The 235,658-nt window shown below is 34.6% G+C and overlaps 9 protein-coding genes, 1 long non-coding RNA gene and 2 other non-coding genes across 26 annotated transcripts; 7 read left to right on the top strand and 5 right to left on the bottom strand.

The window, feature by feature from the left end:
- The first annotated feature begins 2,175 nt into the window (after positions 1-2,175).
- On the top strand, positions 2,176-4,647 carry LOC106618110 (uncharacterized). The gene is made up of 3 exons (XM_014235688.3): positions 2,176-2,929; positions 3,000-3,160; positions 4,156-4,647. The coding sequence occupies exons 1-3, from the start codon at positions 2,361-2,363 to the stop codon at positions 4,305-4,307; spliced, it is 882 nt and encodes a 293-aa protein (XP_014091163.1). The 5' UTR covers positions 2,176-2,360; the 3' UTR covers positions 4,308-4,647.
- A 6,811-nt stretch (positions 4,648-11,458) lies between these two features.
- js (jiangshi) lies at positions 11,459-43,427 on the top strand. Of its 2 annotated transcripts, none has more exons than XM_036377377.2 (7): positions 11,459-11,541; positions 12,906-12,978; positions 27,577-27,827; positions 40,247-40,348; positions 40,417-40,567; positions 40,709-40,830; positions 40,933-43,427. In XM_036377377.2, exons 3-7 carry the CDS (start codon positions 27,744-27,746, stop codon positions 42,670-42,672), a joined length of 2,199 nt encoding a protein of 732 aa, XP_036233270.2. In that variant the 5' UTR covers positions 11,459-11,541; positions 12,906-12,978; positions 27,577-27,743; the 3' UTR covers positions 42,673-43,427. The 2 variants fall into 2 exon arrangements, with proteins under 2 accessions (XP_036233270.2, XP_036233271.2); XM_036377378.2 differs by having other exon boundaries at positions 11,465-11,863.
- Positions 27,431-27,503, top strand: TRNAK-UUU (transfer RNA lysine (anticodon UUU)). The gene has a single exon. It is a non-coding gene; the product is annotated as a tRNA-Lys (tRNA).
- A 5,484-nt stretch (positions 43,428-48,911) lies between the features above and the next one.
- Positions 48,912-137,663, bottom strand: Pif1A (PFTAIRE-interacting factor 1A). Of its 3 annotated transcripts, none has more exons than XM_070112136.1 (14): positions 136,645-137,663; positions 125,356-126,678; positions 125,038-125,284; positions 122,118-122,231; positions 120,290-120,580; positions 73,420-73,998; positions 73,207-73,308; positions 71,455-71,589; positions 71,233-71,388; positions 57,810-58,010; positions 57,543-57,743; positions 55,183-57,279; positions 54,998-55,102; positions 48,912-49,170 (listed from the first exon to the last, which is right to left on the bottom strand). In XM_070112136.1, the coding sequence occupies exons 2-14, from the start codon at positions 126,144-126,146 to the stop codon at positions 49,117-49,119; spliced, it is 5,073 nt and encodes a 1,690-aa protein (XP_069968237.1). In that variant the 5' UTR covers positions 126,147-126,678; positions 136,645-137,663; the 3' UTR covers positions 48,912-49,116. The 3 variants fall into 3 exon arrangements, with proteins under 3 accessions (XP_069968237.1, XP_036233256.2, XP_036233259.2); XM_036377363.2 differs by lacking the exon at positions 48,912-49,170 and adding an exon at positions 53,503-53,914 and having other exon boundaries at positions 54,038-55,102; XM_036377366.2 differs by lacking the exons at positions 48,912-49,170; positions 122,118-122,231 and adding an exon at positions 53,503-53,914 and having other exon boundaries at positions 54,038-55,102.
- On the bottom strand, positions 49,499-53,286 carry LOC106618113 (uncharacterized). 2 transcript variants are annotated; one of them, XM_070112139.1, is made up of 2 exons: positions 52,459-53,286; positions 49,499-52,406 (listed from the first exon to the last, which is right to left on the bottom strand). In XM_070112139.1, the coding sequence occupies exons 1-2, from the start codon at positions 53,180-53,182 to the stop codon at positions 49,669-49,671; spliced, it is 3,462 nt and encodes a 1,153-aa protein (XP_069968240.1). In that variant the 5' UTR covers positions 53,183-53,286; the 3' UTR covers positions 49,499-49,668. The 2 variants fall into 2 exon arrangements, with proteins under 2 accessions (XP_069968240.1, XP_014091167.3); XM_014235692.3 differs by having other exon boundaries at positions 49,499-52,409; positions 52,459-52,980.
- Positions 122,921-126,679, top strand: Ir85a (Ionotropic receptor 85a). Its single transcript, XM_036377379.2, has 2 exons — positions 122,921-123,193; positions 123,287-126,679. The coding sequence occupies exons 1-2, from the start codon at positions 122,940-122,942 to the stop codon at positions 124,887-124,889; spliced, it is 1,857 nt and encodes a 618-aa protein (XP_036233272.2). The 5' UTR covers positions 122,921-122,939; the 3' UTR covers positions 124,890-126,679.
- Positions 137,664-142,530: 4,867 nt separating the features above from the next.
- Positions 142,531-156,456, top strand: CCT7 (chaperonin containing TCP1 subunit 7). The gene is made up of 6 exons (XM_036377380.2): positions 142,531-142,690; positions 143,095-143,355; positions 143,411-144,230; positions 144,296-144,430; positions 152,196-152,384; positions 155,897-156,456. Exons 1-6 carry the CDS (start codon positions 142,688-142,690, stop codon positions 156,115-156,117), a joined length of 1,629 nt encoding a protein of 542 aa, XP_036233273.1. The 5' UTR covers positions 142,531-142,687; the 3' UTR covers positions 156,118-156,456.
- LOC118683797 (U4atac minor spliceosomal RNA) lies at positions 149,253-149,389 on the bottom strand. The gene has a single exon (XR_004979672.1). It is a non-coding gene; the product is annotated as a U4atac minor spliceosomal RNA (small nuclear RNA).
- A 3,487-nt stretch (positions 156,457-159,943) lies between the features above and the next one.
- LOC106618109 (uncharacterized) lies at positions 159,944-161,043 on the top strand. The gene is made up of 2 exons (XM_014235687.3): positions 159,944-160,105; positions 160,180-161,043. The coding sequence occupies exons 1-2, from the start codon at positions 160,043-160,045 to the stop codon at positions 160,831-160,833; spliced, it is 717 nt and encodes a 238-aa protein (XP_014091162.2). The 5' UTR covers positions 159,944-160,042; the 3' UTR covers positions 160,834-161,043.
- A 24,049-nt stretch (positions 161,044-185,092) lies between these two features.
- aqz (aaquetzalli) lies at positions 185,093-197,898 on the bottom strand. Of its 4 annotated transcripts, none has more exons than XR_004979547.2 (3): positions 197,738-197,898; positions 196,715-197,448; positions 185,093-194,383 (listed from the first exon to the last, which is right to left on the bottom strand). It is a non-coding gene; the product is annotated as an aaquetzalli (long non-coding RNA). The 4 variants fall into 4 exon arrangements; XR_011397163.1 differs by having other exon boundaries at positions 196,715-197,195; XR_004979549.2 differs by having other exon boundaries at positions 196,715-196,956.
- Positions 197,899-198,437: 539 nt separating this feature from the next.
- On the top strand, positions 198,438-199,686 carry LOC106622412 (uncharacterized). The gene is made up of 2 exons (XM_014241572.3): positions 198,438-198,858; positions 198,936-199,686. Exons 1-2 carry the CDS (start codon positions 198,690-198,692, stop codon positions 199,643-199,645), a joined length of 879 nt encoding a protein of 292 aa, XP_014097047.3. The 5' UTR covers positions 198,438-198,689; the 3' UTR covers positions 199,646-199,686.
- A 910-nt stretch (positions 199,687-200,596) lies between these two features.
- mura (murashka) lies at positions 200,597-235,389 on the bottom strand. Of its 8 annotated transcripts, none has more exons than XM_070112095.1 (12): positions 235,152-235,389; positions 233,694-234,014; positions 233,425-233,593; positions 226,951-227,018; positions 219,837-220,317; positions 209,132-211,661; positions 208,623-209,060; positions 207,431-208,558; positions 207,158-207,330; positions 206,906-207,090; positions 205,611-205,723; positions 200,597-205,471 (listed from the first exon to the last, which is right to left on the bottom strand). In XM_070112095.1, the coding sequence occupies exons 5-12, from the start codon at positions 220,133-220,135 to the stop codon at positions 205,271-205,273; spliced, it is 5,067 nt and encodes a 1,688-aa protein (XP_069968196.1). In that variant the 5' UTR covers positions 220,136-220,317; positions 226,951-227,018; positions 233,425-233,593; positions 233,694-234,014; positions 235,152-235,389; the 3' UTR covers positions 200,597-205,270. The 8 variants fall into 8 exon arrangements, with proteins under 8 accessions (XP_069968196.1, XP_069968203.1, XP_036233260.2 ...); XM_070112102.1 differs by having other exon boundaries at positions 233,966-234,014; XM_036377367.2 differs by lacking the exon at positions 233,694-234,014.
- Positions 235,390-235,658: the final 269 nt, after the last annotated feature.

Genomic DNA, 235,658 nt, shown 5'->3' with positions numbered 1-235,658 from the left:
AGATCCGGACATTTTTAAAGTTTTCTGTCCTAACTTCGAAGATCCAAATTGCTTCTCGTTAGCGCAACAGTTGTTCAAGGTCACTTTACAGCATACGGACCTCATCAATGCGACCAAAATTTTCATACTTTCCTATATTATACACTTTCTAACCACAAACTAACCAATAGACACTGCGCGATCGACTTGACACATAGAGTTGTTGCAATCGCTGGTTTCAGATATGTGACTGTCTGCGCGCTTATTGAATGTCAAGATTTAATGGAAACCCACACTTAAATGTTTGTGAAATGTAATTATAATTGTAATTCATTGATAATGCATTTAAAAGCTACATAAAAACAAGAGAAACAGTGGTAATAATATTGGGGTGTGATTGTTCATGTGAATAGCCAGCAAGTTTCAGGCAAAGCGGCTGTCTTCCGAAAATTGCACCATCACACTACAGTGACATAAGATATTATGCATTACGACTGTGCAGGTTCAGCACTTCGCATACCTAGTGTGACCGAAACGACGCCGCAACTTGCATGGCCGACGATTAACTCGCTTGGGAAATAAGCGAAGCTGTTGCTGCAATTGCCAATCGCTGATTATTTCGAGGTGAAACGAACGCATACAAAAACCAGCCTTAAATTCATTCCCGAAGTAATTTGACCGAATAGTTAGTAGTAACTCTTTGAAACTATCTAGCATGTGGGCATGGTCCATCAGTTTATTGCGTTTGACGTTTAGTTTTTGGTGGCTGCGCATCATTTACTCGTCATACGTTGCGAGTTCTTGTATATTTCTACAAAATCATATAAACCGCAAGTCATCCCGTTGATGAGCCGCGGTTTCAGTTGCACGCAAAATAATGTGGGGTAAAATATAATATGTTGTTGCTATTTGCCTAGCATTATTGTTATTAATTTGATTTCGGTGGTTTGTTCATATTCAGCAACTCATTTGGGTGCTCTACGGGCCAAAGTATCACCTTCGATTGACAAGACTGTGGTCTATAAGTATTTATAGTCTACGAGCACATACATACATGTGTATATTGGTAGTAAATTGAAAAACAGTTTAAATTTGAATTTGCAATGCACACTCGTATCGTTTGTTAAGTATTTGCTTACTACTTGAGTGTCTATTGTTGCGGTGTTAATGATTGGGGTGTAATGGCTTGAGATATTGATATTTAAATTTAAATGCGTTTTTTAATGTCATGGTCAAATGCAGATGTTTGAAAATATACACTTTTTAGCTTGGAACTTACAGTTAGAAGCAGTCACTCTGAGAGACAGCTATTGCTACTACGTACTTTGTAGATTTTCTTTCATAAATCACAATTGCATATGACTTCTCCAAAAATTTTTGGTTTCTGTCGAGAGTATAAATTGGCAGCCGATTATTACATTAAAATATTGAAACATGTAGCTCTTCGAAAAAATATTTTTATCTCATTTCTCTTAACACCGTAAATACAGCGTTTATTTTCAAACAAAAGTTTTCCTACCATGTCTTCTTTTAGTATGTCAATCCCAGTAACTGATTTCCTTCGAAAGCATCTGAACTAACGCTAAAGGCAAACAAAAGCGTCCATGACCTCAGCAATCATTTTATTTCATTGACTTTTAGAATGGTTGTTGACCTTAAAAAAGCTAAAGGTATAAAAAAGGGTCATTGACCACAGGAAAGGTTGTTGGCGGTAGTAAAGTTCATTGACCTCTAAAAGGGTGGCTGACCTCACTAAAGTTAAACAAAAGGATCAGTGACCTCTGCAAAGGTCCTTTACCTTAGGAATGATTGTTGACCTCGGCAATCATTTCATATCACAGACCTCTAGCAGAGTGGTTGTCCTCGCTACAGATAAGCAAAGCGTCATTTAGCTCTGCAAGGGTCGTTGACCTCTAGAAGGGTTGTTAACTCTACTAGTGTAAGACTGAGGAAAAATTCAATATCCAAAAGCTGCTACGTTAAATTCGCTTCGCTAATATTCGATAATTTCGTTATATTAACCATAGTTTGTGTATATTATATACCTATAATCTGAGCTGCGGTTTGTGCAAAAAAGTTTATTTTTTTTTTAAGCATTTTCATTTCACTCATAAGAAACAATACAATATAACTTAAAATATAGAAAAAAAAGTTTTCGATATTCGACGAAAATAACTTGAGAGAAGCAACATCGTTTTCTAAAATTGACACTTATGAAAAAAATAAAAATAAACAACTAATTTACATAGTGGCGTACCGATTTTTATTGGAAGTTAAAAAATTTAGTTTAAAAAAATTAGCATTTAATTCAGTAGAAAAAATTTAATATTTTTATATTCGTTTTTTAATCTGCACATTTGTGACGAGCAGACACGCAAAACATGGATCTCACCAGCAACTCGAAGCGAAATTCGCAGCAGTGTTGGTTGCCGCAGAGACGTTCGGCGAGCGTCGACGATGACGATAACGTGAGCAACAATTCAGTGAGCTCCTTCAATGTGCTGCTGACAGCCGCCTCCGATTCGGAGTCGCATTCTCCGGTCAGCGTGCGTGACATGATTAAACGCTATGACACAGTGGCCAAGTTGGGCACAAAAGGTGGTGGGCGCAGTCTGAAACAGCAGCAATATAGCTTGCCTGCAATGAAGTCCGCATATTTCGGTGTGAATAATTTCGGCACCCATACGCTTTCGCATCGTTATCCCTCGCGTCACTATGTGACACAGAAGAAGGAGGAGGATAAGGATATTAAATCTACGCAAATCAATCGTGGTAGCGACCACAGTAACAGCGCCAAAATGAAAAACAATTGCAAGCCAAACAATAATACTTTCACAACGAAGCAGAAAACGGATGCAATGGATGACTCTTGCTTCGTGCGAGAACGTCATGTCTCTTTGAGCGATGGTGAAAATATCTATGTTGCCGATCACACCAGGCGCACATCTAGGTTAGTGGCAGAGTTTTGTGTGTACTCGTATCTAAAAGTGTTATATTGTTATGAATATTTAATGAAAAAGGTCGCCGGCTCGCGATGTAGCAGATGCCACAGGCAGTTTAGAGGAGAATGTGCCAGATGGTAAAGATTGGCCGGCTGTAACTGAGAGCATCGAAAATGCGAATTTTCAGCCAATGGAGACTTCTTATCAGAGTAAAACGACTATTGCAAAGACTGCCGGGGGTGAGTAAATGCAAATTGCTTATACTTATGTATATGCGTGCCGACAGTTGGCGTGAGAGAAACCGTAATTGTATTGAAGAATATAATAAGAAAGCTACCCAATGAAAACCCTGTGAAATTGTCTTTCAGAGTATTTTTGAGGTTGATACTTATGTAGGTGTTCCACAAAATCTTATTTTGCAGGCTTTTCGATTTTAAGAAACCATATATTTCAAGGAGAAAAAATTATGTAAAGAGTGGGTCGTGGAGCTGATATGAAAAAAATTCATCTGCTGTTCGGGCCTTTTAGAAAAGTGGTAAAAATTTCATGTGGCACAAGGCTTCAATAGTTGACTTATTTATTATTTGGAATAATAATAATCACTATTTATATACTTGCTATATATACTTAATATACATATTACTTATACTTGCATAATATATAAAGAACTAAAAAATATTGCCAGTAACTAAACCTAGTTTAGGTTAGGTTAAAACGTAGATCTAAAAACCGATCCCATTTGGACAGCTGAGGACGGCGGTCTATTGGGATACCTAAATACTTCTAAGTGTTAATAGAAAAGGCGCTCAAAAATCTACAAAGCGCTTTGACCCTGCCACAAATTTGTTGAGACGACTGATATCAATTCCGGCTATTTCGCCGAATTGCCGAAGATTTGACTTCTGACTTGTTCCAACCTCAGTCTTGCAAAAGCTGGACAATGGAGGAAAAAGTGCCTGAATGTTTACACAAAAGCGTCCGACAAAAATATTCAACCTTACCGCATCAACGCCTATATGGCATTGTAAATAAGTAAAAAGTGCAAGATAAAGGAAGCCTGATCATGTTTCAAGTTGCATGTGAAAGAGCACCTGGGTACAGATAACCGTATAACGGTTTAAACAAATATGAAATTTTGTAGCATTTTCACTAAGCTATTTTTACTTCGAAAGGGGTTTAAAATAATGAAAATCATTATTCATCATTTTAATTTTTCCTAAACATTTCATTCCAGGTGTCCGCATTATTATCGACATTTTTTTCGATCAAGAGCAACAGCCAGTATCCGCCACCGATGTTGTGGGCAGTCGCGTTGAAACGGACATCCCGCAGAGTCGTATACTCAACGAATTCCAGCAGCAAGCCGCTGAACTAACACGCAACTAAATGCGACCAGTCATTGCGCGTGCGAAGTGCTTTCAAGAACCCTATGACAAAGTCGGTCAACCAAGCTACAAAAATTGTTTTATACAACTGGAAAACAAAACTGGTGGAAGCACTATGGATTAGCGGCCAATGGGATGAGTCCAAATCTTAGTTCTTTATTTTGAATTTTTTTAAATCAACAAACGTTTCGGCATTTTTAAATGCTTTGAATTTATTTCTTAAAACTTTATACTAATTCACTTGCCATAAGCAATTTCGCAATGAGAATGCATGTCACCAAAGAACATAAATTGTTTCAAATTGCTGTTAGAAAAATAAAAATTGCAAAACTTCTAACAAAGCCCCAAATATTCTCAATTATTTAGACCAGCTATTAAAGTATTTTAAGGAATGTTGCGCTAATTTTCAAAAGAAAAAAGGAAAAATTTTGAGTTACTAATAAATTGCAATGAATTTAGCACAATGATTATAAGCGGGAATTATGCATCAATAACGAACAGAGAACAAGCTTTGTCTTTAAAAATCATATTATATTGTACAGTTATGTTTGCGCAATACAGTTGCGCGCATGGCTACAAAGTTGTTAATGATATTGACCCTACACGCCCTCTTGTGACCAAGTCCCCTTTGCTGCCGGGGCATATGCCGCTTTGAACATTAAGTAGCTGCATTCGCCAACTGGACGCACAGAGCTGACACCGAACCTCAAACAAATATCATTGGAGTGCGCAAGAGTGACAAGCATGAAGTTTATAATAGAAAAAACATTGAATTTCTCTTTTGTCTTTCGCCTTTGGAGATTTTTTACTTTCACGTATGCATTTTAGCGCGATAGTTCGTGACATGGCGAACTAGTGTGGCAATCCTCTCATGTACTTTGCTTTATAGTGTCTTTGCGTTTTTTCCTTGCCAGTGGCGAAAATGTGCCTGGTCGTGTTGTTGATGCTATTTTGAATTTTTTTTTTCACAAATGGTTATCCAATATTTAATCTTAGTTACTTCTACGTGCATATAATCTGCATGTATTTACATATATAAAAGCAAAATCAGTTTTGCGGTTCCAAAACTCATGAACTGAACAAGGAGTTTTGGTGAGCTTCGAACGGCTGCCCAATCAAGTTGGAAGTGAATGAGCTGAAAGCTGTCTTTTATTTATTGTTTCTTTGAACAATCAGACGATTCTTCGGACGGCATTTAATAAATTTAGCTAGTGAGTGCAAAGCTTATTTGCAACAAAATCATGAGAGTTATCACTTTAGAAGCAATTTTGTGGAACTTCGACATGGATGTAGAATACTTAAAATAATTACAGTGTGTGAGACATCATGGCTTAAAACAGCTTCTGTTCATATTCAGCTGCTTCACCTCGAGCCTAACCATTCACCTACGCGATGATTTGTGCGGAGAACTTCGAATTTAGAGCTTATAAATCCTTTCTTTGCTAAACTTGTAACTGCCAAAGGCGCTTACGTTCGGAAGGCGCGCATGCACTCCAAATTGTAGAGACGTAATTCATTATGAGATCGTTGGCAAATTGATTCAAATTACACATTTAGCAGCGGGCATTTGAGTTGGTAATTTATGGTTGCAGCAAATGGATGAGAAGCACAGGCTGTGGAGTAATTTTGGCAATTTTTTAAGCAAATATTTGAAGATATGCCATATTCTTTATGTTTTCGTTTTCATTTCTGTTACAGTCTGTACGAAAACAATGAGTTTCATCACTGTGCGCTCTAACCGCCGCAAATAGGAAGAAGACAAACAAAAGTCAAAACATTTTTGTGTTTTGTAAGTGGAGATTCAAGCAAAATACCATTTAATGAGCTCCACACAAATTAACACAATTGCTTTTACTTATTTGCCTCTGCCATTTGACACGCCGAAATGAAATAAAAGCCAAGTGAGAACCGTAACGAAATGCAAACAAGCAAACTGCCCAACAGGAGACAAACAATAATACGAAAAAATCAACAAAAACAATATAACAATATTAGCAACATTGTTTGTATGCGTTGAAAAGATGCGCGATCCAGCACAATGCAACACCCACTGCGTCCCACATTGCCTTTGATTCGCCCATTTTTTGATGTGCCACAGTAAATTTGATTTCAGCTTTTTTCTTGTGTTACCCGTCGTTTTTTCGGTCTGCTTTAAATACTCACGAAACTAATTTAATGCATCACCGACATCGCGGCCAATATTGCTGGTTCATGTGCGCATGGTGTGTGTGTGCGTGTGGCGACAGCGTCGACAAAAACAGACGTATCAGCAGTAAACAGAGCTCAGTTGCCGTTGTCGGCAACGTATAGCAGCTGCTGCCCCGCAATGTGCAGTGCAACAGCCACTAGCAAAAAGGGCTCAATGGGCCACAAGCAATTGCAAGAAACTTCGGGCAGGCAGTGATGTGTTGTGATATACTAACTCGTTGCTTTTGCTGATACTGTGCGTTTGCGCAACCGCAGCGCCGATGTCAATGTATCAGCAAGAGTTGCGGCAACCACGACGGTGGCGGCAGCTATGCAAAACAAATAACTCCCGCAACATGGCTCGTCTGCGCCCTCACCCACAGCGGCTGCTGTCGACGACATGGAAGCATTTCGTATGTACCGACATTTCTTTGCAACTCCAGCTTAAATGCTCCTCTGCTCTACTAACAATTACTTTAGTTTGCCTCATTTCCTTTCGCTTTGGTCGGTCACAAATAGGTTTTCTGCCAATTTTGTTTTTCGGCTCGCAGTGTGTGTGCCGTGTGTGTATGATAATCACATTTAATGCATTTGGTAATCTAATTCCAATGGCTCGGCTGCTGTAAAGTAATAACGGTAGCAAATTTCGGCTGCATGAATATGCAATAAAATTGATTATTCCATTTTTTAAATTGTTTCCTACTTTTTTAACACACAAATTTGGAAATCTCTGGTTATTTGGGTTTGTGAAAACGTGTATTGATATGGCTTCATCGCCATTGCTGTTGTAAATTAGTTAGCTTATATCGATATTTTAAGAAATGGATTTTGATACGAGCTCATATATATATGTATATATAATTATACTTTGAACAAGCCATGGATTTTATAAAACCCAGAAGAAAACGTCAGAGTCTCTATAAAGTATATATATGTAGGTATTGTAGGTATAAATGATCTACGTGAGCAGCTGAGTCGATTTAACCATGTCCGACTATCTATATATGTATACATGAACTAGCCTAACTTTTCAATTTTGTATATGTTTTTTTCTCCACAAGAAGCTGCTCATTTTTTGGAACTGCTGATGGCCGACCACTATAACATACAGTTGCCATACAAACTGGCCCATCAAAAAGAAATTCTTCTATGGAAAACTTTGATATTTGAGAAAATATCTTCATAAATTTTGGCATATTTTATAATCTAAGGCAAGACTCAATTCCCATAGTGCCTTAGTGTTATATTCTGTACTCCTCAGTAAAATTTTAACAAACTAATTTTAATTAGATTCACAACAAAACATTAAATTGAAAACTCTGTATGCATTTCTAAATTTCGTTTCAGCGCAAACAATTTTGTGTTGTTTTGTCTCTTTGTCGCTATGTCTTTTTGTAGTTTAAAAGCAGTGCGCCGAGAGTCAAACATAAATCACGGCAATGCGTACATAAATATCATCCCATGAAACTGGATTGACAGTCGAAAATACTCTCGCTAAATTAAAATACTGTCATAATTCTTGCACATGTTGTTATAATCGATAGAATGCTCTTCGCCTGAACTTGTTATTAGCAGGTTTACCACCGCCGTTGACACGGCGTTAGCTGAGATACTACCGGACAGACATAAGTTTCACGTGTTGTTATCCTCTTTCTTCTAACACACACATAGTTTCTGTAGCTACTGGAAAGAGCTGGTTCTCACATTAAAGCCATTGAAATATGCGTCAATTCAAGTAAAATCATTTTTTGCTTGCATAAAAAAGAAAAATAAGAAACTTGGTATGAAACTCTGCCATGTGCAAAAGTTGTTTGCCGTTATTTGTATGAACTGTGTTTCTTTTTTTTATTTAAAGCAGATTCTTGATAGTTTAGCTGCTGGTTTTGCGACAACACGAAATCAAAGCGGCTTGCTCCCACAGTTGTAGGTTTTCGAAGATAATGCAGACGATATGCAGAATACAGGCATACATACGCACACATGTATATATACATATATATAAATTGTATTTTAAGTTGTCTATTCCATATATATATTTTCTTACAAATATTTTTAGTTGTTTTTGATTTACGATGAAGCTGCTCAAACCTGCGCTGCTCTCGGCTAATAAAGTGGTAAGTTTGTGAGTCAGCATTCTGATAATAATTACAGCAACACTGATCGCGATCACGGCAACAACAACCAAAATATTTACATAGCATAGTAGTGGTATTTTGATGTGCATTTTACAGATTAACAAAAATACATAATAAAATAAACGAAAGGCGGATTGGAATGAAACGGAAAAAACGTTAACTTCGGTTACACTGAAGCTAGAACACCCTTCACAAGTAAAAAAGTTTCCACACAAGAACCTGATTTTGTATGATTGACTTGTTATCAATTTCGGTCAATTCGGTTATTTTCGTGCGATTTGTATGGCAGCTATATGCTATAGTGATCCGATTTGAAAAATTTCTTCGGAGATTGTAGAGTTGTCTTCGAAACTATTCTATGTCAAATTTTGTGAAAATATCTCCTCAAATAAAAAAATTGTTCATACAAAGACTTGATTTCGATCTTTCAGTTTATATGCCAGCTAAATATAATATGTATATGCTATAGACCTCCGATTAAAAAAAATATGTTCGGAGATTTATAAATAAGTTTTCCATACAAGAACGTGATTTTCAGCATTCAGTTTGTATGGCAGCTAATGTGGTTCGATATAGGCGGTTCTTTAAAAAGAGCAACTTCTTGTGGAAAAAAGGACGTGTGCAAAATTTCAGATAGATATCTCAGAAGCTGAAAGACTAATTCGCTTTTATACAGACAATCGACTAAATCAACTCAGCCCAGCATTCTATTCATTTATATATCTATATATATATATTTTATAGGATTCTTGACAAGCTTAATATACCCTGTTTAGGGTATAAAAAATAGATATGATTAAGGCAAGTTAGTTTTGATTGAAAAATGTTTCGTACATCTACAGTTATCATTGAATGCATCCAAAACATTTGTGTATATACACTACGTCAAATGAACGCAGCCAAAAAAATCAACTAAAGATGATATGCACACTGTCAAAACCGTTTGCTGTCATTCAATTTAATATACAAATATACATGTAAATTAGTGAATGGCACTCCAATTAATCAACCCACTCGAAAAAATGTCAAATAAGCGCTTTTTACGCAACAAAAATCGGCGTTATAAGCGGCTACAATCGTCTTTAGTATGATAGACCAAGTGCACAATGGCCCTGAAATCGAAGTAACCGACTAACAAGGAGCTTTTTGTGGTGCGGCAAGTGACACAAAATCACTGCAAAATATAATTAACAACAAAATATGGCGATCCATTCATTTACGCATAGCCAATGTTGCCACCCGCGCCGCAAGTTCGTTGAATTTACTTTCGTTAATTGTTGCATGTGTGCGGTTTTGCGATTTTTGGATGCCAATTGACTCCAATCAAACAAAAGCAACAGCAGCTCTTGCGGTCACCAAAAATAACATAATAGAAAATTACTCATCAATCAGTTAATTGCACCAAAAAAAGTCTAATTTTAGCTGCTTTTCACCAAACATCGACCGCAAAAATAACATAATCAAGTAATGAAACACCTTTTGTTTGTAATTGTTGCCCTGTGGCAAGTAAAAAAAATAAAAAATAATGACTTTGGCTGATTTTTAATCTACGCAACACAACAAAATCACACGCATACACGATGGTATGTACATACCTCCAGCAGCTTGCTGTTCGTGATTTTCGCATTATTATGTTTTATTGCTTTTAATTTTTTTCGCACCACCCACATCAAACATAGTATACCATCAACATAAAATCGAGAGTATTTAATCGCCATCGAAGGTGAACAGCACACTTCGTTTTTGTTGTTGTTGTTATTTTTTTACAAATGACTCGCGTAAAAGACAGTTGTTGGGAAAGGTAATGTCACCAGTCAATTTAAGCCGCTGAAGCAGCAACAATTAGTTAGATGTAACATAAATAAACATCATTGTGGCAACAAGTTGCTGGCGAGTTGAATGTTTATAGGCGATGAGATAGGCATTTATTTGATAAATCTCGCATATCACTGCCCTAATGCATATTAGTGAGCATATACTTATACATAGCTACACTGATGGCTAAAAGATCGTTGCAACTTGCAATAGTAGTAAAGCAACAAATGGCAACTGTAGTTTTGCTCAAACTCCAACATTCTGGAAGTTGTAAAAAAGTTTGCACAAATTTTTTCTTTCTCTGCTTACACTGTATAAGTATTTGTTAAACTATTTTTATGTTCACATAATTCCATATCTCTGACAAGTGATTACCACTTAATGATTTAGTGTTAACCTACCAAACGAAAGACTTAAGCAACAAACTTCGCTTTACTATCGTGCTAGAACTGCTAGTAAATAAATTGAAGAACTCTTTAGCCGGCTTAAATCTCCACTAATAAAAGAACATTCGCAAACTCACAACTCTCGCGCCCACACACACACACTTCGCTCTCTAGCAAGAATTCAACACTTCACGGACTTTCTCAGCTCAACGCGCACACACGCATACTATCATTTGAGCAAGCGCTTGTTTTTCGCATTCAAGCAGTGGTAGAGATATGAAGAGCAGCAACATTACCTTTGTTGCTCGTTGTCTGCAACAATTGCAACCACTGCCACATGCTTGCTGAGGCTGTAATGTAGCTGGCTTGCGGTGTGCTACTTTAACGCTCTTTGACACTGCCGCTGCCGCCGCTACTGCGCGACTACAGTTCATCTCTGCTGTTCAGAGCGCCTTTTCACTTTGTTGCGTACATGCCAACTCATGCCAGCGGCATCTGCTTGAACATCTTGCTTTGCCTTCTGACCTACTGCTGGCGTACATGTATGTGTGTGCTGAGCGCTTGTGATGCGGCGGCGCCTTGTGGATTTTTATGCCCAAATGTGCATGAATGAAATTTCAGTTCTTGTCAAAAGCTCGAAACGAACGGTTGTGCGCTTCCAATAATTGCGGCTCGCGTTAACTCACAAATTAAATAAAATAACTTTTATGCCGTAATATAATCGGGCGAGAAATTTTTTCGTATAAACTAAGAACTATTAATTTTTCTTTATCGATTTAGGCTGTACCCAAAAGTGGTTTTGGTGCTAAGCATTCAATGCGCTTAAGGAAACTTGAACAAAGCATTATGTCAAACTTTGATTTAAATAAACTTTAGACAGAGAAATAGCTTCCTTTCGAGGAAATTTAGAACATCGTGTACATACCCTGAATAAAATACATTAACTCGCTTTCATCGCCCGATCGCCATGCCGTTCACACTGTTTCACGCAAACTGATGTGCCGCAGTTTTGTGCTGAGCATATGGGCGAAGAGGTGCGTGTGTGTTTGTGTTTGTGTAATGGAGGTGCCCCAAAATGGAAATGGTTAAAATGAAAAATCGCATTTTTGTGCAAATGCTAACACGTTTTCCTTGGCAATAATGTTCGCGGCGCCCACAACACAACGCAAAACGAAATTAAAACAGCATTATGACAACAACAATAACACACAGCAATAGTGCTTTAACAGATTTAGTCTGGCGGGCAAGTAAATTGGCAGACAAGAACGCTCCTCATTCGTTCGAGTGATCGCATCTTCAAAGCTTGGCGCTCAAGCTGCTGCCGGCGTCGTCGATTTGTTGTTATTTTTATTATTGTTGTTGTATTTTTAATGCACTTTTCGCGTTGCATTCGCAGTAAAGCAAACTTGCTCAGTAATCGGCCGACTAGCACTCGCTGGCTGTGGTCTTTTGCACTTTAAACGCTTCACGCGGCGCAACAACAAATGCGTCGAAGTAGCAAACAAGCTGTGAGGCCAGTCACAATATCATATTTGTCTCTGAGAATTTGTATTTTTTCGCTTTTCCAACAACTTCTGTTTACTCTTCATAAAACAAATTTGCAAAAGTTGAGGAGTTTTACTTTAGTAATAGAGTGAACGCCCCAAAATATTTCAGTAAGCTGGAAATGTTGACACGTTAATTTCCAAAGTAAGCACTACACTTGAGGAAAAATTGTAAATTTATGTGACTGCTGGTCCTTCTTGTTGCAATTTTTGTTGGTAACTTCTTTAATCTTAAACTTTTTTCTCTCAGCCCACTTGTGCCTATATTATTGCCATTGTGTCCAGCAACAATGCAGATTTATTTGTGTGTTTGAGTGAACCCAGTCACATGATTCTTTGCATTCCCATTTGCGAAATATCTATATACACCCTCAAAACTCACGAGTTTCCACAAACAATGGACTATTCAAAAACAAAGTTACAAAGTGTTCTTTCGCGCGCGCAAAATTCTCAAGTGTTGTTGTGAAAAAACCTTAATTGTTCAAAATTTAAATATATTGTATATATTTTTTTCCTATACACCTTACAATAGATATTGAATGGAGCTATCATGTACTAGGAGAATTATCTGAATATAAATAGAGGAATATTTCTAGAAGTTTGAGGTAAGTTCGAAATTAATTTTAACTAATTATATATTTTTACATTTTATTAATAATCCTTAATGAAGTTTTACTCAATTTTGATTTTAAAATTTTCAATAATTATGGTATAACCGTTTTTTTAATTTTCGAATCTGAAGCCAAAGAGCTGGAGAGTTCATATTGTTTTAAAGAAAAACACATGTTTTGCAAAACTTCAACTGCATTATTCACGATTGTTGCTACTGAAGATTAAAAGAAATAAGATTCAAAATATTAACAAAAATGTGTTGAGTCGATCCGTAAAAGATGTATTTAGCGCTCTGATGCCAACACGATTATTTTCAAGCGCCGTTTTTTTTAGGTTTTTCGATGATATAGTCAGAGCTGCATGGACAACTCGCATGAAGCAAGTTTGCGATGACTTCATGACCTACACTGAATGCTTTGTGCCACTCAAATACTTATGTTCGTGATAAAGTAGACTCCCTAAAACACTTATGCAAAATTTTCAACGACTTCAAAGCCGTGATTTCATAAGATACAGATATTTTCAAGCAAACTTGTTGTTTAATTTTTTTTTTCATGGTAAAAATTGTCATAAAAAATTGTCGGACGTAAACAAACAGCTGATAAACATGCACTAAATGAAATATGAAGATCAAACTTTTCACGAACATAAAAAATATTTACTAATCTAGAAAAAACATTGTATCGTTTCGGCTTGCTTCAGTTTAAGTGAACCAATCCGGTTCAAATCTGATCAGATTTGTTTGACGTGTAGGTCCATAAAATTCAATCTCCTAAAGTCCTAAAATAAATCTAGCGCGGATTAAGTCTATTTGGCTATCATTTCGTTTATAGTACTAAGTTATTCCTATAATTCTTGTAACATACAAAATTTATAACAACGAGTTTTTAATTACTTAAAAACAGGAAACTAAAATTATTAATGGTTTTATATCGACAGTTGCCAAAATAAGGTGTGATATTTCTGACAGTAAAGAGACCTTCCTTATGCTTGCGAAAGCTTGGTGGCAGAAAAACTGTCAAAAAATACAGCAATAGCTTCCTCATTTCTTAATATGAGTTATGATTAATTTCGATAACGATAAAGTTATAAATAAAGTAATAATAATAACAACTTGTGTAATGAAAAAAAATTAGACTACATTTGCTTATGGCAACTCGGCTATTTACTACTTTTCATATGAATTTACTCACCAATGTTCGTTCCCACAAGTACAATAATTGTTGAAGGCTACAGAAAACTTAAAAATTAAAAATACAATAAAACAAAGTTTCAGCATAAAAGTGATTATTACGTGAAGGTATTTGAATATAACGGTTTAAAAATATATTGTTTCCCACTTTCCAATAGTTGCCAACCACACAAAATATAAGAAATACTAAATTAACTTAATAATAATAAAAAATTCAGTGCAAGCTCTTCTCTTTATTAATGTAAACTTAATAACAAATACAAACATTTAAAGAAATACACTATATGTGCATATATAAAATTGATTGTATAATATTCGAACAACAAATTTGTCATTACACGCTAAATTACTTTGTTTGACATTTCCTTTATAGTCTTATTATAACATTTGCAATTCTTTTACAAACAGAAATTTGAGTCTGAGAAATTTGAGTTTAATACTTTCTCAGCACAGTAGCGATGTACATTTTTATGACCGACATTTATTTGGGGTCGTAACAATACTCTAAAAAATTATGCTTTTTGAAAGTGTTGAAGTTCGAAAACCATTTGTTTTTACGAGATTGCATAATTGTTTAATTAATCTGAATGATGTATGGCGAATAGTTTAATAAATATTTCTTGCAGAATATAAAAAAAAAAACTATTATAGAGAAAAACTCTGGGAATTAATATAAAGTATAATATTAACTTGGCAATACTTAGCAATTCATTAAACTTAAATATCTATTAATTTCCATCAACAAACTGACGAAAAACAATAAAGACCTCATTATTGAAGTATTTGCTCTGCTTTCCGAGAATTGCATAATTTTGATGCAATGCCACATACACGATGACCATTTACACCCACAATCAGCACTCGCTGTTTTTATTACATTTACAAATACATATATACAAGTATATTCATATGTGTACGCTGCTGTAAGCATAATTGATATTTAATCACTTCCGGGACGCATATGTAACCTGTTGAAAATTAATTACTAAATAATCATAGAAACATTCAAAGCAGATAATTTATGTAACTGTACTGAGACCACACAGACGTGTTGAATGAGGCATCGAGTAGCTTTTCACCTAAGCGGAGATCAATGCAAGTGGCGAGTTGGGCGTTAAGGCTCACCCTACTTCGTTCGTTACAATCGAAAGAGTTGAAAAAGTTATTGAATCATTAAAAATAAATATTTGTGTACAGTAATGAAAAAGGCGATGTAAATGTTGGTCAATTAAATTGTGTAAAATGAAAGCTCATGTGCAACGTTACGACATCATCCCTATTCCACAAGCTACGCTGTGCTTTTGCAAAAACGTCTTAATAATTTTCAATAGGGTTTTTGTTATTACAATAGAGTAATTCATCTTGCTTTAACTTGAGCTCCTTTTAGGTATGTGGGTTTCATAACTGCCGCTGGTGTTACTTTTCTATTGTTCTCAGCTTTTCAAAGCCCAGCGAACGAGTGTGAAAGGTCAGTAAACCAAAACAAGGTGCGGGAAAAATCGAAAAATATTCAAAAAAACAACCTAAACACGAACACGAGCAGAATAGCGCATACAACGAGGTACATATGTACTTATATGATTTATTTGAGTAAAAAAGCGAAAGTCATTAGTCTGCAAATAGTCGCAATAGTGGCTTCGTGCTGCTTCTTCAGTTTTATTTTTTATTTTTTTGTTTTTATGTTGCTTTTCATTAAAACATTAATTGAAGCTTAAGGGGGTCGTGCGAGATGGGTGTGTGAAGATATTTAAGATTTGTTTTAGTAATGTTGTTATGTGTATCATTACTCATGCAAATATTGTATTTTTTTTTAATCGCCGGAATGGAACTGTTAAACTAATAACCTAGTTTCCATAAAACCAAACATCACTGATGGTTGCGTTGAGATGGGTCAGACATAAGTAGAGGTTTATATAGCCTGTGGTCTAAAGCAGACGAATCTATTGCAATAAAAGTTTCATTGCTAAACTTGGATTCTATTGTCTGCTAATGCATAAAGTTGAATAATGGTTGTTCCAGGGATTTTGTTTGGTTCGGTTCAAACTTATCTGATCAAAGTCAAGATGAAAATATTTTTATACCCTGTTATGCTATTAGAAGCGGATGTGTGAAATCGGTTAATATTTTTCCTTAGTTATTGATTACTCGGTTGTTTTTCAACACTTTTGTCACTTGAAAATTAAAATACCATATTTTTTTTTTGATTTTCTACAGGCAAATGCAACTCCACAATGTTCGCTTATTCTTTAGTCGGACCCTTCTAAATGATTATACGTACAACATGAACAAATCGACAGCCGACGTTGCGCAGTTTTAACAGCCATCTCATTTTCCGGTATTTTATTAACCAATAAACAAAAATTCGATTCGAAGTATATTAAATTATAACGGCTCGCAAAAAAAAAATCAAGTTGAAAGGTTTTCTCAGATACATAATTCTTTGTGAACGAAACAAAAGCTAAACACATGTGCAAATACAATAATGTACAGAAGCCTTTATAACGAGCTTTGCTCGCTGCCTAGAAAAAGACTCTTCTTTAATCTGGTTGTATTGTAAATATTGCCAAACGTTTATTCATTGTGGATAATATTTGTTCAGTCTTTTTTACAAGCAACTTGATTTGTATATATGTATATTAGTGGAGAAAAGTTTACGCAAGCAAGGATGGGGATAAATGTGGTGTCATTGCATATTTTTTAGGTAGCACCGAAGGCGTGGCTTCCAACTTAGTCTAAAAATATGATATTGCTTTAATGAGTCCCCGCTGAGCATGGCGACACTCTCAACACGACAGCGGTCCTGATGTTATAGTTACCTCTGTCATAAGAATTGCGTTTTCTTATACTTACTATAACGGTGATTTGACGCTTATAACCAAAGTGAACATTTTGCAATATCAAAATGTTAATCAAAGCGGAATTATTGCAAGCATGCTCATATTTGTAACAATTTTTGTTTCATTTAAATGTAATACCAAAAAACTACACCGAAACATATTACATACATGACTGTGCACGAGCTTGAGAAAAAGAAGACTTCAGCAGAAAACTTGTCTGAAATATCATCGCATTAACATGCAAATGATCGAATAAACTCATGCAAAGTCTTACAGCACATGACAGTTATGAATGCGAAATTTACTAGTAATGGCCAGCGCACTGAAATCCCACTAAGGTAAGGTGCGGCCGAATTTCACAGAGCACCAAGACGGTGCCAGAACACAATTAGACGCGCAATGCTGAGAGTGTACATAACGGAACTGCTAGTAAATGCAGCATATGGTCACCTTAGAATTACAGAAATATAAGTTTGTTCTGCGTCTAAGTCAATAGGAATCTCTCTAATTAATAGCGCTCGCATTATTGTCGCTTGCTCCCCACTCTGCCACAATATACGAGTACAATCAATACTAGAAATTTAGCGGCATTTCACTAAGCAATTAATGAGCTTACCGCTTGCGGCGTATAGGAGGTGATGTAATCAGATTTTCAGCAAAAACCGCTGCTGCCACTGCACAAGTACAGTTAACTAGCAACGCTTGCGTTTACATATTCATTTGTCTGCAGTTTCGTTGCCGCCAGGCGAGTGAGTACAATAGTCAGCAACGCTTTGCCATTGTCGTCGTCGCCTGTTCGCCTTTAATTCAAAGTATACACTTTAATTTATTGACTCCTCTGATTGCGGCATACAATCCAAATCCAAATCCATTTCCCTTTCAGCCAATTATTTTGGGTAAGCAGATTGAGCGTGTCTGGCAAATACGCCAAGCAGCCAAATCGAGTGCTGACTGCATTTTCAGACCAATTGTTGCACGTTTAACAAAACTTGCATCCGCTAACATCTTCAGACCACAAAGGTCTAGCATTTGACCCCAAGTGCCAACAATCGCTTTAGCCGTAATCAAAGAAAAGCGAGTAAACCAATTGAAAACCGCAGCGTGCTTTGTGTAGTGTTAATATAAGTGTTTGCCTCTAAAAGGCCTGAACTGCTGTCATTTGTTGTTGGTGGCGATTTTCCGCGCCAATTTAGTGATTAAATGTAAAGTCATTGAAATGGGCTCTGTCGCGCTTTGATAGCTACATTTTGCTCATTTGCCCCACAAACACTTCATTCCTCAATGCAATTGTGTTCATTTTTATAGCCATTCTTCCAGTGGGGCATCAATATCCAATGCACTTTAACCACTTGCAGAGATTTCTGTCGATTGTTGCCTAAATGGATGACTTTTGCTGTCGATTGAACTGTAATTGAGTGGAATTAATAGCCTTTGTCGGACGTAAATACAAATGCAGTGGAAGATCGGTTAACCCTCGAGATGTTGGCGAAGCTACACCATTGAAGGATAGCTCCACTACCGTACCGTACCGTAACTAACATATGTCAACATATATGCTCAGTAGTTTTCCTTTATTAGAAAAATTTAGACTTAAGCCGAAATTCTGTGGCCAAAAAAATATTTCCTCAACATTTGTGTATGTTTTGCCACACTTTTCACTGCAGAAGCTGCTCCCAGCCTCAATGCCAATAATTTAGTTCTCATGTGTGACAATCCAATTAGGAATTTCAGCATATTTTGGTATTTGTAAATATATTTGTGAGCACTAATTTACGCTGTCAGATCGAGTGATAATTTAGCTGAAAACATCAGTGCTCAGATTTCAAATTTTGCAATTTTGTCTTATCGCTTTAATAATTTATTGGCCAAAGCAACCAGTTCTGGCGGACTTTAAGGCATTGAAATGAAATATAAAAACATTTTCAAATTTGGAAAATCTACAATCTTCATTTTGTATCTCATAACTTGCTATACACACACATACACAGCGATGTGCAAATGATCTTTTACACAATTCCCGCACCCCTGGCCCGCTATCAAATGCGTGCGTTTGGCATTTAAGATACTTCGAGTGTTAGTATGTACACATATATATATATGCTGATGTGGGTATGTGCTAAATATTATTCATAGCAAGTTGATGAATAACCGTGGTTTATTCGCGCATACGTACATATGTAATTCGTAAAGATGTAGCACGCCGTTATTGCCTTTAGTTGGTTGCACTAATGGGACTACTTCCGTTTCCGTTCGTGATGTACCATATTATAATACTTAGCTATAAGTATTACATTTACAAAAATTACCATTACTGAAGTTTAATAGTTCAAAGCATCTTTTGAGCAATTAAGGCAACTTAATAAGAAATGTATATATTATATTTTATGGAGATGTTTGTCTTGATGTTGATCAATTCGTTTATATAACAGCCATATGTTATAGTAATTCGATCGGAGAAGTTTCTTCGGTGATCGCAGCGCTGCTTTGAACAATAATTCAACGCAAATTCCGTGAAAATATCTTGTCAAATAAACAAGTTTTCCATACAAAGACTTGATTATGATAAATCCGTTTGTATGTTAGCTTTATCCCATAGTGATTCGATATCGGCGGTTCCATTACATGAGCCACTTCCTGGTAAAAAAGGGGCGTGTGCAAAATTTCAAATCGATATCTCAAAATTGATGATTTTATAAATTTATCAGATGATTGAATTCGAATTCAGCTATTAATCTTTTATGCCAATTAATCTGTGAGCAATAAAAAGTAGCTTTGTATATACTTATAAGTTTTAATTTAGAAAAAAAGACAACAATATTTTTATTGCATTTACGCAATCCGATTGACCAGTGCAAATCAGAATATTTACTCGAAATTATACACATACATACATATGTATGTGAAATGCACCGAAAGCGTCCATACTCTGTTACATCATAACTCGCAATATTTAAGAGGCTTTTAGAACATCAAAAGCAATTAAAGCCTAAACGAACATTTTTACGATGCATTGCCATCGTTGTCGAATCGCTTGATCAGCTCGTTGGCCTTGTCATCCTTTTGGACGTTAAATACGGCGCTGCTGTTCTTTGCACCCCGCTGTTGCGTTGGTGTAGCCGTTGTTTACGCCTTAATTTGATTTAAATACGCACAGCGCTTCGTGGCAGCGATTTGATGCGCTCGCCATTGCAAATGCGACGACAGATGCAGTCAGCGAGAAGTCGCGAAAGTTGCCGTTTACAGTCACTTTTGGGCAAGGCCACATGACCACTGACTACCGTTCGTTCGGTGGCCAACAACGACCAGCGTTTGTCGCCGCCCCCGGCGCTTGGCGCTGCCGACAGATGTTTGATGTGTGCGAGGGTCACAAGAGGTGACAGCGTCGGCTGATGCGCCACGCACTGGAACCCATTGCCACAAGCTGTCAGCGCTGTGTTAACTAACGCTGCAAGCGACTACTGTCTACTAGCAACAATAGCAACGCATGCCGCTGGAGAGATTGCCATCTCATGTGCTTTTGTGGCTTGTTGGTAGATAAAATTCCATTGCGTTGTTGTTCTGTTTCGTTTCTATTTCTGTTTGTGTTTGAAATGATTAATTATGCTCATATTTATTAAAAATTAAATAATATTTGCTCATAGCGCCCGAGCTAACTATGCAAATGAACTGCGAGCTCGTTACAAACAAATGTGAATAATTACAGACATATTCACATGTAAAACATATTAGTATGGCAGATGTCCAGAAATGAGCCCATTATTACTTGAAGAGCTCGCATTTGTTGGCCTAACTGATTATGGTTCACCGCAAATGGCCTTGTCAGATTTGCATATATTAAACAGTCGCTGGCAGCAGAGGTTAATGCTCGTGAGCCAAATTAATGCAACTGATAAAGATGTGGCGATAACATGGCAGACAATTTAGCAGAGTTGTAATTAAAAATCGCTGATTACATACTTACTTGATTTGCCAACATAATTTCCATGCCATTAAGTGGGCTGAATGTGTAAATATATTTAAGTGAAGCTAATTAAAAGCAGCACAGTTATTAAAAGTGTTGGAAAGTGTTTATTTGAGTTGATTTTTAGCTGATATTAGTCTAGTCCTCAAAATAATCCTAACTTTGACAACTTGCCTTATTCCAAATGCAGTATTTTTTGTTTTTTTTGTTGAATGGCATGCTGCTACAAAATGACAATCACAACTTTTTCGAGAGCCTCCACGGGCGACGGTAATTGTAGGAACTCTCAGTATCTGAAGCAGAATAAAAATTTTAAACTATTGTAGATAGGAATTGCTAGTAATTTACTTATTTTTCAACATTACATCGATTTTTCGCAAAATGATGGACTTTTAAAAAAGCTTAATTTTTTGATCGGAAAAATTAGCAGTAAATTTATAAAAAACAAGTTACAAAATATCGTGTGTAAATTACTAGATAATGTTACTAACAATATAAATTAAAATTTCAAGTGAGTAGGTGTAGTCTCCGAGTACCATCGTCGCCCTATTCAAAAGAACCAAGATGTAATTGGACTACAAATGAATGGAATTTAATTCTAAAACACGCTTTCCAAGTAAATTGCGAATGCTTTAAAATTACACATGTGTACATATGTATATAATATATGTGCATAAGTACAAATGTATATATAAGTAACATATTGCATTGCATAAACGCATAAGCCCGTTCAGTGTTCAAAGCTAGTGTAAGCTATCTTATTATATGTATGTATGTATGTATTGTACTTATTACAGTTATTCGCTAATGTGCAGAAGAGGTTAGTAATATAATAATATTCAATATTTATTATTTATTTACTTCGCGCAATTAAATTTCATTCACACGCCAAGCAATGGACGTTATTTGTTTACATTGTTATACACATATTCATAACATACATACGTATTAAACACACAGACATAATAGCAAGTATTTTTGTAGGTGTGTAGTATAATAAACGGAAACTCATCAACCGAGTAAAAGTTGGTCATGGCGCCGTTATATTATATAATATAATATATTTCAGTTTCAGATTGATGGCTTCAGCTGTGCCTGGTCGAGCATTATAGAGCAAATTACTTTTGATTTTTTGTTTGATAGTAATGTGCGCTTAGTGAGAAATTCAATGCATGAAAATAAATGCTTGCCAAAAATCACTGCCAATTAATTAGGGGATTAGTGTTTCATGGAAAATTGGGTGTCAAAACTATATTATTTAAAAATACTCTATACAGGGGCATTTCTTACACCATAAAAGGGTATATAAATATCCTTATCTTGTTATATGCCACAGTGAAACGATGTGAACAATATAATCGGAGATAGAGCGTTTGTTATTAATTTATATAAAATTTCATGAAAATATCGTGTCAAATAAAAAGGTTTTCCATAAAGTTACTTAATTTTGATCGATCGGTTTGTATGGCAGCTGTTACCTATAGTGGTCCGATATTAGCGATTTCGATAAATGAGCAGCTTTTTAAGGAGAAAAAGAGAAGTGCAAGATGTCCGATCGATATCTAAAAACTGAGAGATTAGCTTGCGTATATACAGACAGTCGGACAGATGAACATGGCTAAATCGACTCTGCTCGTCACGTTGTAAGAGGTCCGACGTTTTCTTTTGGATATTACATACTTCGGGGTAAACTTAGTATACCGTGTTCAGGGTATAAATGTGCACTCGTATTTCCATTCAGTATATATGTATTAGTATTTTTGTATTATTTTCGAGTTTAGAAGCAAAAAATAGAGTTATTAATAACATAACACAATTATTACAAAACATCCTAGTGAATCAGAAGCGCAATTTTACTGCAGATCTTCCCACAACTGCACACTTTTATTACTTGCATTTCTCCTTAGCAAATATAAATTTGTTGCGCGAAAACTCATGTGAAATCGGTTACCGCATAGTTTGCGGCTTTGTGCCAACATCTATGTTAAGCTATTAAAAATCGATTTAATTACTAACACACACTACGTGACGATGGTTTAAACGGTTTACAGCGCAAGCATTGGCTTTAATTTGTTTTAAAAAAAAAATATTGCAAATACTTAATTTCTCGTAATTGAATCGTCTTTTCACAATCTATGTTTATTTGAATATTATTCTTCACATAAATTACTCAGTACTGTGGCGAGTTTCGATTATTTCAACTTGACTTACTCTTAGCCATGGACAATTGCTATTTCACAAACTTGAATGCAATTTAATTTAGATAATTTCTCATAAAACACGACGTTGCAAGTGGAAACCGAACTAGAATCGGGCTTATGGCTCTAGCTTTGGCTGCTTCGCAGTGAAAATCATTAAAAAGTAATGGTCCAGATTAAAAATCTAGCTTAGGTTGCAAACCGGCTTTCTATTGTTTAAATAATTTTAATTTGAAAATTATATGCTAAAAACCACTTAAAATAATTTGGTGTGTATAGTTAATTTAAATTACTTTTTCGCTTTATTACTTGGATTACTTAAATTTTACGCACTTATTTGGAGTGAATTAAAACAATTCACTTTTCTTTTCTTCTACTGATTGGCAGCAAGTATGACTGCTAAACCTGTCATGATCATTTTCGAAGAAGCGTATAAGTATCTACATACGTATATTGCCTTCCCTTTGATTGTAATTTGCAAAAATTTCGCACTACCGACGCCAAAGTTTACCTATTTATTATGTCCATAAATACCAAACATAACTTGTGTTTTTCCTTCACTAGCGCAAGTCATAACTTCTAAGCTAACATTTATTTTTAAGCTATAAATTCATAAGTCAACAACAAATGTGATAAACAAAGACTTCGTTATGCAAAAGTGTCCATATCACTTTGTTAAATAATAATAATTATAAGCTCTCGTAGGGTGTATTATCCAAATAAACACGCGAATATTCCCATATTAAATATTTTGTGTATTATACAAAAACAAAAAATACAAATATCAAAGAAAACTAGTAATAAAATATAATTTTTTTTGTTTTTCTTGTTGCATACATCCGAAAGATGTATCTGCGTGTCAAAACTTTGCGAAAAAATTTGTTTTTAATTACAAATTTATGTATGTACATATGTATGTGAGTATTTGTGTTGCTTGATAAAATTTTCAAGCATATGTAAATATGTCATTCTCATGTGCGGTTGGTCTTGTCTTAAGCTGACATAAAATATAAAACAACATTTTCACATTTTCGGAAGTAATTAAATTTAGCTATTTTATCGCAGCATTTAAATTTGGTAAAAATCTCAAGAGTTCGCTGCAGTATTTCTTGATTCTTCTCGAGAAAACAAAAATTATTAATGACACAAGAATTGGAACACAAAAAATATTTTTACAACATTTGAAGACAAGTGAAGGAAATCGCGGCAGTTCAATTTAGAATTTGTGCACAAAAGCATCTCAGTCGACATTTAATCACCACTAATCGTACAGAAATATAAATTGACTTAAAAGCGTTCATTATAACTGAACTGTTTATTAAAAATTCCACCCGCCTCTAAAATTCCAGTTATTACAACAGTATCTTGATTATCGCCTATGTAATTTACAATCAAACAACATCTTCCATCATGGCCTCTTGACCAATCCGTTACGCCGACAGCTATAAAGCGTTACCGAAACTTCCTCACTGGTTTGTGCATCCATCATTTTACTCGTCTCTGTGAGGGGCTCGATGGCAGACAACCGCAGACGCTTCATTTTAATCGCGTCATCACAATCATAATTTTTTTTTTTTTGTTTGTTTAAGATTTTGCTGTTTTTGTTATTTTTGTTTAAATGAATTGAGCATCAATGCTTAGCTTACTAATTTTGATCAATAATTTGTCTGCTGTGCCGCGTTTGCGCATACGCACGAGTCACCGTAGCAAAGCGACGCGATTTTCGAATAAAGCTTACCAAATATGCACATTTTGTATGTCAACAGGTCCGCTGCTTAATGTCAGCATATTGGACGATTCGTAAATCATGGCTGCGTATGGTGAATTGCGCTGTTGGGCAGATAATTAGTGGCATGTGCTTACCGGTCAGAAATATCCATATATTCAGATGCCACTGAATTTGGTGGAGTCTCCAAAAATCTATCGGAGAGAAATACTCGAGTGTATTGTTGTACAATTTGAGTATTCAAACTACAAAATATGAAATAAATACGAAGCTTAATTTTGATGCATATTTCTTCAAAACCTTTCGATGACATGTTATGATCACCTTGTAGACAGTGGAGAACATTACGGAGTACTCATACAAAATCTGTCATCCGTTTATTCGCTTTGCTCAGTTTCCACTGCTTATTCTCATCTCATATTTTCTCAGAAAATTGCTATTTTTCTGGAAATTAGCTGGTACGGTTATATCAACAAAAATATTGAAGCTTAAATCATTCAATAATAGTTATACCCTGAATAAGATATAATAAGTTTAGCACGAAGTTTGTAACATCAAGAAGGAAGCGTCGGAGAGCTTAGAATTTAATTGAGGCTTGCACTGCGACCTAAGGTCTATTGTGCTCTACAATCAGAGACCCTATACAATATATATGTACATGTAGAACTAATCAGCGTGACGTGCCGATTGAGCAATGTCCGTCTATCTGTGTATACGCAAAATAATTCTTCAGTTTTTGAAAAATCACTGAAAGTTTTTACACGTTTTTTTCTTCCCAATAAGCTGTTCTTTAAACGAAAGCCCGATATCGTATCACTATAGCATACAGCTGTTGTACAAACTGCACGATCAAAACCAATAAGTCTTGAAGAAATTTAACATGAATTATTATCCATTATAGCATATACATAGGTGTCATACAAACTGACCTATCTAAATCAAGTTCTTGTTTGAAAACTTTTTTATATATTTGTAAGGTGTATTCTGCTTTAATGAAACCGTAGCCAACTTTTTTCTTTTCTTTAATTGTTTAATAACCGTTTCAAAAAGCTTTACAAGCTTAGATGGTATTTAGTTTCCTTCTAGAATGGCATTTAGTATCCGATTGTAGTGTTGAACTTAATAAATATTGTTGCTATAGTATTCATCAATCAGTTCCCTGATTTTTGACCGAAATAGCTTGTGCTTAACACGGTATGTATGCATGTGTAATGTAATATCTTTACTTTTCTTTTCTAAACTATACAACAAATAGTGAGTGCTTAAAAGTTTATCGAACGGTTGGAATCTTCCTTCAATCACAAAGGCAACAAATTACTGCATAATATTTACTTAAGAGTTTTTTAAATGTTAATTAAATATTTATTTTTTTTGCATTGCAAGCGGTTTGCTGCTCCAAATACAAGTTTTATTTTCTGTGTGGTTTTCTTTGTGGCTCTGTCGATTCTAAACTCCATAATTATTTAATCGCAGTGATTATGCACAATTAGTTCGTTATTAAAAAAGCACAATAAAGTTTATTGCAATAAAAAGTGAATAAGAAAATACCAGCTAACTTCCGCCGATTTTATTTTTTACAAAAGAAAATAAAAAAGACAAGAAATAAAATTTGGCACAAGTCTTTAGCAGGTTTAGAATCTCAGTGCTTGATTAATGAAATGTAGATTGAATTATCAAGTAATTAACTTCTAGCAAATGTATCAAATTATATATTAGCGAATACACAGAACATAAATAATTGAATTTAGATTAAATATGAGTAACTGACACACGAATTTGAACCAGTTTTAGCGTAAAATCACTGATTTAACGGCAACCAACTGAAGGCTTTCAACAAATAATTGATTCGATACTCGTATATTTCTGAAATCTTCCTGCAGTGAAATCAACTAGTTATGAACTACTTGTACTTCACAACTGTAATACAACATTTTATCAACCGACACTCTTTTCTCCATACAAGCATACTTATAATATAATATATCAAATATCAGCTGAATACTATTTTAATATAGACAAAAAGAATTTATGTAATACAGTTTACACTTCAATACTTTTAATATAACCTTTTTATTTCTCCATATCCCTCTTGTTTTCCATCAGAAAACACTACACTCGATATTCTCTTGGCATACAAACTTCCGTTTTTTGACTAATAGGGCTTCTGACAGTGTATACATACATCCATATGTATCTACACATTTGAATATACATCTATGTGAATTGTAAGGCTGTTATTGATTAGTTGTACCCAACCAGTTGTTGTTGTAGCTGCAGTTTTTATATATGCACATGTATGTACATAAAATCAATTCTCTATGTGAATTCGCGTAATCAAACAAACACTGTTTGCGCAGTGAGGGGTATTTGTTTGCTTGCTTGCGCTCTATGTTCTGTATGCTGTTCTGGCGTGCTAACGATGCTTAAAATAACAAACGAATGACGAAACGAAACGAAGGCAAGCGTTGTTATGACCTCAGACTGCTGTCGTTTTACAGTGAAGTAGCGCATTGAGCAAAATGAGTATATGTGCCCGGGTAGCTCAGTCGGTAGAGCATTGGACTTTTAATCCAAGGGTCCAGGGTTCAAGTCCCTGCTCGGGCGGTAATATTTTTTTTTTTTTAATTTATATTTTATCCAACTTGTAATGAATTCCTTATTTAATATTTTCTTGCAGTTGACCAAATTTATCAGCTGTTGCGACTTTTCGAACTACTATACTGAGCAACAACGAGCTGCTGCTGGTGCTGTCTAAATTCGACATTTACACCGCTAAATTGAGAACTTTTGTAAATCAACGCCTTTCTGGAATAAATTAGCCAGAAGGCAAGAAAAGCGCCGGAGATGTTCGTACACAATTGGCTAAAGTGGCCAGTTCTCATTTGGCTGCTTATCTGCTGCTATTTGTTGGCCTTCACTGATGGTCAGGTAAGTTGACGCCACTAATTTTGAGACCCGCTGCAATTTTATTTGCGTTTCTTAATCTAACGATCTAGCATTGAGTGTGAACTTTAATTTACTTTAATTGATTATTTTGATTTTATTTATGATTAATTAAAAATTTATTTAATTACTTGGATATTATCAGCATCACACATAGCCATACTATGTTCCAATAATCAAACAAGCCAATAAAATACTGAAATTAATTCTTCATTCTAAATGTTATCATTAGCAAATTTTTAATTTGCAAACTATCATTGGCAAAACGCTTAGATATTAAGCATAATTTTAAACAACAACTATTCGCCGCCATTTTAATTTATTTAATTAAGCGCTTTAAAAAAATTGGTTAAAAATTTTGACCCGACGAACTGTTTTCATACTTTTTAAATTTTTAAATATTTTGCTCAAATCAAAACCACATATATTTCCAATTTAATAAATTTAATTACCACATAACGTTATTTAAAATATTCATGTGTTAAACTTCCTGTTTTACGTAGAGTGCCTAAGTAAAAGTTATGCAAATAAAATATATAAGCGATTGAAGGAAACGTAAAAATCTTTTCCCCATCACGATTACATAATTAATGTAACTCATTTTTATAATCGAAAAATTGGCTTCCCAGTCGCTGCACAATTTCTGTGTAATTGACCGCAAGTATTTTTTATAACTAATTATAATTAGTTTTTGTAGGCAAAGGTTAGAACAAATTGAAAACGTGACTTGATGAGGGTTAACTCGGTCATACTTTTAAGCAGTAGAAATTTCCTCAAAAGATAAGGCTCATTTGTAAAGCTTACCGAAATATGCCAATGTCAACACAAGCTATGAAAAAAGATACGGAAGAAGTATCCTCTACCGGGTATATAATTACTAAAAAACTTTAAGAATTGAGCTCTAATTTTCTGTGGCAATATAGTAAATAGCATAATTTGTTGACTTAAGCTGCTTTAACACGTTGCCACTGATTTAGTTGAAGAGATAATACAGAAAATATTTGTATTAAAGTAATTTCAGCTTCTTTTCCAAAATCTGGCTGAGCGCGTGGCAGTGGGCTATCAGCTAACACCTCAATCAATCTCAAAGGCAAACCGCCCCCAAAGTAATCAATTGCTACTTATGCTGTTATTAGCAGCTGCCACAGTACTAACCATTAACTAGTTATTTAATTTAGCCGTTAGAATAGAACTTTAGCCACCATAGACATACTGTAAAGAACGCTTACAATTTGAGTATAACCTAATGACTACTGGTTCTACAGCAAGTGAAGATACACGACAATGATTGGGCTGTGTCGCAGGCAGTGGCAGGTATCTGTTAGAACGTTTACTGAAATAAAGATATTAGATATTCGCCGGAATGACTGCTGACAGTCAATGAAAATAAGAAATATATAATTTTCAATTCCGAGCTTCCAAAGTATTTTGCTGTGAGCCGGCCTGAATGCGCCTAGAACATTATTGCCGCATGTAAATGCCGACAATAAGACAAGTTAAAACGTAATTACAGTCAATTGCCAACAGTTGCTGAGAATGTTGTATAAGTATAATTTGTAGTTATCTACAATAGGAACCTTGATCGCATTGTCAAACTTGCGGGCGGTGGCGGAGACTTTGACAAAGAACTCTAAACTACGGTAACTGCTTAGAGGCTTAGAGGCTTTAGGTAAAGTGGCGAACAAGCCAAAACGTTTACGGAAACACATATTTTCTTAGGGAAAATAGCTGCGAATGGCATAAAAAATGCGTATTTCGTAAAACCTTTATTGTCTAAATTAAAGCAAAGCAAACAATTAAAGGCTTACATAGGGAAAGACAATAGCCTTAGACTTAAGCGCATATTAAAACCGACTTTACATTAAGAGCGTAATAAAAATGAGTTCTAAGCAAGCAGTGATTAAGTTAAAAATTATACACAAATTAAAAAATCATCGGTTCTAAATAGACGTGTAGGTGCTAAACCTCTCAGGGACATATTGTACTCGTACAGTGAATTATATAACATTTTAATTCAGTTTCATCTAATGCTCGTTAGAGTCTTCAACTCATATAATATAAATATATGTATGTATATGTGCGTAGCTTATGATTTGGCTGTCAGTTTTTGCTTTATTGACCGCGTACTTGTTACGGATGTTGTTGGTCGATAAGCATTACTGCGGCGTTGACACTGGACTCAAGGGACGGAAATGTTTGTTGTGAAATGTGAGAAGAAACTGCTTTAGAACAGGCTTAACAGGGCAACTTAACTCTGTTGCCAGCAGTAATGAGCAACGTGAGCAATTAATTCAAACGAAAATGAAAATCACTTTTTATGAGCTTATTCAAATTATATAAGTGGATTATGAATGTATAACATTTATCATTTTTCATCAATAAGGGGTTGTAGAATTATGTCGGAAATATTTATATCTTAATTAAAAAACATCTAAAAGACATGTGTTATAATAAATTAAGCGATTAATTTGGATAACAGAATGATTAATACTTACTACATATGTGAAAAGTGACTTAAAATAAATATACTATGTTGAAATGCTTAATTGAAGGGTCCGAATGAAGCCTGAATACTAATTTACATAAATTAATGGTCGAAAATACAATATTTCAAATATGGAGTCTTATTCTGTAAACAATTAATTAAACCATTCATATTTTTAGCACTGAAATATCAGACATTTCGAAAAGTGCATACAACAGTGTGAGATACATTTCGACTATTATACGACTTGATTTGTAAGACTTTCGAAAATTACTGTACTCATTTAAGGAGCGTCACATCAAATCATACAAATTTTAAAAATATACAGTAAAATTTTTGAAGAAAAAATTAAATATTTTTCGAGTTACAGATGATTTTCGAAGGCGCTAAACAAGGTCTACACTGAAACAGTGATTCCGGCCTTCTCCGTGGTTGAAACCTAAAAAAAACAAATGTTTAAATAGAAGATATTGTCAGTATAATGACCTACGATCGAAAAAAAATCAAAAATTCACAAAATGACGGTATTTAAAAAAGTTGAATTTTATAACACACAGAACACGCAGACAATTTTTAATAGTGATTCAAATCGGATCATTTGTATTTGAGTAATCACTCAGGCAAATTCGAAAAATGCTGTTTCGAGAAAAACGCATTTAAAGACAAACTGATAGAGCTGATTGAAATGAGCGGCTACACATTGTTACTCAAAAAATATTTCAAAAATGCTATGATATGATATTTTTACAGGTATATATTATTGAAAATATTTTTTTTTTCAAAATTTCACACTAGGGGTGCTTCTTGAATTGTAGAAAACGCATTTACTCGTCTTCTCTAAGTATATGTGTGATTTTTGGTAACACTTTTTAATTTAAATTTTCACCTGCAATTCATTTTACCGTTGCCTTAATTTTTGTACGTGTCAGTCACACTTGCCACACTTTTTAGTTTGCGGTTTCTCTTATTTTTTGTTTTTGTTTCTGTGTAATGCTATATTTTATTGGCCTTCAACTACTTATGACCTACAATAGTTTTACATGAACTCACATAAATGACATGCATTTGTTTTTGCCACTATGTAAATACAACCACACATACACGTATAGACAAGGTAGAGCTGAGTTGAAAAGCAAAATTGCTACAGCTGTACATGTTAAAGATTGAATAATATCGAGATGCTTATATATACGTTACAAATGTGTGTTGAGGATGTATGTATATGCAATAAGTTAATTGCTTCGAAGAGATTTGAACTACAATAATTTGTAAATTTTGCGGCCAAAGGGCATTTAACTTGACTCAACTTAACTTCGACTCCGAGCGCCAGTGCTACGCAGTGATGCACCTTATACGAGTACATCAGACATACGAGTACATACTTATATAGGTAGTTATATTGTTTCGAGTTGTGTATTTGAACTAAAGAGAAACTATAAAAGTTATTTCAACACTTTATAATAAATGATAACAACTTCGCACTACCTACATTTGATTGTGAGTATGTAGCATGTCGTTCTCATCAATATTAATTTGTATCTCACTAATTATTATCGTAAAGTCAATATGCTAATATGCAGAACGATGATATAGTAAATTCATATTTCCATAAAGCTATGAGACCATGAGTTGCTTGGAATTTTGACATCTGGACTTGTAAATAATGATAAATGACTTGTTGTCATTAAACACTTGCAAACTTCAAGAGTTTGTTTTTGTTGTTGCTGTCAAAGGTTATACAGTGACAATAGTTTTGAACAGTCTTTCAATGATCAGTAAAACTGATATGTCACTCAATTAACTTGTGTTGGTGCTACTTACCACTTATTACACTGGTCTGCACAAAAAAAAATACATTTTCTTCATTATATTTTGTGCTCTAAGGAAAGGAATTTAAAAATGAAAATAACATAAGCACAGATAATGGGAAAAGATTCAGCGTATCAAAACCTTCATATATAATATATGGCAAAATTTTTTAAGCTGCATTTTTTCGCAGACTAATGCTATCAGTGAAAAATGTTGAGCTCGTCGCTAGTTTGGAATTAAATTTGAATAAAGCTCTATTAATAAAGTCAAAAGAATGTTATATAACACTCCCGGCACATTTTGACTTGCAATTACATAAACTATTAACCTCATTTACGGTATTGGTGCTTTCGCACGCAGCAAAGCCACCGAATTGATGACTCTGCCGCCTTCGTACATATACATATGTATGTTTGTATGTATCGAGTGTATGGCTTCTATAGGCGTTATGTGTGGCACGTCCGCAGTTGCTCGCATTTGGTTGCTAAAGACCGGAAAATGAAATTTCGCAAGATAAATATTTTTACGCTTTGCTTGCTTTAATTTATTCCGTACGGCATGATGATGGACAGCACTGAGTCAATATAGTTCAAAACGAGGAACGAATCCATTCGTTGGTAAAAGAAAATCCACATAATTTCCAAAATATTTAGCCGAATCATGGCGATGTTATAAGAACTAAAATAAAAAATATAATTTGTAAGCTGAATAAAATGTAAGATGTTTTCATTTGCATATTTTTTGGGAATAAAGAGTCGTTGTTGTTATGAAACTCATGTTAAATATTAAAATTAGTGTGATGACGGTATTAGCATTTGTATTTTGAAAGATAATTATTTCATTAACTAGTATCTCCGATTTTCAATCGTTAATATAAAGAACTTGAATTTGGTTGTTTATGCAAAATATTTTTATAAATATATAGCACTTCTCTAGAATGTAAAATATTTTATTTCTTAAACAAACTGTGAATGAGTCAGCTTCTTGGGTTGTCTATAGGCGGAAAGTAAGTTTTCCTGTAAACGTTTAATTAGATGTCGCTTGTTTCAGTGATTGCAATCAATTTGTAAACGAATGCTTGAAAAACTTGTTGATATAGTAAAGACACATGAATATATTTGTAAGCATACCAAAAATTAAAGCTATGACACCTCTTGAAATTGCAAACAATACGGTTTTTCAGCTCTTCGAATACTGTCGCCGATCATCTGTCAATTCAGCGATTAAAATATTGTGAAGCCACTCGTAAATTCAATATTTTCACACTTTCAAACAAAATGCACTTGAATTGATGATTTATTAATATTAATAATGTTATTTTTTGAAAAAGTCCTATATCAATCCCAGATTAATTATTAATTAGCAACATTTGTATGCAATTAATCATGACTTGTTGCGTTTTGTTTACAAAGAAAATGATATAAGGAGTAAAAAGCCGTTGAACTTACTTTGAGATCAACAACAAAATGTATTTTTAGTGTGCTACTTAGGTACACCCCGTCGTCTTTACAAAATGGGTTCAATTTCAACCGTTATATAATATAATGTAAAGTTAAAAAAAAATTTGGTTTTGTTTTTAAAAGCGATTGGCTCGAAGTCGTATCTCCAAGAGTAGTAAAAACAAAAAAACTGTTGATTTCAGTTGCACCATTATAGTTTCGGAAATAAAAAATCTTACATGCAAGAACTTGATTTTGATCGGTCAGTTTGTACGCAACTATAAACTATAGTGGTCCAATACCGGGAGCTCCGACAAATGCGCAGCTTCTTGCAGAGAAAATGTGTGCAAAATTTCAGATCAATCAGTGACCACGAAAATTCGCTCTCAAGTGACTGCGATTTTTTCACTCCTTAAAAATTTATTCGTTGATTGTGCAGCTAATGAGCATACTCTTTATGTAAATGTTAACGGCACTCTTATATAGAGTTTTTATGTAAATATGTATTAAATGATTTTCTGTGTACTCAAAAAAAAAAAAAACTATAAAATCAAGTTGTTAAAACTGTTTTTTATGCATAATAAGATTCGTGGTATTTATGTAGATGTTGTGAAATGTCAAAAGGCAAGCTCTTCGTAACTCCCTTCACTTTCACAAAATATAACTCACACAATCAAAACTCTGCTGGCGCCCAGTTCTCGTAATTGAGGCAAAGTGCTTGGAAGATATAAAGTATAATAAAAGTCAAATGAGAATGTGTTCAAAAATATTTTGTTTATAGTAATTTTTCTTATTACAATTTTATTTACTTTTTGCTTTTAATTTTTCATTGCTGCGACAATTGGATGCCGTTTTGAAGGCTTAGCGCAGCAACTAGCGTTTTGATTCTTTAAATGTCAACGATTTTTTTTATTTTTAGGCGATTCTCATACACTGCTTACATTCGAGCGAAGTAATTGCGTGTGTGTGCAAATTAATTTTTTGCAAATTAGCATTCCTAACGCTTAGCAAATCACTCTTGGTCGCTTAAGATTTACAGCATTCCTTGCATTAAATCTGCATAAGAATGCCAATCCTGTGTCATCCGTGTCATTTTTCAATCAACAATTCATACTAATATTAATGTATTACCGCATTTTAAAAAATGGCCGTGGAATTAATAACCGTGAAATCATATTTTTAAAAACTAACTGGTTTCACACCAAAAACTTTTGCTCTTTACGCCTAACGCCGCATCCAAACTATCAAGTAGAATTAAGTTATTATAATATATGAAGCTTGCATGAGTAAAGTATCTTTTTTCTTCAATATTAATATTGCAATATTCGTTCCGAAACAGTTTTGTCAGACTGGTGAACAGTGACTCATCAGACAAATTGTATATTTAAAATGTATTTAATAAAAATAAAAATTTAACGAGAATAATTTATATAATAGCGGAAAGAATCTTCTAATATATATGTGTATACCTATTCATTTTAATTTAAAAGCTCAAAAATCGGTATATACATATATAACCTGAACAGGGTATTTTAAGTTTGCTACGAAATTTTTAACACACCAAAAAAGAAACGTGAAATACCCTATAAAGTATATATGTAACATATAAGAATGATCAGCTTAACGAACTCAGTCGATTTAGCCATGTTCGTCTGTCTTCTCGTCTGTATTTATGTATATGCGAAGTACTCCCTCAGATTTTGAGATATCGGTCTGAAATTTTACACACGCTCTTTTCGACCCAAGAAGCTGCTCATTTGTCGAAACCGCCGATATCTGGCTGCTGTAGGGTATAGCAGCCATACAAACTGATTGATCAAAACCAAGTTTTTGTCTGGAAAACCTTTTTTTTTAGTTACGATAATGTCGCGCAACAGGCTATATTCCTCATACTATGGGTTTAACTAAAGCCAATTCTAAAAATGCCATGGGACACGGCTAACGTTTTACTTCAAATAAATATGAGTAAAAGCCTATAAATTCGACACGATAACTCAATCCAGATGTCTATAATGAGAGATCGTCCTTATTCCTACAAATTTCATAGTTTGAACAGTGCGATAGTTCCAATTTGAATTCCATTGGAATTTATGGTATATGCCCCATAACAATTCATATATGTTCTTTCACAACTGTGTCAACACAAACGCGCTTCCAGTATTGTTAGTCGATAAACTCGTCGTGTTTTCTTTTGTATTCCATACATGTAAATCTGTAAATTTAAGTAATCATAAAGGTATGCTATTTTAAATGCTTATTCTCAACCCCCTTAAACAAAATGTGTGTTAGTAGGAACAGCCGTTAACAACCTTTCGGTGTCAAATGGCCGATTAACTAATCAAAAACAATAAGACTCGTACTTGACTCGTTAAGCTTTGGCTACAATGTGCACTTATTGAAAATGTCATTAAATCTACTGTGTAGCAAAAGGTTTTTGCATATTCGAAATTTTAATTATGCAATGGCCATTAAGAGATACTCGTAAAGCCAGCAGCCCAACAGGTGAGCAGTTCAGCTGCATAAAAGGGACAACACGATAAGTCGAAATAGGAAAATACTTATGTGCGGTATATCACTGCGAATGGAATGAAAATGCAATTGCATCGCTGCGCCAGAACACAAAAGATGTCAAAAATACTAAACGTGTCTATGCAGGTGCGTGTAAGTGTGGGGCAGAGAGGAATGCAAGGATCTTCAATGCATGGGACAGTGTTTTGCGCGGTTGTTTACATGTGGAACCGATGACCATTCATCAATTGTTTACATACATATTCACTATATGCATATAGTGTGTGCGTTTGTGTGTGTATGTGAGTGTATGTGAGTGCAAGTGGGTAACCTCTTCACATGCATAACTAATTGACAAATTAACACGACAAAGTCTACATGCTATAAGGCAAAAAAGCATTGCGCGTCACCGGTTATTTGCTTATGGATTTGTACACACACACACATATATCCAAAAAAATTATATATCGCTGCCTTGTACCAAGTCGTTGACATACTAACTCAACGATGCAGTAAAAATATTGTTATACTAACGATCAATTAGCATCCATTTATATAAATAAGCGCTGTAAAGTGACGCGCTTTAGTGGATTCCTGTTGGCCGCCTTATTTGGTTTCTGATTGTTGGATTTATAAATTTTCATGAAATACAGACACACGGTCACATTACATAATAAAAAAAACAGCATACAAAGTTTGGTGCAATAGTGCGCCATTTTCCATGTGTTACGGGGTTATATCACTTACAAGTCAGAAACGCGTTTTTTTTTTTTGTTTGAAGAGGCATTTTAAATAATTAATGAACAAGACAAATGAACATTTGCAGAACTCAATGTACTTTAGTAATCGGAGATTCATTTCGAAAAATTAAGATATGGATTACCTTGTTTCCGTACCCGATCTCCAGAAGGACCTGGCGAAAAAACAAAAAAAGGTGTCTGGCGTTGAGGAAAATTTTGCTTTAAATTATCTAAAATTCCAGTACTTAGAAAATATATTATTATTATAGCTGAATAAAGGTACTGATCGAAGGACTGGTAAAAACTCTGATTTTTAATAAAATGGCGGTTCCCAAAAAACGTCGTTTTTTTATACCCTGAACAGGGTATATTAATTTTGCCACGAAGTTTGTAACACCCAGAAGGAAACGTCGGAGACCATATAAAGTATATATATAAATGATCACCGTGACGAGCTGAGTTGATTTAGCCATGTCCGTCTGTCCGTCCGTCTGTCCGTCTGTCCGTCCGTCTGTATATACGCGAACTAGTCCCTCAGTTTTTGAGATATCGATCTGAAATTTTGCACCTGTACTTTTCTCACAAAGAAGCTGCTCATTTGTCGGAACCGCCGATATCGGATCACTATAGCATATAGCTGCCATACAAACTGAACAATCGGAATCAAGTGCTTGTATGGAAAACTCTTTCATTTGACGAGGTATCTTCACGAAATTTGGCACGGATTATTAGTTAAGGCAACAATGTAATCTCCGAAGAAATTATTCAGATCGGATGACTATAGCATATAGCTGCCATACAAACTGAACAATCGGAATGAAGTGCTTGTATGGAAAACTCTTTAATTTGACGAGGTATCTTCACGAAATTTGGCATGTATTATTATTTAAAGCATTAATCTAATCTCCGAAGAAATTGTATGGATCGGATGACTATAGCATATAGCTGCCATATTAAATGAACGATATGAGTAAAGTGCTTGCATGGAACATTTTTTTATTTGACGAGATATCTTCACGAAATTAGGCACGAGTTATTGCTTAAGGCAACAAATTATTCTCCACAGAAATTGGTCAGATCAGATCACTATATCGTATAGCTGACATACAAATTGAACGTTCGGAATCAAGTTCTTGTAAGGGGCCTTTGTTCTTGTGAAGGGTAATATAGCTTCGGCGCAACCCAAGTTAACGTTTTTTCTTGTTTTTAATTCAAAAATTACTGACCTAAAAGCAAATTATGTATACTTTAATGTGTGATATAGATGCATGACGGGCAACGGCTTCATTTAATGTATCAGGGTTTTCTGTGTTCTGATTTTAAAATAATGGGTATAGGAGTCAAACAAAATCGATTTTGTTGTTTTTCATGAAAAAAAAAATAGAGAATTTAATTTAAAGTTTTAAAGTTTCTAACCTAATCTGAACAGGTTTGTTACTTCAAACAAAACTATTTGATAATTTTATTTCAATAAAAACATTAATGGCTGGAAATCGGCAGGTATAAACATTTATGCATTATGGCTAATAGCGAACTTGCGAGTATCAAGCAAAAATAAATAACGCCAAAAGTGCTGATAACAACCAATGAACATCGGTACATATTTATGTATGGCATTTGCAATGCTTGTAGAAGTAATAACTAAGTTCAAGAACACATCTTAGCTGTGTGTTTTCTACTTTGTATCTAAGTATTAGTTTATATAGAAATATATTTGTATATATATGTTATTTGTATTTGTATTTATTATGTATGAGCGATAAACTTAATCATTTATCTACTTATGTACTCAAAATATAATAGACGAAAGAAGAATTTCCAGAGGCTTGGCCACACAACGCATTTAATTTAGTTGATTGCTTGCCTAACATTCTTCTTTTGAGGCAAATGCAAATATGAGATAGCACAAATGACGTCAGTAGAAAAATATTTTAATTATTTACTAATATTTTTCAAAATTGTGCAATAATTTCGCTGAAAGTAAAAAGTTATTGAAAAGCTTTCCGAGACCTACTCAAAGCCTGTTGCACTTTCATAAAAATCCGAATTAGTTCGGCGCTGAGCAATCTTTTATTACTTGCTAACTTATTCCGAACATGTAAAGGCATGGCAGTAATGGCGCATATATTTGCACGCGTCAATTTTTTGTGTCTTTGTACCAAGCCCTTTTGCTTTTCAAATAATAATTTATTATTAGAGGTATAATTTAGTTAGAAAAAAAAACGAATAGTGACCATATAGTCGTCAAAATACTAGCACTATTAATTACTTCGTAAACGGATATTCAAATAGAAATTACAATCTGATAAATGAAAAATCTTTTAAACGTGAACTTCTATAGAATTTTAACAAAAACGTGCTAAATGTGCAGAGTAGGTAAATATTAGTAATTACATGTAATAACGCCCTAATGGAGGACATCGTAACGTTAAATAAAATAAATTGACTCAGCAAATTTCGAAAAATCTCGCTTCAAAGCAACGTGACTTTTTGCAATGAACTTCAATGCCTATCATGCCTTTGTTGGTGTGGCAATACACCACAGCTTCATTTAGTTAGTTAGCTTTTGCAATTAATAACACACCATAATTGTATGTTAAGTAAGTTGTAAGCAGAAGAAATTTTTTTTTTGTGGATTGTGGAACAACTTGCGATTTGCAGTCTCTAAGCCTGGCCGCTATCGTTACTCCAACAGCAAATATTTCGTTATCTCATCTGCTGCGTTAGCGCGCAATCACCAGAAACCACTTTGCCACTCGATATCAGTATACTCATCTGCAACAAAAACAAAAAAGCCAATTAACTATACAAAAACCAAGCGGAAAAATAAAAAAAGCTGAAGTTTATTGCGGCTTGTCATGAATGTCGCTTTGACACGCTGTAACCTGCAACGAACAACTTTGTCAGCTACCCGTTCTATTGCGCCACATTTGCCTGCCACAGAGCATCAAATAGTTTCGCCGTCATTCTCTTCGCCAGGCAGATAGCAACTACTGACTGACACTTTTACCGCATGGCGTTTTTTGCATTTGTCAGAGTTTATCTTTTTATGTCCTCAGTAAGGCTGTTGAGAAAGAGTAGAGTATTGTTGTTGTGCCTGAAGTAGTTTTCGTTGGTCTGCGGCTTCATAATTTTGCATGTGATGTATGCCTCTTGTCTTGGCATTCTTCTAAGGCAAAATTGAACGAGTATATGTATATGAACTTACTAGTAAGGTGGGTGTCGAATTCCGTCAATTCGGAAATTAGTCAAAAACATTATGATTTTCATCGTTTTGTAATTCTAAATGAAAATATATAATACATTTATTTATCACTCCTTATGTGGTAAAAAATATCGGTATAAACCCGCAAATCCGTAATTTTAAGAAACGTTATTAGAAATGGGAAAATTATCTAAATTTGCTGACTTATTATTTTTCAGAGTGAAAATGCTATAGGTGCTCATCGCGTGTTTGATAAAACGTCATTTTCCTGTTCTGGACGCCCATCGGGTTACTACGCAGATGTTGAAACTGGATGTCAGGTATATATGCTCTTACAAAGATGACCTGCAATTGGCAATTTTAAACGTATTCAAATTTTCTTTGGCAGGTGTACCATATGTGCGACGGATTGGGACGCCAATTCAGCTATTCGTGTCCCAATACAACGCTTTTTCAGCAGCGCATGCTAATCTGCGATCACTGGTACATGGTGAATTGTTCCCGAGCAGAGAGCGACTATGCAGCTAACTTACTAATTGGTATGTATGACTTACTAAAAGCAAAACTAGATTAGTGGGTCTAGGACAACAACAACATCGGCTTGCTATTCACAAATTATCGCAATAAGCTTCAGTTGCAATTAATCAGAACTTATTAACATATTTTTGTCTTTAATGCAGGGCAACGGGATAAGCCGTTTGTGAATGATGAGGAAAATAGTTTGCGTACACCCCGCCCTGATCTCTTGGATCGACCTTATGCACCAGATTACTCTGGAGAATCATTTAGAGATCAGTACAAGGTTTGTAAAATTAACTCTAAATTCTTAGGGTTTTTTAAATTTTAAATTCAATATTTAGATAATTGTGGTAGACATCTCAACAACTTCCTATAAATTTTTTAGCAACTTCCGGCGATCCTGAATCAAATACAAGTTGGCGATACTCCAAAGATTCAGGACAAGTTTAGTGTTGTTACGCAGTTGACTCCGGGCCAGCAACACTGGAAAATACCATCACCGAGCCGAACTATACTGCCACCAGCCTACGAAGCACAGATGTCGGACGACAGCACTTCGCAAACAAATAGTGGAAACGTACGTTTTGTACCCAAAACGCAACCAACACCACCAGCCGTAGCAAAGCCGAAGTTCAATCAACCGAAATTCAATTCAGAGTCAGTGATTGCAACCGCATCAGCAAGTCGCGGACAGTCGACCAATCGCTTCAACAGCGCAGCGCTACACCAACGCGGCCAGTCAGGTGAGCACGAGGACTTAGGTACGAGCCACAGTACTCGTTACAATACATCTTCTGATTTCAACTCTGCTGAGCAACCGAACAGCAAAACGGCAAGTGCCCTTAATAAGAACCATGTTAAAAGTACGATTACTTCGACAACACCTACAATTACAACAAGTTCAGCCACTTCGATTACGTCTACCACAACAAAAACACCTACCAATACTGCAGTTACGACAAATTTGCCTTATAAAGTACCATCTAAAGTGTACGAGCCGCCATTCCTGTATCCAATTTATAATGAAAACGATACGATGAGCACACAGACATCACTACGCACTTCGCCTGCTACACCCTTCACAGCCTCGCCTACTTTCAACAAGCTTACACCCACAACTCCCATACCAGCGCCAAATCGGCCAACAACGCTAGCGGGCAAACCTTTCACCGTATCGAACGGCGGTGTTACCACAAAAGCGCCAAGTTTGGGAGGACGTAGCCAAAATAATTTAATTCAAACTAGTTTCAGTCAAATTTCGAAAGATATACGCACTCCTACACCAGCACAAGGTTTTAAACCGCCTACACCTCGTCCACCTATAAGCACAACGACAAGCATCCCAAAAAACTTGGAGAGCTCCCCTTTTGACTACAGTATTCCTACCACAAATCGCCTAAATTTGCCTACACCATTCAGAAATAGTTCAGACACAAACGGAGCCCAAAATATCAAAACGCCAGCCAAAGAACTTCTGCCCCCGCACCAAGAGTTTGTGCAACATGACATTGCTACCACACAGGGGCCGCCTATCTACTATGAGTGGAAAATGCCGTCAAATGGACTTGAACCACCCAAATTGGATCCGCCAATTGGTGTTGATGGACGCGAATATCCCGAAGCGACATTCGATTACAATGCCATCGGTGGTACAAACAATAACGCAAATGCTACTAACCGTAAGCAAATCACGAATATCATTAGCTTACCACCAACAAAAGCGCCGGGTGAAAATAATCCAATCGCACGTACTCCTATTTCGCGTTCCATCAAAGAGACGGGGCAGCCAAATAGCGTACACCGTGTTAATGCTGAAAAGCCGAAGGTGGCAACTACGTTGGTGGTAGCGACAGATCGCTCCGACACAATATCCATGCCTGTTTCGGATATCATACAGTTGCGCAAAGACTACTCGGTGCCCGAATATCTATTTCCATTAGAACCGATAGGCCGTACTGGCTATTTGTCCACGGATGCGTACAACTCATTTCGACTGAAGATACCTGAACATGACGACGAAGAGCCGGAAGACCACAGACATTGGTTCGGCGAGAATCCTAAATGTCCCGAGTGTCATCCATCTTTTGTAGTGCCTGGTACTTGCGAACCCTGTATACGGAGATAGATGGAGGATGAACCCCTGAGGTTTTAGAGCCGACGGGCATTAAGTATTCACACGAATTCAAAGTTTAGCACAATAATAAATGACAATTCTCTTTGTTAGTTTCAATGCCTTGCTCTTTATTGTAGTTTTACGAATACAGAGATGCATATGCATATATGTTATATAGAGCTCCTAATTTTTACTTAAATTAAGATAGGGAGCGAATCCAAGAGTGAGCCATTAGCTATACTGCAAACATACACGTACCTATATTTAAACATAAGTATATATATAAATATATATATGTATATATATATATATAACTGCTATATTTGTAAATGGCTGCTACTATATCATGAACAATAGCTGATACATAATTAATAAGTATATAAACTACTAACATATGTAGAAGTCGCATTGCTAGCGCTCGTGCCTGCATTTTTTCCTCTCCTCTTCATTGAAAGTACACATAAGCGATTATTTAAAATTGATTAGTATCAACTTATTTTTTCATTTAATCAACTAAGTAGTCGCAACTGATTTTCCCAGGAAGCATTCAAAAAAACTATGGCTTGCAATATGATACAAAAAATCCTCATAAATTTGCTCTTCTAATTCATTCTTATTTGTGCTTCACTTATAGGTTTTTAAGTAATCTAAAAAATAGTTTTATTAAAATAAATGTTAAGTTAAGTTTGTAATATATGTATGTATATCAAACCCTCATATATTCGTACGAAAGTTAATGAATAAAAATGAAATTCAAAATGGAAAAATCCGTTTATTTTTGTACAAGTTTCAAATTACAATTACATTACAATATATATTCAGAAACATCTTCTATTACTATTAAGGATGAAACCTCGCTGTTTGAACTGTTATTAAAGCATGCTATTCAAAGTTTTAGTGGTTATATTTTCTCTGACAGTCTTTTGGTTACCCTTGAATATATATATATGATTTAATAAAATAAATAAATTATTCGCTGAAACAAATTATTCTAAGAAAAGCAGGCACCATACAAAACTAATCTAAAAAGAAATTTTATCGTGGTGATGACCTTTTAAATATAATAATATCTTTGAAAATAACATACTACAATTTCAAATCAAATAGTTTTTGAGTTACCGGATTTTTCTCGAAACAGAAGTTGTTGAAGAAGTTTTTAGTAATCAAAAAGACAAAAGCTATGCAAAAGCTTCCAAATACGCAAAATACTATTCCAAAGGTTCAAAGTAGTCACCTTCCAGCTGTTGTATTGGTTTGGTGGTGAGTCTTCTGTAAAGCCGTAACACCTCTTCACTTCTGGAAAAAGAGGTTTAAACATGGGTAAAACTGTACCAGCCAGATGTTTATGAAGATGTGCTAAAACAGCTAAGCAATACTCTCTTTTCTTGGAGAGCATTGAATCTTTCAGCAAAATTCTGTTTAGGCACACAATCCAAAAACAACCCAGCAAGGGCTTAAAAGAAATATTCCTAGTTTCATTGTTGCAGATGATTGGCCGTCTGGAAGTCCAGAAGTGAATCCAATGGATTAAGTTTGTGGTCAGAGTTGGAAAACAAGAAATTTATCTCTTAAAATTTGAAGAGTGCAAAAAATTCTTGGTTCGAGCAGCGTAGTATACAGTTTTATTATAGTTTCATAAACTTGCAACAGAACTAATGGCAGCACTAAGTATAAAGACCCATCCTGACGACTTCAATTCTATCAAAGAAGATTGGCGAATAAATCTATATAATGAGAATGGACACGTAAACAAAACCATTTTGTTAAGTTGATAATCCAACCTCAACTACTAAACCGAAAACTAAAGATTTTGGAGCGAAGTATATTTCCAAACTGCTGAAAATCTGGCAATACAAAATTCGTATAATCCCAATTGAAACACAGTTACGTTTGTATATATGTAAGTATATCAAGGAAGATATAAATTTATTAAAATCTTTTTAATTAACTTTTTTTTTTTTTGGAAATTATTCCTTTTTAAAAAATCAAAACATTTTTAAAATTATATATTTGCTTTTCTCTTCACAAATATGGTAAACATTTTCATGTGTATGTATGTATTTTGTAACATGCAAAAACATACGCTAGGCAATTTTATTTTAAAAATATGGGTGTTTCTACATGTGTTGAATGTTTTTACAATTAACTACAATGTAATATTCTTTTTTTTTTTTGTTTTTTCTTTATAAATTCAATTCACTTACGTGCTTTACACTTATCAAGGCAATAAGATGCGTCTACAAAATATGTATATAAATTGCATCATTCAGGTATACACGTATTGAGTGGTTAACACCAAATATATTAGCGTAAAAGATAAATGTAAATGTTAAGGCAAAAACTCTTTTCGTGAACCACAAACAGCGACGCAACATATCGTTTTTGTTTAATTTAAGAAACAGATTAAGCTATAGTTTTTGCTTCAATGAGCATACGATGATGTATTTACAAATTCATGAAGATAGTGCTTAATTGAAGTCGAATGGAGAAAGTAGGAAAATGGCAACAAGCGACGAAAATGAGCACTTAAAAATTAAACTTGCATTACAATTCAAGTTTGATTTTAATGGACAGTAATAAATTCGTTAGAGTTTGAGTTTTTAACGTTCTCATTTCAATTCGGAAAATGTTGCAAGCGATTTGGTTGTGGAAATTATTACAATTTTCGTTGATTTTTATATAATGAAAAATACTACTAACTTATAAAATATAAATAAATGAAAAAAATCGGCTTTAGTTCGCATTAATAACTACTAACAAAACGTTTGTGATATTCAATTTGTGGTTTGCTTTGCTAATGTTTGTACAATACGAGAATTAAGCAAATAAATAAAAATAAAGTAAAACTAAATGTGAATGAACTCATTGCAGATTTGTGAGACTTTTCCTCTTTACATCATTAAAATTAATTTTAAGGCACTTTTTTTTACTTCGACTAACATTAAAATTTTATTTATCAAGACGTACACATTGTTACATACATTACACTTCTTTTGGCCACGCATCTGAGACGCCGTACGATTATACTTGATTATACTATATGCATAGGTTATGTATGCGCGTACGAGCCCAGATCGTGCCAAATAGCAACAACACAAGCTGAATATTGCTTTACATTTCGATTGATCGGAGGGCCAGCGAACGCATTGTGAAGGCCCTACTCTCACTTCGTTTGGCGCAAATTCGCTACAGAAACATATTAACTATACATTTTATTTTATATATATTTTTTTATAATGAAGCAGTAGCAAATTTGCACAAACCGACGTCTCCACAATTGTTGCAAATAGTAAATATTCACCTTTCTTTTTTGTATTTTTCGACACGTTTTAAAATTTTTTCATTAAATTTTTTAATATCTGGCATTCGAACTTCCTTAGTGCGTTGAGACGCCGTCTGCTTGGACCTCTCCTAATTACTAACGGCGATTTCCATTTATATATGGTATGTATATGAACTAAATAAATACATATCATACATATCTATTTGTTTGCACTCAATTGCGAATTTGTGATTTTTTAGTTTTAACTTTTAATTTTCACTGACTAGCATTTCACGTCATTCTATCGTTAAATTTTAACGGGTACCTTAAATTTTAAGCATCCCTCCTATTTTTCGCATTAGTATTGTTTTTGTGTTATTTGCTTTTTATATTTATTCCACGCACGTTATCCGTCTTTCCAAAACAATTGCGTCCATCATCTTTTCAACCTTTTTTAACACCTATTCGCAAGCATTATTCATTTTTTTGTAGGTTAGAGAATTTTTAGTTGCCAGAAAACATTAAACAAAGCCACGCCCACATATCCACCAAAAATCGTGGTTCAAAGGCTAGTGCGATTGATCGGTGTTCCCTCCCTCTTGTCACAAGGATCGTATAAATAAATACTGGGCACCCAGAGTGCCGAAGGTGGCACGATAGTTTTGTCTATTTTGTCGACATCGCCCTTACGCATCAACTCCTTGCACTTGTTCTCCATGTTGTCACCGCAACTACAGTCGGTTTGCTTCGGCTGTGCAACTAGCACTATCTTATGCGCCTTCGTGACATCGACATCGCAAATCACAGCCGCTTCGTGATTGCAGTGGAAATAACGATTCGTTAAATAACCGTCGACATAGATCTGTACACATAGAGAATGTATGAGTATGGATTATTCGTTGGGTCACACAAAATATTATTCTACCTCGTAGCCGCTAATACCGCAGCAATCGTGGATCACCCATTTGACGTATAGCGACGAAATGCCTAGGTCGGAGACTTCTGTGATTGTAACGGGAAAGCTTTGACGTGGACAGACCCTAGCTCTTGTTGGTGTTGTGCTCTAAAAAACAATATAAAGTATAACTCTTTGATGTAAACAAAATTTGAATCAACATAAAAACAGACGAATGAACATTCTTATGTATTGTATATATATGATAAAGTCATTAAGTAAACCTCTTGACTTGATCTGTTTGTAAGTAATTACCTGTTCAGCAATTTTCTTGCGCCGCGCTTGCTCCATTGCGTCCAGATCCATTATTATGGAATCGATAAAGAATCTCTGTCAAATAAAATATTCACAATAACATAGATACACAGTGGCCTTAAAAACAGATTTAATGGCGTATTTAGTTATATCGTACGTACCAACTCACTACAACTGCATTGGTCTTTCGCCTGATTCTGAGTCGCAATGGTTGAACAGTTTTGTTTATCACGCATCGCCTGGCAATGGCAGCAGCTGCATTCAGTACAATCACTCTTCGTTTTGTTCGTTTGGTTAGTACGCTGGCTGGCAGTGGCGGATGCAGCGTCTGAGACATGAGTTTGCGATTGGCTCGGTTCTGTGACTATCCCAGCATCATCGCCGTCGATACATTCGCATTCTTCGTCATCAGCCAGTTGTGAGTCTTGGCCAAACATGGTAGTCGGTTGATAAAAGCCATGAACCGGACAAAGGCATGGTTGCTTGCAGGTGCATTCTTCTGGGCAACCTTTGCCACATACAATCGGACTTATATCAAAAGTTGCGCCTGCACCATATCGATTATCTTCCTCACAAGCCTGACTAGAAGGTTCAGTGCGATTTTTGGGGTCTGCAGCGAGTGCAAGGGTCGCTATCTCTTCGATTAGCTCAAGATCTCCTATACAACTGCAGGGCATTCCTTTGGAGCCACAAAAGCTTTCGGTATTCTTTTCACCAACCTTTACCTTCTTCAAAGACTTTGTCGGCCCTTCAGATACTGCAGTGATTTGCATCTTTTGTGGCGGAGGGGTAGGCACGTTAGACAAAGGTACACATTGTGAGCAAGGTGCACAAGTTAGTAAGTTTGGTGTGATTATGAGATTACATGGCAACTGCAGTGGTATATTAACAGGCTGACCCACAGGTTGCGGCTCAGACATTTCAGAATGAGCAATCGATTGATTTGGACTGGTACCTTTACGGCTTGGTGTAAATGTTATTTTAAAACCGGAGTTGAAAGGACCGTTATCTGCCATCGACTCTTCTGAGCCAAGTGCGCCGATATTACGCATTTTTGTTGTTGCAACGCCACAACCGCAGCCAGTACCATTTTCGTCACCTTGATTGATTAACTGAACGACTTCGCGTAGCAATTGAAGTATAGCTACATTTCGTGGAGGATTCGCATTCGCTTTGGTCTTATTCTCTTGTATTGATGGAGAGCATTCGCAATCTGCAAAGCGATTCTTTGTTTTACTACCACTTTTACCTTTGCCTTTGGCCGCTGCCGATGGCATGCAATCATCCCGATCTGAAGAGGCCGAACTAAGAGAAAAGAACTCTTCCTCACTCAAATTATTTTTACCGCTATAATTTGACGACGCCATTCCACTTGGTAAACGTATTTCATAAGACGGCCTTGCCGGTGGGTGAGCCGAAGATATGGAAATTTCAAATGGACAGCGACAGCTCAGCTGACCACCTGATTCAGATGTTGATCGAATGCAATATGCTTTGCTGAAAAGACCGGCTGTTGTTACAGTAGAAGCTTGTGAATTTTGAGAATCTTGCTGACTGGACTTGCTAGCCGAAGCTTGCTCAACAGGCTGTTGATTTAAGCAGTTCACAAACTGTTGCAATTGCTGTTGTTGCTGCTGATATAACTGTATTTGCTGCTGCTGTTGTTGTTGTTGAACTGATGGTTTCTGCTGTTGGTGCAATTGTTGTATTTGTTGTTGCGGCATTGCATGTAGGGGATGTTGTGATGGCTGAGGAGGCTGCTGTGGTGGATATGGGAATTGATGATGTTGGTTTTGCTGTTGGAAAGAACGCTGACAGGAACATTGTACCGGAGTTAACGGCTGCTCAGCTGGTGTTGGCTGATTACTGATAGCGGATACAGGTGTTTCCATAATTACCCGATAATTAGACGGATAGTTGATGCAGGACATCGCTGCGTTCTGTGCATGGGGTTCTATACGTAATTGGATGGTTTGGGTGCCGCTTAAATGTGCGTTATCTCTGTGAGTATCAGTTTGGGAGCACTTCTCTGCAGTGCCTGAAAACAGAAGAGAAATACAAAAGACAAGTCGCCAAAAAACGCAAATTAGATAACAGAAAATATTTCGACAAAATCTACGAATTATTTCAATAATTTTAATTTCAAAATTTCGTCCGAGCTTGTCAAAGAAAAAAACAAATATAAGGTAGATGTAATAATCGAAAATGGTTTAGAGGGGTGTAAATAATTTCGGTTAAGTATTTCTACAAATTGGAAATTCAACAACTCTCCAATAAAGGTAAACCGTCTGAGGGGATACGAGATCAAACCTACTTCTGGTTTTGAAACCTGTTTCAAAAACTTGTGGAAATGAGTCTCTTTGCAATTTCAAATTCGAAAACTGAACAATTTATTTGACATTGCTTTTACAACGCAATATTACTCTTTTTAAATCGTGTAGTTACATACTTATATATTACAATTTGCTATTTTTTCTCTATTTTTAATTCAAGGCAAGTTTTTAATATTTCTGAGTAGTACTAAGGATACATGAAACTATTGGGTGCTCGTGCGTTTGTATTCTACAACATCTTCCAAATTGACGGGATCACCGCGTACTCGCTCTCTCAACTTGTCATCGGGACTCCACATCTCTTCACCAGTCATTTCCAAATACTTTGCTTCCGCTCTTTCGCGGCATGGACAACAATCAAAATATGATGTATTGCTGCACTTAGCTCGTGACGTGTAATCCGCAAATATAGAACCTTTCATACGACATTTACAAACCTTGATCTTTTCATGTTTTATTTGATCGATTTGGCTATCCGTGGCACGTTTTCGCCAAGGGCATAAGCAGCAACCACAATTATGTGGACAAAACACGTTACCCTCTTCGTCAATTAGTGGACTCGGATCATAACGACACGGCGAACAAATGTGAATGTCTTTGTGTTGAGGTAATGCCTTGTATATTCGATGTTTCACGACAGGCTCTATTTCTATTGGTGGTAATAATTCGCCAGCCTCCGAGCCAGGCATAACCATACACGTGCCGCAAGATCGTCCGCCTCTTGCTGGAGGTGCAAATAAACAAGTACCGCACGTTCGAATGTTCGAGAGTTTGGGTGCTGCTACTAAGCAAGATCCACATGATTTATTTCTACTTGACGGTGAAGAAGTTACAAATTTACACGTGCCACAAGAGCCTTCGGCTGAACTTGTTGTTGCTCCTTGACCACATATGTTACAGGGAGCTCCGACTGGTATTGGCGGGCTTTCTGGACCACGGATTTTTTTACAAATTCCACAAATATCTCTAGAATCGGGTTTTGTTGGTCCCTTCTTACAAATATTACAAGGTCCTTCTATTTCTTCGGGTTCCATCGCAGAGGGACCACTTCTCAGTTGCGAACATATCCCGCATGGTCCCTTTATTTCTTGCATTTGGGGAGATAAGTGATCATGTATTACAGTAGACTCGATTCCCCTTGAACAAATTCCGCATGGCCCTATTTCCTCAACTATAAATGGTGTAACTCCACGAGAACATATTCCGCATGGTCCCGTTTCGATATCCAAAGGAGCAGCTACACCCTTTGAGCAAATGCCACAAGGTTTAGCAGGTTCGTCCACTGCTTTTGAACAAACTCCACAAGGCCCTTCTATAACTCCCACTGGCCCCGCTGACCTTTTAGAGCAAATACCACAAGGAGCTTTTTCGGTTTTCATGGGTGCGTCTACTGATTTTGCACAAATTCCACAAGGTCCTTTTACAACCTCCATTGGAGTCGCTGATTTTTTAGAACAAATACCACATGGAGCTTTTTCTGTTTTCATGGGTGCGTCTACTGATTTTGAACAAACTCCACAAGGTCCTTTCACAACCTCCATTGGAGCCGCTGACCTTTTTGAACAAATTCCACAAGGTGCTTTCGAAGTTTTCACTTCCATTGGAGCCTCTGACTTCTTGGAGCAAATTCCACAAGGAGGTTTTTCCAATTCTGTACAAACTCCACATGGTGTTATAACCTCAATTGGAGCCGTTGACTTATTCGAACAAATTCCGCATGGAGGTTTCTCCATTTGTAAACAAACTCCACACGGCGCATTCATAACCTCCATTGGAACCGTTGACTTCTTTGAACAAATCCCACACGGAGGTTTTTCAGCTTTTACCGCTACGTCAACTGCTTTTGAACAAATTCCACACGGTGGATTAACATTTTCCTTTACAGTCGCTGACTTTTTCGGACAAATCTCACAAGGGTTTTCCTCCCGATTTGAACATACTCCTTTAGACTTAATATGTTCAGAAGGAGTTGTTAATGGACTCACTTTTTCAGGTTGACTCATTTCTATTGGTGGCTTAGGTTTTGAACACACTCCACATGGTCCTTTGGTTTTCAATAAAGGCTCTTCAAACGGTGGTGGTGCCGGAACCTCAGTCGAACACATTCCACAAGGTCCTTTTAAGGCACGTTTGACATCATATTGTTTTTTCTCAACGTTTATTTGATTATCTTGTTGCTGTGGTTTCAATGATGATGGACCTATTGGACATGCAGCAGCGTACGGATGTTGCATTTCCATTTGCTTCTGAAGGCCACCAAAGGGACATGTATTTGAAGATACTTTAGCATCCACTCTAACCGCAGACTTGGGGATCGCTGGAGGAACAAGTACCACCAACGATTCCCTAGTTCTATCACATCGTGAATGTTCATGAAATGTACCCGTTTTCTGTATGGGGGGGGAGAATTCTCGTGGCTGCGGCTGCGGCATGGCAAACTTTCCTTTAGAGCACATTCCACAAGGAGCTCTTATAGAAGCATCCATTTGTTTATTTGAATGTTCACCTCCACGTCCACACAGTACACATACGCCTTGACTTCTTGTTTCCGATACTTGAGGTGATTTACCTGCTCCCACAGATTGCACCGACGACGTTGTTATTGTTGTCAGAAATGGTCCTTTGGTAACAGGTGCTAAAGAAGGTGATAAAAATGCTTCAGTCGAAGGCACTTGCTGACGTCTCACCGAACAAGCTCCTCTACAAGTTCCTTTCGTTTTTACCGTCGCTGTTTCATCTGGCCCACCTAATGTCATTAGTGGTGGTGGCGGCGGAACTTGAATTTGTACCTTCGACGAAACACCCTTGGACGGAGGGGGTGCTGTAAAACCTTCAGCACCGGATAAAGGTAATTGCAGAAAACCCGGTGGAATACCAACCATTTGTTGCAATAAAGCTGTTTGAAAATTAAAAGCTGGTCCACTTCCTTCCATAGGTATACCTACTAGAAAATGATAATTAGTTAAAGTATGATCTTTTTTATGCCGCCTTACAGCTTATTTCCTGTCGTGGGGCTGTAATTATTGCTGTGCGTATTGGCTCCATCGACGAAAACATATTTGGTATTGGATCCCGGTCTAGCATAGCCGGCGGCTTCCTCAATTCGTTTGATTGTTGCGACACCGAGTATGGTATGTTGTGTTGGTGTTGTCCCTGTACGTGTAGTTTCAGTGGTATTGTAAATGTGATTGGATCAATGCGAATATTTTGCGGTGTGGACGATTTATTTGTAGCTACTTTTGCCGTCACCTCCAATTGTACTGTTTGTGTATGAGGTTTAATATTGCGCACATCACATCGACAACGCGAACCGCACTTCCTACGCTCTTTGCGACCGCCACTGTCGAATTCGACCAACAGCGTCTGAGCAGTAAGAATAACTTGTTTGAGTGCATCGCGAAACATTCGCGAATCTTTTACAGGAGGCGGTGGAACACTTAGGCCACACATTGAGGACACCACAGCGTTTGGCTGACTTATTTCAACATCGCTATAGCAATCATAGAAGGTGTCATACTCACTAGGAGTTTCCGTGAAGTTCGAATCAACAAATAATATCTGCGTTGAATTTCCAACGTTTGACGTAGCAGCTTTGGCCGGTTCAGCTCCTGGTCTACACAAAGTCATGGGAGATCGTTTAGCATCTTTATGCAATTGAGCACATTTCGTCCTATTGCCACACGTTGGCCGATTGCAAGACTTTCTATCTGTGTCCATTATGCGATGAATTGCCAAATATTTTTTAAAATTTTTGCGAATTTTTCTTTCTTGTTACAGCAAATTTTGACGAATAGAAGAAATTCGATTAACATTTCACGAAAGTTAAAAATAAATTCATTTGAATTTGTTTCTTTTTTGAAAATTGTACTCGAATAAGTTGATACACAAATGTCAGATATCTAAAAGAATTCGACTGACGTCAAACTCGATTACTCGATTGAAGAAATGAAACATTACGGTGACAGTTCAAACAAGTTCCATTCTATTTGTAAATCAGAAATATGTCACATCCTTGTAGATAAAGAAAAGAAGACGCATTGTTTCCTGATTTCCATTATTTAAGACATTCATTTATTACAAGTTTTCCCCACAACTTACTGTTTTTGGTCATAGGTATTTTGTTGAAATTTGTAGTATTAAAAAGACATATCTCTACTATGTACATACTCGTCATACACTTCCAAATACATTCGATATTTACAGATTTATATTTTTCAGAAATTTGTTCTTTCATTAAAGGTTCCACAATCAAATCCTCAGTGACCAATCTGCAATGACCTTTAGTATTCACATTGGATTCGTCAAGAGGAGTTCATACTCGTTGGTATTTTCCGAGTTGATTTCTCTTTTTACCGGATAGTAAACGGTGCAATAAAACTCCGACTCCATGCGCTTGGTATGGAAGTTCATAAGTTGTTCATTAATTTGATCTTCGATTTGTTGCATGATCTAAAGAATCGCAAATAATCGATCATTAATCAATGCCACTCAAGTAACTGTATGCCAGTGTATGTATGTTTTTAGTGTTTATACGATATATATTGTATATGAGTACGTAATGGGAATACGCACCAGCACCTTAGTCGGCTTGAAGAGCTCCTCAAGAACATGCAGGCATGACATTGCATTCACAAAGTGCTCATAATTCTCGGCAGATACTTGCTCGTTATTGTTGGTGTCGAAAACAGAATATGTTTGCAATATTTCCAGGCCGTCACGAAACTCTTTATCTGCCTCCCAACGTTTAAGTAGGTTCTTATTAAATTCGGTCACCTCTATAGTATCTTGTATGACCGATGTTTTCAGCAGATTGATGAACATACGAGTCTGTGAAGGCACACAATCGAGCATCCTTTCGGGATTCATATCATCATTCACCTGAACACTGCTCTCCCTACTCTCGATATAGATGCCTTCAGTCTCAGTTTCTTTATCGAACTTGTCGAAATTGGTTTCTGTGAAGGCGTCCATTTTGTGATGTGGTTCTGTGGTGTCTTCCCGCAGAGAATGGAAGCTATCGAAACGTTGAAGTACCTCCGATTGACTTATATCAATATCAATGACATCGTGGAATCGAGTGGGTCGACGCGCGTTGAAACACGAAACTATGCGACGAACTCGGGTTTGGAGAACGCGGCGCTTAATACGTCGCTTTCGGTTTCTTTGAGAAGTTGCTAAGGAAAGACGCTTAAAGGTTTCAGAAATCTTAGGGGTCTCACGTGCACCAGTAGAAAGCATGCGCAACTCGGATGGCACCTCGCTAATTTGCTTTAAACATGTGGGTTTTTGTTTGGGGGGCATGAAAATGGGCATGAGACATTCGTCAATAACGAATTGTGGCATCAAAGCCATTGCAATCGTCAAATCTTGCCCATGTGTAGTCTCTACATCATTTTCATTTGCTTCTGGCTCAATATCTATTTCGGGAATCTCAAGATTTTCTTCAGCGATTACATCGTCCGCCGCTAGCTCTGTCTCAGGGCTTTCGGACTTTTGGGGTTTCTCATTAGTATTTTCTATTGTAATGCTTACCTCATCTTCGGGCGTATCGCCATGCAGCAGACTATCTGCCAAACGTTTTACATCGCGTGCCACACTCGAAAACTGTTGGTGTGAAGGTAGACTTGTCTCACATTCCTATGTAAGTGGTTATATACAAATAAGTAAAAGTAAAGAATAAGTACATATGGGTATATAATTAGAAAAAAGAAAATTACCTTGAAATTGCGCAATGCATTCCCTAAACCCGTGCTAGCGGTTTTTAAATCCTTAACATCTTCACGTTTGAAACGTTTTGAAGGGCTACCGCTAAGCTCCTGTGCCAAACTATAGCCTTCTGAACGTTCCAGGCGTTTTTCTAGCTTCTGCACCATCTCCTCCTTGCTTTTGACCTCGTCTTGGAGTACTCGGGTTTTGTCCTCTAAGTCCTTCTCATTATGTTGCAATTTAATAATTTGCTGTTCTAGTGTTGCCACTTCCTCTTTTAGCTCACTGTTTGTCACTTCAATGTGTAGGAATTCTTTTTTTAATTCAAATAGTTGTCCTTGCAGTGATTCCATTTCAGCTAAATTTCTACACTCGGTCTCTGCCTGCAATTTTCGCATAAAGCTCAATTCATCATTCAAAGTCTTATTACGCTTCTTCTCTTGCTCGAGCTGATCAAGAGTAGGCTTTTGCTGTGCCTTTAACGCATCTAATTGCTCCTTCAGACGTTCGTATTCGCAACGCATAAACTCATTATCATCTAGCAAATCGCGATGCTCCTTCGAGACGCGTACAAGACAGTTCTTTAGTTCGCTCTCAGCGTCTTCCAATTGACAAATCTTTTCATTAGCCGCTCGTGCATCATCGCGCAGACAGTCCTGAAGTTTCTGTATTTTCGCCTTAAGGCAGCACTCCTTGGCACGGTACGCTTCTTCGCGATCCTTGTATTGGCGTTCCAGTTCCACCCAATGAGTGTCAGCCGATTCCATGGCTTCGTAGTGACGAGAATTTAAATCTTTAATCTGATTTCGCAAACACTTAACTTCCTCTTTCAGGTATTGGCACACACAATTAGGCACTTCAGGAGTTTCATTTCTATAGGTCTGATTTTCGCAGTTAAAGTTTGCTATTGGAGATGCGTGATCGAAGTGATTACCCGAAAACGCGGGGAGTACATCATTCACGCGATCGGTAACCATTGGCATTACATTACCCATTTTATTATCAATGTCCTCACACAATTCTATCTTGTATGTTTTTCTCGATATACCTGGTTGATATGGATTTTCGTTGGTATGATTGTTTGTCCAATGAGAGTACGCCACCGTGGTGTAGTAGGCTACAATTAAGGGTATCAAACTATGAAGTATCTCAAGATTTTCTTTGGCTTTCTGCTTATCTTCTTCAATATGACGAATCTGCGTCTCACTAACGCCTAAATCTTCGCGTAAAATCAAACACTCAGAACGACAGTCTTTATATTTGGCACTTAGTGCCTCCCTGGACATCTCCAGCTCAACGTTGCGCTGACTGAGTATTTCCAGTTCCACCTCCAGCCGTTGTAGACGTAAACGTGTATCGTTTTCAGCCTCTTCGAATTCGCACTTCTCCTCCTCAAGTGTTAAATTCTCACTTTCTAAAAATTCAACTCGGTCTCTAAGTTCCTTCAATTCCTTCTCTAATAAAATCTCACGTTGCAGACGATCAGCTAACCGCTTGTTCTGTAAATCGCCAGAACTCTCATATATAAGTACTTTGCTTTCCAAAAGCGCGAGACGATCTTTGTAATACTGCAATTGTTTTTGTTCGCTTAAATTTGGTGAGTATTGAGAGGTGTTCGGCGAACGGGCAGGCAAATTAAGGACTCCGCTTTTGCGCGTCAAATCAGTGCACTGGAGCTTTTGAAGTTCGTTGCAGAGATCCCGTGCAGCGTGGGTAACGCCACTCTCGTCCTCAAAATCGGTCTGCGTACAGACGTTATTCTCACTAACGTCGCTCAAGAAATCAGACTCCACGAATACCCCACTCTCACTAAGACTGTTGCTCTGCCAAGATTGGCGAGACTTGCGTGGTGAATCTGTTGGTGTATTGGTGGGCACCAGCTGATTGATACTACAATTATTATTGTTGTATGCGATCTGATGCTGCGGTGAACTATTGTAGGGCGAAACTGTGGCAACTATGCGTGCTGCATTGGGCGATGATGCGGCAGATGGAGCAGATTTTGTGGCCGATTTTGTATTTGAATTGTTGCTACTGCTGACTTCGTGCGTGGATCGAGCACTTGACGCTGAGGATGCTGAGCCGTAATCCGATATACGCGATTTTACCTTTAATTTTCAGATGTTTATTAAGGGAAAAAAGTAATAAAACTCGTTTTATTTATGTTATAAATACACGTAATTTAAATGTTGGAAAAATTGTATTTTTATTTTATTTTACTAAATAAGAAATGTTTGAAATATATTTATATGCGATGACTATTGATAAAATTTTCAAATGCATGTTCATACAATTCAAATAAATATACAAACATCACATTCTATAGCAACTGAGTAGACCCACAATCGATTATTCGCTTATTGATGCTTACCATTTCCAAACTGCTGGCTTCGTCGCTTGAGCACGATGTCGTATTTAACGAGTTTGGTTCGCTGCGCTGCGCCATCATGTCCAAATGCTGCACCAATTGAATCAGCTGTTGCAGGCAGTGCCTGTCGTCGCTATCTAACGCCGACTTCTTTAGCATTTGTGTGATGCGATGGCGTAGCTCTTCATTGGCGGGATCCGTTAACTGTAATACAAAACAAGATAAGATTTAAAACCTTAATTTTGTTGAATACATGTTTTAAATAATTACATTGACTTCATGTTCGTCACGCTGCTGACTATGTGAAGATGCGATGCCCGAGTTCATGTTTGCATCACCGTTGCCACATTTCCCGAAGATCATCTGCATTGGATCTTCCCGACTCGTCCAAATATCCTTTGCAGTGTTTGCTGTGACTGTTTGTGACCTGTCTGTTGTAGTAGGGCTGGTTGCATGGCTCTGCAGTGACCACTAAAAAGAAATATGTAAATATATTTTATTAATAAATCATACAAATATACAGACGACTGGATATATGAACAACACATGAATGTAAAATATCTGTGCTTTGGAGAGTTGTAAATATGAACAGCCAACAAGTGCAGTAAGAAGCAACACAATCAAAACTTTGAATACGGTCCTTAAAAAATAAATCAATAGTCGCACTGCCCTCCCTCCCACAACCTATGTATGTACAATGCTGGGTGTTAACTTTGTTGAACCCAAGAGGGAAAACGTTTAGTTCAGCAGAAATCACAAAAACAATAGTGGCTCAAAAATATTAAACGAACATTTAAGGCGCACCAAAGCTTGAATGTAACCTGTGAAATGAAGACTTGAGGTGTTTGTGCTTGCGTTTGTGCTTGAGAGCTTTTGGATACAGAGAAATGCAAGATTCAGTGGCAATCAGCTAGCAAATGCTGCACACAAAGTCATAGCTTCGCTTATTTGGCAATAAAATAATCGTTGCATTATTAAGCGCCATAATTTTTTTGCATCGCTTGCGTGTTACCACCAACACCGCCAACAAGTTGCCGCACAAAAACCAGCTGCGTGTCTGCACTTCACCATTCGCTGATCACTCTTCACCGTTTCACTGGTTTTGGTGTTGATTTGCACAATTAAAATGCACTCAGCTGCATCTACAACAAACACACGCTCATTTGTTCGGGTTTTAATTTTGTTTAGTCGTATTTTGTCTATTCATAAATGTTGCATTCGATTGAACTTCTGCGCAGTCGTACGCTTGGCGAGGTTTGTTAGTTGGTCGGTCGGTCGGTCGGTTGTCGGTGGATAGTTTAATTGATTTTCAACTCCAATGATTTTTAAGGTTTGCAAATATACTCACTTACGGTATATTTATTGTTGTTTTTCTCTGTATAAAATCTGAAAATTGCGGTTAATAGTTTTTCGCAAAAAAAAACCTGAGCTAAGCGAAATAGGGGCAGCGCGCTTCATAGAAATTTCACAATATTTGCAGCCCAAATGGTTGTGGATGAATTCCGAGATTACTGCCAATGGACATGTGCGCTGTAGAAAGTTTATGAATGTACTTTCGGAAGGAAACAACGATTTCATATCTGTTCATCAAGAATTATCGCCGTTAAAGAGATTAAAATTAAATTGCGATTTATAAAAGTAATGAATATTTGATGAATTGTAATTTTATATACATAAATATATATGTATGTGTTTTTCACCCGATTGTAGTAGAAAGCATGCCATTCTAACACTGTCATAGAAGGGTATGAAAACATTTTTATCTTGATTTTTACCGATCAGTTTAGCATAAAGCTGCCATATGCTATAGTGATCCGAGCTGAACATTATGTTCGAAGATTGAAGCGTGAGGAACTAGTTCGCGTATATATAATGACCTTACGGTACTAGGTAAGTTGATATCGGTGAAGATACGCGAAAATTCGAGATAGTTTTTGAACAAAGCACGTATTTGGCCAAAAAAAAAACACAGTAATGGTGCCGTAGCCACCGTATTATACAGATCTGGCCCCCTGTGACTTTTTTTTTCCCAAAACTGAAGAGACCCATGAAAGGATGACGCTACGCTACGATTGAGGGGAGTTAAAAACTGCCTCGAAGACCGAAGGAGAAGCTGAACAAGATCACAAAAAATTACTTTTTAAGTTCTTTGAGGATTGAATAAAACGCTGGCATAAGTGCATTATATCTATGGGTGATTACTTTGTATGGAACAAAATAGATAATCATGAATAAATAAACACTTTCCTAAGAAATACAAAACTCTCCATACTTTTTGAACAAACCTCGTATACCTCATAGGGTCTCCAACGTTTTCTGGATATTACAAACTTCATGGCATACTTAACATACCCTGTTTAGGGTATGACAATTGCATTTACGCATTACTTGCAAATACGACTAAAGCATGACAAGAGTGATAGTGCAATCGCTTCCCAATAACAGTTACATATATGCGCTAAGAAAATTTTCGCTCGCTCACGTGCTAAGAATGATGATTGAAAACAAGTGGCCTAAAATATTTTAATGTGTGCCCGTTGAGCATTCTTTTAGTAAAATGTGAAAAAGTATAACTGTTAGCCACCGTTCGCACAGTAGTCCATTCAAATCTTTCACAATACTCAACTAAGCTAAGTAGTAAGTATTTCACACACATTTACACAATTTCCAACTGGAAGTCATTGTTGATTTAGCATAATTAATGAGACTACCTAACTCATTAGGAACTTAATGCCACTTCACACTTCATTAATTGATAGATAGATATAAAATGAAAAAATAGAATGATAATTAAGTAATAAAATGCTGTCACATGGTGGTTTTGCGTTGCGTTGTCCATTTGGGACGCGGACCGTGTAAAATAGGTCAAGTAAATAGGTTGAGAACGTAGTACGTAAGAACGGTAAAACTCTTTGAATCAGTACCGTTTGAAAAATAAATAGTTTTGTAAATGTGACGCAATCCAATTATTGGAGAAAGTAATGATTTCACGTAGTAACTTAAAGATTAGTGACAATGCATTATAATTCTAGGACCAAATAACAACACCAACAATGTTTAAACAGATGTCGTGATGTCTGGTCTAATAGATGCGCGCCCTACCTTTACGTAATTGCCTCTAGACTCTAGAGTCAAGAGCAATTTCAAATCAGTGCTGTTAATCACCAATCAGTAACACAAAAGTAAAGGGCAAGCTCAGCTTAACCGTCTAGAAACTCAAATGCTTCTAAGTAACACTTGCGTATATAATATTCTCGATGAATGTTTTAATAATCGTGCAAATGTAAACGAGCTCTCAAGTGGCTATTGTAATTTTCCCTTTCAAATACTGTTGTGTGCGTAACTAATAAGATTTCAACGCATAAATAATAATAACGTCTCGTCAAGCCGTCTAGCAAGCACTTACTAATTTACCGAGTATTAAACAAATACGAGTAACTCGCTTTCTACATCAGCATTTAAAACAGCAAAAAATTTAATGTTAAAGGTAAATATTTATGTTCAAAAGAGTTTCGCTGGGAAATTTAGTAAATTTCTACAATTAAACCGACAAATGGTGATTAAAAGCAGAAGTGAATTTCATTCAGCGGCCATTAATGTGTTGAAGTAGCGACTAAACTTGTTCCTATGATTAACCTGTGAATCAAGTGCCGTTAAATCTTCCATGTTATAATGGAAAAAAGACAAGTATATATGGAAGACTATTTTTGAATGCGAATTAAACGAAGATTTATTGTATTTACCAATCAACTGAGACAAAATGTTTTCATCAAAGTGTTTAATTGCATGCGCCCAAATTCAAATCAGTATCCTTGTAGTAGTTAATAGTTCGAAAGCTTTATGATTTGTTGTTCACCATATAGATTTATACATGCTATATGTGACTCATTATTGTTTTTGGTTTTCAAGTTGGTGGTGCAGCTGTCATTCGCCTGATAATGAGTACCAGCGCTTAGAGCAAAAGGTGAAGACTGCCAAAGCAATCTGCAATAGACCACCCTTTCAATCGACTAATCATTCGGCCCACATTGATTATTAGACACTTGAAAAGTAGACAGAAACAAGTTGCAACGAGCTGCTGACTGTGGCATAGATAATTTATCAATTAACGCTTATATAATTCAATTGTAGAATATCAGTTTCATGGACAGCATCGCAAAGATGAAAGAAAACGATTAAGAAAAATGTGAATCAATTTTAAATACCGTAAAATATATGGTTCATAAATTACTAGTCAAATTAGCGTAGCTCTTAGAAGAAGTCCAAGACTTTATACTCATAATTAGGTGTGCTTACATATAACGATAGTGGCGCCGAGCGGCTACCAGCTGGCTTGCTACCGACAAGTCACAATTCAATCAGCCAAACAAAAGGCTTGCGGGAAGGCGAAACCATAAACACCTTGGCTGAGTAAATGAGCCATTTATATGTAAATCATATGTATACACTCATATACATATGTATGTATATATGTAATACAATCGAATCCCGCTAAGATAAACCAAGCGAAATAGACGGGCTTCAGTTGTAAAAAAATATTAGCAAAGAGTCAAGGTAAGTAAGAAATGCAGGAGAAAAAGTTAAGAATCAATAAGCTGCATCCATTACAAAAATATTACATTTCTATACAACTCTTGCAACATAATTCGGTAACAGTATGTTACTATATATGTTTGTATAATGTATAAACGGTTGAACTATGTTGAAGATTTTACAACACGAAGGCGTTGTTTGATATCCATGCTTCCTGTTAGCATAAAATTATTGGATAAGTATATTCATCGAATTTGCTACAGATTATAATCTTGAGATGTAACCAAAGATTCTCCAGGCAAAAGATCTTAAGGTAAATACGAGGGGAAATATATTTATTAGACTATAAGCCTCACATACCCTGTAAACGGTATATTATGTTTGCCACGATGTTTGCAACACCCAAGCGAAAAATATATACTCGTAAAGTATACTTATAAATGACTAGCGTGACGAGCTAAGTCGATTTAGCCATGTCCGTCTGTCTGTCGGTACGGTATATACGCGAACTAGTTCCTCAACTTTTGAGACATCAATCAGAAATTTTGCACACGTCCTTTTCTCCCCAAGAAGCTGCTCACTGCCGATATCGGATCACTATAGTAGTATATAGCTGCGATACAAACTCAACAATCCAAATCAACTTCTAGTATGGTTAACCTTTTATTTAACAAGATCTCTGAAGAAATGAACATCCTACTACTAAAGCATATAGCTGCATACAAACTAACAGATCAAAATCAACATAAATTTTTTTATACATTTTAATGCTATAAGAAATGCGCATATGACGGGTTATATGGCTTTGGTGCAGCTCTCTCCCCACCACACTAGGGTCCCTTCTACTACTACTTCACCCACTTAGATTAATCATCAGCTGATCAATTTCGTTTCGAATGTGTAGATAAGCACTTTTAGGCCTTGACACCTATCAAAACTTGTGGTAAATAAAAAACTTTCATGCGGAAGAGTGGCAGCTTGCTAACTAACCGTTGGGAAAAATAATAAACAAACAATATATCTCTTACCTATGCCTCATATATATGCTCTTCATGCATGCACCACTATTTATGGTTGTTATTTATTTGTAGAATTTCTATTTTTGTGTCATTCGCGCGAAAGTTGGCGATCGATATTGCTGTGTAGGTGTACATATATTTCCGTGAAATGGCTTAATGACCATAACTTAGTCAACTGGGTCTTATCCACATGTCATTGTTATGGTCACAATCACTTGGCGCCACACAAAAACACCCACACACACTCACACATAACACAAGAAATTACGCTTTGATTGACTTTTGTTATAACAAAAGCTGCCCAAAAAGAACCTGCTGTTAATGAGAGCACCTGTCAAATGCCAAATAACAGCAAAGGTAAAGCTTATACTTAATATAAAGCTTTGTTTATCAGCGAAGGGTTTTCCAAGGAAAATAAACTTGGGCGGACACAGAATTTTTTATTTACCATATATATCTAATTATGTCTACAGAATATCAACTAATTGCAGTAAAAATATTTTATTTTTGTTCGCAAAACATGGCTTCGGCAGAAAGACCTTTCCTAGGTTAGAACTGAATCTCTCTATGAAGGCAACGAAGCACTGATCACAGGCGACCTATGCAAGCTTGCGCTGTCAATATAAAAGTTGGCAGTTGCATCATCATCAGCAGTGTTAAACACTCAATATTACATATACATATGTATGTTTGTATTTAAGAAAGAATTGTCGACTTACTAAGCAAATAAAATCGTCGTCACAAAGCATCGCAATTCGTGTACGTGACCGTCTTCAATCACCAATTATATTCCAATGAGATGTTGAGATTGTTGCTGTTGTTTAAATATGGTGATAGCGTTGGTGATTGTATTATATATAGATACTTTTATTCTAATTCATATATGAATATTAATACTTGTCGCTGTGAGTTGAAATTAAGTTGCTACTACACTTTTAAAGTGCAAAAGCATCAAATGACTTTGTTGTTTTACCGCTTGTCTGTATCGATCTTCTTGTTGATTTTTTTTTTTGTACATACATATGGGTACTTGTTTTTGAAAATTTCGAGATTAATAAATTGATATTTAACCGCGAGAATGCTGCGATGAATCCGATGTAGCATTTACTGTGGCCGTTTTTAACGAAATATTAAACGCTATGCGATCTAACCAATTTATTATTGTATTTTTACGCTGTTGCTACTTTGTAATTTCAGCGGAGCACTGAAATTCATTTAGCTGACGTAATGCGCAGACGAAGCTGGTTGTGTTAGATATTGATTTTCAATGCGCTGCAGCTTCTCGCCCTTCCTTTCAATACAATTTTTTCATTAACGAAAAAAATTTGCTTGAAGGATAATAAGCAAACGGAGCAATGACGAGCGTTTAATTTTTATCTTTCACTATATTGTTTACGTTTTTCGCTTTAAACACATTCAGTTTTGCCTAAATATGCTGATTATCAGAGATACTAGGCTCTTAGTAATTTCTAAATTGTGCCAATGTTCTGCTAACAATTGCATTTGTTTATTCCCTTGTAAGTTTTGGGTTGATGTTTGCCAGCTGGTAACCGACAAGTTATTTTAGGATGTAGACGACTCAGTGACTTACTGCCACACAAGCAAGTTGCTTGACTGCTCACTTGAAATACATTTTGGCACGTATGTTTATATATTCGCGATTTCTTAGAGTTCATTTCACTTGCATTGAATCACTTTACGTTCGAGTATCTGTCGGCTGACAGCTTAAAATAACTCTTTTATTATATTTATATTTTTTTAAACTTTCCTAATCAATGACTCTTTTTTTCTAGCAAATTTAACACTTGTTAATTGTCTAAAAAATCAATATTGCTTTCCTTAAACTTCTTTAGCGAAAATTCGTCACTTTTTTGGCGCAAAAAAAGCATTAACAGCGCCATGAATGCTATGTGCTTATACATAGCTACATATGTATATGTACACGAATGATGAATATATGCGAAATTCAAAATTCATACGCGAAACTTGTAAGCATGCGCAGTTCTACACGTTTGGCGGTGAACTAAAACAACGCCACATGAGAATTTGGCAATTAGGTGCTGAGTGCAGTAGAGCGCGCCACTCGTTGTTATTTGTAGGCGCTTGTTTTTTCCATTTATTGTCACTCAAAGTAGTCGCAGATGTTATCACCGCAAAACTCGGCGCATTTGAGTGGCTTTGCGTTTGTTTTGAGTATTTTCCACAAGCGCGTCGAATGGAGCACGTTTTTCGCTATGACAAATGCAATAAACGCTAGCTAACTGGTTTAAGCGTGCTTTGCCACCTCCCCTCAATGTTCACTTCCACGGGAATTTCGCGCGCTTGCGTTGTTTACTTGGCCGCATTTGGTGATTTTTCTTATCTCTTTTTGCTTGAACGGCGTCGAAACTCGAGACCAGCGACAACAATACAAAGCATTGTACGCCAATTGAGAAGCAAGCAAGGAAGTAGCATATTGCTCTCCACGTCACCCAGTGCGCCTCGTTTTTGGCGCTATTCGGTCGACAACCCATTCATTCGCCTGGTTGTCGTTAAAATATCTTAGTGTAATGTTAATTTCGCTGTATGTATGTGTGTGTTACCATACACATTCGCCGTTCTAACCGCATCTATTCCCGCATTTCGTAGCGCTTTTGTTTGGCCACGACATGACAGCAAGCCTCTGTTGCCCCCTTTGCGGTAACAACACACTCCTAACACAGTTTTCGAAAGACGTACTTTTATGGTGCCGCGCCTCGTACAAATACAAGTTTAGGTACATGTTCTTCTATTTGTATTGTTATTCTTATTTGTGTCTTATGCATGCATACATTCTATATAAGTTGTATTGTCATTGTAGGTAAGTAGGAGCCATAAATATTTTCGCATTGTCAGATATCTTATGTGCTATAAGTACACCACAACCATACATATTAGAGTGTTCAATATTTCCAATTAGATTTTGCAGACGTCTCCTGATCAACGTAAACAAGCCCTTTATTTGCAATTTCGACGATGTCAAAATCAGGTTTCTTTTTCCATGTACAATATATAACATGCGATTTTTGATCTGTTGCAGTAAATTTTTTTATTTCCGAAGCAAGCAGACCTACAACTTTGAAAAAATAATATTCTCACACAAAATTTTCCGCGCTACAAAAAAGTTCTTAGTGGATTTTTCCATAAAAACATTTGTTCAAAAGTTAGACGCAGTTAAAGTTATGCATCAAATGTACCGAGCATTTACAAAAGTTCTTTATAAATTCTATGTTGCTCATACGTCATGGTACTAAACAGATATGGTAAATGCTCAACTACTGAACTTCAGTGAATTTTATGTATAACTTAAACTCTGTATAACCCTATATGTTCATTTGTACGTTTTTATGAAACAAATTATTAAGACCTCTTTTGTAGAGTGGAAATTTCGTATTTGAATCTTATTTTTTCGTTATATGCTTACTTACTTTATGCAAAATATAAAAAAAATCTCATGTTATATCCACACTTGGGAACTAACGGACAGCCTAATGCTCCATACAACACAACCATTAACATAAACATTAGGGTGGAGCGAAAAAAAAAATGTGTTTGCTTAGCCTGAGGGTAAAATCTGTAGATAATAAAAAAATAAATTTTTTTACAAAAAAAAAAAATGTTCAACATCTAGAGGGCCGCAATTAGTTTTGAAGTAAGTTTTCGAGTTAAAATTTTTATTTCGTCAAAAATTTTTGATAAGTGTTCTAGAAGCTGTGGAGAGTTCTCTTTCTAGCCACTTAAAAGTTATCAACTTAAAAAAAAATTGTTGTGGTAATTATTGGAGTTTTAAAAAAAGTCTTAAACGACAACATGCTTTCCCTAAGCGTTAAAATAAATTTTGAGTCAAAAACCGTCACATTCGGTAATTTTTATATAAATGTAAAGAGTTTAAACCAAATTAATTTTTTTTTTGTCCAAAAAAAAGTTTAACTCGAAATTTACTTAAAAACTAAGAGGGCCGCCTCTAGATGTTAAAAAAAAAAAATTCGCTCCACCCTAATACACATAAGTATATTTATGAACCAACGGTAACAATGACACATATCAACATATTTAGATTTGTATTCGTATTTCAACCATCGACACATTTTGTTTTTTTTGTTATTGTCAGAATTAGAAATGAAAAATGTCTAATGAGTTCTCACTGATGTTAGGTTTTTGGGTTTTTAATAACTAGAGTTTTTGCACACTATATTTGAAGGAACGACATATTAATGTATCTGAAAAAAAATGTATGGTTCTTTATATGATTATAAAGAAATTAGTTATATAAAGTTCTTAGTATTTCTATTGTAGTATTTCCTGCTGGCATTTACCCGCAGCAATGGCAACTCAAATAGTTCACAAGCGCATTTATGGTCATTGTTAGATTCGACACGACATTATTGCGTATTGTGGCAATACCTGGTTCTATGTGAGCTAACCGCAGGGCTAAGCTAGAGCAAGAAAATATTTACAATTTTTATTCGCAAATAATCAAAAAACCTCTCTCGAGGTTGCTTGTGCGGGCGACATGAAATTGTGTCTATTTATAAGTATTATATTATGCCATTTGAGATTACTCGCATTTAAAGACATGAAATATTTTGCTTCATTTACAATTTATTACGATATGCTATTGTTTGGACAGGCGCTTATGTCGCTTTGTATGTAACGCGGCATTGCTGCGAGTATTCGCACATGCGCACAATTCGCTTACGTGCGACCATTTAAAGCGCATCAATAAATCACTCAAATGGCAAGTGTGTGTGGGCTTGCTGCTGACTTAAGGCATTCAAGCCGCCAGCGAGTCTGTAGTTCAACTGTGCATATACTTGTACATATGTATGTTGTTGCTGTACGCAAAAACAAGTTGTGTGTGTCATCAAAGACGCGTTAGTGCCGCATCAGAAAAATCGGTATTTTTAGACAAAGCTAGTGCTTGTGGGCTGGCGAGCATCTAAAAATGGCAAATCTTTCGGTTCTTGCTATAATTTTTAAATGTTTGGCGCGAGTTTTAGTACTTAAATGTAGTGTAGCAACTCTGCATTGTTTAGAAGTTTGTCGCCAAACTCTTTGGTTTTTCATCTTACGAAATATTACATGAACAAAATCAAAAGGGATACGTGAATGCTTCTTTTGCAATGAAAATGCAAAACGAAATGCAAATCAGTTTTTAGGTATGCTTTGTACTTTTCTAAAGCGTAAGGTGTATCTGTGCTGGCTAGTTTTTTGTTTTTTTTTTTTTGCTTTGTGTATTAAATGCTTATCTTCAATGTATTTAATTAGAAATTCAGTACAGTTTGGCTTAAAGAGATACCATCTTTTGTGTATTGGCCAAACTAGTCACGTTTTGCAGAAGCGGCCAAGCTTTCATTGTTTAGGAGTGCCAAAGATGATACTTCTCCAATAGTATATCAATTATTGCATTATCTAGCTATATCTATGATTGCAAAGCGCAACAACTCACGGTTTATTTCAATGCAGTAGAGTGCAGCCGACATTTTATACACATTTACGTATTTATTTTTCTTAAGTGGTTATATCCACTTATGAATTTCAAAAAACTGATTTTTTTGCATCTATATATATCGAATGTACATTTATTTGAGAATATTCTCCAAATTTTGAAGTGGTTTCGGCAAATAGTTTCAGATACATCAGAGTATTTGCAAGAATTTTTCAACTCTGTGTAATCGGTACGCAAAACTTTAAACGCGTTTTGCTCGAAACAATGTTTTTAGATTCGGTGAGCATAATTCGAGCATTACCTATATTTTTCTATAGTAACAATAAATGTTTATGGTTTTTGCATTTGAGATAATTTTAGCAGAAATATCTTGCTCACCGCCAGACACCAATTTTTGCAGTTCTTTATGGAGATCGGCTACGAGAACAAGGTAATCGAAAATTTTTAAAATTGAATCGCCGATTATTAATGGGCAGGAAATTTTTTAAATTTGTATTATTTTGCATTTTTTATTTTTTAAATAAAATGCTTTTTCAAAAAAAATCACAAAAAAGTGCGTCCTCTCCGACTTATAAGTGGATATAACCCATTAAGTATATTCATTTTAGTGTGATGGGTTCATTTTTCCATTTTTGTACAACTTTTACAAATGAACTGAATCTTAAAATCCCACTTTTTTATTTCTGAGATTTTCGTTTATTTATTACTTTTATCATTAATGGCAGCAAAAATTCAATGACGCAAACAGCGCGATCACATAAATAAGAGGGTGTGCCATGCTACCTGACAGCCATCTGTAGCTAAACAAAAGCAAAATAATTCAAAGCAAAAGCCAACAACATCGCTCAGTACATGCAAAACAGTTATTTTGTTTTGTTTTGTTAATGAATGCTGGCAAAGCAAGCGTGTGCATTTTGAATAGTTTTGTGATTTATCACATGATGCCAACAATAACCACGACTGTTCGCCAATCAGTCAAACAAGTGACAAACGCAGTTAAATTTCGAATAGATTTGGCACTTCGTAAGTAATTCAGCACGCATGCGCACTTCAGCAAATTTTTTTGCGGGCACTCTCATTGGCGAATCGGGCGCTGTCAATTGCTGTGCGAAGCAGCTGTGTAGCGAATGACTCAATTCGTTATCGCACCGCCTGAGCGAACGTCACCAAGTTCATTCATCGCAATTCCGCCGACACTGCACACCGCCTTGTGACGGTCAGCAAGCAAATCTATATTGACTTAACACCGCGTTGCCGCCGACCCGAGTGTTGAAAGCGCACAACTTTTGGTGGCAATTCGGTGGTGAACAAATTGTCAGTGGCGCATAGCAGGCAGCAGCAAATATCGCAAATCTTTCAAGTAAATAAAAAAAAAAAAAACCAAAGAAAACCATATGCAACAAGCGCGTTCACACGATATTCGGTTCGATTCTGTCGTGTCATGAAAAACTATTCAATGGACCAATTGTGTGTACGTGAGAGAAATGTAAGAATGGCTACATAAATGTTGAGACGCAGAACAGAAAATAGAGGCAAAATAACAAATGCTTTATTAGTCATTTAAGCACGTGTAGTGTTTTAAGCAAATGTATTGAGCGCATGTGCAATGTGTCTTTCGAGTAGTTTCAAACTTGAAATCGTAGAAATCTTATGCTGACTAATCTAACTTTAGACTTGACAACTTAAATTTAATTATTATTGCTTTATTATTGTTGTACCTAGAGGAGACATTACAATTACAATAATTTTCTCTCAACCGTGTTAGTGGGCCTGTATTGAGCTTCGTAGCTGGGCGGAGTCGTTGGCGTTATATGACTCAAATACTGATTTTAAATATATTATTTAGAAATTTGATATTTTTAATATTTTGAGATTGTCTCTAGGGAATGCCAGTTACAGTAAATAGCAATAAAATTTAGTTTTTAAATATTTTAAATAAAATTTAAGAGCACACCAAGTGCCCTACTACTCGAAATACTTTAAAAAATAACATACTAAAATTTTAAATCAATATCTCAAATAGTTTTTGCGTTGCAATTTTCTAATTTGCAGGCGCTCAATTCAACCAGCTTCTCTCAACTACTCGGAGACAAATGATCCGATCACTATCAAATTATTTCTGAATGTTCTCTATATACGAGAACGTACAATAGATCGCCATACAATGACCAACCAGTTTTTTTTATTGGATCAAAAATTTTATTTTGCCAGGCCAAAAACAACTAAAGTTTTGGACAAAATTTGTTTTATCAGTTTTTAAATTTTTTTCGACCGTAAGCCATTGTACGGAGAGCATATTCCAGTAGAGAATTTATTTTAAGCTACATCCGAAAGAGAAGCACAGCAGCAGTACTTGAAGACGTGTAACTCGAAAAATAGTGATTTTTTGCTTCAAAACTTTTACTGTATACTCATAAAATATGCAAAAATATACATTAAAATTTTTAAATAAGCGCTTAAATTATTGTTTAACCAGAGAACTTAGAAGCAGAGAATGTTAATGAATATTTATTAACAGCAGAGAACGTAAATGAATTTACATTCTCTGTTAACAGTTAACTTTCCGCTGTTAAACATATTCACATAGTATTTTGTAGCCTACACTCAGGCGTTATTTAACGCTCAATATCACATCCGCTGTGATAAGTGTAGCATACTTTTAGGCCCTACTCACCTTGTCGTTGTTCTCTTCCAGTTCAAGTATACGGAATTCTAACAGTTCATTCTGTTCACGCAACTCGTCCGCCTCCGTGCTCAGCTGATGCTCCTGCTCCTCAAGTTGTTTTATACGCACCATAAGTTGTTGTAATGCCGCATTATTATTATTCATCTGCAAGTAAATGAAACACAAACGTTTTATGCGCGAAAATTAAGCAAAAGCAATTGCACAACTTACCTCCAAGCTGGACTTTTCGGCGTCGAGAATATGCTCCTTGGCCAAATTCAGTTCCGCATGCAAGTGTTCATTTTCCTTTTGCAGTATTTCATTATCCTTTTGTAGCTTCTGCAAGTCGGTGCTGTAAGTGCGGATCTGCAAAGCGATGAATTGAGCGTTATGTAAGTCAGTTAGCTAAGACATAAAAAGTGAGATTTCAGAAAGTTCAAGTGCAGCCTCCAAATGGAATTTTTACGACCGCTAAAAACTCTTTTATTTTCGATTGCGTATATTATGTTACCCACACATATTCATTCTCTATACCATATATTATTCATATTCAGCCCCACCTCAGCGTCGCATGTTTATTAAGCTAAGATCATAAACATCGCCGTTAACTTACGCTAATGCTGCACTCAATGCAAGGCTGTGTGTCTCTGGCTTATGGATTGCATTAAGCGCATTTCTCGACGTCTGCCGCCATTTCAACTCTTCAGACGCCAGCGCAATATACAAATGCGCAATAAAAAATGGAATACAAACACCAAACAGAACAACAACACTTCTAGCAAAGCAAAATCATAAAATCCTGAAATATTGCCCTACTGATTATGCTAAAACTGTCGGCGGTCATAAAAGGCGCAAAAGGATCGGTTCGTATTGTAAGTCTAGCACAATGTTAACATAGTGGGATGGGACAGTGTGACGATGTCATACTATATAGTTTATATAAATATTTGCATTAAAATTATTAAAATATCTTTGATGTCTTGATTTCAATTATAAACATGTTTTTTATATTTAATCATATATTGCAATGAAAAAACTTTAAAAAGTAGTTAGTCGAATCCCAGCATTTTCTTGGAGAGAAAAGGAAGTGTGCAAAATTTCATATTTATATCTCGAAAGCTGAGGTACCAGTTCGCATATGTACAGACAGACAGATGGACATGACTAAATCGACTCAGCTCGTCACGCTAATTATTTAAAAACTTAGTGGCAATTCCCTGTTCAGGTATAAAAAAGTGCAAAGAGTCGTTGCATAGTGAACTTCTTAACCCAATGCCTTCTTAATCGTAAGCATTATGGTAATGCAGGTGATATTGGCAGCAGTCTTACAACATTTATTGTTGTGTACAAGCGGTAGAGTCATTATATGCACTCAAATGCAGTCAGAGGCAATTGGAAACTCATCTTCATCAATAGATTCATGTCCATCGGTCAAAACGATGGGAAAGGGAAACCGCAGTATTTTTTTCTTATTAAATTAATTAAATATTAATTCGTGCTGCTTTTGTTGCTAAAGGGAGTTGCCAAAGCGCGCGGCTGAAATTGCCCTGCAAGGCCTAGAGACGTGCTGAGAGCTCCAAGCTGCGATAAAAACTACAGGCAGACAGACTAAGCGGAACTACGGAATAAAGTGTGTCAATGCAACGCGGTTGAAGTGCATTGTCATCGTGCTAAATTGAGCGCGGCAGCGGCACCGAAGATACTCAAATTGTTCAAGCAAAAACGCTAACAACAAATATGCACCTTTGCTTTTGTTTTTCCGCTATGTACACGGGTAATCATATGCGTCTATAGACATTTGTATATACTTGTATATCTATTTATATGCGCATGTTTATTTTTAAATACAAAAGACTCAAAGACCAAACTTGTTTTCGAAACGAAGTAAAAATACACGTTTTTCAACGGACTTTGCATTTGCTTTCTTGTCTTTGTTTTGGCAATTTATCGTTTAACTGTAGAACATATTGATTTCGCACTCACCATTTGCCAAATATCGGCTGTGTCCAGCCCCGCCGGTGGCGGCTGTGGGCTTATCGATGGCGGGGCAGATGAGAGCGCCGAGTCCGAGTCGGAATTGTTATCCTGCAAATGGAGTATGGTCAACGAAATAGCACAAATTAAGGTACTTAGCTCTAAAGTGTCCGCATCACTGATGCATTTGTGCATATGTGCGTGTGTTGCTTTGTACCTTACCTTCATTCTGTCGTCGTGTATTCTGGCGTTGTGGTGTCGCTCATCTGCGTTCGCTGTTTGTGTTGTTGATGAAGTGATGGTTGTTGTTGTACACATTTTGTCTGTAGATGCCGAATTTTGTGTAGTTGCCTTGTCTTCTACCTTGTCAATTGGGTGCTCATCTATCGCCGCTGCTTCAAGCGGCTGCAGCTGTTGCTCGCGCGCACTAAGCGCTTCGAATGGCATGCATCTTGTTGTTGTTGTTTTTAGTAAATTGTTACAATGCTCATTATGTGTTGTTGTTGTTGTGGCTCTAGTTGTTTTTGTTGTTGTTAGTGATGTGTTAGTGGATGACGTTATGTTGTTGTTGTTGTTGTTGTTGTGAATTTGTTCATCGTCGACATTTACATTTAAATTAAAACTAACATTTTGCAAAGGTTGCAATTTGAGATTGCTTTGTGTATGGGTGAGTATTTTGTTTGCATTTGTTGTTTCTAAGTTATCCTTTGTTGCGCCTGTCGTCGGCGGCGTCGAGTTAATATTACTTTGTATAAAAATGTTTGAATTGTTGATCAGCTCAATATCCTTGAGGTTTTTCACCTGCAAATGCAATGAAAAGAGAATATTGGGTTAGCAAGAATTCGCATATCGCTAGTATTATTATAAACAGCATAACTGTATGGTAATAGTTTTTAAATTAAAACTATAAAATCTGGTATAATTTGTTTATCAAAATAGCAAGGTTTTATTGCTTGCTTACAAGCATAATGACATAACTCAAAAACATAAAGTTTTGCTTGAATTTACAGGCGTAATTTTCGTTTTAAAATATCATAACGGAATGATTTATTGTAATTTTTTTTCTAAGTCCTAATTGGTGTGTATTAAGTTTGTCATGCAGTCGGTAACAACCAGCAGGTAACTTCGGAGACCCTATAGAATATATATTTAAAACACCAGCATGACGAGCTGAGTCGATTCTGCCTAAGTAGCTGCTGACATACTAATTCATAATTAAAGCACATAACTATCGCGTGACATCACATGCATAATACACACGTGCACATAAAACGATTTTGTTCAACGAAGTGACGCGCCTAGCAAAATCCGATTGTAATTAAAAATAACATTTTTGACAGTGCACAAAAAACAAAAAGTCAATAAATGAATACTTAATTATGAGATATTGCGAAATTCACATACACACACATGCGCGTGGTACTCTCCATTAAGGCAGCTTTGCAGAGTGCAAGCTACCATGGAAGTCGAGCCGATCAATCGACGAAAAATTGCCCAATGCAGCGTGATGCAGCAGCTATTTCCATTATAGCTAATGGCATACAGTGTGTACAATATCTCCAACATACTCGTTTGCATTGCATGCGCCAGCTGCGGCCGCAGCGGTAAAAAGTAGGAAACCAATGCGGCGAACGCCTACTCTGACGGCGTCTGCCACAATTCAATCAATCGCAGACCTCAACGCCTGGCTGCTGACTGCCACGGCTCGCCCGTCGACCGCCGACCGCCGACCGCCTGCCGCTGATTGTTAAGACGATGATTGAATTGTAAATGCAAACATTTGACTCGCATTTTCGCTATTGCCAGTAAAAACGATTTCCTTCAACAAACTCGCACATACACACACACACCGCTATGCACGTGCTTGTGTGTGCCTGTGTATGTCTTGCAGAGGGTTTATGATTGAAATTTGCCAGTTGCCACATATCCGCATTTGGCGCATGCGAACAGGCTTTTTCTTTCCTCAAACTATTTTCCGTTATTAGCTCAAACCTTACCTGCGTACAAACGCTATTATTAATATTGTTGTTGTTGTTGTTGCTAGTCGGTTGGACGGTTATGTTACAACGAACACCCACACAATTTTTCGGCCGAATTTGAAATAAACAGCTCTTGTATATTTTAAGTTCGCGCGCATGCGTGTGTGTTGTTGATGTCTTTTGTACGAGTACTTGGACTGTCAGCAAGCTATTGCCATTCTTATTCAACTGTCTGCATTAAGTGTGTTTGGGCTTTTGGCTGTGATTGACAGTAGACAGCGCCGAACGACGGACAATGGCATATTGCACATGAAGCATGCCACAACCGCACGTAAATTTGAGACAATAAATCTATTTGGGCAGTTTATCGCTTGTAAATTAATGCAACAACAACAATGCCGTCTATTTTTGCTGCAATCACATGCGAAAATATGCAAAATAGCCGCAAATTGTATTAATGCTGTTGTTGTTGTTGCAATGGTTTATTTTGTTACTGCATACATTAATACATATGTAAATATGTAACATATATAAGCTTGTAAATTGTTTGAAGCGATATACTTCAAATGGCAAATAAAGCTTTTTTTAATGTGCAATATGTAGTAATAAACAACAAGCAACAACAAAAATCAATATCAAGCGCTTTTATATTTGATAAAGATATTCATTTAAGTGACATAATTCTTTAGTAATAAATAAACTTATAATAAAAGAAGTTTTTAATTGTAAATATTTATTAATAAAATAAAAACGAAAAAACAAACACGGTTTCATAAGATCATCAACAAAAAAAACCAAAAACAAGCCTACTCAGCGCTTTCGTGACTAAAAATTGGCGCATTTAAGCTAAACATTTAATTTGCTTACATTAAACGACAAATATATATACTTATTAGGGTGGCGCGAAAAAAAAAATATTTTTTTTGCTTAGCCTGAGAGTAAAATTTGTAAATTATATAGAAACAAAATTTTTGGAAAAAAAAATTTTAACATCTAGAGGCAGTCCACTCACTTTTAAAGTAAATTTCGAGTTAAACAAATTTTTGGAAAAAAATTAAATTTAGTTTAAACTCTTTACATTTATATAAAAATTACCGAATGTGACGGTTTTAAAATTTAAATTTATTTTAACGCTTAAGGAAAACATGTTGTCGTTTAAGATTTTTTTTTAAAACTCCAATAATGACCAAAAAAAATTTTTTAAGGTTGATAACTTTTAATTGGCCAGAAAGAGGACTCTCACAGCTTCTAGAGCACTTATCATAAATTTTTTACGAAATACAACTTTTTACTCGAAATTTACTTTAAGAGTGAGTGGGCCTCCAGATTTAAAAAAAAAATTGTTTTTCCAAAAATTTTCTTTTTTTTTATAAACTACAAATTTTACCCTCAGGCTAAGCAAAAAAAAAAAAATTTCGCTCCACCCTAATACTTATGCACTTAACTTAGTGTTGTTCATTTGCGTGTAAGTGGCACTGCACAGTTATTGATGTGTGGAAAAGTGGTAAACAAAATTAATAAAACTGAAAAAATGTCAAGGTACTTTGCATAGCCATCATCAGCAAGCGAAGTATTGACACGCCACAAAAAAATCGCATAAAACATTTATATACCTACATGTGACTACTTGTAGTATGTATGAATGCATATACGCAGATGTACATTTGAGCATTTATGATCACAACAAGTTGGCAGTTTGTAATAATTTATCGCTGTTGATTTACTCACAGATCAACAAGCGCGTCAAACAGATGAACTTCAGTTGATCTGCGTTGTTAAACGGTGTTTGTTAAGCAAATGCCGAAAAATAATAATAAAAACTGCTAAATATTTACTTGTCGGTCATTTCATTCAACGGCAAATAAACAAGAAAGCAAACATATTTAAGCCATCATATATAGCTATCTACATATGAGTGTGTGTAATTTTTTATCGAATCACAGGCATTAGTAGAGCTCCTTATTCATGCGAGTGTTTTCATTCATGCGTTCAATTGACTTTTTCCCACAAACATGCTCATGCATGGCGCATTCGGAGCTTGTGCTAATTGCAAATGCGTTTTCCTCATTTCTGCGCCATTGTCTGCGCATGCTCATACTTTCAGTGAATTTATGCATTTGGCTCTTCCTTTTTTACATCGTAGCCTTAAAACTGCGCTTTCTATTCAACGACTATTCGATTTAACAGCTTTATCTGGAGTAATCTTATGTGTGAACTTGTCTTATTGCCGTCTGCATTGAAGCTACTTAAATAGATTAACCGCCCACGCTTGATCCCACATAATACTTATATGTAATGGCAAATATGGGCATTACCGCGTGCATGTGAGTGCAGTCAATAGTGAGTAATTTAATGCTGGAAATGCTGTCGTGACGCATGCGTGCAACAAAGTCACCTTTCTTTAATGAACACACTTACATATGCACACATATATACATACATCGTAAACATGCATGGGTAACGAATGATTTCTAACACATCTATATACAGATTATAGCTGTGCATTATTCAATATTTTGACACAATTTAACTACTCGAAAAGTAAGAAAAAATAATATAGCATACATACATACATATTCATAAAGTTCATTTCTCATATGAGAGTACAACATTTTGAACTTTAATTGCGCAAATTACTATATTTTATTTCTTTCACACATACAGATATGCATAGCTGTGGTATTTGTTGTTTTTCACCGTTTTATTACACTGCACATATTAAGGTCAAGTAACATTATCACTAAATTAGTAACAAACACAGTTCAACAGTCCACATGTCCATACTCAGTAGATTGGTCCAAAGAGTAGACGAAGTGTCAATGGGTGCATGTACTGCTATTAGCCCAAACTCGCACACATACATGCGCGTACATGTCACAATTGACAACTGTGTTAGCGAAGAAAAATGTAACAACCAAACAAAAAGGCAATAAAAACGTGGACAGTACAGCAATCAGCCGGCGAAAAATGCGACAACGCAGATACGCGCACACATAAAGACTCATGTTGACTTAGTTACACACAGATGTGTATTTACGAGTATGTTCACACAATGGCTTTTAATGCGCGTATTTAGCACAATCTATTTGAAGTGTCCAAATATTGTCATTTTATTTGCTGAAATTATTAAAAATTCTTTCATAAAAGCAAAAATGTGAATATTATAACAAATACTTTCATTTACGACTGACTTTCTCCAGCTATTGGCTCTTAAGCAGTGCCATTGTTACTTTTATTTTCCAAAAATTCGAAAAAATCTGCTGCGTCTTTTCGACGCACTTGTGCACTTATCAACGCGGAATTCTTCTTCAATTGTAGTTAATTTTTATTAAGCAAAAACTGCTTAAGTTTTGGCAAAACTTGATAGAAAATGCTTATAAAAACTATAAAAAGCATGCCTGATATTTTGCTTTGCTATATTTTGCAGCGCACTCATTAGCCACTGTTGATAAAGTGAAAACCTCACCTGCCAAAAATGGTCAACCTAACTAGCAGCAGCTGTAGGAGTCGCACTAATGATCTACACCCACAAGTAGACGCCATGAACCAGTGCCAATGCCAGCGCTAAATTATGCATTAGGCAATAAAAATTCATCATTCAACATAACTACTACTTTATCGTTTATATTTTATATTTTTTCATCGCATTGCTTGTTGGTAGTGCGCAGCCGCAAGCGCGTTGTTTGTACGGCCTTTTACGGCTACTCCCAATTGTGTTGGCGCTAGGTTGCTTTAGCTCAGTTAGAACACACAAGCAGACGAGTTACCGAACGATTATTAAATGACACTTTTTTTTAGCACACATTCATAAAGAAACATCACTGTTAATTAGAGTGTGGTATGTAAGCGAATTTCAAATTTGAAGAGCTCAATTAAAATGTATTGTTTGTATGCACCATTCTGCATATATTATGTACTTGTACGTATATCAATAGATCAGAAACAACGAAAATTTAGATTATAATGATTTCTGAAAACCACATTACATAAATGACTAGTCACATTAAAGTACACCATTTGCATATTTTTTACAGCACTGACCGCGTAGGAATGCATTATAGAAGTTTCTAACAAAAGTTTGTCGCTTAAGTCTTTTGTTTTTCTCCATTTACATCACTAACTTGTATGTTCCGAATAATTGTTTTTTATTGTTTTTAAAAAAATTAAACAACAACAAAGAAAGATTTAAAAGCACAAAATATAAAACAATAAAATAATAGGACCATTGAACGCAAGAAAATTGTGAATTTGTCTTTTAAATTCTTCACAAGCAAATTTTAATAAAAATTTATGTTTTTTGGCTTCACTGGTTCCAACAGTTAGTATATAATTTTTTTTTATATAACTACAATAGTATGTCTGTCGTAATTGCTATTTGAACTGGCAACCTTTCCTCCTTGTAACACTTTTATAAGCTCTAGTGACACCTAACCAATTTTACATTGAACTCGCAAAAGTAAATCAAGTCCACAACACGTGCGCACATGTTTAGTATACAAGAAACAAACAAGCTGTTGGCACGCTAATTATTTTGCATAGTTAGTACGCTAAATATAACGGCACATGCGCTGGGTAGCTTGGAAACCTTGAATTGCATTTGTTTCAGTACTTTGGTTTTACTGAATTTAGCCATAGTTTAAATTCTTAAACGAAATTCCGCAATAAATAGAAACTGCAACTTGTCAACAAATCGTACTAAGCAAAATTAAAGCAAACAACTACAGTTGACTTTGCAAGCGTCTGTGATGAAAGTGTCAACAAAAACAGTAGAAGCATGCAACAAAGCCAACAAAAGTCAGACAAACAATGCAAAAGCGAAGAAAGCAATTGGCAGCAATACATGGCTGCAATACTTGAAATGCTACTGGTGTTTCTTAAGCAAACAGCCAACATAACAGCAAATATGCTGACAATTCTTAACAGCCATCCACAAAAATCAAATAATTTCACTAGGTGGGCGCTTAACTGAACAAACGAAAGCTGACTACGATGAAGGCAGAAACATTATTGGGGTCGACGTTTTATCCACATCGGCATAAGTTTGAGTCTGTTTTACGGTATTTTATTTTATTACCTATCTGATTTATAACATATGCCTCATAAACTCAGGTCATTTCAACATTTTCCCAAGTGGAGATGTAATTCTCTTGAACCCGGAAGTTCTAAATGTCAAAACTGCAATCCCTATTGCCCCATACGCTCATGCTTGCCGTTAGGAGTCAGTGAACTGCTACGCATGCGCAAGAAAAATAGCCCAGCAGTCAAGCCAACAACAGCAGAAGCAGCAAAAGTCCGCTGGAGTTTTGCCAACGCGCTGCCCAAGATTGGCCCAAGTAAATCAAGTCATAACCGTAAATTTGTATCTGCAGTTCTGAGTATTTGCACCGCATCACATTTCTTTTCGCTTACACTTCCGCACACATGCAACACTTTTCAACGTACAAGCAATGTTATGTATCTACATATGGCAGTAAATACGCATGCGTAGAGGCATAGAAGCATAGAAGAGCGGGAAGTTAGCGATACGGTTACGCTTTGGCTGGCTGTCTGTTCAATATGTTGCACGGTGTGCAATTCTAAGTCATAATAAGCGAGTATAGTTACCTTTTATTGCTAGCTGGCAAACAAAGCAGACTCGGCAAAATCCAAAACGCTCAGTTTCGTTTTTTTTTATTCATGTTGCAAGTCATATCCATAAGTGTTTACTCCGCAAGCGTCTATGAGTGACTTCGCGATATCTGAGCGCACACTTTTAAAATATAATATAAAGCATGGTAAAATTCTAACAACTTTATTGTTTTTGTATTTAGAATTGTCTAACGCAATACATCTAACTACTATATGTATTTATAGGAGTGAGTGTGCAAGAGGTAAATATTTGCGGTCGAACCTGCCGGGTGCCAATATCAAAAACCACAAGTAGACGTACGACTGCAAAACTATTGTTGATGTTTATATGAGAGGTAAGAACGGCAGACTGACAGTCAAACGTATAGGATAATGCTGTAAAATACTCGAACATCGCTTAGACTGTGGTCTATGGTTAACATTGCAATTGCCTTTGCAGTGAAACACGAAGAGAGTGGATGGAAAACTTGCATAGCTAGAATAAGCCAATAAACCATTCGCTGGAAAGCATTTGATTCATGAGTGAAATTATATGATTTCGGCCAAAAATCAAGACACGGTCTTAAGGAGGGAAAAATTCACCTTTTTGGCCATTTTCTCACTTTTCAAGTAATTGCTTCGAATCAAGGTGAGGCGAGGGTTATTTTATTTTACAGATTGCTTGAACAATTGGCTTCTGTTGGAAATCGAATTATTTATGTCATCTTCTCTCTGCGTAGCCTTACATATTTGCAAAGTTTCATTATGGTAAATAATAACTAATTTCATAACTCACATTGAAACAACTGAATGTGGTTCGCTTCATATGAAATATATTTAGCCAAGCAGCATTTTTGCTCACTTGGCAGTGGTTTATTTGTTTGGAAGTGTTAGCATTACATACGCATAGCTTAATGGCAACAATAACAACGTCTCAGCCTTCTACAACAACATTCACTTCTTGATCCCAAACACATTCGCATAATGTTGCATATCGCACAGATGCGCTCTGTCGCCGCCTGTTCCATCTGTGGCAAAGTGTCGCTTTTCATCGGAAAGCCACTGAACTCGTTCGCTGTTGGCGCGATGGCGCTCCTAAGGGCGAATTGAATTTCAAGTGTAAAACCATGACTCGGCGTTAAGAGCCATTATAACTTAGTGTATTCTTCATATTACCGCGTATTAATTTAATTCTATTTTTTTATGTTTACATGAATCTATGTGTGTGTGTGTGCGTTGACATGCACAAAAGTGTAGTAAAAAAATTAAATTACATTTCTCACACTCGAATTACCAAGCCCAATCACCTTATAAAGCCTGCCCTGCAATTGCTTTGGCGCATTTCCTACGAATTAACAATTAGCCACGAAATATTCAAAGGCCCCGAGAGCCAGAAACACATAATTTGCGCTCATTGCAGTCTACACGTGCACTGCTGCACTACTTTAAAGTCGTAAAATGGTGCAAAGCGTCGTCACATTTGTTTTCTTTCTTGTTGCTGTTGCCTTTTTAATGCCGCCTGCTTCGTTTTGTTACTAGTTTAGTTTGGCCTGTGGTCACATAAAGTTTTCTTTTACAACTCGCGACGACAATCAGCCGAAACAGCAAATAGAGTGCAGCAACAACAGCAATGGCCGCGTAACTGTTGTAATGGCAGCAATAAAAGAGACCGCAACGAATGTCTAAACTGTGGCGTACGTGCCCTGCAGCTGCCACAAAGCAGCCGAAACAGTAATACACTTGAGCTGGATTCGGGCCGTTCGAGACGTGTTGTAGTTGATTTTGACCCTCGGCTGAACGCTGCTGCTCCATTGCATCGTAAAATGTTGCATCGCCTTCGGCGCAGCGCAGTAAAGTTCAATAACGAGTTCAAGTGCATTTCGGTGTTTTGCGGCGGGGTCTGCTCTTCGTTGTTATTCTCATTGTTTGGTGTGTTGTTTGGCTGGTTTGTTGACAATTGGTAACGGACAAGAAAGTCACTCCACGTTTTTGCGGCCTACACGAATCACCGTGTCGCTGCAGACATTAACTGCGCCAAATTCAAACTTAAGACGCTGGCGTAAACGACTTAGCATCTCGAAAAGGAGCAGTGATGCAAATATATGTGGGGACCCAAGTCAGTACTATTATACTTAGGTTCACTAGTTCTTCCCACAGAGAATATCAAAGTTAGCGGTTTAGATACAAAGAATAATCTATCCTTAGACCGAAACCCAGTTTTTTAGGGATGTATTTGCTCTTATTGGGATCAGGGTTTAGAATAAAGCCGTTAAACCGTAACTAGTTGAATACGTCAACTGCAATAAAAATAAACAAAAAACTGTCATTTCTATGGTTATATCAAAATAAAGTGGCGGTTTTCATAAAGAGCGTAAGCATGATTGTAGTTGTCTCATCTTCGTGATATTTTCCGATACTTGTTAAAATCAATCAGAGTCTCATAGCTTAGCGAATCAATCAGATTCGATTTAAAATGTATACACAGCCTGGTTTAATGCCCCTAAGTGAGCATACTTTCACTATGTTGAAAATTATATAACCCTATGGAATGCATCGGACACTTTTTATGTAGCTGCAATGAGGCAAATTACAAATTACGTATTTAATAAAAATTGAATTGAGCTAATTTCGGCGATGAATCTGGCGCATTACAGCCGGCAAGTGGCAAGTGGCAGCAGTAAAATGTCGGGGATGTATTATATCTTGTTTGGAGTATTTGATTATTTTCCTTTTTTATTTTAACGACAGTGACTGGCATGAAAATCACATAAATCAACCTTCCACCTTACGTGGATTACCGAACCGCAGTGCTCAGAGCGAGGTGTGCGCAGCGGCGGTAAAGCAAATGCAAAAATTTTGCAAAAACCAACAAATACATACTCTTGTACCATATACCATATATGTATAAGTATGTACACACGAATATGAAGCTGTAGTATAATTATACACGTAGCAATATAGTAGTATATATACAAACCGTCGGGTATTGCACATGCATCGATGTGTGTAGAAAGAGCGGAATAGCTGTGTAAAGAGTGTACGAGTGTTGTGAAGTAAGAAAAGTCGCTCGCTGTTACCCGGTAGTGGCGGTGGCAAGTAACAGTTTTACTTTTACTCTGAAAAGTGAAAATATTTACCAAATAGCCAGCAACAACAATGGTTAATGCAACAGTCATTACGGGCAAAGACTGCTGTTACCGAACGGTTGGTGAGCGGCACATAATCAATTTGAGATTTACAACTTTTTTTCCACCGTTATCTTATTGACCGGCTGTGTTCGACTTTTGGTCTGCCGTGCACAGTAATTGTTGCAGTTGCTCACCATTGGTATTACTGCACGTGCTCGGTGGGCCGCAGTGTGCCGCCTTTTCAATGCTCGCTCGATTTTCTTGTGTTATGTTATGTATAAGTATATAAGAAGTATGTAAATATATACATATGTATGTGCAAATGTATTCGGTAACCTGCTACTTTTCGTCAAAAGTTTCGATTAAATTTCGTTTAAATCAACAACAAGTGCTTTCAGGACCAATTTTGGTTTGAAGTTTTCTGAAAATTGATTCAAAACTTGATCAGAAGCCTTTACTTTAACAATCGATTGTTATGCCAAAAGGAATTACTGCAGTTTTGAAAGTATTATTTCTGTATAAGAGACCCTACACTTTAGCTACGATATATTAATGGCCGACGATATCTTAATGGCGATTTTTTGCTTATATTTTGGCTACTAGTTGCATTGGTATAGAATTTTGAGCATTATTTGTATGATTATCAAGACATAATATTTGACATCTTAATTTTAGAAAAGTTTACTAAACGATTACAATGAATACTAATCTTAGACGTATTTATTGTTTCGACTTCTTTATTATCTTGCTGTCTTTATTGCAAGCTGATTTTTTCCGTCAAAAGCCTTATTGATTTCAACGCTGCAGCCAATTTGCATTCATACGACTTGGAGACCACACTGTTTGCGGCGATTACTGCGGCAACATCTGAAACATTCAAAGCTGCAAGGCACATACATACATATGTACATGCTATCTATGCAAGCGTTTACACATATACATATGTATGTATTTGAATGTGTTTGATGTTAATAGTTGCACTTTCGAATAATGTTCGCGCCAAAAGCAATCAGCTCAAATGACGTGTTAGTATTTGCATTTTTACCACAATAATTACACAATGCAACAACAACAATACAAAACATACATACAAGCAGCTGCGGCAGCGGCAGCGGCCGCGATGAACACCAAAGAAGCTTGGCAAATGTCATTGCCGTCGCGTTGCTGTAATGGTGTTGATGCCGCGCAGCAACGAAAACGTTTGGTCCACACAGTGGCTTTGTTCGACAATTTAGTTGAAACATTAAAGTTATAAATAAACACAAACATGCATGCCAAACCGTTACTTAAGCTCGAAATATGTGCCCATTTGCATAAAAAACTGCTTTCAATATTCAAAATGCGTATTCACTTATGGCAGCAGCGCGGTAATTGTGAGAGATGCTTATAAATAACCACATTTTAACGCCTTTTCATGCTCGAAAATTACGCGGAGTTTTTCAGTTTCAATTCCCAGACAATTTGCATACTTTGTAATGATAGTTAGATTGTCCAAAATTAGCTGAGTTTAAATTGAACTTCGTTTATTGTGCTTACACCTCTCACTTCTTTTGCGGCAGTATATATATATATGTATATACTACACACACACACATATCACATACGTAGGCATGTACACATATAGGATCGGCCGACTTGTTCGCCTCTGTCTATGTACTAGCGCAGGTAAATGTTTATGCTTATTTTGCCATTATAGCAGGCATTTATATATTTTTCCTGCTCGCTTGCCACCATTTGCTTGATTTAGTTCAGCGCCCGCGATTTGCTTTAGCACCCCCTAAGTAAATATTTGCAAGTGTATTTTCAAATTTATTTACTTTCACCCAGCGGCGGCAGTTGCAATTTCGTCTGCTTAAAGTACGAGACACAAAAAAAAACTAACAAACTGGTTACATGAAAGCAAAAGTAGCTCCTGGGAGCTTGCGATCATTTATTATTAGTTTGCTGCAGTCGGTGCACTTTTCTACGTAGGATTTTGTAATGAAACTCAAGATTATTTGTAAAGCAAGGCATATATTGATTTTGCGTCAGCCTACTATGCAGTGACGTATTTAATATAATATATTGTTTGAGCACTTTGACAGGTACAAGTGTCATTCGTAAATTAAAGCAGCAAAACTATGGGTTTGCTCTGAACACGACTGTCAAAGCGGACTATACTAAAACGAAATTGACAAATTTTCGAATTTAGGCTTATTAGCTCGGATGTCGCTTTATTTTAGGGGGTTCAATGAAAGTTTTTCTCATTTCCATCCAATACAGGGCGTCACGACCTTTCCTAATGCAAAGTTACCTGGCGCTGTCATAAAGTCATAAACTACCGCTAGTTCATCACAATCATATTTTATGACTACAAAGCATGAAAGCTAAACTGAACTTTAGGCAATTTTGAGCACCACTTTGTAAACGCTGAAGGATTTAAAAATGATTTTCAGGAAATTATCACAACGTGAAAGGCATGAACTAAGCTAACTGTTAAAATAAAATTTCGAAACGTTTTTCATGTATAATACTCGAATATATTAAAAGTTGTGTTGTAGAGAAAATATGGAGCTACTTTAAGGTCTTTTACCCAATATCCCTGCCATAAGAAGAAAAACCACTACGGTCTCATTTACTACCATATAAGCGAATACTTAGCAATGGTAAAATGAATTAAATAAAAAAAAGGAAATCACTTGTAATCGCCCATTGCTGAACCGGGTTTTCGAAAAAGCATTGACCCTACAAATACATCGCTGCAAACCATATATTAGAAAAGTTGATTTGTGCTTATGAATGATCTTCCTTTGAGCCGTCAATCATTCGAGTTCCCAACTACTTCAGGTATACGCCCAACTTCCAGTAGCAGCGTGCGAAATTGGTGGGCTTTCAAACGCGTAAAAACATGGAGCACGAAGCGTTCACCGTTTACCACAGTGCGCAGTGTAAATATGGCAAAGCGTTTATGCTTTTTCTCTGGATGCTACATCTCTAATAGCCGTTAACGTTAATGTGCGCCCAGTATGATTAGATACCGAGCAAAACAATGAGAACTAGAGTGTGGAGAAAAGAAGAAATGGGCTAAGCAATAAAGTAACAAAACAAAAAATAAGTTCTGTTAAAAAATAGAAAAATTGTAGCAATGGCAATAGCCAATAAATACTAACACATTCTCACGTAGACTGCGTGAGAAAGTTGTTGCAGCGGCACAATAAAGCAATCCATTCCACTTAAAACGCTGGCAAGTCGAATTGCGGTAATGCACATGCATATGTATTTAGTTCAGCAACGGTTGAATGCCGCACGGTTGCAATTGCAGCACTTCTATAAACGGCTGTGCTTTTGCCGAAAAGCATCGGTGAAAATTGCTTACAAAATTTGTGTAAACGTTCAAATTCGGTGTAAACCCGTTGTAAACATGATAATTACAAAAGCAAACACTTTGCAGCGATAAACTTCACTTTTTACTTTTTTAAAACAGTTTTTTGCTTCAGCAAGCTAAATTTCGTTTGTCACACTTAAGTGGTGAGTGAATCCGCTAACTGATTTGCATAATTCCAGAGAAATGCAAACAGCATTCCCCAACAATAAAACCTTCTATCGCTTCGCTTCTTCTCTTCTACAGCAGAAAACATGGAACTTCGTCGTTTGTACATTAGAAATCTCCGATTGGCGGGACAACAGTCTTTGTTGTTTCGTCATCAATTAAACACTGATTATTTACTTGCGTCACACAATAATACCAAAATCAAGAAAGTGAAAGTGTGAAGCGCAAACCACACAGCAATTTAAAAAGCCCCGTCGGTATTGGGAATATGCGTGCAACATATCCAAAAAGGCACAACAACAACAAGAAATATTTCATAACATTGCACAGCACAAAAGGAAGTGACGCGTGGCGCACTGACGCATTTGTCGCATTCGATAAGCGATCGAGTGACGCGTGCACAAATTAGCTATATGTATTTGCAACTTCAACATTTGCCTCATAAGACAAAGCCATTTGTGAATTTTACGATTTTAGGACAGACAGACACGCATGCGCTCGAATTGGTGTTGCAGGAACAGAGTGCAGTCGCTGATTTATTGCCATTCGAAATTAGTTCAACGACCCGACGACGATGAACGCGTATGACTATTCAATCATTGCGTCAATCATTCATGCAGCGCGGCATGTGGCATGCATTGAAGCATACCTTTCCATTGCCGACTCTTTAGTTTTTAGCTGCTTGATTATTTGGCCAATGCGACATAACTGTTCGTTGCCATATTAACACGCGCTTCAACGGTTGCTCAGCACTCATGCAAGCAATGCAGCGACAATGTGTTACGTAAGAGCTGTGCGTCGCTGCGGCAACTGCAATCGTCAGAAAAATTGGAAAAACGATAACGATATATGCACCAAATATATATATGCTATTTTTAATTGAATTGGCATGACAAGACGGTTAAAACATTTATGCCATAAGTACAGACTTTTGTTAAAAAACAGCAAACGAAAACATCTTAAACTCGAAAAATATTACCACACCAATATTAAAGACCAAAGTTAATAAAATATGATTTAATGAAGTAAAAATTGCTTAGTTTGTTTCTCCACACTTTTGTCCAAAAAATGTGCGTACAGAGCACAAAAATCCAGTATTTCACTTATTCATATTGCAACCTTCTATAACGGTGTACGCCAAACTACCTTTCATTCAGAAAACTATCAACACATATTTGTAATATAATATAATAAACTCATTAAGCTGGACTTACAGTAACAAATATTGTGGTACATCGCATTATCAACTCACCTGCAATTAGAAAGCAAAAAATAAAAAATTAGTTTTTATTAGTTTTTATTTTTTTAAGTATATTTAGTATCTACTATATATATATTTATGTAAATATAAATATTTGTACGATGGAAACCAGAACGGTGAGGCAAATATATTTTCAAAGCTGAAAAAAAAACAAACCCACTCTCAAAAATTCCACTAAATAATTTGTTTTTATAAACGTAAATACTGCAAGTGTGGCCGCAAACAAAAAACTATTCAGCTGGGTCGCATACATTGCACGTGCGTTATTTTGGTCTAACCACTTACGCGCCATTGTCACTTTTTCATTCATAAATTATTTCGGTAAACCACAAAAGATATTTCCAAAAAAAAACTCTTTTCATTTTAAGCAGATTTCGACTTTCCTTTATTCATCTACCAGATACTCTATCATTGTCAATGACCAAAATCGGTGCAACGCACAACGCAAGGAAGTCAATAGAGGCAGCTGGCTTGGCTGCAAGAAGTTTCACCGCTTAAGTAGCCACTTCATTGTCGCGCTGTCGACCTATTGCCGGTGGCAACAATAACCATTTACGTCCAACATTGAAGAATCAATGAAAGCTTAACAGAATTTTCTCCAGCTGTTATAGTAAAATACAAACAACAAGTAATACAGCAACAGCAACAGCCACAATAACGGCAAACTCAAACTAGCATTTAGTAGTCAATTCCGTTGCGAAACACATCGTGCATGCCGCCACTTTTCAACAATTCACAGTTAAACAGCTACTTCCCTGAAGCCCATAAATGAATGACACTCGGACTTCTTCAAGCTCAAGCATGAGATTTTTCGTTCAAGCGCTGCTGCTAACCATAAACCGTAAATGGCAATGCATTCGCTTTTCCTTTAGTTAGAAACAATTTCAATTTTCTCGACGAAAATTCTTGTTTTGCCTTAAATAGAAATTTGTGTCTCCATCACGCCGCCCGTCACCCCACATCAATCCAAATGCAGACATTCAGGAAATCATTCAGTCAATCGTGTGGTGGACCGTTTGCCTGAAATGCTGCCCAGCAAGGTGCACCTTGGTGCTGACTTCCAAGTAACTGCTGACACTAGCACGGTATAGATGTAGATATGTATATGTATGTAAACTCATTTAAAAGGCTATACGAGATTAACAGATTCACTGTACTGCTCAATAGCTTATCTCAGAAGCGATCATCGAAGAAATGGAAAAACACTGTGGGAACGAATCAGAACTTTTACGAGAACAAAGATTTTTTATGAAAAAGAACCTATTTAGGAAACATTGCAAAACCTGCAGCATATGCAAACATCTGCTCTATGTTGTTTATGTCGGGTATATCCAATATTCGACATGTGTCTATGCATCACTGCATACAATGAAATCTTCGGACCAAGCCCATAAGAAGCCGGCTTTATACAGCAATTTAAAAAACACGAAGTCATAAAAAATATATATTATATATGTAGTATACCTATATACATATATCTGCCAATTAAAATATGTCGCATTTTGCAAATTGGCATTCCATCCGGCGCTTGGGAGTGTCTGTGTTCTGCACAAATTTCTCGCTTGGCTGCATTTGTTTTACTGTTCCGCCAAAGCAGATGAGGCAAATTGGCAACGACAACCATTTGCTTCCACCTTAAATAGTCAGTCGCACCAAAAAGGAAATTGCTGTATTTGTTGATTTGTTTTGTTGACTTTGAAGGCATCTACATAGTGTTTCTATGCAGACACGTTGTTCGTGTGATTACTAAGTAGTACATAATTTGTAAGCCAGTTGTTTTTACTTCTTGCTTGCTTGATTTTGGGCTGGGCGACACAGACGATCAGCTTAGATCCGCTGTTTGCGTTTGCAGCCACCAAAATGGTGCCAACACAAAATCTGCAAACCAACTACAAATTTATGCATTGATTATGTGGGTTACTGGCATCCGATATGGTGCACTCCGCGTGAACGCTAAGAAGTGAGAGTGCACGCACACAATCCAAACATTGAAAAAGCTAACGAAAGGGACTTTGTTTTATAATTTTTTATAAACGTTTCCATTAAGTGCAAGTGGAAGTGCTACGCTGTGCCAACAGCGCCTACTCCCGAGGACCACACCTGTTTTTGAACTGAGTGCAGTCTCCACTTAATTGTCTCCAGGAATGCTCTGGCAGACTATCAGTTTACACCAATCTTGTTCATATCTTAAGTTAGATTCGGTATGAATTTATTCAATATTTTCCATAAGAGTTTTATTTTTAGACAACGGAGCTGGATTTCAAATATAGGTTTGTATGTATATATCAGTAGCAGAAATAAAACGTTTTAACGCATGCTTAAACTTGAGACGTCTTACAATTATAATGTCTTAAAAAACTGTTGTTTTCATAAATGCATTTAAATTATATTTATTGTAAATATTGCACGTTTCACATGGTAGAGGTGTGCCACGTGCGGCAGTAGTTAATTAAAAATGCACGCAATGAAAACCACATTTGTTTTCTGCCAGAATATATTTGGACTGACGTCTAACATGCACTGGCAAGGAAGTGGGGAGTTTACTCAACTGCGACAAAGTGCCGGAGAATTCGCATTGACAGCCAAGCGAGTAGGGTAACACGACCACCAGTACTGTAATTTACCGTTTCAATGGCAGACGGTCTCACATACACACGAAATATAAAAATTTAATTATTTAAAAGTGAAAATGTGGCAAGGGTATTTTTGTATTTCGCCAGCAATTTGTTCTGCATTTATACAAACATTTTTTAAAGTTGCACAGTTCGGTACAGAAAGATGGAATGACTTTGTTTGTAGACGACATCATCGCACATATACATACACATTGATGCACTTTAAATTTGAAACGTCGCAACCGCAACTGACACGCCCTCAGCGGAAATTGGCAGGCGCCCCAGCTTCTGCGACAGCAACCGCAGATCAGAGATATCAACAAAAAATAAACGCATGTTTAATAATAACTCGACGACAGTTCGCAGTGCTGCAGCGGTAAAATATAACGGAGAAGGCAGCTGCTGCCTCTATTAACTATTTATATAACGAATATAACACTTTGCACTTGGCTTATTTACATGCCAGCACATGCGGCAGCATAGAGTGTGGCACAAAAGTGCAAACCTACTTATGGCTCCTTTAATCGCTCTATGTTTCGACTGCAAAACTCGCTCCACTTTTTCCCTCACGTCGCCACCTTACAAACAAAATTTGCTCATATTATATTATCCACACCGGATGTTAATGCAATATTTTGTTATAACATATTTACACATACATATATACACATCATGAGGACGCGTAATGAAAGCTTCATAGGAGCCGCGCGTCGCACTTTAGCCGCTCGCTGGTACATATCGCTTACAATGCAATCGCAACGAAACAACAACAATGCATCAACGGTGGCAGACAGTTGCCATATGACACCTCGCCAAGTGTGTGTCTTATGCCGCACTTGTGCGAAATCTAACACACATGCGCTACTATGTTTTGGTCTGAATACGTGAGTATATGCATATGTATATGTCCCTCATGTACGCAGACTTTGTATGCTATGAAGAGCAATGAGGTAGCAATACAAATTTAATTAACTATTTTATAAGCCATAATCTGAGCCAATCGTTGTAATGAGCAGGCCAAGAGCGCACAGCGTCCGAACGATTAAATTTCATGCATCTACTGGCGTACAGCATTTACATAAACATTTACATTGCGGGCATGCCACTTTGTACGTATGTGTAAATGTGGGTATATAGGTGGATAGGCGCTTAAAATAGTTTTATGTATCCCATAAGTTGAATAATATTTAAAAAGTTTATGCAAGCCAATGTACGACTGTCACCTACACGCTACGCTTCCTACACTTCCCTGTGCTGACACAATTTCCGCCTTTTGTGGATATGCGCTTTTCGGCAGTGAAGAAAAAACGCATACTTTCATAGAAAAAATATTAAAAATTCAAAGTAAAAATTTGAAAACAATCTTCCCTCAATATCCACATATTTGATTTATCAGTTTAACTTAGCAAACCAAACCACTAACATATCAGAATACAATAAATCGATGGTTCAGGTCGTTTTCAGCTCTGGTGGGTAACTGTCACTTGCCAGGCACGTACGCTTTTTAAGTGGAGAATCGGCCATACAAACAAAGGCATAAATCTTGAAAAAACGATCGTTATGCAATCAGCAAACCAAATGAATTTATGCAAAAGCTAACTGTAACTGGTGGCTAAAAAAAATAAATTCGCGTTCAATAGGCAAAGAAAACAAAATGAAATGTAGTGCAAAGAATTCAAAATTTAAGTAACAAAGTACACGCAACACTCTTATCAAGAGCATGCATCAAGAATTGGAAACGGGAAAGTCCAATAGCTCTCCCCCTGGACACTTAATGCCACCTCACACTTATTCTTACATAAACTTCAAGCTTGAGGCTATCCAACTAAATAAACACTAGGTATTGCTTATATAAACGAATATATGTGTATGCATATGTACATGCGATATATGTAAAGGTAATTAATAGTCAGTGCTTTGCGCATGCGCAACACGTTTGTAAGCCGGTAGATCAATTTGAGTTGATAATTTGGCGCTGTTAGGCATAAAAATGTAGAAGAAAGCAAATACACTACCTTAGATTCTTACCTACATAATTTCAGCCAAAGTAATCGGTATAAATTTGCTATGTATGTATAAATGAGTATTACCTCTGCAAATGTCCTCTTTGTATGTATCGTTTTATTTCTTGTATAATCTCTTTGCAACTTAAAATTCAAAGCACACGTTCTCGGAGTTATTACAACAATAACACATTAACTACTTTTTATTAACAGCCACCTTACAGCCTGCTAATAGTGCATACTTAGTTCTTTCTTAATATGAACGAACATTCACAAACATGCCCCGCAGGAAAAATTTAAAAACATATCACAAGCTACATTATTTTATTTCAAGCAACATAGCGGTATTGTATGTAGAATTATCTGTATATATACTTAATTAGCGCCTAAGTAAATCATTTTTTTAAACAGAAGCGAATATTCGCACACCTGCGTACAGCGCAAGAAGTTTCTACTGGGTATGTATGTCATAAACACATTTTTAAGTACATATATGAAATTCCAGTTCAATTTTATCTTTTCAATTTTATTTTTGTGACAGACAGTGTTACGTGAAAATATTGTGATAGCGGCGCGTTGCGTACTCGTAACTTCAAATTACGCAGAAAGAGTAATGGCAAATAATTCACGTATTTAACTTTATTCTGCACATTTTTGTTCGGAATTTTATGATTACTTATGTATTTAGTATGGTCACATAATAACCAATCGAGAGATCAGTGAACGGAAGGACGACAACCTCTACGATAGCAATTGCCGAAGCTACTTTCCGCTCAGAAAACGAATGAAATGAAAGTGTTGTTCTTAAACTAAGTCTTAAATGGCAATTTACAATAAATATTTTAATGACTAAAAGAGTCACGTTTTACAAAAATAACGGAAACCGTAGCGATAAATGAAAGTTCATTCGAGCAGAGTCTCAAAGGTTAAGAGGACTGTTTTATGTGTATGTCCAGTACTATCAAAGCAAATGGGCAATTGAAGCGTAAACTTAATTAAAATAACTGTATGTATCTATCTACTCCTTATACACATTTTAATGTCAGTTTTGTGCAGTTGTCCGGAAGTGCACAACTTATCTCCAATAAAATGTCATTTATTTCTATTCACTCGAGGGTTCGATCGAACCTTAGTTGTTTTCTCAGATCGTTATTAAGAAACTATTTGTGAGAACGGTGCTATAAATTTAAGTTGTTTTTTAATTATGTTAGACCATGCACTTCATGAGGCATTTCTGTGAGTCTATCAAACAGTTAAGGTGGAGATATAACTGTAAATTTTTAAATTTAAATTTAAGTTTTTTTTTCACATTTGCTTAAATTTCCGAGCACAATGTGTGCTGCCGTGAGCAACATAAAAGATTCGATTTCACAAAATGTACCGCAAACCCACACAGCAACATCCGCTTTGTATTATACCAGAAACTGCAGGTTTCATCTGAAGCTCTGCACTTGCTGCGGTTGCAATTTCTCGTTCATTACTTGTTCCAGTTGAAATCGGAGCTGTACACAACAGCTTCTGCGTGACAACCCTTTCGGGCTAAATCGACACTTTATTGGCTGCTGGTTTGTGCAATGCACAGCGACACTTGTTACCGAGAATTTTCAGCAATAAAACAAGCAAATATTGTACAATAAGAGCAAGAAGAGAAACAAACGCTTTATATTCGGCTCCGTAATAGCTTCTATATGTACATGGAATATTCTTTTAACGAATTATAAAAGTATATACACATTTGATATATGTCTGCTTAAATAAGCATATGAATATTTATAAATATTATATATAAAAATATATGCGAAATGATGAGTGATTTGTTGCTCGACGCTGAAGCACACTCTGAGCTGTAAGCTGCACTAGCTTGACCACTTGGAAACCATGAGATGCCACAGTGCTGTTAGTGAATTATCTTTAGCATATTTGCCGCCATTAAAAACTATATTATTAACAACAAAATTTTTTTTTTTAATTCTGGTTTTCTTGCAATATGTATTAAATGAAAGGAATTAAAATGCAAGAAAACACAATAAATAAATTTAACTAAGCAAAATTTCAAATGTTATATGTGCATTAATAGTTTTCTGATTTTTAGCTCTAAACAATTGAATTGATATATTTATTATAATATATATATTTTTTTTTGTAAGATGTATTTCTTTATGGCATCCATACGCTATTAATTTATTATTGCCTAGCAACGAACACCAATGCATAATCAGAAAGCTATATACCGTACTTATCAACTAAACAAACCACATATGTACATATATGCCATGCACATTTACCAGCGCATACCTTAAAAGCCAGCGACTCTAATTATTCCCGCTTGCCAGAGTAATTATATATTTCCACACACAAGCGCAAGTAGTTATTAATATTAATTGGGATGGGTCTCTAAAATTCCATTTTCCATACACTAGCGCGGCAATTACCACAAAGTTGATGTATAAAAAGCACCTGCACCAATTTTTAATTTAAATAAATATTTTCCTCCGCGGGTTCAGCTTCTTACACACACACACACACGTACGCTCATATACATCATTTTTGCTGGACCAAAACCAGGTAATTGGCATTATTGTAAAAGCGAAAAGCGAAAGTAATCGCCACATTTGCCAGCAGCAGCAGCAACAACAGCAGCCGCAAGTGCCGAAAAATCAAATAACGCTAAGCGCGTTCTGGCTTTGCATTTATCTTAATTTTGCCTTAGTATATCTGTAAGTATAATATATACATGTTGCTTTATTCATTCATTTAACAACTTTTTCTCACTTTTTATTAGCGGCATCGTTAAGTCGACGCTTGTTGCCTGCCGCTGCTACAAACCGAAAGATACAAGAACTTTCTCCTGCTCACCTTTCTTGCTGCTCACCTGACTGTGGCAGATTTTGTGGGTTTTCTTTTTGGCAACAGGTTTTTGCTTTTAGTGCACTTGCAACAAGTAGTACCGCAAACAACATTTACCCAGCCACAGGGTGCTTTAATGCGTAAAATTCGAACTACCTCTCAATTGCGAACACTATTTGCTAAAATATACTTTAATAATTGGGTGCTTAACTAAATCATGTCATTAAGGGCTATACAAGTATATAGAAAATCAGCGTGCAGCATTGATTCATAAGAAATCACCACGTGTATAGATATAAATTATTTAAGTTCGCCAACTGGAAATTTGTAATTACCACTAACACTCAGTTTTACTATTTTTTCCCACCGGCAACTACCTTTCGCTTTTTTCTTGGTTGATATTGACTGAAAATGAAATTATGGCGAGATTAATGCCATTTATTTTCTTCGATATCGCCCAATAACGAACGTATTTTCACTTCAAACCATAATCAACTTTTATGAACGACATTTTGGTGGGAAAAGTGTGTAAGTGCAACTCTCTACCAAGTTAAGCTAACTCAACTTAAAAAATGCAAATAATTATTTGTGGAAGAAGCCTTACATATTATATAATAATTTATTAAGATAGTTTGCCAAAAGTTACAAATTCTTTCAAATATTTTATTTATCTGTCACATGCAATACCAATGAGTACACAGCTGTCTGGCCACATTTGTGCCTAAGCTTATTAACGCTCATTAGCAGGCAGGCATGGGTAGGCACTAAAGACCCACTTTTTTCGGACCTGTTGCCGTGGCAAACTTATACAGCTACACAGCTGCAGTTGCAGCAACAGTTGCTGACAATGTCGTCACGCAACTCATTGCGGCCAGCAGCCGATTTATCACAAGAAACCAGGAAAAAATTATCCAAAGGCAATTAACGGCGTTTATTGCGTAAAACAGCCAACGCAACAGCAGTGCGCGCAGCAGCGGCAAGATACACGCATACATATGTACATGTACCGGCCAGCGTACACAGCTGCTGAAGATGAAAAAAGCTTAAATTTGTAAATAGACTTGGAATTAGTGAATGAATGAAAATGTGTTTATTGCACAAGACCTACCATTTTCCTCCTCAAATCAACAATCGTCGCCATCAGTCAAACAGGCGGCGTTTTCAGCAGTTCATAATAGAAATGAGGGTGAAGAAAACCTGTCAATGAGCGCTCATTTAAACGGTGCTACACGTCAAACAGACATATGTTTCAGGTTTTATATGTGTGTGTGTGTGTGTTCACGATTGGATGCCTTTAAGTGCAGCTTCTGATCTACTAACATCGTTAAAAGTGACAAGTGTGCAACAAAGTGCTGCCAAGCTGCTGCACGGCAACGCGGCCGATCGACACTGATTGCCAGCAGCATGTTACAGGTGCAATTAAAAGTTGAAAAGCTTAGTGGAACAATTGAAAACAATGAATAAAATTATTTATTTGCCATTCATTTTATGTATTTGTATGCAGGTGTGTGTATTATTGGACTTTCTTTTTTTTTACGGAATCAAGCGACGCAGTGGCACACACAGCAAGTCATGTTCTTCCTGTTCACGCGTTTAGTTGCTTATTTCAACGTATCATTTTCCACATTGTCCATTCTCAAACTAATACGCATGCGTGTGTATGTGTGTTGGCATATAAATATTTATAAATTGCAATTGCAACATGCCGCAGATGCAATTATCGCGATCCAATCAGTCAAACCAATCAATATATTCATATGTATGTATGTATGTATGAGCACATGTAATCAAAGTCACCTATCCATTACGCTCCAATTATTGTATGTAACTGTATGTATGTCTATGTGCATTGGTGCTTTTGTGGCGATAAACGTTGTCATTTGTCACTTTGGCTATTTTCTCGGTTGACCAGCTGGTTATGAATAATTTTGCAAATTATTTGCAATAAACTCCACATTTTATTCAGTCCAAGTTAATTTAGCAAAATAGCTCAAAAATTAAGAACAGTATGTAATGATAGAAGGGGAGAGGCAGTTAATGTAATGCACAAAGTGTTGTTGTATCTTTATTGTACTTAGTCCAAAAATGTGGGGAATATTCCTTTTATTGGCATTATTTACCACATAGATTCAGCCAAACGTAGCAAACCACATAGGATGTCACTTGAGCTTACTTTTATCGCTGGGAACATACATTAAGATCTGAAAGTTTCCGGAAATTGTGTGTGTTTTTGATTTTTGGTATACGCGGTTTGGTTCATCATGAATGCATTCCAAAGGGACAGACGGTCAATAAAGAGTATTATTTGAGCGTTTGGAGGCGTTTGCGCGAAAACATCCGTCGTAAACGGCCGAAATTGTGGGCCAACAATTCATGGATTTTTCAGTTGTGTTGAGATTTGTGTGGATTTTTTAGAATTGTGAACGATTTTAAAATCATCATATTCACCGGATTTAGCCCCATGTGAATTTTTTTTTTGTTACTAAAATTTAAGTTGCCACTCCGTGGAACCCGTTTCGACTCAATTGAGGCCGTAAAAGAAATTCGCAGAGGCAACTGAAGGCGATACCGGATCCGGACCTACAAGGCATGTTTCGATGATTGAAAAAAAGAGGTGACATATGTGTAGCGCTTCAGAAGAACCTAATTTAAAAGCCGACAAAATAAATAGTGATGAAGATTAAAAAATTTTTCGTTTTATTTACAGAAACTTTCTGGTCACAATGTATGTTACTTATGAGTCCTCGAACTATGCTAGCACTATGTTCAAATGGCAACGCTTATATACCATTAACGGCAACTTTTAGCTCTTAGAAGCTCAAAAAAATATTAAAACCAATACGTGAGCAGCATTACGTTCTTTGTTGTTTGTCCTGTTGCTAAGGAGATGACAGCGCGCCAATCCAGACAACAGACATGCATAACAATATATTGGATCATTCTGCGTGCAACAAACTCCACCATAGAGTTGAAAAGAAAACGAAACAACAAAAGTTCACAAGTATTAGTGTCCATGTTTCTCTATTTTAATATTGTTCACTTCATCACCTTAACCGAGACGTAATGTTGTATAACACTTGCAGACATTACTGCCTAAGCCTCACTAAATGCAACGATGCGCCAATAAATGTTATCAATTATGTTGACAATTGCATTGGTATAGCCACCGAGTTTTGCGAGTTTTGTGCATAATTTATGTTTCGTATTTTAATCAGCAGTGCCTTGGGACAATTCACTTTGCTTGTTTTCCTGCAGTGAAAGTTATGAAGTTTTTGCTTTCAGCTTTGAAATTATGATGAAATGAATTGCGACAGCTTAAGAGGGTCTAAGAGCTTCTTCTGTGTGTTGCCTGTATTTTTATTCACATTTGCTAAGTCAAGTGTAAAATTGCAACATCATAAATGCTTTTAACTGTACAGGCAACAGCGTAGTATTAAAAAAATTTGCATGTCAACCAACTTTCAGGTATACAAATTTGAAAAAAAAAGTCGAGATAGTATAGTTGTAGAAATATAAATTGTTCAATAAATAAGTAATTATGCCGCGAGACCAGCTTGAAGTCTTAAAGCCGCACTTAATTTTGAGCCAATTCACTACAAATGCTTAATAAATGTATACAAGCCGAGAGGCAAAAATTCAATAAGTTTTCATAAGCTTGCGCGGATATCGGCCAAGATACTCATACTTGACGCATTGACGCATTGACAAGTTGGCAACAATTAAGAGCAATCGCTGTCCCAACGCAAACTTTGGCATAAATTAATAATATTTTTTTTTGCTTTTTTCCAACAATTTCGCCTTGCGGCAAAATGCGAAATTTACAATTAAGCCACAAAGTAAACACAAACCCACAAACGTGTACACGAATACATAACATGGCACATACAGAAAGCCACTCGACGGCAATTCACAGCAATTATTGGCCAAAGGGCAGACACCGCGCCGCATTGACCACATGCTGTCTTGCATAATGCCTACGCACACAAACACTGAGCGGCACCTGAGCGCACAGTTCCAGCGGGCGTGATACGAGCTTGCTCGTGGAAAAGGGGTTGCACGCACATTTACGACTAATCATCCACCACTTTGTTGAAACCGCGCCCAATTTAGTTGTGAAGCAGCGAAATACAAATGCACACAAAAACGATAACTTATTAACAAATGACCAAGTAAGTCATATGCATAAATGAAATGTGAAATTATTACATGTGTATTACCAACTGCATATGGATAAGTATGCATAGGTATGTTTGTAGATGGTCGCATTTGATATTTGAAAATAAAAATGTACGGTCACGCACTATGAGTTGCGCAGCAAAACACGCGCATATCCAACAGACATTTCAATAGACTTCGCTGCCGCGCCGCCATTGTAGGAATGCGCTTTTGTTGGGAAGAAGCATAACACAAACAACCAGTCATCGTCATAGGCGAACTGATGCGAATCAAAGGCAAAGTGCATGCATGTTAATTTCTCGAATCGAAAATCGAACCCGTTGAAAAGACGCACCCGAAAAAATTATGATTGTAAAATAAGGTAAATAATTGGAATTGACCGAAATCTATGTTTGCAAGCAATTAGTCATAGCGAAACAATAAGAAGGCCAGCAGGGAATTTGTAAGCAATTTTTTAAATGCACAAATCTCTGCGGTTCCGCTGCTTGCGTGACTGGTCATTAAACGCGTTTCCACTGAAAAGACTAAAGTGCGCAAATATTCAAATTACCCAGTGCCGACATAGAAAAGCGTCCAAAACGCAACTGTCTCTCCAACGCGCTGAAATATGAATGCGAAATCACTACTTAGCGAAGCGAATTCTAAAAGTTGTCGGCAGCGAAGTCGCACACAAAGGTGTAAGCAGAACTTGTCGGCCTCGTCATCGTAGCCGTGTCGACGCGTCGCGAATTTTATATTTTGCGAACGGCACCAAAATTGATAGTAATAAAATTAAAGTATAACCGTGATATGGCTAGATCACACACATAATTAAGTAGATATGTCTGCGGGTAGCTGTGCGGATCATTTGAAAGGCAGAAAAGTATTGATATTACGTAATTGAAACACTGTTATAAAGCAATAAAAAACGTTAACTTCAGTTGCACCGAAGCTATAAGACTCTACACAAATACAAATTTTTCCCATACAAGGACTTGGTTTTGATCGGCCCGTAGGCATGGCAACAATATGCTATAGTAGTGCGATATCGGCGGTGCCGATAAATGAGTTGCTTCCTGGAAGAAAAGCATGTGTGAAAAATGTCTGATCAATATCGCAAAAACTGAGTGGCTCGTTTATATATATAATATATATATTTTGTCGTGTGTTCGACATTTTCTTCTGGTTGTTACAAGCTTTTTGGTAAATTTAATGTACCCTGTTCAGGGTATACAAAATAAAAACCATCGATATACTATACAAGATAGTAGTCAGTAGTACACTCAGTAGCCGCAATTTTATATTCACAATAAATCGATCAGCTGCCGCATACGTAAAATATGCTAGCCATACATAAAATACTGTCCGAGACAATGCAGTTCAATGGAGTTGGAGCACCAACATAATTTCACATTTCAACATTTGGTAGAGCGGGGGGGAAGAGAGAAAGAGACAGAGAGAGTTTTGCTTCAAATATATCTCATAATATTTTCACTTTCAATTACCAGCAAAAACATTTGCAGCGAAAGTATTGCATTAATTCTAGCCTTTGACTTAGCTAACCTTTTTTGATGCTTTTTCCAACTACAATGATGGATTTACTTTTTCCATTTCGTTTTTATTGCCGTCTCTTCTAACTAACTTTTGAACCGTTGCATCAGTCACCACTGCAATTAAGTATAATTACAAGCTTATGACAACGTCTACAAATCGAAGCGGCAAACAATCGCTCGCATTTGCAGCTTGCAACCAAGCGTTGCAACTTTTACTTTTCGTTCATTTTGTGTTGCCAACGCGCGAAGTAGCCGCGCGGAGAAATGCAACCAAACGCTAAGTTAATGATGATCGTGAAAAGAGAAATATTGTAAAAAAAACAACAAAAACAAAAACTGCAGCACTTGCATTTCAAGTTGTGCCGAAAATAATCAATGCTGATGCAATTGCAACGTACAATGTCAATAAATCTGTGCAAAATTGTAACTCGTGCTGCAGCGGCAATAAAGCAAAGCGCGCGGCCGCTCGCATGGCACAGCAACCAACGCAGTGCAGTCATCGCTCGCACGCTTCACTGTTGAACTTCTGCCTCGGCGATCAATTTGTTGTTGTTGTGCATATTCATCTATTGGTGTGAATGTAGTTTAAATGGCGGCTTAGACACAGCGGCCGATAGGACTTCGACCGAAACGCCTGTAAACTTATTGCGTTGCAGGTCGGCAACGCTGAGCGCTGATTGTCGAGCAACCTGACAGTTGATTGGGCAGAGCAAAATCTGCACTTATGCAAAATAGAAATTGCATAATAATCGCTTTTTACAACATATGTCCGTGCACATTATGGATATGTATTGCTGCCTTAATATTTTGAAAATAGTGGAAACAACTACAACATTTTCAATTTAACCTATTCATTTCAACTTTTTTTCCCCTGAATTCACAAATATCTATTGGATGAATATTAGGCGAGGGCTCCTCCCCTAGGAAGGTCACAAATTCTTTGAAACCGCACAGAAAGCTAATTCAATTATATATACATTTTTCCAGTTGACATTTAAAAATTGTTTCCTTATTCCGATAGGCCGGATCTTTAAACATACTTAATAATCGATATCTCAAATAATCTTTAAGTCACAGACGTCTAAAATGTAACCGCTCAGTTAACCCAGCTCTATTTATCTTTAAACACGTTTTTCTCGAAACAGAATTTTGCTTGAGTGATAACTCATAGACAAATGATGCAATATCAAATTTTTCTGCAATGTCTGCATATATATATAATATTTGTAGTGCTTGTTTTTAATGTTTCTTGTTTGATAGTGAAGATTGTATAGTACGTGATCTAATCAAAAAACAACCAGAATCTTGATTCTTCAACTTCAAAAAAAATGCCGACTATTTAATAATTTTTGGTTTTATCATTCATAGGCCATTTTACAGACAATATCTTTTAGTAAGAATTCTATCTTAAGGTCTCATCTACGAAGAACGCGAAAAACAGTGCAGCAGTGAAGAACTTTTTAAACGCCATCGCAGAGCGCGTGTAACTCGAAAAATGTTTAATATTATAAATCCTGCTGTATTTTCTTAAAACATGTTTAAATATCATCGCGAAACAATTTTTATAATAGCATTTTTTTCTAATTCCCAAAAATTGGCTTTTTAGGCTTAGGCTTGCCTTAAACACCATTTATACACTTTGTTATTATCCGAATATGCACGTGTATATATTATATTATATATCCTTATAGCTTTATTTATTTAAAAAAAAACTGAATTTCACACTAGCGCGCACTTTTTACGATATAATCTATGTACATTTCCCATGCATTTCCACGATATTATGAAAGACATTTCTTCACAGCCAATTTGAAAGGAAATTACGCAGATTATGGCAAGAAAAGACGTAAAAGTCAGGTGAAGTTGAAACTGAAAGGAAACAATCACTTTCGCGTAGGCATAAAATAAAAATAAATGCCATATTTTAAATTTACATAAATATGCTGATGCAGATAAAGTGAAAACCGGATAAACGTGCACTCCTGGGCGCTCGGTAACCAATAAATATCAAACTTTATAATTAATAATTTACTTTAATATTTAATAATAATATAGATTAACAAATGGCTTGCAAAAGCAAAGTTAGCTCGCTTAGCTGCTCTGCTGGCTACCATTTACAATACCCATAGTTTTCATTGAATCTCGGTATTCAAAACATTTATTGCCGATTTATTGAATGAAGTAGCGGACGATATATCGAGTTGCTACTGCATATACGCGCACTTTAGTGCATATGATGAATACATACTAGAAGATTGAGATATTTGCATGTATTTATTTGTACGCATTTTGTTTGCCAAGAGCCAGACAATTACCGATTTTAAGTTCGCCATTAAATTCAAAATCTTATTTGCATAAAATTGCAATCTTTCAAACACTTATAAGCACGTACAATAGCCTTCACGTAAACTTAAATACGTACTAGCATATATGTATGCATGTATGTGTGCATGTGTGTAAACACTCGTAGGTACAAACGGTTTTGGTTGTCTTTTCTACTTAGTGAGTGAGAAAGAGTGGCGGATATGAGAGTGAATGAGCCACACACAAAAAAAAACTACATATTTATTGACAACATAAAATTCCCTGCTAAGAAATGAATTAAGTTTTAGCTGACAGTACTTCTGTCACCAATAAAACACATTCGTCTGCGTCTAAGGTGATTAACTGTAGTAGTCACTTTGCAGGTAGACGCCTAATATATATTTGTATTCGTATGTGTGCATGAGTAGGTGCAGTTGTTTTTGTTGGTGCTACAAAGCTTCACTAAACTAAAAATTTGACAAGTGACATAATCGCCGCCGCCTGAATGACCCAACAAAAACAGCTAACTTATCACATCAGACTCTGAAATAGGCTATCTATTTTACATTTATTAAGTCACAGTTTTCACAGCAAACATGCAAGAACAACAACAAACAGCTGCGCAACAATGCAATAGCCTAGTAACAACAACGAGAAAATCAAGATCGCGTTAGTGACACAACAACTTATTTACCATATGGATACCCGTGTCACAACTATACAGCACACCACACAAAGCAGCAGTGCAACGGTAACAGTTCGGACTCCCACGGCATCGGTTGTCAACGCCTTGACTGCACTACTCAGCATAAGGCGAGCGCTAGCGTTGATATTGTTACAGTTATTGTTGTTTTTATTGGCTTCGAGTCGCCTAAATTTAAGCGTAATGCATTTGTGCCGCTAATGACAGGCAACTAATTTGAATAAATTGTATGTGCGCGACACGACTTAGTAGCACACAAACACACGCGCATGCGCACACTGCGCCGATATATGCATTGGCTTTTATTGATGGCTGAGTACTATTGCGGTTTATATGCGCCTTGTACGATTGCATGGAGAAGTCATAGCCGCATTACAAGTAACAGATTTGCATTTCACGCATATGCGTGCCGCGCATTACGAAACGGCAAACCAACAAGTGGTGGCCACTCGTATAACCACTTTGCAAATGCAACAACATGCACACACGTACACACACACTTCGATTAACCGGCATATCGGCTAACTGTTTCACACGCTGTTCACTCGATTTAGATCAACGACAAAATGACAAACAAAACAGCGGTCGAACCGTGCCAATCCAGCGCTGCGCTGACCAGAAAAAATCGCGTATTGAACCTCTAATCGCCCGGCCTCTGCAACTTATCACATAAATTTGTATTGACATGCGTGGAGACCCTGCAACAACAAACAGCACAAAGTACTGCGACAGCAATGCTGTAAGCCGCCGGCAAGTTCGTTAAGGCGACACTGCTGACACTCACCCCCTGAGCTAGGACGCGAATCCAACTGTGCGCCAATTCATAGTTAGAAGGCAAATACCAAAACAGCCGATATATATTTATCTTCACACATTCATACATATCTGAACAGGCGAATAGTCGAGCATATGAGTACACTCACAAACATGCATAAATATGAAAAATTTGACAGCTTACTATTTGACATTTAAACAAACGTCAAAAAAGTTGTCACACCAAATAAATCAGAAGACAACACACCCTCAAAAATTTTTACATCAATCTTAAATTATTTTAGCGCTAATTTTAATCAATTACCACTAGCCTCTTTCCTCAGCAATACAACTAAGAAAGCATATTAAAACTATTCACTAATGACAACTTACATATGACAACAGTATATCCGTAGTTCTCTGCGCGGCTTTCCCTCTTTGGCTGTTGTCAGCAGCAGTGGTAACCCAAAGCCAGCTTGGAAAGTTTAGACAACAAAAAGGTGCTAAGTAAGTTTTTATGCATGCATTTGTTATTGCATTGGAGAATTCATATTGGTTTCATTTGTTGGTGCTATTCACTTTTATTATATAGTGCGAAGTCAAAATGAGAGACAACGTGTGTATAAAACAAAGAGTACAAGTTATGTTTTAAGCAATTCACCATTTTTAACTTGATTCCACTCAACTTCAACAGCTAAGTGCAGCTTTTTGTGTGTCAAGCTTATGAGTTTCGTCACTTGCGACAACGGACAGGGGTCAGCGCGGCACTTTTGCAGGTCAAGTGCAATCATTTTTGTGAAAAAGCTGTACACATGACTTTTACTATGCGCTGTGGATTAGTCAAAAGCTGTTAAGTTTACATCTGTTTAAAGAGCAATGAACCTTCATGACTTGCGACTTTTGTTCTCCAGCTGATAAAACTATATAAAATTTATTATAAAATGTTTTTGCTCACGAGCTTACTTAGTATATCTAAATATGAGCCAATATGAATTTTTCTGGCGGAAAATATTTAATTATAATTTAAAAGCTTGCCTGGTATAAGCGTGAAGGGGAAAAGGGAAAAATTGCGTTTCAGAAATATACGCACAAGCAACAACAAAGTTAGTTAGTGCAAAATATAAAACGAATACTGAAAAAATAATTTAAAATACATTAGATTGTGAAATTTCAATTGCAAAACTTTTTAGTAAAGATAGCTACTTTTAGCTTAAATTCAAGCAGCACCAGTTACATGCTGAATTTTGATAAAAATTTTAGGCTGGGCATTGCTATTTGAATTAATAGCAATTTTATCTTGATTTCGTATTAAATTCTGTAATTATCAAGGGTTAAGTAAATTCACATAATATGTAATAATATAACTAGTATAATAATACACTATGTTCTAATGTGGCTAAATAATAAAAAATCGTAAATGTGTAGCAACCCATGGAATTTAAAATGGCGCACATTCTTGAAAAATATTTTTGAATATATATATACATATACTCGTATCTACACATCCTTTACTTTACATTTGCTTTAATCATCGACCAAAAGTGAATAGCGCCAGTGTCAAAGCCCCGACCGGCACATATTTGGGAAACCTCCGCAAACCGAAAACAATTGAAAACTTGGAATCCCATTATGCATAAAAGGAAGTAACGTTTTTAAAACTAATTAAAATTCGGAACACTTTTTAATGCCTTCAATTTAAGTATGAGAAAACATTTCCACACATATCTACACATTAAAAATTACAACAGTCAATCAGCTTACCTTAGGCAATGCGAAACGTTGAAATTGTGAAATATATAAAAACAGAGTGCGAAATTAATTGAAATATCACAAGCAATAAATAAAAACGTTTATAAGCTTGAGTGCCAAAGCTAAGCGGCGTAAATTGTTGTGAGTACATCATCGAGCTATAAGCGCGTCAATACTAACAACATCGAAATTCTAAAGCAACTTTAGGTTGGCGCAAGCAAAAATTGCAGCAGAGAAAGCAAAAGTGAAATTTCTTAGGGAAACGCATATCAAAGTTGAGAAAAATAATTGTTCATACTCCTTTCATGAAAACGCATAGATTCAATCACATTTGAAGAGCCCTGTCAACCGACATACAACTTATATACTTACATATGTACAATTCATATTTTCACTTTTTTTGTGCGCGTGAAGTCTGTGGCATTTCCACAAATAGTCCCAGGCGATTGTCTTTTAATCCCCTCGAAATCGAAAGCGTTTACAAAGTCAACATTCATAACTGCATTCATACCACACCTGCCTACATAAGTTTTGTTGCATATGTGTATGTTTGTTTGTTTGCGCCTAACATTCACACATCTGCGCCGCTAGCAAATGGTACACACATCCATCAAAAGGTATGAGTGCAGTGATGGAATGGCTTAAGCGATGGCAAAAATCAAAATCCAGTTGACAGCAAAGTTGAACTTGCAACAGTTGTAACGAGTGTGCAACAGTTGCATTCAATTCAATTAAACGAGCGTTTACGCTTGGCTCACACAACTCAAGCCGCACTTGCCACAAGCGTTCATAGCGGCGGCTTTGCTGATGTTATAATTATTTATTAGTATTTCTCATTGTCTATTGTTGTTGTACCCTAAATGCATGACAATAATTTCGACTTTTTACAAGATTTTTTTTTTACAGTTATGTTTTGTTAAAATTTGTGAATAATGAAAGCGAAATGTTGTGTGCTCACAACCAGTCAGCTATGAAAATGCACAGCCTCGGCAGCGAAGATGCCAACGATCACCGCGTCACACTTAATTGCATACAAACATACTTAAATATAATATATACACACATACGTATGTGTGTAGGTAAGAATGCATGTGCTGGTGTCTTAAGTGTGTGCGTGCGCATAAGTTTTTCGTTTGTGACATATGAAGAGGAAAGCAACAAAAGCACTAAATAAATCTATTACGAAGAATGCATTACAGTCGCCACGGCAGCACAATGAAAAATGAAAGTCGTTCGGGATTTAGCACTGCTCATGCGCACCAACAACTCTCATGGCGCACATAATTGAGCATGCATATGTATGAATGTAAGCATATATGTATGTATGTATACATATATTCATCCAAAATACAATGAAAGTGCACTTGGGTCTGTGGCTGGAGAGTACTTGTGCCATATGAATAGCTGCGCACTTATTTCGACACCGTCAAGTACCAACTTGAAAGAAAGTTTGAGATGCCTGCCTCAAAGTACTAAGAAAAACAATATGAAATTTGACAACTTTATGGAATATTAGGGAAATACGCACACACATACATACCATATATGATAATTTTTACAAACATACTCTCTTTTCGGACACAACTCAATCTTACTTATTAGGTTCTTCAATAGAAATGATCAGATATTAACAGAAAAATGTCGCTTAATCGGATAATATTAAACAAAGGCGGCACTACTTAAACAAATTTCACTTCGATATCTTGCAAATGAGCACTGTCATCGGTTGAGCGAACCAATCCGACCCTGAAATATGCATAACTATAGTAAGGAACCTTTTTTTACCAGCATTTGGAGTATGTGCGAGAGTTTTTTATTTGCTCACAAATACAAACGTTTTAAAAGTGTTTCTTACGCCTCCATATGCGTTTTAAACAATAAACAGCAGCCTAACAACAACAATAGGCAAGCAATTTTTTGTGCGAAAACTTTTTTTTTGTATTTTTGTGCGATTAATTGGCTGAAAAGTTGAAATAGACACTAAACTCGCATGGCAACTGCAGAAAAATTAGTGCTGTATAAGAAATTGTCTAATATTTGCAATGCTCTAAGCCCCGTAGAGATTTTATTATATTATATCATCGGTATCTAAATATATATATATATATATATATATATAGGCACGTGTGTGGCCTGCTTCATTGGAAAGCGTACCTAGTATGTATAAGTAGTAGGTATTAAAAATATCATCGTATACAAATCTCTTCCACACAGTTAGTGTTATAATTTAATAATTGATTGCTTAAAGTTATTCAATAGAGTGAATAAGCAATTGTTTATTTCGACTTTGTGACTTTTTAGGTTAGGTTACAGTTAGCTATTTGAGCACAAATGTGCTTAGGAAACTAATTTATTGGTGAATCAAAATATTTTCACATACATATGTATACTATAATTTAGTAAAGGGAACCAACACAATAAAAGCGAATATGAATTCAGTGTTGCGCATGCGTGTTGACCGTTGTGCACATTGACGTATGAATACTATTGAATTTGTTTGTTTTTTGTTTACTTAAACACATAAACACTTTACAGCTACATCTTATTAGCTCATTGTGGGTTAAGCTGCATTTGGGCCAATTCACAAGCTGGTACAAAGTTGGTTGGAGCACGAATCAGCAAAACAAGCAAAAGTTGTGGACAAATAATTGATTTTACAGACTTTATTACACAAATAGGTTGTTTTTAGAGGAGTAGACGTCTTAGAGGGGCTGCTGTCAAACCAGCTGGCAGTAAAAAAATGTATTTGGCATTTTTGTTTGTCAAGTCAGTTGTCAATTTTGATAACATAACTACGATTGGCCAGCTCAACATTCGGACGTTGTTTCGGAAATAAAGCCGACTACACAGAAAAAAGGTGTACAAATTTTGAATGGCAGAATCATCTTCATAAGAATGTAGCCATAGTACACTAAATAGCTTAGAATTTTTGCACTAGGAAAAATATTAGTAATTTTATAATTTTTCAGTATTTTTTACATAAAAAAAACTTTTGTTGCTCTTAAAGAAAGTGAGAGCATTAAATGACGAATATTATAGAATGATATTTCTAATATAAATGAATGTAAATATATTTATTTGGCGATTTTCTATATAATACACATATTCTTATCCATAATTTCCACAATTTTTCTTATAATCAAAAATGAAATTGTCGATTTCTCGCTCGATCAGCATTTATTAACTCAATTGGTCACAGAAAAGTGGGTCAACACTATTTGTTGACAATAAATGCTACCGTCAAGCGCACACACAGAACGACGAAACAATATATACATAACTGCTATTTTTAAATACTACATACAGATGTATGTATGTATGTATATGCATTATTACAAATGTTATTATTATGCTTGAAATATTGGATATCTAAATTGGGCGCTTGCTCTTACTCGGCTTGTTGCATCAAACTAATTACTTTTGACGTAAGTTTGCTCCAACTATAAATGCGTACGTACATACACACGATATTACAGGTGTGTCTTGTAGCACAAACTTTTCTAATATTTGTTAGTTAAACATGCCAGACACACAAAGTTGTCTGGTCTCCTAAATCACCCTTTGAACAGTACCCCTTTTTTATACTTCCGCAATACGTTATTACAGAGTATAATAGTTTTGTACACCTAATTGTTGTTTGTATTACTTTAAACTAATAAAGATAGATGTAGAGATGTATAAATGAGCTGGTACACGTATTTCTTAGCACACAAGGAAAGTTGGTATTGTAGGTGAGCGTAATCGGACCATTGCCTTGCCGCCCAAATGATGTTAAGCGAAAACCTATAAAGTGCTATAACTAAACCGCAAATTAAGATAAAAAAACTGTAATTTAGCGCAAAGGAAAAAGTGATATTAATTGGCTGATAATATAATATTTAAAAGTAGGCATGACCCCGTGTTTTAATAGTTTTAATTTACATAGGTTTGAAATATGCGCCTGAGTTCGACCACGGAAAGTTATGAGAGTATAAAATGTTTGGTTACACCCGAACTTAGCGCTTCCTTACTTATGACAGTAGTTTTGCTGATTTGCATAAACTTCGAATTATACATAGGTACATACATGTGTGTTTGTATGTATATAATTTTTGTACTCTTTCATGCAGACACATTTTTACCCAAAATTATTTCTTTTACTATTCGTAGGTGTCTTCACGCCAAACTTTTTGAATATACACTTGCGCTTAGCCTTTTGACAATATGAGTATTTACATACATACATACATACATACACCTATGTACAGGTGTTTATTTTTGCGTCTTTTATTATTTATTTTTGTTTTATCGATGCGATTTTGGCTAGTTAATTTGTTGTTTTCAATGGCCACACTGCTGAGCAATGAAGAAAATGAAAGTTTTATGCCTTTAAGGTGTTGGCCACATTTCACTATAAAAACTTTTTTTTTTGCCGAGACTATTTGTTAACGTAATGCCATAAAAATAGCAGCAATTGACGATGTTCATTTAAACTTGTGAATATGCAAATATTTATGCAAAAGCTTAAGCGAAGCCCACACAAATAGGCAGAACGAAGTTGTGCTTTATCATAGTTATGATGAATGCCACAGTGGCATATACTTGTAGAGCTCCGATGGCATACTGAACAAAAAACTGACAAGCTCATAGATGAAACTTAATACAAAGAGTGTAGATATTCGATTAATTTCTTATATTTACGGTTATACTTATTTTCATTAATTTTAAATTTAGCTCTTAAAGGGGAATCAGAAAGGAACGTTCAGGAAGGAAGAAATTTTATAGTTCTTTTGAAAGCGATTAGTATTTATACCTATTTCTTACACCCAAAACGGCGCCATGGGAAAGCAAAGTGAATAATCGCACTTCCACTCACCTTGATATCCGACCGGTGGTCATCTAAATCCAGTTGTAAGTACAGCATTTCTATGGGGAGCAAAAAGACACCGGCGCCGCGCAAGTGAAATCGATGTGACTACGATATGCTCCAGATCCAGCGGAACAAAATATGGTCGCTCATAACAAAGGCAAAAAAGGCGAAGACAACCCGACTTGATACTCATCTAATAAATTTAACCGAGCAGTAGACGCTTTTTGTGGTCAACGTTGCTGGTGTCTGTAGTCGTTGCACCTGCACTGCGCTGCACATTTACATTTGTTGTTGTTGTTGTGCTTCAAGTGGGTTAACTTCGTCGCTGTGTTAAGTTATTGATGACAAGAGTGTTGAAGATGATGACTTTGTTGACAACAATTTACATGCAAATTTTTTTTTTGCGCTTTTTTAGGATTAATGCAAAGTGAAGACTACTAGTGCGCTGCAGATGCGCCCAATATGTTTGGAGTTGTTGCTGTTAGTGTTAATGGCAGTGAGACTATTGGTGACAGCGTTCATACTATTATAGCGCTTATGATATTTTTTGTAATTTTTTGTTGTTGTTTTTTTTTTTTGTTTTGTGCAGTTAGCTGTAAGTGCTGTTATAAATTTAGTGTTAAGTGCAAAGAGAGATTGCAAGTGCGATTCGTAGAAGACACAGCCACATGCAAAGTTGCGCGTATATTTATAAGTGCGTATGTATGCATGTTTGAATGCAGTGGCACACTGGCAGCGTTCTTTTAGGAACGTAGCGTCATTTTGCGAAAAACAAATAACTTGCAAGCATTCAATATTTCAGTCGTGACATCGTCTTGGCTTTCTATGGCTGCGTGGCAGAAGCGCAAATATATCCCTAATAATAATCATGCACTGGCGTCTGCCGCATATCTACATACATACCTACAACACACCTAATTATATCACTTGCCCCTTACTCTTCAAATATCATTAACAACTTAAATGCTTTTCTCTGACCTCATTGGATGCGTATTTTTCATCTGTTGCGTTTTGCTTGCAAACTCTTTAAATTTTTTTTAATCATAAATTTTTTACAAGCTTTTTTTGAAACTTAAGTGCATGTTTGATATTGTGGTGCTGCTTTTTACTTACTTAGTCGCTGCGATTATTGGTTTAGTTGAGGTTGCTATTTTATTTCTGTGCAAAAATACAGATTTCGCACTTTAGTATATTTACTTTACACCGTTTTTTGATTTATTACATTTTTCAGTACGCCAGCAAACTAACGCTACAGTGGAGAAATTTTGATGTTTTTGTTTAGTAATTATTTCATCGCATAATATTTTAGTTTTCAAGATCAATTACATACAAACATGTATACAAATGCCTCACTTATATGTTTTCAAGAATATGTGTGTATATATGTGTCGTATCATAATTTGTATTAAGGATTATAGGTATTAATATTTAAAAATATGCAACGTTAAAAAGCGAAAAAGTATCCGAAACGAACACCACTATTACGCATCTATAATAACGCGAGTAGAGCTGCAGTTCGACAACAGAATACCAAATTGTACTTTACGAGAGCACATTGTCTACCAACCGCAGACATTTGTGTAACATATATTATCGAATACTATCTATCACTATTATAGTAGCTAAAACTGTCAAAATCAGAAAACTGTTCAAGAGCATTTTTCTACACTATTTTGCGAATTTTAGCGTTTAAATACATTGAATATCTTTAAAAAAAAATATGTGTATGTGCTATATTTTTTATTTATTCACGAACGTTTCTTACTGATCAGTTTAATAAAAATTGGTCATCAAAACGAGACCAAAAGCTAAAATACCCTACACAGGTGCATTTTTTTTTGTCATAAAAAGGTATAAAAAGATCTTTAGCTTGGTTTTGATTAGTCAGTTTGTATGTTCTATCTGAAAAATTTCTGCGGAGATTCTAACGTGGGCTTGAACAATAATCCATGCCGAATTTTGAATGGAAAATAATGCAAAATTTCTGACCGATAGCTCAAAAACTGAAGGACTAGTTCGCGTATAAATCAAACCCAACCAGTTCAACTAGTTTCCCACACATTCGTAATATGAAGTATCTAACTATTTCGAGCCTTATTTTTATATAAGCATACAAGTATTTATTTAGAATCAACGCTAAATTGTCTATATATTCTAAATTTATAATTGCCATTTTGCAGCAAACATAGCTGTAGATAATACGCGATTACTCATAGCTACTTCGTTTCTACGGCCACTCAGTGCTTTCAACTGCCTTACAAGCCATGTCATAAACTGCGTGTAATGATAGTATTTATGGAAAACAAATCATCTAAGGTGAAAACGCAAATTGTGCTAAACAAAAAACAAAAACAAACAATGACTGACTGAAAGCAAAAGCGTCAGTCATCACGCATCTGTCTTGAAGCGTGTATTTCATTTATTTTGGCCAATTGTTTTGCATAGCAATCACCGCAAACATAATATTATATTATTTGAATTGCATACTCATAAGGTAAAATTTAAATTTTGAGATCATTTTTCATTTTTGAAGTGCACAAATCAAAAATACAATAGTTTCTTTGTTCTTTTTGTTGTGCGTTTGCCGGCAGTCACTTCACGCACCGCTGCCGCTCCTACACATCCTATTTGCATGTCACAGAATGTTTTATTGACAATATTTGTGTATGATGGGTTGGGAATTCGTTTACGATTTTAAGTAGTGCAAAATACGCAATACACAATCAGTGTAGTGATGAAGGTGGGTTTCCAATTGAAAACTCAATTACGTAATCGTAAATTATATTAAGCAGAACATACATAAATGCAAATTATCAACCCTAACCTTAATTTAGATATTTGCATATTTAGAACTCCGCATGCACCTTATATGCACAAACCTATATTCATATAAAAATCTAGCGTACATCAATTGAAAATGAGTATGATGACGTCACCAATCATATTCATAAGCGACCAGGTATGGATGGTGTCGAATAAATCGAGGCCCTTAAGTGTTGCAGAGCAACCGTGGATTACACGCAGCACAGAATGGCACACTCGTATATGTGAATGTATATAACACGAATGCGAATCCGATAGCATCGGTTAGGAGTGCGATTTAATAGCAAAGATTCACAGCTCAACGTGAATCATCCATCAACTAGCTCTCAGACGAATTTTGAGTGTGAAGATGATGAATGTGTGCTCATTTAGCACTGTATTTGTAAATATCCATCTATTTGTGCATTGAGAAGGTAATGCGGAGTGCTGAATGTACATATATACATACAAAACTTGCACATCTGCTCGTGTTAAGGCATCCAAAAATGGGTGTCCATGCAAAGTATGTATATTGGAAAAGCCTTTTAGTAGCATGTTCTCACACTTAATTATAGCTGTGAGAAATTCCAGATTCATACTGTGTGCATATACACCTGTGATACACCGGTAGAGTGACTAATTTTCTCGTATTCGCTAAATGCTAATTAATATTGGTGATTGCGTGGAAAATAGACATGACACATTTGACGCTTCGAATTTACAGATGTTGAGACCGAAAAATAATGACCCCTCAGACTATTTGTTTGTATTTGTCTTCTTCTGAAATATTAAGACAATTTGTTCAGCATGAGCTTAATCATAATTTCATTTGTAGTAATCCAAATCCTTCAGGATATTCGTATGAGCTTGTATCCATGAAAACTCAACCCAAAACCATTATCGCTATAAAAAATAATATGCTAGCAGATCCTGCGCAGACTGAGCGTAATGAGAGAAACGTAAGAGAGGAAATGCATGTCTTGAATTTCAATGCAATTCACACAATTGAAAGAACACACACAAACAAATCAGAATGTAAGTGCCAAGCACATTGACTCTGCAAAGGGTCAGGTGCCAGAAACACAGGAAAACATAAATCCAACACAAGAGGCTCCATTTATAAACAAAAAGGAATGACAAGGTGCAGCCGTGAGAAAGGAAGCGATAAAAAGAGAGCAAATCATTCCAGCCGATCTTAGGAGCTCTACAATTTAAATTTAATTTAGCTTCGTGTTTGATACGTTCATTTTTGAAAAAAATAATATATACACTCTTGTGTTTTGTATTTTTTTCTTTAAATAAACATCGCTGTTAAATCAAAATAGGGAAAACGAATGTTGTCTTCATTAACCACTTTCTTCTTGTGAAGCCTGACAAACGGTGTTTGACCGATTTTAACGAACTAGCCGCGAGTTGTGCTCTGGGATGTGGCGGCCCAACGAATTGGCTTTGTGGGTGTCAAATTACAGGTGCAAAGCAGAACAACAATTGCATATATTAGCAGCATTGAACAGAAAAGCACACATGCATATGCACGCACACCTAACTATACACACATATTCGAGATCGTAGTCGACAGTAACGAGGTAAATGAAGTCATTTATGTTAAAGAAATGGGTTGCATTGTTTTCTTCCTTTTTCGTTTTACATTTTTTTCTTGTTTTTGCATTATTCAATTACCGAATGACTTCTTTTATTTTCACTTATATTTTTCTGCACTGTCGTTGTTTGCAAACTTCATTAGTTCCGCCGTTTTGCAGGCTTCATTGACAACCTGCGCAAGTGAGGTTTACATAAGGCGAGCATATTAAATTACAAAAGCACACACGCACAGACTTTTCAATTATATAAATATATATATATGTACATACATATATGAAGGTAAAAGCACTTTTTATTATAACTTTACTGAAGCGTTTTTAATAAATGATCAATTTCTGCAACTTGTCAGCAATTCTTTTTTATATAATTATAATTCACAATACTTCTTTAGTTAGTATTATATCATTTCACTTTAAATAAAATACTTGTTAATAACACTTAAGTGCTTAGCAATCACTTCTAACTTCGTATGGATTTTCACACAGTAAAATTGTTTAATTATGCCGCTTAAATACAGTTAATATGATTAGGGCACACGTATCCGTTCAAGCATGCGCACCTGAACATCTCTCGAACACAACTGACGCGCCGCATCAACGCAACCTGAGCTGGAGCCGCGAATGAGAGCGCTGTCAATGGCTGGTGCAGCCTATAGAACATACAGGTAACTGCGGCGAGTGGACGGTGGCTCAAACATGTTTCTCTCTTTTCTTTCACCATTTCCTCTGTTCAAGTCTTCCGCAGTCTACAGCTACCTGCCGCACTAACTGTTGCCCATATTGAGTTTACACTTGCTTTGTAAGTCTCCCAGCCTTCGGCAGGTCTTACAAAGTTAATAAGCGAGGAAAAGTCGTCAAAGTGCAATATGCAATATGGGAAACCGGCTTTTTTATCAGTTCGAGCATAATACATGTTCGATGACACAAGTTTGATGCGTTCTCTGCTGTCACTAATAGGTATAACGATTTAATTGGAATTTGGTTTTTGGAAAACCTGCAAGCTTGCCATTTACGCCATGGTCTGCTCTACATTTAAAAGAGATTCAGTGATTATTTACTTCATTCTTCAATTAATTGACTGAACTTATCGCTGTCAGCAACGCGATCACCTGTGTTTGTTGTTTCTTTGGGCTTCCGCTTAATTGTACGTATCACCGTTTAGATCGTTTGTCATTTGTCGTGTGTTCATTCAGTAAATAGGTATCAATACAAATCTCGTAATAGTTTTTGAACTTTTCGGCTTGTTAGCGCATACGCAGGCAGACACATGGTTAATTCCTCTAACTTCTCTATTATTCAACAATATTTTATGTTGTTCTGAAAATTATCTGCTTTGTCATCTTTTGTTAGGTCAGTGTTCCCCAGTTGTGTTCCTGTTTCTGATTTCGGACAATGTATAAACAAAAAAATGTACAACAATGTGCATGTGTGTGATTATTATTGTTCTTAAATATTTGCGTGACAATAAACATTTGCTGAGATGTTTCTATTGGTACTTTATTGTCGGACGGAATTTATTTCCAAGATACATATTACAATCAGCAATACATACCGATTATCATTTTTATACCCTGAAGTAAGATGACTACGAAGTTTGTAACACCTAAAAGGAAACGTCGAAGACTACATACAATATAAATAATCAGCGCGACGAGCTGAGTCGATTTATTTATGCCCGTCTGTATATACCCAAACTACAAGTAGTGTAATTTTTGAGATATCGATATGAAATTTTGTACGTGTTCTGTTCTTCCCAAAAAGCTGCTCATTTGTAGGAACCCTTGAAATCGGACCACAGCTGCCATACAAAGTGTTCGATCAAACTCAAGTTCTTGTATGGAAATCGTTTACATTTGTAAAGATATCTTCACAAAATTTTGGACAGTTTATGAAAACTTTTTATATTTGTGAAGGGTCTTATATGTAGCTTTGATGTAACTGAAGTTAATGTTATTTCTTTTTTTTCACATACACACACTTAACAATACTACTTACAATTTTCGATTTTCATAATGTGAAAATTACTAAAGATCAAAGAAAAAACACGAAATGGTAAAATTTTTGTTTGAAAAGGAGGAAATCAATTTTTGTACACGCGCTTTGAACTTTATGGTTGTAAATTGTCATAGTTCTTGCGCGTATTTATCGCTCGTGCTCTAATAAATTATAAGTTGTGGACTCTAGATGGTCCTCCATTTAAGTATTTAATGATTTAGAATATTTAGTAGTTTTATAATAACAATCAGATTCGAAACATGACCTGCTTAGTGACTTACAATTTATGTAACATGTATATGTATAAATAAAGAGTCATCTAAACAGTTATTTTATATTTGTTAAAACTTGACGCATTTGTCATTTCCGTTCCCGCTAGTAAAGCACTGTAAACAAATACATACATATATATATATATATATATATCTATATATGTGTGTGTGTGGAAGTGTGCAGCTATAAACCAAATTCGAATATTCTTATATATTCCAGTCCACAAACATAACTAATGGAACTCTTGACAGTAATGTGCAACCGACCTATACACAAGACATTCGAATTAAGAACTCAATGGCGAGCCCTATGACGATTTTCTGATGGTCTCACGTAAATACAAATCGTCGTAGGTCAGAATAGTTGCAGCTGCTGGAGCAAACCATCACTTCGTGTCTATAGTCTGTGCCGATAAACTAGCTAGTAGTATTGCAAAAAGTGGAACAAATTTGGGCCGATAAAATTGGCTTCATAAGGTAGGATTGCGGGGGTCATATAAACGAAATCACGAAAGTCTAAACTCCATAAAATTTCCAACTAATAACGTTAAGTATTGATAAATTTACTATACACCTAAATAACACGCAATATTTATTTATAAATATTCTTAAAGCTCATCCACTTTAATATCCAATATAGAAACGACTAGTAGCATCTTTTATCATCCCGATTCCAACTAACCACCTGACACGTCGTAGATACTGCTATCTAATTAGATTCGAGTTCTTTGTTGCCACATAAAACAGCAGTAAAGCTAACAGTACAAAGGAAAAAGTGCAAAAAGACGATTGTCACCAAAGAAGCTGAGTGAAGTCGCCGCCATATTACCAAATAAGGCATAAGGCCTAATGTAAAGTTCGTGACCAAGCCAGGCGTGAAATGTTAATAACATCTTTGTCAATAGCTACGACGTCTATAATGGAGCATGCGTAACGGAATATTGGCAGCAGAAACTTATCGCACAAACGCGAATAATTATGTTAATTAAAGCGATTATGATTCGATTTGCTTTGGTTTCACCAGTTGACACATAAAAATTCTAAATAGGTATATCTGGTAAAAACACACATTTCATTTAAAAAAGTTCATTCAGTTTGATTTGCATGTCATTAATTAATCTCACCTTTTCTTTACTTTGTTTACTGAACAATATAACTTTCACCGTTTCACATACGCATTCATATGAGAGATTCACATATATATATATTTTGAAATCATAATTTAATAAATTTTAATTAATCAGTGAACCAGGGTGAATCGTAAAACGCTTGTTGAGAAGTCGAAGTTATAACACCGAGTATAATATATGAGTTATAGCATACTTTTAAAAAAGTGAGAGACTCGTTACGCATTGAAATATAATTAGAAAATGTATTTTGTACTCACCTCATTTGGATGTTGAGCCTCTCCTCCAGCTATATCCTTGCTGTCCTCCGATTTTTTCGACAAAACGGAAGCGGAAGCATTGATTTCGTTTAAACTATTTTTTGTTGATTTATTTTTTGTTTTATTATTGTTGTTATTTTTCTTTGGTTTCGTCGTTTTATTCGTCGTTTGCGAATTGGTCGTTGCATTTCTGCTTTTCACTTCAGTCTGGCTCTGCGGCCGTGTCTGAAGCGTTTGAATTTCTTTTTTAAGTTGCCCAATACTACGTTCTTTGGTTTTTATTTCCTCCAGCTGTAAAGTTTAAAAAAGCAAAGAAAAAAAGTTTTAAAAATCTTACAAACAAATCGCACTTTCAAGCAAATTGAATGAATAAAACATTTTTGGTATAGAATTTTCTATTTTCTTCACCAAACTATCAAGGGACTCGATTCCGCAGCAAATGACAATTGCAACAACTTACGACCAAACAAGTTGTGGGAAATTTCTTGACATCAGAGTTGTTATATTTCTCCTCTTTTATTACTTATTAAACTGCTGTAGCATCATATGCGTACAATCGGGCACACTAAGTAGGGCCAAACATTCAACGCATAAAAAAAGGCAGTAAGACACTCATCCGAGGCATGTCTCACACGTCTCTTCGTTACGAAGGTGAAAAGTTTTAGCGCGTGTTTCTTGTTATTTAAATTTCGCTTGCGGCTAACACTTGTCCCAGACGTTGCCATAAATCAAATCGGCCATCTGAATGTATGCGTACACTGCACACACAAGCTTACAGAGGGTGGATCTGGAATTCCTTGAGATTGAAAGTCAGTACGGATTTGTTGGCAAGTATTAAAAGTCAGACAATAATAGCGATCAGTTGAGCTCACTTTTATGGTTGGATACACACATCATTTTTCTTTCTCAAACAAAAACTCAATTAATTTTAGTATAATATAAATTTCAAAAATCGTATGCCTTTAGTAAAACTGATTCAATGTTCTGGAACTACTCTCATTTCCGGCAGCAAATTGCACCAACTCGCTGTTGAACACTTCAATTAATAATTAACGCCTGCAGCAATTCCAATGGATTTCTACCAAAAAAATCGAAAACTATTTACACCAACAAGCAGAAGACTAAGGAAATGATGTCAAAATGACGTGGATGCATTTGTTTGTTGTAAGCAAAATTATTTGCTTCATGCATTTTTTTGCTTCTCTCACAATTTTCTTCACCACCCATCACTTACTCATTAATTGTATGACTCAGTGGTGGTTAGAGAAGTACACGCCTTTGATCCATTAATATCGATTAATAAATTCGTGAATGAAATTGTGGCTTGCTTTTTATACCTATGTCAAAGATGATCCAAGAATGGAAAATTGAAATTCGATTATTGCTCTTTTATTGATTTTAAATATTTTCGGTGATGATTTAAAATTCCGGTAATTCCAGTGAAGTAGTTTGTCCAGTCAGATTGAGATACTCTAGAATGAGCTTTGAAAGCACATGAAGTACGTAACCGAACGGAAAAATATTGACAATGAAGCGCGCGCTCTATGTTAAGGAAGGAAAAGATTCAAAACTGAAAAGTTTTTCTAAAGTTTTCCGTACTAACGCTCCAAAATGTTGAAAACGGCAGAAAGCGACGATAACACTATAAGTGCCTTTTAAAAAATTATTTCGATTTACTTCTTTCAGTTTGAGTTTGATTAAGCGGAATGAAACATTGCAATTATACGACCAGTAATGAGTATTAGAATATGTGCTTAAATTTACGAGTACACATACAAATATGCGGGTCAAATTGAATTCCACACGCATGCCTTCTCATACGACTTACCAGACGTGAAATTTCAGTTTTGGCAGATTTTGTTAATTGAGTCAATCGGATTTCGTAGGTGTCTTTCAATGTGCGCATATCAGCTGCTTTACGTCTATCAGCGTCACCATTGATCTGTAATTAACAGCGATGTTCAAAGTATCAAAATTTTCTTTGTGACATATCAAATATGGGTATGGAAGCGCAAACAAGACAACACCGAGCGGTGAGAAACAAATATTAGTTGGCACAGAAGCACTAGATGCACAGACTAGACACACAAACGGAATGGATTAATAAACGGAGCAGCGCTTAATTATAATTCATGCAGGTTAGATGGCGCGCATAAATTGCAGAGTAAAAATAAAATGTCTAACATTTTTATAATTATTATGAGCACACAGAAACACACATTTGTTATTGTTGTTGTAGTTGTTATAATTCGAATTGCCGGAACTACTTTATCCCACCCCCTAATAAATGTTGAGTAATACACCGTTGCATGCCACAATATTTGCCATTCCGGCCCATTTACAAATATTTGTTCTATACGCCTGTCATTGTTGCAACACTGGCACTAAAATAAATAATAGCACCGTCAACTGTCAGATGCACAATAAATGGATTACATTAATGAAATTAATCATGGCATTAGCTTTCGTCAATTCCAATAAGCCAAATGCATCGGACGCTCGCATACATTTTTATGCTTTTGTATTTGTAAAAAATATTCCATTAATGCACCCTGCTATTGGCCAACTGTCTTCCATTTATCTATAAAAAGAATTGACCACCAACTGAGTGCCAACAGTTGTTTCGCAGATTTCCGCTCGTCCAGGCGCGATGCCACTCTTGCTTTTGTACTGTATCTTCGGTATCTCTGTCGTCCCGCGGCTTGGAGCGACGGCGTGGTTGGGAAGTTTTCAAGCAGTAAATGGCACGACCAATACTACGCTGATTGAAGGTGCTGGCCAGATTTTATGTAGTTTTCACACGAAAGTGGTCTATGTATATTTCGAAAATGGTACCTCTTCCGGTTATTCGGGTGATATATTACGTTATTTAAGTGATTGCGGTACTTCATACATTACATTAAGGTGTGCACTAAGATAGATACGTGCAATTTTGCGCTGTGTTGCCAAATCTAATTATTTATTTCTTTTTGTTTTTTTGGAATTTGTTTTGATTAGGAATCGTATTAAAACCGCACCGTTGGAGCTCATCAAAAACGATGGTATACTACTGTATCTGGTAATGATCTTTCACGATGCTTCCCAACGGGTCGATCTTGGCATTCTACGCAAAAAATCCTCAGCTAAGCACCTCTCCCATGTCATCATGCTCATTATAAATTCAAATACAGTGACAGAGAGTTGGTTGCGTCACACCTTCACGATCTTTTGGCAAATTTGGTTTCTCAACATTGTGATCATGTTCAAACGAGACAATGTGTTGCAAATCTATAGATACAATCCTTTCGCAGATGAATTCCTAATACATATTCAGCTGGACAACCAGAGATTTCCAAAGAAAGATGATCTCTTTCCAACGAATTTGCCGAATATGGGAGGCAGGCCGTTACGCGTGTGCATGTATCACGATGAGGTGCGTGCCATTTTCGAAGATGAAAACGATGGTCAGAAACTAATTGGAAGTGATGCTTTGATGTCACAATTCATTGCGGAACGCTTGAACGCCACGCGTATCATACACCGAGTTAGTATGTTCGGTAACTTTACGCTTAAAGCAGATATTTGCTTTAAAGAAATCGCACAGGAATTAGATGATGCAGCATTTAATATACGTTTTCTGGCAGCGCCAACTTTTTCCGAACAAGCCGAATATACGATCGTTCACAGTCGTGATAGTCTATGCGCTTTGGTGCCGAAGGCGAAAATAGCGACGACATTTTGGAATTTATTTCGCTCGTTCACTATTACCGTTTGGCTGACGATTTTACTGTCGATTCCACTCGCCTATATCTTTTGTAACTTAGTACATCTGCGCCTGAACAAATCGGAATTCGATCTACTTCAACTGTACGCCATTACATTAACAATGCCCTTGACACGTATACCCACACGCACGCCGCTGCGCATTTTCCTCTTCTTCTGGCTGTTCTACGGTATGTTAATTTGCAATGCATTTAAAGGCAATCTCACAAGCAGCCTTGTTTTTCGCACATATCTTGAGGACGTGAATACCTTGAAGGATTTGGCTGAGTCACCGTATTATTTGTTAACCTATATCAGACATACCAAACATTTAGATCGTTTTCTGAATGTCAGTGATCCATACGAAGCCATTATCAAACGTAAAATAGTTGTTGTGCCCGATGAAGAACTTTTGACTGGAATAAAAAAGAATAACCGCTCGTACGCATATGTTCAGAAGTATCACTTTGCTGCATTCTACGCTAATGCTCGCGTTCACTCTTTACGCGGAAGACCCTTATTCCATGTGATGTCCGCTTGCTTGGTACCTTTTCACGCCGTCTACATCGTGCCTTATGGATCACCTTATTTGGGTTTCATCAATAGGCTAATACGCAGCTCTCACGAGTTTGGCTACAGTACCCATTGGGAAAGCCTCATGAATGCGGCCTTCATAGAATCAGGAAAGAAAAGTATCCGCAATGTGATGAATGATGACGACCCAGTTGTACTTAAATTGGGCCATTTTCAGGCAGCTTTCGGTATATTATTTGTTGGCCTCACAATAGCATCCTTTGCATTTGTGTGGGAAATATTAGGACAACCAGACTTTAAACACATTCTTAGAAGTTTATATTAAATGATTGCTTGTCGCTTGGAAGCACAAATATACAAACATTGCGAAGCATTCATTTAAATTCGCAAAAGCAATCACCGAAGACAAAAACAAAAATAACATATCATGCAGTTCAATAGAGAAATCATGCAATCTTGGTATTTTAACTCACCATTTTTTTCTCTTCTAAGAGTCTATTCGCTTCTTTCAGCGCGATAACTTCATTTGTCAGTCTTTGTACTTCATAGTTGGTCGCATTGCCAACTATGGAAGCATTTGGCGAGATTTCATTGGCTGCATCTGTCGCCTTCTTGGCGCCGATCAGCGGCAAAGTGGTGTTCTTTTTCAAATTTTCGAGAGCATTTTGTAGTCTCTTAACTTCATTTCTCCATTTTCTTGTCTCTGATTCATTTTGTGCACTGCAATTAACAAAATATCAAGATATAAGTTAGCAACGAAAAAAATTCACTATCAATATGTATGTACTTACCGCAACACACGTACAGCGCCGCGCTCCGTTGTTAAGCTCGACTTCAGTTCGTTGATCTCCAGCCTCAGCTGTTCGGTTAGCGCATTCAGCTTTTGTATCGTCTGTACATTTTCCTGCATTTTCCGTTTGAGACGCGGTGGTGGCACTGAGATGCACGCGGCTCCTGTAGCTGTGCTCGAGCTCGTCGGCTGCGCCGTCGCGCCATTGCTTGCATTCATCTGTTTATGTGGCGCACTGTTTGTGTTTGTGGGTGACGCGGACGTTTTTGCACCACCCCAACGTTCGGCGCGTTGTGCCACACCAGCACTTACATAACTGCGTGTAGCTGATTGTGGCACTGGCGTCGGCATGGCGGTGATGTACAACTTGCCACGACAATTCAACTGAATACCTTCTATGCGAGTGCGCTTTTCTTGATTTACCGAGTCGCTAACGGACGTCAATGAAGCAGATAACTTCTTCTTACGCTTCAGCTTATTCTTCACTTCCTGCCACTCGCCGGAGCTGCCATCATCGCAATCTTGTGTATAGCTTATGAGCTCTGGTGCGTCCGCACCCCCCATTTTGGAGCTCAGTTCTTTGTATTTTTCTTGTCTTTGCTTGACCAACTTGTAGCTTTCGCTCAGTGTGTTGGCCAATTTCGTAAGGATTTGCACATTTTTAGGATGTGCGCTACTGCAAGCGCCATCGCCGGGCAACTGGCGCGTCGCTTGCGCATTTGTAGCTTTCTTTCTGTCGTTCTTTTCAACTAACACGCTGCTAGAGGTCGTTTTGCTATATTTATCTGCCATATTTAATTCATACAAGAATGCGAATTCGTGATATGTATGAATTTCGTAATTACTTTTGTATACAATTATATCTATTATATTCTAAGATTGTGGTAAGTCCGACCATTCGAAAGGTTCTCTTGATTCTTCTTTTAATATTACTTAAATTACTGCTGCTTCTACTCATGCGATCAAATTTCAAGTAATTTGGACATGCGGTGCATACATAGACAATCTTTTGTATATATGTTTTGCTCTTCAAAAAGTGAGTGCGAGTGTAAGCGCTTCTTACTCCGAATCGAGTTAGATATTTCAATAATAAGTATTTAAATATTAATCAAATGCTTTACAGATTTCTGGTTGCTTAGAGTTAATGTCTGTTTTTTTCCTCTTTAATATAAAAAAGAATTTGCAGCTCAATAACTCGCTCCGTTTCCTTTTTGACTATCTTTGTATAAACGCTGTTCTCTTTGGGCTCAGTTCTACGATATAGTTCAAATATCCGTTCAAATATCTCAATGGCACTTCTTAGGATTCCTTAAACTCGTTTTATCTGCAATAAAGGAAGAATGCTTAATACAAGTGAATATGTATTTGTTGTTTAAATTAATAAAGTTAACTATTTGTATGTTTACATCATTATTGAGAATGCCTATTTGTATATTAATATCCATATTCGCGGATTTCACGGATAACTAAACTGCATTTAAACATGTTTGCCTGAAACTCATTTTTAGTTCGCCTAAAAATATGCAACAATATCAAGCAAACATTATTCGGCTTTACAATCAGTTTAAATTTTTGTACCTATACATGCACATATGCATGTGAATGGGGCTTGTTTTGTTTAGAGCACATTCTTTGCTAAGTGAAAATAGAAATTTTTCAAAAATAAAGTTTAAATTAATATATTAATTTAGTTTGAAAAAGTAAAGGAAAATTTCTTTACTTTTACACTTACCATTTTGAACAATAAGTACATAGCTAGTGACCAATGCGGTATTTATCTGCACTACTATATTTTTCAGGATTTTTAACATAAGTTTTCCTAGTTTAAAATAAACATAGCATTTTTATTATATTTTATTTTTAATATCACAAAATATGATTTCAAAGATGATATACATACGATTTCAATATTTTACAGAGACCAAGCATGTTTAAATAATATTTACATTTTTGTACCTTACTTAATATTTCTGTAAGAAAAAATATTACGACATGCATAACTTGCCAACGCTTAGGGCAGCCAAGCAAAAAGTAAACTCCTGCCCTTGTAGGTATTCATTTTAACCCTTGTGCCGACTTCAACAATTGTTTAACGATTCCCTTCGCCGTTATGTATGTGCTAACGGGGTTTGTCCATTTCACACTTCACTTGTTTAACATCCACTAACCGCGAATATTATGACATTTAACCGCCCATACACACTTTAGTCCATATAGTTTTCTACTCTGAGCGTGTTTAGATGGCGCCTCGCTTGCATATCAACAAGTCACCGTCTGCGTTTGTGACAATGCGGCAAAGGGCAAATTTTCGTTATTGATTTTCGCTTTAGTAATCTACATACATGCATACATAGTATTTGAGTATAAGAATATATAAATAGAAATATATTAACACTGCTAAAACAATGTTGTTGTAAATTTGATTACCCACGGGGTTCAAAAATATGGAACTGTTATTAAATGACTGCTCCGAGGCGGTGACAGACCGTTTGGCGTCTATGAATGACTTCATTAATCAATTATTTATGACAGTCATATGACCACATTAACGAAAGAGATGGCAGGACGGTATGCAATTACGAGTAAATTTAAAGGGTCCTATAGTACTTAATAGGGCAGTAGGTAGCAGCTAATATGGGAATAAATCTATATTGCTTAGATACGAAAACGTCACAAAATTGCGAATAGAGTTAGCGTTTGCTATTGGGGGTGCACCATTAAGTGGAGTCATTAGCCTTAATTGCGGAGTTTGGAAAATGTAATTAGAAAAAGTAAACAGTCAATACAAGACGAAAGGAATTATTTCAAAAGTCAGTATGTTCGTAAAAGATTTTGAAAGATTTCCAAAATAACGTAACGGTTCATCGAACTTTTTCATGCAAATCGGCACTATACATCGCTTGTCTAATTGTTTTAGCCAAATCTATTAAGAACAATGTTATAAAGCTATAAAGTATACGTAAACAGTGCATAAAGAATACGCAAAACACATAATAATTTTCAGCCCATTCAGTTAACATGAGGCCCCGAGAAACAAGCTTTCATGAATCTGCACTTTTGTGGCTGTAAGTAGTAGTATATAACAGTATATCTCATGTATTTGTGTTTTATTAACAAAGCCACTATACGCTCTTTCGCACGCAATGAACCAGTACCACGAAAGAAAGCCCTCGGTATTGATTTTTGTCGCGTTTTCGTGTTTCCACACAATTTACTTTATAGCATTCTAAACAGAAAGCCACACTGCCACCATCAAGCAGAAATAACTGCAATGCCGTTGGTTGGCCGCGAATCTCAATAAATATATGTATGTTATTCATATGCATTTCTTTTCAGTAACTTTTAAGCTTCATCAAGTGCACTTTTTAAAAAAAAATTGGATAAGTTGCCACTCAAATGGAATTATTATTATTCACTAAACACAAATAGCACTATTAAGCGGAAAATTTTGTCCAGCCTATAAAAGAGTAGCGCGTAGCTGTGCATTGACGCAAATACTGCAATTCAATCTTAACGAAGGCGGGAGCTTCGTAGAGCGAATGTTCGCTTCAGGTAATTAAATGAGTGCATGTGCGTTTTAGCAGAGTTAAATGACCAAGTATTTCACATTCATTTTTGTTTTTTTTTTTGCGTCATTATTTATTTTTTTTCTTCAATTAACTTGGACAATGCTCTATACATTTTTCATAAAAAAACGTCAGTGAAAACAGTAAAATAATGTAAAAAAATTAGACATTTTTTTCATATATGGTACCTTAGAAATTTGGCTTCGTTGCGCTCCTGCTCGTACTCCTTTCCGCACAAATCGTTTAAGCATGCTGCTTCGTACGTACATACATACAGTGATGTGCATTAAAATAGAACCATATACCAGCTGTACAATTGATTTAACTCTAACAAGCGGCAAACCACAATGGAAGAAGTAAAATAGTTTGAGGATGTTTTTCAAAACACATTTTGCAATACACCAAAACGTTAAGTAAAAACATATCAACAAACGCTGGGTTTCAATTGATAGTATCAGGGGTCAAACCTTAATCGAATTGAAAATTGATAGCAAGAAGTGAACGTTGTTCTTACAGGCAAAAGTCTAAGAAATAAAGTTTATCGGCGGCAGGCTATTCAAAGCTGCGTGGGAAAAATAGGTAACCTTACGATTCTAAGCATATAAAATAAAAAAGATTGCACTAAATATAACCAAACATATATTATATTAATCTAATTTCTTTAAATTACTTCACAAAATCGTTAAAGTCTATAGCACAGAGCGCGAGTTGAATTTAAAACTTCAATTCTCAGCCATACCATTCACAGAACATTTAGGATAGGAAATTAATTTTGTACTATTAAATATTAAATGAGTTAAACGTTTCTATTATTAGGCTTTACTTTATTGCACATCACTGTATGTATGTATATATGTATATATATATATATATACTAAGGACTTATGAAACATTCTGTAAGATCATCATCAAGTACCAAGGCCAAATTAAAATGATTTCAGCTGTCGGATTTTCGCTAAAGGCAACAACAAAACTTCTGAGAGGAACAGCAAATACGCAGATAATATTTATATACATTATATACATATATGCATAAATTTAGTATATGTAAAAACTTTTGGCAATATTTGTTTGAGCTTTCTTAATTGAGAGTGCAAATGGCGAATCACCCGTCGTGAACTCGATGTGAAACACACAAAGTAGACGATTGAGACACTTGTATGTGTGTTTGCGCATTTTCCAGATACTTGCTAATGTACATAACATATGTATGGATTTGAATTTCCAAGTAAAGTAAACAAATGCGGTACTTGCACTTTTATGTAAATATTTACTTACGAAAATAAATAAAATAAAATATAAACACATACATACACAACATGCATACATCTGTAGGCAGCTACGCAGCAGCAAAAATGGAATGGCATCGAGAGAGCATGTGTACAAGCAGCGAAATAATTTCGACCTTTCAATTAAATTAAATTAATAATATTACAAGTGTGAGCAAGAATTTTATATGTATTATCGTATACATCTGTATATATGTACTTGTATAAATATACATAAGTACATATGTAGGGGAGTAAATTAGGAAATTAGCCAAAGTGAAATCTTTTGCATTTAATTCCCACAACTTTATGTTCAAGCGCACAAATGCACATTTATCTTTGCATGTAAGTAGTTAACTAAGCACAGGTGTGCGCCTCTGCACAATTACTTATGCATTTATCTTTTTCACTTTTTGTAGTCCACTCTGGTGCGCACCTTTTTTCGGAATTGCGCTGGCTGACCTCACCCAATTCTTTCGTTTTCGTCCTTGACATGCACGCCGCTCCCGGTTCTCCCAAAGAATATAACAATTTTCGCATGAACTTAAATAATCGCATGCTATATTCTTTTGAGAATATGTGCAAAAAACACATTAACCGGCATTTACTGCTCATAAATCGTACGCGGCTACAAGAACGACTGGGCAGTGGCGCAAAAGTTTAAAGTTAAATTCAACACAATTTGAGTTTTAGAAATGACATAAATATATACATATATACATACTATGGTATAGTATTCTAAAAAGATTTTCGTCGCATAAAAGGGCTATACATATACACATACATATGTACTTATATATTTGTATATGGGTGCATACTTACATTAGTGCATTTGCACAGGAATGAAACATTGTGGTTTGATTGCTCGCAATTGCCAGCAAGTAAAGTGCATACATATGTACATATGTACATCGACGTATTTGTACATCATACTTAAAATCTTAAGTGTTAACGTGTAGCAGTTTGCATCTGCTGCAACAGTCATAAAGAGCATTTATGACTGCATGTGTTTACAAATAAGACTTCGAAAAATATTCACATATATTATATTTAAAAAATTGTTTATGTGCTCGCCAACGCTCTTATATGCCATTGTCATCATCTGGGCAGAGCACATTCAACAGTAAGTCATCGACAGTCCATCTAAATAAATCATCTAATTGAGTATTCAGCGAACTAAGTTTCTGCAGTCGGTAAAATAATATAATATAAACCAGATCAGTTGGATGATCTGCAGATGTTTTAGTCGCGATTATACAAATATAATAATGGAATATTGATTAAATTCAATTGTTTCCGACGCGATTTTTACTCATCCATTATTATATTATTTATACTTATATATTTACTGAAAATTGATTAGCTTATCGCCTTATACATTGGCATTTATTTAACACTCGAACTTTGCTATCAGTATTTTACTAAACGAAAACAAATCAAATACATATTACGTGTGTATATAAAGAACTTCAATAAATTTTTTGCCAATTCTCATCACTCTAAAGACACTCATTGAACATCTAGAGAAATTTAAGAAAACATACAATATTTAACGAAACTTAGGACGAACTTCTACGGAAGTAGAAACTCAATGGTTTTGATCGCGGTCTTTCATTTAGAATGTTATTATTTGAAAACAGTGTAGGTTTATAAAAAAAAAAATATTGTTTAGCTTAAAGTAAACCTTAGATTTCCAAAAACATTATTCAATTGGTAGAATAGTAAAAAAATAAGTTTGCCCGTCCAATCCAATACAGTCTTTGTCACTTTGTCACAGCTTCAGCAAGAACGACTATGGTACACTGAGATTATCACACTCATACTTGTTCTTTTATAAAGCATTTCCCAAAATTTTTCCGTCTTCATTTTATTTGTATACTAGTTATGTAAAATATGTATATATACATATAACAATTTAGGGAGTCGAATATAAAGACATACATATGTACTCGACAACCTGCCTAAAAGGTTTTATAAAAATTAACCGCTAAATAAATCAGCTAATGCGTATATTAATAGGAAAACTAACAACTGTTGTTGTATTTGAGAAATAGCCTTCCCTTTGTCGAAGTGCCATATTTTAGAGCAACCAAATCAACATTTCGTCTGTTTTAAGGGCGATTCTTGCACTTGATAAATCTATTTAAATATATATATATATGTAATGAATTTATATTTTTCAGCCAGATTTTCTATTACGTCAACCTAATACTCCGCTTCCACGACCAAAGTTTCGTAACAAGAAATTTCCATTAATTATAAAAAATTTTAGGTATTGCCTCCTGTGTATATTGTTTTGCATTCAGAACTTCATTAATCCGGAAAGGATTATGTCCATTTCCAATAGCGTAATGCAGGGTTCTATATCTTTTAACGCCAGTATTTGAAGTTTTCAAGGTTTTCAAAAGACTTAACATTTCAAAACTTATAGTAAATATAAACGAAAGATATATGTAAACATAAAACACTTTTATTCAGAGACGAAGGCAATTCAAACTGCGTGAAAAAATAAATAAACAAAATGTAAATTCACTTACATAACGAGGGATTTATAGTTGTATATGAATACATTGCGTGAAAGAATTGTGTATCTAAGACACTGATTTCGAAATCTTTTACTGGAAACTCATTAATTTACGTTTTTCATCAGCCTAAATAGACTTATGTCGAATCGTTTTCAAAGGGCGAAAATTTTGGATTTCGAAAAAAATTCGACAAGCCATAAACAATTGGTATTTAATTGGTTTGGTTGAGAACATTGATGAGTTTTACGTGAGAAATGCAAACATATTTTCGATTATTTACAGTAGCTATTATTGCTGTTGACAGCTACTACATGTAACAGAAAGTAAAACTATAAGCACATGCTTCTAAAATCTTTGGAGGGAAGTAAAACAAGCATTAGTACATTTTCATGTATTTCAAAAATAAAATTTTCAACCAGAGACTCGCGCTTGACGCTTACGTTTGGACAGAACGCCTTCCTCGAGGAGTTCGAGTGTGCGTGTGTATATGTATGGTATGTACGCAGAACTTGCTGCTTGACACTGACAGTCATAACTCAAGTATTTAACGGCTCGCAACACCAAATTCAACACGTAAATACCATATTTGTTTTAAAAATAGACAATGCGATGTGTAGAAGGGAAAGCAAATGGCTTCAAAGAACCGAATCTCGGAAATTGTTAGAAAACCACTGACAAACACTTAAGCATCGTTGACCCAAATTTTCGCGCCTCCATAAAATATATATAGCGCTATGGTAGTGACTTCAGCTACAAACATAAGTACATACTTATGTATGTAGATAATTCTGTATGTGTTTGCAGTAGCATTATAGAAATGTTCGGCTGAATTAAAAAATGTATGTATAAATGAGCGAATATATATTCTAATAATCTTTGAATGCTATATTATTCTTATATTTTGTCATTTTTTGTCTTCAGATGTTGCCAGCTGCTCACAGCCAAATAAATTCACTTTCGAAGTGACGCGGTGACAAGATCTTCAAGAGGCTGTGTAGAGTCAGCGGCGTCTCCAATGAATCATGAAATTATTCGCCTCCACACATCTATTTATTATGTAAATATGTGTTCATAAAGATTGTACTATTATGCACGTGTTGAAAATTGCGCCTTGTAAAAGTTGTAGTTAGAAAATTCGAGCCTGTTAAAATAAATTTAAATTGTTATGTATTCGGAGTAATGTGCAAATGTATAAAGACATTATACATATGTATGTATCTATGTACGTGTATTGGATACAGCAAGATTTTTGGAGCACTACTATCTTTAAAATCGCTAATGGAAATTTTAGTTTTATCGATATGTGCGTATATGCCTCGATACGGTTCGTTCGAGTTCAAAAATGCATTAGGCGAAAGTTAGTTAAATGACTTTACAGTTAAAGAATAAAAAATTAAAGAAAAGCTATTATTTCAAATGTAATATTTTCTAATATTTATTTTTTTCAGTCAGGTTTCTGATCAGCTACCACGTAGCTTCAATTCCCTCGCCACGACGGTCACATCTACAAAATTCTTCATAAAACTGTAAAATAAATACATACTGAACTCAGCTGGTCTGGAATGTGTGGGTGTTGCATAGTGTCACCGCCAACAACAACCAAATTGTCGATATGTATGTGAAGCAAAACAAGTCAACTTAAGCAGCAAACAGTGGCAGGGTATGTGAAGTGAATGTGCTCTACTCCAAAAAAACAAATATGTTCATAAAGGTGTAAAGCTTATGGTACATCGCTCTGAGATATCAATGCTACAATCACTGTGCTATATTACTAAAACATGTTATTATATTTTAGGTATATGAAATATGTTTTTTGCAGTTACCTACTCATTTTCGAAGTCACAATTGTTTTGTGTCGTCACACTTGTTTCTTTTGCCCAAATAAGGCGTTCGGTCTTTCGTTAACAAAGCATTTTGCATATTCAATTAATTTTTCCTACGCTTCTCCACATCATTCAGTATGTTTGATAATCTGGGGAACCTCAAATACTTACTAAGCGTATGTATGTATGCACTACAGACACAGAGGCTTTCGCGCCTGAAAGTATCAATATTTTGGAAACTAGTGCTGAGCCTGGCAAAAAACAAAGATACATACATACTTGTATGTATGTACATACATACTCCGAATGGCAAACATAAAAATTTGAGTAAATGAAAATTAAAACTAATTGACCTCATTCGAAGCGCCGGCAATGCGATGTCAAGTGAACTCGCAAATTCACTTAATTAGTTCGGTTCACACCATCAGCAAAATGATTAAATATAACTACAAATATCTATTGTATGTACATATATATAATTGAAAACATGTTGATATGCATATACATATGTGTGTACATATATACAATAATTAATATAATTTATTTTGTTAGAAAAATGTTGAAAGTCGGCACTTTGTCTAATCGTTTCGCCAAAAGAATTATTACACCGTGTGCCTCCTCCAAGTGCCAGCAGCCATTATCGCTGCAATCGCGGCGCTGCATGCACTGTGTTTGTCTTTTGTCATTTCACACGTTACCCTCATCGATGACTGCTTGTAATCTTGCTACAATGTATGCTGTATTTTTTGTTACAAAACACTTGGCGAGGAACCGAAGCCCAAAGTGTTAGAAAATACTTTGAACTAATAAACAAATGAGAGTTTGAAAGTTCTAGCGGTACATTGACTCCCTTCCTTGGAAATTTGTTGACACAGATTATCATATTTTATAAATATCTTATGTACATACACATATGATTTGTTTAGATTTTACTGGCAAGTTCTGCAGTTCTTTTTTCTAACCAATAATTAATTGATAGAAACCTCTTAACAAAAGAGCTCTGGATGACTTGTTTGAATGGCTTTTATCGAGGAAACTCAGATTTAGAACAAACAGTCAATTAAAATAACAATTGTAACCACTAAGACCCTAAAGAAATTCTCCTAGAAGTTCTTGTCTTAGTGTAAATAAATTTACTTGGAAAGGCTGATGAGACAATTGTCTTTGAAATATTTTATAATAGTAAAATATTTAAGTATGAGTTGAAAAGCCTTTCGAATAAACAAGAATGCCGTCGTAAATAGTTTAATGTTAGGATGGGTTCAGAATAGTTGAACAAAGTGAGATCTTTGATTTTTCGTTTCTTTGCTATTAAAGTAGCTGTGATGCTAAAAAGGATTTACTTTTCATAATTACCGTTCATATTTTTAAAATCCGGCAAATATACATTTGCTAATATATTTAGAAGGAAAGTCGACATTAGTTATTTACGAAAAAACATCTTAGTATGTAAGTAAGTGAATGAATAATGTGTTCTATATTCGAAAGAGATAATGCCGGTCAGTGATTACAGTCATCGACCGTTTTGAAAGCGAAGAGCTGACCATAATTTTGCAATTCACAGTTACTTGCGCAGACAGGCACATATTTATTTACATACATGCCTCTTTAGAGTAGAATAATTGAGGAAGAGCACGAAACACTTTCAGTCAAATGTGCGATGGCGTGGGCGTATGAGTAATTTCCATTTTATTAAGATCATAAGCTCTCTTAAACGATCATAACCTTCGGCGATCGTCGTCCGCCATAACCAGGAGGGTTAGTGATTTTCGAAGTATAATATGTGCAATTTGCTTTAGTTCGTGTGCGTACGCGCTAAGAGCGTACAACTATATACAACATCCATGAGGTTGTATTTAAAATGTCCCGTTATGCCCCAAATGATTGGTCCAATTGTATGTTGAGCGACATTTTCGCCAATTTTATGAATAATAAATGCAAAATAGTATTTGTGACACTATCTACAAAGAGCTGAATGCGTGATGGGTATGGAAGGGAGATTAATTCAATTGAATGCACTGGAAAAAATTAGAAGCCGCGACATTACCATTTATATTGAAGTGGACGATCTACTTGTACATATACATACATATAACTAGCATACCTACCAAAACTTTTTGAATCCTTAGGCAAGTTACCGGTTTCACTCCAGCTCTGCGTTGTTCGAGCTGTTACAATCCACTCACTCTATATGGTTAAGGCACGGTATCAAGCTTCACTTTTAGTTCTTGACCTCTTCACTATTTTTAATCACTTCAAGTTTATGAGGTTTCTTTGTGAAATATCTCCTTTTTTGCCGAATTCATTTGTATGGCTTATGTCGCTAAGTTCGTAATATTTTATTTTGGAAGCAATTGTGCGGTATTTTTTACAGTGTACGAAGAATGATACGCGCACAGGCAATTTCTTTTAGTTTTTTTGATTCGTGTTAATAACGGAAGTGACGTCACTATATAAATTTACTCAATTAGTCGCAATGTTCTGAATACATACTAACAGGATTCGCATTTCAAAGTCATATGTGCATATATATATATATATATATATACGTATGTATGTATGTATGTGTGATTTTCACTAATTAACTAAAGTATTATTTTTTCAATATATATATTTTTTATTGTGTGTCCTTTGTATTGCAGTTATTCGACTATTACACTCGATAACTGTTTATTAATTTTTTTCTTCGAGCACCCTTTATGCCGATATATATATAAATATATATAAATATATTTTAGGACAGTATTCACACTTTTCTCTGCAAAGGTGTTCGTAAAAATTTAGTGATTTGCTCATATATTGACATTTACTACAAAAACCGTTAGGCATAAAAGTTTTGTTTCGATTTAAGGCAATGACTTAATGTTACTGTGGTCGTTTAGTTTATTGAACTTCTCTTCAATACGTTGCAGTTTATTATTAATTAATGAACTTCTGACTATTTTAGATTCGTCGTCTGTTTTTACAAAGGAGATTACCGTAGCCTAGTCGTTTATATTAGTCGATTTTTCTTTAATTAAAATTAAGCTAATGGCATTTGCGGAAATGCTAACGATTTTTTCGTAGAATTTTCCTTGGCCAATGTGAGATCTTTCGTTTCGGTCGGACACCGATTGACTAACGCAGCCGGTCGAGCTTTGCACGCTTGCTGCTTAGTGTCCGCAACTTTTCAGCGTCATCGAAAACGCTTTTGCTTTTTACCTTGTCCTCGCAGCGTTGCCCCGCGGCTCTACAGTCGACAGTCAATGATGGTTGTTGCTATCGGTTTGCTTTGCCAATTGCTAGCTGCAGACAACGAGCGAGACGCATATGAAACGATAAGCGAACCATTGAACGCAAAGCTCAAATAGTTGAAGTTCTCAATATGCTTGGTGGATGGTAGTAAGATATACATATGTGTATGTAAGTATACTCGTATACAAACTTGCTGAACATAGACGCTCACTAAACAAAAGCAAAGCTTTCCGGCGTATCGCCGAAATTCTTACACTTTCCTAGACGAATGTTTAGTCACGAGCCCACTGATCCCTCCAATGCGGTATGTTAACCATGTACTAAAATATATATATGTGTGTTTATGTATGTATCTGTGTGTGTAACACAAAGCAGCACTAGAATTTTCATAGCAAACCGATTTTTTTGTTGGTATTTTCCCTGCATTTCCATATTGACCGCGGCCAGCGAAGTGGTCGTTCGTGCACGGGGAAATTTATTTCGTTTTTTGTTTGTTCACTTTCTTCCCTTCGTGTTCCTTCCATTTTTGTTTTGTTTATTCTAATTCTTTCAGGTGTGTTAACGTACAGTTAAAATTTTTATGGCTCCTGGTAGAACTATTTATGGTTGTCTATTCATGAGTTTCTGTTATTTTGGGAACTGCTCGCGCAACGTTCCCGACGAACGACGAAAACGAAATTTACATCGAATGTTTTTCAACGATTTTGTCTACTTCTAAATTCTCCATGGCTCTAAGGAAGTTACCCATACAAAAACCAACGTGTTGAAATAACTTCATGTAGTATCATTCACACGTGGTGAGATTGTAAGGAGATTTGGTGACTAAAGATAAAAAACTTAAAATAATATAGCCGAAAGAAGATCCATATACATAAATACAAGTATGTCACAATTAAAATTTGATTTTTAACTATACAGTTGTAAAGACATTTTCAAGGAAATGATAGAGATAAGTTCTCTGAAATTTCTCTCTTACTATAGAGCATAAGAAATAATTGTAAAACTTTGACGCTTCATTTTTACCAAATGTATATACAACAGAACCTATAACTTGAACGCTACCTTATGTAGGTAAACATGATTATGAACACAATTCACCGATATTCATTTAAATATTTTAAATCAAGCTACCAGTTCTAGCCAATTGTGACCACCAAAATGTGTCCATATTTTACCACTTTCTTCAATTTTGAGGAATACCACAACATACATGCATAGGTGGTGGAAAGTATTACATCACCGATTATAAAGTCAATTCCGGGCATACATTACACCATCTCACCAATATGCGCTCCAGAAAATTACAAAATCGCTCCTGATATTTCCTGAAGAACACTTACATGATGGGGCCTATACTCTACATATATTAACACCTTCATCGACTCCCAATAGCTGAAAGGCGTCCTCTCGAAACGAAAGTGACCTACTGCAGTTGGCAAAACTCCTAATTATCCCCGATTGACTCCGACATACTGTACTTATGTCGTGCGCGGGTGTAAAGGGACCCTGCGCAACGCTAATACATTCTTTGCAAGCCCTACTGAACTACCAACCTTCCCCTATGGTCGAAACAGCTTCTGGACCTCCGTAGGATGTTTTCGCTGACAATTTTTTTTCACGCAAACAGGGTTTAAATACACCGTTTCAATAGCAACAGAGTTCGACAGGGTCTTTAATTATATACATATATATGAATATAAGCATCAGTTGTGCCAACTAGCAAAATTACGCTTGCACCTAAAATTTATTGGCGTCTAACACTTTGCGCACATAAAACGCAACCACAATTCTGGGCAGACAAACAATTTACGCTCAAAAACTTGAAAATCGTCTAAAAATGTAAAGCTACGGCACCAGCGCTATAGTGTTGTTGGAAATTGTGAAAACACGGAACTGGGTTAAATGCCGGTGCAAAAACAAAATTCAAATTGAAATGCTAAAAACATACACGAACGGGAACACCCATGGCGGACGGACTCTATGAAAATATGCAATAGAGATAATGTGCGTTTGAATGCATGCTTGTGCATATTTGTGCCAAAATGTGGACTAACTGGCGATGTCTGGCAAGTGTCTTCCCACTCAAGACTTTACTCTAGTGTGGTTTAGATATTCAGAAATTCCGCATTATTCCGGCAACATTTTTCGAGTTTCATGAATTATTTGCAGAAAAGTGTATTCGATTGCAAAACTTCTTTCAGCTTAAATCTAATTCTCGACTTAAGCTAACATTAGCATACTTACACAATTTGCTTTTTCGTTACTACTTTTGGTTCAGAACTCGTGCTTTACTTGTTCACTTGTTGCTGGTTTGCAGTCTTTTTTTCTCTCTCACTCTATTTTATATGCACTCATGTTTTAATGTACATATGCTTCGAAAATTTTTAATATTTGTACCGTTATATAAGCTTCTTGCACATGAATGGAATACGTCTATTTCGAACATAAAATACACTGCTTTTTACACACACGACACCGCTTCATTCACGCAAAACTTAATTCCCCAAACGCATTAATGTTCCCGACCTTATCGCTAAAGCACATTCGAGGTACTGAGACAAATTGTTCAAAAACTTAACCAATTCAAAACCTCATTTGGCACTTATCACTAATCCCTTTGGGTGTATTGGAGTGTGTGCTGAATCCAATTTTAGTACAAATTCATTCAGTTATACTCACAGTCTGCCTGATTTGATGCAAATATATCTTTAAAACTATTTTAAGGATGATTTGCTTATCTCAAGTCCTTTATTTTCTTTTCGATTGCATCTAAATTTCCAATTCAATATTACGGAATTAGATTTAGAATTTCAGTTATCTGAAATGTTATAATTTTTTTTTTATTGCAAATTTTTTCTTATTTTCCCTCCGTGTACTTTTCGCGTTTCTCGTTTCGATTCTCCTCATTCCCAATAACAACTGACTCGTTCAAGTTGTGTGGGCAAACTAAAATCAAACTGAAGATGCCCATGTCCACTGTGTCAACTCCTCGTCCTCCTCTCTTCAATTCAACACCAAGAATGTTATTCTGCGTCCCCAAACTGCGCCCCACAAAAAAATGCAACACAACAAAATGAAAATATACGTGCGCACATACACAGATGCGCATACGTACGTAATTTTTTATAAAAATTCGTTGAAGCTGTCAAAGGTGCGTGTGAATGTGTGATCCTTGGATATGCGTTTGCTCTTCCGTCTCTTTTATTTGTTCGTAGAAATTGTTGCAGCTAAAAATAGTGTTACGCATACGACACGTTGAACGCATTCGGACGCAAGCAGCGTACTGTGGGTCTTGCTGTGAACCATAAACACATACGCACTGGTGGGCAAAGCATACAGCAGCCCATTAAGGCCTTTGCTTCTGGCTATTGTGCTCATCGACAAATGCAGTTCCACGTGGAAGAAAAACAAATGCAAATACTTAATTTGTATTTAAATATCCTTAACGTAAGCAATCTTCCTTATCCATGTAAAAATTTGCATTAAACAACATAAGACAACATCAAAGAGGAAGGAGACTAACTCTAAAATATTTTGCGGAGATTCCTAATATGCATACCCACTTAATTATGCGTTCTTCTCCCGATATCAGTAACTTGGCCGGGAGTATGTGCGATCTGTAGGTAGTTTATTAATACATTACACCAAAGACTTTTAAGTATTTGTTAACTTTTATTAAAATAAAGAAGAAACATTTTGGTTGTAAGGTTAATTTCAATAACATAACCCCGTTAATGTAAAAAGTTTATAGAGTGGACTTCACCGGCGAACCTGCCTCGAACTGTACTATCGGCCGGATTGGTCAAGGCCTAAGGTTCATATATAATATTTTAGACCAACTCGATGCCGAGATGTAGAAAAAGACCCCATTTGGCGAGCAAACAGTACTCTTTCCCCATAGCAAGATATCAGCTCACATCTTCGCCGTCACCATGACCAACATGATCAAACTGAGCTGCGGACTGCTGCCTCATCCACCGTATGACTTCTTTTCGTTTCCAAACGTGAAAAAGTTATTCACTAAGTAGAAATTTCAGTTGTTATTGTAGCGAGGACATAAACCCTGTTTGGGCGAAAATGCAAAATAAATTTCCTTCGAAGTCACTTAGCGGTATGTTTAGCAAACGAGCTTTTTTGACGAGGCCGGACCGTTCCCACGACAGTCGGGTCTACGTAACTGGAACGGACCAGGATATATTCCGGCCAAGGACTGTCCACTCGGCAGAACTCTGCCGCTACAACAACAACAACGAGGCCGGACCATAACGAAAATTGTAGGCTAAGGCTTACCCTCGGATATTGTTTTCACATAGAACAATAATGCCTGGCGCTGTAATAGAATTCCAACAATCAATTTGCGGTGGTTATTAAAAAATATAATAAAGATTTGTACCGATAGAAAAAATAAGATTTAGTTAATATTGATTATGGGATCGGGGTATTTGCATTAACCAACGACTTTATTTTATCCGGTCAGCACATATTCATACACATCACATAATTTTCGCCTTGCTTGGACTGCATTTTTGATTTGATAGTAAAACAGTATATAATGCCGAAAATGCTATTCCTTCTTCCATCTTCGCTAGGGCACCAAACAAAAATTATTCCAAAAATAAGTTATTCAAATTTATAACGGTAAATAAAAAGATAAACTGTTGTCATCAAACATTAAGATTTTTTAATTTGTATATAAATGCAACTGTGTATATTTTAAAAACAAACCGTTGGTAGCTCTGTTTCTTAACAAGCAGATGCAGCTGTCCCTTTTCCTCAACACACACTTTTTCAGCTGTCAAAAATTTTGTTACTCATCGCAATCGTTGAAGTTATATTCGCCGCGTGAGAAAACCGCTGTTGCTAATTTAATAAATATTTTTTTAACCATTCACTGTATTAACATCCAATTAATTAAATATGGTAAGCAAATGAATAAATTATTATCATGTGAAAATTTGCATATATAGGTAATGAGCGTAGTTGTCGATACATCATGAGACCAATCTAAAGAAGGCAATGTTGAATACACCAGGGCTTCAAACACATAACGCTATTGTTTGAAATATATTTAATAACGTTTTGATGAATATTGAAGAATATTTTATCATATTTTAAGTGCTTGCATTACTTACAGTAATTAAAACAAGTAAATTCGCTCCTACTTAACATAACCTTCAAAGAATTTTCTCGCATGCACTACTTAGAGACAGCTGTGTGTGCTCTTGTATTGGTGTAGTGCGGCGTGCTCGATGACAACACCCTGAATTTGATTCATGCGGCTAGAATTTATTAATCATATTATATATTTTTTAATTGACTTACAGCAACCGCAGATCGTGCTTTTAAAGGAAGGTACTGACACTTCTCAGGGCAAGCCTCAACTCATATCCAACATCAATGCTTGTCAGTCCATCGTGGACGCTGTGCGCACCACATTAGGCCCACGCGGCATGGATAAGCTTATTGTTGATGCTTCGGGTAAGGCTACAATTTCAAACGATGGTGCCACAATAATGAAGCTTTTGGACATTGTGCATCCCGCCGCTAAAACGCTTGTCGACATAGCTAAATCCCAAGATGCTGAGGTAAGGATATTAATATTTTTAAATTATTTCCCGATAACAAAATTTGTGCTTATAGGTTGGTGACGGCACCACATCAGTTGTACTTTTGGCAGGAGAAATTTTAAAGCAAATTAAACCCTTCGTTGAGGAAGGTGTGCATGCTCGTATCATTATTAAAGCTATTCGCAAAGCGCTCCAGTTATGTATGACCAAGATCAATGAAATGGCTGTACATGTTGAGGCTCAATCAAAAGAACAGCAACGTGCATTACTGGAAAAGTGTGCTGCCACAGCAATGTCTTCAAAACTAATTCACCAGCAGAAGGATTTCTTCTCAAAAATGGTGGTAGATACCGTACTCTCTTTGGATGAGTTATTACCATTGAATATGATTGGTATCAAAAAGGTATCGGGTGGATCATTAGAAGAATCAGAACTAGTAACTGGCGTGGCTTTCAAAAAGACATTCTCTTACGCTGGTTTCGAAATGGCACCAAAATCATATAAAAATTGCAAAATCGCTCTATTAAACATAGAATTGGAACTAAAAGCCGAGCGCGATAATGCCGAAGTGCGAGTGGACAATGTTAAAGAGTACCAGAAAATTGTTGATGCCGAGTGGCAAATTTTATACAAAAAACTTGACAAAATTCACGCATCTGGTGCAAATGTTGTACTGTCCAAACTACCAATTGGTGATGTTGCAACACAGTATTTCGCAGACCGTGACATGTTCTGCGCAGGTCGTGTACCTGAAGAGGATTTGAAGCGTACAATGAAGGCTTGCGGAGGCGCTGTAATGACCACTGCCAATGACATAAATCCTTCTGTATTAGGTCTTTGTGAATATTTCGAAGAACGCCAAATTGGTGGAGAACGATTCAACTTCTTCCAAGGTAAGATCCACTTTTTTTATACATATCACTTATATTATCATAAATTTTTTGTTTTCTATTTAAAGGTTGTCCTAATGCCAGAACATGCACATTGATTTTGCGGGGAGGCGCCGAACAATTCCTTGAAGAAACCGAACGTTCACTGCATGACGCTATTATGATTGTGCGACGTACAATTAAGCATGACTCGGTAGTTGCTGGTAAGTTATATTAATATCCATAAAGCTTATATAGTAATTTAGTTTCTAATTACAAAATGCATAAGAAAAGAAGATGTCATATTTCCCAGAATACTTAAAACTTGTAAATTTTATTTTATATATTTGGCTTTATAAATGTTAATGTTTTGAATGCTTCAGAAAATATCTTGAGATTATTATATTGTTCAGAAAAACATAACCACAACAGCCAATTCAACAATTTGTTGTAAAATACAATAGTTTTGGGCTTGGAGAAAACTTTGTCCTGGATGATCGTCCAAGATAACGCTATAACCTCAAAACAAATTTTTCACATCGAACCACTATAGCAAATAGCTGACATACAGTGCGACCGATCAAAATCAAGTTCTTGTATGGAAGACTTCTTTTTTTTGACTAGATATCTTCAGAAAATTTGGCATCAATTATTGTCCAAGGCAACGGCCATATAAATGTATTTTTTCGTTATTAACTAATCTTAATTGGGCATGAATATGGTTGTTATCAAACAACGTGGCTGGAAAGAATTTCTAGAACATTCACATAATTTATAAAGGTTTCATTGTCAAAATCTTCGCTATCTACAAATTTTGGTTTAAAATAACGTTTTTGAAGTCAACCAATATTTGATCATTGATCAATCTTGAAAATTGTGCACACATACGCACAGCATAGTTTTTGTTATATTTTTGTCTTTCACTTCACTATTAATTTTCTTACGATCTGTGTTAACTGCTCTCATTCAGGTTGTCAGTAATGTCGCTGGTATCATTTATTTTTAACTTCTAAATTTGAATTTCTCCCCCCCTAATAGAGCAGAAAGCAAGCTTGTCAGTGTGAGATAGCGTTTAATTTCCACAAAACAGCATTGTAGTACACGCCCCGCCCATTCACCTTTTCTTCGAAATCGAAGGCTTTGACTGATACACTGCCGTCTGCTTTAACAGCTGCATCCGCCGGCAACTATCGTGTATTTACGCCATTATTATTATTATTGTACTCTTGTGCTCGCAGCGGTTTGTGAGCATGTGTATTGGCGATGCTCCTTGCTGCAATGCTGAACTGTTGCCCGTGCTGTGGACAATGCTTAATATGTACAAAGTTGATTTTTTTAATCGATTTTGAATTTTTAGTGGCTGAAACTTAATTGAAATAAATAAATATAACAAAAAGTATGTTTTTATTTTACGAGTATATATTTATATTCCTTTATTTTATAAATATTATATATTGATGGTAGCAATGATTGGCAAGCTATTAGTCTCCTTGACGCACGTCTAATTTTTCAATGCACCATAGCGAGCTTATCTCCCCGCATACCCCCTCCCCCCCTCTTCAGTACCCACTCTTTTGTTCAACTTCCCATCCTATGACGCATAAAAAACCGGTCCGGCTAGTTAAAATTTTTTTTTTTTGCTTACATTTATTTGCAGTATCCCCAAGTCAGATGGTGGTTTTGCAATAAATTAACAAAATTGAGATATTTGTAATCGCATTAACTCGCTTTCATTTCAAAAGTAAATGAAGAACTTGTCAATTTAGTCATCTCGGTAAGTTGGTTTTTGTTGTAGTTCTCGCAATCGCTGCTCCTCCCTTCTGCAAAGTAGTCATTGTCTAGTGTTTTCATTCTCCGTTAGTTTCAACAATAGTTTGTATTGCTATAGCCGACCATAAATTTCAATTCAATTATTGATTTACAATTATGTTTTTAAAGGCAAGATTTAAGAAAAGTCGCAAGGCTTGATCTCTGCAAAGTTATAGTAAATTTTGTTTGAAATATTAATTACATTTGAAAGACTTGTAAATGTAATAGGCAATTAAACTTAAAAAACAAAAAATTAATACAATTTAATTACTTCAACATTCTCATTCATATATTTCATTTGAAAAATATACTATTTTTGTACCCTTAACAGAGTATATTAAATTTGTCATAAAGCTTGTAATACCCAGCACAAAACGTCCTAAAGAATATTTACATATGTATATAAATGATCAAAGTGAACGATTAAAATCAGGTCTTTGCATTGAAAACTTTTTTTTTTGACCAGATATCTTCACGAAATTTGACATGGAGAATTGTCTAAAGCAATGGTACATTCTCCGAACATATTGTTCAGATAGGACCACTGTAGCTGCCATACAAACTGCTTTTTTTATGAAGAGTATTATAGCTTTGATGCAACCGAATTAATGTTTTTTATGTTTGAATATAACTGTGCGCCGTTTGAACGAAGACGAACTGCTTTGAAACGAATGTGAGGGTCTAAAGCGTTATTTATTTCAATTGATGTAGCAAATCGTCTTGATTTGGACATGTGGACGAAAGGACTGCCTTCAAATCATACCGCAATTAATGTAGTCAACATTCCTCAATTTTGGAGTGATGTTGTGGTTGTAACAAGGTAATCCATAATTTTGCTGCCCAGTTGACAGTCTTTGGCCAGATAAAAATCGTTGTTGATTCCGATTACAACACCCAACTATTTTCGAAATGTCTGGTTCGTGTATTCTCTTATTTTTCCTTTGCAATCTATATATTATATTTGTGTTTTTGCAAAAAGCACGTGATCAGTACAAAGTACCATATTAAAGATTTTTGATAAAAAATACCCTACAAACACTTAAAGGGCTAACCAATCCATTATGGAATATGATGAAAATTAATAATTGCTTTAGATTTTTAATAATATATTAACTAGATAACTGCCTGCCACAAGAATAACATTAAATCTTAGGCATAAAAGCATGTCAAACTTCCAACCTTTAAGCAACCCTTTTATGATTTCTAAATTTTTATTTTGTATGTCATTAGTAACAATCGCATTACAAGAAGTATTACTGACTTAACTACTGAATTATGTATGTATTCAATCTGTTGTTTTTGTTGTCTAATGCAACGTGACTTGAACATAGTCATTTGCATAAATGCTTATGCAAGAACATTTGAATGACGCCAGACTTTTTCAACTTTTACGGTTTTGACATCCCTGTTCATGTTCAGCCATTGTAAGTTGTCAATCTTTTTTCCATAAATATTTATTTATTTTGTAAATAGGCGTGTATGTACCACGGTTATCGTGTTATTCTGTGTGTTAATAAAATGCGCGACGGTGAAATAAATTTATAGAGCGAAAAGAACGATCTCTTTCAGCAGCATTAAGGGGTTATATACAATTAGAAGGCCGAAAAGAAGTGAATTTTCCAGAGGTTTTTCCGAGAAAACTTTTAAATTTATTGATCCAAAAATTTATACACATATTAAGGTATCTTTTAATTATATTTAAAGACTTAGTACTATTAAAAATAATTAGACGGAAAAGAGCTATGCCTGATCTCCGGGAGCTCCACTCAAAAAAGTGTGTTTTGGGTGACCACTATATCTCTGAACTGGACCAACTGAAATTAAAAAACCAAACAGATTTGTTTAAGTAATGTTAAATCTAGTAATTAATCGAAGGAAATAGCAAAATAAAATTTTTTAAAAAATGGCGGTTTCTCAAAAAAATCGATTTTTCACCACAATTTCGGCCTTGAATTGTTTATAAATACAAAAATATTTATCGGAGAGAAAAAATCTTTAATTAATTACTAAAAAATATATTTAAGAAGCTTGCGTTAAAATTTGAGACTAATCGGCTTAGCCGTTTTCGAGTAATGTTGGTCACCGACTTTGAAAACACCATTCTGAGAAAAAGTCGCTGTCGCTCCGGCCTTGTACTTCCAGGCAATCTGAAACGCCTTTTCAAATTTGCGTGTAACGTCGAAAATATTCACCGGAACGATATGAAATTTTCTGTGTGTATTCTTAAATATAAGTACATTAGGAAAAATAAATAAAAAATAAAATCGATTTTTTGAAAATTCTAACTGTATGTAACACCTTAGGGTGGTAGATCTTACTCTTATCGCATATCATAAATGCGAACTCGCAATCTTTCAAAGTTCGAAATTGTTTGACATATTTGCTTTTGTTTTGTTTATTACGGTTTCTAATCCCACCATACAGCCACTGTTGTGCAATGCAAATTGGTTTCAATTGAAGTCACGTTGCACGTTGCAAATTCACAATCAACGAATACTTACATATGTGTGTATATTCCTGTATTTACATATATGTATGTACACATGTGAGCGAAATAATACTTGTTCGCCTTCGGAAGTTTTCCAAAGCATAAAATGTAAATTTGCAGTAGAAGAAGAGTCACATTTGTAAAAAAGGCTTCACTTATACCACTCTAAAATATCTTTGTAAACATACCGGAATAAGCCTAGTCGAAAAATATTTCCCTGGGTGCATGATTCTGCTAAATCCCTAGAAGATTTCAGCAATTCTTCGCCCTTTAATGCAATAGGATTTCTTCCATAAAGAGTCCCATTTTATTGATTTTTTTTCACTACATTTTTTTTACTACATTACTTAATAACATGCATGTACAATATTTTTAGATACGCTCCTAGTATTTTGCTCAACTTTCTTGCATGTATTTTTTTTTTTTATTATTTTTTATTTACACGGTTTCAGTAAATAAATGCATATTATTCCCATTCAAAAGTGAGCTACACTAAAGAAAATAAGAACGAAATATGAAATTCAAATGAAATGCACAATAGATGAAGGATTGAAAGAAATACAATTGAAGCTAAACATTTTTAAATTGACCTAGCGAAAGCAGTACTACCTCAATTTCTATGTGTGTGTGTGTTTGCTCTTATCACCTAAACATGCTCGCATATTCACACACACATGCGCGTACACAATTTATTGGTAAACAAAGCAATTAATTTATTTATTTATTAAACCCCCTGTAAAGTAAGAGGGCTTTCCAAAAATTCCGAACAAGCGAAGCCACACAGCGTGTAGAATTCGCCGAACGGGGAATATTTTTGTATGGTTGTCAGCATAAATACCCTCACTAGACGCTCATTGGATATTATGCTCCCCATGACAAGGAAGACAGATGATACAAACAACTCGAAACTTATACATGCGATTCTACAAATCAATTGAGAATTACAGTTAACGGCAATCGACTGCAGTGAAAAACGATTGCAATTTTTTTTTCGAAAAAACTGGTTGTCTTAATTGCGACCTTTATAAAAGAATTTAATTCAACTAATGGCATTGGTGGTGGAATTTGTATTACCGACCATAAGCGTAATAATCTGAAACCATGTTGAGCATACATATGTATATAAAATACGTAAAAATAAAAATAAAATTGTAATATACGAAACACCGATAATAAAAGTTATAGATTTGGAAGGACTATCCGTCTGTTCGCGCAATGTATAACTCGAATAAATTTGATGTAACTCAAACTAAATCGCCTAGTATTTATATTACCTTGGTTTATTAAATAAGATCAGACGAATCAAACAGATCAGCTGATAAGGACCATGAATGCCCTGCTGATCGCTTAGTATAAAGGTTTGTATCTTAACTGCTAACTATTACTAGCTAGCAAAGTGTCTGCTGGAAAAGCGTTTCCTTAACCAAAAAAAAACTTGCAGAAGAGAGCACAACTAGCAGAGGAAAGCACAAGTAGCAGAAAATATCGGCTACCGTATGAAGAAACAGGTGTTAAAGCACAAGCGATATTTGACTAATTTGTTTTCATTTTGTTCATTTTCATTGTTTTGAATTGTGAAAATAAAAATTCTATTGATTGTTGTCCAAATTTTGATATGAAGTGATTATAAAAAAACATAATTTTGAAAATATCTTGCTAGTTTCTGCTGGTTTTCCCTTTCTTTACTTTTTTATTATTTCGTATGAATCCAAAAAAAGCTAAAAAATAAAAGTTAACCCCTTCTAATTGGTGTGAGTTATATTATTTCTTTATAAATCAAATGATATGCTGCAATTACTGAAATTAAAAAAAAAAACACAAAATATTCGTCTGCATACTTCCATATCGCTATTTGTCGCCGAAGAAAACATTATATTCTGTCTTGTTTCAGAGGAACTTTCTGAGGTTTACTTGAACAATTTGCGGCTGTCTCAGCTTGTTAGGTTCCAAATGCGCTCACTTAACAATTTTTTTTGTGGGTTTTCTTATAACGAGTGCAGCTTCCATAACCATAAATTGTATGTTGATTACATTTTTTTCCTAACTAACTATAAATCGTAATTATAATGCATCATACTTTAAGCCGATTAGTATTTGAAGTCGTGCTTATCAAATGTTACAACTAATTCAATTTTTTACGAGTATACTTATGCAACGTGCAATCTTTCTCTCTCCACACTCTTCCATTTTCTACAAGTGTTCAGCGAATCGTCATTTAATATCCTTTGATCATGTGGATGTGTGACGTTTAGAAAAGGCTGCGCACAGGTAAGCATAAGAACAAACACAGCGCAGCAACGTGACTTGACTGAATGTCAAAGAATTTTATTCAACTGAACTTCTTAATATTCATAAGAAACCACAATTGTTTCCCGTCTACCGATTGTAGAGTTGTATTGTGTTATGAAGACGTTTGTCAAATGCAAAGCTGTATTTGCCATCTTGTAGTGACTTTGACGTAGCTAAACGTGAACGATACAATAATCGCATTACCAGAAGCTCGAAAAATTTTATTTTATTTATTTTTTCCAATGCAAATAATTTCGTAAGCGTTATCTTAGATATAACGTTAATTGTCTGTTAGTTTTGCCCTTAAACTCAAGAACTAAGTTTTTTCGTACACAAACTAGTTAACCTGGAACCGCATTCGCAGAGCGCCCACTGCTAGTAGTGGTCTTGGTATGCACTGTATAGTTGCCGCAAGTTGCGCAAAATGTAGTTGCAGTGCCCATGGCTAGTTCAATGACCCCCACTGTGTACCTGTAAGTATTAGTGACAATTTGTAAGTATGTATGTATACGTTGCAGCAGTGCAGTGTGACATGCATTGCAAGTTGTTGACTTGTCGCTTGGTCGTTAAGTTTGTTTTTGGTCTCATTGTGGACGAAGTGATTATGCAGCTTGTTTCTAAATTTTGCGAAGTACGAGAGAAAATGGTGAGCACGAATTAAGCAAACTCATTTCTCGATAACAAATAATGCCTTGTTTAAAAAGGCACGCTATTATCAAATATTAATAATTCGACTCTTAATGATCTAAGCTTTCTTATATGTACGTATAATACAAGCAGTTTACCTACTTGAAGTGGTTATTTATGTGCATATGTACAATACAACAACAAAACCAGCTTTGCGTTGACATACACAGAACTGCAGTAAAATCGACGCAACAGTATAACTGGAGATTATTTTTAAACAACTAGAGCAAGTACATATGGTGCATATGTATGTACGTAATATGTAGGAGTTTAATTGCACTACAGAGCATAAAGAATTTATATTATTTAGTACACTTTGTTTTGCTGTTGCAATTGTGTTTTGCTAAGTGCAATGGCCCAGCGTCTTTGAAACGATCGATTTCAATAACACCAAGCTTTGTGTTGCACGTACAAACGTACATACACAGCTCTAACAGACAGCCAGGCAATGTGTAGTCTTAAAAATAAAGTTGATTACAACCACAAACAACTGTTGAATGCAACACCTTGAAACCGTACGGTTGTGCACATGTATGAAATTATATAAATGTATTATTTGTTATTAAAACATATATTTTTTATCATCGAAATAAGTTGAACTTAAATAAATCCAATACCCAAATATAGAATTAACATATAAAATCAAGATGTTTATACCAATTATTTTTGAAATTTTAAATTTTCTAATTTGTATATATTTGTTTTCTTATTTTTAGGTGGTGGCGCCATCGAAATGGAGCTTTCTAAAATCCTACGAGAATATTCACGAACCATCGCCGGAAAGGAGCAACTGCTGATCGCCGCCATTGCCAAAGCTCTGGAGATTATTCCACGTCAGCTGTGCGACAATGCTGGTTTTGACGCCACCAACATTCTGAACAAGCTTCGACAAAAACATGCCCAAGGTACGTTTTTACTAGTATAAAGCGGGTGTGCTAAAGAACCCCTGCTAATTGCGCAACTTCCTCTTAAAATGTTTGTAGCCAATAATATTTAACAAAACAAGCGTTAACTTCGGTTGCACCGAAGCTGTAATACCCTTCACAAATACAAAGGTTCCTTACAAGAACTTGATTGCGATCGTTCAATTTGTATGGCAGCTATATGATATAGTAACCTGATCTAAACAAGTTCTTCGGAGAATACATTGTTGCCTTAAACAATAACTCGTGCATAATTTCGTAAAGATATCTCGTCAAATGAAAGAGTTTTTCATACAAGCACTTGATTTCGACAGTTTGTATGGCAGCTATGTATATGCTATAGTGGTCCGATATCAGCCGTTTCGAGGAAAGGACAGGTGCAAAATTTCAAATCGATAGCTTAAGAACTGAGAGACTAGTTCGTATATAAATAGACGGACATGGCTAAATCAACTCAGCTCATCATGCTGATCATTTATATATATATATATATATATATCTTATTTTCAGGGTATAATTAATATGCATTCAGATTTCTGTCATACCTGTTTATGTACGAGTATATGTATACGTATCTGATTCACTTTTCTGCTCAACCTGTCCCAACCTGTGTTAGCACTTCCAGCTAGTCTCCTTGTCATTTGTAGTCGTATAATTGTGTACACAAATAATACTAAACAAACCATAGGAAATCAAGAGATAAACAAACTAAATATTTAGTAAAAACACAACTGTTGCTCGCTTTTGCCTTTTTTTTTATAACAAAAACGTCACGTAGTCATCGAAACGAACTGAAACGGCTGATTACACAGCCTCGGGCCAAATACGAATGAACGTATGCAAATATGTACATATGCATGATTGCACGAATATATCGGCTATAAAAAGAAGTACATACAATAACTTTATACTTTTGTACGAGTGCATAAATTTGTTTATATCATTTCGTGGCTCGCGTTTGTTGTCTTATTTTGAATTTTTGAATATTTCAAATTTTTCTATGTGCATACGTATAATTTTGTTCAAAGATTTTAAACTAAAATTGCTGAGGTACGAATTTGAAGGAGCAAAAAATAAATCGAAAATGAAATTAATAATCATATTATCCGTTAAAATGCAAAATGTTATCTTTATAAATAATTAAATAATTTCCAATTACATACTTACAAACATACCAACATACATAAACAGGTAAAACTATGCTATGGGGAATATATTTTTTTAGTAGTTTGAATTTCCCACGAGGGATCTCGAATCCATCAGCATTATTTAATTTGGGTTAATTTAAATTGACTTAAGGAGGGAAACCAGTTTAGGAGGCCGAAATTCGAGTGTTTTTTGTGATTTTTTTTAACTGAGAAAGAATACTTAGAATTCCTTTAAACTTGCCGGGTAGTTTTCTCCTATTTTGAACTACGCTCTTAAATTTTTCGATGCCATTTCCGCCGGAAGTGGTGGAGTTAGAGGGTGGTGTCCATTGACGATCGCCATCAGAGTTGACTACTGGCGGGACACCTGGAGATCACAGTTTTGATCTGATATCATAATTTTTTTTACTTTCGGTAGTAACATATTTTCTAAGAATATGAACCAAACTCTGGGCAAAAGAATTGAAAATTAAATGTTTTAGAGGTGTTTGAACAAAATGTTATGTTTTTTATTTCATTTTTTTCACCTTTCTTACATAAAAAAATATATTTAACTTAATAATGTCATTCCAGAGTTTGGTTCATGTTTTTCAAAGTTGAACAAAGGATATTCACACGAATTTTTAGATCGATTCGTCAATAACTTTTCGTGCTAGGATTCCCGCAAGTTGAAAACAAGTCGTTTCGAGCAAAACGCATTTGAAAACAAGTAAGGAAGGGCTAAGTTCGGATGTAACCGAACATTTTATACTCTCGCAAAGTCAAATAGTATACTCGTTTGAGATTTCTTTGTGGATTGGCTGATATTTTCGGTAGAAGGTCAACTATAGGCACTGGGGTCCACATATTTAGTACTTAGGGGCTTAAACAGTTTTGGTTCGATTTAGACAATTTTTGGCCACAAGGTGGCATACTTTAATCGCATTATTCACGCAAAGTTTTATCCCGATACAGTCATTGTTGCCTGATTTGCATAGTGGAAAGTGAAATAATCAGATGGAATTTAAAATGGTGTTATATGGAAAGTAGGCGTGGTTGTAGTCCGATTTCGCCCATTTTTGCACTGTGACATAGAAACATGAAAAGAACGTTATGCACCGAATTTGGTTGAAATCGGTTAAGCAGATCTCAAGATATGGGTTTTCACCTAAAAGTGGGCTGTGCCACGCCCACTGTCTAATTTTGAACGCGGTTCCTATAAAGTCATCTCATACCATCCCAGAGATAAAATTTAATGACTCTGGCGTGTTTAGTGCTTGATTTATCGCGCTTTTAGTAGTTTTTAACAGTACCGTTATATGGGGAGTGGGCGGAGTTGCCACCCGATTTCAACTATTTTCACACCGTCAATAGAAGTGCTAAAAATATTTGCTTCCAGTGAATTTTGTTATTATAGCATTAGCGGTTTAGGAGATATGCACATTAAACCTATTAGAGGCGGGACCACGCCCACTTTTTTAAAAAAAATTTTAACTGCAGATGCCCCTCCCTAATGTGATCCTGTGTACCAAATAACAGTCTTGTATCTTATTGCGGAGCTTAGTTATGGCAAGTTATTTGTTTTTGATTAATGGCGTTTTGTGGGCGTGGCAGTGGTCCGATTACGCCCATCTGCAATACCAACCGTCTCACGGTACCATGAAACATGTCTACCAAGTTTCATAAAGATATCTCAATTTTTACTCAAGTTAGAGCTTGCACGGACGGACGGACAGACGGACGGACAGACAGTCACCCGGATTTCAACTCGTCTCTTCATCCTGATCATTTATATATATATAACCCTATATCTAACTCGATTAGTTTTAGGTGATACAAACAACCGTTAGGTGAACAAAACTATTATACTCTGTAGCAACAGGTTGCGAGAGTATAAAAAAGGCGCTTCGGCACTGAATCGACCAGTGTTTATCCTAGTGCTCATATAATCGGAACTAATTTCAATTTCGTTTTGAAACCTAAGCAACCTATTCTTGAATAGTTGTACTTACAATTTATGCTATAAAAAAAAGTCGATTTTTTTAAATCATCAAAACTGGTTTCCTCCCTTAAGGTAAATGAAAATACTTTCAGAGCTATGTGTAGGCACATGTGTAGATACGCATTGTCACAAACACTGATCCAATACAATTTAATGCAAGGAATTCTAAATAAGTACCCTTTTAAGACGGCAGCGTAGGTCTCTTTGAAAATCATACTGTTATTATCATTTAACTATAACATTAAATTTATAGCTTTTTTCATCTGTAATTAAATTAAGTAATTATTTTAGAATATCAAGCACACTGCACAAACAGTCCTTCTAATCGATGAATATGCATTTTATTTCTCTATATCATTTAATAGGTGGTCAGTGGTTTGGCGTCGATATCACCAAGGAGCATATTGCCGACAACTTCGACCAGTGCGTTTGGGAGCCGTCGATTATCAAGATCAACGCTTTAACCGCCGCTGCCGAGGCTGCCTGCATGATACTCTCCGTCGATGAAACCATTAAGAGCCCCAAAGCTGGCAATGAGATGCCGATGGCTGGCGGCATGGGTCGCGGCATGGGAAGGCCCATGTAAGCGCAATGTACTCGCATTTAAATAATTTTGTAACTTCTTCATAAAATCACATCCAAAGTCATTAGCGTCAGGAGAAAAGCTGAATTCACATGCTAACTGTTTCTGCAGTAAAAACTTAAGTTTCTTTATTAAATTATGGAAATAAAATGCTAGCTACTAATTTCCAATAAACTGTAGTATTGTAATTGTTGCTCTAAAATTTTAAATTTACCTGCAATTCATTAACTCTTTGCATACCAATTTTTTTTTTAAGCATTTGAAGCTTTTACCTAACAATTTATAATATGAAATGGCCTTTATTAAATAAAAAATAAAACTCATTAATAAAACTGACAAAAAGAGGGTTTTTATCACAACATTATTATAATAAGAAATATGTACATATGTAAGTAAAGGTATAAGTATATCTAAGTGATTTTTTGCGACGCAATTACCAAAATAGCCGCCATCAGCATGACTCCTGCCCACTTTGTGCTGTTTTTATTGTTGGCAATCACAAAAAAAATCCGAATACTACATTACCCGGGAAATGAGCGCCAATTCCGGAATAGCGTTTTGTATACACATATTTAAGTGAGCGCGCGGCTTCGCAAGTGTCAACATTACCGTCTCCACATATTCTCTCATTATCGTCAATAACTGGAGGTACTAAGAAAATATAGGCGACATGCCTCTCAGCACAGTTATGCAGTAAACAGAAACGCTGGGAATTTCCTGCGTATATTCCAGTTTGTTCCCCCTATTTCCTACAACGCAATTTCCATAGCGCATGTCCGTTTTTCGGTATGTATACATACCTGAAATTGCATATATTGTATATTCGAGCCATGGTTTGAGACAAACTGGAAGATAAAAAGGTGTGTTGTTATTTTACATTTCTACATACATGAGTATGTATTTACTACGATTTTGAAGGATTTATAACCCAAACAGCCACCTGCCAGATATTACCGATAAACGAATTTTTCCTACTTTTTTGTGATTCAATATATAAATGTACAAATATTTACTTACCTAAACGTTTATGTAACTACCTGTGATGTCAGTTAATGCAAGAAAGCTTCTCACTATTTTATTTTCACCTGCATACCATCTAATCAAATTTGAACCTCTCTCATGCAAGTCGCCCCTCCACCTCTGTTAATAATGATAACATCGAAAAAGTTAAAGAAACAATCCTTGAAAATCGTCGTGTTGGCATCAGAGAGTTAGCAAAGGATCTTAACAATTCTTATGGATCGACTCAACACAATTTGGTTAATGTTTTGAGTATGAAGCTTGTCAATGCAAGACTCGTACCAAAAGACTTGAAACTTTTGCAAAAGCAACGTCGAGTGGAGGTCGCAACAAATATGCTTGACAACGTAGCTGAGGACCGACCCGAAACTTATGACAAGTGTATGGAAAATTAAATTAAACGATGGCATGCTGGTATTGGTCCAGAAGCCTAGTTTGACGGCGATAATAAAAACTTGTATTAAAATTCCTAAAAATGTATTTTATTTTCTGTTATTCGGATAATTTTTGATCATATGATATATAGTAAAAGTTTTAGTGATTTGTGTAAAATCCGATCAATCGGGTTATGATAATGTCTTGTCTAATAATTTTACTTTTGCAACTATGAAAGCCGCAAACATTACATAAGTAGGTATGTACATCAAGGATCATCATCATATATACATTCATATGTATGTATATATATGTGTATTATATATTTCGTAAAAAATTTGCATTGCATATCTATATATCCATATGCATGAATGAAATATGACATGCATTCTATCAATGATAGGCTCGTAAGAGAAACTATCACAACAACGCTCTATAATATCTACTTGTAGGATATGTGTCGTATAAACGTAGATATATCGATATACATAGGTACCTATGTATGTGTTCTTAAATAAGTACCGCCTGGAATGAGTAGTAAGTCATCCCTTGAAAAATATACTCATGAACATATATTATACATAGGTACATACATATGTACATATGTACAAATGGCATGTCATGCAACACATTGATGACATACACATACTTCCATATAAAAACATACATATGTATGTATATACATATCTCTTGCATCTACAATCGAGCATACATATATACCTATAAACCTGTGTTAGCAAATACATATATTGCTAATTTAGTATATTATATTATAGATCAGGACGTTTGCTACACGGTTAGCTTTTTCAAGGACGTAACCTTGGGATACATATGTACATACATATATTTATATCAAAAGTATTCCCTTACAAACAATTGTTTCAATACATGCCCTTCTGTTTGTTTACATAGGTGTGTACAGTAATGAAGAGAGTGGGGAGAGCGGGAACAATTACACGGCGCGGTACCCTGCAACAATTTTTCGCAGTTTTTTTTCTCCAACAATTCACTACAAGCGTCCCCGGGCACCGGTTTTCACTCTACAACCCTATGTGTACATTTGTATTTCTACGAGGTATTGTTTACCTAACTAATTTTAAAACAAACGGAATCGGCTTAACATGATAAATTCAAAGTTACATAAGGTAATTCTCTTTAATAGAACTTTCCCCCGATTGTTATACCCCTTATATAAAACAAACAAAAACAAAGTGATAAAATTCCTCACTCTCTTAGACTGCGTTTAGATGAGTACGACAAAAAGGCACTCATCGGCAAATTCTCTTTTGATATCGTTCATTGCGTTTACACAAGCGACGCGAATCCGACAACTTGCGTCGGATAATTTTCTTTCATATCGCAGTCTCAAATTCTTGTATTCTTCATAGACGCGGAACACAAGAATATTTTTGTTCAGCTATTTTGTGCCATTCGAGCAGGAGCTCCTTCGTCTTTCCTCTTCGTTCCCTCGCCCACAAAAACCGCTCTGGGCGACAAATAGAGTTCTCGTGTAAACACAGTCTTACTCTCCAGTACCAACTACCATCTTCATACATATTTACTTATGCATTTATTTACAAAAATCGTAGGTATGAATACATATGTATGTATGGACCATATAAAGCCTTCATTTGTTGATGCGGCGTCAGTGCAATGACCAGACAGTCAATTAACGAATGACTCTGTAGTGGAAAGAGGGTTGCGCAAGGCCTAGGGAGGTTTATGTATATACAACAAGATGGACAACTAGCATTTGGGGTGCTTTTTTAGAAGCTAGTTTTGATATACATATATACATACATACTGCATGGGTACAGATTGTAACCACGAGGTTTCTCGAGAGCACATCTCGTTATATATGTACATAGTTATATGTACATATGTAGTATGTATGTAAATACCCTGTAGCCAAAAGTTGTAAACTACTTGAGAATAAGGCCGGCCCAAGCAATTTACTGCTATTACTATTGTACCCTAAATAATAACATAAATAAAGAAACTAATAAATAAAATATGTGAAGAGAATTAGCTAAAATAGCACCCTAAAATTTTTGCGCCCCAGCCAATTGCCTAATTTGCCTATATGGACGGGCCGGCCTTGCTTGACAACTTATACGAACTACAAACGCAGCTTGTATTTTGCCTGACAGCATTGCCACTTTATCATATACTATAAGTACTCGTACATTTAGTATACACAATACTACTTGTATAATATAATATGTAATACTATGTACATAATGTATGCATTTACAAATCTAAAGATGCAGCAAGAAGACCATACATATGTACAATATATATATTTATATATACGAGTATATGCGTATATGTTGAATCTAATCTCGATTGAACCCCGCTTAACCTTTTGTGAATTGTGAATACTATGTGGGAGATAACGGGACTGTTACTACATACTCGTAGTTAATTAAGTAAGAATTTGCTGACAAACAGAAACTGAGGCCACTGGGTCTCAGAAATCCGTTTGAAGATTCTGTAGTAGTTTACATTCGAATCAATTTAATATAAGATCAGAATGCAGCCACGGATACAGTTGCTATTGTTGGTAGTTTTCGCTCTAATCACACGGAAAACGAAGGTATATTCCTATATATGTATACCTGTACTTGTCATAATCATTACCAATTTAAATTTGCATAAGTATGTATGTAGCTCGCGAACGCCAACGTGCTCTTTCGCTTTGCGCTGGATTTTCATGTCAAATCGGGTGATTCCAACGAAACCGACGCTGCTATTGACAAAACATTGACTTTTGAAAACAATCATGTGACCATTAAAAATAATCTCCATCCAGAAGAGTCGATCGGGCGGGAATTAACTTCGCGACCCGATGAAATGGCACAATTCAGCACCACCGCTGGTCCACTGCGAACGATGTCCGACTTCTGGATGCAAGAACAAAATGATACAGACGCGACCGAAATCGTAGATGCCTTAACTGGACTCTACCAGGAAATATCACCAGTTGTAGGACGAAGTGACTTCATATCTTCGAAGGTGAAGCTAATTACTCGTTACCTGAATATTTTGGATGCATCAGCAGCTGCGGCAAACGATTCGCACCAAACCAAATCGCACTACAATGTCGATCAGTTGCGAAAGTTCATCAAATTGGCGGACAAGTTAAAGGAGCCGCCCATCGCTGCAGATGACTCTCAACGCACCCTCGATTATATGGTGATGAAGCTGGCTCTGGACAAATATCGAATCGCAAGCCTACAGGCGAAGATAGAAAAACAAGTGACTGCCACTGAAAAAGCCTGGCAGCAATATGTCAAAACGAAACTGGTCGAAGTGGTCGTTTAAGAGGACCGGTCTTCATTTGAGTACACAATACGGATACAAAGCGTACCGCTGATCTTAAATGAAATAAAGTTAATTACATTTGGTGCATCATATCTGGCTTCAGATAATAATACAAATATACATACACACATACATACACGCATACTTGTGTTACAGCTGTGCAAATATAACTACTTAAATAAAATTACAACGAAATTGCCAAATATATAATTTTTATTATTTTTTGTATTATTATTACATGTATTTATGTATACACAAGCATTTGTTATATTCTTGCATACACACCGGGCATAAGTGTGTACACATATGTATGTAAGTATCTTCGAAATAAATATTGTTATTTATTAATTCACGCCGGCAACCTCCCACACAGTCCTCAGCGAGATGCAGTGAATAAAAACTTAAATACATACATACATATGTATGTGTGTATAAATATGTATTATAGGCACTACATACAAAAATGAAAACGGGATGTCTGCTGAGCTTCCAACATTTACTACCCAACAATCACAGCAAGCGCTTCCATGTCACTTGTCCGCTTAGGCCCACGAAAGGCGATCATTTCTAACTTTCTAAAATTGTGTGGCACCTTGGAGCGATGTTTATACCCTGAACAGGGTATTTTATGTTTGACACGAAGTTTACAACTCCAGACGAAAATTTCGGAGATCCAATAAAATATATTTATAAACGATCAGTGTGATGAGCTGAGTCGATTTAGCGAAGTCCGGTCAGTCTGTCTGAAATTTTGTACACGTCCGTTTCTCCCAATGAAGCTGCTTATTTATTGGAATTGCCGATATCGGACCACTATATCAAATGGCTGCCATACAAACTGAACGATCAAAATCAAGTGCTTGTATGGAAAACCCTTATTTGGGAAGATATAATCACGAAATTTGGCATAGGTTATTGTCCAAGCCAATGCTACAATCTCTGTTCGAAATAATATATTTAGTTCAGATCGGACCAATATCTTCATAAAAGATCTTTTTGCCTGATTAAGTAACCTAAATTCGATTTGAAAGTTGTTTATATCAAACAAAGTCGCTAGCAAGAACTGGGAAAACGTTTTTCGTTGGATGCAAACCATTGTCCGGCATGTTTTCTGATTTAGTTTTACATACATACAGTTGCTATATGAAATGCACCTGTGAATGGTATTATAGCTTCGGTGCAGTCGAAGTTACAATTTTTTCTTGTTTTAAATGCACAAAGCCCACACGCTGCGGTACACAAACAGGAATGCCTACTTAATTTTGTATGTGAGTACATATTTACATACGTACATGTATGTATGTACAACAGTGTCAGCGGGCAACCACTGTAGGCAACGACACAGGCGACAGTGGAAATAGTCCCCTGTTTTGAATAGGTGTATAGAAATATTCGATATGATGCACTGCCGACGTGATGATTTGTTTTATACTTGTCCGGGCAATAGAAAACTAAGGCGGTGTAGCTCATATAATGAATGGTTATAGTAATCAGTCACTAAATATTTTAGTCAATAATGCAGGTTCTACAAGATCTATTAGAAGAAAATTATACTATTATACAGAGATTGCTACTATTAAAAAAAAATTCCTTAAATAGGAATTTAGTTAATTTACAAATCGCGATTTCGCATAACAGTTCTTGTATACCTGAACCACTAACTGCTGTCAATTTTTTTTTAAATTGGTTTTAACATATGACGGGCTATTTTCACCGACTCTATAGTTCCTTGTAAGAACAAATGCGATGTGACGGTATACATACTTACATATATATATGCATGTACCTATGTATATACATACATATTTATATCTATGTTGTATATACCACCATTCCCACCCTGTAGTGATTACCTTGAACGGAAACATCTGTCGCAACGGTTTCCATTGATTCGTTTTATTCTTGATCCTCATTATTTTTAACCAACATGTACATGTACATAAGTACGTACAAACACTCATACATACATGTGTACTTACATATGCATTTATATACACATTTGCAGTCAGTTTTCGTAGGTAACATGGCCCTTCCTTATGTTGGGCTTGTTGTTATTGATATGCTTAAGGGTGCACACGTCCATATAAGTATGTATGTATTTGCGGAGTATATGGTACGTATCTACAGCGACCCTTTCGTAACGTATTTTTCGTGCAAACCGCAACCGGTTCCGACCGAGTCCGTAGCCATATGGAATTCATTGTATTTAATTTCATCGAATTTAATAGGTTTTGGTATCGGCTGCTTATATGTTTATACCTAAGTATGTCTAGTATATTTATAACGATCGTCTGGAGAAACAGTTTACATATTTATGTTTGTATTACATGCACGTAAACTTCTCTTATATGCATGTAAATACATGCATAGTATATACTTAGGTGTATATGTATTGTACGTACAGCAATCTGACATTTTGTTGTGGTTTGTAAGGACTTCGGTCAACCACATGTTCAATATTATGCACTTATTTTTATTATTCACAAAAAATCTTACATGTGGACACACATATTAAAATACATGATTAAACACATGATTGCGTAAATCGCCAGAAGATCCAGCTCGATGGAAATCAGATACCAAAACCATCTGCCAGACTCCGGAATCTACAAATTGGCCAACTATACTGATGTTGATGGGCATAAACCTAAAAAAGATGGTTCAACTGCTTAAGCAGTCTTTGCTTAAGATTGCCCTCAAAAGCTTTGTTACGAAAATCAAATATATGTACATATATTTATACATATACACATGTACATATACATATGTGGTACATATACATATATGTTGATGAAGGAGAAATCTGTATACATAACTGGAATTTGGAACACAAAATGCAATGCAATACAAATACATAAATACATAGATACAAGTATGTATCGTATTTGTATGTTAAACTGAAAGGCCACAACATGAACAGGTACCACAAGGTGGCTTGGCGTTCAGTCAGCCGTGCGATTTTCTGCTCCTTTGCAATGTTGCCACTCTTCGCTGGATACGATTGGAGTGCTGTGCCGACACCATCCATCCTCCACGGTACACATGTACGTACATACATATGTAATGCGAATATCACTTGCCATACGAGAAGAAAAATTCAATCAACAATAACAAGATCGAGGATCAACTAACTAAGATATCAATCAAAGAGAATAAGGTCACAAGTGGAGGCAGCAAGCCAAGCTGAATTTTTAAATATTAGGGAAAAGTTAAAATCTACACTCGGTAGTCTAACGGTGGAAACCTTGACAGCACATAGGTATATGTTAGTCTTCTGATAAATGGAAAGCTGTCAGCGAAGCGTCAGCTCTAACTATGACAAAACTGAGATACTTACAACAGATTAGGAGTCAGTCAGTCCGTACTGTAGATGAGACTTAAATGTCCTTTTCTTTCCCATGAAGTAATACTTAATCCAGTGGTTCCGTGGGAGAGACATGAGTTGGGAGTAGGTTAGGTTTAGCGGATTAAAGTTCTGCACTTCGGCTTTCGATGCTTTCCCCTACTATAAGAAAAAGGCCAGCTGAAAAGAAATATGCAGAAGGAAAAGGCAACAAGTACTTAGAAAACTTAAATAATAAATGATGTTAGGGTAGTATTCACAACTTGAAAAGCACGGAAGCAAGCAATAAAGTTTCACGAAATTTCCCACTGAACTTTATCAGTGTTTACTATTTTTTAGCACATACGTATACATGTACATATGTATATACATACGTATGTATACATATGTATTATTACTAATGATAACCTTAGAAATGAATGCTATATAAAAATATTATTCTTATACACAAAGAGAAGTAAGTTCGCCTTGCGTTGGAGTTTCATTTTCGTCACCAAATTTGACCCGGAATGATCTAATTGATGATGATGATTGATGATTTAAACTGCGCACGCCAAATCGATGAAATGTTCATAACTTGGTGCAACCTTTTTTATGTTCGTTTGCGACGTGAAAAAATTGTCCGGTGATTTTTACCATGGCACTCGAGGCGGTTCCTTCTCCGCTCATATCCCAACGAGGGACATGTGGGTGGGAAGAAGCCGTTGGAGAAGAGGCGCGGTGAGCTTTTTTACGGATGGATCGAGGCTAGGAGGGAAGGTTGGAGGGGGGGTTTTCTGTAAGGAGCTCTCCGTCAGTCTTAGCTTCAGGCTACCGGATCACTGTAGTGTTTTTCAGGCGGAAGTGGCTGCTATTAAGGCGGCGGTAGAAGTGCAGCCTCGTTTGTAGAAGTGAGCATTCACTCTGATAGTAGGGCAGCAATACTAGCTTTGAGCGTGCGTACCGTGCAATCAAAGCTAGTCAAGGAGTGTCTGTCCTCTTTAGAGGTAGCGTCTGGCTATTTCAACATCAGGCTCGTTTGGGTGCCTGGTCACAGCGGAATCGCTGGAAACTGCAAAACCGATGAGCTAGCCAGGGGGGGCACCTTTACCCCGCTCACATCGGAATGGGATCGGGTTGGATCTCCGTTAGCGTCCTGCGCTCTAACTTTGGATCAATGACCCTCGCGTGCACTCAGCAGACGTTGGTCGATGACTAGGTCCTGTGCGACCGCGAGATCCTTCTGGCCAAGAGTGGATCGCAGGAGGTCGGGGGACCTTCTCGCCCTGAGCAAAGTGCATCTAGCCGCTATTGTAGGAGTTCTCACTGGACACTGTCCAATGGGCACTCATGCGGTACGGCTTGGTGTACTACCCGATGCCAGTTGCCAAAGTTGTATGGAGGAGGGCGAGGTGGAATCATCCCAGCACTTTCTTCTCCAATGTCCGGCATTCGCTAGGCTGCGATTGAAATATCTCGGCAATCACACGTTTGGCGGTCCTGAATACCTATCCGTAATGGATATTGGCCGTCTTAACAAGTTTGTAGTCAGCACAAGACGTCTTGTCGACTTGTAAGGATCTTTTGATCCGGACTATAGGAGTCGTAGGTATCACAACGGACTGGCGTCTTAAGCTGTCCAAGTGGGATCCCTTCTGGGATCGACCTCCTAACCTAACCTAACCTAACCTACCATGGCAAGAAATCTAACAACGGGTTTGCTTTAAATTTTGTTTTTCCAATGGAATCATTCGAGTTGTCCATCAATAACACTGAAAAAGAAAGTTAGCAAAGGATCTCAAAATCTCTTCGGGATCGACTCAACACATTATTAGGTTAATGTTTTGGGTATGAAACGTATCAATGCCAGACTCGTATAAAAAACCTGAATCTTTTACAAAAACGACGTCAAGTAGAGATCGCAAATGAGATGCTTGACAACGTAGCTGTGTGGGGTTCACTCATCAAACGAGACATGGATTTGTGAATATGATGTCAAAACTGTTTAACAATCTAACCAAATATGAGCCGAAATTGAAAAAACCAAAATTCATCTCATCCCAATCGAGGCTCATAACAAGTGAATAGAAAATTGACTTAAGCGTTGGCACGCTTGTATTGACTCAGGAGCCTTTTTGAAAGCAATAATACTGATTTGTAATAAAATTCATGAAAATGTACTTTTTTTTCTTAGTCCAGGTCAGATTTTATGAGATGATAACTTACATTGTGTCAAAGTGCTAATATTCTTTTAAGGACCTATCAATTTTAAGGTATACTTCCCAAAATATTTAGAAACCTTTCTTTAAAAGTAAGAGCAAGCAAATTAACTGGGATATAGAGGTGTACGAGTATGCTAACTTTGGTTTTATGAAGGCGGGAGGGTACAAAAAAGGTTTGGCGTTAAAACAAATTGAGGTCTAATTTAACTAATTCATAAAATTTTATGGTGTATATACATATTTCAGTTTGTACTTACAGTCAGAGTGTATGCATTGACGTTTTTCCTTTGTTTAGAGTAGTGCTGATAAGCTAAACGCTAAATATATACTTAAGTAAACAACTTTTTACGTTCGTACGTACTACGTTACGTATTTCTTTTTAATACATACATACTAAAAAATATACTTATATAAATTCCTGACTACTACCTACTTTAATAACAATAAACAAATTGTAAAATAACCGTTTGTACGGGAAAAAATAGCTTACACGAAATATTCTGGTACATACATACGTACATATGTACATTTGGTATTTATTTATTTATTCCATTTATAATTTCTAGTTGTAATCTGGTACATTTCCAGACTGGTTTTGTGTTGCACTGCAGGGTAAATATGTATGTGTGTGTATGTATGTAAATTTTTAACACATTTGCAATGCAAAACCAGATATCTGCGGTGCAACAATGTTTAGTAACAAATAGGTGATATTAAAAAGTCACCAGCAACAAAACAAGTTCCAAGTGTTTGCGTGCTCGCAAGCACATTTTCATATCTAAATAACGATTTAATATTGTTTATTATTCAGAGTTTTCCTTTAGCCAGTTATTTCTTTCGATTATTTGTCACGAACGAGTTTATTTTTATATCAGTAAAATGCGGGAACTCCACGTTTGCATACACATACTACGCGGATTTCTGAATAACAGCAGAGTGCATCCAAAATAAATATTATAACACTTTTAACCTTTTTTTGGAGCTTATCTCGAAATGTCTGGATGCTATTTAACCATCTCGATCGAAAAATTTTCATCTTTAGATATACTTACATATTAAGCGGTCAACCATAGTCGTACAGCTATAATGCGGATATATGGATTACTTTGCCCCTGCCCGTGGTTGTTTTAACGATGTTAGAAACTGATTCCATTAGCTATCACATCGAATGGAACTATAAAAACCAAACGTCATATTTAATTTCCTTTCAGTATTTCCTTAGAAACATCCATTAAGAAGACCGTCCTCAGCATCAATTAGAGCTTTTAATTGGAAATTAACTCGGTGATTTAACTTGCTGCTAGTCAATGTTGTTTCAAACTTCTAATATAATGAACATGGTATAACAACGGGTATATCATCAGAAACCCTATAAAATATACACATACTTATGTATGTACATATTTATGTATATAAATGATTGGCGTGGCGAGTTGAGTCGATGTAGCCATATTTGTCTATCTGTCTGTCTGTATATACGCAAACTAGTCCATCAGTTTTTTGTGATAGCGTTCCAAAATTTTACACACCTACTTTTCTCCCCGAAAAGCTGCTCATTTGTTGGAACCGCTAATATCGGGCGACTATAGTATAAGTATATGCAGCTGCCATACAAACTCAACTGAACTGAAAAATTAAAATTAAGTTTATGCATGGAAAACTTTTGGCACGATCATTGTCCAAAGCAGCGCCATAATATCCGGATAAATAGTACAGATTAGTAGTATATAGCTAACATTCAAAATGATCGGTCAAGATACAGATCTTTTTATACCTGTTAGTCTATAAAAAATGCACCCGAAGTTAACGTTTTTTCTTGTTTCAATTCAGATTATGTGGAAACATGAATATAATTTTCATTAATTAAATTTCGGTGTTTTCTAAGGTTGACAGTTAAGTCAGGCGGTGATCTGATGATTTTGATTTTTGAATTTGAATTAGTGTTAACGGGTAAAAATGCAGATGAAGGTGTTCGGTTTCGGTTCATGGATATGATTAAGCCGTTGATCAATAGATTGTAGCTATATTTTGTTGTACATATATACATATGTATGTAACTACATGAATGTACATACCTATTTGTTTGTATGTAGATATGTACGAGTATAAACTAATTTTGGATTGGGGTGTGTGTCGCAGATTTGCTTTGCTTTATGGCAAGTTGAGTAGTAAGATAGCTGAAATGATCGCAGTTTGCGCTCGTATACACAAGCAAAAAGGTGAATAATCTTTATGCGTGAATTGCGCGTGCTCAAACCGGTTTCACCACTATGCTGTCCATAATTATAGAGAAAACTTCGAACTGGGCTAGATTGGGTCTTTCAACATTCACATTCGCAATAAACGTAAAGCATACATATGTACATATGTATGTATGTAGAAACTTTTGATTAATTGGCACGAAACTGATGCACAAGCAGCGGTTATTTCGCAAGTAAACGAAAAGACTGCTAAATTAACAACGATTTCACAAAATGGCAACAAATTGAATATTTTATTGGTTATATTTTAAAATCTTATTTATTTATGTACATATATGAATAATTAAATTTTTATATATATACATATAGTTGATATCTGTGTATGTAACGCCTAATGAATCAGCAAATAATGTTTGTAAATACGTGGACATATTGACACTCTTGTCGCTTTTCAACACTTTGCTGGCTTACGTGATGATAAGAGCGTCAATCTAGTTTCGATATGTGTACATACATATACACATACCATACATATATACATACACATATACTTATGTTGCTAATACATATATGTATGTGTCTTTAAATACATACGTATATGCATACGGAAACCGATCGAATGACTTGATCAGGTTTTACGCGAAAAACTAAAATGTGTAATAAAGTAATCAAACCCACCATTTTACCAAATTAGTGAATTTTTATACACTTCTACACATGCAATATATTTTTTGGGTTGCAGACAGAAAAATCGCGTTTTTTTAAGAGACACTTATTTAATAAATAAATAAAAATAATGCACATTTACATAATTTGTTTGATTTGATTTTTATGCTTACAGTTATTTCAAGCCCAAAAACAAAAAAAAAACAAAAACAATTTAAAACAGTAGATGAATACAGGTAATGATCGAAGGACTGGTAAAAATTTTGATTTTGGACAAAATGGCAGCTTTCTAAAAAAAATCCGTTTTTGTGACAAAATTTACACTTCAGAGTGGCTTAAAAAATCGAAGTTATTATCAAAAATCTAATATCATCAATCATTACATAAGAAATAATTATATGTAAGTATGTATCTAAGGTCGTAAGCCATTTCGAAAAAGTTCTGCACACCGGCTCACCGTTTCGAGAAAAACGCGTTAAAAGTTTTGGGAGCCGATTACATTAAGTTATAAACATGTTTTACAAACACACACATAACATCGAAATTATTTGCCGCAACAATTTTAAATTTTCTGAGAATATTCTCAAATATATATACATTCGAAATAAATTTAAAAACAATCGATTTTCGAAATTCACAAGTGTTTATAACCCCTTAAGTTTCAAACTACAGCTCCACATTTAGCAATTTTGAACTTGGTTGTACATTTTACTAAATTTTGTGTATTCTTTTGTTATTGGTTTTAGACGTTTCATGACATTGGCTCAAAACCAAACAAAATACTTTTGAATAATTAGACATTAGATACAAACTGAAACTTTCGTGGCCACACATAAATACATATGTATATACACACATACTTAAATTGAAAAGCGAATGCCACTTTAAACCAAAAATAGCGGTTGGTAACAGAAAACTTTAAAAGGCGCGTTAAATTGCTTGCTACGTTAGGTCGTCAAGCGCTTTGATATATTTTTATACCACTCTTCAATAACGTAGTCCACAAGGTGAACCGATCAGAGTGAACAGCATGAGAAAAACTATTTTGGTTTTAAGCAAGCCACATAATACTTGTAATATCATCTAGACTTAGCAGATACCTTTGATGAACAACCACCGAAATGTCGCGATTTTATAAATCCAGGTTAGTCAAAAAAAAAAACGATTGTTTTTTACGCTCCGTGCTCTGAAAAATTGTTTGATAGACACCTCTAAGCTAAGCTCTTCAAGTATGAGCTCTTAATGGTAATGAGACGGTCCTTCACTCAACAGTTTTCTATTTTTTGCTTTTTATCAGATTGCAAAATTCATTTCTCGTTTCCAACTGCTTGAAAAATATCCCGTTTCATAGATTAAATAGGAAATTGAATGCTCAATAAAATAGTCTCTAAATCAATCAATCTTTCTCATAACTCGCCGAGATATCGATAAAAATGGGCAATACGTTGTAAAGATAAGTGTGTTTTAGTCAACACATTTCTAATAACTTTCCTATATATTCAATTGGTACACAAATTCAACACACTTATTAGTGTGCAAAATTGATTTACCTTTCCATAACATGAAAAACACAATTGCAATGTTTTACCTCTAACAGACTTGGATTAACATTATAATGTTTAATTTTCAAAAAGAAGTTTGGCACAGGTACTATAAATAACCAAAAGTTCAAAATTTTGTATGCTTTGTTATTCCAAAGAGGTTAACATAACCTTGAATGCAATCTGCACTGTATAATCTTACTACTCATTATATAGTTTTCCTCGCGCCCCTCCCGTGAATACGTCCCTGAATGTACGTTCGCCCAAACAAAGGTCGCAGACATTTTAGTCGCAAAATTTGGCTTATCTCTTATAGTTTTAAAAGCTTCAATTTACCTGCAGTACACTTTCCTACAGGGCATGAAAATAATTTATATGTATTTACATATACATACATATGTATAAAAGTAGCTTCAAAGTAACAAATCGGATTTCAGAATTCATAAAAGCAAATTTAAAGCGCTGAAACTGGAGTATTCAAGCATATTCGAGATGCTGCGCTTTTCAGCTTAACGGTTTCGCAACAACTTGCATATAATATTCGAATGGAAAAGACGTCACGGAACCACTCAATAAACAATGAAGCAGATATATATACTACGTACATACATACATACATATGTATATGTGTGTAAATTTGTGTAAATGCATGCGATTAACAATTTGACAGTAAAAATACGAAACTTTCACGCGCATAAGGACATACATACATATGTATATACGTACAAACATACATGTAGTTTTTTGAGTATTTCGGTTGCAGTTTCTTATAATGAACCGGAAGAGGCAGTGAAATAAAAGAAGAAATGTAGCATCAACAAGCCACTAAATATAAAAGGAGCAAATGTATGTACACAGGCATACTTATACATAAATGTTATTCGAAGTATTTTCGGTGCAACTGAATACGTTATTTAAAGGGAAGTACAAGGAGGTACATATTTCAAAAAATTTATTTTTTGTTGTTTTTATCGATAGGTACTTATGAGCTCTAAGAAATTTATTGCTAAGTCCAATAAGTCGATCTTAAAATTTGTAAAAGATATGCCACTGGAGATTAGTTGGCGCCGAGCCAGCTGACGTTTAACCGCAGACTTTAAACTGCGTTTTCTAGAAACATGTTTTTCAAATTAGCGTAAGGAATTACGGAGTAAATAATAAATAGATTTTATTCAACCAGCTTTTATTTTAAATATATACATATACATATACATAAGAAATTTCCTTTAACTCCTCTTTTAGCTTAGGGCCATTTTATTTTCAAAGTCATAAAAAACTATTCTATATAGACTGCGGACATGAATAAAATAATCGAAATTTTTTGCACATATAGCAACCTCTCAAATGAAATAATGTTTGGTTTTATGGTTTCAAATACAAATTGCGGTCAAGATCTTTTACACCAATTCCTCAGTTGAGATCCATTTGAACTGTAATGAAAAGTATGTAATGTTAGAGATTTGGGTGTTACAATTGCGTTCAATTTACGGCGCTAAATTTTTTCCCCCTTGAACTATTTAGATTTATATATGTAGATAGATACATACAGTAAATGTGTGCATATATACATTTGTACATGTAAGTATATGGACGAACCAAACAGTCTCTCTTTAATTTGGTTCATTGAGCACGTCATGAATGACGTAAATTTGATTGGCTAGCTTTACGGTCCGACGATGTTGCGAAAAACACCTTGTGAAGCAAAAAACACATAAATATTTTATTTCAAACAGGGTGAGGCGAATATCGTTCAGCTTTTCAAGGAACAGCAATCGAGCAAGTTTCAAAACAAGCAAATATTCGTATGTACATACATACATACAAGTATGTATGTATATGGAAACATCTATTTGCAAAAGGAAAAATATTCAAGAATTTTAACATGTTAAGCAATTGAACCGAAACACACGACGAGAAAAATTGCATATAAAGCACAGTGAAGTAATATGAGCAACCGCTAACGTATTGACACTGCCGATTAGAAAAGTGTAAATAAAATTTAAAAGTAGATACTACGCAAGCTCTACATATGTATGTACTTATGTACTTTACTAACTATTAAAAACCAGTTTTACTCTCATCTGTTTCGGCTTAATAACGGCTTTAAATTAAAAACGTAAATAACTGGATATTTTTGCTTCACCCTGTATATTGTGCACATACACGCACGTACTTATATATATAATACATACATATTTATATACCATATGTATACTTATATTGCATACTCATGCTTACTCTAATATTGTATATGTACTTATATGCGAATATATGAAAACTCGATTTGTAGACGCTGACTCGCTAGATATGCAACATTATGAATCATCAATTGTTATTTGCTTTCCTAAGAGATATACATACATATATGTAGATAATTATGTGTAAGGTTTAATCAACTTGCTATAAATACTTAGCTGTAGAAAATTGTAGAAGCAATAGAGAGTTTCTTATGGTACCAAGAACCTATTGCAGCAGACTCCACGCATATGCACTTTCATTTCTTATAAAAAAGTTTTCCATATAAAAACATACGACGAAATAGCAGCTTCTTTGAGAGAAAAGAACGAGTGAAAATTTTAGATCGATATTTCAAAACCTTAGCGACTAGCTCGCGTATATACAGACATGGCTAAATCGAATAAGACACTCGACTAACTAGTTGTGCTTGCAATGCATACTAATGGTGAATCAGTTTAAAATTGGTTGATTTCATTATTTTCCTGTATAATAATTAACCTTAAACATTTCACAAATATTCAAATCAACGTAAACAAAATTGAAAAATTTTATATTTTGAATACATACATATGTACACTATTTTTGTTTACTAAAAGTTTTCGTTTCCCACTGGGTGTTGGAATTGTTTTTCTTCTTCTATCAATGACACGAATGGCTGCGTGTGTACAATTTATAATTTTATCGCTATCGCCGGAGACTGGTCGGCAATTCGTTGCGTAGGGGCAGAAAGACGATTCCATGCAATCAAAACAACTTTTTCTGCCTTTCATTTTGACATATACCCATATGTATATACGTTGATACAAATGTTTGCATGTGTTGTACTATATGATACGTATGTAAATATATAATTATTTATAACGAGAAAAATTGCCTATGCATACCCAGCGGTTACTTGGGTTTGCAAAAATAGAATAAATACATATTTTATATATTGTATTTATAATTTTAATTTTTTATTATATTGTATTTAGTTTTATTTGGAAAATGTCTTATCATTAAAATAGCAACAACAAAATTTGCTGACAAAAACAAAAATGTTGAAGTACAATGAAAAATATTTTACAATAATGAAGGTGAGATCAATTGAATCGAAAGGGGAGATCTAGTTGATGATATCTTTTTAGTATCCTACATTGTGAACTATTATCCAGCAGTTGAATCGCAAGCACGCTATCATGGTTCTCCAATCGAGAGAATTGACTACTCCTGAATTCTTCTATAGTTTCTTTTACTGTGGACATTTTTAAGTCTCAATGGAGGACGTAATTTCTAACATAAAAAAGTGCACACACTATAATGGAAAGAACTACTTACATTTTGAAAGGGTTGAATAGCAAAAGTATTCTAAAAACTTATATACTTATGTATTGTATATATACACATATGAAAGGGAAACAATACTAAACTTCAAAGCTATAGATCTTAATAAATTTAATTTATTCCCATATTTGATCATAGCTACATACATATGTCCATACTTATGGTACATACATACATATATGTAAATGTACTTCCCTATTCAGAGCTGCAAAATTTCCTGCAGGGTGTATATCCATGAAAGAATAAGCGTAAACTTCCCAAAAATTTCCCACTGCGCAATTTCAACGGCACGTTTTTTGGCATTATATTTTTTTTATTTAACATTATATTTGTTCCTTTGTTTTGTTTCGCAATGCTCGTGTAGTTTTTTGTTTGCATTTTAAATGCAAACCATATTGGAACAGTGGGCCTTACTCGCGCGTGTTAATAAAATATCGAACGTATGTACAAACATACATATGTGTATGTATGTACATATAATGCTTGCTATGCATATAAAAAATTTATTACATATAAAGAACCAAAAACAAACAGTATAAAAGGAACAAAAAAATGAGTTCTTATCTAAGAAACATTTGATTATTTTTGAGTATAAAATGTATGACTGGAGTATGTACAGATGGGTATAGTATACATACACATATATCCATGAATTTGTTGTTTATAAGTACGTAAGTAGGTACATTCATACATTTGTATGTGTGTAGTTTACACCAGGTGGAGTAAAAGAAATGAATGAAATGCTTAATGTTGAGGTTCGTCTTCATAATAACAAGTACTACTTATATATAACAAATATAAAAATATGTACATACATACAATTCTTGCATAAATTTAAGCAACTGGGCACAGTATTTAAATGTATATACACTTTATGTTACATATATGTACATATTTACACACTTGAATATAAATATATATATGTGTGCATATAAATAATCACAATCTTAGCAGTAAGTAATTGCCAACATTTTGGAGTGCCTTAGCTCGAAACCCGGATCCATACTCATATATCTATATATGTACATGCATGTGTGTATATATGCGCCCGTATATGTATGTATATAGTATTATCAGGAGGTCCATGCGAATCGATTTTTTGAAACACTGTGGAACAGCCATTTTTTGAGCAACGTGTTTATCAGACATCTATATAAGCACAGACATATATATATATATATATATATATATATAAATACCATATATAATATATGAACATACATATGTACATACATATATGTAAAATTATTATTTTTTCATATATCCCATGGGAACATGAGGGGGGTGCCAATCAATCCAATGCATACATATTATATATACTTATGTATATAGTATATTTACGTACTTAAACATTTTCCGTGAAGTATTTTGTACACAATAATGTCCAACAGGGCATTTTATTCATAAACAGCACCATATCTCTGTTGGAAACGACGTAGCCACACATATCTCCTTATATACATATAGTATATACTTATACATACATATTTACCAATGTATAAACAAAACTACAAATAAGGGTATGAAGGCGAAACCACGTGATACCATCCATTCTTCTACATCACTAAGATTTGTATGTATGTATGTACAAATTATATGTATATGAATGTAAACATATACATATCTGTATATGTATATGTAGAGTGAGGTCTTGCAATAAGTGCCTATTATACCTCAAAAGTAAATTGGTAAAGTTGTTCGACTGATTTGTACCGACATATGTATGTACATATGTATGTATCTATGTACGTAGTATGTACAGGCTACATAGCCTACAGCTAATATATATACATACGTATGTAGTATGTACATATGTTAGAAGAAGATTTGGCAGTGTCACAGCACCGTACGAATTTATTTTACTGATGTGATCGCTTCAGGCAATTTTCACTTGTTTTTAGTATGAAATCGTAATATAGTACGTATAATATACATTTGTACATATGTATGTACATACATACAATTGCTTAAATACAATATTTGTCAAATTATGATCGAAGGAATATTGGAAATAATTTCGATTTTTATCAACATAAAAATTATCTGTATTCATTTATAGTTACTATTTATATATACATATGTATGTATGTATGTAAGTATATGTATATTTTTTGAATTATTGAGAATTTTAAGCAGAAAAATGTTTCTCATCGACAGACACCTGTTTGGATAGGTCCTTCTGAAGAACAGCTGCGGTATCAAGCTAATCCAAAATTATTTAAAAATAGCAGATCACTCCATTTGCCATCCCACTTGGGGAATCAATATAATAATCCTCATATATACAATGAGATGTGAACATCGAACTTTTAATATTGTTTATACTTAGTTCTGTACACGACCACCTCGTAGAGAGTCGATTGGGCGAGTAAGCCTTGCTGCACTGTATTTCATGACATTGACTCCCTCCCGTGCGACTTTTTTCTAATATTAACATGTTAAATTCGTGATATCTTTCGAATAGAATGTCCAAATTGAATAACTCAAAAAGTTACATATATTAAGGCATTGAATCAGTCTTGAATATTAAGTAATTAATTTTGATAACGATTAATACTAAAATACAAATAAAGAGAGGGAGAGAGAGATTACAGAGGCGGCATTTTAATTATTATTTTTTTAAACAAAAGAACACTTATTGTAACGTAACTTTAACAGTTAGACATACATACTAACTGAAAATATAATGTGGCCTATGTTCACCGGAGAGAGTGTAGCTTCCCAATGGTGAAAAAATTTTTCAAATCCGTCAAGTAGTTTCGGAGCCTATTCAATTTTTTTAGTATAGATATAGAAGAAATATACGATCGGCGATTCACATTAAATTCTGTAAATGCACATTTATTTTGTTTATTAATTTTTCATGGCTTGCACGTGGATAATACTGAATTGAACAACCAAAGACTTATACCAATTACTTAGCAATTTTATAATGATTTTGTTATATGACCAATGTTTTATATTTATGCTATTGCATTTTTTCAAGAAAGACAAAGACGGTGGATAGCTGGGCTTTGGTTCATACACCACAGAAATGTTGATGATTTCGCACATATAGTAAATTTCATATATGAGTATACAAACTTACATAAACCAACACCTCTTTATACATAGTATGTTATTACGAAAAGATCAATATTTGCAACAACGAGACTTCCATACAACAGTTCGCCCCTACAAAATGTCTATTCGCTCGACTTTGTGCGTATATTGACAATTGCCACTCATGCATAAAAGTTAACTATTTACATATATGTATGTATGTATGTGTGTGTGTAGCGCATACAAATATATCTGCGTTTTCTCTATTTTAATTCTTTTAAACAATGCAGCACCTTCTGCATGAAAGCGTAAATGGCAACGGTCGATGAACATCGAGGTAAGGAGTGAATAACACTGAACATTATACGAATACTAAACACGAAAGTACTAATAAAAATGCATATGCATACATATATGTGCATATGTTTACCTGAGTACCTAAGTATATTATATAGATACTTATATACGTGTTTATTATATACAATGTACATATCTATATTTATGTGTAAAGTTGAAAACAGTCTAACTGTACATATCCATAAATATACATACATACATACATACAGTACTCTATTATTATACTTATACAGTATTGTCCACATTTCCAATTCTCAATTGCAATACAAAGTTATACCTGACACCTTTTTATGGAATTTTTATATTCTTGCAACATGTTACTAAAGAGTATAAAAGTTTTTTCACGTAACTGTTGTTTGTATCACCTAAAACTAATATGGAGTTATACATATATGTATATATAAATGATCAGAATGACGAAACGAGTGGAGTTTCGAGACTGTCTGTCTGTCCGTGCAAGTGATAACATGAGTAATAATTAAAATATAATGGTTTTGTTAAAAACTACTAAAAGTGCGATAAATATATAAAGAAATGCACCAGAGGCATACAATTTTACACCCAAGATGGTACGAGAAGGCTTTATAGGAGCCATTAACAAATTTGTATGATGGACATGGTACCGCCAACATTTACGTGTAAACCCATATCTCGGGACGTACTCAACCGATATCAACCAAATTTAGTATATAATAATATCCTGACATTTCTACAACACAATTTTAAAAACCACGCCAACTTTCCATATAACAGAGCTTTAAATTCCATCTGATTCTTGCACTTATCAGTATACTAAAATAATAAAAAACCAATCAACTTTGACCGGATAAAACTTTGCACAAATAGTTGCTTTAAGGTGTATACCTTATGACTAAAAATTTTCTAAATCGGACCAAAACTATTCAAGCACCCAGATACCCAAAATATGGACCCCAGTTCCTGTTGCGAACTTTTTATCGAATATATCGGTCAATCTGTGAGATACATATATAATATTATAGAAATTCGGAGATAACTCTTTTCTGATAATAGTATGACTGTATGTCAAAAATGGATTGGATCAGATCAATAATTCCCTTAGCCCCCATATACCTACATACGCAATAGAAAGATTTTCAAACGTGCGCCTGACTTTATACCGCATAGCTGACTTTACTTTTGTCATATATGTATTATTTGATGATGATTTTAATATAATTTTCGAACAAATTTGATTGCAGTCTCTTTACGATTTCGTCGATAAATTAATGTTGAATTTTTTCGCAACATTTAAAAATAAAAATTTTCCCAACACCTGAAGGTATTTCTCCGGCTTTGATCCTGGTAAATTGCAAGAGTACGTTACATCATTTTTAACGTTAGCATGATTCCATTAAAAACAATATTTCCAGCAAACTCGCTTTTTTTCCATGGTAAAATCGCTTTGTAAACAAACAGCTACCCAACACACATTAATTGACATATGGAGATCAAAATTCACACGAACATAAATAGGTTCTATCAATCTAGGAAAATACCGGTTCAATTTGCGCGCGCAATTTATGTGCACTAGTCCAAGTCAATTTTATTTTTGAGTGCATAACTAAAAAACTATATATGTGTGTATGTATGTATAATGGTGCCAACTCTGAATGTTTGCTAAAAATTATATATTTACCTTCTTCATATTGATACATATCCTTTAATGATAATGATGTGCGTATACAGTAACCGCCAGAGTTCTTCAAAGTTCGGGATCGCATTGAAAAATGCGTTTTCTCTGCTCTTTAACTTCTTTGTGTGCGCACCCACTTTATTAGGCACAAACTTTTAATCTCTTTGTTTAAATATTTGGGGATTTTGGGAAGGATGTCGGAAAGGTTGCTAAGGATTTCCTACTTGCAACGGATGACTTGGGACTCGGATGGGGTAAGGAAGTTGGAAAAGACAGGAAAGGGATTTAGGATTTGTTCTCTAAGTTAATTTTTTTCTTATTATTTTATTTTCATTTTATTTGTTAATTTGCATAGAACTTGGTAAAATAGTTGTCCACAATGAATTTATGTTATTACTCAAATGCATACAATTTCACTTTAAAAACTCGGGCGGATAATTTTACGAAATTTGATTTTTTATCCATTTCAAAGTTAGTTGGCTTTTTAAATTAGACAGATTTTTGGAGTCCGGAATGGTGGGATATATACGTATGTACATACATATATGTATCTGTTTTAGGTGTCTAGTTATCATTTAGTGAAATTATATCTCTATGTACATACATATGTACTTGTGTTATGTATTATGACTATTTTCCATTATCAACATACCTTTAACCATATACATTGTCTTCAAACTTCATTATTTATCATTTGTTTCCGCTCAATTTGTTAAGCTTAAATATGTTTTGTTTTTATATATGTATGTATATGTAGTTCTTTGTGATTTAAAAAATATACTTAAGGCATACTTTATTTAGGAAAGACATGAGAAGAACTATGCTTTTTATTGTTACAGTGTTTTTCTCTTGCATACATAGTCTGTTGGTTAATTGTTTTTAGTTTACATTCATATGTATACAAGAAGTGAGTTTGGGTTGGAATTCTGCTGAAGTTACAAAATATATATTCATACATATATTTTACGCCCACTTGCAAATGTACATATGTATGTTATGTATGCATGTCAAGTTTTTTTTTGGAATAAACATAAATACATATTCATACAAAGTGCAGAAATGTATTGTACGTACATATGTATGCAATGATCGAGAGAGGGGTAGAGTTCGGAACAATTCATCCCGGGTCCGAAGCTCTCAGCAGCATCGATGTTCTGCAACAATTTTTTGCAGATTTAGTTCTCCAACAATACACCACAATCATCCTCGAACCCCGGCTTTATCCCTACGACCCTGTATGCATGGTTATACATACATAAATATGTACCATATGTATGTACACAGCTGTATTTATTTATATGTGCTCTACACAAGTATGTTGTTAAGTGTAAATCCTTCTGAAAGGAGGACCTTAAGACTTGCATTTTTGTTTTGAGTTATGGTATTTCTATTATAAGTTTCCGGTATGTACGGGAGGTGTAGCTAAAGTGATTATTAACTTTTATTTACCGTTAAGTCTTTGTAACGCTCTTTTAAGCTTTCATGCCAATAAACAAATACATTCACATACATATGTACATATTCACAAAAATATGTATGTACCATATATACATACTAACATACATACATAGGTACGTATATCCATGCATACATTTGGAAATATTACAATAGAACATATTGAAAAACAAGTTTCTAAAGGTCAATTTATGCCTTCTATCGCCATGCATACATACTATGTACGAATATACATATACGCAATTAAAATCTTACAAATACACATGCGTGTAAGCAGTGTTAGTTCAAATTTAATGTGTATGTTAGGTTTGTTATCTTAGTAAATGCAATTTTATTTTAGAATAATTTCATCTTTCTTCTTTCTTTTTGTTGTTCATGTGGTTTTTCGATGCAGGTGTGTTGGCATTCGGTTAGCAAATGCATAAATTTCTTGGAACTAAATATGTATGTATTGTATGTGTCTGTGCCACATTTATAAGTATTCCGTTGATTGATTTTTACTTTTCTTTCATGCGCTTATTCAAAATTTCAGTTATTTTACATAAAATGCCTTTAATTATTATAAACGTACAAACAATATATGCATTTCGATTCTTGTATTTAATTTGTATTCCTCTTGTAACTTTACTTGTATATATAATATGTATATACATTTGTGTATCATGATGATATACACATAATTGGTAATGATTAAAAATTGTTCATGTATGTATTTTACGATATTTTTTTTTTTAATTTTTGTTTCTTTGGATGTCACATTTAGTACCAAATTGGCTGCTTCACATTTACACATTTTTACGTTGACTACATGACGAGATATACATATATATTATATTTATAATTTGTATCCATATTTACTTAAACTTAGTTATTTGTATTGTTTTAATACTTGCGTATGTATGTTTTTTTATAATTTCCTCTTTATAGATTTTGTTTATTTAGAAAGAAAAATATATATATGTATAACAAATTTCTTTACTTACGTATATGTACATTTATTATTTGTATTATATATTATATCATACTGCGCTATGCATATGTATGTCTAACTTTCACTATCATTTTAAAATGTTCACTCGTTTTTTAGTTGTTATTTGCATTTATTGCATTTGCATGTGTTATTTATTAAAACTATTTTTAAGTTTGCCTCAATTACCAATTAAATGACCACTTTCTAAAGGATTCAAAGTTGGAATTGCACACTTTTCCACAACAACCACAGAACAAATTATTCTGGTTGATGTTGTAGAGGCAGAAAATATACCTGAAGTAATTTGGAGTAATACTGCCGTGTTGACAGTCTTTGGCCGGTTAAAAATTCGCATATGTTCCGTAGTTCCGACTGTCGTTTGAACAACACACTTTTTCTATTGCACATCGATCATCAATTGAACACTCCACAGTGAGATTTGAGTTTACACGTGTTTTCTAGCTAAATCTATTCTCATACTCAAACTGTTGCGGTGAGAACTTGCGAGTTGAGTCATCAGGTCAAAACTATTTTATAACTAGTACATACAAGGTGTGTTCTAAAATTACCCAAACTTTTTGGATATAGTATTAAAATGTACATTATTTTATCATTGAAGGTTATTATATGTTCAAAAATGGTTCCATTAGACTCAATGTAATATTGGAAACGTTCAACCAGCGCATGCACTGATTTTTGTAAGTCATTTATAGGAATGTTGTTCAGCACCTCGGTTACGGCTGCTTGCATGGCTGAGTTATCATCGTGAAATGCTCCTATCATATTGGTTTTAAGTTTTGGGAATAGAAAATAGGCACATGGTGATAGATCAGGTGTATACGGAAAGTGGTTGATGAGAGAAATCCGTTTTTTCATCGAAAACTCGTTCACTTTTTATTCATGTGGAACAAAACGCGCACAGAACTTTTTATTTGCCCAAATATTCAGTTAAAGTTATCGAAATAACGTTTTTTATCGTATTTAATCAGCCAACATTCTGGTAAAATTTGCATCGATACCAATAATTGCACTTGCTTTTTCCACCAATTCAGCACAATTACTAGCTTCTGGACGCCCGCGTCATTTAAATCCTCACCATCATTTTTAAATGGTGTAAACTTGAGTGCGACTCATACAATCGTCACCATAAACTTTTTTTCATTTTTGTTCAAGCTTAACATAAAATTTTATATTTGCTCTTTGTGAAAAAATCAACAATTGGACACTTTTTCTTTAATTGAAAGGGCTGTACTTTCAAAATCTGTTATCCGATTTACATGAAGTAATGTGCGTTTAAAAGACATAGAATAGATATGTTTAATGCTTTATATATAAAGTTCGGTTATTTTTGGGACACACCTAGTATCTTTGAATTTCTATACTTAAGTAACTAATTGCTCACTATTTCACAAAAGATTCGACCTTTGGCTTAGGTCGAAATAGATAAGCTAGCATTGCCGATTTTAACATTCCCTTTAATCTTTTTATATTTATTTTTTCGGATTTTCTGCACATTCAGATCAACTTACACGCTATAAGGCCCTATAAATTATAACGCATATGCACATTTGCATACATTTTTAAAATGTTAAAAACTTAAAAAGTCACTTACATATAGACCACTTTCACACAAGCATTTGATAGTTACATTTCTTCTCAATTCTTACAGCCTTCGCACGCTGAATTATAAATCGCTCGATATACCTATCGCAGCAGGAACGCTTGTGCTTTCTACTATAACGGAGGTGCTGTTTCAGTGAATTATATAGACGAATTATGTACAAACATACGTTTATATATAAATACCTACATATCACCTTTAAACTCAAAAACATATTTACGCATGTATCATTAACTCTTATCATATTTATATCATTTCACTAAGGGTGAGTTGAAAATATCTCTGCATGTATATTTTTGTTTGTTTCATTTTCAATTGTAGAGTTTAAGTATTGGTTACTCGCCTGTATCCTTTCTCTGCGTATTATAGCCGTCTTAGGCCGAGAGCCTAGTGGAGCGGCGCATAAACCAATAATTAAAACAAAAACAGAAGGAAGACAGCTTGGCATTCCACGCTTACAACGCATTGACTTTTTGACGAAACCATCATTTATTGTGTTGAACTAAACGTTCACGCTCTCAATATCTTAAGCTTTCAAGTTGTGCATGGAATTGATCTTTTTTATCAAATAATTAGGTAAATCTGTCTTCAAGGATAAATATGTATAAAATTCGAATAAAATATTGAATTAGTCTCTGAATTAACAAATTAAATAGACTTAAAGCGAAACCAACCAAAATCAAATAGTTGTTCTTTCAAAAGTCCACAAATATGGCCACATTTACAATGCTCCTGCTCCAGTTAGCCACACGTTTTTCATACAGTATAGCAGAACTGATTTTACTTATATTCTGAATTCAAATACAAAAATCACAGAGGTTTATAACTCTAATGTTTTAACTATTATTTTCTTATCACTTATTCTGATTATTTTTATTTATTTTATTTTTTTATTTATATTGTTATCTTTTATGTTTTTATTTTGCAATAATGTTTTCTTTCTTATCTTTAATTTTTATTTGTTTGTTTTTGTGTTTGTGTTTGTAGTTGTTGGTAATTCGCTGCTGCAAATGTACAGCACTACGGAATTTGTTATGACGAGCATAAACTTAGTTACGCGTAACGTTTAATGGATGGCATTATTAAACTTTCCGTTTTCTCATACATAGATACACACATACCGTTCAACTATAAATGGATTTGATAACGTATTCTTAATTTTTACATGACCTTTTCGGAAGATGAAATTTATAAAACCTTTGTTTAGCAATTTGACATACATATGAGCATATTTATGCAAGTTTATACTAACCGTTTACTTAAGTACAAATGCAATGCAATTATTGGTGTTTGAGTTTGTAGTGATTTTGTCTTTGTATCGTTTCCAGGTTTCCCTAAAATTTACCATTTGTTTTTTGATTTTTTTTTTTTCAATTCTAGTGGCGTACTCATGTGTGTATCCTATGTGTTGGCTCTTTTAGTTTAAATTTATAAATTTTTTATATTAAAAACACACAATTTTATGAAAAGTGCATATCATTTGATTGGAAAAACTACACATTCAAATTAGTGACTTAAAAACATAAAAATCCATGTGTAAGTACATATATGTTTACACATTCATACACTTGCGTATGTTCAGACATAGATACATAGTATATCAGCATACGATGATAGTTGTATTTTATAATGTTATGTTTTGTGTAATTACTTTGATTCAATAGCCTTTTTATTCGTTCTCACAATTACTTCAAAACAATTTTCGATATGTTTTCAGCTGATGATACAAACGGTTAATGTGTTGTTGTCAGTGATATTGCAAAGCACTTTCTGCTCGCAGCATGATTTTCCGTTACATATATGTATGTATATTACTAGGTAGGTCCGCTTCATGACATCTCTTCCCGATTAATTTCATTTATCTTTTAGCACGGAATGTCTGACATTATATAACGCTTATGCAAAATAATATAATAAAAGTAAATTAGCTGCCGTTTTCTGTGCATCTCAACTTGCATTTGGCGTTTTCAAGAATGTACCAGAGTGACATTTAAAGTACGGTATGGCACAGTAATTATTCGTTTCAGATTGATTGAAGATGTAATTTGCTATTCCATGTGATAATATGATCTGTAACAGTGGTCTCAGCATTAATGCACATTTTTATATTTTTTCGCTATGTATGGTATTGCCATTTTTCCATCTCATTTTTATTTTCTGCATAGTCCTATTAGATTTCGAAAATTTGACAATTTGTAAAAATATAGATTTTACTATTACCAAAAAAATTTTTCTAAATTTTTTTTGACAAATTCAAAAGCGTGCGTTTTTTCACCTGATTGTTGTGATATTCGAACGCAAACTCTGTGTTTTTTATGACAATGTTGGAAATCTTGGCACTCGACAATTATGATAAATGCTCAATAACATTTCATCGTTGACTCAGGTAATAAACAAAAAGCTATAAATGTGCTGCCTCAACTTGAAAAATTAAAACACAAAAATTTTTGGTTCATTGTACAATTGTAAAATTGGAAAATATTTACATATTGTACAACTTTTTATTTGTATATAATCGTTTGTTTTTTTCATTGTTGTTTTTGGATGAATCGAGATTAAAAAAAAAACAGGTTTTGATTTTTGGCAATTACTATTCGTTTTTTGGGGTTCAAAAATTGGTGTTGAATTAATCGCATATATTAAATAAAAAATTACAATTTATATTATTTTTTTGAACAATTTTACACTTTTTTTTGGTTTTTTACTGCATAAAAATGTGCAATAAAAATTTTTTCTTTTTTTTCACTTCTTCATTTTCATTAAATAATTTCAGTTACAATTTTGTTGATAATGAAAGTATGTTTTGCCATTTAGCTCACATGATTTGTTTGTATTTACATATAATGTTCACTGACATTCAGATTTAAATTTTATTGTACATGTTTATTTAAAAAAAAAAAAAAAAAATTTGTATGTTTATATTAGGGATCTGCTACATTATTATAACATTTGGATTTTTCATAAATTTTCAAAACAAAAAATCACAAAACAATAAAAAGGAAAATTTACATATTAAGCTAAATATATCAAAATTTGAAATCAATAGTAAGTAATCTGAATATTAAGATGTCTTATATTACAAACGAAATTAGCAAATTAAATATCTTTCATTTTTATATAATATGGAACAAAGATTAATCGGTCTAATTGGCCGACTGTGATTTCATGATTTAAGCGATCTAAGTCCTAAATAACTTTATCACACAAAATTGCATATTTTTATTTAACGTTTTATTCCTCAAAACGTAAAGGGTTCGTGTAAGAGAACATTTTGCATTTAAACGAAGTTGAGACGAAGCAAAGGATATACATAACAAAATATTTGAAACGAGTATGATAAATATCGCTATTTTATTTAACATTGAAAGAACAAAATGGTTAATAATTTCTACTAATTTTGAATTTAAATTGAATTTTGCTGATTTGTCATTTTAAAAAGTGCTAAATGTTTATCTCTCGCCCCAACTCAACGTTCGTTATTGTACACACGAAGTTCGAACTATTCTTCTCCGGTTACGTTTTATTTGTTGATTTGCTCTTTTGGAAGAATGTTTTTTTTTATGAAAAGTTTTTAGAATTTTTCTTTTTTTTTTTTTTGTTTTTTTTATATATATATACTTTTTAGCACATATATTAAATATGTGCATAATTAATGAACTTGAGCATTTCACATGTCAAAGCGTTCAGAAAAATCCGCAGGCGCAAAAAGAATAATGCATATTAAAATTAAAAAAAAAAAATCAAAACAAGATACAGAAATAATATTCGAGCATATTCTCACAATACACTCCGCCTACAACTCACTTCTTTCCCACGAAGCCCTCAATTTGCTATGCTAATTTCATTTTTTTATCATTTATATTTTAGGCTTCGGTAACAAACACTTCTACAAATACATACAAGTATTAAAAATGAATTTAAAAAAAAAAAATGGTATGTATGACAACGCATGTGCGGAAGTGTACTTTTAGGTTTGTATAAAATGTGTTTTAATTTTTGTTTTTATAATTAATGTTTGCATTGGTGTGCATGTTTCTTTTAATTTTCATTTAATTTTCCTGGTTTATTATTAATTTTTTGTAATTTTCACTTATCAAGTCTTCATTAAAGCTTTTGCGTAACTTCAAACCATACTAATCAATAAATTAATTATGCCTGCTCACTACCCGCACTTCCATTTCTTTCCTTAATCACAAATATTTAATAACTGGGTAAAACTCTTTACCTACATACATTCCTATCTATGCACATTATAATTGCTTTATTAAGAATCTATTGTAGTTCATTGTACGAGAAATTTAAGATAGCATAAAATTAAAGTGAAATATGATAAATAAAACAGATAATTGTAATGAACTTGATTAATTTTGAAATTAAAAAACATGCATTTCTTAAAACTTTTTTAAAACTGACAAAGGAATATACATTTTGATTCGATTTTGACTCTGAATTTGCATATTTAATACTTTCATAAAACATTTTTAAGCACTGTTACTGCAAAGCCATACACATACACACATTATGAAAATTTTAATTCTATCGTAAATACTACAATAAGACATTCGTAATGTACTCCTTCGATAGCAAGATTTTGTACTAGATGGTGTTTCCCTAATAAAAAAAAGAAATAAAAATGTATAATTTTCTTTTTCTCGTTATCCAACATTATTGGGCACAGTAACAAATGGCGAATTTTAATGCAAATGTTGAATGAAAATCACTAGCATAAGAGGTTAGGCGTAAGAAGAATTTTCAAAAAAAAAAAAAATATAATATCTTAGAATTATTTTCCAAAAATTTTAAATAAAATTACAAATACTTTTTGAGTTATTTGATAATTTGATTAAAGGGTTGTTGGGCGCTCTGGAACGCAAAACTTCAAATGAGTTCTTATCAAAACTATTTTTTTGAACTGGCAACACTGTGGCTGGAAAACCGTTCGTTAGATTTTAATGAGGCAATGAGCTTCGGTTCGACCTGGATCACACACAAATAGCTATTACTTTTAAAATTATTAATTTTTCTTTTAAAATATCTGTCATGTTAAATCGAAACTTAATTGAATGATGCTATGTTTTTACTTTTATATAATACAATTATTTACTGGCAAAAAAAATTATTTGAAATTGTAATTTTTTCATATCTCTAACTACACCTAACCCCATAAAACTGGAAATAAATATTTTATGATGTTTTTATTTAACAACTTCGGATTGTGTACTATGTATGCAGGTTATGTCTGAGTAGCAAAAAATACGCTTGTTGTTATTTTACTTACATTTAAAAATGCAATTCGCTTAATTTCACTAGTGTCTGCGTGTGTGTGTAAATTTTAAGATGTTCATAAAGTATTTTTTATCGCACACAATCATTTTGTATGCATTTGCTTTTGGATTATTGGAATTAAACTCTAGACAGTAGATCGTAAGCGTTTACATAGACTTAAAAAAAAAAATAAACTAGGATTAAATAAAAATATTGATTGCGTTCAAATATCACGGCTGCACTTTCAAATAGATTGAGGCAAAATCGTAAGAAGCTTGGCATATACATAAATTTAAATGCGTATATACGAAATATATGTCATCCGTATATGAACAGGCTAAGGTTTAAAATATGTATGTATAACTTGCTTTTTACTTATTTTTTTTTTTTGCAAAGTTTACATAGTCGTTTTCAAAGTAAAAGATAAGTTTAGCACGCAATAATACAATATTATATTAATATATCAATTGCAAGTGGCTTTTGCTTTTGCTCTGAAAAGGTCTATATATGCAATGTGTACTAATAATTTACACAAAATAAAAGCGTACATTTGGTAAAGAAAATTTTAAAATGCAAATTCAATCTGTTTTCCATACACATATGTACCTATGAATTATTTGGGTTTATGTGCGAATATAAACTTTCTGTTAACCCAAAATAATTTTTGTTTTATGTATTCAAAACGTACAATATACCTATACATATCTATAGTGGTATGTTAAAAATTAACAAATTTGTGTAGTTCATTCATCGCACACCCATCAACTAGTCACATGACTATTATTAATAATTTTCATTGTTCAACTAAGTTTCATTTTCATATTACGTTGTGCGCGTCCAATAACTAAATAATTGTTGATTCTTTCTGGCTTCTTCCTAGAAGAAGTCGGAGAAAAATGTCAAATTTTTATATTACTATCATTACAGATTACTTGCGGAGTTCAACAATTATATTGTATGTTCACACATGGGTCATATACAATTTCATATTACTAACAAAAAGTAAGCAAAATACAATATATTCAATACATACTAACATACGTATATAGCATCACAATATTCAAAATATTTACCATTTAAGATTGCAACTAACATTTGCAACATATTCACAAAAATTGGCAACAGCAGTTCAGATTTAGTAATTATTGTTTACAACGACACTCGAAGCATTCTCTTCCCACACACAATACCTCTTACTTTTTTACACAAATCTAGGGAACTAGATCTTTTACTTTACAATCATGCGCAAGTGTGATAAGAAGAATGTTTCGAAGCCATTCAAACAAGAACTATTTTTAAGCATACCTTTTATACATACATATTTATTATCATAATTTTCTTAATGGTAAGTCGGACATTGTTGTACCGTATTGCCGGCAAATGCTTAATAATCCATCACAATTTAATTTGATATAAATCAGTTATCAGACAGTAACAACTATCTGGTATCCCCCAAAAAAACAAAAAAAAAAAAATATTATGAACTAAAAAAACAAGGTACTGGGCTTAAGTGCTCCGCTGTAGCCGCAAACAATCACTCATCAGGATACTGTTTTAAGGCAGTTGTAATCAATTTACACTTTAAATTTTCATCGTAAAAAGAAGTAACTTTAGTATGCTCTGATTTTAAAAATTAATTCCAATCAATATTTATATTTTTAATTACAATTTTTCATATTTGTAATGGCCAAAATTGATATAGGAAAATATACATACAAACGCCGATTATTAACTTTTTTTTTGCATTAGGGACTAGCATTAATTGAAAATTACGTTTTTTAGCTTTAATAAGCTATTAATTTGATGGTTGAAATTTTATTGCATATGTATGTAACTCTTCTCTTGCACTTTCTAATGTAAATACAAACATATGTACGCCAGAGCGTACAGAATTGCATGAAATGATGTTTGTTAAGTTCTGGGATTTTTGAACAACTTTCCGACTATAAATGTACATTTATTTAAGGAACAGCTCTTCAAAATTTCATCACTTGGCAGGCGTCTTTTGAATAAATGTGGTTTGTAATAATAAATTAAAGCGCATTTTTGTATTGGGCCTTGCGGTCGTTTGGTTTTTGTCTTTTATCTATTGTTGTATTTATGGTTTGTACATGGCTTGATGATGGAAAAGTATCATCAAACATTTTAAAATTTACAATTTCTAGTTTAAAATTTGTTAACATTTATCTTTGGGTCTTTTTGTCATTTCTGCAAATACTTTTCAGCATGTTATTTCGCTAATACAAATTTTCAAAATGTTAACGTTCTTATATTTACATTGAGAAGTATTCTCAATTTTTTTTTTATATAATACAAATTATTACCTACTACAGTCCAGAAGACTTATGTAAATACATATTAAGTAATGAAATTATACAGTTACTATGAAAGATGCTGAATTAAAAGTTAGAAAACTATAAATAAATATAACTATATTATTTAAATTACAATTATATTTAAATGTAAAGTACAAAAACGTAACATCCGCGCCAAAACTTTCAAATTTTTGGTTTTTAAGTAATTTTTTTTTTTATTTAAATCGTCACATTTTATATGTAGCATTACATATGCGAATACATTTCAAGTTAAAATCCTGTTAGGTACAAAGAGCTACATCTATTTACTTTCGTTTTCAATTTGTTATTATTAATTAAAAAAAAAGCAATCAAATACTAGCATAGAACCCTCAATCAAAAATATAGAAAAAATAAGGATATCGGAACTTGATGTGTTGGCGCAAAAGCAACGCTTATTGTACAAGGGCACTAGCTTTAAAATTACATATCTCTACAATTAATTTGTTTCACAAATTAAAAATGATAAATTGTTAAAATTTAATACGAATAATGAGAATCTTGTTGTTTATGGTAAGTAAAATAAATTTTGGCATATGTTACAAAAAATGTTTTTATATTGACTGCCGCCATTGCTGAACATATCCCCCACTCGATGAATGTTTTCATGTTATATTTCTAATGTCGCTGCTGATTGTGATTTTATTGTAATACATTTTTTGGTTCACATGTCTGCAGCTGCAACTGCTGTTGTCCTGGTTATCTGAAGGTGTGACGCATGGTCATTCCGCATTATTTAAGCGCACGCATAAGGTCACAGCTTAAATGGTTTTTTCCTCGTTGTTAATTTTTATTGCTTTTATTGCATTTTGTTTACAATTGTTTTTGTTTGTATTATATTAACGCTCAACTATTTGCTTCTTTACTTTGGTGGGTTGATGGAATTCATTCTTTAAAAAAGTTATATTTTTAGTGTCACTGCCATTTGCAAACAACAGGATAGACAGAATTCACAAAGTTCTTTAATAGTAATTATTATACAATATTTGTGGCGAATAATATTATCTAATGTTTCTCTGTGTTGTTTGTTGTTTTTGATTCTGTTTTCAGTGCCATACAGATGCGTAATTAGACTGAATTGAAAACTCGTGGCTTTCGATTTATATTTTAAAATTTTCTTAAACCTTTAATAGTTATAACTTAATAGCAAAAATAATAATTTGTACAAAGTTTCTTTTACAAGAATTGTGAATTTACTAAATTATTGAATTTTTAAAGTTTGCATTTCCGTTAGTTTTATTTGTTTTCGTTTGTTCAATTAGTTTAGATATTAAAATTAAATGTTTCATTTTATTACTTGAGATCACAAGCAGTTGTTATTTGTGTCGTAATTTGCGTTAATAGGCAAATATTGTATCTTTCACGTACATTTTATTAGATTAGCTTTTTGTTTAAATTTTTATCACACCATTTACTAGATTGCAAATTTGTTATCTACTAATTTCCAGGTCAGAAAATTGTAAATATTATTATATGTATGTATTGTTTGAAATGTTTACGATGGTAATTTTGATTTAATATTTATTTGCAGCGCACTCATACATAGTTCATTGCGAATATCACATTTTGCATTCGTGCGTTTAACATATGGGTAACTCAGTTTTCTTATCGATTTTAGACATTGTTTTCTAATATATTTATTTGATGATCGCTAGTTAAATGGTGAATTAATTTATACTGCTGTACGGATATTATTCGGAGTGCATAGCGGTTATGATTGCACATTTAACAACAACTTCAAGTTGTGCGTATCGAAATCGTCAAGCAAATTACGCTTCGAATGCTTAACAACGTGACCACCACAGGTATGTGCATCAGCTGCCAGTGCTGGGTTGCGCGCTGTCGTAACACTGTGTAGTCCGGGTCCAGCACTGCTGGTTGTTTTATGTTCTGCCTTGCCCAGGGTCCAATGTTGCGGTGGTTTTGGTAACGCTGTAGGCGCCGGGGCATCAAAGCATTTGCTGCCAGCGAAATGCGTCAACGCAGTGGGTAATACCAGGTGTGTTGGTGATAACTTACCAAATAATGGGCTACTAATCATCGCGAATTGAGCGCGTGTCTTGCGACCGGCACTGCCGCTGTTGCTATTAATTGCAATTGGATTTTCACCACCACCTAATATAACAGCTGGCGATTGACGGGCCTGCTGCTGAGGTTGTTGCAGATGTTGGAAGTGAGGTGATTTTAGACCATCACTCTGCTTATGAGCACTACCGCCACGTCTACCGCCGTGATGCGATTGGTAATGATAATTATTATTACTAAAGAAAACTGCGCTATCAGTGCCACTTGAAAGGTGTGGCGAATCGCGCTGCTGCTGTTGTTGTTGGTTTTGCTGCTGTTTACGCTGCTGTTGCTTACGTTGACGCGACGAAGAATGTCCACTACCAATACCACTAGAACCTAGCGAGGAATCACTGCTTGTAGATGAAGTGGAAGCACCCGATGACATTACACAACCGGGTGGTGAAGAACTTAAAACTTGTTGTTGTTGATAATATGATTGGTAATTTGTACTGCTAGCAATACTGTTGGAATGTGCAGTTACATTTAAAGTTGTTGTCGGTGTGTTGCGGTTCACATTACCAACTCCACCTCCATTTGACATTTTTTTTAAACGAATTGTCGTCGCATCTGCTGCTGCGGTTGTTGTCATTTTAAAATTATTACTAACGCTATTGTGCGAGTATGTCATTTTTAGATATTCAGCGTCCTGTGTTCCTTCCTCAATGCAGCTCTTTATTGTTTAACTCTTATCTAATTTTTGTATTATTTTACGCAGTGTTCTTGCCTCTTCAATATTTTGTGTTTAAAGTAATGCTTATTTTTTAAATATCACACACAATAAAATCAACGTTAATTTGAGTTTATCCGTTTACAAAGTCTGTGGTTCTTTACCCTTTTGTTGTCAGTTTAAGTAGAAAATCTGTTTACGTGCGGCACTGCTTTTTGAAAATTTGCCTGCACTCGGAAAGCTTTTCTCACTTTTTCCAGCATCAAACTCACCGTCTCTCCTTCTGCTTCTATCTGCGTTTATTCTTAATTTTTATGTTATTCTCTTCCTATGTTTTCTTCCTTATTTACATATACATACATATAGTTATTATATATATTGCTATGTATAAACATATACATAAATTTTATATATAATTTTGTTTTGTATTGTTAATCAGTCTGTTGATTTTTCCGGTTTGTTTTAAGCTTTTCTTTTTAGCTACTTTACTCATTAGCTTACGCTTCTTCGTCTTCTTCGTATCTTAGTCCTTCTGTGTGATCCTTTCGTTCGTGGATGGCTCCGGCGGTACATCTAGTTAGGGTCCTGAAACAAAAGTAATTTTAAAATTAATATATGCTAACAAAATTCTCAATAGGTCGAAGTTTGTACAAAAACATATAACATATTATCGTATTCATCTTAAAAGTGTTACATTTAAAAATCACATAAAAATATAAATTTTTTTTTTTTAAACTTGCAATTCATTCATTTATTTTATACAGCCTGAGTTATGCTAGTTCGATATATAATGAGTTGGAAGTTTGTTTCTTATTTAAGTTTATTGAATAAATAATAAATATCTGGAAAGAAAATATTTAAGTTTGCGATATGTGTCATAAGGGTATTTCATGTATGCTTTCATATCAGTTTGATACCATCTGTCGCTACAAAAACAACAACAACATTTATTGTAAAATTTCCATTTTAATTGTAGCTCTTTTAACCACAAGAGTTTAAGGCACTAAGTAAAATATTATGTTTAAAAATGTAACCAGCTCATCATATTGGCATTTTTTAAAAAGAAGAAAGAATCATTAATAACAGTATTAGACAAAACAGTTGCAAAAGATACGACACATTTTTTTAATGTGTTTTTATATTTTGTAATTAAAAATTAATTGAAATTTTATTTGCTTAGCTATCAAATTCTGTTTTCCAAATTTATTTCCACAACACATTTTTTTTGGGAAACAAGTAAATGGATACAAACTCAGCGAGGTGGTCCACTCACATATTATTGTCAACTGTATTAACTAACATTTCCATTAAAAAATTACCATAAAATATAATGTCCAAACGAGTACAAAAAAAAAACTATAAAAGCCATTGTAGTATAGGTATATAATATGTGTATAAATTCAACATTTAATAAATGTTTGCATTCATACGATTTTAATAAAATTTCTATTTCGTTATAATATTTACCTCATATATTTTGAAAATTATATAGAAATAAATACAACGAAATTTTAATAACAAGATTGAGATAGGTATAAATGTAAGTACTAACAACGCACAGATCACAGTGCAACACATTGATGCACCAGTATCGAAAATCTAAACAAACCAGAGAATGTAGCGATTTATTTAATTAAAATTGGTTAAAACCTACACAAAATCACTTCAGAAATGAGTAAATAAACAACAACGTCTTGCAATTTCTTTTACCTTTCTATACTATTTCTTCTTCTATCTACGAAATTATGTCCACGAAAAAGGAAATAATTTTTGGGGAAAAGAGGTAACATTGCAGATGAGAGAACTTAGTGAATATACAGTGCCTCACAAGAGTATTCGGAAATTATATTTTTTTAAGTAAAAAGAATGCAAAAGATTTTTGGTTTGAAGAATTTTGTTTTGGAAACTTTATTATTACTTCAATTAAAGTTTTAACTCTGACTTAAAATAAAAAAAACTAATTTAAGTATAAACTTGACCAAACATCACAAAATTATTCGGAAATTTCGTTTCTAGCAGGCCTGGCAAAAGATTCGTTATTGTTGCTGAAGTTTTAAGCTATCATTAGCACTTTTTGTTCAGTTTAAAAACAAAATTTTTAGAACGTGGTCATTTTGTCTTTGTTTGTGAAAAAATACGATAAATTATGTAAAATATGGGAAGAAAATCAAAAGAAACCACATTCAAAGAAAGGAAAATAAAATTTATATCGGAATTCAGTACTTTAACACAGTCTGAGATGATACCGATTTAAAATGAGAGACTATTTTTGTGACTTTAGACGATTTTGCAATTCAATACGAGACAGTCACAAAAATCTCTCAATTGAAAACGAACAGCTCTACTCAGCTGTTACATTTCGTTAATTAGAGATGTATATAAGAATGAAAAAACAAGGTCGATAACAAATATTAAATTTTCTATAACACAGTCAAAAAACATAATAAAAAAAAAAAAAAAAAAAAAAAAAACAATATAATAATGATGTGACTTTGAATCGCAATAACTACGAATTTTATTTGAATTTTTTATTTTAATTTTCACGTGATTGAGTTTCTTCCAAAATATAAAAACTATCGATAAATATCTATGATGATCTCTATAAGTAAGTGTCAGTATATTCAAAATGGAAATCAAGAATTAGTTATGTCCTGCTCCAAACTGTCAACTCGGCACCATTTCTAGGAATTAGTTCAGGAATGTTTTCTGCAGTTACAACTACAGCAATATGAGAGAACTGAACTATATTTCATTACACAAGTATACGAATTGTTTACCAAAGTGCAACGTTGTCACTTTTCTCAGATTGCGTTTGCAGCAAAGATTTTTCAGACTTAGGTAGGGAAGAAGTTATCTTAAACTTAAGTATTTAAAGATTTATAATCTATATAAATTTAGTAGTGCAAATTTACTCACTTTTCGCTTAGTAAACCTTTCACAGCACTCTTCTAATTGGCTAAAGCACTGCAATCTTGCCACTTAACGAAGCTCTAGTTTCTCATGAACTGACAATTATTTGTTTCACTATAGCTCTCACTCTATCATGTACGATATTCCAATTGCGTTTCGATAACGTCGTATTTTTCTTATACATGTATAAGTATTTTTTTCGTATACGAATGCAAAATGGCAGACAAATAACGATTTTCTTTCTTTCCCTAAAATACGATTATCAAGCCAAATTTTCTTATTCCAGCAACTTTTCTCCTTCACACGGAATATGAAATTTGTCTTTCCGTTAAGATATGTTTAATTTGCACAATTATTGAAAATCGATTTCTTTGCACACTTCACTCTTATTTTAGCCTTCGAAAGTGAGCCTGAAAAATTACTTCAATTACCACATATTGTTTTAATTTTCACTTAAAATCTGGCTTTCTAATTCACCAATTTGAAACTGAGATGAACAAGCAAAACGATCCGTTATTTGAACTTTTTTTTTAGCTTAATCTAGTAGAATCAAGAGTAATGTATCTTCTTTTCACATACAACACACAGATTTTTTCAACTCCTTAACCACACAAGGTCTACCGTTACTCGGGCAATTGCCGAAGAAACTGATTTCCAAGTATTGATATTTTGTTAATAAATTTTCACTTATATTTTTACGATTTGTACGGATGATTTATTTGCAACAAAAATTAATTTTTCTATTGGGTTTATATAAGGAAAATTCTATATAACACTATAGTTTAATGGCCTTTACAATGCGTTTGTCATCACTTTTGTATATTAAATGCCGTCTCGTTTTCGTTTTACATTCCAACTGCCGTAGACACGTTACACCAAAAACGGCAATTTAAAGACAATAGCGATGATCCATTTAACTCGAATTATTTCAGTATTCTAATAGTATCAATCGTTGCACTTTTGAATTATTAAAGATATCACTTTCGCCAATTAGTTTTCAATCAACTTTTTGTCAACCAAAAATCTCACCAATTGGTTACTGCGCGTCGCAAACGATTTTTACACAGTTTTAGAACTTCAAATGCCTTTCGCTTGTGTGGTTTCCGCGTTTTCCACGCCTTCTCTCAACTTAACGTCAACACAACTCTATGATAACTTAAATTTCGAATGACATACCAGCTCTTTTAAACATATATTTTTCTCAGAAAAAGATACTTATTTACCAGGGTATTTTTAATAAACACCAAATAAATCACCACTACATAAAACAATACGGGGATATTTTTACCCGACTGCAAATTTTCTTTGTGCAATGCCAGCAGAAGCCTCTACCTTTGTCTCTTTTTAGCACATACAATTCTGGCTTTGTTTTGTTTTTGTAAACGAATAAGGAGTACAGCTATTTTGATTTCACCTCTTCTAAATCAACAGGGTTGCACCAATCATTAATAATAACTTTTAACACTACACGGCTAAAGAATAATTAGTTAAGAGTCTATGGTAGTAGCATTATAATATTTTATAAAACTGAAGGCAAACAAGGCATTAAAAGTATGCTAATAGTCGGAATACCCAGAAAATTCTTTGACAAGGTTGTGATTCCGATGATTCCGGATTCGAGTGTTACAAGATCTATTTGCTCTGAATTTACCTAAATTTTTTAGAATCCCTGATAGAAAAAAGACCATGCATAACGTGTTTTGATCTCAATGAAAACAGTTATTGCAAATCATCAATATGACAGAAAAGAATTACGTGAAAGCAGCTTATTTCCATGATTAAATCATGCTTATTTCTTATATGAATAAGATAAGACATATGAAACACATTCTTAAGAAGATGTAATGGCAACATTAAGGAAGTTCTCTCTTTTTGACATGTTGTTTGTTTGTTTATAAATACTCAAACTTGAATCGTAGATGCTTTAATAGTTTGCTAGGAAATTTTATGAATTTTCTAAAAGAATTTAAAGTATAGCAGAATGTTGGATGCTTCTGAAATGATAATATTTACTGAAAAGTTAATCGAAGGAATTAAACATTTCCCGGTTTTATATGACAGAAAAGTAATGCGAGCAAAGGACAAGATCGAAAAGGAAGAAGCATGGATAGCACTTACTAATCGGCTACCCACAAATTTAGGAATTAAAGGTGCTTCTTTTATTTCATACATATATAAAATATAATTTTAATATGCAAAAAAACATATTCTAAAAATTGTTTTTCAGTTGATGATACGAAGAAAAGATGGAGAACACTAAAAGATTGTTATTCCAAATATCTTCGTAGTTTTAGAACAAGCAATAGATTTGAAGCCCGCTATCAATCATGGCGTTGGTCAGAGCAGATGGATTTTTTTAAAACATTTATGTTACACAATGATAGTACCGATGATGATCAAAGTACATTTCAAAAAAAAGCGAAAAAACGAAATTATGACAAAAGAATGAATGACTACCAAACACACATAGTAAAAAATAATTTTAAAAACCGAACAAATGTAGATATAAGTCAAGAAGTGTATGTTAAAAGCTCACGGCTCAATAAGATGGAGAGTCCAAGTAACCAAATTAAAGGCGAACTCGATGAAGTCGATGATGAAACTTATCAAGCCATTGCTAGTGCAGTATCGGATTATGGAAACACATCTGGTGATTGGGATGGATTAATGAATGACCCGGATAATGAAGAAATTCTCCATAATTCAACTACAAAAAGCATAATATCAATACACGATGAAAAATACTTAGACCCTTTGGAGGGAAGAAATTTTGACGGCATAGATCTGACATTTCTTGGATACGCCAGTAGCATCAAGAAACTCACACCTCGAAGACAATCTATTATAAAATTTGCCGTTGCTAAATTGATAATGCGAGAAGAATTAGCACAACAAAATGACAACGAAAAGACTTATTTGCATAATACAACAACATAAAATATAGAATTAAATAAAATATTGTGTTTGATACTAACATACATATTTATGGTTTTCAAATTAGCATTAGATAAATGCAAGAAATTTAGCATTGATACCCTAAATACGAATGAATACTTATTAGATGTGTGGGTACTCAACGCAGTTAAGGTTGGCAAATAATCTTTTGGTCAACGCAATTTTTATTAAATTACATAAGTATCGAAAGGCTAAGGTATCAATATAAAATTTTTTAGATATGTAACACAATACAATTGTAAAACAAAAATAAATGCGAAATCGTATTGCACACAACGTATGGAGGAGACACAAAACATTGTTTACCTTGGCCTTTTAACTCACAACAAAACATATCAATGTATATATGTAAAACTTACCTATGTATATATGTAACCCTAAGCTCGTGAAGCGATTTTAGTAAAATTTAACACATTGTCTAATTTGATCTAACTTAAAAGAGATAGTTTATATCTCAATCATGTAAAAAGTAAAAATAACTAACAAAAAAAAAATATATTGCTATATATAAGCTTATGCTCAAAATTTATATATATATATATATATATATTAATTTTCAGTAAAATATCATATGGAAAATCAATTTTTTGATTTTTCATTGATAAATATTTATGAGTAATTTTCAAAATTAAACCTAAAGTGCAATCCCTTGGATTCTGATACCGGCAATAACGTTTTCACCTTTATTTGTAAATAATATTTTGACTATATTGAATAGTTTATTATAGTAGTATTTAATACAAATATACCTTGTATAGTACATATGTATGTATATATTTTGTGGATTCCATACTTTAGATTAGATTAGATTAGTTTTGAGGTATGCACCGCGACCTATGGATTCCATACTTACATGAACAGTTGGCCATGCATTTTTTAATTTTGATTCAACGTTAGAAATATTTTAATCAAGTGAAAATAAGCGAACAAATATTCACCTTCTTGTAATGCTAGCACAAAGTTTTATTTATTAATTTATATATTTTGTCATTGCCATAAACACATTAATATTTACTTTAATTCCGAAATTGTAACAAAAACTGAAAATTTTTGCGTTGTAGGAATAATTTCAGTACAGTATGTTAAGTTTTGAAATTCTATCGAATTGTAAATATAAAGGATACATAGAATAGTTTATTTTATTTTTGCAAGGTAGCTGATATATGTATGCTTAAAAGTTTATCCATTTTGAAGCAAATATATTTCACATTTTGTAATTTTTTGTAATAAGTATATGGTCCACATGAACATGGATTTATTGATCTTTCTTTGAATTTAATTTTGTGTAGTTGCATTATTATATTTGTTTGTAATTTTAGTTTATTAAGGAATCTACGATATATAAGAATGTATTTCAAAGTGACTCGTGAACTATTTTATTACTTTTGCTTGCTTTCATATAACATACATCACAGCGGAATTTTATATAATATTATGACTTTTCGTTCCTGTTCAATTCAATTGAAAAGGTTTACTTTTTATAATGAAACACAAATTTTTTTTATTAGGAAACAATTCAAATATCGATCAAATGATGCTAATAATCAATGTCAAAGAAACTTATAACAATATGTATACACGTTAATATGTTTTACTGAAAGCTAATTATGTCTGTTAATTACAAATTGATATACACATATGTAAAACTTAATTTAACTTTAATGTCTTTTTAAATAATATTTATCTGCACAAACAAGCACTATTAATTTCTCAATACTTTTCTTATACTTATAATTAAGGGTTTACATATAATTAGTACCATATATTTGTGCAAGTATAAAAGATAACCATGAATATTCTATATACAATACAGTCATGTGATAATTCTATTTCAATAAACCATTTAGTACATATTTATACTTGTATTTACGTCTCATAATCAACATAAGCAAAAAGTACTTAATAATATAATCGTTTTTAGTATTACTGTGGTAATTACGCTTGATTTCGTACATATATGTATATAATAGTACTTATTAGTATTTGGGAAATATATATTGGTGATTTGAAAAATCTTGAAAATGCGCAATATGGCGGTATTTTTATAAAAGTGTTATTTATGAAGATAAATACGTGCATTTTCAGAAATCTATAAGTTTATCATCTGTGCACAAGTTCATATGTTTTATACAAGTACGTCATTTTGAAATCATTTATTTTAACGAATGCATATTGTGCTATAGTTTATCCACTTTACAATAATAACCCAATGAAATGAATGCCCTTAAAGTTTAAGCGAAACTAATGTATAATGTGTAATATATAATGAAAAATCAGTAGGCATATACAAATTGAACTACAAGAATACAAAATATCCAACATATATATGTATCTCCAACTGAAAATTTAACGGAATAATAATGTTTTTAATATTTCAACCGTGTTATAGCAATATCTTCTCATTTATGACGTCAAATGAGATATTAGTGACATCGTAGTTTAATAAGTTTATTGAAATATGTATGTGCCAAAACTATGCTACCCAAATAGAAACGTCAACTTTCAATTTCGAAATTGAGAAATGCATACTTCATAGTTAAAATACATAAAAAAAAAATTATAATAATGTGGCACTTCTAATTTGGTACTAGATGATTGGCGGATAATTTACTTCTTTGTGTAGTGTGAGCGTTTAAAATATTAATGCATATTTCAGAGGAGTGTTTTCTCGTGTTGAAAATATCCGGAGTTTTGACTTTGCTAGCTTAAGATTGATCGCTATTAAAGAAATGTTCAATGAATTTTTTTAGTGCAGAGTTCCGTCGTTTTATTCCACCACTCGCTTAGTCGTACGCGGAAACTTCTACGCTACGTTGCTACGTTGGAAACTTATCAAGTTATTTTAAAAATTAAAAAGTATTGAACTTTGACGTTAAATATTTACGAATCTTCTCCCGTCGCTTGCATTTTATATTCAACATAGATAATTAATGGAATAGTCGCGTCATTTCGAATTAATTATTTTTCGAATAGCTATAGAAATGTATTGTGGATAAATGGAAACGGATTTTGGTAGCTAATAAGCAGAGGTGTATTTTTTGATTTTCTTTTGTCTTAGTTTCTTCTAAACAACATAATTGCATTCGTATATTACTTATTTAATAGAAATTTATTTTTATGTCAATTACATATGTATGTTGTTTTGCGTTAAATATGCAAATGGAGGGCAGGAATCAATTTCATATTTTTAACGCGCACTAATGCAACATTATTTTTTATACGAGTATAGGTGTGAATGTATTTGTATTTATTATATGTACATATTTGATATTTATTTAACTCTTTATATTTTTTTACACACATATGGTTACATTTCTCCAGCTGTGCTGAAAATATGAATACACTTGACAATTAAAATTTTTTGTTGTATTTTATTGATTACTTTCAGAACATATCGATTAATTAGTATTTTTATTTTTCCATCTACATACGCGCTCACAGCAATTATAATATATTTATGTATGTACATATATATGCATTTTTTAATATTACAAATCACATAAACATTGTTTGAAATACATTGTTATAATTTTGACATTATTTGTTGCTTATATGTATTTATGGTATAGTCTACTTCAAGATAAATCTATGCATGTTCACATATATCGTAAACCTACATGTATTATATATTAATTGCTCACATTTATTTAAAGAACACAACGGATTTTTAAAGCGTGCCTTAATGATATACATAAACGTTTTTATGTATGTAAAACTGCATGGTAAGCACTAAGTGGTATTCTAATCTAAACCTCTAAGTAAAAACGTATTCATAATGAAATCAAAGCAGACTGTGTTTAAAACTTTTTACTATTGAATAGCAGTCGTCGCATTTTATATATTTTATATACATACGATGATATATAGCAATTCACGAAAACTGGTTGTAATTTTTATAATGAACGTTTTGATTTTTTAGGGTCTCCATGTAAACTCACATGTGTAATTTAGCGTGATTTCAGTAATGGAAGCTCTTACAAATATAACGGGATTAGCGTGTATTTCATTTATGTTGTCCAAATTGACATTCACACACACAAACATACAAAGATACGGAAACAAATGTATGCTTATAAAGTTTTTTGTTTTTTGTTAATTTAATTAGCTTTCCTAGAAAAAGGAAGACAAGTACACTAAAAATTTCTACATTTTTAAATATTACACCATTTAAATACATACATTTCTGAATAATTGCTAATAAAGTAAATTTTAGAGGTTCGCTTCGGTTACATTATGCAGTTTAGTGGGTGCTAAAATATTGTTGTTGGCAAATTCGAAGAAATGTGACTATGCTTTCGGCTGGACTTTGGTGTTTTGTTTTACGTGTATTGTGCTTTTCATACATTTAGAATGCATGTATGTGAATACTCACTATGTAACATATTTAGTTACAGCGTTACAGCATCTGCACTGCTTGATTTTGTCTTTAGTCAATATTTCAATAATAGCTACTTGAAAACGTTACATATTCGTTGTAGTTTGAAGGCAATTAACTTTTTTCATTTGTTAAACATATGTAGATAGATGTATACAAAACATTTCCGTCTACAATTATGGTGTATGTTTATTATTTACGTCTAAACAGCCTGGAACTGGTTGGTGTCTCTGTCTATGGAAAATTATTACACTAAGCTTTTGCTTAACTTAAGTCTAACAGTACAACATTTATTATCAAATAGTGCAGTATACATACACATACATACATTCATATACTAACATTGTAAGAAGAAATTGTACATGCATTAAATTGAAATTATTGGTTGTAAGTAAAAAAATAATAATTTTACGACACAATATTTTTAATTTTATCATATCAAATAGTTTGCTATTATTTTTGGGACAGTAGTTGAAGATCAGGAAAAAGTTTATTGAGAAGATTCTGTCGAAAAGATTCAGCAAGTAATGCATAATTAGTGTACCGGAATAGTATAAACTCTATCCAAACAAAGCAACTTGCCATATAACTTGAATTTCGATTTATTTATTTCTTTGTCATATATAACATTAGCCACAACTAGAAGCTTACAAATTGTGTACGAAATTTGTTACATTAATAGACATGCACACCTACATACATAACTAAACTACTAGAGAAATGTTATTTATAAAAACAAAATTTGTCCATACACTCAATGCCTGAAGAACAATGTGATATATCTATGTACGTATGTATGTAAATGTCTAATTGCATTCCATTATATAGAATATATATTAATCCACTTTTACCTTTAGTTCGAAATTTGCGCTTTAGTGTGTTTTCCTTTTACTTGGTATTCTTAACAACAATTTATTAAATACATACATACATATGTGTATATATGTGCCTTTAGGAGCTATCAATTTAAATGGCGTGTGTATGTCGCTACTTTTAGATACCTTATATTTTTCACTAAGTTTGTAGTAAATTTCTAGCTTAAAGGTGGTTTCACTGGAAACACGAAGAAGTACAAATATATCTATTGGACGTGGACGTTAGAAGAGTGCCTGACTTTTATGATTTTATGTTTATAATAAAATCATTTACTGTTACATTACAATATTTGGTACATATGTATTTATTTTCCATACTCTATTATTTTACTTTCCATACCCATTATATCGTTTCATTTAATGTGCCTGTGTTGCTTGTGTCTGCTGTTGCCCGGTCCCAGTTTGCGTTGTAGTTGCCGGAGTTTGAGATTGTTGTTGCGTTGAAGGTTGTGGTTGCATTTGAGACTGTGTTTGTTGAGTTTGTTGCTGCTGTTGTTGTTCTGAATTTTCGAAGTAGTCAGAGGCATTTCCCCGACAAATCGGACAGGTTCGATTTGACTATACATAGATACATATAAAGGAAAATATTAAGCAATATGTAAACAACTTTTCAGACAATATTAAAAATGAAACTTTGCAGATATGGTGGAAAAGTGGCTGCTGAATTTTTGAGTTTTGTTTTATATATTTTACTTACCCTTAGCCATTTGTCTACACACTTTGCATGGAATTCATGTGAACAAGGTAGCACACGGAGCACTTGCCTCAACTCAAAGTCGCACATGCAAACGACGCAAGATGTTTGATCACCTGCGAACGGCAACAATTCGTTAAAAATAGTGAACATGTTAAATCAATAAAATCATCAAATGAAACTTTACAGTAATTAAAAACAAAAACGTATTTTTAAATAAATATATAAATATTAATGTTAAGATCAAACCTCTTCAGATATTGTATATGTTTAAAGCTCGTTATTTTTAAAATTATTGTGGTAGATCCGACATGTCCGGTCGAATAAAGAAACAAAGAACTTTGAAAAATTTTAACTTTAAGGGGCACACCTAGTGTGAAATTTTGAAAAACCTAATTTCTATACCCTAAACAGGGTATTTTAAGTTTGACGAGCTGAGTCGATTTAGCCATGTCCGTTTATGAGATATCGATCGGAAATTTTAAACCCGTCCTTTTCTCACCAAGAAGCTGATTCTTTGTCAGAACGGCTGATATCGGACTACTAAAGCATATACAAGTACTTTCTATATTCACGAAATTTTGTATGGATTATTATTTTAGAGAATTATACAATCTTCAAAAAAATTATTTGATCGAGTCACTATAGGATAGTTCTTGGAAGGAATCTTTTGTACTTGTGATGCATATTATAGTTTCGGTGCAACCGAAGTTAACGTGTAGTCTTGTTTTGTTTGGATGATGAAGTATTCTTATTTTTGATAACTTCAGCGCACTCGAGGTCGTATATAATATTAACATAGAGGGCGGCGTCTTGATAACGGTATGTTCAGAAATGATGGATTTTACATTTTTGTGAGCCTTTCTTAACGTGGTGAATTCAATTGGATTCAGGTCTGGCGCTTCAGCGGGCCATTCCACAACATCAATATTGTGGCTATTTACATTTCGATTAGGTTACTTCGAAATTAAACCGAGGATGATGACAATATAGACTAAGGATTGACAATTATATTGACCATGGATATATTGAGATCCTATTTAAAAATTTGATTTAGTTCGAATTTTTTCTATCATTATTACGTAATGTTTAAGTACTAATATTATATTTTTAAACGTTAACCTCTCGACATGATTTAATGCACAATGCGAAGACATAAAATATGGTCAGATGTCACAATATATCTACTTGTATAACAATATTTAGATATCAACGTACAAAAAACGACTTCGTATATATGTATGTTTTACATATTTTATGATATTTAAGAAGACATTAGAAAAGAAGATGCTACTCACCACTGTGTGTATCTGGATTATACTTATAGCTTGGCAACTGATCGATTTCATTTCGCGCCAAGCCACGTGGCTTAGCTTCACCCAAACGCTCTGCCAAACTTAACAATGCTTCGTAATTCTCCGTCTCGTTTGAATCTGGTGAGTTTAGTTCATGTTGATTATAAGGTGAGAGAGGGAACATGGCGCTGCACGGAAAAAGATAAAAAATATGTCATTCGAGATGATGAAAACAGCGTCGGAATGTATATTTACAGGAAATTAAGTAAGAAGCCCGGATTAATGATTCCAGTTGTTGTCTGAATTTGTACAGGAGTCGCTTGGTGTGGAGCCAGAGTCGGTGGTGAAAGCATATGCCTGTGTGGTCCATGCGGATGATTTGACGGCCAGAAGCGGGTAATACGACGATGTGGCGGAAAAACACGTCTCTGCGAACAACAAAAAAAAAAACAGGAATCAAAATTTATGAAATGTTGACTTCGGACTACGGAAGTCCGAGAAAGGAACATAGTTATAGAAATTGTTTACCTCTGCGGAAAGCAAAATCGGTTGTGGTGCCGCAGACATTTGTACCGCTGCTGTTGCGGTAGTACGCAGGTGATGTGCAGCTGCAGCTGCAACCGCTGACATGGAGGTTATATGAATTGGTGTGGCTTGCAATTGATTGTGATGTGCCGGAGAAGTGGATATAGCAGCTTGGTGTCCTTGATGTGCATCTAGATGATGGACGCCGGCTTGTTCGAGGGAAAGACCCGCTACTGCAGCGGCTGCTGCTGCTGCTGCCTCAGTACGTTGTTGTTGGGTAAATTGAGCATGTTGGTAGTTGGCAGCGGCGACTGAAGCGGCTGCCATAAGGGCAGCAGCCTGTTGCGTGTGTTGTTGCTGTGCAGCTGCAGCTGCACTAACCTGCACCTGTTGTGGTTGCGGCATTTGTATTGGAGCGCCGCTGGTTGCTGCAAAACCTGCTGGGCCTTGTGTGAATTGAGCACTGGGATGTGTATTGCATGCTTGAGCTGTGAACGGTTGTGTATAAATACCATGCAGATGACAAGGTGCTATTCTAGCTTGAGGTGGTGGTGCTGGATAAGTGCAGATTGAGGCCCAAATTGGCTCGGCGTGTCGTAAAGGAAGACTAACAGGAACCTGATTGATGTCCAACATCAAAGGTGGTGGTGGCGGTGGCGCTCCCACTAAAGATGTTTGATGATGATGGCCAGGCGACTGTGGTGGAGGAGGAGTTTGCTGCATGTAAGCGTTCACGGCCACCGGCGCTGGATTTGAACTAGGTAAGACTGCAGCAGCAGATAGTGAATGCTCCCATGGTGAACGTTGCTGGATTTGTGGCTGTGGTTGTGGTAAAGATTGTGTTTGATGATGCGTTGGCGGTAATGGTTGTGGTTGCTGCTGCTGTTGTTGCTGTTGTGGAAGAGCGGGTGGTGGTGGCATGTGCTGTCGGAGGTAATATGGCGTAGGTTGTATTGAATGTTGTGGCTGGTGATAACTTTGCAAATGGTTTCCAATAACATTGTTGGCATTAGTATTGTTGATACTATTACCAGAAATACTACTGTTACTGACATGATGGCCGCGATTATGATGAGATGACCCAGAATCATGCAAACGGGGACGGCGTATCGGAGGACTTCCCTGTTGCCCCTAAAAGAAAATTGATCAGTTGAATTTAATATGACTAAAAATATTTAACTAAATGAAAGTCTACTTGATTTCGAGGGGAACGTCTTTGTTCCCATATCGCTGGTGGTGACTGGCTAGGCATGCGTCCAGATATGCGCCGCCTCTTTCGCGATGGACTATCTGATTTTAGTCCATGGGGGCCACTGCTTAGTGAAGAAGTAGATCCCATAATTCCAGATGAGCCACTTGGCCCATCTAAAAGGTTGGATACACTACTCACTAATGCTGATGTTGATGGTCCATTATTGCTATAGTGATGATAGTGATGGTAACTGTAATTACCGGAACTGCTATTTTGGTGGCCATTGCGTCCATAATTATGACTATTTCTTCCCGTAGTGTAGCCAAACTGACTGCCAGAACCATTACTACTAACATCGGCTATGCTACCACGATCTGTGCGATTGTCCGCGTGAAAGTCAGCAATTCGGGAATGATTGTTACTACTAGGGCCATCAAACTGCTGTAAGAATTTAAGCAATAAATACACTTGAAAGTGGAATATATTAATTACGCGCACCACACGCTACTCACCACACTGTTGTTGCCGCTAACACTATTGCCATGCAGATTTACATTGACATTGTTATTGTTATTATTGCTATTATTATGATTTCTATCAAATAATCCTGAGTTAGATGCATTACTGCTATTGCTATTGTTATTGTTGTTGTTGCTGTTGCTATTGCTGCTGCTGCTGCTATTAATGATATTGTGTCGCCGACTATGTTCATTATACTGATGGTGTTGATAATTGTGATGATTGTTGCCATAATATTCATTATTGTGACGATGGATCATCGGGATACTATTACCACTATTATTGTTGCTTTGGTTTCCGCCTCCTCGTCGATAATTGTTGTTGCTATTCATATTAAATTCATTATGATTACTGCCATTATCCATGCCACGCCCATTATTGGTAAAGCGAATATGTCGCAAATGAGATTGCTGACCCATGCTCATATTATTGAATTGCTGGTGATAGTTGTTATTGTTGCCGTTAATGTTGTTGTTGCTACTGCTGCCACTGATATTATTATCATTGTAATCATTTAAGAATTTTGAATGTGTTTTATTATTTTCATTTTGTATATTTTGGTTGCGTTTAGAAATATTATTGATATTTTTGTTATTGTTTTCGTTATATGAATTTATTTTGTTAACGGGCGCCGATACCATGCCGGTGGAAGATTCAAAATCGACAGCATACGATGTTTCCAATGCGATCGTAGACATTCCAGTAGTAGTAGAAGAAGGATCGTTGGAAAAAATTGGCACAAAAGATGAAGGTCGAGTAGATATACAGTTGGAAGGAGTACAATTAGAAAGCGTGGAAATGAAATCGGAAATGGGCGGGTTTCGAATGAAATCGGAGTTGCGTGGTTTTTGAATGATTGACGGTTTTGAAGTTACCGTGGAAAGTGAAGTTGAAGTTACAGATATTGTTGACATCGTCGTCGTTGGTGAGATCGATGTGACGATTGATGTTGTTGTCATCGTTGTGTCAGGTACATTCGTTTTTGATATTATTATTTTTTTATTATTGTAATTTTGATTATTTTCATTTAATATTAATCGTTTGGATGTAATTGTCGTTGATGTTGTTGTAGCGGTTGTCGGTAGACATCGGGAAGACATTAAAGATGTACTCGCAGCGCATTGATGCCGTGATAGTGGATCGTGTAGTGATTGTTGTTGCGAAGATGAGACAGATGTGGTAGTTGTTGTAGCCGTTGTTGTTGCCATTGTTGGCATTGTTACCGTTTTTAGAGGCATATGTTGTTGGGGTTGACGTTGTGGTCGCCGCCAGCGTATTTGAGCGTTATTCACCAGTTGTTGCATCATTTGTTGGCGTGGTGCAGATAATGGTGGATACGTTGGTTCACGTTGAGAAATTATGTCAGTACAAGAAGTTACATTCACATCATCAGTACAATTACTATTTTCAGTTGTTGTTGTAGACTTTGTAGTGTGTGTGGCAATTATATTTGTATTTGTTAGCGGGAGGTAGGATTGGAGGTTAGTCGGTATATTCTGATTGAGGTTGTGATGTTGGTGTGTTGGGATTTTGCTCGAGTTGTGATGGTGATTTTTACTTTGATTATGTTGTTGATGATTGCTACTATCATTGTCACTTTTACTATTCAAATTTAATGTATTGTGGTAATGATTATGACCATGACTATCATGATTTAGAGACAACCCTAGATTGTAGTCGTGAGTGCCGAATAGTTGTCGATTTTGATGAATATGTCTTCGACTTTGGCTTTGATGCGGTTGTATATATGTATTAATGTTTGGATTTGGAATTTTCTTATTTTGAGAATTGGTATGCGGATCTAGACAATTGTTAGAAGAGTGGGATTTGGATATCGAGATGGTTTTAGTAGCTGATATTGCGCTATATGGATGGGAAATCAGGAGTGGTGTTAACTGACTATGTAATTTCCCATTTGTAATCTTTGAGTGATCATTTATTTTACAAGTCTCTGGTGTAGGTTCAAAACATTTTGATGACGACCGGGATGAAATTGCAATATTATTTAAAAGATGTTTAAATTGTGAATAGGGGGGTGGATTGGGATTGTGATTGGGGTGGTGCAGAAAATTGTTGGTGGTGGAGTTCACGGCAACTGGAGAAGATAGTGATGGTGATGAAGTGACAAATGCTGGCTCCGAGGTGGAAGCAGATGCAGAACTAGAGATCGGTGTGGAATCGGTTATAGAGCTAGAGGAAATGACACTGTAGCTATACTGCAGGGTTTTATACTCTTGCGCTTGATATTGACTGTGGTTGTGTGTACGATCTTGTTGGTGGATTTCATTTGTACTATTATGATTATAATGGTGATGATTAGAACAACTTTTATGATGGGTACTAATATGACTAAGCTGATTATGACAATATTGGTGAGAGATATGATCGTTGTTATTATTATGATTGTGAATATTGTGACTGAGGTGGTGATGGTGGTTGTTGTATTGGTTGTGGTGGCTATAGTAATTTCCTTGGCAATTATTAGGACAACTTCCACTCTTATTATTACATGTTTGTATATCGCTGGATTTATTTAAATATTTATTAATTAATTTGTTTATCGTTTGGTAGATTTGTCGATTGTTGGAGTAGTTTGCGTTAGGTCAACACATGTTTTCGTATTTAATAAGATTTCGGTTTTCAAAATTGGTTATTCAATGCAGTAGTAGTAATAGAAGTGGTACATAGTAGTAGTAGTAGTAGTAGTAGTAGTAAGAGTGGTGGTAGTGGTGGTAGTAAAACACAACCCATAATAGTTATTTAATGCATTTACATGTATAGTTATATGTATATATATGTTGCAGCCACATATATAAATATGTATTCAATTCGGTATATATATATATATATATATTTTTTTTTTTTTTAATTTTATGAAGAAGAAAGAAAACGAAAAAAGAAAAAATAATAATATTTTAAATGGCAAAATGCAATATTTATATATAGAAAATTGTTTGATTAATATTAATATTTACACACAAAGAAACAATAACATAATGTTATAATATGTAGTAAATGTAGGCAAATTGTCACACAAATTTACTTGTATTTGATGCACACTACGCTTAAACTATCGTTAACGGCTTCTTAACTAATTGCAGTTTCGTTTAAAAGCTCTATCGATAAAAGTTTTGAAATAATGAATTCTTGCATTCTCATTTTCCAATGACTTCGTAAAGCAGTTTCAATGCATTGCTAAAAGGATTAATTCAAATACTTCGTAAAATAAATACAACATTAATAAAAATTCACTTTCATTAATCATTGAATCGAATATTATTAGAACATATGGAATTATCGGCAAAATAAATAAATATGTATGTATATATTTATATATATATATATGTATATATAAAAAAAAAATAATTATAAGAATTATTAGAAGAAGTGAGTATCGCTTACAAGCTCAAACTTCTATTCAGAATCCATTCTAAATATACAGGGGCTAAAAGTTAAGGATAGTAAACTATTTGAAGTTAAGCGTCGAACATATTGTAGGTATTTAGACATAGATCAGGCAATGCTCGTTGCTCATACCTTAGGAAGCCAAATCGATGCTTGATTTCATTTGCAAGATATTTTTTGTTTGCGTTGAAGCGCAATATATGGCTCTAAACCGTCATTTATGCATGCATCCGGATTTATAATGTTTTAGTTAGAACCTAATATTAAGTGCTTAAGTTTATACGTGATTTTCACGCTTTAAAAATAGTCGTGCGGTTTGAAATGACGACCAAAGTCGCGGTCGTCCAGAAGCTAGTAATTGTGGTGAATGGGTGGAAAGGGTCCGTGAAATGATTGGAATCAATGCAAATTTTACTACGAGAATATTGGCTGAGGGATAAACTACGAAAAACTATAAAAACAAAAAAGGGAACGAGTCTCTGATGAAAAAACGGATTGCTCTCATCAACCACTTTCCGTATATATTATATATTATATTCCCAAAAACTTAAAACCAACATGATTGCCATTCAAGCGGCCGTAAGCGAGAGGCTGAAGAACTTTCCTATATGTGACTTAAAAAATCTCTTCATGCGCTGGTTGAACGTTTCAAACGTTGTATTGGTCTAATGGAATAAATAAATAATATTTTTAGGACACACTGTATATGCAGAATTCATATAAAATACTAGATTAAAAAAGGGCTCGATTCTCTTAATATTTCAACGACTTTTTCCTAACACTTAATTTGTATTATTAGGCTTTATCCTGCAGATTTTCACATTTCGGTGCGTCTAGAAATTATGCTGCGGCGATATTGGATATTGGTTGTCCCTTTAGCTGGTTCTAGGAATACAATGGCATTACAAGTACATTTAAGTCTAGAGCAAGCGGTGTTGCATCGTTGAAAATGCCAAAATTAGTCAAGGAAATAAAATTACTGATTGATACTTATTATTTAACTACCAAATAATAGTGTAAAAGTTGAACTCAAACGGTGAATATTATCATGCGAAAAATAGTTAGTGATAATGATTTTGTCTATTACCTGCTTGCCCATGAATTGTTATTTTGAAAGAACTTAAATCGTGGACACTTATTAAATATTACATAAACATACAATACATATGTAGTATAAGAATATATAATGTGTTAGGTATTTAAAATACGTATTTGCAAGAATCCAAAGCTACGAAAGCAAAACTTATATACTATTTATACATATACACATATTAAAAAGTAGGTACCCATCTTTGTATGTAATTAAACGACTAAATCTATTTATATTATACAAGGGCATAATTATATTTAATAAACGCATTTAAAAATGTGTGCCTGTTAATAATTTTTCAACTACACATTAGAATGTTAGTTATTTTCCAAGTTGATTTTTTTTTTGTAAACGCTCCTTAAAGTTTCAGTTTTCGCACTAATAAAAAGAATCAAAAGTAAACAAACTTTTTATTTTTAATTTAAACTATGCCTGAATCATTTTACTTTTACCATGTATTTAACATGAGATTTTTAAAACTTTTGCATTAAAATTTTATGTTCGAAGCAAATAAAGCTACAGCTTTGAAAATAGGATATTTGAATACAGAATTTTTGGCTCTAAAAAAAATTAATTTTTTCATAAAAACATTGCTTTAAAAGTTATACGCAGTTAAAGTTATGCATCAAATGTACTCAACATTCATACAGTACACCATGTCGTATGAGCAACACAGAATTTATAAAGCAACTTCTACGAATGCTCAGTAAATTGATTTAAAACTTCAATTGCGAATAACTTTTAAACAAATGCTTCTATGGAAAAACTAACATTTTTGTAGACCGCAAAATTTATATTGGAATATCCTTTTCTTGAAATTGTAGGTTAATTTTTTTAATGCATCAAAAAATACCATGTTATATGCATGAGGGAGAAATATGTTTTAGGCTAAGTTTAAATTGAAAATAAACACCTTGTTTAGGTTGGTTCCTTATTTTTAGAGTAAAAATGGGGCGTTTGCAAAAAAAAAAAATCAACTTGAGAAATAAAAGATACCCTAATGTACATGCATATGTACTTAAGTAGTACGTTCATATGTACTTATACTGCATCTCCTAGCTAAATGGAACATTTTGCACATAAAATCCGATTTGAAAAATTTCCTAAATGTAAATTAAACACAACGTCATTCATAAATGGTGTATTAAATTTATACGTGTTCAGTTGTTATATTACAGTTTTTCTTGTTTGCAAAACTTAGAGGTAAAAAATTATAGTTAGCATTAGAGATTTGCTTCCATTAACTTTTACCCGTTTGAGTGCTAATATTTAATATTTTTTTTTACAAAAAGCGTGATCTTCATAAAAAAATATAGCATATAATTATATGTACATCTATAAAGAATCATTATATATACATACATATATATATAAATATATTTAAAGTGTTTAAGTTTTGGTTTGCGAACAATTAACGTAACTTCGTACAAACACAGTTGATTACGAGTAGGTGTTTAGAGAAATATTTCGCATACAATATACGAGCAGTTAACAGAGTTCGGAAATATTCATTTATGAATGGTCGCATACGAGAAAACATATCCACATCGTCGTCGTGGTTCACGAGCGTGAGGGAGTTCACAGGAGTGCAGTAGGGTAATAGCGGAGATTAGTTTAATGAGTGTTCTCGTCCGAATGTAAGTGAATATTTCCGAACACTGATATTTTGCAATGTTGCTGAAATTGACAAAAAATTTCATACATATTTGAAAAGTACACAATTACTTTGGAATAGTTTAAAGCCGCAGTGTGCAAAATGCAAATAAACTTGTAAGCCTGAGCTAATCGATTTGTTGCATTTTTAACATACATATTTAAATATTGTACTTAACCATAGGCAATATATAGTCGGCATAAACGTACCGTTAATCTACGAAAATAGCGTGTCTATAAAAAGGAATATGAACAATCAATCATACATAGTACATAATTAGCCATCTCTGTAAAAGCAACAAACATTTAATGATAAAACACATTTCTCAGACAGGTAAATTTGCAAATTTCATTAACAATCAATGAGCTCAGTCGGAAAATGCCATAATAAATATAGTATATATGTATTTCACTATGGATACCTACATACGACAATACAAAATGCGTATATTAGTAATTATTTATATTATTACAAACTATTTGGAAAAAGAGAAAATTTTGTAAACGTTTTGTTTTAATTAAAAAAGTTAATTTTTTTTTATTTTTTTGGTTCACAATGCTTCTTTCTTATTCATTCTTTTATAAATACAAGAAATTTTATGAAAGTAAATTCGACCAGGTTTCTACATCCATACATACCATACATATATAACATATGCATACATATATACATACATATATGTATATAGAATGGTATGTTTGTATATAGCAGAGGGTGCGCACAATACATAAAACAAAAGACTTCAATGGTATATAATAACAAAAATGGTAAAAAAAAATTCTAATTATGGCTGTGTGAAATCAACATTATGAGTATAAACGACATCGCATTCCTTCTATTTGGTGAAATGTTTGGTGTTTTTAGTTCTTGCGATGAAAAATAAATTAAAAGCTCGCTTGTGTATGGATATACATACACACACATAAATAAGCACGTTGAGAATACCCAAGTAGAGCTGAAATTATTTGATAATTGCTAATTTAACAGCAAATTTATTTGTAGTTACTTTTGTTGAATATTGATACATACAAACATACATAGTAAAGTGTTTGCTCTTGAAAAAGTGAGAAAAATATGTCACTATAGACGCTGCTATAAAAAATGTTATTAATAATCCAATAAATGGAACTTATATAATGTATTGTATTTGTGTACTTCTACATTCAGCAACGTGCCTTGTGAATACCGTTCCCTTTGAGATACTCGTGTTCAGCAAATCTTGAACTAGTAGGTGACTTTTTAACAGTTCGGAACACAATGCCAAAAAATACTAATATCCCATATATTATTCTTGTGCAACATGTTGCTATATGTTGTCAATATTTTCATTTATAGAATGGCAAGAAATAGATATTAAGAAATCTAGAATTGTGATCTGATTAAATTTTTACCCGGACTGGAAAAAACTACACGTTCACATATTTTAATACAGATCTTTATTATCGCCTTTAAAATTTGCTTTTAAGCCAATAGAAGCATGCCAACGCTTAATCCACTCTTCCATACATTTGTTACAAGCCTCGGCTGGGATGGCCTTCAGTGACTTCGGTTCATTTATGGAGCGCCATTCGCTAGATTATTAGACAGTTTCGATGTCATATTTATAAACCCACGTCTCGTCACCAGTAATAATGCGTTTAATGAGTATAGGTTCCTCAGCTACGTTGTCAAGCACACTTATTATTGGCGACTTCTACTCGACGTCATATTTGTAAAAGTCTCAGATCTTTTGATGCCAGTCTAGCATTGAACTAAAATGTGCTGAGTTGATCCATAAGAGATGCTGAGATTCTCTACTATCTCACTGATACCAACACTACGATGCTTCCATTGTAACACACAAAATTTCAAGCAAACTCGTTGTTCACACTTTTCCATGGTAAAACGCTGTGGACAAACTTTTCGCGTCGTTAACAACCAGCTGTCAAATACACTAATTGACATATGGAAATTAAACTTCACACGAACATAAAAAGATTGTACCAATCTAGGAAAAAATTCAATTTGGTATGCGCGCGTAGTTTAAGTGGACCAGTCCGGGTTAAATTTGATCAGATAATATATTATCGGAAGTTAATAATGAAAGTTAAATGTTCGCACAAAATATTAAAATCTTCAAAGTTTCCAAAAAGTAAGTAAAATGATTAATTTAAGACATTTAAGATAAGATTTCTTATTCAGAAACTGCCCAATTCATTCTCAACCCAACGCTGTGGGGTTAAATATTAATTTAAATTTTTTTTAAACTACTTTTTAAATATTGGTCTTCGACAAATTCTTAATATTAGATCTTGATTTCTGATGTCCTGCAAAATTTGTTTGCTACACTGAAATCCGTTTGCCTTTGACGCCAATATTAACTACGAATACTTTTAAATGTTAAGAAACGAATATAAACGCTAAAAGCATACAAAACTAGTACAATGAATCGAAATAATATTTGTACGAGTACGAGTGTAATAATTTATTGTATCATACAGTTCGTCGCTTAGTTAGTGATAAATTAGGAACTGAGTTAAGAAATAATCTACTACAAAAACCCGGCAAAACGTTTATCTGGTACCTAAGAATCATGCTGTAAAAGTTGGCACTATGTATTTACGATTTTTATACCACATGTATAGATAAATTTATAAGAATGTACAATATATTTCAGCAATAGTTAAAAAATAAATGTGAAATAAAAACGTTTGCGGCTGGGAAAAAGCGAACTAATTACGAGAAATTACGAGACAAGAACCCACAAATTAATATACCATATGAAAGCATTTAAATACTGAAAATAAAACAAATTTTCAGTATTTGTCATTTTAATATAATAGCTATGTATGAATTATGTGAATTATATTGTATTATTTATTAAACATTTAGCTGACTTTTGGTAAAAGCAGTTCAATTGAATACACAAACTACAAACATTAGGGTGTTGTAATTACTTTTCGTACAGTTTATGTTGATTTGGAGCCAACAAGCAGTGATTACGTTAGTGAGATACATAACAAATTGTTATATTTCGCATTTGTTTTCATATTTAATTTTTTGCTGTTTCTTATTACTGTGTATAGCTACATACATATGAAATTTTAATAATTTGCTTCATTTGCTCTACGAACAAATACGAGTTGAAGGAAATACAAACTCACGAATACATAATTACCACGATTTAGATATGTGCTTTTCATGCATTTTCTCACAGAATTCATATGTATGTATGTGTGAGTATATGAATAATAGAGGATGGTGCGACAAATATTTTGGTGGGTTGGTATGTGGTGACAACGTACGAGTTATAAGCAGTAGTTTCACAGACAACCTTACAGTCAGCAGTTTCTGTTGTGGTGAAGTTGTTGGGAGTTCGGGTTGAATCCGTTAGGGTAGAACAGGCGAATTGGTATTGTCATAGAGGGAATGAGATCTCATTGAAACGAAATCTCATTATCACCTTGGCTGTAGGTATATATGTATATGTCCTATTACATATATGTATATATGTATAGATAAATTATGTGTTTAGTATTATTTATACAAAAAATTTAACTAAAAAATCAAAAAATGAATAGTACATTTTTTATATTTTTTTTTACATTTTCCAATTTAAAATATAGAATCGAATGAAGTATTTAATACAATTGTAGAAAACTACATGTGATATTAAGTATGAGACGATTATTAGCGCCCTGATAAACAAGTGCATAAATTGCACAGATTGATCAGTTTTTATGGGTTCACTTTGATTCGTATTTTGCGTTTGAAATAGGGCGTACCTTTAAGTGGTTACTTAAGTTATTCGATTTTCCGGATATAAAAATATGCTTATGTTAATAGAGCAACTATTTGCCAATGTATCTATTAATATGGATAGATATGTATGTAGACGCAAAGAATGTTTTTTTTTGTCTTCCTAAAATAGTACTACATGAAAGCGTAGCTCAGAACACACATAGTATAGTCCTATGTATATTCATTAATGTTTGTATGTGTGAGTAATGATTGTAGAAGTGCCAATTTAAAGTAAATAAAATATGAACGGAGGCTGAACTTAAGGATATATAAAACAGAGGTGAATAATAATTAAGGTAATCATTACAACGCACAGAAATATTTATCGCATTTTTTTAATTATAAATGATTTTATTAATTACAAAATTCACCCTTTAACCCAAAGCAATTATTGCGGAGGTACATATGTATACAGGATTATCTGATTTGTATCCACATGTACAAAATTCTGGTAATTTGGTTATACTTGTATATCATATGGGAAGGAGTTAGGAGTGGACGTGGAGGTGAAGTTGGAGATAGTGGTGGAATTACAATAAGTGGATGTGGCAGTGAAGGTGCTACTTTCGGGCGGGTTTGGGTTGGCAGTTGGCGTTGATGCGCGTTAAGGTTAAAGCATTGGAGATGGAATTGTAATGGGCTGCGGGATTTTTTGGGTTAAGGATATATTTATATTTCATTTATATATATATATATATTTCTTAATTCGTAAAAATACTTATATATGTATTGTGTGTATTTGTTGATAACGTAAACAGGACAAACTTACCCAAGTGTATTCCAGTTGTCAATATTGCCATCCTTGTTATTATTATACCATTGTCCACCATGCCCGGTCGAGGAACTAGTACTGCTGCTGCTAGCGGCGTTGCCGTTGCCGTTGCCATTTCCGCTTCGTGGTTGTCCGTGCGCGTGTGTGTGTGCATGTGCTTGTATCTGCTGCTGCTGTTGCAATAAGTGATGTGATTGATTGTGCGGGGAGAAGAGCAGCCGGCAGCGATGATTGCGTGATGGTGCATTCCGCGAGAAAGGTCGTCGCGTTGCACCCGTGTGATTGGGATTCAGCATGACTGCAACTAACCGCTACTTTATGAAAATCGTTTTAGCTGTGGCAAATATCTTTATTTGATTGATATAACACTAGGGCGATGGCCTGCGTGTGAGTAAGGTAGATTAATGCGACTTGTTTATATGCATATATATAAATATATGTATATATAACTGTTTATCGGTTTGATGATAGCCACTAACTGAAAATAGTACAGAGAATAAAATGCGCCGTTCTTAATAGATTTCAACCTATCGTTATAACTGTGTTCAAATTTAGTGAATATGTACATACATATATAGGTATGTATATAGTAATTTATCAAAATAAGATTAAACTGTAATTGTAAGAAATCGTACGAAATTTGTTAATTTTCGAATGTCATGCTCAGGGTTGCGAATTTTTTAATTCAAAAGTTTTGGATTAAAATTTGAATTTTCAAATTGGGATTAAATTTAAAAAAAAATTAATCGAAAAGTTTGAGACGTTTTGGGTTAAAAATTTTATTTTTTAATATGAATGAAGTACGCAATGGCGAAAAAATGTTCTTTTTTTAATTCTTAATTATTGTATATGCTTGTGATTAAATTTTTTCTCTTTAATTTTTCAATTTTTTATGATTACAAAATAAAAAAGTTTTAATTTAAATGTTTATTCAATTATTTTTTTAATGCATTATTTGCAACCCTGCTCATGCTACACCACGTTCTAGTTTCCTTTTCAATCGATTGGACGGAGAGGCAATCGCACCTAACCTCAAGCTACTCTAATAATTGCCACATAGAGCAGCGAACTATTGAAAATTTTAAGAAGATTTAATTAAGTACTCTAGCGGAAAAATTAATGCCATAAAAAGCTGTTCAAATTTAAATTCAAATTTGGCGTTAGTGTTCCCTAAATACATTTTTTGACGGCCCCAAAGTCGAGATCAGTGGAAAATTGTCAATCATGTCGCCTTTTACGTTAAAGATTACCATACACATGTATATACATACGTACATATAAGTATATATGTACAAAATAAGAAACGTGGAACATCATATTTATTTCTAATGCATTTTCTTCGTAAAATTATCAAAGCAAAGACATGCAAATTTTGGGAACTTTTTGTACTAATGCATTCTACCATATATTCTATCACCAAATTAGTTAGCCTTTGAAAAAGTACAATGGGCTTTATTAATATACATACATACTTATATACATATGTAAGAAAATATAATGCGAGTAAGTAATATAACAATCAATGAGTTAAATGTCTTACCGATATTCCAAAACTATACAAAAAAAGGCAGTTGGAGGAGGAAACGCGTTAACGCTATTTGAAAAAGCATTTTACATACGTACTTACATATCTATTTAACAAAAATGTATTAAGTAGGTGCGATTTTAGCGAAAAGGGCAAGCCGAATGGCGGCTAAAGTGAGTACAGGGATGAGAGGAGAAAGTGGGTTGTGTAAATAAGAGTGCTATAAAATGAACAAAACAGATAAGTATGTAAAACCCACAAATGCATAAATTACATAGTATATGAGTCAAAAAACTAAAAGCCATGACGGTAATGAATAACAAATACAGTATTTCACGTTTATGCTTTTTAAGTGGTTAAATGCATTTATTGTGCGCTTTTCATTTATTAGCACCATTTCGATTGCGATTTGGTTTGCATAGAAAAATATATATAATTACAATTTTTATTATAACGCAGGTACAAATATAAGAGAATAATATACAGTAAATGAATGCAAAATTAATACACTTGTATTTATGTTATTAAAGTTTTGGTTGTAGTTGCACAATTTCATTTCTTTATCATTCTTAATTAGTCATTAAATGCTTAGCTAAAATAAATATGTAATTACAATACATCACAAATATGCAGTTCACAGAATGAATTAAATAATTTTTCTTCGGTATTTCGAATTAAAAGCTATTTTAAAAGGAACATCTACAATCATACAAATCTACATACATATAATATCATTTATTAAGCATTGTGTTATATATTGTAGCCGCAAATAATCGTATAACCTGTGAATATATGTATACATGTCAACATTTTCCTCATTTATTTATTTATTTCTTGTTTTTCTGAACATGCCTTCAGATTGGTATTGACACCAATTCTACAATTAACGAAAATGTTTGCTTTTACTTGTATGTATGTATATATTTGTATTAATATATTTTTAACATTTTAAGTATAACTACACGACAGGCTTGCTGATAAGTAAGATTAATGAGTAAATGGTTGTTAAAGTGTCGAGTTCGTGAGATTTTATTACCGAAAAATGGAAAAGCAACACATTTATAAGAACACTATGTGTAAATGTATGTATATATTTATTAAATAATTAGTGGAAATTTAAAGAAGAAGAACTTATAACTGTAAAGTAGGTGCTAAAAATTGGGAGAAGAGGTGTATATACATACATAGATATTTGTACATACAGATATGTATGTATATATGTACATGGGTGATTGGTGGGTTAAGGCTGATGAAGTTACACGAATTTGAACTTCAGGTTTGGGTGCATGGTAGTAAATGAAATTAAAGGCTACATTCAATTTAAGCAACTAATGTTCTGAAACTGAAATTTTTTCCTTATACATATGCACACATGTACATACTTATGTAGAAACCGGTGTAGTTATGTATGTGCATCTATTTACAATATATACAAATGATTGCTTATGTACATAATAAATTATATCTAATACGAACTAATAATGTTAAATAGGGGGAGTAAAATAAAGTTTATATAAATGGAAATTCCATATGTAAATAATATTCAAGCATACCTCAAGCTCTCTTAAGTCTTTAAAATTTTTTTTGTTTATGAATTGAAAAATTTCTTTAAAATATATACATACATACATACATACATAGGCATCAAAATGAAGGTAAAGTGACATATTTTGATTTTACTTGTCGCTTAGCGTTTACGCCTTGTCGGAACAGATATGTACAGACATACATACATGTATATGTATATTATTATGTACATAAAGACATTTATTCAAAAGTCAACTTAATGCGTGAATACTATTTTCGAAATACATATACATACATACATACGTATATATCATAGTAATATCTAATATTTATTGAACGAATTGACTACCGAGAGAAAAGACAATTTTGCAGTTGTTGTACAAATGAGTTACTAATTAATTGTTATGAATGTACAAAATACAAGTATTAATAGCATATAAAACGATACACAATTGTGGTAGTTAATAGTAAGAATGCAAATATGTATAGGTGTGGCGAATAATTGTGTTTATGTGGTAATATTCGATACCAAATAAAGATAAGATTTATGTATATTGTATTAAGTAAATGGTAGTAGTGAATAGTTATTTAATTTTAATTTTATTTTCTAACGTATTATGTATATATATTAGATATTTTGGTAAAATTTTGTTACGCCAACTGATTTGCGTTCGCTCGCATGATTCCCAGCGCCAAAATGCATAGCAAACAGCACTCACTCACATGAGCCTGTGGGTTTAGTAGTATTGTAGTTGCAACTCTGTGTAAATTCCCAAACAAAAAGGTTGTAGACATGAACTAGATACAGATTATATTCTTGCATTGGCGTTATTCTTGTAACAAATGTTTATCAACCAAAAACAAACCACCAACCAACCAAAATATGCAATAAAACAATCTAAAATTAGAAAGAGAAAAAAAACAAAAGTATAAAAGTATTAAGAAAGAGAAGAGGAACAAATGTGGCTTACTATGCTATATATTGTATGTATACTCTATATATAAATAATATTAATAATAGTTAATGGATTAAATTACTTTCAAACACATAATCATTGGACTATTCATTTGACTACACATTCATTACAAGACATTACATTATGATATTAGCATGTGTGTGCATACTCGTACACATTTATGTGGAGATGGATAGGTGCAATTATATGTATGTACATATATGTATACATATGTATGTCTTATGGGAAGCTCGTTTATCGAGTGCTGACCATCACAAGATAAATCTCCTTCAATAAGCCTACATATTCCAAATATGTAAGCATGCATTTATGCAAACACTTATGAGACATGCCCCCCGGCTATGAAGCATCAAACTAGTCAGGTGTATAATATACGACTAGAATCAGAAAAGATCTCACTTATACCAATTATAAAATGCTGTATTAATGGGTTATTTTATTTAACTTCAACGAATGATATGCTACAATTAACTAACTAAGAAATAATAACATTTTTTCATAATGATATATAGTAGATTTTTTGATGCTTACATACAATTATTAGTAAATCTGAAGAAGCTATGTTTTTACTTTTTAATTGTCTATTGCTTACAATTTAAATACAAACTAGTAGTTTTGGTCTATAATTGGACCAGATTTTTATTGTACATTTTGAACTAATAAGATACTGGTATGTTTTGGACCGTAAGCTAACAAATGCTGGTTGTAAATATATACTTTATAATCAACTAATTTGACTTCGGGGTGTCCAAAGTTTATATATAAAATTTAGAACCCAATAGCTTAAGCGAGTACTACCGTGATACGTTATAACATATACACGCTGCTCTACTAAATATATGTATATGTATGGTATGTATATGGAGCTCCCACGACGTAACTACTAATTGGCATGTTAACGTAAATTGGTCCTAAGGCACACAAACATAAAAAGTGATTATTAACAAAACAGCTAACATAATAGCAGCAGAAAACAAAAATATTAAGTAAACCAATACAATAAGATACGACAAACAGCTAAACCGATTAATAGTTAGAATAAAATAAAAACGAGTAGCGAATAAAAAGTGTCGCCGGATTTACAGCCCAGTACGAGTAAAAGTTGCAAGTTACAAACAGCAGTGCAATGATTCTTAAAGCAATACATAAACAGTAAATATCTACAATACAAGTACATAGGTATATATCTATGTACCGAAAGCATGGATAAACAAATATATTAGTGTGATTGCCTTCATTAACCATGAAATACTTGTAGAGTTACTAAAAACCGAAAAGAAACCCATATTGAACTATAAAAAAAATTTCATTCATGAACTCATCTTCTTTTCCTGATGAATTGAAGGAAAGTATATTAATATTATATTAATAGTCTGATAGTCTAACAATCCAATCTATCCACAGACTAGTAACACGTGGATGAGTTTGAAAGGTGAAGATATTTAATATCATGTTGGCATCCAAGGTTGGCTTTATTTTTTTTTTCACAACGTATTGTGATACTAAGGCTAGAGAAAATCACGTGCTCGTTGAAGTATGCATAAATTCATAAGTAAGTATACCTACAGTTGGATGTTGGGTGCACAGATTACGAAAGGCCGAAAAGACGTAGAGTTAAACTAAAAGTGAAATTTGCATTATTATTCATTTCACATACTACCGGAGCACAAAAGCTAGTTAGTGCTTCTCTTCCATAGCTTGAACACTATTTATTTCGCTACTCTCGGTTAGCTTTTGGACCGCTGGTATAGAAAATGCTTTAAAAATCGCATATCTGTGGTAAAATTATTAACTAATCGTCGCATATTTGCACATTTATATTTTGTGAAATTTAATATAATAGTATGCAACATTCTTTCTCTTTACTCCTTTTTACATGGGAAATTCGAGCATGGAAAGGCGAAGCCCAAAAATCGTTTGCACTTGAATTCGAGGCATGTTTCGCTTTTTTGAGTTTATACTCATGAATACTAACTTGCGACCGGCCGAAACCCAGTTTAATCTCCAACCTTTTTTCATTTTCATGTGATGTCTATTTGCATTGTGTTGTTTGCCATTAGTTTCTGGTTTGTGTTATTTTTATTGCTTAATGTGCTTATGTGTTACGTGCATATGTAAGTATTTGTACAAAGAGATTCGAATATTTTTTTTAGTATTGTGGCAGTTAGCTCCGTATGTTATATTCATTGTTTCTCTGAGATTTTAAAACATTTTCATTAGAATAACTTTGTGATTTGGTGGAATGTAACAGACCGTTGTTTTAGTATATATTAGGTAGGTAGGTAGAGTGGCTGTATATAGTTACGGTCGTGAGATTTTTTCGCCTTGTATATACATTATTTTAATGTTATGTGTGTGTAAATATGTGCGTAATTCCTGTTGTTAATGGTGTCATAAATTTTTTTTCAAACTTCATAAATATTTAATTTATTTCCTTTACTTTTCTAAAGCTAATGTATTGTTTTCTCACACTAATCTTCTTGTTTGCATTGAAGTTATTTTCAATGTTATTTTAACGGTACCGTTGCTATTCACAGTAGTTGTTTAACCAGTTCCCCACTTAATTTATCGAAATATGTAACATATGTACACATATATGTTTATGAATTTATGTTTTTGACTCAATTAATAATTCCATATAGCATAAACTTGAAATAAATATCAATTACAAATTTTTTCAAAAGTCAGACAGACAGTTTTTGCTTAAAATAAAATATCATTAACTCAATAAAAAAATTTCAACCTGATAAAAGCTGCGATCTCGATTAATCGTTACAAAAGGTCGCACCATCGAAACAATAACTAAATGATCTTAATGCTGCCCTATACTCCGGAGGTGGTTCCTTATAAAAAATCTCTAGAACCAATAGTTTTTAGAATTTTTTTTAATATGAAGCTATGCTTTTAAACATACATACCTACGTGATATATACATGGTACGTTAATATATAATACAAGTATGTATGTATAATATTCTATTAAAATTAAGAGCAGATATCATTTAAAGGAAGCAATCACACGATTCGCAAAAAATGTACGTCATAAAGTAAATAAAGCTAAACCATCGTACTAGTCTACATACCGATACGCCGTTCCAAAAATAAATCGATTTCAGCTCCTCTCACGTGGCATAATTTACGTTGTTTTTACCTGAAATAAAAAAGGGGTCAGTCGCTTTGGAGGACATATGCATATTAGGTATCATTGCATAGAAATTTTCTGTGGAAAATAAATTATAAATTTATGTTTTTGACTTGATCTTGACCTTGACCGCATAAATCGGTAAACAAGTTAAATTATTAATATAAATTATATTAATTTACAATATTATTTGCTGTCATTTAATATCAAAAATTTATATAATCTCTCCATCGCTCTCATAAACTGAATATATTAATTTCTGCGACCCCATGTTGGATTGAAGTGAATATACCTTACCTTCAAAAGGGATCTAAATTTCACAACTGTCAGACAATTTGTTCGTGAGATATAGCATTTTGAGTGAAAACATTATAAAAATCTATAAAATGATCTTGAACGAACGTGAAATGAAGTATATTGAGATAGCTGATACTAAAAAGTTATTAAGGAACGTGTTGGACACACCATACACATAGTTCATGAATATTTGGTTAGGCGAAGAGCTGTAAGATAAGTTATGGGAACATGTTAAACACCTGAGTATAAATTGTTTAAAAGAAATGTGATAATGCAAAAAAACGGTAACTAATATTTCATGTAAAAGAGAACAGGATCCTTTGCAATTCTTGGCAAATGTGGTATGATCGCCAAAATGGATGAGAATATCAAACGATTTAAGCCATAATCAAACGCCGTATATTCATACATATAATACAATATTTGCATTTTTTGTGCGGCTTGTTGAAGTATTAATGCAAAATCTAAATAAAGAGCAACTGAAATTACAGTAAAAGCGCATTCACATACAACAGAGATAAAGAGATGCCCAACTCGTCTCTCACTGGAAATGAGAGCGTAATTGATAAACGTCAAAACCTACTGAACTCAAGCAACTGTCAAAGTTCAGTAGGTCTGACGTTTAGCAATTGGAAAAAGAGGGACAGCCAGATTAAAATCCTACAGAAATATATGTAAACAGAGAGATTTGTTCTGCTGTTGAAGATCACTAACAAAAATTGGAAAACAATGAAAATGAAAGAAGCCGCGAAATTGAAATGTATGTGATGATATCTTTTGTGATGTCATGCTAAGTGGTATTGATTTTCAATTGAAAATTTTTAAAAACATTTATTAATTGAGAGCTAATACATTTATTCTTTTGATTACGTATTGAAAGTTCAAAAATCAATTGTTTAATATATCACAAAATCAAAAAAAAAGAGTATAAAAAGTTTCTGAATATGTTTAACGGATACATATATAATAATATTTAATCTTAATAAATGATGGGTATTTTAATTTAAATTCCCAAAAATTATTATTTTGTCCGATCTGGCTACAATGCAAAATGTTATAAAAAACGCTAATTTTGAGGCGCTCTCACACTGGAAAGAGTTGGGCATCCCATTATCCCTGACATACAACTTTCCTCGCTTTACGTCATAGTTCATACTGAAACAACAAAGCGAAGAAAACAAAGGGTATCCCACAATGAACGCTTTCAGTGTTTCTTTATACTAAAAATGGCGACTGTTACTTTGTAAAGCGTAATAAAATGAGAGCTGCCCAACATTTTGCTCGGCTTCGCGCCGCAAACTTTTTATGTAAATGTACTGATACAAAGACGTACATCGAACTTTTCTGTCAAAACAAATGTCTGACGCAAAGTGAAGCAAAAGTTCTATGTGAATTAGCCGTAAGGTAGCCTTATGACATGGACTTACGCATGCTCGCAAAGAATACCAATCGTCTGTACGATAAAAGATAGGCAGTTTTTAAACTTATATTAAGTAACGATTTTATAATGAGTTTTTTGCTTTGAAATTTGAAAATCTGAAAATAAATACGTAGAATAAACGTATATTAATAGTTGGTTGATGGTCGGCTTTCAATAAGGCTCAGAAGCGGTTAGCGCAAACGAGTAAATTCAAGTGGAAGATATTATGATTACAAAGGTAACTGAAAACACAAAAACTCTTATACTCACATACTTCCTACATATGGTTACTCATAAGTATGTATGCACATATATTTTTATACTCTCGCAACCTGTTGCTACAGAGTATAATAGTTTTGTTCACCTAACGGTTGTTTGTATCACCTAAAACTAATCGAGTTAGATATAGGGTTATATATATATAAATGATCAGGATGAAGAGACGAGTTGAAATCCGGGTGACTGTCTGTCCGTCCGTCCGTCTGTCCGTCCGTCTGTCCGTCTGTCCGTCCGTCCGTGCAAGCTCTAACTTGAGTAAAAATTGAGATATCTTTATGAAACTTGGTAGACATGTTTCATGGTACCGTGAGACGGTTGGTATTGCAGATGGGCGTAATCGGACCACTGCCACGCCCACAAAACGCCATTAATCAAAAACAAATAACTTGCCATAACTAAGCTCCGCAATAAGATACAAGACTGTTATTTGGTACACAGGATCACATTAGGGAGGGGCATCTGCAATTAAAATTTTTTTTTAAAAAGTGGGCGTGGTCCCGCCTCTAATAGGTTTAATGTGCATATCTCCTAAACCGCTAATGCTATAATAACAAAATTCACTGGAAGAAAATATTTTTAGCACTTCTATTGACGGTGTGAAAATAGTTGAAATCGGGTGGCAACTCCGCCCACTCCCCATATAACGGTACTGTTAAAAACTACTAAAAGCGCGATAAATCAAGCACTAAACACGCCAGAGTCATTAAATTTTATCTCTGGGATGGTATGAGATGACTTTATAGGAACCGCGTTCAAAATTAGACAGTGGGCGTGGCACAGCCCACTTTTAGGTGAAAACCCATATCTTGAGATCTGCTTAACCGATTTCAACCAAATTCGGTGCATAACGTTCTTTTCATGTTTCTATGTTACAGTGCAAAAATGGGCGAAATCGGACTACAACCACGCCTACTTTCCATATAACACCATTTTAAATTCCATCTGATTATTTCACTTTCCACTATGCAAATCAGGCAACAATGACTGTATCGGGATAAAACTTTGCGTGAATAATGCGATTAAAGTATGCCACCTTGTGGCCAAAAATTGTCTAAATCGAACCAAAACTGTTTAAGCCCCTAAGTACTAAATATGTGGACCCCAGTGCCTATAGTTGACCTTCTACCGAAAATATCAGCCAATCCACAAAGAAATCTCAAACGAGTATACTATTTGACTTTGCGAGAGTATAAAATGTTCGGTTACATCCGAACTTAGCCCTTCCTTACTTGTTGTATGTATTATTGGTATACAAGCATATAGTCGAGTTGTTGCAATAATTTTAAGATACAAGTAATTATTAAGGTAAAGTTATGTGCGTATATGCCATGAGTGCTAAATTTACATTTGCTCAAAAGGGATAAGTTATTGAAACTTTAAGAGATTTTACATAATAAATAAAGAAACACACTAAAGAAGTATGTGAAAATTCTGGTTTCGTATTGAATATATGTATGTACAAGTATGTATGAAGACAACAATTAGTGCGAATCCGTGTATTAAATTGTCAAATACTACAATTTTACTTCAATTCTTTTTTTAATGCATTATTTGCAACCCTGTATACAATACATAAAAATAATAAAATTTGAATTCCCAACCTATTGTAAGCATTAATTTCATAAATATTAAAAAATATTGGAAAAAAATGTCAAAATGAAAAAATTTCGAAGTAGCAAACTGAAACGAATAAGAAGAAAACGTTTTTTTGTCTGAGCACGAGCAACTTGATTTCATTTCCTTCCTAATAAGTTAATAAATTTCTAATCGCCATAACAATAGTTGTCGTGTCTGAACGCAGTCGTACATATGTATATGTGCATACAAACAGATCAATGTAACTTTACAGCAGTTTTGCTTGCAACATCATGAGAATAAAGTCCGAATCGCTCTACCGGCGACATACTCGTACACAGCAAATGCACATAACAAAAGAAAATTGTATGTACTCGTACAAATCCATCCATCTATACTTTTCTTCTATGGACATGCATGGTATTCATGGTGTACTCAGCTTATGTGATATGCTGCCCGCTCTGCCTGGCTGTAGGCCTGCCTTATCACTTGCAGCACACTAAAATGCCTGCTCTATTTACTGCCTAACAAAGAAATACAAAAACGATATACTTATGTATGTACATATGTACATACGAGTATATATGGTATACATATAATCATGCATTCATCCATGAAAAGAGTATTTATTATCTCTTCTACAATATGGAACGGCGTTGATTTTGGATCTGTTGGGTATACATTTCAGTTTTTGAACTGGATTTCGTCACAAATAGTATGTGCGTCGACTCGATGCTGGCAAGACGAGGAAACAGATTTGATTTTAATTCCAACTTGAAGTTCAAAGTTTACAAATCTGTAGAGTACATATTTTCTTATATGATATAATTTACAATTATATACCAATTGATCAATAATAAACTGATTCTAGAATATATTATAAACTAAATACCCTTCCCTTTTTCGAATTCCATTGAAATTTCTATTTAATTTCACAATAAACCTTAGTAAAAATGCTTTGCTAACGCATGTCGGTCTTCTATTTCTGTAGTTTTCTTTAAAAAATAATTTGTTTGCTTTGCCTGTGCGCTCGTCACTTATTTTCATAATTTCCAGATAGATTTAACTGTTTGAAATGCCTTAATTAATTTATATGCGAAATATGTTTTGACACTAACGCCCTCTATCGGAACAATTTATTTCATCTAAACTTATATTTTCATATTTTATATCATTTTGGAACGATGATTATCAATATCTACATATATTTTGCTTGGATTATTTACCTATGAAAACTCACATATACTTGATTATGTACATAAGTATGTATGTACGTATATAACAAGTGAGTTAAATAGTAGTAAAATGGGGAGTTAGTATAGCTTCGCTGACATATAAAAATAGTATGAGTGTTGTCAATACTCAGTTGTTGAATAAAATGTAAATGAATGAGATTATACATATATGGTACATAGGTATGAGCGACACATACGTACATATGTATGTATGAATTTACACACTCACATTACTTGGATTTCGTTTCGGTCTAAAAGTCTGAAAAGTCCACTATCAAAAAGGGTATTACAAATTCGTTGGTGGTTTTTGTGCTACATACAAATATGTATGGAAAATCCAAAAAATTATTGTACCATGTGGTCAGTTTGTACCATGTTGGAGTACTTATAAAATGTTCCACTTTAATGCAGCAGTGAGCCAGCTCATGACTACACCAATTTATTGTTATCCGACTCATTGTATGCACATATATGTACATATGTATGTATATTTAAAACATATGAACATATTTGTATGTGCGCTGGTGTATTATGTCAATAAGTCGAGAGTCACAGAAATCAAGCTAATCGCATCTATATCCATACATATATACATATGTATATCTACATATGTACAAAAGGATATCTCAACACTAATATTTACTAATGCATATATGTAGATACATATGTGCATACATAAAAAGGTGTGGAATTATTGTCACATTTTTCGCATAGTAATAACGTTACATTATAAAAGATTAGTATTTGTATCTTTATTAAATGTGTATGCTTGTATAATAACAAGAGTTAAGATATAACCGAGTACTATATGCTTCACCTTAATAACTATAACATGGTGTGTGCAATTAAAGCGGCCGGAGTGGACAATTGAATCCACATTAGCGAGGTGATGTTGTTGTGAAAAAACAGGACGGAGAGGAAAAACTGTAAGTTATACCTTTCATTGGTATCAGACGTAAGTGTACTCTGATGAATTTTCGTTCTCCTTTGTTGCACTCTTAGCTATTTAAACAACTGTTTTAATTAGTGACAGTATTAGTTCTTTGTGTATAGCATTCATATTATTATTTTTTCAATAACAAGGTCTACTGGAAACGTTTTTATTTCATTTTCACTATTAATTGTTGTTATTTGGTGTTGGAGGTTGTTGTTTGAATTTTACATCACGATTGATACATACGCTACAGGAAACAGTTTATCTAATTCGTATTAAACACGGATGCAACTTGTTGCACACAATAGTATTCTAGTTTTTTAACAATGTGAGGATGACACAAAATATATTCAAGCATGCATATGTTTTACTTAAACAAGTTTATCACACTTCGGCACAAATTTTTACAAACAATAGTTCGAATATAATCTCAAAATTAAAATGAAATCCATTCATAACACCCTTGCATCGTTTATAGCAACTAACTATAACTTTTATTACACATTTACAAGAGTCTGACATAGAATTTTGCAGATACCAGTTTGACTTGTAAATTCTTAAATTCTTTTTTTAGGTTCTCAGTCTTAAAGGCTATCTTGATGGGGTTATCATTTAAATGTAATATATTCTGTAATACAATTACGTATGGGTACAAAATAACATTTATGTACATACCTTTCCTTCTAAGATGAGAAAATCATGTTGTCATGATAGCTATAGTGTTTTCGTGTACAATAAACTCTCATAACTTCTTCCGGTTATGAAACTTTACTCTTTTAACAGTGAGTTACGATGTGTAATTTGTCATCTCTTTAATAGTCAATAAGTCAATGTTTTAAATACTCTGTTATAAAGTAAAAATTAAAAACAAAATTACTTTATGTTCCAATCTGCGCCATATTTGCAAGTTATAACTTGTTATCTTTTTATAATATAGTATGTACATATACTGAGCGATGAAGTCAAATATCCGCTTCCGGTTTGTTTGCTTTATTTCACACAGGCTTTCTCTCAGTTCGACATTGAAGATGATTGTCGAAAAATATTTCTTCTTGCTTTATGTTTTCACGTTTAGGCGTTTTCTTTTTATGTTTATTCAAATACATTCATTGCAAAATCACATACACCTATATCTTTTTTTTTAATATTTTAGTTTACTTGCTTTTACTTTTCTCACGTTTGATACACACTTGCCAATAACGACATTCACATTTACCTCGATTTCAAAACAAAGCACATGAAATCATCACATACAAATACGTTTCCTGTATTATAAATTTAAAATTAATCTGTTTATTTTACTTTTTCACAAAATAACTCTCGTCGGTCTGGCGACGAGCACAATAACAAACATCTACTCCTAACGATTGACAAAATTACAGTGTTCCGAAGCAAAGCAATTATCATTTTGACGGAATGTTATCTATTGTGAATAGTAGGGCTGCTAAGTTTACTTTTAATTTCGGAGCAGGGATATATAGACTCAAATCGGAAGTGAACAATTATCGGTCACTGTGAGATGTATTAATAAATTTCATTTAGAAAATTAACATTTATTTATTTATTTGCTTCATTTAGTAAAATATTAAATATGGTTGGTTTTATTGTTGCTTTGAAGGTCCGTTTGGTCACAAGATTGAATATTTGCTGCAGTATCACCAGTACGGTATTTTAAGAGCACCATATTTAATTAGCTCGCGGGAGAAGAAAGGAAAAGTGAGTGAAAATTGCAGACATGTACGTATGTCAATTAAGTTATATATGTGGTAGCGTATCAACAATAAACAAAATTGAATGAGAGAAAAATGAGTACCCAAGAGTTACGAAATGACAAGTAAAATTTCGCTTTTTTTTCAACCTCTCTCACACAAAAAAAAAATAAAATTTACACAAAGTAGAAACGGACGTGTATACATACAAAAAAGTGTATATACGTATATTATTTAATTAATTTAGCATCGAAATATTTCTGAAGAATAATACCCAAAATGCTTTTTTAGAGCTTGGTAAGTTCATATTTACTATACTATATTAGTTGAATGTATATTCATGTAAAAATATATGTATTTGTATACGAACACATCCGCACATGCGTTGAAATAGTCAGCACTAATACGATACACTTTGTATTCCCATTCTTATAGGTAGACTTTACTGGTTTTGCTTATTTCTTGTACAAATGTGTATATTCCGTAATATGTATAGTACGTACATATTACGTATGTACATATATCACTTATATATGATTCCTCATCATTTTATCGTTGTAACCCTATTTTGAATAGATATTTTCGTACATTTCCCTTTCCATTTACTAAATTTTGTTAAATTTTACTTTTAAAATGTAGGCGTAGTTATTTCGATGTCTATATGTATCTATATAAACTTCCATGTTCACTCACACTTTGAATACATTTTCTTTGAACACATCTATCGACTTTAGGAAGAGTGCTCCTATATTTTCTTATATTTAATAGAAAACACAGCAGTAAATTAAATATTTCCAAATATTTTCCACAAATGTAACCAACTATGAAGAATAAATTGAATTCGATTTTTTCACTACGTGTTATCTTCTAGTTACACCTGCCTTTCAAATACGTCTGCTAAGAAATGAGAATTATCTTGTCGTGGCTAATAAATGGTGAAAATTTTTGTAGTATAACATAGGATAATCATACACACATCTCGATGAAAATGAATGAGAGAATCACTTCGTGAGAGTAGTTCAGTGTTGCATTAAAAAGTACCAAACGAACCGTCAATAACAGCTGACTAAAAGTCAAGCTGCATGCAAATGTGAATGTGTACATTCACCAACATCTGTAATATGTACATGTGTATATACATATAGTATATAAATCCCTGTAAACAACAGGTCACGTTTGCTATCGAATAAACACTAATAT

This window comes from Bactrocera oleae, chromosome 2, assembly GCF_042242935.1.
Source record: "Bactrocera oleae isolate idBacOlea1 chromosome 2, idBacOlea1, whole genome shotgun sequence".
Taxonomy (NCBI): domain Eukaryota; kingdom Metazoa; phylum Arthropoda; class Insecta; order Diptera; family Tephritidae; genus Bactrocera; species Bactrocera oleae.
Note: the sequence above shows the minus strand (reverse complement) of the source record. Positions and strands in the feature narration are given on the sequence as shown.

Bases quoted from the DNA above. Each gene is read 5' to 3' on its own strand.
- LOC106618110 (XM_014235688.3), top strand. From the start codon at position 2,361: ATGGATCTCACCAGCAACTCGAAGCGAAATTCGCAGCAGTGTTGGTTG. The intron at 2,930-2,999 runs GTTAGTGGCAGA...TTAATGAAAAAG, and splicing joins CACACCAGGCGCACATCTAG to GTCGCCGGCTCGCGATGTAG. The intron at 3,161-4,155 runs GTGAGTAAATGC...ATTTCATTCCAG, and splicing joins TATTGCAAAGACTGCCGGGG to GTGTCCGCATTATTATCGAC.
- LOC106618109 (XM_014235687.3), top strand. From the start codon at position 160,043: ATGCAGCCACGGATACAGTTGCTATTGTTGGTAGTTTTCGCTCTAATC. The intron at 160,106-160,179 runs GTATATTCCTAT...GTATGTATGTAG, and splicing joins TAATCACACGGAAAACGAAG to CTCGCGAACGCCAACGTGCT.
- Ir85a (XM_036377379.2), top strand. From the start codon at position 122,940: ATGCCACTCTTGCTTTTGTACTGTATCTTCGGTATCTCTGTCGTCCCG. The intron at 123,194-123,286 runs GTGTGCACTAAG...TGTTTTGATTAG, and splicing joins ACTTCATACATTACATTAAG to GAATCGTATTAAAACCGCAC.
- LOC106622412 (XM_014241572.3), top strand. From the start codon at position 198,690: ATGTTGGATGCTTCTGAAATGATAATATTTACTGAAAAGTTAATCGAA. The intron at 198,859-198,935 runs GTGCTTCTTTTA...ATTGTTTTTCAG, and splicing joins CACAAATTTAGGAATTAAAG to TTGATGATACGAAGAAAAGA.
- Pif1A (XM_036377363.2), bottom strand. From the start codon at position 126,146: ATGGCAGATAAATATAGCAAAACGACCTCTAGCAGCGTGTTAGTTGAA. The intron at 125,285-125,355 runs GTAAGTACATAC...TGTTAATTGCAG, and splicing joins GGCGCTGTACGTGTGTTGCG to TGCACAAAATGAATCAGAGA. The intron at 53,915-54,037 runs GTGCGTATTCCC...GCGATTCTTTAG, and splicing joins TCAAGCCGACTAAGGTGCTG to ATCATGCAACAAATCGAAGA.
- CCT7 (XM_036377380.2), top strand. The intron at 143,356-143,410 runs GTAAGGATATTA...TTGTGCTTATAG, and splicing joins CTAAATCCCAAGATGCTGAG to GTTGGTGACGGCACCACATC. The intron at 152,385-155,896 runs GTACGTTTTTAC...ATCATTTAATAG, and splicing joins TCGACAAAAACATGCCCAAG to GTGGTCAGTGGTTTGGCGTC.
- LOC106618113 (XM_070112139.1), bottom strand. From the start codon at position 53,182: ATGGACACAGATAGAAAGTCTTGCAATCGGCCAACGTGTGGCAATAGG. The intron at 52,407-52,458 runs GTAAGGCGGCAT...ATTTTCTAGTAG, and splicing joins CCCACGACAGGAAATAAGCT to GTATACCTATGGAAGGAAGT.
- mura (XM_070112095.1), bottom strand. From the start codon at position 220,135: ATGCTGAATCCCAATCACACGGGTGCAACGCGACGACCTTTCTCGCGG. The intron at 208,559-208,622 runs GTAGACTTTCAT...ATTTTCTTTTAG, and splicing joins GACGTTCCCCTCGAAATCAA to GGGCAACAGGGAAGTCCTCC. The intron at 207,331-207,430 runs GTAAACAATTTC...TGTTGTTCGCAG, and splicing joins CGATTTTGCTTTCCGCAGAG to AGACGTGTTTTTCCGCCACA.
- js (XM_036377377.2), top strand. From the start codon at position 27,744: ATGTTCGTACACAATTGGCTAAAGTGGCCAGTTCTCATTTGGCTGCTT. The intron at 27,828-40,246 runs GTAAGTTGACGC...ATTATTTTTCAG, and splicing joins TGGCCTTCACTGATGGTCAG to AGTGAAAATGCTATAGGTGC. The intron at 40,568-40,708 runs GTATGTATGACT...TCTTTAATGCAG, and splicing joins TGCAGCTAACTTACTAATTG to GGCAACGGGATAAGCCGTTT.